Consider the following 251,920-nt stretch of genomic DNA (forward strand, 5'->3'; position numbering starts at 1 on the left):
TTCTCCATAAAAAAGAGAAGTGTGCTTACTAGATCGCATGGTAAGGACATAATTGTTTAGTTTTGTAAGAAACTGCCAAACTTCCTTCCAAGGTGGCTGTACCATTTTGCAATCCCACCAGCAATGAATGAGTTCCTGCTGTCCCACATCCTTGTCAGCATTTGGTGGCGTCAGTGTGGTGGGTTTTGGTCTTTCTAATAGGGGTGTAGTAGTCTCTTGTTTTAATTTGCATCGTCCTGATGACATATGAAGTGGAATATCTTTTAATATGCTTATTTGCCATCTTTATATCTTCTTTGCTGAGGTGTTTATTAAGGTCTTTGGTCCACTTTTTAATTGGATAGTTCATTGTCTTATTGTTGAGTATTAAGAGTCTTTTGTATATTTTTGGACAGCAGTCCTTTACCAGATATGTCTTTTGCAAATATTTTCTCCCAATATGTGGTTTGAGTTTTCATTGTTTTGACAGTGTCTTTTATAGGGCAGAAAATTTTAATTTTAATGAAATCAGGTTCATCAATTCTTTTTTTTCTTTCATGGATCATGCCTTTGATGTTATATCTAAAAAGTCATTGCCAAACCCAAGGTCATCTAGATTTTTTCCGTTGTTATTTTATAGCTTTGTGTTTCACATTTAGGTCTATGATCCATTTTGAATTAATATTTGTGAAGGGTGTAAGGTCTATGTATAGATTCATTTTTCACATGTGGATGTCCAGTTGTTCTAACACCATATATATATATTTAAATAAATTTAAATTGATTTTATTTAGAGAGAGAGGAAGAGAGGAGAGAGAAAGAAAAACATCAATCTGCTGCCTCCAGCACATCCCCCACCGGGGGGTAAGCCCAAAATCCAGGCATGTGCCCTGACCAGGAATCGAACCAGCAATCTTTCGGTGCATGGGATGATGCCCAGCCAGCTGACCCACAGGGGCCACAGCTGACACCATATATTAAAAATACTGTCTTTTTGCCCAGCCGGGCGTGGCTCAGCGGTTGAGCATTGGCCTAGGATCCAGGCGATCAGGGTTCATTTCCTGGTCAGGGCACATGCCCCGGTTGCGGGCTGCAGCAGATCAATGACTCTCATCATTGATGTTTCTATCTCTCTCTCTCCCTCTCCCTTCCTCTCTCTGAAATCAATAAAGATATATTAAAAAAAAAAAAAATACTGTCTTTCCTCCATTGTATTGCCTTTGTGCCTTTGTCAAAGATCAGTTAACTATGTTTATGTGGGTCTATTTCTGGGCTCTCTGCTCTGTTCCATTGATCTCTTTCTCTATTCTTTCATCAATACCACACTATCTTTATTATTGTAGCTTTATAGTAAGTCTTGAATCAGGTAGTGTTAGTCATCCAACTTCATTCTTCTCCTTCGGTGGTGTTTTGGCAACCACTGATTCTTTTATGGTCTCCATAGTCCCCCCCCTCCCCCCAGAATGTCATATAGTTTGAATCATCCAGTATGTAGCCTTTTCAGATTGGTTTCTTTCACTTAGTAATATGCATTTAAGTTATATGAGGGAGCAGGATTGTTATGTCTTCATGAAGAATTGACCTTTTATCATTATGTAATGTCCTCTTTATCTCTGATAATTTTCCTTGGTCTGAAGTCCATTCTGCCTGTAATTAATACAGCTATTTCCCCTTTCTTTTGATAAGTATTAGTATGAGATATATATATATACACACTAATAAATAATCCAAATTATATATATACATATAATGGATATATATATCCATTAATTTACTTTTAATTTATGAGTTTATAATTAAAATATAATTTGCATGAGTCTTTATATTTAAAAATAAAGTGGGTTTCTTGTAGACATCATACAGCCAGGTCTCATTTTTTATCTACTCTGACAGTCTCTGTCTTTTAGTTGGTGTATTTAGACCACTGATATTTAAAGTGATTATTGATATAATTGGATTGATACATAGAATATTTGTTATCGTTTCACTTTTATTGCCCCTGTTCTTTGTTTCTCTTTTGTATTCCACTTTATTTCTGTCCTTCGTGGTTTTAATTGAGCATTTTACATGATTCCATTTCCACACCTTTCTTAATGTATCAGTTATACTTTTTTTTTGGTAGTCGTTTCCCTACAGTTGGCAATATACATTTACAACCAATCCAAGTCCACTTTCAAATAACACTGTACTGCTTCACAGGTAGTGTGAGTACCTTAAAATAATCCTAATTTCTCCCTCCAATCTGTCTCTTTGCTGTCACTCATTTCACTTATGCATAAGTGAAATTGAATGTATTGATGCTACTATTATTTTGAACAAACTTTTACGTTAGATCAATTAAGAATAAGAAGATTTTTATTTTACCTTTACTAGTTCCTTCTCCAGTACTCTTCCTTTCTTTATGTAGATCCAAGTTTCTAACCTTTATAATTTTCCTTCCCTTTAAAGAACTTTTTAAAAACAATTCTTGCATAGCAGGTTTACTGGCAACAAATTCCCTCAGTTTTTGTTTGACAAAGCTTTTATTTCTCCTTCATTTTTGAAGGATAATTTTGCAGGGTACAGAATTCTAGGTGGTTGTTTTTTCTCTCTCAACACTTGAAATATTTTACTCCACTCTCTTCTTGCTTGCATGCTCTCTAAGGAGAAGTCAGATGTAATTCTTACCTTTGCCCCTCTATAGATAATTTTTCCTCTGGCTTCTTTCAGGATTTTTTCTTTATCTTTGATTTTCTGCAATTTAAATATGCTATGACTAGGTGCAATTTTTGTATTTGTTATTTTTTTTTTTGGCATTTATCCTGCTTGGTGTTCTATAAGGTGTCTGGATCTGCTCTTTGGGGTCTGACATTAATTTGGGGGAAGTTCTTAGTTATTATTCATGTAAGTACATATTCTACAACCAAAACATTAGTTTTAATGACTATTTAGATCCTTCACCTTCTCCTTTTTTGGCTGCTCAGAATGTTTTAAGCACAAACAAGTACGAATCTTGCTTGTCTTAAAACAGGACTATAATTCCTATTGGTCACTTTTCATTCCTCTTATTTGCAGTAGACATCGCAGGGGGCTTACATCTTATTTTTAAAGATGACCCCACTCACACCATACCACTCACTAGATGCTCTCTTCAGTCCCAACGAACATTTCCAAGCACAGCCAATTTGCTCTTACAACTACTTGCCAGACAAACCCAGTCAACAAATCCTCTTGCAGCTGCTAAGTAGAAGTAGAAGACTGACATCATTGTCAAAGACTAGCCCAGGTATTTAGTTAGATGTCTGTATGCAAGTTATTTTATACGTGAGGGAAATTGTTGTTGTACTGTTGTCAACACACAACAGCAAAACCAGGATTTACAAGAGACCGGAAATGAGGAAAGCATACAGTCTGGGAAAAGAAAGGGTTTTTCTTGATGAAGCTGATTCGCTGGAGGGCATCAAAGAGGCAAAGTATGGGAAGGCCAGTGTTGAGTAGGCTGGCTGGGTGATCATGGAAAACAACGTCAGATATTTCTGAAAAGCCTTCGGAGCTTGGCTTGGAAGCATGCATGATAAGCTATCAAGTGTCTGCCTGTGGACCATTAGCATCACACTTTAGGTAAGTCAGGTTAGTACCAATAATTTCTCTCATCAGAATTTCTCATTTTCTCTCTTTGGTCAAAAGTAGCTCCTAAAAGTATGGGCTCAGACATGAGGATTTCATTCTCTTCTTGAGCAAATGTCACCAGTTGGATGTTGACTTGGGATAATGGCCATCGAACATTAAATCATCCAGATATTTAACAGTGGAAGAAGGCAACAAGCATGAGGACAATTGCAAATCTCTAACAAACATTTGGCACCCTATTTTTATCCAGGTTTTATTTATGCATTTATACATTTATGTGATAAGTATGAGAAGACCATTTGATTATATAAGAGTAGTTTAGAATGTGCATATTGAGGAACTAGAAAGTAAACATAACAAATTTGTCTAAATTTAGTTGACCTAGTTATGGAGGACACCTTAAAACAATCATATGACCCTGGAAGGGCCTGGTGGCTGATGTGATTGGAAAAGGAAAAATTAAGAGCAATGGGAATAGCCCTGGCTGCTGCGGCTCAGTTGATTGTGCACCATCCCATGCACTGAGACGTCGCTGGTTCAGTTCCTGGTCAGGGCACATGCCCGGGTTGCAGGCTCGATCCCCGGTAGGGAGCATGCAGGAGGCAGCTGATCAATGCTCCGCTCTCACATCGATGTTTCTCTCTCTCCCCCTCTCCTTCCCTTTATCTCTAAAAATTAACTGAAAAATCTTAAAAGACAGACAAAAACATAATCATGTGAGAAAATAATTGGACCACTACTTGATTCATGTTTCTGTCTTGCTTGATGTTCCTTGGGTTCACTTAGAGGCTTTTTAGTATGCTAATCAAAAAAAGTTGACCCTTGTATGTTAAGGATTTTGTTCCTGTCTGTTTTAAGGCTCCTTTATTAAAGTCAAACATTCCTACAGAGACCTACTGTATGTTTCCATTATCCCTGGTGCAGGAATTCCATTTTTCATATATTTACAACTAATGGGTAAATATGAAAAAAATCTAGACGTTTAGAGGGAGGAAGAAAGCTCTGATACTTAGAATTACAGGAACACATATTGGTGCCCGTACAAGCAAATATATACAGTGCATTCTATCTCTGATCAGAAGCACAAATTACCTTCTCAAACTTATAAATGCCAGGAAACACCAGGACCTTCAAGGCAATCAGACAAAAACAAACAAGCAAGGTTAACTAGTATTTCCTGGTATCTGCCACCTGACACAGAATGGATTTCTGTTGAATGCCACCTGGCAGAAATCTCACCAATGGTCAGACAACCAAAATCCCACATCACTGACACCAGAGGGGAAGAATATTGAATAAATGCAAATCCGAAAAACAGCTTGGCTTGTAAGAGCCAAAAAGCTCAATCGCTCTCTGTACTACTCACCAGGCGAGCCAGGAACGGTGAGTTGGGGACCTGCGGGACCTAAGCCGGGCCGGTGCACCTTCAGGCGGCATACTTCTCTTGGTTCCGACGGTAGGACTCAGGTGGGGAGATTCTTGATAAAATTCTCTGTGTCGTGGAGAACTCTTCATCCTGAGTCTGGCCCCCTTCTGCCTGCTGCTGCCCGTAGCCCTCCGAGGATGACTGGGGCTGCCTTCCTCTCAGTGAAGGTGGAATTGGGCGGGGGGCTCTGTTCCTCTTTTTCAGCCTTCCGTAGGTGAAGGCGTAGAGTGCCTAGGGAGTTTTCCCTCAGCTCTCCTGACTGCGCCCTCCCATTTTGTAGTACTAATCTCAGCAGTTGGTGAAGACCAGTGTGACAATGAGTTGGGGACAGTGTGGTCTATTTCTGGGGCTCTTCTAGATTCTGTTTTGCCAGCCCCACAGCCCCACACATGGTCCTGAAAGATTGGTTAGAAATCAGGCTGCTTGGTCCTGAACCCCATTTATGGTAGATTTCTCCTCCCTGCTCTGTTTCAAGCAGAGATAGATGAAAGCTGCTGTGGCTCTATTTTGTCTTATAAGGTCTTTTCATTTCTGGAGTGTAGGTTAAGGGTTAGCAAACTTCTTTAAAGATCAAATAGTAAATATTTGGGGCTTTGTGGGCCCAGAGGCAAAATTGAAGAGGGCTTATGGGAAGACTGTTTGTGTTGTATCGTCTTTTTTCACATTTTATAGTTAAAAATGTAAAAACAAGGGTCAGACAAAAACAGGGGTCAGCTGAATTTGGCCCAGGGGCCAAATCAACCTCGTTTGGTTCATTTAGGGTTCTTTTTCTCTTCACTGATGGATTTTTTAAAATTTATGATTGTCATCTTTTCAGCTTGTTTCAATTGGTATGGTCAGAGGTCTGTACCAAAACCAGTATACTGATATCACGCTTCTATCTGACCCTGGGTCTGATTTTATCCCAAGGCCTAAATCATTTTAACCCTGTTACAGGCACACAGAAAAGTGTGGAAGTCCATCTATGGTTATCCTCTCATTGGACAATAACTGAATAAATATCCTAATAAAATTTATAGATCATTCAGTGTTAATGATCCAGAACATATCCACTGGTACTAGTGGTAAATATTTTTATTATTTGTGAATTTAAGGTAACCAGAGGTATTAAGTATACATTAACTAATAGTTAGGCCAGGTATTAAGTATACGTTAGAATATATTTATGTATGTATACATTAAAAATACATTACTTTCTTATTAATCTCTAGATACAGCCGTATATACCCACAGAACGTAGAAGTTCTTGTGTGTGTTGACGACTGAAATGGTTAACGGTGTTTGTGCTTTAGCATGCGGGCAAGCATGCCTGGCTGCTGCTCATTAGGAGGCCCTGACTGTAAAAGAATACTTGCTTTCCTAGGGAAAGGGCTTGATGAGGAGTTGTCTAATGGGTATCGAGTTTCAGTTCTGCAAGATGAGAAAGCCCTGGAGATTGGCTGCCCAACAATGTGAATATATTTAGCACTCCTGACCTGTTCACTTAGAAATGGCCAGGATGGTAAATTTCATGTCATGTGTGTGTTTTTGAACCACAGTGCAAAAATTTGCTTTAAAAACATTATTACATAAATAACACCTGATAATTATGGAAAAATCAGAAAATAAGGGCAAGCAAAAAGGAAAAAAAATCACCCACAATCCTACAGTTAAGTTTAGCATTTTGTTGCATAAATTACGTATGTGTAGGCTCACGTTGAATATGCTATTTTACAACCTGACTTTTTCAAAGTTTACACTATTTTTAACCATATTTTAAGTTCTGTGTTCTTAATTAAAAATCCAGAGGAGTAGGAGATTTCCCATTTCTGTGAACTCTCAGGCCTTAAACAGAAGTGCAACTGCATGTTTAGGGGTGCATACTTCTCCACCCATGCTCCTCTCTTTAGACCATGTCCTCAGGAGAAGGGGTCCTCCACCCCCGCTCTGTCATTCAGTCCTGCTGCCATCTTGCAGGAGTTCCTTTAAGATATGCTCACACCTGCAGAGGCTTCTGATACCTGTGTGAACTGCGAACCTACTTGTCCCCGGGTCTCCTTGGTCACATGTCTATGCACTGGGATCCTGTAAACATGCCTTCGAGCAAGGTTAACGATTAAATTGTTAAGATGAAAGGTCAGGAGAACTGCCTTGAGTTTTAACATCAGCATGGAGATGACACATCACTGCTCACCTTCCACCTTCTCCGAGGAAAAGAATAAATAAGAAACAACACGGTGACACGGGAGCCTTCCTTCCAAAGGAGCTCCAGGAATCATGCTGGAGAACTTCTGCAACTCTACTTTTTGGGTGAGAAATTACACTTATTCACTTCTCAAACTCAGAACAAGTGGTAGGTTAGCCTGGAGTGGCTGCCAATAAGGACCAGAAAAAATAGCCATGCAGTTGGTCTAAAGCTCAGGGTGAAGGGCGTCGGAATGTCTCCAGAGGCCATTCTATGTGGGAGGAGTAATATATTTATTTTATAACATAGGGTTATTGTGTCCCGGACTCTTTTCTTAGACAAGCTATCTATAAAATTGCCCCTCTAAAGAGAAATAGGGAAATGGCTTCCAATTGCATCAGTGTTGGGAGTGGGAACTGTGTAATTTGTGGGGTAGGAGGAAGAAGAGAAGTCCCACAGTTGAGCCCTGTTGGGACAGGTTGATGCCAAACAATAATGCTGTGTCCCGGAGGACCTGGCGGTTAGTGATGCAGGCGAGGGGCTGAGGCCAGGGATGCAAATCTGGGCCTCATGAGCTCTGAGACGATGTTTTGAAACATTAGAGCAGAGAATTTCAAGATAAACAGGGTGAGCAAAAGAGCCCCAAATGGTTTAGCAGAAGAGAGAATGAGCAGGGACCTTGGCTTTAGCGATATTGAGAAAGTGTGGTTGGCGCACTCCTGGCAGCAGCATCAGAATTACCCAGAATGTCAACATACTTTAAATATCTCAGCTAAGCCTCTTTAATTCTAAAGTCAGATATCCTTATGGAGAGATCGGAAGAGCAGGGATGAGACAGCAGAGCACAGGGGGAGCACATCCCAACCTTAGAAGGAACCTGGGCCCCAAGGCCTCCAGGCCAGGAAGGCGGGGCTTCATAAGCTGGCCCTGGAGGGCTCTCTGAGAACTGCCTGGCAGATCATCTTCATCAGGGCACCTCAAGATTTCCTTTGAAGAGCCTGTTCAAAACAATTTAAAGATACTTACCCTCACGTGACTCAGAGAGAACTAGTGCCCCCCAGCTCGCAGGCCCCTTCTCACTGCAGGCGCGAAGACGAGAGGGGAACGTGCGGGGAGCGAGCCTTCTGCCCCCGTGTCGGCCGCTTCTCCCCGGTGAGGAGGGGCCCTTGGGCCCTGGCATAAGCTCTCTGGAGTCTAACTGTCGTAGGGTGACAAGCATTCTGTCTGCCTGCACGTTTGAGTGCCTGCCGGCGAGTTCATTCCGTGCTAAGACTAGAATAAGAAGCTTTTATATCCCAAGGAACTACTCCCCTTTGGACAGGAGAGCGGTCCCTTGTCCTCCCACAACTTGGCAAATGCAGGGTGACGTGTAGTCAGAATAAATGGTGGGGGAGAGAAACACAGGAAGGAAGGTCTTTAGAGGTGGTCTTGGCCAAAAAAGTCACTAAATGTCATTAACCGGCGACTTTATATCAATGGAGATGAGTAGAAAGCTACAGCTACTTAAAGGGTCAGGCTGGATGTAGCTATAGAACTTAGTTCAAATTGTTTGGAAGCTGGTTGGGTGGAGGGTGTGCGCTAAGGCCGGTCTTCTGTCTTCAAAAACATGTAGCCAACAACCCTTACATTTTGGTTCCCCCAGAACTCCTCGCTGCTGGATAACCCGGAGGCGGACCTGCCGCTCTGTTTTGAGCAAACTGTTCTGGTGTGGATTCCCTTGGGCTTCCTTTGGCTCCTGGCCCCTTGGCAGCTTCTCCATGTGTACAGATCCAGGGCGAAGAGATCTTCTACAACCAAACTCTACCTTGCTAAGCAGGTATGGGAACCCCAGTGTTTTCTAACTAATTCCTTGGTGCACCATAGAGACATTTTCTTGGTAGTTAAAGTGTCTCCTTCCCTGTCTTTAACCAGCCTCCCCAGGTGCTGTTGTCTCGGGTAGAGCCATGTTCTGAGTGTCCCTCTCTCCACCTGCCCTGTGCCTCACTGGTCCCTTGCTACATCTTTTAGTTACGGTGACTTTGATTTTTGTAAAAGAATAGTGACTCAGAAATCTTATGGATAGTGGACACCCTAAACACCAGTAATGGGTACTCAGTCAAATACATGGTTATTGTCTTTTCAATATTTGAGAAGTGAACACGGGATTTCCTATCTTTCAGCTGTTCTTATATATCAGGAGACTGTAATTCAGTTGGCACCTAGCATGAGGTGAAAATGAACTATATGATGTCCTCTACACCAATCAGCCAATCAGCCATCATCACGTCCCCCCAAATTTGGATCTGAAATAGGGCTTTCATTCTCCCACAGTCTTCCATAGTCTAGATGGTCACTCACAGTAGAGGGAGGAAGGGTGAGTGCTCACAGTGACATGCCTGAGTAGGGAAATAATGGAAAGGACACTGTTGGCAGGAGAGAGCCAGGAAGGAATGAGGGGAGGAGCCCCTCAGCCAGCTGCACTGATTAATGCAGAGAGCGTCTTGTGGGAAATGCACGACCCTCAACTGAGGTTGCTACCTCAGAAAATCCACCGTCGCTTTTCCCCAGTTTTTACCCCTATCTGTCCTGATCTTTAAACAGGGCTTTAGAAAGGCAAATTAGACCCAGAGTCCTATGAACATACACGTACAATGATCTCAGGCTACCTGCAGTCAAAAAGGAAGGAGAAAGGAACTTGGCTGAAGGCAGTGGGATTTGCACTGACACTGAGATGGGGCCGGTCGGGGTTTCCGTAGGGCTCTGGATAGGAAAAGCGCAGTGTCTGGGAGCCTGGGGCAGGCTCGCTGTCTGCCCTGTTGACCTGAGCGCTCAGTGCAGGACCTAGCACTCAGTAGGTATTTGTTGAATGTTGGTATTAAATGTACTCTAGAAATAGGAGTTGAGGCAAGAGTGTTTTAAACTCTGAACGTTGAACAACATGCTTCAATACCCTTGGGAATGAATCAGCTTTCGGTCAGAGTTAGCATCGTGAGCAAGGGAGATCCTGAAAGGAGTCATAGCACAAGTTTGTATCTTTCCACAGTGCCCGGTTTATTAGGGGAAGACTCCTCAACAGGCCAACAGTCACACGCAGGTTACACACGGAGAGGGGGAGATGAGGAGAGGGGCGTCAGTCTCGGGCCAGGAGCTGCAGGGGCGCCAGGCCGCCTGTGGGGCAGCCGAGCTGCGTTGCGGGGCGGCTGGTTGGAGCGCCGGGTTCTAGCCCGCAAGGGGCCGAGGCCCCCCTCACCTCGGTGTCCAGTCGGAGTCCTTATCCAAGTGTCCAGGCTTGTGGTTTGGGGTGTTTGGGCCCCTTCTATGGCTATTCCTGACCCCTCCTAAGGGCCTTCCCATTACACCCGATTACCTCGGCCTTGGCGTGGCCCTTGGCATAACTGTCACGGCGGCAGTGACTCCACCCTGGACTGTCAAAGGTGTCCAAAAAGCCCGCCCTGCTCTTGCTCTATACAGTCCGTCAGGTTAGGGGGATTCTGCCATTTTCTGGAGTGTCCAAGGAAACCCTGGGTAATGAGTAAATCAGTATTTCATCCTAATCATAGCTATTAACTTTTAAAAAACAGCTTTCTTGAGACATAATTCACATTACCATATAATCCTCCCATTTAAATACAGTTCTATTTTTTAAAGTATATCACAGATAGGCGCAACCACCTGTCAATTTTAGAACATTTTCATTCCCTCAAAAAGAAACACCCTGTCTCCTCACGCCCGTTAGGCGTCAGCATCACTAACCTCCTTTCTGTCTCTGTAGCTTCCCCATTTGAGACATTCCATAGGAACGGAACCCTGTGTGGTCTTTCATGATTGGCTTTCACTTGGCGTAGGCTTTCAAGGTCCATCTATGTTGTAGCATTTATCAGCACTTCATTCCTTTTTATGGCTGAATAATAGTCACTGTTTGAATCTATCACATTCTGTTTAACTTTTATAAACACAAATTTCTATGGAGAAAAAGAAAAGCAACGTATTAGTTCCCCTCGACCCCCCTGTGGCTAATAATCCCCTCAGCCTTGCTCAGGGGCTCCAGTTATAATTTATACTTTATTTATTTGTCCCCTGCCTTGAGAGTGAGGACACGGATTAGCTTCTTCTTAAAAATTTCAAAATAATTAGTCTCCTCTCTGAAAAAAGTCAGAAGTATAATTCCTCACAAAGTAGAACTTCGTTTCTCCGAGGGCTTTCTTAACTCCTCAACTTGATTTTTAAATTTTACTTCTCTGCTTCCTTGTCTGCCTGCTTTTGGGCTGTTTGTTCCTCTCTCCCTCTCCTGAATAGCTGCCATTCTTGTTTAGTCACTAAGGCAGTGTTTACCCCATCTGAACTAAGTTTATTTGCTTGGCCCAGCTGGTGAGAGACTCTGCAAATTTATCTGTGTAAAGGTGCGTCCTTCCTGGAAAGTACCTGATGCACAGTAGGTAGTTGAGTGAATTAAATTACAAAATGAATGAATGAATGAGCTCACAGTCCTAGGGGAACAAAAGAGGAATCTGGTTCTGGAGGTTGTGAAGGTGCTGGGGTGTGAGAAAGATGTGCAGCAAAAATTAACTTGGTGTTGAGCCAGTGAGTCATGGAAATCATCTTCAAGTATTTGCAGAAGTAGGACGTAGAAGATTACCTAGCTTGTTCTGAAAAGTTTCAGAGAGCAAGATCAAGGTAAGTGGGTGGAGGTTGTTCCAGGGAAGTCAACTTTGGATAAATATACAAAAGAACTTTCTAATAATAACAGCTCTTGGATAATAGAATGAACTGTTGGGGGATATGGTCCCTGAAATGTTGAAACTGAAGTTAAACGTTTGTCTGCCTAGAAGTGGTGGAAGTGGATATTCTCTATAATGGGTAGAAGGTTCAACCAGGGCACCTAGTAAAGTGCTGGGGATAGGAGAACTGTGAAGAGATGGAGAGATATTAAATATGGCCAAACCATTCTCCTTTCTTTCCTAATACCAGTGTGATTGTATCTCCTAGGAGTTGAGTTCAGTAAATTCCATGTATGCTTGAACTTCCTCCAATAAATCAGAGATCAAGGGCAAAGACTATTAAGGGCTTGGTAATCATTAAATAACCACAAGATATCTGTGATCCTAAATAAGCGATGTGTGTGCGTGTTTCTTATTATAAAAAATAATGCATGGTTATTGTAGAAAGTTTGGGAAATAGGAAGAAAATGAAATCTATTGGTAATTGTATCACTCTGATATACTCTTGTTAACATTTTGATATGTTTCCTTTCACTCTCTTAAAAAAGAAAGAGTCTCTTACCCCACTACCTCCCAGTCCCATTGTCCAGGCCTCCATTTAAAATTATTATTTTTTAAATATATCTTTATCGATTTCAGAGAGAGAAAAAGAGAGGGGGAGAGAGATGAAAACATCAATGATGAGAGAGTCATTGATCGGCTGCCTCCTGCACGCCCCCGACTGGGGATCGAGCCTGCAACCCGGGCATGTGCCCTGACCGGGAATCGAACCCCGATGGCCTGGATCCTAGGTCGATGCTCAACTGCTGAGCCACGCCCGGCTGGGCTAAAATTATTTTGATGGCTACCTCCATATCTGCAAATAATGTATTTATGCCTGTATTTCTTGATCTATCAATTTATATATATATATATATATATATATATATATATATATATATATATCTGTCTATCTGTCATCTATCTATCTATGCATATATATATATGCATAGATAGATAGATGACAGATAGATAGATAGATAGATAGATAGATAGATAGATAGATAGATGATAGATAGATAGATAGATATAATTTCTGCTCTCATTGAGCCAACTCCCAGCTTCCTTTTTCTCTCCTCCTCTTTCTCGCAGTCTTTTAATTTCGCACGATTATTTTCAGTTCTTCTGTTGGTTACCTTTATACCTAAAAACAATCTGCCTTTGATTTTAAACTCTACATCTTGATACCACTTGTGTAAGATGAAAGAATCAGAGCCCCCAAATTTCTTGGATCTGGAGAACATCCTCAAATAAAAATTTCAGAAAGTGCAACAGTAGATAAAGTCTCTAAGTCCTCATTTCTGAAAATGTCGATCTGAATATGGAATGCTAGGCTCAAAAGAGATTTTTTAGAACTCTGAAGATGTCCCTATACTGCTCCGCAGCAACCTGAGCTACCGAATGAGGATTTTCCTGCTTCCTGTCACCCTCCCCAGAAGCTTTTATCCCCCTTGCTCTTGATGCCCTGATTTCATGAGAGTCTGTTACATGGGTCTTTTTTCATTCAATGGGTTGTACACGCTCAGCCTAAGCACTCATGCCTTTCTTATCTCTGAGAAATTTTCATGTATTACTCCTTTCACTTTCCCCCCTCCAATTTTGAAATTCCATGTCTCCAGGACTTCTTTTAGGTGGATGTTGGACTCTGAATTGATTCTCCTTCTCAACTTCTCTCTTTTTAAAATTTCTTTTTAGCTTTTCTCCTATATTCTGAAAGATTTCTCCAATTTTTTCTTCCTGTCATCCTAAAGAGCTTTTATTTTTAGCAATCACAGGTTTGACTTCTAAAAATTCTTCTGAATTTTTAAGTATACCTCTTAAACACACACACACAGCAACCTTTTAATGGATGCAATGTCTTCCCAAATCTCTCATACAGCATTAATGTTAAAATAATTAAAAATCCTTTTCTGCCAACTGATGTGGCTCAGCAGTTGAGCATTGACCTGTGATCCAGGAGATCTCGGTTCGATTCCCGGTCAGGGCACATGCCCTGGCTACAGGCTCCATCCCCAGTCGGGGGCGTGCAGGAGGCGGCCGATCAATGCCTCTCTCATCATTGATGTTTCTCTCTCTCCCTCCCTCTCCCTTCCTCTCTCTGAAATCAATAAAGACATATTAAAAACAAAAACAAAAAACCCACAATGAGGTACCACTTCACACCGAGGGCAGCGACAATCAGCAAGGTGGGAATAAGAAGTATTGGTGGGGATGAGTACAGTAGGCCCCCCTTATCCTCAGGTGGGTAGGTGACCCTCGGGGATAAGACCCCCCAGTGGATGCCTAAAATGGCAGATAGTATTGAACGCTGGATACACTGTGTTTTTTCAGACCCACACATAAACTGCGTGGCTTCTCTTTGGCAGATCTGAACTCCCAGCATCGCCACTCTTGCACTGGGGGCCGTTATTAAGTAAAATAAGGGCAACTCTCCACAAGCGCTCGCTCCAATACTAGACAGTCAATCTGACGGCCCAGGCGGCTACCAAGTGGCTAACGGGTGGGTAGTGGAAAGAGCATGGAGACAGGGGGACGCTGCCCACCCGGGCGGGAGGGAGCTGGGTGGTGAGAGATCTCCCCACACTACTCCGAACAGCACATAATTTAAAACTTGTGAATTGTTTATTTCCGGAACTTTCTGTTTACTCTTTTCGGACTATGATTGACCCCAGGTAACAGAAAACAAGGAAAGCAAAGGAAAAGGAGGGACCATTGTGTTAGAAACGCACATTGCTGGCAGGAACATAAGAGGTTGCGGCCACTTTGGAAAACAGTTTGTCAGTTCCTCAAAATGTGGAGTTTGCACAGTTACCAAATGAATCAGCACTTCTACTCCTAAGTATACACCTGAGAAAACTGAAAACCCAAAAACTTGTACACAAATGTTCCTAACACCATTATTCAAAATAGACAAAACATAGAAATAGCCCAGATGTCCATCAACCAATGAATAGATAAATGAAATACAGTATAGCCATACAATGGCATGTTATTCAGCCATAAAAAAGGAATGAAATATTGATACGAGCTACAGCCTGGATGAACCTTGAAAACATAATGCTAAATGAAAAAAGCCAGACACAAAAGGCCGTGTATTGTATGATTGCATTTATATATGAACTATCCAGACTAGGCATATATAGAGACCAGAAGCAGATGTGTGGTTGCCAGGGGAGAGGGGAGCGGGGAATGAGAAGTGACTGTTTAATGGGGAAAAGATTCCCACTTCAGGTGACGAGAAGGTCCTGGAGCTAGACAGTGGTGACTATCCAACATTATGAATATATTTAATGCCACTGAATTGTATACTCTAAAATGGTTAATTTTACCTTATGTGTATTCTACTACAATAAAAACAAGTTTAAAAATTAACTACTGATTCATGCTACACGTATAAAACCTTGAAAAACCATATGCTCAATGAAATAAGTCGACCCTTGAGGTTACATACTGCAAAATTCCAAGTATAAAAAATGTCCTGGATAAGCAAATTCATAGAGACAGAAAGCAGATCTAGAGTTCCCAAGGGCTGGAGGCGAGGTGGGAGGGGAATAGGGTATTACAGCTTAATAGGTACAGGTTTCATTTGGAGTGATGAAAATATTCAGGAATCGAAACGTGATCTCCTGGGCCCTAGGTCCATGCTCAACTGCTGAGCCACACTTGGCTGGGCACTTTTTATCTTTTTAATAGATAATTTTCAGAGGGTTACAAAATTTAAAAGATATGAAAAAGTACATGACAGTCTAGTCACTCATTCCTGTTTGAGTTGGCAACCATCAATACCAGTCCCAGAGATAACTCGCTTGTACAAATAGCTACCTACAGATGCTTTTTCACACAAATGTTAATGTCACATGTATACTCTTCTGTGTCTTGAAGATTTTTCTATTTGGCACATGACGATCTGCTTCTCTCTTTTTATTGGCTACTTGAGATGCTGTTATTTGGACGTATCATAATTTACGTGCCCTAATAATAGAAATGTAGGCGGTTTCTGATCTTCCACCATCATAAGCAATGCTGCAATAAATAGCTTCGTACATATGAGTATGTCTGTAGGATGAACTCCCAGAAATGAAATTACTGGGTTAAGCGTATGTGGACTCCAAATTTTTATAGATAGTATAAATTCCCTTCCATTGAGGTTTTTTTCTTTCACCAACTTTTTATTATCAAACTTGTTGATATTTGCTAGTCGTTAAGAAAAATGGTATGTCATAATTTGAAATTGCACTCTTATTGCAAGTGAGGTTAAACATCCTTTCCTATGTTTAAAAGCCTTTCGTGTTTCCTTTTCTTTAAATTATCCATTTGTATTCTACTCTTTGCCTACCATTTTTGCCATCTGTTCCTGGAACCCTGTGTTCTAAAGCATGACATCCTCCTAACAGTGGTCTTTTTTCCTTCTCAGGTGCTTGTTGGGTTTCTTCTCATTCTAGCAGCCATAGAGCTGGCCCTTGTCCTCACGGAAGACTCTGGACAAGCCGCAGTCCCTGCCGTTAGATATACCAACCCAAGCCTCTACCTGGGCACATGGGTAAGGCCATCGCCACTCCTGCCCTGTTTATCTTATCTCTATTCAAAGTCATCCAGCTGAAATTTACTCTTGTGGAATGAAATCAAGTCCAATGTCATCTACCTTTTTCAAGGGACCTGTGATGAGGCAAAGCTTGATTATAAGGGGCGAAACAAATTTTAGCTTTTCGTTTTCTTTTGAACACTGGTTTATAGAGCCTTCTTCTTAGGGTAAGAGCTAGCTTTAATGACTAAGATATGTATCTTATGATCTCATATCTTGCCACCTAAGGATCACATGTGAAATTCAGGTTAACTGATATAAAAGAATTTTCTTAAGTGCTGTAAATATTACTTTTAAATTGATCGACTGTAGATCATAATCAATGGATTACTATGTCTGGAATTGTTTGTATAAATTTGATGACAGAAACTAGATGCCATCATTTTAAAAGAAGAAGATGCCTCATAACTATTTGGATTTCCAGTCTTTCTTGAAAAATCAGAATGTCTGGCAACTATGGGCAATGGTCAGCTAGGACTGAGTAGCAGTTTCCTCCATTAGACCGGGCTTTTCTCAGTGCAGTCTCCCACACTTCACTCAGTGACATGGCCTGCCTCACCCCTGCAGGCATATTGTTTGTTAGCACTGCTTCGAACAAACAAAGAAGGGGCTAGGCTGTGCTGCGGCCGGCTCAGAGCTGACTGTGTGCGTCTCTTCCCAGTCCTGCATCTAGCGACATCATGCTGGAACTTGAAACCCACCACAGTGCTCCCACAGAAATTGGCAACTGCTACAAATCATGTTCCCCCCCAACCCCCACAAATATTGGTTAACTAGCACAGGTACAAATCATGCCCTCCACCCCAGATTATCTGTGTACTGAGTTTAGGAGACAAACATTTAATTAATTATACCTAAGTGAGATGTTACAGGGGAAGTTGTTCTTATTAGCTGCTTAGTCTGTGATACTATCAGAAAATAGTATCCAGCAGAATCTGCCTCCACCACCTATTATAGTGCCTGAAGTTAATTTCCTTGGGTCTTGAAAAGTTTTTTTTGGCTCCCAAAGTAACTCCATTAAAATGCAAATGGTGACCCTTCTTTGCTAAATCCCCACTCAAGTGTGGTGAATACAGATGGGGTGCAGAAGGGGGTTCCAAAAAGAGCATGGAGGCCCTGAAAAGAGAAATTTGGATGGTGTCAGGGAGGAAATCTACAATTCAGCATTTGTATGCTTTCTGGGTGGCCAGGTTAAGTACAACAATCTCCTCTTGGAGGCCTCCTTTCTTCCTTTGTTTTCTGACATCCTTTTTGCCTCTTGTCCTTGGTTAGTGACAATATTTTTCAGAACTTGATGTGAATATCTTTCTAGCTCCTGGTTTTGCTGATCCAGCACAGCAGGCGATGGTGTGTGCAGAAGGACTCCTGGTTCCTGTCCCTATTCTGGATTCTTTCAATACTCTGTGGCACTTTCCAATTTCAGACCCTGATCCGGATGCTCTTAAAGGTCAGGAGGACACAGAGGGTCACATGACATTGACTATGACATTGACCCTCCAGTCTTTAGGCAACTTCTCAGTTGAAGCCAAAGCAAGTTGAGCCTCAGGATAGAATTGTCTTTAGGGCCTTTGATATAGGCTTTAATCATAAATATTGACATATGTGGGCTGTTTAGGCTTAATTTGAATAAAAGGCTCATTTTCTCTTTGTTTTTTGTTTTCCCATAGGGCAACGGCTCCAGCCTCGCCTACTCCTGCCTGTTCTTCATTGGCTATGCGTTCCAGATCCTGATCCTGGTCCTTTCAGCATTTTCGGAAAAAGATGACTCTGCAGATGTGAGATGAGAAATTGACCCGCCTAATAGATTACTCAAATGAATGGCACCTTGACAAATATGAGGCATCCAGGTCTAGGTGTCCAGGTCTCATACAGGTCCCCCAAGATGTCTAGGTCTCATGGAGGCCCCCCGAGCCCAGAATACAGTAGTATAGACCATTTTATGACATAAGGAAACAGAAGGCGACTAGAGTATGGAAATATTGACTATGACATTGACCCTCCAGTCTTTAGCATAGACAATTAATCCATACATCTATGTCAAAAGGTCTGGTTATCATTCAACTGGGCCTTAGGGTCTCCAAATAAATATATGTTGAGCAGCCTACTTAGGAATCATATCTAGTTTCTAGAACAGCATCATATCAGTTTCTGATTTTAGAGTCCCATGGAGTTCCTGTTTCCAATTGATTTATTTTCTGATTTTTTTTGTGTGTTTTGCAGAATCCATCACTCACGGCTTCATTTCTGAGTAAAATTACCTTTAGTTGGTATGACAGGTAGGAAATGTCTGGAGAATGGGTTATGTCTATCCCCACCTCCTTACTTTTCTGAAAGTGATGGAAATCTTAATTTTTCAGAATGCCTCCTGTGGCCTCTGTTTCTCCTCTTCTTATAGCTGGTGGATGTTAAAACTTACAGACCAAGTTAGTTCAGTCCCTTCATGGGGCAGACTGGATGCTGAGGAGAATATGGAAGGAGACTTGCTCTTGGTAGCCTGGGGGTTCCCTGGAGAAAAGGAAAGGCTGTAAGAGAAGGAGGAAGTAGAATAGGAACAGGGGAACGTGGGGCAACTGTGGGCCACAAGCTTGGGGGGTCAGGGGTGAATTATTGGCCTGGGCTCCCAGAGGATCTGGAGCAGGCATTCTTGTCCTTTGTGGTTCCACAGACCCTTTTGTCTGGCAACACCCTGATAATATAAAACAAAAAGCCTAGGGTTACAAAGGGAAACAAATATACTGAAATATACTTATCTAAGTAGTTTTTAAAGAACCAATTGTGTGATGTAGTAAGACAAGTGCTTCTTTATTAATGCATTAAATAACAAGATCTGGCGATGGGTCTAATACCGAGCATAGCTTCACAGTAGTGATGAGTGTAAATGGGCCATGAAAACGCCTGTGATTTCTCCCAGGGACAAAGGCCCAGGTCCACATTCTTACAACTCTGGTTGGTTGCCTTTGTTCATATCAGAAGGAAAGGCTAAATATCAGTTAGAAGCTGTTGAAAATAAAGACATGATTTATCCTTCATCCATTTTCTCAAATCCTAGGTTGAGGAGCTCTGCGCTAGAGAGCCAATATGGAGGTGGCCTCCAGGTCTGCTCAGCTCCTTAAGGGCGTCGTGGAGGCCCCCCCAGGAGATGCCAGAGCAGCAGAGAGGCAGCCAGTGTTTGAGGAGGAAGGAGCAGGAGCAGGGGAGATGATGTTCTTTTGGCTCTTAATTCAGTAGTGCCCCTCTCCTTCTCTTCTCTTGTCTTCCACCACCTGCCATTACCCCCACCAGTTCCCTTTCTTCTTCTTGAGCCACTCTTCTGTCAAGATCAAAGGGTCAGAAGATGGGGTAATGGAGCAAAGGACAAGTCTCACTCTTCTGTCCCTCCATCCTAGAACTAGGAGACAGGTTTTGATAGAGGCACCAGGAGACAGCCTCTGACCCAGCCTGTAGGGTCTCAGCCTCTGGGTCATTCTTATTCCAGCATTGTTCTGAAAGGCTACAAGCAACCTCTGACCATCGAAGATGTCTGGGATGTTGATGAGCAGAGTAAAACCAAGACACTAGTCAGCAAATTCGAGACACACATGGCAAGGGAGCTGCCGAAGGCCAGGAGGGCATATCAGCGACGGCGGCAGAAAGCCCAGAGGGACTCTGAGACCAGGCTGCATGGTCTGAGCAAGAACCAGAGTCAGAGCCAAGATGTCCTTGTCCTGGTAACTTTCCCATGAGGGTCTGTTCGAATGTGCTGTGTGTCTCAGGCAAGAGGACATCAGTGCCTGGTGATTCTGTCCTCGCATTTTTTACATCACTTTATACTTTGCAGTGTATTTTAGGTTATTGTTCGTATTCACAATACTAATAATACCTTAGTGATGTATACATAGGGGTGTAATGTACTATTTGCTCTCCTTTTAGATATATTGAAGTTTTCTATAATAAAATGGTTTTTGAAATAGAAAGATAAAACAAAATAATACCTTAGCATTACTAGAATTTGTACCGTGGTGGAATTTAGCGTGAGCAGTTCATTCATTTAATTTTTTACTCAAAAATATTTATTGAGTGCCACTGTGTGTCACCAAACCCGTACAAAGAAGGCGACAGGGCTCAGGGGCTTAACACTGGGGCTGTGAGTGCAGGACAGAACCTTATACTCCGCAGCTCTGTGGACACTGCTGCTGTTTGGTTTTGTACTTAGGAAGAAGCTAAAAAGAAAAAAAAGAAGTCTGGGACCACAGAAGACTTTCCTAAGTCCTGGTTGGTCAAGACCCTCTTCAAAACCTTCTACCTCATAATCCTGAAGTCGTTCCTGCTGAAGCTGGTGCACGACTTGCTCATGTTTCTGAACCCGCAGCTGCTGAAGTGAGTCTGGGCCCTGCGCGGCCTCGGGCCTCCTCTGGCCCCTCCTTTTTGCCCCTTGTGTCTACAGGCAGGAGCTTATCATGAAATTCTCTCTTTTTTTTTTTTAAATGCTCACAATTTCCTTCCACCTTACAGTGTGTTTGTGAAAAGCACAAGGCAGCTCAAAATCTAAGATGTGTCCTTGAGCCTCCCTCTGTTCCATGTTCCCCCCCCACCCCTCCCCACCCCGGGAAGCCAGGGTCTCGTCAGGGCCTCTTTCTTGTCGCCCAAAACTGCTGTGGGCTGAGCCACGCCCAGGAGGTGGGGCGCGCAGCCCAGAGAGCCTTGGGCCCCGCGTCTGTGGTCCATCACGCCACCGTCCCGGGCCTGTGGGCGCTTCAGGTCAGCCGCGACGGGACGTAACAGCCTGCCCGGGTCTATGGGATGACCTTCTGTCCTCCAGGGGAAGCCCTGCGAACTCTTTCTGGATAATGGCCTAAGTCCTCTCAGGCTTGCGTTGTCCAGGACGAACGGGGCCGGAGGGGGACAGGACAGAGCGTCGCAGAGGCAGCTCCGTGGCTCATTCGTCACGCATCTCGCGGCCGCGGGCCTTCAGCCCTAAGCTCTTCCTTCTCATCTTCAGACCAAAGCAAGAGCCCTGGCATGAGGGTGGCCCTCAGTCTCCCAAGCTGGGAGCGTTGGGCAATTCGGGTCCTTTTTGTCACCTGCGGGGTAGGGTGGCTGGCCAGGCACGAGCAGGTGGCGCCTCGGAGGCTTGCCGGCCCTAACTTGCTTGGTTTACTCTGGCAGGTTGCTGATCTCCTTTGCCAGTGATCCCGACTCGTACGTGTGGACCGGGTATCTCTTTTCCGTCCTCTTCTTCGCCGTGGCCCTGGTGCAGTCCTTCTGCCTCCAGTCCTACTTCCAGCTGTGCTTCACGCTGGGCGTGAACGTGCGGACAACCATCATGGCCTCTGTGTATAGGAAGGTAGGTGGGCTGTGCTGGGCGTCGCCGAGAACAGCCCTAGGGAGCTGCAGCGCTGACCCCAAGGCTGGGGAAAATTTGATGGAAATGATAGCTGACCTTAACACTTGATTTTGCCTAACCATGCAGCCTTCTTTAATGTTTCTTTGGAAATTAAAGTGTAAGAAGTGTCCACATAGACATAAGTGGGGGCGTGGGTACATTCCAGGGGCAAGCTGGCAAGCTCTCTCTGCCCAGGACCTGCCTTTCAGCCCTGCAGGCTTGCATGTCTATCCTTCCTCCTACCTCTCTGCACAAGGTGAAAACGCCTTGAGAAAGAATGTAAAGTCAAGAAGGGAGCTGGCCCAGGGTAGACCCTTAAAACCAACATTTAAACCCAATACTACATGAAATGGCATTTATAAGGCCTGGCGCGTCCATCTCAAATTATAATTTCACCATAGGCTAGAATGGTCTATGGACCAGGCGTCCATCTCCCTAGACCTACTTTTGCCTAGTGACTTCTTTTTCTAAATCTTCAGGAGCTGACCAACCCCTCCTTTGCCTGACTCCTTTTTAAAAAAATCTGTAAATACATTCACTCTGCCTTCTGAGTACTGCAGACCTTAGCTGGGTGCGTTTGTGCCAGGCATTGTTGTAAGTAATATATAGACCTATGGGCATCAGCCTTCTGATCTCTTTAACATGAGAACAGGAGGCCCATACTATAAGATTCAGGAATCTAAACATTGCTTGCAAATTTCTGACAATAAACAAGTCATTTTGCTTCAAAAGTGTAGCCCTGCAGCCTTCCTCTCCATTCTAAGATCTCTGTCCTTCTTGGGAATGGTTGCAACCTCCTCACTAGAGTATCACTCCAAACAACATTGCCACACCAAAGGTCTGCAAGGCCAGAATCCATACAGCCTTCCTCTCTTCATCCCTCCGTTAGATCCATCTTTTCGTATTTGATTCCCTACTGTGTGCCATGTGATACAGTAGTGAAATGGACAGATGTAGGCTTTGTCCTCACAGAGTTTATATCTGGTGGAGAAATAGAAAAACAAAACAATTATAGCTCAGTGTGATGAATGTAATGGCAGAGGTAAGCACAGGATGTTATGGGAGTACATAGGAGGGTTATCGAACCCAAGCTTGAAAGTCAGGGAAGTTGTCTCAGACTATGTTCTATCTCAACTGACACTAAAGGGTAAATAGGAATTTTCTGAGCAAAGAAGTGTGGGAGGTGTGGGGTTAGAGAAGGTGAGAATAGCAGGAAAGAACGGTCAAGAATGAAACACTGTGTATGAAATTTGGGGGCAAGAAGGCACAGCCCCTTGAAAAAGTGTCCATATGGAGCCCATCCTTCTGCTGGGCTCTCACTTCCTGAGTTTCCCCTTTTGCTTCCCAGTGTCCTTGGCCTTGTCCATGGGTCCCAATCTCAATCTTTATCTTTAGGCGCTGAGCCTATCCAACTGCGCGAGGAAGCAGTACACCGTTGGAGAAACAGTGAACCTGATGTCCGTGGACGCCCAGAAGCTCATGGATGTGACCAGCTTCATCCACCTGCTGTGGTCAAATGGTCTGCAGATTGTCTTAGCTCTCTACTTCCTGTGGATAGAATTGGGACCCTCGGTCTTAGCGGGTGTCGGAGTGATGTTGCTCTTAATCCCACTTAATGGGATAATCGCCACCAAAAATAAGACTATTCAGGTAAAGAAACAGAATCACCCTAGAGATTTATATGCTCCTTCTTCAAAGTCTACAGTCTTTTGCATATTTTGTTCTAACTCTTGGTGGGAGTGTGGGCAAGGCAAAGCTTATGGAAGACTTTCTACCATCCCAAATGAACTTGGCTTTCCCTACCTTCCTTTTTCATGTTCTAACCACTCTTAGGGTTTATATACTCTATCTCCATTTATGTTAGAGGGAAGAGCCTGATAGGAGACAGAAGATCTGCCCAGGGACCCTGAACATAACTCTTCCACCCTGCTCTACTGGGCCCTTCTTAGAACAGCAATTATAGGCCCTGTCTCTTCATCACAGCAGCACAAAGCAACCACGCAGAGCAGCTGCCCGAGTGACTCAGACTTTAAGCCGAAATCCTAGCAGTCCACCTGGCTGTCACTAGGCGGACCGTCCTTAGCTCTGCCAGAAATCGTGGGTTGGGTGGGTGGACTCCATGGTGTACATGATTTACTCATTTGTTTTGCATCCACTTAGTTATAAATTATTTTTAAGATATTTATTGTACACCCTGCTTTTCTGGGAACACAGCAGCAGGTTAGACAGGCTCTTGTTCTCGTGGAGCTTACGTTCTACTTGGGGTGGGAAGTCCGGCCATAAACAAACAAAAGCAAAGAAGAAAAAAATCAGGTCACGATAAGTATTATGCAGAGAATTAAACAGGGTGATGTGACAGCGAGCAAGCGGGTGGCTGTTTTCAATGACCTGACCCGGAGAGGCCTCTGCGAGGAGGGGGTATTTGAGCTGAGCCCTGAGCAACACAAGCCTGACCGTGGGGAGCAAACCTTGAGAAAAACCTGGGCAGAGGGCATGGTCAGGCCAGCGCTGGGGGCAGAAGCGAGCGCGGCACATTCAGGGACCGGACAGCAGGCGGGCATGGCAGGGACAGAGCGAGCAAAGAGGAGAGTGGGGAGACACACCCCTCCGCTGGGCACCTCAAATTCTTACCAAGTGACAGCCACAAGTGCCGCCGAGACCTACCGTCTGCAGCAAATCTAGACCCTCTCACATGGAAACGTGTTTTATTTTTGTTTTCTGTTTTCCTGGCAGGCAAAAAATATGAAGAAGAAGGACAGACGTTTAAAGATCATGAATGAGATTCTCAATGGAATCAAGGTGAGGAGTCAAGAGTGTGGGTGGCCCTGCTCTGTGGGCAACGACAGCAGCTCTGGGGGCTTGGCCTTAACAAACCCTGGTAGCGGTTTGGACTCTTGCTTCTAGGCCTGTGGGGTGGCACGTGGCACGTGACTCCTGGTTCATCTACCCACAAGTCTCCTATTTCTTCTCCTACTACCATCTGGCCCTCTTTCGGACCTTGACTTCTATTTATTTACCATAAATAGTTTTTGTTCGTTTTTTTAACATTACCTTACAAACTGTTGAATGCGCACAGAAGTAGACGGACTGATGTAATCAACCCCCATGGCCATCACCCAGCTCCAGGAATAATCATCATGACCTAACTAGTTTCATCTAGACCCCCTGTCCCTCACTTCCTGCCCTGCTAAATTGTTTTCAGGCAAATCTCAGATTATCTTGTCATTTCATTAGTAAATACTTTCTATATATTTCTAAAAGAAAGGCTTGGTTTTTAAACATAGCCACAGTAGCATTGTCACACCTAAAAAATTAACAATCATTCTTTGGTACCATTAAATTTCCCCAGTTGCCTCAAACATCTCTTAGAAACAAACAAACAAACAAGAAAACTATAGGCTAGTTTGAATTAGGATCCAAATAATATCCACACGTGCATTGAGTTAATAGTGCTTTTAATCTACAATAGTACCCCCCTCTTGTTTTGGTCATATCGGAGAAACCAGGCTGCCTTGTTTCCTGTATTTCTTGTAGATTGGTAGTTAGGTCTAAAACCTGATTAGATTTAGGTATGGGTTAGGGGGTGGGGGTGGTAAGGTTGTGCTATGTGCTTCCAAACATCGGTGATGATGAGTGTGCTGGGCCCAGGTGCCATCAGTCTAGATTCAACCCTCATTAAATGCCCTGCCATCCTGGCACCTGGAGCACTGATTTGTGGTCCTGGCAGCACATTTTGATCCCCTGGTAAGTTTGTAAAATGCACTGAGGCTTGGGCTCTACTTCAAACCATTTAAATTGGACTCTCTTGGGGTAAGCCCCAGGCATATAGTACATTTCAAAAGCTCCCCAAGTGATTCTAATATGCAGCTAAGGTTGTAAAACCATTGTCATTGCCTTGACCTATGATTTCATTAGGAGTTACAAAAGGGTGATATTTTAATTCTATTATTCATTTGGCGTTGATTAGCTGAAATTCTGTAAGAAGAATGATCTTAATCAACTAGTTGATTACCTTAAATGAAATTTGTAGGACAGGAAAGATAAATGCTTTTTTTCCCTCTACTTACCAGCTTTCAAAAGAACGCATCTCATCCTCCAAAGGTGACCAGTGAGGCCTTTTTAAAATATGTGTGGTTTTGAACTCATGGCTTTTACATTACCCCAAAGTTCTTGAAAATGAAACAGAGGCCCCTTTTAATGACCAGATATGTCTCCACACAGAGCTCTGACATGCCTTCCTGCAATGTGGCAAAATGAATAGACCTGGTTTTGAGTCTCACCTCTATTACTAGCTAGCTGGTGACTGGGCAAGTTACTTAGCCTCGCTCAGCCTGTTTCTTTATCATTAAAATGAATACAATAGGGGAATGGGAAGGGGGGGACAGGATAGAAGGGGTCAATAGGGGAAAAGGGCACATCTGTAATACTTTCAACAATAAAGATAAATTTTTAAAAATGAATACAATAATTCTACAAAAGTAGGAGACTAACTCTCCCTTATTTGCCCTGAACTTTCCAAGTTTAGCACTGAAAACCCTGTGTCCTGGGCAGGCCTTAGTCCCAGGCAGACAGGGACAGTTGGTCATCCTTAGATTGTTATAGGGATTAAGTAAAATAATGCCTATAAAACGTGTATACATTGTAGGTTGTCAACAAATACAAGCTACCTTCCTGTAATAACTTTATATAATCTGGATTTCTCCCCCTCCCCAAATTTTGGGGACCATGTCCTCAAACCTGGGTCGATGAGATACACCTGGTGTACTTTGGGGACAACAGTGTGAGCTGTGCTCTTCTCTGTCCTATTAGATCCTGAAATATTTCGCCTGGGAACCTTCATTCAAAAACCAAGTCCATGACATTCGGAAGAAAGAGCTCAAGAATCTGCTCACCTTTGGGCAGATGCAGTCTGTAATAATGTTCCTCTTATACATAACTCCGGTCCTGGTGAGTGAGTCTGTGGGCTGGGTCAGCTTCCCAGAGAAGGTCTGTCCAGAGAGATGGCCCAGAACCTTTAGACCTGAGCGGGAAGTCCAGGGAATCCCGCCCCCTCCTCAGCTCCCCCTGCTGCTCTTCCTACCTCATGCCCCCGACTCTAGTATCATTCTTGTGCACAATTTGGTGGCCCAGGAGCCCAGGGCAAGTTGCCAGGATATTTACCATGAATGTGGTATCCAGGAATGGTTTGCAAAGGAGGGCTCCTTGTCTTCTTGGGGAGGCCACGTGGGTCAAGAGTGGAAGAAACACTCACACAGAAGCCAGGAAACCTGAGCTCTGTTCCTGGCAATGCCATTGATTTTACGACTCGGGCAAGATGTTTGCTCCCCTCCTGGGCTCAGCTTTCTCATCTGTAACATGGGAGGGCTGAGATAATCCTTAAGATTCCTTCCACTCTGATCTACTGTGTTCCTGACAAGGCTGCTTGAGCCCTTTTAGGAATAAATTGTTCATGACCTTGCTTTTCCAGGTATCTGTGGTCACATTTTCCGTTTATGTCCTGGTGGATAGCAACAATGTTCTGGATGCCAAAAAGGCCTTCACCTCCATCACCCTCTTCAATATCCTACGCTTCCCCCTGAGCATGCTTCCCATGTTGATCTCCTCCATGCTCCAGGTATGAGCTCTCACTGCTGACTAATGATCTCTGATTAAAAGTCTTAGATTTTAGATTGACTGGTCTATCATAGCTCATTTCTAGCTTCTGCTGGTGAACTTTCAGCTAGAGAGATTTGTTTGATTTCTGAAGAAGGATGGTTTGAGTTTAGGAGAATCACAAGCTCTCTGAGCCCATTTATCTGACTATAAAATGAGGATTCTTCATCTACCTCTCAGGGAGGCAATGCTTGAGAAAGCATTTGTGATTAACCCCAGTATCTGGAACATTTCTAAGCCCCTTTCCCAGCCTAGTTTTCCCCACATTTTCCCAAGGTTGTCGAGGTATTTATATAGCAGTAGGAAATTATGGAATGAAGGGAGAGAAAAGACCCTCTTTTTGTATGAAGATACATGGTGGTAAAACCAAAGGCAATTTGGAAGCCTCAAGCTGTCAGAAAATGAGTTTGGAGTTCAGGTGACCTTGGGTGGGCCTGAGGGAGCATCTGGGTCCTGAAAATTGAGCCCAGTGACTGAGATGTCAGGGGGGAGATCACAGGGCAGGCGGCAGGCTGGTGAGGCAGCCAGGATGACTGAGTGTGGTGATCAGCACTCATCTCAGAGGTGGCTGACTTCAGACAGCTCAGGCCACAGGAGGGGCTGGGTTTAGGAGAAGGCCTTCCTGTCCTGGAGGGCGTTAAGAAAAGCTGACAGGTATGGCCGATAAAAAAACAACATGCTCTTTGGGATTCAGTTTATTACGTAGATAGCAAGAGCAAGATCAGCAGAAGTGCAAGCTCTCTACATTCCCTGTCCCACAAGACAACACTGAAACAACAGGGGCCAGATGACAATGCACCAGGGCAGCGGGGCATTCTTTTTCTGGGGAGCTGGTCCCTGCAGCAGCTAAGCAGTTTTATAGTCTGTGGTTGCACCTAAGGAGAGGGCAAGGCAGAAAGCCTTATATTTCATCAGAACCCGGGTGGTGATGAGAAACCGTCTCATGACAGCCTCCCTGGAAGACGGGGAGGAGGTGAGAAACATCCTAGAAAAGCTCCTGGAAATCTTCCCAAGTTCTCATGCTCCAGGGGGACCACAGTGTTCTGTCAGCACACAGATCCGCTGCAATTTAAGCTCGACCTGTGTGGCCTGTGTCACAGTGTGCCCTGGCCAATTGCTATACAGAGTCCCAGTAGTGGCTCAGGTAGGGCACTGAACAGGTCCTCAAGGCATGGACTCAGTTAAAGAGGAGCACACCAGAGGCCTAGTTGCCAGATCCAGACAGAGGTTAGCATTTTATCCTAGAGAAAGGCAAGAGACAGTTTCTGGAACTAGGTACAAAGCTTGGACAGAGAACAGCAGAGTTGCCCCCCCTCCCCAGTTTTCTGAAGAGTCGAAGCACAGCACCTTAATTTGCCTCTGTCCAGAGGGATGGGCTGGCTCCCAGGGCTGCGATGAGGCTGAGTCTATAGCGGGGGTCAGGAGGTTCCAGCGGCAGGTGGCAAATTATGGGCAAGAAGCCTGGGAGACTGACTATTTCTTTCCACGTCCAAGGTTGATGGCAAAGTCACAATCCTCTCCCTGCTTGTGTTTGTCATCGCATTTTTTATTCTTGAGATCCTTTGTGTTCTTCTGTAGGCCAGTGTTTCCAAAGAACGGCTGGAGAAGTACTTGGGAGGGGATGACTTGGACACATCTGCCATTCAACGTGACTGCAATTTTGGTAAATGAACTTGGAAGTTGTTTCCCAAACTTATTCACAGTGCTTGCACCAGAACTTTGAAATACAAGGGCTCAGCAGCAAAGTGACTGAAAGGGAGAGTGGGGGAACTTATCTTGGACATAAGGACAAGTGTGCTGTTTTTACTTAAATCGTGTTTTCATTTAGAACAGTTGGCTTGGCCAGATTCCAAAACAAAGCTGAGCCAGCTGTTCTGAGGATAAGCAGGGAGTCCTGTACAGGATCTAGGGAGCAGAAGTCAGGATGGAGCTGAGCTGTGGGGCTGGGAGGTAGGCTGGATGGAAGGAAAAGGTGGGTTCTGGAGGTTAAGGGGTGGGGGGCACCCATGGCCAGAGCGGGCAGTGACTCTGGAATCCAGGGTAGGGAGTAGCTGGATATATATATGTCGGTGGAATTTATACCAGGAGACTAGGCGACAGGGCCTGGGAATGTACCCAGAAGGTCTGTAGGTTTGAAATCTAGGCTCACAACAGGCCAGGGACTTTTTTTTTTCTTTTTTTTTTTTCCTTTTTTAAATATGTCTGTGTTGATTTCAGAGAGAGGGAGAGAGAGAAACACCAGTGATGAGAGTCATTGATCGGCTGCCTCCTGCGCGCCCCCTACTGGGGATCGAGCCCTCAACCCAGGCATGTGCCCAGGAATCGAACCTGCGACCCTTAGGTCCCAGGGCCGATGCTCTAAACACTGAGCCAAACCGGCCAGGGCTGGGACTGTTAAATCAAACAGGACTTTGTATACAGGCAACTTCTACCCCAGGAGCTTATGCCAGCATAGAGCCAGCACTTGACAGAAGTGATCTCGGGATCTGCTGCGAACCGAAAGGGCAGACAGGCAGGTCGGGACCTACATCTGACTAAAAGAGGGGCCGTCTTCTCAACAGATAAAGTTGTGCAGTTTTCCGACGCCTCCTTTACCTGGGACCACGATACGGAAGCCACGATTCGAGAGTGAGTCTCCTCCTTTCCGTCCTTCTGCTCTTTAGGATTCTCCTCGCCTGTCCTGTGATTGAAAAATTCCAAGTAACAGAACACATGGGGAGACGAGCTGTGTGCACACGCTCAGTCAGGCAGCAGGGCAGGCCCAGCGGCCGCAGGGATGGGCTGACAGCGAGGCGCGGGGCCTCTTTGCTCGTGAGTGCACCTGCCAGGTAGTGCGTGGTGGGCAGGTGGCCTAGCTCTCCAGGTGTCATAGAGGAGACACACAAGAACCTGAACTCAATTTGAATTCATTCATTCATTTTAAAACGTAATTAAGAACATTAGAGTCCCTTCCCCCAGAGTGGACAATGGGAGCTGCTTCCATAAGATTCAATTTCAGGTGTGGAGTTTTACATCTAAATAACCCATCCCCACATTCCACCCTGGAGGCTGCCTCCTCTGCCCGAAGCCAACCCTTCTTGCCACGGTGTTGCATGTAATGTGTTTCATAAGCACCACATGTAACAGAACACCCAGCTCATCCACTGCGCACAGCATGCCGAGTACACCGGGAGCCTGAGCAGGCGGGTCTTTCCTTCTTCACCGCTGAGCACACCTTATCACCTCCCTGCTGCCGAAGGCCTCTCTGCCCTTCTCTGCTATTTCTACAGCCTTGAACATGGACTCTGGAACTTGCCCCAGGATGTGTCAGGCCAGAAACGCCCCCTCTGAACCCTCCCAACCTGAAAGCCTCTCTTTGCAGAGAGAAAACTGAACACAGCTCCCCCTTTACTAATATAAGTCTAGGTCAAGTTCAGCTCAGTGGGCAGGTTCAGAAAAACCATGAACAAGTTCCTGAGGTTCCTAAATATTCCAGGAACTCAGACAGCAGGGCCAGCACACAGAGTTTCTAGGATCTAGCCCAGTGTGGACTCCTCCCCAGCCAGACACAGCCAAATCTCCAGGGAAGGAGGCAGTAATATGTGCTTCCAGAAAGTGTTCCATTGAATGTCTAGTTTCACTGAAGAGCCAAGTTTGGGAAACATTAATCTAGTCCAAGACCACTAGCTAGAAATGAGAGTTCAAAGGACATGACATTTCAAGATCGCACAGCTGGGCAGTGACAAAGTTGGGAGTTGAACGCAGGTCTCCAGGCTCCCACCAGTGTCTTGTTCAGTGGTACCATGTTGGTTCTAAGAGAATTTTTCCAGTGGAAACCCAAGTTTGGCACAAACAGCTTATAGATGAGTTGAATACATTAGGGTTCACTCTCTTGGCTCTTAGAGCTTAAAAATAAATCATTAAAGAAGCACTTTGGAGTCTTGTATATCCAAGACAAATTATCCCGTCTTGAGAGAAAAATCTCCAAATACCAGACGTCCCATAGAGAGTCTGAGAAGTGGCTTGAACTCCTCTTGAATAAGCCCCCTCATCTCCTTCAAATACACTTCTCTCTTTCAGCGTGAACCTGGACATTATGCCAGGCCAGTTGGTGGCTGTAGTGGGCACTGTGGGCTCTGGGAAATCCTCCTTGATGTCGGCCATGCTGGGAGAAATGGAAAATGTCCATGGGCACATCACCATCAAGGTGAGAGGGAATGTCTGACACTCAAATGGGGGCCACTTTGTGCTGCTCTTCCATGTGGGCAAATGCACTGAGGACTAGAACCCGACCACCACTATGATGTTGCTGTATAGGTAAAAGGTCTTGGAGACATCTGGTCCACCTGTAACCTATAGATTCTTTGCCCTGCCTCACATATATAATCAGACTCAAGGGGTAGATTCTAGAAATCTGCATTTTTAATGAGACCCCCAGGTGATTCTCTTATGTATACTAAAGTCTGAAAGCTGTTGAGTAGGGATGTCTCCTTCAAAGTATAGATAATTCTGCTATATTTACGTATGTGTTTCTGAACACTTCATGTTCCACAAAATTATGCTATAAAAATAACAAGACCTGGGGGAAAGAGTTGGAACAGATTATTAAACTTATATAACTTTGTAACCAGGGTACCAACAAAGACAATAAACAATAACAATAAAAACAGTAGCACTGTAAACTCTCCCCTGGCAATTGTACCCAGCATCACAATTAGTCCAGGGCCTCACCCTCACTCCTTTGGGGGCACTTGCTTCCAATACAAAAAACTGATATAAGATGCAGGCATCTTTATCAGTTATGATGTTTGTTTGTTTTAATCCTTACCTGAGGATGTTGTTCATTGAGGGGGGGGGGGGGGGAAGAGGGAGGGGGAGGGAGGGAGGGAAGGAGGGAGGGAGATTGGCTTCCTCCTGTACTCACCCTGACTGAGATTGAACCCACAACTTTTTGGTTATGGGATGACACTCAACCAACTGAGCCACCTAGCAGGGCAATTATGATGTTTCTAACAGAAAAGAAATGTTTTCATGGCATCCCCCCCATCAGCACCCTGAGCCTCCAGAGAACTACATTTAGGGGAACAATAGGTGCTTTGAATCATTTAATCAGTCATTACTTGCACCATAAAAAGGCATGTCTATAGGTCTTTAGCTGTTTTCCTTAAGATCTTTATATATTGCTAAGCCTTCTTTTTAATTATGAGAAAGCTCACCCCTGATTGCTTTACATTGACATGCTCGGGCCATTTTTGAGGACTTCTACTTTTACCAATTACTCATGAGCTAATTTGCATTAATCCACATGCAGTGTAGCAGAGCAGACTCTACAGATTTTCTCAATTACAGTTGACATTCAGTATCATTTTGTATTAGTTTTAGGTGTTCGGCATAGTGGTTGGACAATAATATACTTTATAAAATGTTCCCCTGATATTTCAAGTACCCACCTGGCACCATACATAGTTATTACAATATTATTGACTATTTTCCCTGTGCTGTACTTTACATCCCTGTGACTGTTTTGTGACTACCAATTTGTATTTCTTAATCCCTTCACCTTTTTCACTGAGCCCCCCAATCCTCCTCCTCTCTGGCAACCATTAGTCTGATCTCTGTATCTATGCAGAATCTACAGATTTAATTCTGCCTCTTGACTCCTTTTAGGAAGCTTTTTTTGCTCCCTCATAAATGAGTTTTTCCTCAAATACAGGCATTTGGACATGATCTGCTTCATGTTTGGACATGATCTGCTTCATGTGTCAGCCTGCCTCCTAACTCCAGAATCTTAGTTCTTGCTTCCTCAGCTGCCATCTCTGACACACACACACACACACACACACACACACACACACACACACGGTCAGTGTTAGTCCTCTGTTGGTCCTAAGAAACTCACTGGGGTCTGACTGGAACCCTGTTCTAGAAGCATTGTCAGGATCATGGCTAGAAAGTTAGAGTCAAAACAAGGGGATGTTACGTGGTGAGCAGGACTTTGAATTCTTTCTCCCAGGTTGGCGCAATAAATCCAAGTACATTTATAAATATCAGACGCTCAGTCAGCCTGGCATGCATTTCTTCGGGTCTAAGTTCCATTTATTTCTCCGGGCTCCTGCCACTCCCTCCGTCAACCCTGCATTTCTGGAGGTACAGCTGTCATCTGGCCTGATCCTTTCCCATCTAGGGCACGGTAGCCTACGTCCCACAGCAGTCCTGGATCCAGAATGGCACCATAAAGGACAACATCCTTTTTGGATCAGAGTTAGATGAAAAGAGATACCAGCAAGTTCTAGAGGCCTGTGCCCTTCTCCACGACTTGGAAGTACTGCCTGGACGAGACCTGGCTGAGATTGGAGAGAAGGTACTTAGAACCTTGAAGGGTAAAGAAATGTCGGGAAGAAAAAAATAGTGAGGCTGGCAAAGACGTGCATGGGGGTAAAGAGCTGACAGATTTTGGTCATGTTTGGAAGAAACACCAGAAAACATGAGTTTGCACAATATTTTATACAAATAACTCAGAGGTTTAAAATTTTGTACCTGGAAGCAAATACAGGGATTATATCATCTGAAGGAAAGATGATGAAGCTGAGAGGTTAAGTAACCAGTGACTGGCCCCAGGCTGACGTCATGGTGGAGGGACAGCCGCGGGAGCCAAGCCTGGGTGTCCTGACTCTGCTTCTGTATATTAGTGAGGGTCAGAGGAGGGTTCTAATAACCTGCTTCGAATGGGCAGATACTTAGTGTGAATTATTTCCTCATGTTGCTAAATGCCTTTCTTAAACATGGAATTTGATGACTACTGTGTATCATATCCATCACCTGGATATAGCATCATTTGTTTAGAAATCCCTGATCATTACATATTTAGGCTCTTTTCATCTTCCCTCCTGTTAAAAAACAAAATTCAACCAAGTAAATTTGAAGATCTGATTGACTTTATTATTTTTGAATGGGGCAGCATCCCACCTAGCAACTCTAAGGGCGCTCCAAATGTTGTATAAAAATAGAAAAACAAAGGTGGAGAAAGAATGCTACTAGCAAAAATATACATATTATTTTGGGCGGGCACCTGGACATCTGTTCTTTTGAGAGGAAGAGACCAGGGAAGGGTTTTGTCACGAAGACCGCCTCTTCTTTGTGGGGGTGGGGGTGCAGAAGGCCCACATGACAGATTACCTCGTTGGTGTTGCCTAGGAAATGTCACACTGGTTGACTAAGACTATGTTTCTGGGAGAGGTTGAAACAGAAATTACATCTAGGTTTGGTGCCCTGGGCTTTAGCACTGGTGACACCATTCTGGGCCTGTGGTTTTCTCTAACCGTCCCTGTTACTAAAGCTGCCCCTAGTAGTCTTTGGGAACAAGGACCTTGAAATGTTAGGAGACTTGTGAAGATGCAGCTCTAGAGTGATTTTGTTCATTAATTCAACATACACTTACTGGGTACCTATGTGCCAGAGACTATTTTAAGTGCTGGAGTTACATTCATGAACAAAATAGAGAAAATCTGCCCGGTGCAGTGCTACATTCTCACGGGACAGGAAGCACCAAAAATAACAAGTAAATTACACAGTAGAAAATGGTATGTTGGGCCTGCCTTTAATCATTGTGCCTAAAGTGGTTTATTTGAATCAAAGTTATTTATTTGTATAAAGGAACTTGTAAGGTTTTTAAACCCTTGATGCCTTATGGAGGCAAATCTCTTTCCCACACCTCCTCAGGAGCCTCTTTGGAGGCAGGACTAAGGAGCAGTGCTTAATAGAAAGGATTTTCTTCTTCAGGGTATAAATCTCAGTGGGGGTCAGAAGCAGCGGATCAGCCTGGCCAGAGCTACCTACCAAAATTCAGACATCTATATTCTGGATGACCCCCTGTCGGCCGTGGATGCTCATGTGGGAAAACACATTTTCGATAAGGTCTTGGGTCCCAATGGCCTATTGAAAGGCAAGGTGAGAAATCATTTAAAGTGAAAAATACGCATGAGGTGTGTGTGTGTGTGTGTGTGTGTGTGTGTGTGTTGGTGGGGGGGGGGGTGCACATCTAGGACAGCTGCAGCCCTGAAGCAGATTTTCTTATTTACCTGTCCCCCTGGGCTGCTGAGGGGATACAGTGTCAGACCGGTCTTCCAGGAGCTGATCCGGTGAGGGCTCCCATCTTGAGGTCATGGCCAACTTTAGCCTATTCTGTGGCTTGAACATTGAGCCTGTTAGGATGATTGCTTATGATAAAAAGTACTTTGAGACCTGTGGTATAATAAGAAATATATTTGGTTTTTGTTTCCAGTTCCTGGCACAGAGCTCCTAATGCTTGGAATTTCCTGAGTGATACTAGGGGTGTCTTTTGTTACTCATAACGAGCCCCTTCAGAGAACAGAGTCTATGCTAACAAGTGACTTAGGGGGGAGCCCCCAACTAAGACAAGGCTGTTCACCAGAAGAACCAAGTGATGGGAGGGTTGGAACTGTAGGCCCCACCCACCAGCCTCTGGGGAAGGGAGGAAGAGCTGGAGATTGGGTTATAAAGATTCTTAAACAAGGAGATTCAGAGCTCTGGTGAGCACATCAAGGTGCTGGGAGGGTGGTGCACCTGGAGAGAACATGGCAGCTCCACATGGCCACCCCCTCATGCCTCGCCCGCTGCATCTCTTCTAGTGACTGCTCTTGAGTTGTATCCTTTATAAAAACTGATAAACATAAAGTATTTTTCTAAGATCTACGAGCCATTCTAGCAAATTATCAAACCTGAGAACAGGTCTGTGGGATCTCTGATTTATAGCTAGTTAGTCAGAAGTATGGGTTGCTCAAGACTTGTGACCAGCATCTGAAGTCAGGGCAGTCTTGTGGGATTGTGCTCTTAAACTGTGTCCCTTGTGGTGGGACAGAGGTCATCCTACAGGTATTCGAGCTATGCTCTAAGAAGGCACTTTCCTGGAACCCTTGCAGGATGTAGGAACACTATGCCTAAAGCGGATGACTCAACCTGACCATGAAAATAAAACAGACATTCTTTAAGTAATTATTATGTCCCAGGCCTGTGCTAAGCACTTTGATTGCATTGTCTCGTTTGAGTCTTATGATGCCACTGTGAGATAGTACAGATAAAGTGGCCAGGGCAAGTATTAGAACTGGTTGTAGGTGGAGACCAGGCTTTTCCTACCGTGGGCAGGTTAGCACATTTGTCCTGACACAGGGAGAGGGGCTGACAGAGCCCTCAGGGGTTTGAATATGCTCCTCCCCAGCAGCAAGTGTAGAGGGGGGACTGTCAATAACAATCTGCCTCGGCACTAAGCAGTAAGACTCTATCTGTATTTGGCCTGTTCCCTTCAGGATTTCTTGAATGTTGCCAGGCAGGCAGGGTTGAGTGGGCTGCTGTCCTACTCAGATCTTTTGCTCCTCTATTGGACCAGTGACTCAACAGGAACTAACTCTTCCTCCTATTCCTGGTCCTTACTTTGGTCCTTAAGGTCACCTTGGCTCCATTCATTGATGAATTGAGTGCCCACCCTTGCCTGGTTTATTTCAAAGACTGAGCATGCTTAGGTAAAAAGTCTAGTCCCTGCTCTCAAGGGACTTACAATCTAATGGGAAGACATGCAGAAAAACAAACAACGGTATTATAATACAAGGATTATTTTGATGGCATTCTATATAAACTACAGTGGAAACATCGGAGGAATGCCCATGTTTTGCCTGGGGACTCAGGAAAGGCTCCCAGAAGAGCCGGCCTGGCCTGAGGCTTGAACAATGAGCATCTCCTGGGTCGTCCAGATAAGAGGGACCTACTCTCTGTGGGTCTGCAAAGTAGACAGAGGCAGTGGGCTTGGGCTTTCTCTCCCAAAGCCCCCCTCAACCCCGGGGCCCCTGCCCGAGCCTCGTTGCCCATCCATGAGTGCTCGCGTTCCTTTGCGTGGGGCCCCCCCTTCGGTGGTCACCGTGGTTCGAGGATCGCCAGGAAGACAGGAGAGTGGAACCCACGCCGGGGGCCTGGGCCAAAGACAAAGTTCCCTGCTTCACAAGGTCACCAATATACTGAAAGAACCTGGGCGGCAGTTCCCGCTCGCTCAGCTCGTTAGCTGGTGAGCAGGAGGGGCAGTTGTTAGCTAGTTACGTGGTTAGTTATGACAAGGACATTCCGAAGCCTAACCCCTGGCCCCCGGAGGAGCTGGAAGACAGCGTGGGCAGGGCCCGTCTCGTCACTAGAAACAGAACAGCACATCCAGGGTGACAGGCGTCTCATCTTGCGCACGGGTCGGGTTTGAGGCCCAGGCGCCAGGCAGGAAAGAGGCAGGGACAGAGGCCGGGGGTCAGGGCTATGTTGAAGAGACGCCCCACGTGGATTGAGGGGCGCCAAGGCGGGAGGCCCGCTCCCCAGCACGACCTGCCGTTTCTCCGCAGACCCGGCTCCTGGTCACGCACAGCATTCACTTTCTTCCCCAAGTGGACGAGATCGTGGTCCTGGACGGCGGCACCGTCTCGGAGAAGGGGCCCTACCACGCTCTGCTGGCCAAGAAGGGGCTGTTCGCTAAGAACCTGAAGACGTTCATAAAGCAGGCGGGCCCCGAAGGAGAGGCCACGGGTATGTAAGGGCGACTGGAGGGGACAGTCCCGTGTGGTCAGGACGGGAGTGGGGAACTGATGCCTGCCTCCCGAGCTGCTCAGTAGCCAGTGAACTACAGCGGTCTCTCGGTTTTCGAATGCGATCTGTTCTGGAGACCGTCCGAGTTCTGGAACGTTCGAAACCGAGGGATCCACAGCTGACAGCTAGGCCTCAGGATCTTGTCTTCAGCGGAAGCCACGGGGTGTGTTCGACTTTCGAGGCATGTTCGAAAACCGAGGCACTCACCTCCGGGTTTACGGCGTTGGTAACCCGAAATGTTTGTCAGTGGACACATTCGAAAACCGAGGTACCTCTGTAGGTTTAAATGTGAATTACCCAGAGATCCAGAGTCTGCTTCTGTGTTTTGTGTCTCTGTGAAGAAACACAGACACAGAAACTCTATGCCTGAGCCAAACTGCTCATCTGGTCTTTGACATGCAATCAAAGGGCACACTTTAGAGGAATATGACTGGAGGTTTGGGGTGATTAACCCTGTGGCAGAAACACCAGTGGCACTAGGGGACCCTTTTCAGCGATGTCCTGCCTTTAAGTCACACATCCCACCCCACCTACCATCATATCCATTAAAACAACTTCTTAGACAGCTTCATAGGCTAGTACTAAGTTCTTGGTAAGTGTACTGCTAAATTCAGGCTAAGCCCTAACAAAGGGATCTTGACCAATACATCGAAAACCACTGGGTGTTTTGAACCAGAAAAAATCATGGTAGCTGCATAGTAGAACTCACAGTATACTACAGAAGTAGCCCCATCACCGTGGGGGTCACTGATTAGCTTCCGTCAGTAATGGGGCCCTGTTCCTCGGGGTCCTTCCCAAGAACCGTCAGTTGTCCTGTGAGTGCTCTGAGCGTCCCCTTAAGGTGGCAGTCACCGGCAGGAGGCCAAGGCTGAGAAGCAAGATCTGGAGAGCACTGGCCATTCCAAGAGTCAGTCAGAAGAGGGAGTAGCTACAGAGCCTGCAAGTGGGACCATATTGAGGCATCAAGTCAGGACAAGTGATGGTATAAAACCACCCTGGGGGCACAAGAGAAGAAAAAAGAGAAGATCAGGAGGTCTATAAGTGTTGGAGGGACAAGGCAGACGAAGAACAGGGTGGCATGGGCCAGCCCAGGACAGTGGGGCAGGGGCACCAGGACCCAGCAGAAAGGAAGTGGTCAGAGCTCTCCATCAGCCCTTACGGGCTCCAGGACTGGCCTGGAGAAAACAAAAAGCACCTGCCTGGGGAATGAAGGTCCAAGCAAAGGGCAATGTCTGGTGCTGGATCCCTCGGAATTGCCATTCAGTCCGACAATCACCATAACCTGGACAGTTTTACTCCGCCAATTATAAACTTTTTTTGGTTTTTCTAATTTGCCTGAATCTGAGTTTTTGGATTCTGCTATAAACCCCCATGGGTGGATGGCCTCTTTGAAGAATCCTATCTTTTATGTACAAAGGACAGTTTGCAAAATACCTCATTAAGTCCCTGTCCTGATAAACATTGCTAGGCCATTTCTGAGCAGTTACGTGAGCCCCTGTGCCTAGCAGGCTGCAGTGTTGGTTCTAGATCTTTGGGAAACAGACCAGAAGATGGTAGAATGAGGGGAAGGGCTGGAGGGCAAGGTGACCTGTGTTAACATTGGCCCTGTCTATTAGCCTCCGAACTAGCTGTTGTAACAAAGCACTACAAACTGGGCGGCTTCATCAAATCAACAGAACTTTGTTGTTTCACAGTTCTGGAGGCTAGAAGTCCAAAATTAATGTGTTGGCAGAGTTGGATCCTTGTGAGGGCTCTGAGGGAAGGATCTGCTCCATCCAGGCCTCTCTCCTAGCCTCTGGTGGTTTGCTGGCAATCTTTGGCATTCTTGGCTACTAGACATATCCCATCAACATCTGCCTTCATCTTCATATGGTATTCTCCCCTGTGTGCATTTCCATGTCCAAGTTTCCCCTTTTTAAAAAATAAGAACATCAAACAGATTAAGGGCCCATCCTACTCCAGTCTGGCCTCATTTTAACTAATAACATCTACAGTGACCCTATTTCCACATACTGAGGCAGTGTGAATTAGGATTTCAAAATATAAATTTGAGGTGGGGGGCACATCTCAATCTATAACATCCCTCCTCTGGTGTACCAAAATTCATGTGTTTCCCATGTGCAAAATATATTCTCCCCATCCCAACATCCCCAAAAGTCTTAATCATCCCATTATCAAATCTAAATCCAAAATCTCATCTAAATGTCAACTCAAAGTCCAGATTTCATCTTCTAACTCACACAAATCAGTCGTGGGTGAGACTTGGAGTCTTGGAGCAAAATTCCTCTTCATCTGTGAACCTGCAAAATCAAACAAGTCATCTGCTTCTAAAATACAGCGGTGACAGGCATAGGAGAGGCAATCCCGTTCCAAAACGGAAAGATCAGAAGGAAAAAAGGGGTCACGAATTTTAAGCAAGTTCAAAACCTAGCAGGACCAGTTAGTTCCATTAGATTTTAAGGTTTGATAATAATCCTCTAGCTCTATGCTCTGGGACCACCAGGGTGGCAGTCCCACCCCCTCCAGTCGTGGGCGATGGTCCCAATCTCTGGAATTGAGAAGCAGCCAACCTCTGAATTGCCTTCAGGGGCATTTTTTCTTTTTCTTGAAGGATAGCACATGTTCATGGCTAGAGAGCTCTATCGACCCCGTAGAATCCCAGAATTCTGACACTGTCTCTTCGTTTTTGTCTCATTTCTGTCCCCTACAGTCCAAGCTGGCAGCACTTTAACGTGGTTGATTGGGTCAAGCCACATGCCTAATCTCTTTAGCAAATCTGCTGTTGAGCTTTACAGTAAACTTTTTATTTTAGGTATTGTACTTCCCAACTCTAACCTTTATTGATGTTCTCTATTTGGTGAGAATCTATTCTCATACTTTCCAGTAGATCTTTAGACATGATTGTCTTTTGTTCTTTGAACGTATTTATAACAGCTGACTTAAAGGATTTGTTCGGTGAGTCCCAGGCCTGTGCTTCCCGGGGTACAGGTGCTGGTGACGGCTTTTTCCGTGTGTATGGTCCCATAGTTTCTTGCTTCTTTGTATGTCTTATAATTTTTATTGAAAACTGGCCATTTAAAAGAAAATAACCACTCTGGAAATAAGATTTTTCTCTCCTCCCTCCTCTGCCAGGGTTTGTTGGGTTGTTCCACCAGTTTAGTTTCCTGAACTAATTTTTTTACATCTGTGTTCTTTGTCATATGTGGTGACTGAAGCCTATTCTCGTTTGGGTGAGGAGTCAGTTAATGATGGGACATGATTTCCTTAAGTGCTGGGCCCCAGGAAGTCACTCTGCCTTTTCTGAGAGACTGGGGGAGGGGGAACGTGTCCTTAACATTCCAGCAGGCAGTTGACAATTCTACCTCAGCCTCTGTTTTCTGCTTGCGCAGAGCCTGAAGGTGAGCCAGAGGGCCTTGTTTTTCTCTGGCATGTGCACAGCCCTACACATGTGTGACATTTTAGATTTTCAGGAATCTATTGAAGATATCGAAGCTCCTCATGAACATCAAAGTCCCCAGCTTTTCCTCTCAGGGTTTTGGTCACCCCAACTGTTATGACAGCCACAGGCAACTGTGAATGCTAAACAACTGGTGCTCATTGTTTGAGCTAGCTCCAAGTCGAGTCCAATAAAGACCAGCCCTTGAATGCGGGACTGCCAGACAGGTCAAATAATAAAAATCCTCCAGGGATGAGGTGTTTGGGGAAGTTCCACACAAGTCTGTGTCCTCTAGCAGTTTCTAGGCTGCTGTTACCACGACTGTGAGGCTATTGGCTTTCTAGGCTACAGCAGATCTGAGGAGAAGGGGATGGGAATGTAGTAAATTAAACTATCACAAAGCTTAGTATTCTTACTGAGATTAGTCATTTTTATTAAACAAATGTTCCTTGTATTGTTGCAAGCTTTTGGCTAATTTTAGAGATATGAAAGAGTTTACTTTGACCATTTTTTGCCAGTATTTTCATTCTTTTTATGCAAGTACCAATTTCCAGAGGTCCTTACTCTACCATTCTGATGCCCAAGTTATGTTTACATTTTATTTTACTTTCAGGGATTTTAAAAAATGCTTTAAATTTATAAAAGTTTGTCAAATTACTTGAATTTCAAGAAGAGCATTTTTAATTTACATTTACCCCTTTACTCAATTCTGGAGATGATGACTCTTATATTGTCTATTCTAATCATTAAAAGTTCCTTCCTGCTCCAAAAGAACTTAGAAGCTTCTGGGAATAATTTTCTCCTTTTGACCATTTTATTTTCCAGTGGAATATTAACTCATTTCATCCTGGTATTTCTCAATGAGAAAACGTACCAAAAAGTAGTATTTCTGGAGTAAAAGATTCCAGTCTGTGTGTCCGTCTGGGATCTCCTGCTGAGCCCAGCAATATCAGAGAAGACATCTCTCTCCTTGTCCCCAGGGCTGTGAGATCTCTGTGCAGTATCCCTCTAACCTTTCATGTGTCTCCTAGTCAATGAGGACAGTGACGAAGAAGATGACTATGGGCTGATGACCAGTGTGGAGGAAACCCCTGAGGATGTGGCCTCCTTGACCATGAAAAGAGAAAACAGCCTTCGCCGAACACTTAGCCGCAGGTTGGTCATCCACTCGGCCGGCAGCCCTCGTCGTTTCCCTATTTCCACTTGACCACTGTCTTTTTCTCTGTAGACAGGGGACACCAGGAGCGCTCCCAGCCCTTCCTTTGGTTCCCTGTATGGGGGAAGAGGGTTGGGCGGTGCGTTTCCTCCAGGCCGCCTGCTCTGAAATGACTTTGATGGGGTCAGAGCGACTGTGACCTCACCTGTGAGAAGACCCGCAGGATGCGCCCGCCCGCTCAGGAAAGCTCCCCCTTTTCCATTTCTCAGATCTAGGTCCAATAGCAGGCACCTGAAGCCCCTGAAAAACTCCTTGAGAGCTCAGAATGTGAATATCCTGAAGGAGGAGGAAGCACTAGTGAAAGGACAAAAATTAATTAAGAAAGAATTCATACAAACTGGAAAGGTGAATATGACAGTAGAAAGTGCCATGAGAGGTGACACGAGGCTTGGGATCCCAACGTTTTAAAGTTTGATGACTCAAATACGTATCTACAAAAGGGCTGTGTCTTATGCTTGCTTTGCAAATCTTTAAATTCATCATTGAAATGTTGGTGGATACTCAGAGCTTTCTATCAAATCATATTTTCATGAAGAATAACATGGTTCCTGTAAATATCTTCATAGCCCACCTCATGAGTGTTTGATTCCACTCTGATCGGTGGAGCAAACCACAAAACTGCTCTGAGACTCAACTCTGGGAGCCAGAGAACACTAATACATCAGTCTCAGAGTATACAATTTAAATTAATAAAACTTAAAATCAAGGTCTTAAATTTAAGGTCTTAACTTAAATCCAAATTAATAAAACAAATTCCAGGGTCCGCGGTATAATCCCATTTGTCCCACTCCATTTTTTTTTTATCTTCCCCTCTTAATTGCATTTAGAAGCTCATTAATAATCTGATGATTACTTACTGTGCATTGTACTTAAGCATTGAGTATTATCTTGGCCCAGTGCGGAAATGATAACTGCAGACTACCAAATTCTGCTACCTGCCATCCGTTTTTCCAGGGGACTCTACTCCCCCTTGTGATTGGTATTCTAGGTAATTCTCCACCAAAAGCCATTATGAATTCTACTAACATTGAGATGGGGGCTTTGCAGGTCAAGTTCTCCATCTACCTGAAATACCTACGAGCGGTAGGATGGTGTTCCATCTTCTTCATCATCCTTGCCTATGTAATCAGTTTTGTGGCTTTGGTTGGATCCAATCTCTGGCTCAGTGCTTGGACCCATGACTCTCAAATCTTCAATAGCACCAACTATCCAGCCTCTCAGAGGGACATGAGAGTTGGCGTCTATGGAGCTCTGGGATTAGTGCAAGGTACGTCTGATGGCTACAATAGCCATTTCTTGCATAATCTGTCTGGTCAATGTACTTTGCCTGGACTCGGGAAAAGAATTGCCATTGTGTCCTTGACACAAGGCTTCAGGGATCCGTGTGCATGGTGCTGACTAAACTGGTTCCATTTCTAGGTATATTTGTGCTCATAGCAAATCTCTGGAGTGTCTATGGTTTCGCCCATGCCTCAAACACCCTTCACAAGCAACTGCTGAACAATATCCTTCGAGCACCCATGAGTTTTTTTGACACAACACCCATAGGCCGGATTGTGAACAGGTTTGCTGGTGTAAGTATGTCAGGGGCTATAAGATTATGTGTTTGTATGCTGAGGATCTTTCTATTCTGCCAGGGAAAGAATGCTCACATCCCCTCTGAACAACACTACGTAGTTCCAGTTCTTTTGTCCATGAGCATGCAAATTATTTCTTGAGTACCTTGTGTGAGGTCCTTGTGTCTCAAGGATACTGGGGATAGAGGACTGAACAGTTCTGGCCCTTTAAGTATCTCGCCATCTAGTGAGTAAGGCAGCCAAAGAAATGAAGGACTATAATAGAATGTGATAAAACCAAAATAACAGCGGTGTGTGCAATGGTGTTCTGGGGGTACAAAAGAGTGACAGAGAAAAGAGGTACTGCTAGCTCAGCCTGGCTGATTAAGAGTGGAAAATGTGAGAAAAGGCGACACTTGAGCTAAGTTATAGAAGTTAGCCAGGGAGATGGTGGGGGCAGAGGGCGCCAGTTGAAGCAGAATGAGAAGAATTAGTCTGCAGAGGGAAAAACACAAGTAACGGCGCTACGGCTGACTATGGCAGTGACTCTCAGGAATAGCAGGGTAAGCCTTTGCTTGGTCTCTGCCTCCATTTCTGAAACGTCTACCTTTTTTGCTTTAAGAATAAGTAAATTAGGTCTGGATTTTGGAAGAGTCACCAGTGATTTTAAGGAAGTTCTAAAACATTGTCTCCATCTACTGCAGATCCTGGAATCCTTAGCATTCATTCGTGCATTCATTCATTCATTCATTCATTCATTCATTCATTCAGTGGCATTTACTGAGCACCTTCTATGAGCCAAGGACTGTAATTAACCATTGGGATGCTCAATAAATGTTAAGATTATAGATGGCTTTCTTCCATGGGCCAGACCAAATTCACTGATTCTTTATGCACATGAGATGGAACTTTTAGGAACAGAGGCAGAAATTAGGTAATTCTGAGTAATGTTCAATTATCACCAGCACAGTTTTCAGTCCTCTGCAGAAGAGGGAGCACATATTTTAAAATGTCTGAGCAGCTTTGGACTCTTATTTGTGTGGTCTTGGAGCAGACACAGAAAGGCTAGCTCACAGCCCAGTGCCAGGTTCTGGGGACACAGTGACTACTTCAAGAGTGAGCAGATGACTGGTCCCCATTTATCACCTTCCTCTGGGACAAAAATGGTGGGCATGATGTCATTGGAGACAACTTTAATGGGCTCTCTGTTCTTCAATAGAGCCTTAAAAAGCACACCATTTTGGATAGGGAGAATTCATACAGGAATTTTGCAAAGATTGCAACTTGTTTTCTGATGTTGTAATACATAATTAATCTTCTGAAAAAGAGAACACAGAGACCTTACTGAGTTACTTAGGCAACAGTTGTACTTTGCTAACTGCTTTTGCATGAAAAAAAGAAACTGTCCTTAATTATATAGTGAGTTTTGTCGGGGAAGTGATTTAGGCCCATAAAAGGCAGTTAGATCTAGAATTCTCTAGAACTGAGGTTGAGCCCTTGAGAGGAGATGGAGGAGGCCAAAGAAAGAGGAGAATCTGTGCCAGGTAAGAGTCAAAAAGAATGTGCATAGAGCTGGTAGCTGGTGAGGGTTTCTTTTTTTCTGCTAACCCTGGACATAGTATTCTTTGCATTCTGATGTGACTTTGGGAAGGGTAAATTGGGCTCAGGAGTCATCCACTCTTCAGGACTCTCTTAGGAAACTGTTACCCCTTACCCAGTCTGGGATATTCCAGAGGTAATATAGACTCAGTCTGATACTCATATATTGCTAGTCATAGAATCAACATAACCTAAGAAATATAAGCAAAACAAACCCAAAAATATAGTGCAGGGTTCCTGTGCATACTAAACCATCCATCCATCCATCCACCCACTCATTTGGTCATTCATTCGTTCAACATGGTGATAAGACCCATTCATGATCTCCAGGTAGAACACTAGCCAGGCAGTGTTCACCTCCCTGCCCCTTGAAGCTCTATGCTTGACAGGAGAAACAACTTTCCATTCCTCAGTCAAGGGTTGGGGGGTGGCAGGGCTTCTTGACTGGAACCTCCAAACAAATGTTTATTGAGTGTTTGTTAGATGCCAGGCTCTGTTCTAGGTACTCAATGGAATTAGGACCTGTGTAAAGTTAGAATAACTGAACCGACTTGGCTATAGGAGGGTTTACCTTGTAAGGCTCTATTAGCTTAGGGTGCTTACGAATAGTTTAATAAATTTGACAAATGGGAATTTCACTGAAAAGAATAAAAACCTTTGCCAAATCTATTGAGGGATGAGTACCATATCTGTTTGGAGGGATTTAGAAAGATAAAGAAATTACAGAAATAAGATTGATTATGCGGGTGAGCAGAACAGCCTATTGCAAATGAATATCATGAAATGATTAAATGAAGGAGTCACTGAGATCTCTGAATTGAACAAATTTCCTGCTGGAATCAGGAAAATCTAAAATTCCATAAGAATTCATTAGCATACCATCTCTCCTAATTCTGTGTTCCCAGGATATTTCCACAGTGGATGACACGCTCCCCACGTCCTTACGCAGCTGGATCCTGTGTTTTCTGGGGATCAGCAGCACCCTGTTCATGATCTGCTTGGCCACTCCAGTTTTCATCATCATCATCATTCCTCTCAGCATCATTTATGTGTCTGTTCAGGCAGGTTTGGGAATGGCTGGGTCTCCTTTGCTCTCTACCTCTAAAGGCCCAAGCTCCTTTCTGAGAATCTTCTCCTTTGTTTATTGCTAGTCACTCGCTCCCCTCCAGCATCTTTGTCATTTACTCCTATATTGATATCCCAAGGAGCCCACGGGCCACTGTCTGCAGCTGAAGTATCAGCACCAATTGGCGTATGGTTCACAGCAGATCTCCCCTTAGCTGCTGTCCCCCTAGAAGCTTAAATGGGGCATAGTTATGTTTAGATCCAAGACAGCCGTGAGGTTGGCTTTCTTCCCCACCAACCTCAGATTTCCCCACCATACTCTTCCTCTGGGCCTCTCATCATCTTTCTAGCCAGAGGTAAGCCTGGAGGCTTCTGTCCTGTTCCGACATGGGCTGTGACCATCAAAGTGAAGAACACTGGGCCATGGTCACAAGGGAAGAGGTGTGGTGTATGTGACACGATTGCGTGACTGACTCCTTCCTTTTGGAATCCAGATGTTTTATGTGGCCACCTCCCGCCAGCTGAGACGTTTGGACTCTGTCACCAGGTCCCCACTCTACTCTTTCTTCAGTGAGACTGTGTCGGGTTTGTCTGTCATCCGCGCGTTTCAGCACCAGCAGCGATTTCTAAAACACAGCGAGCTGCTGATTGACACTAACCAGAAATGTGTCTACTCCTGGATTATCTCCAACAGGTGAGCCTTCCCTGGGCATTTACCCAAATGTGTGCTCTGAGGTTCTGCACATGGCCAGTGATATGAAGGTCACTCTAGCCAAGCACGCCTGTTCTGTAAGTAGAGAGAAGAAAGTATGAGCTGTGGAGTCAGACACTGGGTCCCTGTGCCTGCTCGCCATTTACCAAGCTCGGTGAATTGCATTCGCCTCTCTGAGGGAAACCACATTTTCTTTGCTTTTGCAATGGCTAGAACACAGCCTATCTCACGGGCTTGTGGTGCAAATCTGTGAGCACTGTGTAACCCGGGTACTGCGCAAGCGCTGGGTGACTGGCTAGTCTCTGTTTGCTTCCCCGAGGGTGGATGTGACAGGACAACTCTTGGCAGGGTGGTGAAAAGATGCAGAGGTTGGAGGGAGAAGAGTAGGGAATTTTTAGGGAACCTCAATGATGATATTGGAAAGCTCAGATCTGTGAGGTGAATCCCTGAGAAGGGTGAGCATTCTCATTTCTCCAGCATCACTAGACCCTGGCAAGAAGTGGTAGGTCCTTGAAGGAAGAAGGTCTTATAGGGGCAGTGAACAGTCTTGAGTGCCTTCCACATTGTCTTGAGGTATCAAGGGCAGGCTCATGATCTCAGTATTATTTGGAACATGGAGAGGTCAGGAATTTGACCGTAAAGATATTTGATTTCTTAGATATTTCCCAAGAAGGGAACAGGCATATAAATGAGTCCTATTGGACGCCCATTGTAAATATGTATTATATTTCTTTGTACAATGCTAAAATTATTGGTGCAAATTTATTTAAATACATTTTATTGGGGAAAGTCAACTTTTATAATCTATGTCTATCTGTCCTATTTGGTTCTTGGCAGTTGATCTCCCAGTAATCAAGTCGTACCTGACTCCCCACACCCCATCTTCTCTACCTTTTCAAAATCATGAAATCAGACAGGATACACTGATTCCTGCTGTGCTGCTTACTTGTGGGTTCTCTACGGCATTATTTCCCCTGCCTAATCAGAAGTCACTGAGAACATGCATTAAATATGCAGCTTCCTGACCCTCATCCTAGGCCGCCTGAGTCAGAATCTCCTGGGGAAGAATCCAGACTCTTTTTCTGAATGATTTTGTGTACTTTTAGCAATTGCCCCAGATGATTCTTATGATTTGGCAAGTTTGGGAGACGCTGAACCATAGGATTCCCTTAGTTCAGCCAACTCCTCTAGTATCTTTAAAATGAAATTTGTTTTCTAAAATCCAACTTGAAAGACTTCAGGAACACATGGTATAGTCAAATTGAGGCACCTGCTAAGAACACAGTTCTACCAACTTGAGCCCTCTGAAAATGTTCTAGAAACACCTGTGCTGCTGGGTAAGGTAAGGAAGCGGGTACCTCAGTGACACCTCTCTCTCTGGTTCTCTTGTCCTGCAGGTGGCTTGCAGTTCGCCTGGAGCTGGTTGGGAACCTGATTGTCTTCTTTTCATCCTTGATGATGGTTATTTATAGAAATACCCTGCATGGGGACACTGTGGGCTTTGTTCTGTCCAATGCACTCAATGTGAGTCTGAAGGTTGGGAGTTTGGTAAAATTAACGCACTTATTCTTAAATTGTGTCTAGAGAACTCCATGAGGCCCAAGCTCTCGATTCTCTTCTTGACCCAGAGGCACTAGGGGAGACTGAGGTTCAAACCCTGGCTCCATCTCGTACTAATTGTGTCACCCATGGACACGCCCCTTACTCTTTCCAAACAGGTGCCAGTGTCATCTGGACATAAGTTTTGTTGCCCTTGGGAGTTAAGAAAGCAGTTTCACATGATTCAATCTGATAGTTCCCTGTCTCTTTGCCTCTTTGCTTGATTCTAGTCGGAAGACAGGGTAAATTAGTTTCTTTTCCATAAAACAGCAGTAACCAGAAAGTCTGTTGAACAATAACTTCTATGTTTGTTTTTCTTAGATCACAGAATAACTGGGGATAATTCTAATAAAGAACACAGAGTCCAATAAAACTATATATTGCATCCCCAGTGTGAAGAAGAGACAAATGTTAAACATTATTTCCTGGTACCTAGGAGTGGTTGGCCCCACAGTGGATGTTTGATAAGTGCTACTCATTTAGTGAGTCACTTGGCCCTCTCCCTTGCTATCTTTTTGGACTAATACACCGGAGGTTTGCACAGCTACCAGCCCACTCTACATGGCGCTGTCTTCGGTAGAAGTTAATGAGGCCCAAGGCGGTCATGGCGCGCACCCAAAAGAACCATGTTGTTCTCCAGAATAGCGCTCAGCTCCTTGTGCCACTGCTGCTTCCTCCACCCATTTCTAGGCTTATTAACCTAGGGGAGATGGGGCAGAGAATTCGAGAACTATCAGGCTAAACCAAAACGAAAACATTCAATATCAACTGTTTCACGTGGCGCAGCCTAAACAAAGTGGTTACTCTCAGTTCCCACGGCCCTGAGCTCCCCCCTCTTTAACTATCGTCACTCAACAAAAATTCCCTAGTTTGATTCTTTGCCTGAAAGAAGCTTGCAGATGAGTGGTCCGCAGATCCCCCAGACTCTAGACCGGCCTGGGTCATGACCACCCTCTTACTGGTGGGTAGATGCATCTTCGTAACAGCAGGAAAGCACCTGGAGCTGGCCGGGGTAAGCAAGGACCAGGGTCCATGTGCATGTCCCACCTCGAGAGCTGGGTTCTCAACCGAGCTGCTGTTGGTTGAGAGCAGAGAGAAGAGGCAGCTTTCCGGATGGCCTTTTCCTACCTGGTGTCTTGTCTTATGCTTTCCCCATTTGTAGAAGGCCACCCACCACCCTTCCCACAAAAAACACTAGGCTTACCGGCGGGAGAGCCAAGTTCTGGTCCCACTCCACCAACTGCCAGCCTCTCCAGCCCCGGCTATCGCCCCCACGCCACCCCAAGCTCATACTGCCCTTCACGTGAGCACCACACCATTGAGCACTTAGTTGTCCTCCAGCCATTCCATGCACTGGTCTCAATTGCTCCCCCAAGGAGGGAACACTGGTACTTAGGCTTCCCTTGCCCTCTCTCAGAGCTCAGCACAATGCTGAGTGCAAAGCAGGCCCTGGATTGACCTTGTGATTTGGAGAGTTGCTTTGGTTTCTGAGCCTGAGATGATTCTTAGGCTTCCGGTTTTTCTGCAGATCATGCAAACCCTGAACTGGCTAGTGAGGATGACGTCAGAAATCGAGACCAACATTGTGGCTGTTGAGAGAATAAATGAGTATATAAAGGTGGAAAACGAGGTAAGATGGTATTAGAGGAACCAGGGACGAGGCGAAGAGAAAGATGTGGCTTCTTTGAGAGAGCATCTCCTCCTTGCCTAGAGATTACACGTGGGGGGGTGTTAAAAGTTTGCCTAAAAGTTTCCCTTGCTCCTACTCAAGTGACCCAATTTCTTGAAGCTTAGAATAGGAAATGGTTTGGGGGAAGTCAGGTCTTGGAATGTACCAAGTTAAACGGTGGCCTCACTCTGGAGGTCCACAGAGCAAACTTGTGGGGTAGGGTTTCTGCGATGGATTAAGATAGGAACCTCGGGAAGTCTGCCTCGTTGGGTCTATTTACTGCAGACGCCCCCTGGTGGCTGGGACATTGCTACCCTTCTACTGCTGTGCAACGTGGGGACTATTCAGCGAGTTGACTCCCTGTAAAGCACTTCTCCCCCGTCTCCTCGCCAGGCACCCTGGGTGACTGATAAGAGGCCTCCGGCAGGTTGGCCCAGCAAAGGGGAGATTCAGTTTAACAACTACGAAGTACGGTACCGGCCCGAGCTGGATCTGGTACTGAAAGGGATCACGTGTGACATCAGGAGCCAGGAGAAGGTAGGTGGAGCTGAAGAAAGGCCTGGATGTGAGTCGTTGTGATGAGAGGACAGTTGAACTCAGAGGGGATGAGCAGCTGGACCCAGGGATTTCATCAGTCAGGTGGAGAGACAGGACCTGGGCACTCCCTCTGCTGGGGACATGTAAGGACACAGCGCCACCACCAGAGGGCAGGCTATCCACAGGGGCTCAAACGGACCGATGGGCTGTAAGGGCTTTGTGCTCAGCCTTGCCTGCCTCTCGCGCCATCACTGCTCCTGCAGCTGACCAGCGCTCATTTCCTCAGAGACCGGGCATGTAGAGAGGCGGTCAGAGCACGCGGCTTGGGGAGGGGACTGGCGAGGCCAGCCTGTGCAGGTTCTCCCTGCAGAGACAATGGCCTGGTTCTCCGCCTGGTTCGCAAAGTCCTGCACCCTCGTTTGGTGTTCTTGTTCTCTGAGGACTTGGGGTCCGATGTAGAACCAAAAAAATGTCTGGGTAAGGTCAGGGTCTGGTTCTCAGCAGATGGCAGGCCTGATCCTTCCCTTCTCCTCATTTCTAAACAAGGCTTTAAAAATAAAACCTATAACTTCCAATAATAATTGCAATAACACTGCTGATGTGTCCATTTCCAACAGTTACTGCAAGTCTCAGCAAGCAACGGTTTAGGGGGTGGGGTGGGACAGCCATCTTTTTCTGACATCTGGGCCCTTCCCCTCCCCCCCCCCATGAAAACCCAAATCAGTTGAACATCCTAGAGATGACGTAGCTAATCACGGCCTCTTTCCCCCTGTGATTCTGACTGCCCCGGGCTAAATTTTTATCCACCAGGAATGACACGGTGAACTAACCTGCCAAGGAACTCTTTACAGGTTGGTGTGGTGGGCAGGACAGGAGCTGGGAAGTCGTCCCTGACAAACTGCCTCTTCAGAATCCTAGAGGCTGCAGGTGGCCAGATCATCATTGACGGGGTAGATATTTCTTCCATTGGGCTCCACGACCTCCGAGAGAAACTGACCATCATCCCCCAGGTGAGCTCTAGAACTTGCTCTGTCACACTCAGCAGGGGGTAGGTGCAGGAAATGTGTGCGTCTCCTTCTTGATGTAGATTCAGTGAGCAGTGGCATTTCTGCAGTCTCCCGAGGGCACCCGAGCTAGTTCCCTAAGACACGCTCCTCCCAGATCTTACAGAAGTAAGTTCAGGGGTTTTTTGGTAATATGCTTGTGTGGCTGCCTGTATCTGGCCAGTAGGTGGCAGCAACACAACAGAAGTCAAATTAAGCAGATGATTACTTAGCTTTTCTACAAGCCCATCACTGTTTGCAAGACCCTTTGCAATCAGCATTAGCAGTTTGCCTCTGAAGCCTGAAACCATTAAGCTTTATATTCCCCATCCGATATGGTTAAAAGATAGGGTAGGGAGTTTGCTGCAGGTTTCTGCCAGCAAGCCAAGCTCAGTGAATCAGCAAGAAAGGCTTCCTCTGGGCTTCCTCCTGGACCCACCAAATAGGGCCTGCCCTGGAGGCTTCTGGGTGGTGTGGGTCCTCATTAGAACCGTTCCTCCTCTCACCGTAGCCAGGTCTCTGGGGGTGCTTTTGGTTGGCCTGGAGTTGGCTCAGTTTCAAGCACTCTTTCCTCCAGCCTTTTCAACGGCATCGTAAATTCTTCCCCTGTGACCGCACCACCCCTCATCCTTCGCCTCCACACCACGAGTTTTTATTTGGGAGTGTGGGATGTTCGTTTTACTTTCTTAAGAGGTGCTGAGGCCATTTTGAAAATCCATAAATGAATCTCAGAATGAAAAACAAAAAAAAAAAACAACAAAAAACAAACCAAGGACTCCTCTCAGTCCTGTGCTTAGCTCCCTGCTTGCAGCCACTCTCAGCCTTCGGTGAGAGACCTTACAAAAACTTGACCACTAACCAGCTTTCCCTCCCAGGCCCGTCCAGCTCGCTTCCCCCTGGCCACAAAGGACAGCTAGTCCCTTTTCTGTCATTAGCCCCAACAGCCCCTTCATCCCCTGACTTGCAGGATCCCATCCTGTTCTCTGGAACCCTGAGGATGAATCTAGACCCTTTCAACAACTACTCAGATGAGGAGGTTTGGAAGGCCCTGGAGCTGGTTCACCTCAAATCCTTTGTGGCCAACCTGCAACTTGGTTTGTCCCACGAACTGACAGAGGCTGGTGACAACCTCAGGTAATGTTTCCTGACCCACCTCTGACAGGCAGTGAGAGGAGGTGAGGGGAATGACCCCTTTGTTCCTTGAGCTGGAGGGTCCCTGGCATGGTGGAATTTGCACTCTCCAGGTGTAACGTGAGAGAGTAGATGTGAATGTGCATCGAAACTCTTGAAAACCTGTGTTGGTACATGTGCCTGAGCTTACAGGTCCGCCATCGTGGAGGTTTTCTCTCAGCTGCTCACTGCGGTCAGGATGAAAACAATCCCGATACCTGGTCCCACCCCAGAAAGTCTGATTTCATTGGTGTGAGGTGTAGACTGGACATGGGAGCCCCAAAGGATCCCCAGGAGTGGATCTTTAGGCCTGTGAAATACACCATTCAAACATTCAGTCAACAGCTATACACTGATCATCTGCTATATGCAGGACTGCAGATACAGAGGGAGGTGACAGACACAACCCCTCGCCTCCTGGCACTTACCACATCTTGGAGAAGACAGACCTTGTGCGAGTAAATGCCAGGCAGTAAATGCTGCAGACACGTGGGGCCGTGTGGGACCCTCTGGCAGGATGTGACGGGGGCCTCCATACTCCCCGTTTGTAAGAACAAAAAAATGGCACCATCCTTCTCCGGGAGTGACACTTAAATGGCATTACCATTGCCGTGATTTCAGACCTGGTTTGGGGGTGTTGAAACTTGAATTCCTCTGATGAGTCATCAGAGATCGGAGATCCACCGGCTTAGAGAGGGCGCAGCCGGAGCCAAAGCGGTGCCTCAGCAGCAGCCGGTGAGGGGAAGCCCAGCTGAACCCGGCGGGAGTTTGGGACAAGCTAAGGAAATAGTTTTGCAGTTGCCTCTTTTTACAGAAAAACTGGAAGTTCATCTTGGGTGACTTCTCTCCTGCAGAAATTTTCTCGTAGAGAATTACAGAACTTTTCGTCTAGCCACCCTGTTCAATATGTTCCCTAATGGCCACAGCAGGAAAGAGCAATTAGCAAACTGCTGAATATTTCCTCCACATCATTTCCCAGAGCGTGTTTATGTGACTGAGAGGTCCAGCCTTCATTACCGGCTCTTCGCAAATGAAAGCATTTGCATTTTCCAGGCATATTCGAGTTCCACGTACATTGCATCTCACACCAAGACATCATGTTCATTAGACAGCTCCGTCTCTAATCAAGGCAGAAGGCCTTGAACAAATAATTAGCTTTGAGACTAGAATTACACATTAAAATAATGAATGGATGTGCTGCGGCCACTAAGAAATGCCACTGGGGCATTGTGGTGCGGCGTCACCTTATCTTAATGGCGTCAGGTCAAACACTGCTGAAATGAACTCGGGGCGCCCGTCTTATTCTGGGATTGTCGTTGGTGCACTGGGACATCACTGCAGCCGAGTGCAAAGCGCTCTTCCTGGGCCAGTGCTTTCCAAACTTGTTAAATGTGAAAATCACCCGGGGGGCTTATTAAAAATACACCTTCCTTGGCTCCTCCCCATCTGACTGAGTAGCGTGGGGCCCACAAATATGAATTTTTAAATTAAGTACCTGTGGTGGTCTTCTAATGAGTTGGGGAAGCTTGGCAAACGTTGCCCAGGGCAGCAGTGAACAGCGAGTGGAAGGGGCTCGGGCATTCTGGGGGGTTCAGGAGTGATCGGCCCCCACCCCGTCCCAGGCTGCTCCTTGGCCCTGGGCTAACGGTTTCTCTATTGGCCGCAGCATAGGGCAGAGGCAGCTCCTGTGCCTGGCCAGGGCTCTGCTCCGGAAATCCAAGATCCTGGTCATGGATGAGGCCACTGCCGCGGTGGATCTGGAGACGGATCACCTCATCCAGATAACCATCCAAACGGAGTTCGCCCACTGCACCACCATCACCATCGCGCACAGGCTGCACACCATCATGGACAGCGACAAGTGAGCGCGCGCGTGCGCGTCTGTGCGTGTGTGTGCGCGTGTGTGCGTGTGTGTGCGCGTGTGTGCGTGTGTGAGCGTCTGTGCGCGCGTGTGTGTGTCTGTGCGTGTGCGCCTGTGCGTGTGTGTGTCTGTGCGTGTGCGCCTGTGCGTGTGTGTGTCTGTGCGTGTGCGCGCGCGTGTGTGTGTCTGTGCGTGTGCGCGCGCGTGTGTGTGCGTGTGCGTGCGCGCGTGTGTTCGGGTGGGGGAGGGCGGGCAGAGCTCCACAGACCCGGCTTCACCCTGGTCAGCCGCGAGATCCCTTACAGCGCGGGGATTAGCCACCATCGCTTTGCCGACGGGGAAGCGGAGGCTGAGAGATTGAAGCCATTTGCCCGAAAGGGCCGTCAAGCCCCTGAGAGCGAGAGGGTTAAGGAAACCGGCGGGAGGGAGGGCGCGAAGCTGCGCGGAGCCAGGACCGGCGGGACCCAGCGCGAGGTGGCCGCTCCAGCCCGAGCGGCGGCCGCTGAGCGCAGGCCTTCCCGTGAGGGTCTCGGCGGCCGCCGCCCTCAGCTGCTTCTGTTCGCCGATGGGTGACACTCAGAATGGGGCGATGCCGGTAACCTCAGGAACTGGGAGGACAGGCTCCCGCACACGATGTGCATCTTAAAACAAAAAAAGCTCATGCGGATGGACTCACTGCGCCGCCCTCCCAGCGCGGGGTTCTGGTCCTCATTCCACGCCCGAGCCCGGGGAGGGACCGGCGCCCCGCCAGGCAGCTGGCCGTCCTCACACCTGCCACGGTCTCGGGTGCTTTTTTCCGAGACTTGCATTTCCTTCTTCTTTGTTTCAGGGTAATGGTCCTGGACAATGGGAAGATTGTGGAGTATGGCAGCCCCGAGGAACTGCTGGGAAAACCTGGCCCCTTTTATTTCATGGCCAAAGAAGCTGGCATTGAGAATGTGAACAGCACGGCGCTCTGACGCAGGTCCTGAGCTGCAGAAGGACTAGAGGGATCATTCCTTATTTAATTTTATTTTGAGAACTAAATCATACAGAGAAGTGTGTGTGAAATGTACATGTTAAAGAAGGGTCGTGAGTGGACACCCGTGTACCCGCTACCAGGTTAAGGAGGCGAGTATTACCAGCTACATCAGGACCCCCTGGTGACCCCGCCTTGACCCTGCCTCCTTGCTGGCGGGCTGCCCACCCCCGGAGAGAGCTGCTCTCCTGAATTTCATGATAATTATCCCCTTGTTTTCCGTTTTAGTTTTACCGCTTTGTATGTATCTTTAAATAATGTGTATCTTTTAAGAAACTTATGCAAATAGCCTGACTCATACGCACGCATTCTTCTATGACTTTTCTTCAGTATTATTTTTGAGATTTATCCATGTTGATGCCCATAGTGGGCTTAGTTCATTCTCACTGCTCTGTATTTCGGCAGTGTGTGAATACGCCACGGTTTGTCCATTTTAATGTTGCTCAGCAGTAGGATTATTTCTAGCATGTTTTTTCCCCCTGTGATGAGCAATACTACTATGAACATTCTGACATGTAATTCCCGAGATAACATGTGCAAGACATTTTAGGGTGTAATGTAGGGATGGGAGGTATACACACGTTTACATGCATATGTTAGGTAATGCCAAACTAGCAATGCTGATTTAAAACACTTTGTCAATCTGATGAGTATTAATTGGTACCTCAGTGAGGTCTTAATTTCTATTTCCTTGGTTACTGTTGAGGTTTCAGTGTGAGGTTTCTGCTGGTTCTCATTCGTGGTGCTTTATTTCCTTGTGTACCTTGCGAATTTTTATAAGCCGCTCACTCTCCTTAGCATTTTTATCTGTGGACATTTTTTGAGGCCTGAGTTGAATCTGAGCTGTCCTAAGAATTGTGAAAGTGCCTGCCTGCCACCTGGGGGCATTTCCCAGAATTTCTTTGAATTAAGTTTTCCTCTAAGGAGTCTCAAACTAAACAGTTAGTGTGACTTCAGACCACAATCCCGTGCAAGAGCCAGCTTGTGGTTTACACATTTTCAAGGGTGATTCCTCCCCTTGACCTTCATGGTGGGGTTTATTCCCATCACTCTTTTTTTTTTTTTTTTAAATAGTTTATTGATTTTTAGAGGGAGAGGGAGGGACAAGAGAGAAACATTAATACGTTGACGTGAGGTTGTGACATTGATCAGCTGCCTCCTGCACGCCCCCTACTGGGGATGGAGCCAGCAACCGGGGCATGTGCCCTGACCGGGAATCGACCCAGCAACCTCTCAGTGCACAGGACGACACTCAACCAACCACCAGAGCAGCCAGGGCTATTCCCATCGCTCTTAATTTTGCCTTTTCCAATCACATCAGCCACCAGGCCCGTCCAGTTTTATATCTCTACCCCCCATCACTGTCTCCATCATTCAGGTTCTCATCACATCTAAGCTGGACAGATGGCATAGGTAACCCTTCTTCCTGGATTGTTTTTCTCAAACCTACCCACCCATGGCTATCAGTGATCAAACATGCAAAACTGACCCCTTCAGTCAATGGCGATCCAGAGTAAAATTAAAATTCCTTAGTATAACAAAGCTCCCTCACATCTAATTCAATCTCATTTCTTCTAACTCCCACATCTCACGTTAAGCTCCAGCAACATCAGATTGCTTTTAGGTTCACGCGCGCACACACTCCCCTTTTAATTCTAGCTTTTTAAAAGCTTCTCTACCCCGTCTGCTTGGATTACCCTGGCTGCCTCTAACTCATTAAGATTCAGCTGAGGTCACCATCTCCTAGGAGCCTTCCCGGACTCCCCCTCCTCTTATACCCCGAGCAAGCTTCAGTGCTGCAGTGGATTTTCAATCTTGTGGGCAGCTCAGCATCTGAACCTCAGTTCTATGTTTGGGGCCTTCGCCAACCTAAGATTCTTCAGATGTCGGCAACACCAAGAGGCGGGGAAATCTGTTCTGAGACAGGCGATGGCAGTCGTGACAGTCACAGCTACTGTCCAGGGGTAGCAGCTTTAGCAGCAAGGTCCAGTGACATTGTAGTGTGATGCTGAGCATCATCGCTGGCTGTCTTACTCTCCCAAGAGCTACCTACTATCATTTGAAAACTTTTTAAGTCCCCAGCTAACTTGCTATTACTGTATTTATTACTTTGCCAGATGGTTCTCTATTTGGGTCGCCCTCACTAAGCTGTGAGCCTCTTGAAAATAAGAATAATTTCTTTCTCATTTTTTCTATCTTCAGTGGCTAGAATATAGCAACTACCTACATATTTGTGAATGTTCAAAAAAAGATCTTTAAAAAAATTCAGTGGGAAAAAATGTATGCCAAGAACTCAGCAATAGAGTTGAACAAAACAAAGTAGCTCTGCATTGACACATTGGTACAAACAGGAAGAATAAATGCCCATCAGGCCTCAATTTTTTGCAGGCTCATTTCATATAAGTGCCTTTCAAAATACCGTCTGAAGACATTTGTTTCATTGAGGCAGTAGGGTGAGAATACGTTTAATCACAAACGCATACTAATGCCTTTATTTAAAATGAGCAAACAATATTGTACGAACATTGACATCCAAATCTCCAAACTTCTACAATTTAGGCTTAGTTAGTAAAGACCACATTCAGCTATAAGCATGAATTTAGTCTTCTACGTAGATTAGACACTAAACTGCTTTTTAAAAGGCTTCATACTGTTTGAAGATACAAGTAAACAATTGTAAAAATGTGTAAAAGAATGAGAAGCACCCCACTTTCATAGGATTCCTTTTTACTTTATATGCAAGTGATTGGTTATGCTGTAGAATTTAACTTATAGTGTAAAAAGCAACTCGCTAGAGTAGAAAAAATTTTTTTTAAAGGAGTATATGTAAGGCAGTATTTCTTTTAGGCAAAATAGGCAGAAACACAGGAGCTGTAGGAAGAAAAATGACAAGACTAGTTTGGTTCTTACTGAATTTTAAGAACGGACTAATACAGAGCTCCTTAATTCAGCTCTAACCAAGGCCTTGGCCGTCATATTGATAATCCCTTGCACAGTCACCTTGGTCCTTGCGGTGACAGCCTTTTCGTTGGCTATTCTGCTCCTGAGCATTCCCAACAACAGGCTCTCTTGCAGCAAGTCTTTGGGACATTTTCCTGCTGCTTAAGCCCACAGCTACTTGTTCTCTCTGGGCAACAACTTTGTTGGTATCCTTCCGTAGAGATGGTTGAGTTGTGCACTGTTGCACCTCTGGACACAGATGTCTCTCCCATACGTGGTGCTAACACCCTTGCCTGCTGGCTCCTTTCTTACTTAGCACCCATGTGCTGCTAAATTGTGATCTCATTTGCCAGGGTTTGCATTATCAAGTCCCATAAATATTTGCCTGATGCATTTAACCAATTACATTTTTATTTTTATTTACATTTATCTGAAAACCAATTGCACTTTGGCAGGCTTTCATTTTCATTCACCAAAAGGTTTAATTTTTCTGCATACTTGACTTGAGTGTTAATGGTTGACCAGAATCCTTTTGTTTCAGCTGGACCTGGAGCAGGGATATGGCTCAAGGGCCAAATCTGTCTGTCCTGCTGTTTTTGTAAATAAAGTGTGTGTGTTTTTTTGGAACACAGCCATGCTCACTTGTTTCTGTATTATCTATGCTTGCTTTGGAGTTACAACGGCAGAATTGAGGAGTAGTGACAGACTGAATGGCCTGCAAAGCCTAAAATACGTACTGGCTGGCCTCTTACGGGAAAGGGTTGCTGGTCCCTGCTCCAGAAACACTGGTATAGTCCGAAGTGGATCGTTTCCATTCTCAAAAAGACGACTGGCCTGAAATATATCATGACTTCATTCCCGGGGTAAACAAAATGGCCCCCAAAGATGTCCACATCCTAATCTTCAAAACCCATGAGGCTTTACCTTACATGGTGAAAGGGACTTTGCAGATGTGAGTAAGGATATTGTGATGGGGAGATTATCCAGCTGGGCCCAACATAATCACCAGGATCCTTATGAGAGTCAGGAGGGTCAGAGTTAGAATGAAGACAATGTGAAGAGAAACAGAGAGACTCAAAGATGCCACACTGCTGGCTTTGAAGATGGAGGGAGAGGCCATAAGCCAAGGAATGCAGGCAGCTTCTAGAAGCTGGAAAAGGAAAGGAAAGGATTCCCCTCTGGAGCCTCCAGAAGGAACCAGTGCTATTGACACCTTGACTTTTGCCCATTCAAAACAGATTTTGAACTTCTGCCCTCCAGAACTGTAAGATAATAAACTTGTGTTGTTTTAGGCCCCAAATTTGTGGTAATTTGTTACAGCAACAATAAGAAACTAAAACAATACCATAAGCCCAAATAGCTCCAATAAAATTGCTAATATTTCCCTACTGAGGTCAATATGACAACTGACCTTCACTGCATCCTGCTGCAGTTTGCATTTGCAGAGGGTTATGCCATCTTTTCAGCCCAGCTAAAAGCATGTTTCAATGTGGATTTCTGTCACCCTTCTATCAAACCGCAAAGGTCTTATCAGCTTGGTCATATTTGGAGGCAGTCTCTTTTTTATCTCATGTAAGGGGCTGTAGGAAGGTCCCTGGTTAAAGTGAGTCATGATGCTTCCTACGACTGGAGGACACTATGACAGGTCAGGAGTCTTTCACTGTCAGCTTCCCTGATCCTGGACAAGGAGCAGCTGCCATGGGGAAGGCTTGGGACTTGACTCCTCCTGGTGTCCCAGGGATGCCTGGTGGTGCCAGGCAGTGCTTCGTGGCATGGTCCTGCTGAGGCCGCCGCAGAGTCCCACAGTGACTGCTGCTGCCAATGACTTTCTCCTGATCGAACACACTGCCGCTGCCCTCCTCAGAGTGCTTGCTCCCTCCCGCCCTCACTCCCCAGAACTTACCTCCGGGGAAGCACTAAGTCCACCCCTTCACCTCTGAGTGGCGGTAAGAAATGGACAGCCCTAGAGCTTGCAAAGTCTGCCATTTGTTGTGGAAAACTCCCTTCTCGATACATGCAAAACGCTAATATTGATCTTCACTAACAATTGCAAGAAACTTCCACGGGCTCAGTGAACTAAAGTAGGGGCTCAGATTGGAGATGATCAACCTGCTCTGTGGCACTGAGTGTCTGCCCCACTAGCAAAGGTGAAACTGAAAGCATCCACACGACACACTAATAATGGGAGAATTTAAAACCCCGTGAGTAGTGTTTGGTGACTAGAGAGAGGGGTTAGAATGTTATGTATAAACCTCAGGGTTTCTTGGTCCTCAAGCCTGAGGTCCTGCATGTGACACAGAACTGAGAGCACAGTGGTGCTCTCCCAGGGCCTGTTTACATTCCCGACCCTGAAACCAAACCCACATAAACAGTCTCAGCTTTGAAATTAATTAAAACAGGGTGACACAAAATTCAATCCTTATTAAAGCCATGTACTTCTAGAGCTCACAGTGCACAAAAATGTGCAGACATCATCTTTTTTTATTCTCGCAATAATCTTGAGGCCAGAAATCTACCCCTTGAGGACGATAGATTCCCTCCCAACCCCCACCCCGTGCTCCTAGGGCTCCTGAATGAAAACACAACGGAAGAGCTACTTCCAGACAGGAAAGGGAGAAAACTCAAGCGGAAGCAAGCAGGCAAACGGACTTGGAAATTGCTTCAATAACACTTCCTTCTGTTGTGCCTGAACCATCTGACACCCTTTTCCTTCCTTGGTTTTCGCTAACTCCTACTTTTCTGATAGTAGAAAATTCCATGAAAAAAATTGCCTGGACAGATGCTTCTCAAACTTTAATGACACTCTAACCCCCTGGGGACCCTGATTAGGTGGGGCCTGCATTCCCAGCAACCCCCCAAGTCTTCATGATGGTGACGCTGCTGGTCTGAAGACCACACTTGAAGGAGCAAGACCTAGCAGACATCTGGCATTTTAAAACAAAATCCATCTTTTCATACTCACTCCCAATCCAATGACCTCCCTTTTGCCAGTGAGTCCATCATTTCTTCAATTTCATATTCTTTATAGGATGCTTTCTTCCATTCTCAAGCCATCTTCTGCACCAAATCAGTTACCTTCCCCCAATAATTAGTTTTTCTTGCCTTTGATCTTCCCTCCAAACCATCCTGCTGCCATTTAGCATTCCTAACAGTAAAGCCACTGAAGAACCTAAAGGAATTTATTACCAGACTCATCAAATCTAAATTCTTGACTTGAACCTCTCCAACCTATTGTTTACTGTCAGGTGATGTTCTAGCACTTCTTGTGCATTGCTTCATTCCATCTTTCCAATAACTCCGTGAGACGGATAGTGGCACTATCTCCACTCTAGATGAGGAAACTGAAGCACGGGTTAGAGAAGTTGCCACGGTACGAAGCACTTAAGTGTCTGAAGTCAGACAATCTGGCTCCAGAATAAGGTTAAAGACTCAGCTTGAGAGCCTGAGGCCCAAGTTTAAATTCAGGATCATCAGAAACTTGATGTGAGCAAGTCACAATGTCATTGGACCTCATTCTTAATCCATAAAATGAGCTGACCTATAAGTTTCTCTCCCACAGAGTCTACTTATTCAAGCATGATTTCTGTCCCTTAGCAATACCATGCGATTGCTTGTCACCCACACGATGTCCTGAAGCCCACCTCTGCCAGTGCTCCTGCTGCATCTCCTCCTCCCACCCCCAATCTTGCCCAAGCTACTGCCCTGTGACCTTGTTAACCTGTAATATCAGAAAAATGCTAACCTCTTAGGCATTCCAGCTTAGATAATTCAGTTCTGTTCTGCCAGGCTTTTATAATATAAAATGGCTTAAAATTAAAAAAAACCCGCCTGCAGCATGGACATCTTTAGAGCGTATAGTAATTCCACTGATAGTATATTTGACAAGGAAATTTTGACTTGAATTTCTTCAGTTAGCATCTCCCATCTCCTGGGATTTGGGCATCACTTAACTGTCAGGAAGTTACCCTCAGAAATCTAAGAAGGTGGATCAGGCTACACATAGAGGGAAATCAAGAAAACATATTCATGGTCCTTAGAAATGCTTTTATTTATAAAATAACTACTTCAGTAGAAACATCTCTAAATATAAACACTAGTCACAAGAGGCTCGCGTTGCTGCCTTCTGACTGACCCACAGGCGAGTGGGGGCTCAGGAGTCCACAGGTGTCTCCTGACCCATTAGGATATTTAGGCCGAAGGTGCAGTTGGTGGCGCAGGGGCTGTAAGGCTGTTCTTAATTCCCTTAAGGCAAATTCATAGTTTCTTGTTCCAAGGTAGGCTTCACATCTGGGGCAGGCCTTAAATAAGAGCCCTGCTCCAATAAAACTTTCAGGGGAGGGTCTTCATGTGGGGATTAGCAAACATCTTCCTGAGGCCGGACAAAGGGACAATCAGGCACTTTAGAATCATTTTGGCTTAGACTGTGGTCTCTGAAACATGGAGGTTAGAGGTGAAACAGAAAACGCTTATATCCAAGTCTAGGATAAGCTATTTGGGGACTGCGTAGCCTAATTCAAATAAGACACGTGTTAGTTTTCTGCATCTGGGGGTAGCACTGTGCTTGGGTGGAGGAAGGCATCCCTCCTCCAGGAGGCTGGGCTGGTTCCGGCTCATTGCAGGGCGAATCCTTCTATCGGAATGGCTGGAGCTCTGACTGTTCTCCTTGGAAAACCTACCAGTTATTGGGCAGCAGGAAGAGGGCCGCGGGAGTGTCACACGCTGACTGGACAGCGTAGACATGACTGTCAGAAAGGGGTACGTGGCTGCACCTAAAGAAACCAGAACCCTTCCGATAAAGGTCGGAGGAAAATAAAGACGCTAAACACTTTTCAAAAGGAGAAAGCAAGCAGCCGGATGCTGCATCACCAATGTGGAAATGCAGTGAAATAGGAAAAAGGTTACATATGGTAGTGTTTTAAGGACTTTTAGAAAATGGGGTGCTCATATGTGTGTGAATGTGTGTTAGACACCGAAGCTTCGAAACCCCGGAATTGCTACAATCTCAGCAAAATCCTTGCCACAGGCTGAGGCACAGCATCCAAGGGCTTCTGGAGAATTCTTTCATCCATGTTGGTCTCTGTCAGGTGATCGTGAAGCATGGGGCCACCCCAAGCTCAGCGTGGTACAACCAAAGCCAACATCTTCTAATGCTATTGTGTGGCTCCCAGCATACACAGGATGCTGGTCTTCTGACTGGAAACTTCTCATTCCCATAGGCTGACCTAGGACTTGCCGCTCTTCTTATGGTCACGGAATTATTTTCCAGCCCCAGGGTTCACCGCAGGTCCAGAAATTCTAGTAAGCATCAAGGTTGAGAAGCCAATGGAAGGGAACAAGACGGATCTTGGGCCTCCAGTGGCGCGGTTAAGCGATGCGGACAGGGCCTGTGTCTCCAGAGCCGGTGCCCTCAGTGGACCACCGGGGTCTCCAGCAGAAGGAAGCGAGGGCAGCAAGGCTGAGTGGGAAGCAGAACAGGCTCAGGTGTACTCGGTTTTGCGAATATAATTGGATGGAACATAGCCCTTCTTCCCGTTAACCTCGGCCAGCCACCATTCCGTATTTCCCGTGACGTCTTTAAAGTCCAGGATCTTGAGCCTCTGGTTGGCTGACACGCTCAGTTCATTTGGGTTCCGCGCTTTGAAGGTATAGACAGCAAAATAGACCTGTGTGTGGAGGAAACAGCGAGTTAGGCATGGGCCGCTGCCTGGGGTGCTGTCCAGGCGCCCTGCAGCAGGGGTGGCCTCCACCCGCGGCCTGCGCCCGCACCGTCCAGCAGGCAGCCCCAGCCACACTGGCCATCGGGCACTTGAAATATGGCTAGTGAGACAGAGGAACTTGATTTTTAAATTTTATTTCATTTCAACTAACTTAAATTATATCGTTGGTAGCTACAGATAGCTGGTGGCTACCATAACGAACTAGACAAAGACAAAGGAAATCAAAATTCATATGAGAGTTGCCTTACAGGGTAGAAGGAACCTTCAGTCAGTACGGAAGATGGATGAGATATCAGGATACCCTTCCGTACCCTAAACATAGAAATTCTGAATTTCAAAACCATTAAAAAAAACTCACACAACTAACCATAAAGCTAAAAAGGATGATCTTCAGGTGCCGATAACAAAGATATAATGCAGAGGAAGGGCGGGGCCCAGTGATCAGAAGGAGAAGCCAGGAGGCCACTGGGGCGCAAGGATGAATGCGTACCTGAGGCTGGGGTTTGAGGACCTGGTCAGGACAGGAGTTGATGAGGCTAGAAATGAGCTCCTCAGACAAAGTGAGAAGCTAAGAAAGGGCCATGTTCTCCCTCAACAGGTCTAGAAAAACTGCCCGCTGGTGGGTCCAGAACTGGGATGTCCTTCCTGGACTGTGGGTAGTAACAGAATCACCAGAGAGAAGCAGGCATGCGCTATGTTCATCTATAGCGCTGACGAATGCAGCGTGGAAAGTCTGAGCTGAGAAGCTGGTGCGAAAACTGATGTTTTGGAATCCAGAGCTTGGCAACGGCAAACACTTCCACAACCCGGGGCACGGCTGAATCTCTCAACAAAGGCAACCCCCATGGGAGATGAGCTCAGACAAATGTTATAAAACAGACATGGCCACTCACTGCTGCGAGACTGAGCAAAGGCAACAAGCAGTGAGCCAGGGACTCCTCAGCTGCGAACCTGAACATGGCTTTAAAATATGCAGGTTTAAATGTTCAAGATACAACGGCTACATTCAAATCCCAAGACAACAACAGGCCATTACAAAAGGAACAGGAAACACTGAAACAGAGCCACAATTTCACTTCTAAATTCTAGAATTAAAAATACAGTATTTTAATAAAAAAACAAGTAATAGGTTAAATAGCAGACTTCATGCAACAGGAATTAGTGAATTAGAAGAGTGGGAAAAGTTTCCATCATAACACCTTGTAAATGCCCAATTTTGAAACAGAGAAAGGGCTCAGAAATACCTATGGAGAGTCGGCCACAGAAAGGGCCCGGAGGTGCTGTGTTGCTCACTCTTAGAGCAGTGAGTTTCCATGTATGCTGTATGACACTTGTCTGTGAGCCCATCTCCAGATCACAGCCAGGCCCTGGCAAGCCTCTGACTCGCCCCCCTCCTGGAGAAGCATTACCTGCACCCACAACACACCTGCCGCCTGTTCCGCATGAGCAGGGAGCACTCACCTGGTTGCCTTCTGCCTCGCTGCCTCCTGGCTCTTCGTTTTTGTCTTCCAGGCACTGGGCTGTTCTTGTACAGCCTTTTATGAGGTCTTTGCCCTGCCCGTTTCGCCCTGGTACGGAGCAGCCAGCCATTTCTGGATGCCTGGAGTTTCGGTAGCTCCTTGGGGTGGGGGCAGGCTGGTCGATGTCTTGGGCTACACCTGCGGGGTCCCAGGGCCTGGGCTGGGAGGTGGGGTGCGGCTCTGAAGGGCAGCTGGAAGGACTGCTCTCTGAACTGCCCATGTTGAAGGAAGCACTGAGAGCTCCTTGGTCAAGTTCCTTTAATGATGGTGTATCTTGAGGCTGTTTGTGGCAAGGCCCTGACGTGAAGGACACAGCCATGCTGCTGGGGTTGAAGGTCAAGGTGCTGTTGCTGTTCTGCCGAGGGACCCTGGGGGAGGATCCGCTGTGCTCTGACTCGGTGGAGGAGTGGCTGCCCACAGAGACGTCGGAGTGGCTGCGGCGGGCATTGTAGGGCTTCAGGAAGGAGCTGTACACGAAGCCTTTTGTGACTACCGGGAGAAAGCAGACAGGAAGAGCTTTTAGCAGGAGGGAGGGATGGGCAATCAGCAGATAAGAAACTATGGTTTAAAAGTTGGGTCCACAGTGAGACACAAAATAAGATGCCCAGTGACAAAACAGATTGGACATTCAATGCCAGGACCCGATGTGGGTGGGCAGAGACCAATCACCGCGACTGCCTGCCGGTTGGTCCGCGTTGCAACCTCAGGACAGAGGAGTGGTAAGGATGCCTTGTGCAGAGTCACGGGGACACTAATAAAAGGACGAGCTGGAGAATGAGCACAAGGAGAATTTCTCAGGACATGCGGAGCATGGAAAGAAAGGCTAAGGGCCAACTTCACGAAGGCTGTGTTCAAATACAACAGCGTGGTAAAGAGAAACCTGAAAACCACCCTGAGATGTGCCCCCTGCCCCGTTTCCCTCCGCCGCACTTGAGTCCGCGGCCTGGTTCAGGAGTGCAGTGGGACTCGGGAGCGCGGCGTCCAGCGGGAAGCTGTTCACGTTTGCTACAACACACACACACGCACACGCACACACACACACGGTGCGCACACACACACAGCACGTGCTTGATCAAGTTGCCTGAGATGACAGAGGGGGCCCTCAGCTAAAACTCTGAAGCATAAATTGAGACTTGAGATCCTTCATCCACAGGAAGATGTTTTATAATATTAAGAAAGAAATTTCTGTCCAGGCAGGGACCCCGAGTGTGTGACCCCCTGTGAGCAAAAGCCACCTGTCTCGATCGTGCATGTGTTTCCTATAGCTAAAAAAAAATGCCAGCACCTATTTGTTTTAGCTGCTGGATGACCGGGAGGGGCCCTGGGCAGGTAGCATGGGGTAGAGGGTCTAACAGCTAATCCTGACACTGTGGGCTTCTTGCTACTACTTGACTCATCGGGGTTGAGTTGATACAAACCCCAAGGATGAGCAAGCCCTTTGAACAGCTTGGACCTTTACGAGTCCATCTGTCCCGGGCCCACCAGTGGCACTCCCCTGCCACCACACCAGACAAATACTTTTAAAGACACGGAGAAATGTTAAAATTTTCAGTTCCAGCAAGGTGAGCATAGATATTTATTATATATAACCACAATCCATGTCTAAAGTGCTCAGGACCAGACGTGCTTTAGAATTTAGATTTCTGGAGTTGGGAAAGGTAATCAAGTACATATACCCCAGCAGAGTCTGAGCCAATACCCCACATTCAAATCCACTAATGTTTCTGTAGCAAAATATATGGCTCTTCACACCAAAGGGGATAAGCAACGATTATAAATAGCCTCGAATCACTTTGTTCAGGTTTTGCCACCAAATGAGTTCAGATCAGGCAGGTTTTGGCAAGTAAATTCTGGAAGAAGAAAAAACCCCTTTGATTTTCCAAAGTTTTTCAGATTTTGGAATTGTGGGAAAAGGATTCTGGATCAGCATTATTCTTTGCACTTTTCTTCAAATTCTCTACCCCTACCCCATGCACAGTACCAGAAAAAAAAAGCTATGAGCTGTTTTTAAAGTCATCCCATAAATAGTCATGATTGTTAATGGGGGCTCAAAAAGCAATCAAAAACCCCTGTCTTACAGGTTTTATATTCACACAGTCATACAACACATTTATAGAACTGGGAAGAAGGCTGCTCATTTTGTGGTTGGCGAGGGCACAGGCCCCATCGGGCAGCATCCACTGCCTGCAGAGCTGTGAAACAGGGCAAGACCCTGCAAGGGAAGGGATGGAATCTCCTCTAGAATTTGTAGAAAACAAAACCAAAACTGAAGACAGGTTTTGTTTCAGTAATGACTTGGGCATTACACTCTCTCGAGATGGACAGAACTTTTAAGGTTATTTATCCCTTTAATCAAAGACTCTCACGTTTTCTCCCGGCCTGGACGGAATTCGGGTACAGCCCAAACCACTTCTTCCTCCTTTAGCATTACAGTCATCTGATGCCCAACATTCTTACCTCCGTTGTCAATCAGCCAGCGGTTCTGACTGCCCATGGGGTCCTTTTTCTTGATCACGCCTACCAGGTCACCTTCCAGGAGTGACACGTCCAGGTCTTGAGCAGCATTGAAGTTCCGGTCTGCTTGGAAGAGTTTCTCTGGGGGATACCTCACCAGAAGAGAGGCCCGCAGTTCTTCCGACTGCAGCATGTAACTGGGCTAAAAGGCAGCACACACGAGAAATACCGTCAGCAAAAGCCCTCCCTGGCCATTATCCCAGCAGCCGCATTTAATCCCGACACAGCCAGAGTCTCAGGAGTGGGGGCAATGACAGCCAGCTGCTCACTGCTCCTATCAGATGTGTCTGTGTGTGACTGTCCACATGGTTGGGTAAAAATCATGATCGCTTAGGTCTTGCTTTGGTGCCTTTGTAGCTACTAAGAAAATTCAACACACAGTTTTACTCTGTTATCCTATGACAAAAAAAAAGTGACTGAAGAGCCACCTAAAGACTCAAAATAGCTAATATTACTAGGTCTTCTTAGAGTTTGCTCTATGAAACTAAACAACTGAAACTTTCCTCATGCTGACTTCCCCACCCATAAAAACAAACAATATTCACAAAAATAAGATAAAGTCAAAGTAATAATAAATTTGATTCCCCTTTTAAGGTAATTTAAATTAATGTCTATCAGATTATATGGAGCAAAAATATTGTAAACAAAGACAGGTCTTCAGTCTTTTAGATCATAACCTGATATAATCTGGCATATCTTACCAGTTTTCAAAATATGGAGGAATTGAGTTTAAAAATACATATAACTCTAGGTAAAAAAGAAAAGCAGTCAGCAATGGACTGTTTGGCAGTAAATCAAATAATTACCCTTTCTAATACATGTTCTAAAATAGGGAGGCCTGGCAGAATTAACATACCCTTAAATCAGTCCCCTTCATTAACTGATCAAAGTACTAACACTTTACTAACTCCTTTCACTCTATAGATGAAAATCCAAGAAAGCTTTTCAGAGGGCATTTGGCAGTACATACCAAGTGTGAGAAAACTACAGGTGGTCACTGTCAAGTACTGGTAGGCACACTGGTGATGCTTGGTAATACTGAGCACATGAATGAATGAGCCCGTGACAGATAAGGCCTCAATAACCTCTATTCTCCATTTATTATAAAGTATTTAAACTCCTACTAAATTGCTAATCTGTAGAGACAGAGTTGGGCCCATCAATACTAAAAATAATAACAATGATAATAGCTTACTTACATAGTGCTTACTAATTGCCAAGAAATTTCTAAGTGCTTTTCATATATTAACTCATTTAAACCTCATAATAACTCTATGATGTACTATAATTATTATCTGTGTTTTAGAGATGCAGAAACCAAGGCACAGAGGTTAAGGTACTTGCTCAAGGACATATAGTGAGTTAAGGGTCCTTACCGGGATCTGAACCCAGGTGGTCTAGCTCCAGAGTTCACATTCTTAGCAACTAGGCCATGAGTCCCCCCTCTAGTTCTCCACTCACCAGGCCCAGGAGTGGCTTTCGAGCAGACTGGCGGTCCACAGTCTTTCTCTCAAATGGCCTCCTGGTAGCTGGGAGAGCCTCTGGGAAGAAGGTGAAAACCTGGAGCTGCTGAAGAACTCTGCTGTGCTCCTCATGGAAGACGGCAATAAGGTTTCCCTCTCTGCCGGCAACTTTAAGTAACTGGAGTCCGTGGGAAGAGCAGAGATAGAGGAAAAAAGAACACGATTACAAGATCCTAGGACTGACAGAGTCCCGTTAAAACCAACTGGAAGCTAAAGTTCAGTTGCAGGTCACTCTGTAAGCTACTGACACTGCAGCCCAATGCAGGGACAGAGCTGCCAGCAGGCACAATGGATGGCTCTTCCGGCCATTGCTCAGGGTGGAGAGACATTTAAAAGCCACGGGTTTCACCCAGCTGGCGTGGCTCAATGGTTGAGCATTGACCCATGAACCAGGACATCACAGTTCAATTCTTGGTCAGGGCACATGCCTGGGTTGTGGGCTCAATCCCCAGTGGGGGGAGGGAATCAAGAATTCCAGTCCCGAATGGGCTTGACCTAATGCCATATTTAATCTGCCTAGTTTGAAGAATGTCTTAAACAACCCTACTGTGCATTTCCAGAAAAACACCAGAAGTTCAGAGATGAATTCTCCATGGGAGGAAAAGGAACTCACTGAAAGCAGTGGCTTCAACTGCTCCAGAGCCTGGCGCACGAAGTCGCAGTGGGCCTCGGCGTAGCCGTGGATGCAGTTGGTGAAGAGGCCCTGGGCGTACTGGTGGAACTTGGGCAGCTCATCCAGCAGCTGCGCATTCAGGGCCTCGTAGTTGTTCCGGGCCGACTGCAGCTCCTCCAGAGTCTTCTTGTCCTTCAGCTTCTCCGCCCGCTCCGTGCAGTTATAGAAATCCAGCAGCTTGTCAAAGCGCTTCTGCACCAGCTTGTGGGGCCCTGTAAACATGCTCAGTAACTGATTGAGGGGGGAGATGACAAGCCGCTCTGTCCTCTCCTTCTGTAGGGACAAGAAAGGCACGTTGCTCAGTAGCCCACATCTGTTACTTCCCAAAATACTCTTCAGGCTGATTTTGTTATGTCCTGTACCACCTGCTTTATTCTTAGTGCACAAGCTACACCCGTGCAGCTCCACGTGTCCTAGTTACCCAATACCAGATGTATGTACATACTCCAAAAACTTCTCAACTTATAACTCTGCCCCAAGTGTGCACACACCAAAGAGTGTGCAAAATATGCTAATCCCTCCTTAGCCCCGCAGTTGATAACAAATGCTAAGCTACATGCGTTAATCTGATGCCTGTATTACAACCCAGACATGACAGTCGGCCTGGTGTCACCTCTTACGCACAGATGTCTATGTAACTTGAATTTAACTTATGATTTAGTTATAAATCTAGGAGAAACTTTTTCACACCCATAATATCTTTTCTTATCATATGTAGTAAGTAATATCTGTTTCATTTTTCAGAGGATTTTTCTCTTTTCAGTGGACAATGAGGGCAGGATATTGACACATAAAAAACATAAATAGGCCCAGCCAGTGTGGCTCTGCGGTTAAGCATCGACCTATGATCCAGGAGATCAAGGTTTGATTCCTGGTCGGGGCACATGTCCAGGTTGCGGGCTCCATCCCCAGTAGGGGGTGTGCAGGAGGCAGCCGATCAATAACTTTCTCTCATCATTGATGTTTCTGTCTCTCTCTCCTTCTCTCTTCCTCTCTCTGAAAGGAATAAAAACATATTTTAAAACAAAAAACCCACCAACCCCATAAATAGGTACTTACTAATTTATTTTTAAAATGCTAATGTTAGAACACCTATAAGTTCCCTGAGTGTGCATGTTTTCTTCAGCTTCAAGCCATTCAGACATCTCCAAGACACTATCAGCCCCCACCCATTTCTTTCTACTTGGGACCAAACAAGTACCACATACAGTTGACTCTTGGACAATGCAGGGGTTAGGGGTACCGACTTCCTGCACAGTCAAAAATCCATATATAACTTTTGACTCCCCCAAAACTATTACTAAAATCTACTATTGAGTTTGTACAACCTCAAAGATCTATTTGTTAACCTCTTAACAATTCCTAAATATTCCTTTTTAAGTTATTATTCCAATAGTTGTTTTCTTTTGATCAGAGTTATCAACAGTGATCCATGACTACATTTCCTAGTTTTCCTTTGTCCCCTGAAACCAGGCTGATCACAAGCAATGAAAAAAATTTGTATGAATACATATAGGTCCCACCTGTCCTTTTAACTTATTGAAAGTCATGTTTTGAACATAAAATCCTGCTACAAATATCCTAGAGGATAGCTAGACTCCTGCTGCACAGAGCATGTCTCTGTGGAATTAACTTTTCCAGGAGCTGGGTGTCCGAGAGAACCCCAGGAAGAGGACCCACCGGGAAAAGTGTGAAGAATCACTTACAAAGTTTGTGAAGAGCTGGTCACTGATGTAGCGATGCACCTTCTCGAACTGTTCCAAGTCCTTGTGTCCCTTCTCCATGCACACATCCCACATGCTTGCAGCAGCCACCACTTTCACACACGCTGATTCCTGGAGCCAGTTAGGAACAAACACAAATAAGATCAAACAGAACTTTCTGGCCCTCATCATTCATCCTAGGTAGCAGCCTGGGGAAGAAGGGTTCCAGAACTGAAATTTGTCTCTATAGTGTAGCATTTTAGCTTTGAAACAAACATATTCTCATAAACTATGATTTATGGGCACAGGGAAAAGCCTAAGACTTTTAGTTATGGAAAAAATGGTGAGGGCTTTTATCGTCATTTCCCTAGCTCCATAATTTGAGGGTTTCTTCATGCATCAAAAAGTAAGTTATTCAATTAGAGTCAAGATGATTCCTGCAGAATTCTGATAATGAACAATAATCTCTCCTCTTCAAATCCTGGCTTGTGCTGTCACCTCAGAAACACCTGCCCACTGCCCTGTCGGTAATTACAGCCTTGCTTCCTTCACCCGGACCCTAGCACTCCTGACTGCTTTTGCTGCTGCAAAATATCAGTCCATATGCCAATGTGGAGACCAAAGAATACAGTCAGTGTGCCCCAGCTTATGTTCTTGCTGGCTCTCTCTATCAGCCAATCTATGAGCTAATGTTATTACTGGCAGGGCTTTTCCATTTTATGTCAGTGACGAAACTGTTCAACATTTTTCCCCTTAATTTCCACTGTTAGCAGCCAGAACCAAATCGATCTGCCCATCAAATGGCTGTCAATATTCCACGTGTCCCACCTCAAAATGCTTCCACCCGTTGCTATGGAGATGAGCCTTTCAAGGCCTGGGGGCTCGGATGCATACTTGCTATACATTTAGAAAACACGGGGAGAAAACAGCTAACAGATGGTACCAAATAGAGGAATTGTAGGGTAAAGTCCTCAGATAAGGGAACATATTTAGCAGCTGTCCCAATATTTTTTGGCCAAATCTCTCACTTGAAGCCAATGTGCTCCTTAAAAAGTTCGTAAACCCTAGTTTTTACCTAATTACATTTTTAAAACATGAAGGGAGAGAGTTTGATATTCAAAGGAAATGCAGGGGGCATTTCAAATCAGTGAGGATTACTCAATAAATGATGACAATGGGTTAACCAGTTAAAAAAAAAATAAAGTTGAATCTCTACCTCAAACTTTTTAATACTAAAGTAAATTCCAGCTAAATTATAACTTTAACATTAAAAAAATGAAATAATAAATATACTAAAACATGGGAGACATTTATTATCTCAGAATAGGAAAGTTTTTTTTAAGGTGACACAGAACTAAAAAGCCATAAAAGAAAAGTCTAATCAGACTACACAGAAATGAAACTTTTCTACACAGAGAAAACACTAAACAAACTCAAAAGCCAACAAACTGGGGGGAAATATTTATAAACCATCATCTCAGACATATGGCTATTCTCTCCGATATATACAGAGGCTCTACAAATCAATAAGAAAAAGACTGACAAATCAATAAATAAGTGCTGCAAAATATAAACAAATCACAGAAAAACTATGACTTAAACACAAAAATATCCTCAACTTCATTCAAAGAAATGAAAATTTAAACTATATTAAAATAGCATGTTCTTACCTATCTTTCAGACCAAGATAAGATATTTTAATTTTGATAACACTGTGTGTCAGTAAGGGATGGGGAAACCATTTCATACATTAGTTCATATTTTACACATACATTAACAATATCTAGTAAAATTTACACTGTCATGATTTGGCCCATAAAACCTAGTTCTCTAGGCTTTCAGATATACTCATATAGATTAGAAAATTTATATCTACTTCCTGTGCCAATGTTTCTAATCTTTTGCAACTATAATTTAAATAACTATCGATAGGGGTTAGTTAAATGTATTATGGCATGTCCATACAATTAAATATTATGCAGTTGTAAAGAAAGGAAAAGAGCAAGAAGCTCTGTGTGTACAGGTATGGAACTGACTTCCAAAATGATGCTATTAGGTGTAAACCCTAAGATGTTCAACAACATGTAACTAACACACACACACACACACACACACACGATAGGAGAGATAAATGGCACCCGCCTCTACAGAAGATGACTAGGAGACAGGGGCAGGAGGAATCATTATTTTTACTTTTTACTTATCCCTTTGGTACCTTTTATATTTTATACCATTCTACTTAGTTAAAAAAATGGTGTTTTTTTTTAAAGCAAAGGACTTTTTTTTTTTTTTTTTTTTTTTAACCCTTCCTCTCCCCACCAAAGGAACTCTTTTTAAGAAATTTGTTTCATAGGATGAGATTTTCATGTGTGAGTGACAGGTGTATATCATATATATATATATATATATACACACCATCCTATAAAATCAATAAAGAAATTAGAAACATGAATAGAAAGCATTCTAGCCCTGGTTCTGACTTCACGAAGGAAACGCGGTCCTGGGACAAGGCGAGGGTGGCCTGGGCCTGACCTTAGCTCCTTCAGCTCTCCAGACCCAGGCATGGTTCGAACAACTTTAGAGGCCTTCTGAAGAGCAACTAAGTAAGTTGGAAATGAATATAATTATTAGAAAGACCTCTATAAGAACTATTCTCTTACTATTCTATCTTTAAAATGTTTTTGACAAATGAACTGTGATAAATGCTTCTTAGATAATTGGATACAGGAGAGAGTAAAAAAGGTGGTGGGGAGACTGAGAGGAAAGAGCTAGATCACCTTAAAATTAATACAGCAGTGCTGATCTTCTAAAGGTTATTTAACCTTTAAATAACCTCTAGGAATCCCGATAAAAAGTACATCATGCATAACAGTCAGATTATTCAACATTGAACAATATGCTGGATGAACAGGAAAGTGGGCCAAACGGCCGGGTATGAGATCCTAACCGGGGCGATGTCCTCACTCACCCGGATGTGCTGGAGGTAGAGAGACAGGTCTCGGATAAAAGATTTGATCAGTCTTTCTTGCATTCGGAAGTTCTTTTCTGTTTCTTCAAATGCTTCATCTTTTATCTGTTCAAAACAGACAGGTATTGTTAGATGATTTGAACTCTCCCTCAATCTACCTTATTGGGAAAAGGACCTTTCTTAAAAACACCTTTTGGTTACATTTTAAACCTTTGATGTTTCCCTGCATCATACTAAATTTAATTTAAACACCTCTGTTTGGCTTTGAGAGATATCTAAAATATATAAGGACCCCCTACCTTCACACCTTACCGCCCCCGTTCCTGATGAAGACCCTTTGCTCCGGTCAGGCTGCTCTCTCCACCACTCTCTCTGGCACCTGCCACATCTGTTAATTCTGTGCCTTTGCCCCGTGTTGTTGCCTTGGCTGGTATGCCCTCCCCTCTCCCTATGCCCACTTGCCCTCTTCCTTTAAGGCTCAGATTAAATTTCTTGCCAACATGAAGCTCATGCTCCCTGAGCTCCTGTTTCCTTAGGTACTGCAGCACATAGAGAACAAACTGCAAAACTTAGAGCTGACTTCTTTCTAGCCTGCATTTTCCCTTATTGGTATCATGTGCACATGGCACAGTGAATGACGTCTGGAGACTTTGGCTATACCCTCAGCACTGACCGTGGATTGTTTTTCCAATCACTCAATCCCCTAGACTTCACATTTCCTTATGTGTGACATATGGTATTGAATTTAAGTGAGCTCTTAAATCCCTTCTAGCTTAATAGGTCTGCAATTTTAATTTTGTCTCTGTACATAAATTATAAGCTTCTTATGGGTGTCTAAAACCACAATAATTATTGGCCTGCTGATCTGCCATTGTACACACTGGCAGCTCACCAGGCCACGGATAGAGGGCTGGGTAGATGGACTGACATCATCAGTAGCTGCAGGGTCTTGTATCTACCAGCCAGCAAACACTAGGGGAGGCACTAAAAGGGGGTCATGCCAAATGACACCATACACACTGTCTGTGGAGCCCTGAAAAGCTGCCAAAGACATGCTGAACCTGCCACTGCAGGGCCCTCACCTGTGGAGCGAAGCCAGTGAGATGCTTCAGGTGACTGCTAACTCGGTTGGATTTCTTGATGATGGAGTGGATGTTCAGTTTAGAAATTTTCTCCATGAGGCTATCTTCATCACCCTTCCGGTACTTGAGGACTAGGGAGTGAGCCAAATTGGTGAGTTAAAAAAGCTCTTTCCTGAGCACAAAGAGACTACAAAACAAGCTACAAAGCAAGACTAACAATGCGAACTAGAGCTAATGCTTGATCTCAGTAAGCCTAGAATGAGTAAAGGCAAATTATCAACACAAATCACAACATACTCAACAGCAGAGACACTGCCTGGACTGGAGAAGGTTAGCAACAAGGAGGAGAGGTAGCAGGTGTAAGGAAAAGAGCCTAAGATTTGAAGTCAAGGAAACCTCAAAGTTTAATGCCTGGGTCTGTCGTTTCATCAAAGTGTGACCTTAAACAAGTCACTTAACTTCTCTGAGACTCATTTTTCTGCAATAAGATGTAGAAAGTAACAGTACTTGCCTTATAAGACTGTCTTAAATGGTCTCACATAAATTTGAGATAGTTATATCATATTATCTCACACAGTAAAATGCTATCCAGGAGTTATTTGATTAACCACTGTGCCATACATTGGGCACAATCTGCAGAAAACACTGGAGCTCAGAGTAGAAGGGTCACAAGGGGAAGGTTGGGGGACGGCAGAATGACACACTTTATTATTGTGGAAGATGAAGATGACATTACATCAGAAGATAGGAACCAGGGCAGAGGACTGACTATGTGGCCAGAAAGCTTTTACGGCCACGAGCAACAACATGACATATGAACGTGGGTGAATGGTTGAAGTAGGAGGCAGAGAAAATGGTATTAGGTACATTGGGGAGAGGAGTGGAGAACAGGCAGAGGTTATACTGCATTATAGATTCTTTGAGGATATCAATAGTGCGTCCGTTTAGCATGGTCACCACACTACTTGAGTGTTCAAATCAGAACCTCAACAAGACATTTGATAAAAAGAAATGGTTCAGTTCATTCTACATTATAGAGGAAGAGTGGGTGGTTTGGCAACTGACTGTACAGTGTTGGGGGGGGAGGGGGAGGGGGAGGGAGAGGCTCAGACCAGAGAGGCAGGTTACTGGGCATAGGCAGGACTGATGGGACCCAGAGACGTGGCCATATTGGGCTTTTCTGGGAGAAGACTAAAAGTCCTAACTTACGTGGAGACAGTAAAATATCGAACCAGACATGCAGAGCAAACAAATGTTAAGCATGGATTGAAAAGGACTGTCTGTGAGCTGAGAAGGCAATCACTCATGCCTGAAGGCACTCTTGATCAGCCAGTTTCTAATCAGTCCTCCTATCTCTTGGGAAAGACTGTTGCTGCTATAAGCTTTATCAGAGATGTCTATTTCCAATATTCCATGGTTATGCTTCTATTACTACTGCTCGCTTTCTTCATATCACATTTCCCCCCAATTCTACTACCGCTTCTTCATCACAACCCTATAACCTACCATCTGCCTTGCCCAACTCCGGTGAAAGAATTCTTTGGAGAAGGAGCACGCTCCCAAGGGCATACGTCCTTTGTAGCAAGTGTGCTTTTCTTACCCAGATCCTTTCGACGTTTATATTCATTAATGTTAACGTTGATTTCCTTGACTGCAAGGACTGCGTTGGTTAAAGGCACTTTATCCGAGTGGGATTCTGGGGTGGAATTCAGCAATTCCATTAGCAGCAGTGGGTAACGCATTACTCTCTGTACTGGTTTGATGAGGAAGGAGCCCAGGTTAATATAATTTGTGCATCCCCTATAAGAGAAGGAAAAACAGAGCCTTTAGTCCACTGTCAATAAACAACACAGGGCCTACAGGTAGTATCTGTTATTCCTAAATAGAGCTCTGTTCTTTTATCCTACCTTCCACTTTCATTCATTCATGTTTACTGGACACCTAATAAATACCAGGGACTGTTCCAAGATGCTGGGGATTTCATAGTGACCATAAAAAGTCCCTGCCCTGCCATTTGGTGGTAAGCGCTATAGAGAAAAAATAGCAAGGTAAATCTACTTCTAGATTTCTGTCTATAAAGGAAGAAAATAAAGAAACGAGTTTGTGCAAGTGAAGAGGCAACTTACCATTCGTTGTACAGGCTCCTACAGGGCAGTGAGCATGAAAAGAAAAGAGACAGCTGATTAGAGATCACGCTGATTTTCACATTCTTCTCGGAACATATCAGTTGAACATTAATGCCCATTAGCAGGGCAGACAAAATCCCAAGGGATAAAAGAGAAATTATGAATGTCTATGGTAGCATACTTAGTCTACCTTAAAAGTTAGTAAGCCCCTAACTTCACTTTGATTTACTTGGATATAAACATTAACCTGCCTCCCTAAGACCAGGGAAATCTCACCTGATGGTGGAGAATAACTGAATTTGTTCTTCTTACCTACATGCTTGTTTATTTGGACCAAACTACCTTCCTGACTACTTCTTACTGAAAATGCTAACTTAATATTTTGTATGTATAGATAAAAGTGACTGAAACGGATAAAAGTATAAGCAGGAAACCACTTATGATTTCCATGACATATGATGGGAAAGGCAAGTTACCTAATAAGACTTAAGATAATATATCTTTTATGTTTAAAATAAGGTGGATGGATGGATATAAGAAGTCTAGATATACATATGGGCGTGACGTTCAAAAGGCAGAACTAAAGAGCTATGGTGGAACTGAAGTGGTCAAAACTCTTACTTAAGCTCTGCCAAGGAGTCCTGAAGATGCTTCTGGATCTTCTCATCCTTCTCATAGATTTCCAGCAGTGAGATGGCCTCATCGTGATTCTGGCAGTAAACTTTGTATGTTCCCTCAAGCTCATCCCGGTGATCAAGAAACACAGATCCTTTGAAACAGACACAGACATACAGTGATTTTAGTATCTTTCTTCTCAGTATCCTAAATGTAAGGTATATAGGCAAACTTTAATATCAGTTAAATCCAATCACAAGAAATAACAGTAACCTACCCATCAAATTAATAAGAAATTTCCATGTAATAGCTTAAAATTCTGAACCATGTCATCCATGTACTGATTTTTCAACACACACACACACCCGGTCCCTGAAACAGTCTCCAGCCCCTTTTCAATCAGGCAGAGTAAGGACTTTGCACATATTCTCCATATAGGTTTATGATCAGAATCAGTAAGGACCCCATCCTCTAATCTCCACAGGGATGAAGAGATCCTACTACAGCTGCCGTTTCCAACCTCCTCTCCATGCATAAATTAAAAACTAAGGACTTTAAATGAAATTTATTCAATTAAAATATCTATAACATAAAAACCCTAAACATATAATAACATGTACTTTTTAGAAAGCATTAAATAGCAAAATGTAGCAGTGACTCTAATAATAATAATCACCATAATTTCAAAGTATGATGAATGACATAAGAAACTGGTAACCTTGGTTGCTTCTGCTTGATATTTGCAACAACCTAATGTGATACAAACACGTGACTTCAGTTGGTGATAAAGTCAGAGATACTACTAACTATATGTGCTTTGCTCCCTATATGCATACCTTAAAAAATGCTAAATTTCAGTTAGAAATTACTGAAAATAAAGATGTAATTTCTTTTTTTTGATCCAAGTTCATGGACTCCTTGAAATGTAGCCACACACCCCTGGTCTACAGCCAATTAGGCATACGAATAGCTCCTATTTCATTTAGAGCTGCTGTTAAAACTACTCTTTCTCTTACCCTTCTTTCCTTCTCTCAACACATCTGGTCCTTCCTTCCTCAGCCTGTACTGCTCTCCCCTAAACAGTGCTCCTCTCTCAAAATACGATCCCACTCACTGCTTCCCCTGCAACTATTTCTCCCAGCTGCTCTGGGCATGAGCCCCTCCCTCAGGGAACCTCAGCCCTTGCTCTACAGCGTCACCTCTGTTCCCTCTATGTTGTGTCCTATGGAATTCCCTAGTCTTGTGCAGATCAGTGCCTATTTAAATTAAATGTAATCCCATGATTAAAACTTGATTTTGTTCAAACATCACACCTATCCTGCCCTGTCTCATTAGCAGCCTCACTTCTGTCTAATCCTGCAACTCAGCAGGCACCAGAGCGGGAGCGGGGCTGCTGTCTTCTTGACCTTCAGGGCCACTCTGAAACCTCTGAGCACACTGGCTGGGCTGGATATTTTGTTTTAATTTCCTACTTTATTGTTGTCATAATATACAGGTAATAAAATAAATTAGAAGAAAAGTACGTTCTGATATTTCCTATTTTATTTAAAATATATATACTATGTGCGACCCACTAATTTGACTCATAATTCACTATCGGGTTGCAACCGGCTGTCTGAAAAACAATGTAATAAGTGGTAGCTAAAATTTCTTCTATTGCTAACATCCTCTATCACCTCAAAGTTGGCTGCAGATAAAAGGAGAAGCTGAGGGCCAAATAACCTCTGAACTAAGTAACTAAAACTTCATTCCTTAGCACCAGCAAGGCCCTTCTCCTCCTGCCTTCTACCCATGAAGTTAAAAAAAAAAAAAAAAAAAAAAAAAGACTGCTTCTGAAACAATGGCAGGAGCTCATACCTACAGCATCGCTGATTTCCAGATCGGCCAGTAACTGCTTCGAGACCTTTATTACCATCTGCATATTTCCAAAAAGTCCCTCAAAATCAATGTTCGGTATCTGAGAAAGGGAAACAAAACATAAAGAAGCACGAAATGAAATTAATAGTATCATTCGCATCAGAATCACCTCTTCAAGGATGATACAAAAATTGCTCAAGGTCATCTTCACTCGCTCTCATGAAGATTCCAGAATAGAAGCCTCCAACATTAGCTTTAGTGTCACCCTTTGTCCTGATCCAACTCCTCTCCGCTGTCTCCTCCCCTACTACCTTAGTAAAATGACTAGGGAAATGGCCTGGTCTGTAATTACACCGGGATACATATTCCTACCCAGTACCCAAAGTCTGATGGCACCGTCTATTTCCTACAGAAGTTCTTGGAAGTGACTGCTCCAGGGATACAGACCCAAACCCACTTCAGGTGGTCAAGGAACAAGCAATAAGGACTGTAAACCCCCAGGAACTGTTACCTCTTTTTTGATCTCTAGCATCTAGAAAAGAACCTAACATATGCACATGACAGTTAAGAGTTTCCTGAATAAACCCTGTACAATGAAATCAGGTGCCAGAGCCAGTAATCCATCATCTCCAGACTTCATTATATTATTATACAACCTTTCTAGTAGTGACAATCCAAACTCCCTGGTACTGTTTCCAGGAGCCAAATAAACAGAAATGTCCTGGGTGTTACTGCAGTAAGTCCAATAAGTTAACAGTGGACTTGATAAGTGACGAGATGCTGATGGCTTAAGTTGACACATGTATGTTGGGACCCTTGAATTAAGAGCAGCAGCCATAGCCTTTACTTCAAACCCAATAAACCTCTGTGGTGAAAGTTCCCATATTCTGATACTTCAGGCTTCGAGAACCACATTCAAGGTAAAGCTAACTTGCTCCCATAGCTCCCACCTGTGCCTGCTGCAGGGGAACCATGATCCGCTCAATGCACATTTCCAGGTCCCGAATGTAGTCTCGTTCTGTCTGATGAAGCTCTTCCACCACCTTGGTTCTCTTCTCCAGCATCCTCTGCTCTGGGTTTTCAGTGGATACAGACCCAGAAGCGGCAACAGGAGATGAGGACTGGGAGGAGAGGAGCGTCATTTCTAGAAGGGAAAAGAGAACTGGTCAGCATATCTGTGTGTGCTAAAACAGGACTCTTCAACAGTTTGATCTGAAAGGAACACAGTCCTTGAGAACCAAAGGCCTCACAATTGTCAACAAGCAGGAAATCTGATCCCACACATCAGTTCTAATCATGAGCAGATGAAGAGCTTAGAACTCCCCTCTGTGCGATACCATTTTTAGAATTTGTCCTAAAAAAGAGCAGCTGGCCCATTTTATGAGGACAAATCAGTGTCCACAACTTCCTTGGCAAAGAGGTTGAAAAAGCTGCTGTTCACATTAAGAATTTCTTTCATTTAATTAGGTATAAAATCTATTCCATGATCTCAGCAGCAGAAATACCAAGCTGGAAGTTAAAAACATTGATACAGCACATTAAAAAGAATATTAGGGGTAACATAATAATGCCAAATACGGGAAAGACAAGAATTAGGCAGAAATTATCCGTCTGAGATCTGGGTGACTGCAGGACTCACTATGTTCCAGTCATGTGATGGTGGATTTACATTAATATGTAATGAAATATGCAAACATTATTTAGAGTCTCCTTATCAAAATATTAATGAAGCCTCACAAGCAGGTTCTGTTACTTCAAATGTCCTAGAAGATGTAAATGTACTATAAGCATGAAGTCTTTTAATGGTATTTTTAATTAGAACCTTTATAGGACCCACACTGCATGATCTAAAAATGAAAACAAATATGCATCTTGTTATTAGCTTTTTCATTTACCTGTTACTTAGATACACATGATGAGTGTTATTTATATAGATGAGATGGCATTTGTTCATTCGAATGAACATTAAATACTAAGATGAACAATTTAAAAAATTTCAACAATGAAGCAATTTCTGCTGTGTATTTAACATTCCTTAAGATCCACTTAAAACAACTACAGATTTAGTTAGTAAATATATTAGTAAGTCTCAGTATAATTAGAATTTTTTTCCCCAGCCTTAAGATGCAAAATACAAGTATTCAAACTACTTACGAAAAATAGGCTTTTACAGCAGATTTCAGTCTCCAAAAATCTTCCCTGCTGCCCGTTCTCTAAGAATTTAGGAATTCCTATGTTGATAAAGTGCAGTCCAGATTCTGGTTTCTAAAAACCATTCTCCACTAAAAGGAACCGAAGTTCTATGGAGAAATAGCTAATTCCAGGGCTGGGCAGAGCAGATATAAACGAGCCTGAAACATCTTACGGTAGAAAGGAAATGCTCAGCAAAATGAGGGGGTCATGTTCACAGGGGCTCCCACTGGCCAAATCTGGTACAATTTGAGTATCAAAATAAACAAACACAGGATTGGATTATGATCTATTGAATAAAATAAGAATCCATGAGCTCATATTGATAAAATGTAAGTACATAAATAAATGAGAGAGAAAAAAAAGCTCTTATGGTAGAATAAATATAGAAAAAATAATGGTGGGGTTTGATGATGATCCAGGTATTTGCAGTTTTGAATTAGTTGTTACAAATTACTTATTATAAAAATGAAAAATAGTGACCATGTAGTGGAGAAGTAGATAATACTATAACTGAGTAATCAAAATTCAAATTACCAATAAGGGACAAATAGACATCATGTGTTTCCATATGTCATATCTGGAAACAACACAATATCCCTGATGAAGTATCCCAGTCAAAAATGCATAATCTGAAAGGTACCTTGAGGAAACATCAGACAAACCCAAATCAAGGGTTTGTATTCTTCAAAATGTCATATCGGGAAAGACAAAGAAAGCCCGAGGGATTGTCCTCAATCAAGACAGCTGAAGAGATGACAAACAGATGTAATGTGTGATTCTGAACTGGATCCTGACCTGGGGGGCGGGGGTGGAATTGCTACAAAGGATGTTATAGGGCAATTGATAAATTGTACTATGAACTATAGATTATATTAATGATTAAAATCAGTTAAAAATGTCCTGAAATGGCAAATCTAAGTGATCATGTATGAGAATATCCATGTTCATACAAAATAAACATTGAAGCTATTAGTAAGGGACATGATATATGCGACTTTACTCTCAACAGTTAGAATAAAAACCCTGTGTGTGTGTGTGTGTGTGTGTGTGTGTGTATGTGTGTACACACATGAAGAGAAAATGAACACAAAAGCAGGGCAAAATGTTAAACACTGGTGGATCTGAATAAAGAATACACAGAGGTTCCTTGTACTCTAACAATTGTCTGTAAATTCGATATTATTCAAAATAAAGTTTAAAAAGATATAAAGACAAAATATCTTTCTTGAACTTATTTTTGGTAGAATGACAAAATTTCAAACATAACTCTTATTTCAGAGTGCTAAATTATAATTCTAATTAATTGTAGTGTATGTAAAATTTATTTTCAATAGCCTTATTTTAAATTCTTTGCCATTTCAAAGCAATAGAATCTCAGTCCCAAAGATGGTTTCATAAGTGGTAAGTTGAGAACAGAAAATCATTTTTATTTATTTTATTTTTCTGAGGTATAAATGACATAAAACATTGTGTTAGTTTCAGGTGTACAGATGATGATTCAGTATTTGTAAAAGAAACACCTTTAATACAGGACTAAAAAGCTCTGGAAAGGAAAACATTTATTGAATTCTCACTATGTGCCATGCACTTTACATATTAGGTCCCTGAACTCATTTCATATTCACGCCGCTTGATAGATAAGAAAACCTAGGCTTTGAGAGGCTGACCAACTTGTCCCGGGTTATATAGTGAGTAAATGGCAGTTTGGAATTTGAATCTAAATATATTTAAATCCAAATCCTATGTATTTAATCCTGCACCATTTTGCCTCCCTACCCTGGTATCTCAACTAGAAAAGGTCAGGAACTTATTTGCTTCAAATCTTAAAAATGTCCTGGAAACTATTATCTCCCAGAAATCAAAGTTCTATTTATTATAGTAGTTGAAAGCATAAAACACCAGCAAGTACTCATCAGTCAGAAGCCAGCAACTTACATTAAGAGACTCAACAAGATTTTTATTTGTATCAAAAGAAAGAAAAAGAAATGTTAACAATTCTTCTAAACTACCAGCATGCCTTTTTTGGGCAGGTGAATTTATAAATTCTTGCACAGCCTTTAAAAAACCAAACTAAACACACTTTAGCATGATTAAAACCCCTGTGGGATGTTTTTGTTAAATTGCAGTTTCCCAGACACCACTCTTGAGCTTCTGATTCAACAAATCTGGGTGGGACCCGGGTATCTGCAATTTTAACAAAACCCTAGGTGTTTCTGAAGAGGCAGGTGACCTGCAGGCTCCACACATATATTAATTAAACTTAAAAATTCAGTCACACTAGAAATACCTGGCTTGAAAAGACTCCTAATGTAAGACTGTTTTTCCATTATTCCAAATATATTCTAAGAAAAAAAGCTTGATCTACAGTTTTAGTATCGGGGACAACCAAGAGCTAGAAGGGAGCCTCTAACCTCAGCCAGCTGCTCTGGAGACAAATCTTAGAATCTTGCACTTCCCCACTCTCCAGCTGGGGAAAGTCCGTCTTTACCTCTGGGCCACAGTTTCCTCCTCTGTAAAGGGAGGATAAGAGCACCTGCTTTGTAAAATTGTTGAGGGAACTGAACAAGGTAACATCTCCACACCACATCAGTCCTTTCCCACGACGGGCCGGAGGACGCTGTCTGCACCAGGTTAAGGTAAAATGCACCAAGTGGAAATGCTCCGTCCAGACACCGTCAATTCTACTTTTCTTTAAGAACAATGAAATCTGGGGGTGAGGAAGCACAGGGGGAAGCTGTGGCCCAGCACCAGCCTATTAATAAAGAGTGCAGACTAGTCCTACTTTCCAATTCCTGGGGGGCCCTGCAGGTGTTAAGGGGCTGGGGCTGAGCGCACAAATTTACTTGCGGTGATCAAACAATTCGTGGTGGGTTTTTTTTTCCTTTTGTCCACTTTTCCAGCCCCTACCCCCAACCCCAACTCCACTCTTTCTCAAGATACCCCCACCTCCTCAGGTTAGTCTTTTATCACCAGGCTCATTCCTCAGTGTGCTAGGAAAGGAATTCGGCCTGCCGCAGCTTCCCACAGCTCTCGCAACCACACTTTCGAGTTAAAGAGAAAAGCCACTCACTTCTTCCCTTGCTCTGGAAGTTGGCTCAGTCTTTGACAAGGAAAATCTTGGAATTCTAGGCTTGGTCCCAAGCTGCACTTGAGCGAGAAGGAGGCTGACCATTCTACCTGCTTTTGTGTGGACTCCAGCAACCCCGGAGGTACCTGCAGCACCAAAAGGGTGACGCGGTGTCGGGTGCATCAAAGAGTTAGCAGGCTGAGAAGAATCTTCCCGGAGCTCTGGAATGCACAGCAAGCCCCTAAAATTCCCCTAGGCTTTCTCATATTTACATATGAATAGCCCCGAGTCCCCCAGGCTATCAGAGCAGGGCCAGTTCCAAAGGATGGAGCTGGAATCCTCTGCTAACTGGACTGAGATGAGAAGAGGGGCCTTGCTTTCACTCAGGCTCAACACCTTTCCCCTATTAGCTCTCCTTTCCCTGTCCTAACAGTCACAATTCCCCTTCAGGAGTTTTTAATCCAAAAGTATTATCTTTTACTTTTCCTACCCCTGCTAAAAAAAAACCCCACATATTTCCATATATATAGGGGTGGGGAAAAGTAGGTTTACAATGGTAATACAAACAAATAATACAAAAATTAATAAATAATAATACAAGAAAAAACTGTGTTTCACACATGCAGAACTGTCATCCTACTTGTGCCTACCCCGTACTATGAGACGCAAGTGCTCAGAGAAAGCTCTGGCAGGAGGGCACACCAATTCATCAGTTTGCCTCAGGAGGGGAACTGGGATTTGGCTTTGAAGCATCAATGGGGACTTGAGCTGAATCGGTACTTTTTAATCTCACAAGAATCTATTACTGTACTGCCAGTAATTTAAAACAAACCGCCCTAACTAAGCTCCACCTCTAGTGGTGAAATTCTGAGCAGTCTGAAGAAAACAACTTTTAGTGAAGAGCCTTTCCCACTGCTTCTAACATTGTACCATTCATTTGTGAGGCCCTCCTGGATGGTGAGCCCCTGTGTTGCTCCCCTCCATCCTTTTAGCTTTAAATTTTATTGTAACAAATATTTATATGGCACTTACCATGTGTCAAGCACTGTTCTAAGCATTCTACAAATATTAGCCTATTTAATCCTCATAACAACCCTACTACTGTCCCCATTACTGATGCGGAATGAAGAGGAATTCAGTAACTGGACCAGTAAGTGGAAGACTGGGATTCGAGCCCATGCTGAGCTCCTGACCAATAGGTAAATCATGGGAGTTGTGACCTGGACTTCTGCTTGTTTGTCGGCTTTGGTGGCTGCCTGGTAGTCAATGATAACATAGTGCAATTCTAAAGCACAACTGACCTTTGTAGAGTTACAGTTCACCCACCATTAAGACTGTGAAAGTTTATGTATTTAAACATATATGCATATGTTCATATGATTATAGCTCTAAAACCCCACTCAGTAATATAAATAATCCCTTAGCAGAATCGAGTCTGTGTAAGTGCCATACACAGTAAATATTTAATAGTATTCCAGATAATTTATTGCAGAAATTATGTGAACTGAAGGGAAAGGGCTTTTTTTATCATGTCCTTTGATACATCTTTCCTACTTACACACTTATCATCTTACTCAGGGACAGGGAGAGCCCCATTCATGAAACCTCAGCTCCTTCTTGGTGACTTTGAGAAAGTTGCCACCCAGAGGGGATAACAGGGCAGTAAGTAAAAACCTTTCGTACTTTCTCTACTTCTTAAAAAATAAAAAGTAAGCCTTTTAACTGAAGTGTCTACTTTTAGGGGTTGATTCTATGTAAATAATTGGGTAAGTGTACAAAGATGTACATATAGGAATGTTGTTCAATGTATAATAAAAATATTTAGAAATAACCTAAACAGAAACAGCCAAAATTTCTCCCAAAAAGGTTCTGGTTAAATAAATTGTGGCATATCTGTGTGGTAGAATACTATTATAGCCATTGAGATGCAGATTTATATTTACATTGTGTTATTAAGTGGGAAAAAAAGCAGATTACAAAATAGTTTATGAAAGAAATGCAGTTTTGTTAAAAGGGAAAAATATTTCCAATGCAAATATTTGAAAATGAAAAAGTCTTGAAGGTGATAGAAATTCTGATATTTTTCCTTTCTTTTTACTTACTGTATTTTCTAGCTTTTCTACAGTGAATATGTATTACTGACATAACAAAGAATAATAAAATAAAATAAAAACATTTGCTATAAACGAGGATGTTCTACTAATAACAGCTTGAAATTACTCTGTGAATCCATTTCAAATTCTGTCTTCACTTTTTAATAATATGAGGTTTCTTTCCTGACCTAATCCCTTTACATCGCTGCAGAAAGTGAGTAATAAAATGCTGTTGAAATGACACGTTGCTAGTCTTACGAGAAAAGCCAAACACAACTGCCTGCTTAACAATCTGCCCGGCAAACCCCGAGAGGAAGCGGCCTGCAGATTTGCTCAGCTTCTCCCCAGGCCCAGCTGGAGGAACCATAAATCCTGGTTTTCCACATCGCCACACCTCTGCAGCCAGCCCACCAGCCCCCTGCCACCTCCATTCCCCTCTGCATGGACACAACTTTCATTTGGAGAAAGTCTGCTCGGAGAGAAACTCTCAGCGCCGCGGTCGCTGGCTCTCCCGCCGGGCTCACGGAGCACTGTTCCAGGAGCCCCAACTTCAGGTCCTGAGTCTCCGCAGCAGCTGACAAAACTCTCCCCGAGGCTTCTGCCCCGCCGCTTGGGCAGGCAGCCCGCGAACTCTCCCTGCTGGGAGGGTGTCGGCCTTGGGACACTTAGCTCAGAGCCTCTCCCTCCCTCCTCCTCCAGGCGCTAGCCAGAGAGCACACCAGAGTCAAGAGCCTGCATTCTTAGGCTAACAGGACAGCAAGTTTAAAATTAAAAGGAGGATCAACTGAAACACCATTTTTGAACACTCAGCAAATACACATAAATCCTAGAGAGGTGTGCTGTTGGTGTGCTTAAAGCTATGAGGTTATTATTATTTTATCTTTAGCAGAAGTGACATTATCAAGAAGGCAAAGACAGTTTTCGTAAAATAATTAGAAATAAATTATCACTGCTTAATAAGCAAAATTTGATTATAATCAACCAATTAAACTTTACATAAAAAGCTTTCTTTTTTCTACACAACACACACACACACCCCTAGTGCTATACTGAACTTGAGGGAAGGTACTATTATTATTCTCATTTTACAAATGAGGAAACAGGCACCAAACAATGAAATGACTTGCCTGAGACCACACAGCTAATAACCCTGCACATTAAAAACCAGCATCCCAAGCCAGCGCTTTCCATTAAATGCCAAGTCCTGTGCTGGGTTGTACATTTTGTCCATGTGAACATGACCATTTCCAGCATATTTTCATGTTTAATAATAACCCTACAGTGATGTTTCAATATTTGCTTATATATATTGCCCTCTGGCTATTTTTCTACCCTACTCTATAAAACCAGACTTTCTTCAGCTTCTATTAGGTGGTTTACTTTTATTACTTCCATTTGCCCTCATAACATTTTATGTATCTTTTATAACTGTGCACCAAAAACATAATCATTTTTATCTGAATTATAATCCGGTTCCAAGTTTTAATTACAAAAAATGTATAAATACTGGAGAGCTACCAACAGGTGAGGCAGAGATATACAGCATGGAAATGGTCTCCAGGCTTCCTTCTGTCTCAGGCAAGTCATGTCATTTGTCCCGTGTTCAAGAGCAGCAGATCGAGTGGCATTAAACTACATGGCCTTTATAAAGTTCTTTCCACTTGACTTAATGAATCTAATTGAACAGTCAAGATACAAATCCATGAAATAAAAGAATAACACACAGACAAGAGCGTGGTGGTTACCAGAGAGAAGGGAGAGGGGGAGGCAGACAAGGGTAAAGGGGGAGAAACGGTGCCGCATGGAGACCTGGCTGGGGCGGTGAACACACTACAGTGACAGAGGATGTGCTGCGGAATTGTGCACCTCAAACCCATATCATTTTATTAACCAGTGTCACCCCAATAAATTCAATTGAAAAATGGAATGATCTTTCAGCATTTAGTGTTTTGGATATATTTATTTAAAAGGGTCAACCCAGTCTCTCAAATAAGGATTATTTCCAAGCATAATCCAATATTTTGATGGTAAAATCTGATTGAACCTAGGATATAGGTCAGTAGTATCTTATTTTCTAGGTGAAACGTGGAAAAAGATAAAACCTTAGTACAAGAGAACATAAATTGGGTTTCCCCTGGGACCCCAGTCACACATGCTGTATAGGTTTAAATGAGCTCTAGCATCCCGACAGTCACCCACTCCCCTATATCTTCCTGGCTTCCATTTCTCAGGATATATGTGGAGCTCCTTGAGAGGGAGCAGGGATCTAGACCTGGGATCTAGCCCTGCGGGCCCTCCTACTTGTGTGATCTTGGACATGTTATACAACCTCTCTGGGTCCTGGTTTCCATGCGTGTGTTTAACAAAGGAGTTGGGCCTCTTTGTTCACTTCCAGGCTCTGAAATCTTACATGACTTCCTACTCTGTTAGATCATGTACTCCTCTTAATTTGGTATCACCACACTAGCCTCTGACTAGTTCCGCAGGAGTGTCACTAGCATGTGAGGCCTCGTTGGACTCATCTAGGCAGTCAGTCACTTCCTTTCAGTGAGCCCAGAGGACCAGGCACTTGCTGCTACTATGGAACCTAGCACAATGTTCTTTAAATACTTGTTTCCTTATTATTTCTTGGACATGACGAGCCCAGCTTATCCATGTGCCTTTCTGCTCACCTACTGTCCTTTAAGCCCACTAGATGAAGTCCCTGGATTATTCTTTTATCTAAACTTCAGTTCTCAAAAACAATGCAAAATGATACTTCCTATTTAACTTTCGATGTACATGTTGTGCCCCAAGACAGAATATTTCATCTGACAACAAATATTCATTGAGCACCTATTACATGCCAAGTCCTACGTAAGGGTCTAGAAACACCATCTTCACTGCCACCATGGAGCTTAGACTCTGCTGGGCTTTTCTGCACATCTGATGTGCACCTATCTACAGCACTTAGCACGACTGGCACTTATTATTACTCAGAGTGCCTGAGCATGGTTGTGATGAAAAAGGCTACCCAAAGATTTTTAGAAGTCACTGAATACCCTAACTTTTGTTTGCCTTAGCTACATAGCTGCCACAGCTGGTTAGGGCTTAAAACCTATGGCACTGGAATAAATCAGGTTTCAATCTTCCTCTAAGAGGAGAGGGAGGGGACGGAGGGGAGGGTTCGAGAGCAGAGGGGCTGGAGAACACAGGAAATGGAATTCCCTATCTTCAAGTTACTGAGGAGGGAACTAGAGGAATTCTACAATACATATATATATATATATACATACATATATATTTTTTTTTTGTCTAAGTATTGCTGTGAGGTCATCAGTAAGTGGAAGCATCTCCATATTTCAATAGGTGCTAAGATGCACATTTTTTCACATTCTAACATCTCTGAAAGCAAATGTGCTTTTCAACTAATAGCATGTTAATAAAAGTATGCTAGTTTAATTAGAAGTCTTTCTCTTTAATGGTACACAAATCATTCAGTGTCTTACAATAGGTGGTGCTTTGGACTTAATGAAATGCACTAGATTTCATCTGTCTGTCCCCTCACAGTTTATGATTAGAAGGGGTTTCTTGATACCATGCAACAAGGTCAGCTGTGGAGCCCTGGATACAAATGAGCACCTTTCCATCAGAAACGGCTGTATCGGCACTGTCACACTCTTGTGACTTCACAGTCTGATGTTTATGCACTTTCTGGTTTTTCAGGAAATGTCAAATTGATAAACACTGTGGCATCAGAATGGGTGTGTCAAGTTTCTGAGCTCCCTCCCTGACACCCCACTGAAGATTAAGCTGCCTTGGCACTGAAAATTAGCGGCTTCGATTCACCCCTCCTCCCTCTACACCTGTTAACAACCTCAGGCACATACAAAAGAAGATGTCCCAGAAGACTGCCTCTTCTATCCTGCCTCAGTTTCTTGCCTGTCCTTAATATATCTTGTTTTTAGTGAGACCTGGATTCTTCCCAGGCCGATGTTCCTTTACTAATGATGAAACATTATATAAGAATAATTTAGGTAATGGCTTGTAGAGAAAACAGGCAACCTAGCTTTTTGAGACTACAACTTGTGATCCCAACAGGCAAAGTCTTTGAGTTGGATGGAGTCTGCCAGATTGGATCATTCTAACCTCAGAAGAAGAGTGCTTTATTTTCTCTAAAGCTTCAAGTATCTCCCAACTCCTGAAGGAATATGGCCCTACATATATTTCTTTTTGCTTCCACATATTTATTCTTTCTCTCTCCTTTGCCTCCTACCTACCCTTCTATCTTCAACACTCTGATTTTAAAAAGTAAGTACATGAGGCTTCTGGTCAAGATGGCAAAGTAGGTAAATGTGCTCGCCTCCTCCTATGACTACATCAAAATTACAACCAAATTATAGAGAAACCACCCTTGAAAACCATATAAAGACTTGCCAAACAGAACTCCTATAACTAAGGAGGGATATAAAGAAGGAGCCACATCGAAACTGGTAGGAGGGAGCGGAGACACAAATGAACTGTTCCACACCCACATGTGGCTGTTAAGAATCAGGAGGGATATCTTGGCTGCAGAGGTACCACTGTAGAGCAAGGGGTCCCAGCCCTATCCTGGTCCCCAGCCTGGAGCACCAATGCCAGGAAGAGAAGTCTCCACAGGAGCTGGCTGTGAAAATCAGCAGGGATTCAATCCTGGGGAGAGGAAGGGCTGCTGCAGACCCAGGCATCCTCCCAAAGGGCCCAAGCATGAACTCACTCACAAACACTTGCCCTAACTCCAGGGAGAGGACAGCACAGCTTGTAGGCACAGGCAGGTACCCAGTCTGAGTCTCCATTAACTTGATCACACTACTCTCACCCTACCCTGGTGATTCCCTGCCCCACACAATTCATGTCGAACCTCTTTCAGAGGCTAACCCACACAAGAAACCAGCCTGGGCCAGTGCTTTGAATTTTCCTAAAATCTCCCAAAGGTTCACAAATCCCAAACAAGCAGTGGCTGTCCTTGGTTGTACCTCTTGCTAAGTGGCCCCCAGTCCAGCACTACTGGCAGCCAGCCTCAGTTCACAGCATAACCACTCCTTGGTGCCTCCAAGCCCAGCACAGGCAGCTACCAACCTAATATCACTTTGTAGCTCGTACCATAACTTCAATGACCAGGCCGGACACAGGCAGCAGCTGACCTTGGCCTGCACTGGAGCCCTTCCCCCAAGAGGTCCCAGAACAAACACACCCAGTGACCAGCTTCAGACCACACCAGAGCACCGCCTGATTAGTGACTCACCCACAGGGTGAACTCAGCAAGCACCTGACACCTGCTAAAGCAAATCCTGTTCTATGGGGTTATTCCCTGCAGAACAGATTGTCTGCTGAAGTCACAGCCAGTCCTCACAGCCAGTCAGCCTGAGGGTCAATCCCACCCAATGACATAACAACAGAATATAATGGCTCAACTACAGCAGGAGGGCACACACAACCCACACAGGGGACACTCCTGGAACACCCAGCTCAGGTGAACAGGAAGACTGTGTGTGTGTATTTATATAGTGGAATATTACTCAGCCATAAAAAAGAATGAAGTCTTACCATTTGCAACAACATGGATGGACCTAGAGGGTACTATGCTGAGTGAAATAAGTCAGCTGGAGAAAGACAAATGCCATATGATTTCACTTACATATGGAATCTAAAGAACAATATAAATAAACAAATAAAACAGAAACAGACTCATAGATACAGAGAACATTTTGATGGTTGCCAGATGGTGGGGGGTTGGGGACCTGGGTGAAAAAGGTAAAGGGATTAAGAAGTACAAATTGGCAGTTACAAAATAGTTATGGGGATGTAAAGTACAGCTTAGGGAATATAGTCAATAATATTGTAATAACTATACATGGTGTTGGGTGGATGCAAGTCTTACTGGGGGAATCACTTTGTAAGTTATATAAATGTCTAACCACTATGCTGTACAGTTGAAATTAATACAATATTGTATAATTTAATATTGTATATTGTATAATATAATATTGTATAATTAATACAATATTGTATAATACAGTATTGTATAATATTGTATAATACAATGTCAACTGTAATTGAAAAACAAAAAATTTTAATTAAAAAAAAGTAAGCACATGAAAACTTTATTCAACTCTGTGCCCCCCACCCCCACCCCCAGCTAGTCAAATCTCTTTGATCCTTTTTGTGAAAGGTCTTGAAAGATTAGTCTTCATGCCCACCCTCTATGACCTCATCCCCCAACTAATTCCTTTGCAATTAATTCTGTATCATCACTGTTCAGTAATACTGTCTTTTCAGTCAACTAATAACCTCCTCAACAAATCCAATGGCATTTTCTTTTATTTTCCCATGGCATTTGAAAATGTTGGCTATTCTCTCTTTCAATTCTTTTTTTCTCCCGATACCCTCAAATTATCTTGCCCTCTTACTGGCCTCCCTACTCCTCCTGCCCTAGACTCCTAGGCTCAGTTCTTAGACCTATGCTCTCTCCCCTAGTCGTTCCTTTCCTCGGAGAAGTAACCTAGTCACAGTTTCAGTGGTTACATCTAAGGATGACTCACCATGTGCAGGTCCAGCTCTGACTTATTTATTCCTCAGGCTCCCATCTGGTTTCTAAGATTTCAATACTTTGATTCTTCACCTAACTGTGTTCTTCTTTGTCACAACTATGTATCTTTGCTCATATTGTTTCCCCATCTAGGAATGTTCTCCCTGTTTCTCTCTGCCTATCTCAATCCCCATTACTCCTTTAAGCTTTAGCTCAAGTTCAAACATCTTCGTAAAGTCTTTTCTAAACACTCAGGTAAAAACTGAGCTTTCCCCCTTCTGATTGCCCACGGCATTTACTGTCTATGTTATACCCTTGTGTACTTTATTTAATATTCATATTTTTATATTTTGTCCCTTCAACTGACCTGTAAACGTGTGTGTGTGTGTGTGTGTGTGTGTGTGTGTGTGTGTGTGTGTCTCTGTGTAGGGGGGCAGGCATCCTTTTCAGAATATCCCCAGTGCTTAGAGCAGTGCTAAGTACAATTCCGAGTTAATGATTACCTCTTGAACTGAATTCAGAGGGGATGTGGGATCTATGTGCTGGTCTAATGATGATGATGATGATGGTGATAGCTGCTCATGTTTATTTAGCACTATGTGACAGACTCTACTGCACTATTCCAAGTACTTGTTTTTCTATAAACTCACTTAAGCCTTATAATACTATCATGTAGGTACATTATCTGGTTTTAATGATGAGGAAACTGCAGCACAGAGATATTAAATAATTTAAACAGGGTTACACAGAGAGTAGGGCCAAGGTGGGGAAAGAGATCTAATAGTTCCCCTTACAGCACTTATAAAATTGTATTTTAATTATTTGTTTATATGTTGTTTCTGTTGGAAACTGTGAGCTCCTGAAGGCAGGCACAAGTCTTATTGGGGACACAACTGGCATTTGGGGCAAGGACAATTCTTCCATTCTTAGGTGTTTAGGATGGTCCTAAACACCTAAGACATTTAGTGTCCCTGGTCCTTACCTTCTAAACACAAGCAGTCCTCTGCACCTTGCCACTGTGAAAACCAAAAGATACCTTCACCTATTTCCAAATGCTGGGGCGGGTCTGGGCTAGCCAAGCGTCAGAATGCCTGCCTCCCCCCCCCCCCCACACACACACCCTGGAGCCTACTACATACGAAACTGGCACCATCAGAAGTCCCTGTAGCTATGATTTAAACTAGATGACCACCATCCCAGACTTCACGACTGCCATTGGACCATGGATGTATATCTAATCAATGAATGGTTAATTCTTATGGCTTACACTGTACTAACCTCTATTTAGCAACTCTGGAGAAGATATTTTTAAAAATAACTATATTCAGGCATTGGAAAACAACCAAAAGCAGGCAGAAACTGGGGGAGACCGGAAACAAGGGAAGCAAATTGGTAAGATGCATACTGATCTGATTTCCTCCCCTCCGCACAGGCAGGCAACCCCTAGTCCTTTTAGCATGAGGCGGAACAAAGCAGAAACAACTGGCAATCTTATTGGGCTGAGAAGTCAAAAGTTCAAGTCTAGGGCTCTAGAGTGGCTAGATATTGAGAGGAATCCTGGAAAAGAGGAAGTTAAAGAAAGAACAGCTTCAAAATCTCTGTAGAAATTCGCCTTAAATCCTTGAATTGTGCGGAGCAGTGAGACTCCTGGAACTCGGCAGAAAGTGGCTAAGGAGGCCAGAGAAGCCTGGCAGACCTTCACAACTGTCTGGGGCTGGGAAGACAGAATTGGAAATTTGAGTCCCTCCAAGTTAGGAGGTTCAATAAACACTTCGAATTTTCCACTGAGACCCTAGAAGAGCAGCACCTGGGAGTAAGAATCACTGCCCAGGGCCGGGGATCACACCCTAGGCCTAAGTGCAAAACCCTAACAGACCTGCTCTAACAACAGTGTCTAAAGTAGAGGCCTCCAGGAGAGAATGAACTGAACTGGTAAGACAGGTGAGTAAAAAGGCAAATCCTGGTAGAACAGACTTGGTTTCTAGCCCGGAGGCAGGCTGGGGTCAGCCACAAAACGGCTCTTTGTTTCTTAGATGGAGTAAGGGGAAGAGTGAGAGAGAAAGAAGGGACAGGCCATTCCACTTGGGTAATTACACCTGCAAACACAAGGTTGGAGGGCAGATGCCCAGTGGGCATCTTGGGAAGGGACAGTCTGGTGGGGCAACTTGTAAGAGGAAAGGAAGGTGGGTCATAAAAGACAAAGAAGTCAGAATTTATGAGTATCTGCTCTGTTTCAGACATATGATTAAGTGTTTTATTCAGATGACCTCACCATGAGACAGTAGTATTTCTTTATTTTACAAATAAGGAATCCAAAGCTCAGAGAGGTTCAATAGTTCATCTAAAGTTACACTATTAGTAAGTTAGTACACGGTGGAGCTGGGAATTGAACACCAGGTAGACAATCAGCTCCAACACTCGCTTCTTCTCCATAATTAAGTGTTGTGACTGTGTAAGGTCCAGGAAGGGCAGTGGCATGTGTGCTGCAAGACAGCAGAGAATGACAGAGAGCACAAAGATTCTGGTAAAAAAACAAGATTTTGTTATAGGTTAAGGAAGATGCCAGAGGTATAAAAAGGGGTGTCAATTGAGCTAAATATGAACATACTATCAAGAGTTAAATCCTGAAATATAAAGAGAGAAAGTTGTAAACACAGAAATGATATGGGTGGAACCGAGCTGGTTTCAGAGAGATCATAGGCCACTCCAGAAAGGAGGGCTTGCCTGCTGTTAAGTCAAACAGAATAAACACTTTGATTACAGTTAGGAGGCTTAATACAATAAGGAACTAATGATAGGAAACAAAGTTCATCTAAGAAATGGCAGTGGAGGAAGGGAATAGGAACAATACAAAACTAACATCAGGAATCATAGAATCAGGCTTTTTTTTGAGCTGGAAGTAATTTGGAAGTCATCCAATCCCTATCATTTCAGAGCAAAAAATGCACCTAGAAAAAAAAGGCTAGCTGTTAACATACCTGGCCTCCCAACTAAAGCTGGGTCTGGTTTCACTTTTATCTGTATAAATGAAGACAGAGAGCCTGCTTTGTCCACAGTGGTGCCCTGGAAATTCAAGCTAAGTCAAGCCTGTGTTGGAAGACCATGGGATGAACCACTGGGGCTCAGGATCATACCAGGGGCTTAGCTTTTCAGTCTCTGATTGTCCCCACCACCAGTCTAACCTGTGAGCCTATTCTGCAGAGACCTAGACAAGAAACTTTCCACTTAGGAGGACAGTGTGAGATGGATTTTTCAGATGGTTCATATTTTCTGACTCTGGTCATAACCTGGATTACCCCGAAATGACATGGAAGCAGAAAGTCTGCTTGGCATGACAGTAACATGCATAATAAAAGGAAAGGTTTAACAGGGAGTCCAGTAATTACAAAACCAACAAGAGTAAAAATAAATAAAATAAACATAGTCCATTTCAGAGAACTGGAAGAAGACAAACTGGCAAGAAAGAAATAACCTCTACATGATAGAAGACTTTCAGTGTCGCCATTTCATAGGCAACTGAGTTAAGAATCCATGAGATGAAATAATATGAATACCTAATCTGTACAAAGCACCAAGAAGAATATAAACAATCTTTTGAATTCCACAAGAGCTTCAGTGCTCATCATTCACTTAAGGTTCCTGAATGTCAAGGAATGAACCGTCTATAAAACTAGTGAAGTCTTCTTTTCCACCAATGTCTAAAGAAGTGTAGGGATTCAGAGAAAGAACATGCCAGAAAAGTAAACTTTTGCGTGGTGCCTGTTAATGAATTTGGCATCCCCATGAGATAAAAATCGTAAAATAAGAATGAAGTTAGGGATGCCTGACAAAACCAAGAAGGGTAAAGGAAAGTTCCCGTGAGAACACTGTCTGATTCAAAGCCCTGTTACGTATTTATAGCACTACCTATGCTCTCGCTCTATAAAGTGCCCCCCAAAGGAATTAAACCTCTAAGGCTGTTCCCACTCAAGACACACTTAGTAAGAACTCGGGAGCCCAGCTTCCTCAAGTACACGTGTTCCTGGTACTTGGTATAACCATCCCTTTTCATCTCTTTTCATGCTTTATACTTCTAAGAAGATTAACTGTGTTCTTACCTTGGGTTTTCTTCCTGTTTTGCACAAATTCTGAGTGTCTCAGGGTGCCAGGTGCTGTGCGTCGGAAGCAACTATTCCTTTTCCAGGTCTCTGGGCCATTTAATTTTCTCTCTTCCTCTAAATGCCAGGTATTATTCTCTGATGGGGAGCCCCGAGGAATGCCACAATGATGCTCTCCTTGGTCTCCCCTAGGCTGCAGATTCCACACATCCAGGGTGATCCCTCTGCTCCCAAGGGCCACCATTCCTGGTCTGTCAATGCCATTATACTCGAAATCCTTCATCTGATGGAGAGCATCTGTTCCTCTATAATTCTGAGGTTCATACTCACAGTTTTCAAATAAAGTATCAGAGACTTTATTTTCTGTCTCAAAAGTACTCTGATCCAGGGCATGAGTCTTTGCTTTGGGATAGATTTTATCATTTTGATAAACATTCCTGTCCCCTTCAGAGCATTTGACAAATTCCTTACCTTCATGGGCACCATTCAAATCCACAGGCTGACCATTAGTATAATGCCCAGGAACATGATATGAATTGTTGAGGTCATTGTAATAAATATTAGCTTCTTTACAATCCTCAAGATTATAATTAAAATTCCTGTGGTCCTTATACCAGCTTTGAGGTTGACCAAAATTCCCCAAAGAGTTGCCCAAACCCCTGTAGCCAGTCCATTGTTCAGTTTCTTTAGAGTCCTTGGAATTATAATTCAGATTCTTATGATCTATGTAGCCGTTTGTTTCCCCATGTCCTCCAGCTTTCCAGGTTACGTCTGGGCTCCCTATAAGCCAATTACCCTTAGTTCCAGGGCTCAGGTTCCCAAAATCTACATTTTCTGAATTCCTATAACCATCACAGCCTCGAGTTCCACTTGTGTGGTACATCCAGTCCTTCCCACTTTCCTTTGCTTCCTCGTAGTCCATACAGCTCGGTTCACTCTGCTCAAAATCCCAGTATCCACAATGCCTTTTCCTGTAGGGCCGATTCCGCCTTGGGGTCTGGTACCTGGAATCCAAGTCATCTTCGCTGTGAAGTCCATCCAGCACTGTAAGGTCCCTTTTCTGAAGGCTCCTGCAATCTTCGTACTCCCAGCTGGAGCCCCAGAGCCCGTTCTTCTCAGCTTCTTTTTCTTTTCTGAGCTCATGGGTTTCACACATATTCAGTGTGCTTAAAGACACAAGTTTTACTTCTCTCTTCCATGGGCCTGGGTTGGGCTGAAATGTGGACAGGTACAGTTTAGCCTAAGGCTGTATCTGTCCTTAAAATGTCTCCGAAAGCTTTGGAGTCACTCTTCTTGCTGCTCCAGTTGGAGCACAGAGACATGTGGAGTTATTTCAACCTCGGGATCCAATCAGGGAGCGGCTATATCTTTCCCCACAGAGACTAGAGGATAATTAGTAACTAGCGTTCATGTGATTGGAGTTGGCAGCCTCATTTGGTGTTTCCCTCAAGCTGGTCAAACTGGCTTGGCTGCTTTATGAACTGAAGGTAGAAGCAGTCTCCTGCTCTAAAGGTTTTGCAGAAAAAGCAGTGGGAAAGAGAAACAGCCCCCTTTAAGAGCCCCAGGTGAGGTCATGTATCAGTCTCATCTGCCTCTTGAATCCTTTAGTAATCAACCAGGGGTTTGAATACACGCTTTCATGTGCAGCTGGAACGGGCCCTTCAACCCCCGTCCTCCCAGTTCAGCTTTCCAATCCTCGGACATGTGAAACCCTGGGACTCCCTTCCCTTTAGCTAGAGGCAGGACCCTTCCCCTCCCTTGAGAGCTCTGTTTTATGGGATTCAAGTTACCAGCTAGTTTACTCTCAAATCACAAGCTGTTTAAGCTCCTGCCTGCAGACACGCTGGACATCCCCCTGAAGGAAGAAAAAGGACTCTCTTCTATTTTGCTCTGCCATGTGGGTAAATTTACAGTGTGAAACTCTTCGCCAGAACAATACAGTTATGTGTGCTCGCACTTTCCTTGAAACTTGTCATGCCAGAGAAGCATCAAAACCATTCACTCCCTGAATCTCTTTTCCAACTCATTCATGCTGCATATTTATGGCCAGACGGAGAATGAGGCTAGAAATCAGAAAGCGGGGTATAAAAATACTATTTGACTTTAACCAACATTAGAGAGATACCCAATATGTGGGAGGCACTGCGGGAGAGAGAAAAGGACCCAGTTAGTGCCTGCCTTTACAACGCAGGAGCAACACACTATAAAGTAAGACTGAGAGTGATAAGTGCTACAATAAACACCAACGGCAGAGGCAGCGAAGCAAAGTCCCTGATGGGGCAACTGGAGGGATCACAGAAGTGGTGGCCTTTGAACAGTGCCTCCGATCGCAAGCAAGATTTCCATAGATTTTCTGCATATGGAGAACTAGGAAATGAGAATAGTTTGAAAGACATAATATGTGGGAAAAGTAATAGGAGATATGGACGGAGGGGTAGGTTAGGGTAGATCCTGAGGGACCTGAATGCCATTTATTTCATTCAGTGGATAATGAAGAGTCACTGAAAGTTTCTGAGTAGGAGAGTAACAATGTTAAGAGACAGCCTTTAATAAGATCACTCTTTTAGCTCTCTGGTCATCATGCCCAGGAATGATTCTCTGAAGTTCTATCTAATCCCTATTTGTAAAATAATATAAAGAACCCCGAGGAGAACAGGGTTATATGCTTCATCAGTAATTAGATGCTTACTCTTGGGTAAACCATTCATGCTCTTGGGGACTCAATCCCCCATCTGTAAAATGAGCAGTGGCTTCAGTGACATCGCTCATTGGCTTCAGCTTTAAAAACCCACGATTCATGTTCCTCGCAACTTCCTTTTACTTTCCTCAAATGCCTACTGTGCTCTTAGGGACACCTTTTGGGTTTTCTACTGACAGTTACAGAGTGAACCTGTAGATGGTGAAATCTTCTGATTATCAGTCAAAGTGTTTTTGTTCATTTGTTCTGTGTCCTCAAACCAACAGCAGTAGCAGCAATCGCTTCCATGCTGGGAGTGCATATTATGTGCTAGGATCAGGGCAAGAGCTTGGAGGTTGACACAAATTCTCTTTGATCTTCACTATCCTGCAAGAAGGGTCCTCACTTTACCTCAGATAAAGAATCTTTGAGAATTTGAATAACCTGCCCGAGATCACAAAAGCTACCGGATCACAAAACTTACTGGAAAGGGCCACAATTTGAACCCAGATCTGTTTGACTTCATGGCCCTAAACTATCTCAAAATATAATAAAACCTTAATTTCCCTCAAGCCAAGTAAACAAATAAGCTCTATCGTGGTCTAATTCAGAGGTGGACTATTATTACTGAGGCAAGTTTGCCATGCCCCTGCCCCTCTTTATCCCTCCCCGCCCAACCACAAGGAGCCCCTAGACCTGCATAGTAGCAGAAAGACTCCAGTACAGACTGACTCAGTCATCTAAAACCTATTGCCTAAGCCCAAGAAGGATTTTGATTTGGTTCAGCAAACCAATACATGGCAACATCATTTGAGAGACAGCTATAAGTTCAGTTTCTGCTAATAAACAATTTGTAGCTACGTTTACCTTCTCTGGCTGTCAGTTTTCTTACGTGTGAAATGAGGAAGCTAATGGTTTTTCTGCCATTTAAAATCTAAAATCCTATGTTTTACTTATTTCTAAGTAAAGATTACAAGGTTAATCTTTCCCTGTTATGGAAAACAAAGTTCCCTTTAGCAACTCAGTATCTCAATAAAGCTAGCATGATAAGAAACACACCTGGTAAATCAACAAGGAGGAGATAGGGAGAGGGTAAATTACTGGAAAGGGAGAATGCTCGTTATAAAATGACCCAGTAGGAGAAATTACAGAGAGCTAAAAGAAATGATTTTTGGATAAGTGGAGAGTGAATAGCTGCTTACGGTATGGGATTCCCCCTCCCATCCTCGGCTCCTTTTCTAAGTCCTGGTGCCTTTCGGGCATTAAAGAGAGCGTTTGCATAAAGATGTAAACTGTCTCGGCTTTACCTCCTCATTACTATAACCCAGAACTAATAAAAAGCTGTGAATCGGTTGCTATTTTCATGTGATAAATCTGTGCAAAGCACTGTGGCCTGAGAGAAGGGAGATAATAACTTCTACTTTTCTCAGCCCCAGTATTACTGGTGAAATTCAACCTTGTAGACCTTCCGCTCTCCCTTGCACTCAACACAACAGTAACCACCCACCCTTTTCAAAACCCCCAAAGCAGCCTCACCTTGATGTTTGTTGTTTGTTACTAGAGGTTGGGTGTTCAGCAATAATTACTATCTCTGAGACTCACAGGGACAGAACCCCTGCTGTAAATAACACTAGAAGTGAAGATGGGGCAGCAGGATTTGGAGGGAGAGAAAAAGGAGGGGGAAGGGGGAGGAAAGGCTAAAGAAGAAAAGGGAGGAGGCAGTAAATCAGCAAGGACAGGTAATTCCCTCAATTCTTGTTAATGTCTCTGTAGCTGCCTATGGGGGTTCAGAGCTAGTCACCCCAAGATGTGCTTCTGGGGTATGTGAATTGCTTTGAGCTACAGGCAACTTTAGCTGAGGGCTCAGGAGAAACTTCTGCTCCTCCCTTGACTACCTGGAAGAACTCAAATTGGGGGAGGCCTTGCCCATAATGGGAGATTATCAGAGATAACCTCTTTTGACCTGTCTGCAGAGAAAGACAAACTTCTATTCACTCAAAAACTGTTCTTACCATTCTTCAAAGACCCTTTAAAGCCCCCAAGGCACTGTATCTTATCCTTAGCTCAGAATGTCTTATGTACCCATGTTCCCTTTCTGTCTCTGAACCTCTCATAAAAATGGGGTCTCTGACTCTCACATATGTGGGGTTCCTATACATATATATATATGCATTAAATTTGGTTATTTTCTCTTGCTAATCTGTCTCATATCTACTTGATCATTAGACCAGACAAAGAACCTTGAGGGTAGAGGCAAGTTTCTCCTTCCCCACATGTCCATGTCCTTCCTCCAATCTGATGAGCCATCCTCCTCACCTTCTAAGACTCTGGCCCAAGATGCTCTGTGATTCCTAGAGTTTTTGCTATTTTCCAGAGAACTGCAAATATCTCTCATATTACCTGGGCTATTTTATAGACATGGGACGCCTAAGTACTGGGATTTGTTCTAAGAAATACGTCGTTGGGCGATTTTGTCCTTGCGCAAACATCAGAGTGCACTTACACAAACCTAGGTGGTACAGCTATACCGTAACTATGTGCTGTACTTCTATGTGACTGGCAGCCTAGTGGGTTTGTTCACACCAGCATCACCACAAACCTGTGAGGAACTAGTAGAAGCCCTGACAGTGGGCTATTCTTTTTGTAATGCAAGTGTCTGACTTAAGCTTTGATTGCTGAGGCATCCACTTCAAAGAGGCATTCACTCCAAAGACAGCAATCTGGAATAAACACAGGGCCAGCTACAGGCTACATAAAGACCCAGGCCGCCTCCCCACTGAGAACACTTTGTTTTAGAGATCTTGGTTGATTTGATAACAGACACTTTGGGCCACTTGTTTCGTTGTCTCTTCCTGCACTTTAAATTTTCACTCTTATGTTTTAAATTCACCAATAAAGAGTAAGCCTGCAGAGCCCTAAGGCCCCACCCTCAACCCCAATAAAAGCAGAACCCTAGGCCAACTCTCTCTCTATCCTCTACCTCTCCGTGTCCTCACTGATATGCCTTGTGCCACCCAGGGCCTGAAAGTAATAAACTCTTTTCTCCTTCAAAGTTTCTAATGGTTATTGCTGAAGGGCGTCTTGCAGTCATGAAAGAACCACAGGGTTGGTCAGTCATGACATTGGTTTAGAAACAGGAGATGTCTGTGGGAATCTCACTGGGGTCCAGGCATTTCTAAGCCAATAGTATTACTATGGATAGACTGAGACCAGCACAAAACAGTAATGGTTGGCACTATGACGTTACCATGGCTACCACATCACTAGATGATAGAAATTTTTCAGCTCTGTTATAATCTTATGGGATCACCATCATATATGTGGCCTGTCATTGACCAAAACATCATTTTTCTGGCATATAACTGCATTATACTTGTTTATCTTTATTATTATACTGAAAATTCCTTGAGGGCAAGGGCAGTCTCCAACACAGCTCTGTACATGGGGTACACAGTACGTGCTTGCATGTTCAATGAGTTGATATTTGCTGGCCTTTATTGGGCACATGCTAGTTGCGAGGCAGAGGGCAGCGCAGGTGAGAGGTTAAGAGTCCAGGCTTCGCTGGCCCTAGGTTTGAATCCTGCTTAGCCACTTACAAACTGCATAATCTTGGGGAGGTTACATAAGCTCTCTAAGCCTGTTTCTTCATCTTTTCACTTTCAAATCTCCCATCCTCTCTGCATTTGTATTCATACACTTGGCCTTACCCCTGCTAAAATGGAGGGACTCCTATAAGGCTTTTTTGTCCCTTTGTTATCGCTTTACTGAAACTGCTTTTGACAAGGTCGCTGAATCCAATGGTCATTTAGATGACCACGGAGGTCACTGAGGGTAGAGAGAGACAGAGGGCCCGGGGTTCTGCTGTTATTGGGGTTGAGGGTGGGGGCTTAAGGTTCTGAAGGCTCGCTCTTCATTGGTGAATTTAAAACATAGAGTAAGAATTCAAAGCGCAGGAAGAGCACTGTGCAAATCTCTCTTTAAGACTTCATCTTACGTGGCCTCTCAGCAGCTTTTTCACATCATCACTTTCTCTTTCTTGAAACTCTTCCTTCCCTTGATGGGCTGCTCCTCCTTTGCTAGTTCATCTCCCTTGTCGTTCACACTCCTGAACACTGGCATGCTCCAGGGCTTCTCCTATATACCCCATTACCTAGCACACAGTAGGAATCCAAGAAATATGAATATAACTGGTAATGTGCGCTCCACCCTGATTCAGTGCAGCTGCCTCTCAGAAGCCTAGAGATTAATTAGAAGTTGTAAAGAAGACACATCCCTATGGCTAAAGTTACTCATAGATGTTAACGCTGCTACAGCCTCCGGTTGCGTAGAGAGAGGTTCTGGAAGTGAGGAAGACAACAGGAAGGTCTAAAAGTGAGTGCCCCGACAGAGGAAAAGACCAAGCACTAATGGAGAGAGACGAGTGACGAGAGGAAGGGGAGGCAGAAACACAGAGAAAGGAATCTAGGGGTATTGCATAGGGAACTACAGACTGGAATATAGGAAAATAAGAGGTGTTTGGGGGAAATCTGATATACTCTCAAGAGTATAAACGTTCTAAATGGAACAGGGCTGTGAGAACCATTTAGGATGTTTTAGACTTTAAACTTCAGGATGAATTTAAAGCACTATAAATATGAGTTAAGTGAGGTTCAAATAAAGAAAATGAAACTGTGAGCATCTTGAGGATGTTACTAGCATGAATGGCTAAACATTTTGGGAAACTGAGTAACTTCATGATAAGCTAGCAGTCAAAAGTATATCTGTGAAGGACTGGCATACATATATGCCATCATCTCTTGCCTGGATCACTGCAGTAGCCTCCTAACTGGTCTCTCTGTGTCTCTTCTGTCTATTAGCAACACTGAAGCCAGAGCAACTCTGTAAAGTTGTAAGTCAGATCACATCGCTCCACTGCTCAAACCTTCCTGTGGCTTCTTGTCTTACCCTGAATGTGTACTACAAAGCCCATGCCCTTGCTCTAGCGGAACCGGCCTCCTTGCTATTCCCCCGGCACCAGACACACTCCTGTACTTACTGTCCCATCTCCCTGGGACAATTCCCCACTGCCCCCCCCCCCAAATGGCTTGGCTGCTTCCCTACAATCATTCAGATGATCACTCAAATGTCACTTTTCAGTGAGGGCTTCCCTGAATCCATAGATTCTCTTGCCTTCTAATACATACACATTTTCACTTCTTGTTTCTTTCTCCCCGTGAGGGCAGATATCGCTGCTGTAACTTCAGAACACTGCCTGGAATGCAGCAGGGGCTTAATAATATTTGTTGAATAAATGACTGCCCCAGAGTTTTTAGTCATTTGGGTCTCGCTACATCTAGGAACGTGAATGGTAGACGGAGGCAGCACGCTCAGATATGGGCCTGGTGGCATGAATGCTGTGGCGGAGGGGTCCCATGCGAGCAAGAGACAGGTCCTTTCACTAGGTACTGCAAAGCCTCCATGAAATCTGAAACCGATACTTGAAGTTCCTGGATCTTTTCCAGTCTCTCCACCCCTTGGCCTGGAGCTGAGGATAAGAAAATGTTTCGAAATCATAACACAAACTGCAAGGAATATTGATTCACAGGTTAATTATAACTAAGCTAACTATCCTAAGCTAGACTGATATACCTTAAACCACCTTTTAAAAAAGGAAAGAATAACTAGTTTCTGTCCTGAATTAACAGTCTACGAATGGCTTCTGACTATGGTTACTGTTTTATACCAAGATAAAGTCCATTGGAAGTAACTGAGCTAATTTTTACTGAGGCAACACCCCAAACCAGATGTTATGTGGTCGGGGATAGTTGCTTGCTTTTTTCTTATGTACTGACAAACTAGAAAGCAAGGTTATTATTTCTTTTACAAAAACTTTTATCTTGAAAGACCAGAAAATTATTTGGCTATTTAAATCTATTATTTTTTACTAGTTTAAGAAAGAATTCTTATACCCAAAGCATCCCAAGGAGTCTTCAGAATAACAATTTGCTTCTATATGTAGAAAAACCATACTTTCAAATTTTAAAAATCTGGTTAGAATATTATGTATCACTTTAATATAAAGATGTCATTGTGTGCAGCTAGGCATGGCTCAGCCGTTGAGCATCGACCTAGGATCCAGGAGATCGGGGTTCAATTCCTGGTCAGGGCACATGCCCAGGTTGTGGGCTGCAGCTGATCAATGACTCTCTCATCATTGATGTTTTTATCTCTCTCTCTCCCTCTCCTTTCTCTCTGAAATCAATAAAGATATATTTAAAAAAAAAAAAAAAAAAAAGATGTCATTGTCTCACATCAGCAATTCTCCAATTTGTTAAAATAGTGGCTCTCTTTAATGGGCTTTAAGTTCTACCCAATATCTCGCTGAAAATGCTAATTTCCTGAACAACATATTCTGATTTGCTTTGCAATAGTCACTTAAAATTAAAAATCACTCTGAGAGTCTCTGGTCATCCTTCCTCTTGGCATTACCTTGAAGGAAAGAGAGAAATTTAGGGGCAAGGTTCCTGATGCAGAAAAAGCTGACTCACTCCACAGTTTGCCATCCACTGATTCAGAACCATGGGGTATGGCCCACACCAAAAGTAACTACAGCCATGATTCAAAGGCACCAAGACAGACAGTGATTAAACGTAGAGGTTAATATCAGAATAATCACTAGAGTTTCAAAGATACACAAATATGAATGATACTGTGACTGTGCCCTTTTTATTAATCAATGCACAGCTCGTAGCTGGCCCATAGTATGTACTGCAGAAATGTTTGCTGAATAAGGAAATGAACGCACAACCCTGTTTGTCAGGTCCAGGCACATGAGCCCCTCCTACAAGCAGAAAAGGACTGTGATATGCTACAAGGAGATTCTCTCAGCGCAGTGTGCAGTCTTAGTCCAGGCTTCCGAAAGTTCCTTGGGCTGGGAAGTCTTTGTGGACTAACTCTGAGCGTTTCCACTGCTTCAGAAGTCAATCTGTTTATCAGATTAGAAAGGTGCTGTGTTTTAGATATGGACCTTAATTTATTCATTAGCAATTCATTTGACCAGAAGCTCCTTGAAAGCAGAGAGCACATCCATGTTTCTTACTGTGGTATTTACCCTGCACAGTGCCTGGCACATAGTAGAAACTCAGCGAACAGCTGCTGGATGAATGAGTGGTTGAACTGAGTACCACACTGAAGCCAACAAAGTGACATTTCATTCCCCAACACACTGTCATCATAAATGCCTCCTAATAGTCTATGCTGACTCTACATAATGGTTCCAAGTTTAAAACTCCGAATTCTCAGAGCCAAACGTTGGCTCATCTGAAACTATTAATACTGGGCTTTCTATTTCCAATAACTGAAGTTTAGGTTATTTGAACCAACCCTCTCACAGAAAAATAGCTTAAAAAAATTAGAGGAAATATAAAAAAAACATCGTAAAACTAAATCCAGAGAGCTGAAAAACCACAGAAACTGCACTGCCTCAGGGTATTTGCCAGTCCCAGAAGTGGAACTTTCGGTTCAAGGGCCCTCTGGGGAGAAGGGGCACAACACTCAACACTAGAGCTGCAAGGTGAGGAGTCTAAAAGGAGACCTTTAATGTGATAAGCTAACATTCCAAAGGACTCCTGAGAGTAAATCAGAACTGGACCAGCCCTCTTGCAAAATTACAGCTGGGGGTCCCTAGTCGTTCAAGGTACTTTAAACCCTGAAATCAGGTTAAGGTGAAACTGGACTGAGAATGACTAGTGTTTCCATGTGGGAATCCCTTCTCGGCATTTCTTGGGAAATTTATGTCTTTTATGAATCCTAAGAAGAATCAGCTGAGAAATCTGGAAACCCAGAGAAAATACTCTAATACTCCTGTGAAAATAAAGCTTAACAATAAAGTGTAGAGACATTACTGGTTTGAAAGAATCCACAGATGTTAAGTGGGAAGCAAGATCAGAAAATACTGACACAGAGTAAAAGATTAAGGTTCACCGGGACAAGAGTACATAGGAGAGAAGTCATCAAAATCTAATCAGTTAGTTTTGCTTGTAGCTGTTGCTATGTTACGGAAGTGTTAACAGTGAGTCATTCTTGCAAATAAGATAAATATTAATAAGCTTATTTTCACAGTATATTTTATAAATCTTGTAAGCACTGGTCCAAGAATATCAAGTTTTAGAAGCAAAATAAGGCCTTACATTGGCAGTTCTCACACATGATTCAGTGTAGTGTTAAATCTTGCTCAGAGAAGCAAATGTTCCATTATTTGAATGCCACCCACAAATGTTTGCCCAGTGTTTTCCAGTGTTTATTTGCTATAGGTTACAGTTCTTTGTAAATATTTTAAAAGTAGAAATGCAAAGAGAAGATGTGAATATTGTCACAAATTTATTGCCTAAAATTTGAATCAGCAAAAACAATATCTATTTCAATGGCAAAGCCAAAATCAGAGTAAGTAGACAAAATATTTTCATTGTTAAAAACGAAAATGAGCCTGGCCGGGCGTGGCTCAGCGGTTTAGCGACCTGGGATCCAGGCGATCGGGGTTCGATTCCCGGTCAGGGCACATGCCCGGGTTGCGGGCTCGATCAATGACTCTCTCATCATTGATGTTTCTGTCTCTCTCTCTCCCTCTCCTTTCCTCTCTCTGAAATCAATAAAGATATATTAAAAAAGAAAAGAAAATGACTTTATATGAAGCAACATGTACCCTAATGGCCCCACCTGAAGATGCTTTTGGATACACTCAATAATTCACCCAATATCCATGCAAAATGAAAACTTTTTTCTATATCTGGAATATTAGTCACAAAACAAAGAGCAATACCATCAGATAGGGCAACTAATGCCTTGTGTATGTAACATTTTATTTTAAGTATAACTTTTAGATACCAAATATTTGTGATATTATTTTGTAATTTTAAAATAATTTTTATTTAACAATTATTTTGTGTTAATGTTCCCTTCTTTAAAATGTTTTATATTATTAAATGTCTATTATGTTAATTTTTTGATTTTGATAAATATTTTATAACTATGTAAGATGCTAGGATTAGGGGAAGCTCACTGAAGGGTATATGGAAACTACTACTTTTGCAACTTTTCTGTAAATTTAAAATTACTTTAAAATAATAAATAAAAAGCATTTGTAAAGTCTATTATCAGAAAAAGAACAATTTTACATGTCATTAAAATATATAATCTTGTCATGATATTTTGGTTCATAATAATAATAAACTGCATTTATTTCATGTATTTCTCATATATATAATATATAAAATCTCTAAAACTTTTAGTACACAGAAAAATTATTCACTGTTTATTACGGTAACTACTATTATCATTTAAGAACATGTAAATAAAGAGTTTTTAAAAATACAGAATAATTTATAATTTTAGGTATTATCAGGAATTCCAATTTCTTGTTCCTGAACCCCAAAGATTACTATCCTTTGGGAATTTGGAAATAGCTGAGCACAAACAGCTGAAAGAAACAAACGCAAATCTTCTCTGGAGTGAGGTGCCTTCCTCTCAGGTCTTAAGATTTTCCAAATACTATGACTAGCACACAGTAAAAGATAGTCAAACACACAGGGAGTCTAGACCACACTAATGAGAACCATATGGCATCAAAAATAGTCCTATTGTTCCTTTGATAGTTCACTGGTAGAGTGAAGGACTGTAGTTGATTTCCAAAAACAGTCCCACTGAGAATTATATCTTAGAATTATCATACACAGACTATTACCTTATGTGAAGAAAATTAAAAACAAGCTGAAAGGTATCTACAGGAAACTATAAAAGGTAACATCAGACTTGAAAAAAAAAATAGAGCTTCTAGGAAATGAATCCTCATGACTTCGTAATTCCAGAGTCTTAAGGAGCAATATGAAGAATGGTATAAATGCTATATAGGTGTGAACTAGTATGAAAATCTGTATATCATGCCATACTTAATTTATTCTATGTATTTATTCCCTGTTGATCTAACTTATACTTAGATACTTAGATACTTATAAGATTCCTACTTATACTTATGTCTTGAAATTAGAAGTGCTTCTTAGTAATTTCTTTTAATTTCTCAGACTCCTCTATTAAATGCCTACCATGTGATGAGTCATAGTTAGGCATTTGTCTATACATTTTCTTATTTGAAGGAGAAGGAGGGGGAGGGGGGAAAGGTGAGAGGAGAAACAGCTACGATAAAGGACTTCATTTTGAGTCTGGCACAGAACTGGACTATTTTGCTACCCATTAACTATGCCTCACTGACATCTCTGCTCTGACAGTCCCCAGCCCCCTAGTAATCCAAGTTCAAAGTAACAATAGAGGTAGGAAGTCTTTGAAAGCTCTAGGAGGTAGAGCAGGCAACTTCAATTCAATTCATCAAGTATTTAATCAATCTGCTGCCTGTAGAATACTATACCGGGTGTGTGGAAATGACACACTGACTAATACACAATATCCGTCTTCTCAGTAGACTTGCTCCCTGGCAAGTGACTTATCCTCTACAGCTTTTAATTTCACTATCTATAAAGTAGCCATATGAATTATCCCAGTACCTTCAGGGTGGCTGTGAAGATTCTTTGTGTAAGTAAATGGTAACAAATGCTTATTAATAAGTTAATAAAAGTTATTATTATTATTGAAATCTAGTCCCTAGACCACAAAGATACAAGATGCAGTTTCCTCGAGTCTTAGCCTAGACGTCTTCAGTCCATTAGTAGAGCCAAATTAAAGGAAGTTATATTTGGGGACTTCCCATCTGCATGACTGCTATGGATGTCACAGCAGTATAGGAAGTATGAATGTCACTGAGGTTTGAGCTTCCTTTCCTGAGTTGCAAACAAAATCAGGAGGCCTCAGTGGTCACAGGATACATAGGCTACATTGAGATGGAGCAGTCTAATTGTGGTGATAGGAGAAATTAGGTAACGAAAAAGGAAATCATTCTTTAATTGTTGATCAAAGATGGTAAAATATTCCTAAAAAACATGGATAGGCTGCTACTTGGACTTATGGGTGTTAAGAAATAAGTATATATTATTCCCTCATCCCTTACCTCGAAGTTGCTGGAGTTCCATATTCAAACTTTCGATGTTGCCCTCGTAGAACTCAAGATTCTCAAGGGTCTCTGCCCTTAAGGATTCCTCTTGCTTCTCCAGCATTAGACTGAGCTCTTCCTGAGCCCTGCTATACATATCCAACTCCCGTTCCACCTCCTGAATTCTCACCAATACCAATGGGCACTGGGAAGTTTGGTCCAAAGTCCTTCCCGTACTCTCAGGGGCCTCCTTTTCTAGGGTCTCGCAGCTAGGACGGTGACAGGTCGGGAGCTTGGGGGGTCCCACACTCATTCTCTGCTGAGCTGAGGGAGGCAGGGGAGCTGGGCGAGAGGGCCGCACTGCCAAGGGCAGCTCAGGTTTCAGGTTCTGGAGCCCCAGCAAATGGGGAGAAGTGGATACTGGAGTACAGGGCCGGGGGGGCGGTGGCCTTAGGGCCTTTCTCCTCTCAGGCAGCTCCTGCTGGGGGCTTAGCTTTGAGGAACCTCGGACAATATCCTTCTCAGAGCTGAAGTCCATGATTGAAAAGTGGCGCAAAATTTTCTCTGGTTCTGTGCTAGACCCTGACAGACTCTTCTCAAACTCTATCAGCTGTTGTGTCAACTTCGAGTCCAGGTCAACGCTGCCGTCTCCCTGCGGAAGGGTCAATGCTTCCATGGCGGGAACTGTGTCTTGCAGACCAGGCTTCCTCTCTGAACAAAAGTGGGAAGCATTTTTTTCTTTGGGTGTGTGGTACTTTTTGGTACACCTTGCCACACCCTGGAGCTGAGGGCTCAACTGGCTGGGTCTGACCACCCTAGAGGCTGAAAGAGAAGAGCCGCTGCAAAGGGGAGACTCTAGCTTCATCAGGGTTCTAGGCTGGGAGCATGTTTTTCTGGAGGGCAGGCTGGAATAGTCTCTAGTCCTTGCTTCTAGAGGAAAAGGATCAGAGAAATGCTCTGAGCCTGGGTGGCTCCCTCCTGCTCTAGAATAATACTGGTTTTTCTGCAGTTGGGGAGGGAAAGGTCCGTGAGGCTGGGAGGAAACACCATTGACTACCTCTGAAGGATCCTTGGTGGAGGAGTCATTGGCAAGAGGCTGCTCATGCCCTGCGCCGGGGCTTCTCGGCAGCCCCCTAGAGGTGCCCTCATCCCAGTGAGAGATTATGCTTGCTTCATATTTAGACACCAGGTGACCTGAGGGAGAAGCAGATGTTTCCGAAATAATACAGTTGGACTTCTCTGCTTCATACTCATGAGATTCGTGTCCTTTTTCCTCCAGTACTAAGGAGTTCTCTGAGCAATCCAAAGACGTTTCAGGGACCCTGGTGAGGCTGCTTTCCTGTGGCAGGTCCACGGTTTCCTCCGCCTCTGTTTTCGGACATAACTTTACAAACCGGTAAGGAAAGATGCCTGTCCTGCCCTTCAGTGATCCTTCTAGCCAGCCATCTTCCAGAGTCCCCAGAATTCGGATCTTATCGCCCACCTCAAAATCCAACTCATTCGGCTCCAGGGCTTGGAATCTGTAGAGGGCAATTCCGTAGGTCCCTGCGGGCTCGTTCTCCTCTGCGGACCCTCTGTCTTCTCCCGCAGGGGTATCTACTTCACCGTTCACAAGGCAGTCACTGTGATTTCCAGAGCTTACGGACTCATCCACAGTCCTCAGGGGCCCCAGAAGCTCTACAAAACCTTCTGGAAAAATGCCTCTTCGACCCTCTAGCTCCCCTTCAAACCAGCCTGGTTCAGGAACTCCGATAATGGTAATCACATCCCCTTCTCTGAAGTCCAGCTCCTCATCCAGCTGGGCAGAAAGCCCCATCAGCGCCCGGGCTTGTCCCATCGAATAGTCAGGAATCTGGAGCTGGGCACTCTGCGAGTGCCACTGCCGGCTCTGTGAGGACAGGCAGAGCTCCCGAACACACGAGGATGGGAAGCAGCCCCGGGCACCCCAGCAGCTTCGGCCTTGCAGCCAGCCGGCCGTGGGAGCGCCATCGAGAATCACGAGGTCACCTAGAAAAAGAGAAGCAAAGATAATGACCCTGGTCATCACCCCAGAAGAATATTACTATAAGTAATAGTACAAATCATCATTTTAAACATCTACCAAATTCAAGGAAACATATACCTAGAGTTTTAAGGAATGAACACTTTTGACAATTTAGTGAATTTTGACAATTTAGTGACAATGTACTGAAAATTTCTGTAAACCAATGGTTTTCAAATGATTCTTTATATATATATATATGTCTTTATTGATTTCAGAGAGAGGAAGGGAGAGGGAGAGAGAGATAGAAACAGTGATGAGAGAGAGTCACTGATCAGCTGCCTCCTGCACACCCCCTACTGGGGATCAAGCCTGCAACCTGGCCATGTGCCTTGACCAGGAATCAAATCTCGATCTCCTGGGTCATAGGTCAATGCTCAACCTCTGAGCCATGCCAGCTAGGCAAACCAATGGTTTTCAAAGTGTGGTCCGTGGGACCCTTTCAGAAGGTCTGGAAGGTTGAAACTATCATATTTTCTTCATATACTTCAGTCAAAACAACATACTGCAGCAGGTTGAAAACAGATACAAATATGAGAATCCAGCTTTCTTTCATTAAATATATATATTTTTAAATATATCTTTATTGATTTCAGAGAGAGGAAGGGAGGCGGAGAGTTGAAACTTCAATGATGAGAGAGTTGTCATTGATCGGCTGCCTCCTGCATGCTCCCAACTGGGGATTGGACCCACAACCCAGATATGTGCCCTGACGGGGAATCGAACCTCTATCTCCTGGATCCTAGGTCAATGCTTAACCACTGAGCCATGCCCGGTCAGGCTCTTTCATTAAATATTAAAGAGATTTGTAAAAAATATAAAACCAAATGTTCACTGTTTAGAAAACTAGTTATTTTTGATAAAAATATGCTATTTATGTTAATATGTCATGGGTTTTAAAAAAATAAATTAATAAATATTTTTAAAATTTCTGTTTTTATAGCTAATATGGTAAAATACCAATATGCCCACATAAGCAAAAGCTCTTTAGGGTATCAATAACTTTTAAGAGAATAAAGGGATCCCGAGATCAAAAAGTTTGAGAAAAGCTAATATAAACAATGTTCTCACAGTCTGTGCCACTGGATTAATTTATAAATTATAAAGACTACATTCATGTACACTATAGTCCTTTGAATAAATGGATCTAATTTCTCACACTAAATTATATTCAATATGAAATATAGAGCAAAAGAAGAAATCTCCAGAAAAGGGTTCTTTGTTGGAGGTAGGGTAGAGGGTATGGGCAATAAATTCTTCATTTATTATCTCCAGGGGCCTTCTTGAACTATACGTATCCTGAAAATACATCATAATAAAATCTTAAAACAATGTTCTAGTAATCAGAACTTTTGTTTTTGAAAATAACTTATAGTTCCAATATTGGTGTTTCAGATTATCTTGATAAAATATAAGCTGCAAGTTAGCATCTGTCTTACAGATGGAAAACTTGAGGTAAAGGAAGCATAGAGACAGCATTTGTTTCTGGAAAAAATGAAATTAAAGTTCAGTTTTAAAAGACTCACTCCAGTTAAAAAATTACTCTAGAGTTTTGCAATAAATTATTTTATAACAAACTTTTAATTATCTAATTATGAACTATTCATTTTGTAGATTATCAGTTTTAATCTTATTTTAACTTTCCTCTTATTTGACACCTAAGTCAACTTTACTTTCATGACTAGAGGTGATCAAGAAATGCAATGCAACTGGCCCAAATAAAATAAGACTAGAAGAAGAGCAAAGCACCCAGTAAAATCCCGAGTCATTTTATAGTCAAGCATACTTGAAAATTGGATTATCTTTTAGGTTATCAATGCGTCTACTCTTGATTTTTTTTAAAAAACTAAGTCTGTCCCATCTTCCTATCAGGTGAATTATAGATTCCTTAATGTCAGGTACCACTTCTCTTTTGTATGTTAAGAGCCTGGCATGTGCCTTTCCCATAGCAAGCACTCATTGTCCATTTGTTAATGATGATTCTTCAATTCCAATTCTCAAATGAATTATACCTTCCCTCCAAAATGAGCTCCATGCTGCTAACTTCCTTTTTCCCTCTAGTTTCTTCTTTCAAAATATTTATTCCATTCATTACTTGCTCTTTGCTACCCCCTTAGTCCAACTCCCATCATCTCACTCCTTACACACTGTCTCTTCCCGTTTACCCAATGACTCATGCCTAAGATTACAACTATACCAATTTTACCATATCGCTCCCCTGCTCCAACTTTTACCCGGAGACATGAAGGCTTCTTCCTACTGCTAAAGGCTCCTTCTCTAATAATCCTACTCTTACTACCTGAAATATATAAAAAATAAGTTTGCTCTGGATACTCTCTAAAGAGGTTTAGTTACTAAGCTACGTGTTTTTGCCTCAGTGTAACTTGGCATTTATATCCAGTCATAATATCCCTGCCCCCATCCCCAGCTACCGATATTATGTCACCTATGAGACCCTATTCCACAGGAGGGGACTCTCGTCTCCTATACAAGTTTCTTCATCTGAAACCTTAACATGCCACTCTAAAAAACCTAGGAGCCCACATTCATCTTGGCCATCTGTAGCCTACTAAAAGAATGATCACTTATATTGCTAATTTTGACACTTGTATTTTTATATACTACATAGCCCCTACTGTAAAATATTACACTTAGTGATAGGTACCCAATACATTTTCACTGATTCGATACTGTTTTGCTTAGATGTACCTGAAAAATAGTGTCTTGGTCCTATATTTCTATATTCCTTTAATTTATGATTCAGTGTCCACTGGCCAGAGCTTGTGGTCCTGAGAATTACAAGTGATTTTCTCCCCACTGACTCTAAGGCCATTCCATCAGGACCACAGGGGAACTCACTGTAGACGTGGCTGTTCAGACACAACAGGCCTTTTGGTGGGTAAGAACAATAAAAGCGTGCCATACCTCCTACTCCACTGGCTTTGAAGTGAACTGGATTTCTTAAAGCTGTAGAATTACAATATTTTCCTTGTTTTGCCAGATCTCCATGAGACGCTTATAACACGCCTTGTTTCCTATTTTCAGCTGGGTGACTATTTTGCTAAGCTTTATTACCTGGTAGATGGTCATTCTATATAATAAAGGTAAATTTTTTAAAAATCACCATTTAGATCCTGAAAAGCATTTTAGCGATAAGTGCTCAACACCCTTATTTGACAGTCCTGTTTACTGAATCTTTTGCATGAGTATCTCACTGTCATCCAAAAGAGCCCTGCAGCTATTCCCCCGGCATCTTAGGTGATTCCTTAGGAATGGAGGCTGCATGGTGGTCATTTCTAGACTTCTGAAACAACAGGATGAGGAACTCCCAGAGTACAGTGACCAGATTTCAAGGATCAAAAAATAGGAAGTGTGGTGACTCGTAGCCAGCTGAGCCTTTCGCTCATGCTGTTAACCCCAGGTGCAACACTGCTGGCTGGACTGTTTTGTTGAACAAGAAAGGTGATAAGAACAAATGCAAGTCTTCTTAGAATCTGAATATAAGTAGTCGGACTCTGAGTGTTAGGTCTCCCACTGCATCCTAATGCCCAGGGGACTGTGTGCTTTATGTGGATTAACCATATATTTTACTTAGGTTTACCTATGAGCCATATCAGAACCTTAATCCTGATATCTCACATTGCAGATGTGGCTGCTAAATTATCATTTATCAACTTATTTATAAATAAATTGATGTTTATTTTTTATTGGTCCTTTTTTGGGGGTGAGGAAGTGGGCTAGAAATATGAAGTTTTAGGCAAAGGAGACGCATTCTGTGTTATGTAGGGCAATGATTACTGATATTTCATCTCTCCTAATTTTTTTTTCTCTTTTCTTTATCTTTTCCATGTAACTCTGATTGTTATGGGGGGGGGTGTGTCTCTCTTTTTTCCCCCCGCCTCTCCTTATTTTTTAGGACAGTCAGTGACCCTGGCTACATTGATCCTTCTAAGAGATAGCCTTGTTGCTGAGTTTAAATATAACTCAAAATATAGAGAACAGTCCCAAACAATCGGATAGCTTCTGGAAAAGGAAAAAGGGTGACACCTACTGGAAGAACCTTTGGGGTTCTGACTCCAGTTAGAATCTCCCTGGAAAAATGCACATGCACACAAAACTTCACCTGTTTACTGGGAAACAAGGTCCCCGAAGCACATCTATAAATTCCAGGAATCCCAGGTTAAGAATCATCAAAATACCTCATCTTTAGTAAGTGTTTACCGGTGCAAGAGGCTTTACCTGTATAACCTCACCTAATCCTCACAACTACCCCGGGGTAGGTATTATTCCAATTTTATAGACAAGGAAACTGAAGTCAAGAGAACTTCAGTCAGTAGCCCAAAGTCACAGCTATTAAGTTGTAGAAATGGATTTAAATCTAGGGATGTCAGAATTCTCATCCCCTAAGCTATACTGTCTGCCTTAAATACATACATATAATTATATGTAGATACAATTTTTATATGATATAATTTTATAATTAAAAAATGTAATTTTTCCTCTTATGAATCCCAATAATATTTCTGAAAGATAAGTAAATAATTAACTCAAGTCATTATGATAAAATAAAACAGATCTCAAACATTATCCCACATGCTCCTCCTTACATATATTAAGTCACCAGTTTCATTTTCACTGAACAAGGGGAGCTTCACTGCTATACAGAAGGTACTAAGAAACAATAAAGGAACAGCAGGATTAGTAAACTAGAGCACAGGGGTAGAGGAATGGAGCTGTTCAGGAGCTGAGATGCTGATCCAATGGGAAAAGCAATTTTCAGTCTAAGTACAAGGGCCATTCCAAGCACTAGCCTTGAAAGTCAGGAAGTCTAGACTCGAGTCTTATAAGCTATATGTGGTATAAAACAGTACTTTCATTTTTTAGCAATTTTGTTTCCAACTACTAAAATTAATAATACCTGTTAATGTGGACAGTCATGTATAGAAAACAAGAGAAATGAAAATCACTGCTTCGCCTCATGCTACACATCCCAGAGAAAGACAAACTGCATAGGTACACCTAACGCCCCACCCTCGAAGGCTTGCGTGCTCCGATCGGAAAACATATAAGGTGTAGAAAGCACAGAAGGAACGGGCTGAATAGTCAGTGTGTTTACTGGCGGCAGAGCATCGGAGAAGAGGGCAAGATAAAACCACTGATAACTCTCCTTTCCCTGTACCCCCCTGCCCTGTATCTTCCTCCCTTGGGCTCTACTGACATCTTTCAACTCATTAGGCTTAATTGGTTAAAAGCTAGTTAAGGGGATCAATGAGGGAGAAAAGGGGGGGGGGGATCTGTAATACTTTCAACAATAAAGGTAAAATAAAAATTTTTTTAAATAAAAGGGGAAAAAAAAGCTAGTTAAAATAAGATCGGCAGATTCTAGGACCCAACAGGACCTCCATACAGGTGACTCACCCCAGGGTCTTCCTGAGAATCTGAGATTCCTGAGGTGCATTTTAACTTCAAAGGACTTTCAGAACACATCAGACTAGTCTTCCCATGGAAGGCATTCATCAGAAAATCTCTTTTTGGTACCTAAGACTTGATTGTATAAGATGTAATTATGAAGCAAAAAAGCTACTTCCAGAAGCCACGCCCTCAAATTCCTCAGATGCAGACATACTGTATATTCCCACACAGTATATTCTTATAGCTATTTGCTCCAGGAGCCAGGTATGGGAAAGGACAAGTCCACGCCATGCACATCCTCTGCACAGCTCTGGAGGAAGCCGTTTCTCCACAGCCTCTGACTCCCTGACATGGGTTACAGCCCTCCAGTGGGAGGTGAGTAGGGACAGCTAAGGCTCCCTGCTATAACATCTGTTTCTGCCTGCCTTCCCAACACTGATTAGAAAGGAAGTACACAGAACACAGGCAGAGTCTCAGTGTAAAGTGAAGTGCAAGAAACTCTCAAAATAGATTTTGAGATTAAAGTCAAAATCTAATATTCCTTTCTTCTCAAATTCTACCATTTTGAAACCGTTCTCTGAGTCATCACAAAATTGCACTGATTGTCAGTTTCCAGAACACTACCGGTGTCTGTGCCTGTGCAGAAATGCATGGACTTCATCAAGTATACTTGTTGAAACAGTTTATGGTCCATCTTCAGGAGTTCACATGTCTATCAGAGCACAAGTGAGAAGTACTTGGGATTTCATTGACGCCTGGCTATGGCTATCCATTTTAAACTGCTTCCTTTTAAACTGGTTCTGATGAGAACTTTAATAACATCATCTAATGTAGAATAGTAAAATGGGGCTATTTTACATCTGTCTCTTAATTTCTATATCACAATTCCCACCCCACTATTATGCATTAATAAGTAGCAATGTGGTTAGCAAAGCCATATCAGTTTTTATGAGAAAAAAGGTAAATGCAGTCTGAAGTATAGCCACAGCATGGGGCAGTGCAAAACAATCCTGGACTTGTAATCCAGTGATGAGACTTTACATTCTGAGGCGAAAACTTCTCATCTGCAGGTAACGTTGTCTGAATCTCATTTTCATCATTTATTAAATGCAGTCAGTAGTACCCACTTTGCTACCTCCCAGGTCTGTGTTGAGGACCAAGTAAGAATGTATTTGTGAAAAAAAACTGTGGAAATTGTAAAATGCTGCTAAAATATAAGGCACTGGCATTGTCAGCACTGTCTTTGTATTGCTGAAGACGTTCTAGAGGTTAGCCACTTACAAAAATTTCAAAAAAAGATCTAGTTGTTAAATGGACCAACTCCACTGACCTAGTTTTAAACAGTCTACTCGTGATGATCAACTTACCTCGATGGAGGGGAAGACTGTTCAGCTCTTGGGATGCAAATTCACAGATACAGACAAACAGCCTCTCTCCCTCCTTCAGGCTGGGAATGGTGACAATTTCCACAAAACTACTGGGGAACTGTCCTGAAAATAAAAGCAAACATTTCTGATGCTGAAATTTCTTTTTATGTCTGTACACCAGGACAAAAAACTTTTTTCTGGGCCCATTTATAGGGCCCAATTAAAAACTCACTGAGAATACAATTCAATCCAATAAGCATTTACTGGGTATCGCTCTATGTAAGGCGCACTGCAGAGGGAAAAGTGAGTAAGACAGTCTTGGCCCTCAAAGATCTAAAAATCGAGTTCAAACAAAATCTAGTTCAGATATAAACAAAAATCCAATTCCAAAATCCAGTGTCACAATATAGGTACACCAATTGCTATGGGATTTCTAAGAGAGAGAATGGGTCAGGAAGAATATGAAAAATTTTATGAAAAAGATAAAATTTGGGTCTAAAGATGGGTAGGGTTTTGATAGGTAGTGGTAGAGAGACAAGGCCTGTCAGTTGAAAAGCATCAGAAGCTTTAATTGATTCCATCTTCTAAATATCTCTGGTATCTGTCCACTTACCTCCAGACCCACCACCTTTGTCCAAGCCATCAGCATCCTTCACCTAGATTACTTCAACCACCCATTCCGCCTCCCTGCCTTCGGTTTTGCCCCTTCCTATCATCCTTCAATTTGCAGCTGTGAGCTTTCTAAAAATCTGATAAAAATCATTTTTAAATCATTAATAATTCTTTTTTTTTTTTTAACCTCACCCAAGGATATTTTTTCCATTGCTTTTCAGAGAGAGTGGGGGTGGGGGACGGGGGGAAAACATCGATGTGAGAGAGACACATCAATTGGTTGCCTCCCGCACACATCCCAGGGCCGGGGATCAAGCCTGCAACAGAGGTACATGCCCTTGGTGGGAATCAAACCTTGGACCCTTCAGTCTGTGGGCCGATGCTCTAACCACTGAGCCAAACTGGCTAAGGCCATTAATAATTCTTTATTTAGATGTTCCAAGGATCCCAAACACCATTTAAAAATTAAAATTACAAAGCACTCCATCCAATGAAGGGACATTAAAACCCTCATAATGAGTATCACAATTCATGAGACAGCTTTTACCCTGAGAAAGTTTATTTTACCCTTTATTACAAAGGCATTGAAGTCATCTGAGACCTCAGATATTTACCCCCCTGCATATTAATGTCACACTGCTATTGTGCAACTTAATACAATTATTGAAGCACATAGTACAGTTTCCAATAACTCAGCAGTAGACATAGATTCTTTCTATAAATAATTAAAAGAAATACTGGACTCTAAGAGCAATTTAGGCATAACAAAAAGGACCTGAAAATTTCTGCAAGGGCAGTTTTATTCCTTGATGGAAGTTAAGACTTTAACTGTGAAAGTCTACCACTTACAACAGGCACACTAGACCCAGCTTTGCCAAAGAACAAAGTAAAATGAGCAACTTCTTTTTTTTAAGGGTTCAGATTATTTTATTTTTTAATTTGATTTATTGGGGTGACATTGGTTAATAAAATTATATAAGTTTCAGGTATGCAATTCTATAATACATCATCTGTATATTGTATTGTGTGCTCACCACCCCAAGTCAAGTGTCTTTCCATCACCATTTATCCCCCCTATACCATCTTCTACCTCTGAGCAACTTCAAACAAGCTAAACTTGTACTTTCGGTAAGCTCCATATGAAAGCAGTACTAAGGTCATTCATAGATGCTTCTATCATTCCGCCAGTTTCCAGTCTTTAAAAATATGTACTTTCCAGGTCAGAAGTTCTGGACTTGGTTGTAGAAATCAAGGTGGAGGCCCCAGCAGTGTCACCCACCCCAGGGTCTCTCTGGGTCTCCTCATTGGGGCAGCGCAGCCCCTAAAAATCTGATAACAATCTTAAAGCACTTTAATGGTTTCCATGACTCCTTACCATGGCGCACACTGTCCTCCATGAGATAACTTCTGTTCATCTTTGGGCACCATCCCCCTCTTCAGCCACTCACACTTCATGCCATACTGAACTTCCCTCAGTCCCTCAGTGTTCTCCCTGTTCTAGGGCCTTTGAACAAGCAATTCTCTCTGCCTGTCCTCTTTGCCTGGCTAGCTCCTACTCATTACTTCTGTCTCAGCTGAGATGTCATTTCTACTAGGAAATAACTGATTATCTACCAAATGTGGGGTGTCAACAGAATCTGTTCTAAGGACTATATGACATATTCCAACCCAGACTTACATAAACATATGCAAGTAAGTTAAGGATTGGATTTAATACAGGGGCATAGTGGGGGGAAAAACTTCCTCCTTTCCCTATGCTAATTAATCAAAGAAACTGGTGCTAACATATATTTTAAAGAACAAAAGACAAGAAACCAGGTGCGTGGAAAATGGGAGGTAGGTGCATCTAGGGGAAAAGATAGCTTTAATAAATTTGGGCGAACCACGGATCTAGGAAGACGTGGACAGGGTGCATCAGCTCCCTTTAAAAGAATGAAAGAAAGGTTGGAAAACGTTAAGAGGACAGCCAGAGAAAACAAGGTGGAGAAGCCCTATGTTCCATAAATCAGATAAAAGCTGGTAGTAAAAAAAAAAAGGCAAACAAGAGGGGAGTTCTAAAAAGAGGGATAATGCATATTTTCAGAAGAAAAATATTAATGCTCGGAAGTGATGAGAAAGAAAACAGAAAACTGGGCTGGGGGCAGCAGGTATCTGACTGACCATTTCAACCTTCTGAAGAAGCCAGTAAGGAGAGATGGAATACTAACAGACATTCTCTCCTTGCTGGCAGAAATCAGATTAAATACATATGGAAAACAAAAGGATTCTGAAGTTTATGGACTTGGGCCTCTCATTTAATCTTTATTTTTAATATGGAAAGAAGGGAGGGCTTGTGGTCCATTTTGTACATGAAGAATTATGAACTTCTTACCTGTGACATCCTCTTTCTTTCCTAGAAGCCAAAATTCATCCACCACTGCCAACACCTCAATAATATCTCCCACAAAGAGTGGCAGCTCCTCTGAGACACTAGGGCAGAAGTCAAAGATGGCTCGAACCACTGAGCCAGCCTCCATGTTTTATAACCTGGAGAGAAGAGTCGAAATAAATGGGAAAGCATAAGTATTTAAGACATGGTAATAGAGATCTATATCTTGAGAATGATAAAGCTTAAGCTATAAAGATACTTATAGCAAAGTCAAAGCTAAGCAAATAAAAAGTTTATACTTAAAAATATCAAAGTAGTCTCATTTATTTCTTTTAAAATAGTAATTCCCTGATACATTTTTCATTTGATTCTCAAAGTCATTCTGGAATTGAAAAAAAAAAAAAGTGACCTATACCTGTGAGTGATAGAAAAGATACAAGTGGGGAAATACAGACTTTTCAATATACTGAAGAGGGCAGTAAGGAAATTAACATTTTTCAAGTACCAGGCAAACAGAGTATTTTAAAAATACGATGTTTAAAAAGTAGGGATTTTAAATATGGCATATCATTTATTCCCCATAACCATCTTAAAAATTAGAATATTGAGGCTCAGCAAGTTAGAAAACTTAATTTGTCCAAGCTCACAGAGTTAGTTCATAGCAGCAGGGCCAGGATTCAGACTGAGGGCATCCTGGCTCCTACCTACAGAGATGGTGTCTGCAAAAAAAAAAAAGTAACGTGGCGTAAAGAACAGCAGCAGGAGAGCCTCAGCAGCTGAGATTTCAAACATACTGAAAAAATAAAAATTCATTAAAAGAACAAAAAACGGGTTATGTGCAAGGCAACTCCAGACAAGATTTTGTACATTAGACCAGCTCAAGAATGTGTTTTCAGTTCAAAGACATGCATGGCCCAACCTTGCATAGTATCAGTGCACTGCTATGGTGTCTGTGCTATAACAAGATGATGTGTCCATGACTTTGACATGTGTGGCCAGGGAGCCTAAGTACATGTTTAAGCAACAGAAATGGAGGAAATAAATACATAGAGGGCAAATGCCCACCTGTAAACAATCAGCCCTGATTAGCTACATTTATTTCTCCCTAGGTCTTTTACAAGGAGTAGCTGAAGACCTCCAGAGTGTCCAGGCCCCAAGTCTATTTTTCTTTCTTTCTTTAATTATCAAGTATTCATTTGGTGTTGGCAGAGATGAGGATTCTAACTTTCATCTCACATATAACTATAATCACATAAAAAAGCACTAAGTGCCCAATTAAAAAAAAAAGATGGTTATAGCTCTGTTAAGTTTATAATCTAAAAAAATGATACAGACAAACATGTTAGGCATGTGATAAATAGTTCACTATATTAATGCAGAGTGCTAAGATTTTAATGAATCTTGCATAATATATATTTTACAACACAATTAAACATTTCATATTTAATTTGTACTGCTGAGTGAAACTTATCATCTTTGTGTTACTGGAAATTTTTCTATAACAAGATGACTTGGGTCTATAGTGGAAAAGAGAAGTGGCTAGTAACATTTCCCACATCCTCTGCCCTCTCCTAACACATACTTTCTTTAATAGAAAATCTAATTATAATCATAGGCTGAAGAGGCAGCGTAATGTGAATGCAAAGTATGAGTGAAAGAGACCAATGTTCAAATCCCAACTCCACTACTGATTAGCCATTTCACCTTGGACATATTACCTAAATAAACCCTTTGGGCTTTAGTTTCCTTGTTCAGAAAAATGGAAATAATCATACTTTCATAACAATCATCAAGGGGATGATGATGATGATGATAAAATAATTATTATTATGCCTAATATTTAATGAGCACTTACTATGTGCCATGCATTGTACTATGTACTTTCTTCACTGAGTCTTCACAACAACCCTATCATATATTATTGGTTCCCAATTTTATATGTGAGCACACAGGCTCAAAGAAGTGATGTAGCCCGGCAGGGCGTGGCTCAGTGGTTGAGCCTTGACCTATGATCCAGGAGATCGCGGTTCGATTCCCGGTCACAGCACATGCCGGGGTTTGGGGCTTCATCCCCAGTGTGGGGTGTGCAGGAGGCAGCCGATTAATGACTCTCTCATCATTGATGTTTCTCTCTCTCTCTCCCCCTCTCGCTTCCTCTCTCTGAAATCAATAAAGATATATTAAAAAAAAAAAAAAGAGGCGATGTAATCTGTCCAAGGTCACACAGTGATAAGGGAAAACTCGGTCTAAAATGGCTGACAGTTCCCCCAGGGCTTCCCCTTCCTGCACCCCACCACTTTCCCGTGGGCCAAACTAGACAGGTGAGCCCTGCCTCCTATCGCAACGTAGGCAGAAGCATGGACAGTATATAACTCCTAGCCCGATGGTGTTCAGGCCTCAGACTTTGGACTTGGACTCCTCTGGGCCCACTAGCATAAAATAAACCTCCTGAACCCCGAGCCTCCGAGTGCCCCTTGGTCTTTCCATAAGGTGAACGTCTCCGGTTCCGCAACAACAGCAAGTCAGAGATGGAACTGGGAACCCAGATCTCTCTGCTTCCAAAGCCTAGGATGGGGCTGGTACAGCAGATGCTCCATAAATGTTAGCAATTATTACTAAACATCATTTCCATAATCAGTTACAAGCTCAAATCTGTGTCACTGATACTGCATCACTAGAGAGTGTGCTGTTTCAAGTATATAAACACTACAGAATTTACCATTTCAACATGTCAAAACTTGGTTAACTTGGACCCTGTTTAAAAAGACACACTATGTATCCCTCTGTCTTCTTCAAAAGAAGACACCGCACATGACTTATTCTTTGGCAGATGGATGCAAGTTCATTATGAAGACCATACATTACTGTACTGTGTTGTAATACATAATACCAGTACTGTACAGCTTCTAGGTCCTTCTCTTTTGATGTCAGCCTTCCCTCTGCTATCAGTTTATCTCCTCTGTCAACATTTCCAACCTCTTCCTAGATTGTTGTTTATAATCTCCTGGGGAAGGGGGACCACACATACATGGCCAAAATTGTTCAAAGTTCCCAGATAAATAAAAAGTAAACAAGCTCCAAATGAGAGGCTAACAAACTCTTCTGTGACGGTAAAATACATGTGTTAGTGCTAGAGTTTTTCAACAGTTATTTATTATGTGCTCTGAGGCCCTGTTCTTAGTTTCTGGCTGTCTTCCAAAGGGCTGAAGCTGCCAGATGTCAGATTTCCACAGAAGGGTGGTGTCATAAATATTTTTTTTCTAAAACAAACATAGTATTTTGCAAACTTCTTAGCCATCTATACGTTATTAAAACAACTCAAGGTTGGGACAAGGTGGATATTATTTTCCTTCTACATTTTCTCAAATTCCATCTCACTATCAGACTAAATATATACCTCGTTATCTAAAATACCAAGCAAAGAATTAGTATAAGCCCTACAGGATGACTTAGAGAGCTACCCTATCACACCGAGAAGTAACCTTTGCCATCTGAAAGAGTTAAAGCTCCTCCCTGAGAACTTCTTTGCTCTACCAGAAAATGACTCAGAAGCAGAGGAGGGTCTGGCTCAGTAAATACTGTTACTGATTGACTTCCTACCCTATTGGCATGAGTGAGTAATTGCCGAGAGATACACACCCTAGAAAGGCGCTGAAGTCAGAGCCTGGCTAAATTACAGGATTCATGCATGAGACAAGAAAGTAGATCTTAACGTCCTCGTTTTTTGTGAAATATCATGAATTTCATCTCAGTCTTCTCTGTTCATAGACTACACTATGAAAAGCAGCTATAATTGTTCCTATCTGGCCCATTTTAGAAGCCTGAACATACATTTTAAAACAGTCATAAATAGCTTATATAAGCTGTTCCACCAACTCCAGATGGAAGTGAAAAGAACTGCAGAGGAAATCAGAACACAGATGGGCTCAAGAGAAAGCAGAGGAAATAACTGCCTTCATGGCAATGGTGTCAGGGACATCAGAGGTGTGCTTCTGATGTCCCCCCTTCTCTTGCTGGTGAATGCCTGCATTTCCACCTTTGCAGTCATTCAGAACTGGAAATAGAAAAATCCTAATTCTCCAAACCTTTGTAGAATGTAAAACTCTATAAGAATAGAGATTTTTGTCTGTTTTGTTCACTAGTCTAGAGCAGTGCTCAGCACATACAACACTCTTCAATACTCGGTGAGCAAGTGATTTATTGAACTTTAGGAATATATATGAAACTGTTCATATAAAAATCTCTATTTCTGTTACAGCATAGTAAAAGCTAGGAAAATTCCAGGACAAGTGGAATAGGGAAACTGAGACAGATAGTTAAACAGCAGTTTGCAGCCACCTAGTAAATCCTATCGTTCCTAAACCAAGGACACTGAGAGTAAATGGTTTGCACTGCTCCCCAGCTAGAGGATAGATAAAGTCATCCTACTCAGGGAACAGATAACAGAAATCCAATTAGTGCCATTTGCCAACCCCACCCAAGGACAGACAAAATTCAGATAATAAATCTCATTTTGGTATAATAAATCTCATTTTGGTACATCAGCATAAAGCTAATGAATATTCTATTGATCCACCCCTGATTTCCCCGCTAAACACCCTGCCTTTAAAACCCCTGAAAATGAAGGTCCCAATGCAAGTTCTCCCCCCGCCCCCGGGGAAGACACCAGTGCCATCTCCTTCTCCTCTTCAAGGGGACCCCACGAGACTTGCAACCAGGGGAGCAATGGGCAGAGGCAGCTCGTCCCTGGCCTACCTCCTGAACCTGTCTCAAAGGCCCCCTTCTCTCTCTCTGACTTCCCAGTGAGCCAAAGCAGCCTAGCCTGGGCTCTCCTGTTAACTTCTATGCACCTTCCTTGTTTCACCATTCTAAGTATGTTTTTGCTGCGACCAACCAATTCTTGCTTTCTTTTCTACTCTTTGTCTCGTGCACTGAAATCTTTCCCTCAAGAAGACGAGAACCAAGGTCTTCTTAACATCTCCCCGGTAACACTTCTACTTACCTAAAACTAAACCATCTCAGGCTACTTGGTCAAGACCCCTCTAGCTGCAGCAGGAGCTTTTGTCTCTCCTTCAATAAACTTGCTTTCACTTAAAAAAACACAAAACTAAACCATCTCTTCTCCACAAATAGTTTTACCTTCCAGCTTGCATAACAGTGTTATACAAATCTTCCAGATCAAATATTAAAATCTTAGACTTTACTTCCTCTCTGCAGCCCACAGACGGTCCATTAATTAATGGCAACAGCTACCACTTGAGAATCTAATCATGTGCCAGGCACTGAGCCAGGAGCTCGTATCATCACAGCACTACAAGGTAAAGACCAAGGCACTAGAACCAAGCAGGGTGCATGGGTTCAAGTCCCCGTGCCACTACTCAGCAATACATTTAACTCTCTAGCAAACAGCCAAGCCAGAACCAGAACTCAGGTCTATTTGACTCCAATGCCCGAGTTCTTTTTACTATAAACACTGCTTCTCTTAAATCTCACCGATTCTCCTTCAGAATATTCTAGACTTCCATTGTCTTTGGCTCTTCAACATTTTATTATGAAAAGTTTCAAACAGTGAAGGTGAAAAAATTTTACACCCATCTCCTAGATTCTACCATTAATATCTTACTGCAGTCACTTCATCACTTATCATCTATCTCTATCCATCTATCAACCCATGTTATTTTTTATGCATTTCAAATATTTTTTATTTTATTTTTGATGCATTTAAAAATAAACCAGAGACATTTCCCCCCAGTACACCAGTATATCTATCTTGTTTATTACTTGTTTATAGGGTTTTCAGGAAGTACCATTTTCCTCTCCTTTTGGCCAAAGATATCATTTTTTTCTCCCCACTAATCTGTCAGTGAACCTGGTTAATCTTTGAAACTGTTGATTTTTACTCAGTTGCTTAGGAATTTACAAGGGCTTCCTATTTTCATATAGTCAATAAATATTTATCAAGCCAAATGGAGTCAAATTCCCATGCAGGCTAAAAATATGGCTCTACTGGGTAGGCTAATTGTGTGATGACCTTTAACCCAGTATTCTTTAAATATTTCTTCTCTAATCCTGTTTGGTGGCTTGACAAGAGCATTTAGACTCTCCTCTATTGTCCTAAGCAACTGGACTCCTATCCCAAAGTACTGACCCCCACAGAGGGGAAAAAAAAAAACTGCAGATAACCTGACCATTGATCACCAATCTTAGAAAGAGATTCTCCGGCTTATCTTAGAGAGAGAGAGGCACTTGAGGAAGGCTATAAACCATATTCTGTCTTGGAGGGGCATGAAATATATTAGTATATCAAAGACCGAGACAATCTAGCCAAGGACCCCCCCTCTTTTTTTTAATCCTCACCGGAGGATATTTTTTCCATTGTTTCTCAGAGAGAGTGGAAGGGGGGTGGAGAGAGAAAGAAACATTGATGTGAGAGAGACACATCGACTGGTTGCCTCCCACACATGCCCCAACCGGGGCCAGGGATCGAGCCTGCAACTGAGGCACATGCCCTTGGCCAGAATTGAACCTAGGACCCCTCAGTCCGTGGGCCGACACTCTAACCACTGAGCCAAACCGGCTGGGGCAAGAACCCTTTTTAATCCAGCTTTTCTAAACTTGTCTGGCAAGTACTTTTTTATAAATCAAACCTCAAATTTTTTTTTTTTTAATCCTCACCCAAGGATATTTTTTCCATTGCTTTTCAGAGAATGGAAAGGAGAGAGAGAGAGAAACATCAATGTGGGAGAGACACATCGATTGGCTGCCTCCCACAAGCCCTAGTCTGCAACCAAGGTATGTGCCCTTGGCCGGAATCAAACCCGAGACCCTTCAGTCAGTCTGCAGGCCAATGCTCTAACCACTGAGCAAACCAGCTACAGCAAACTTCAAAATTTTTAACCGTATCTCACCCCACTTATTCATAAGTAGTCCTCAGTGCAGTCCTATCCAATCAGAACACTCTCTGCTGCCCTAAAGCTCTTTCTGTCCAGAGCTGATTCCTTTGTTTACATGCTATTTCTCTTATCCATGGTGGGTTCTCCTGTCTTCCCACACATTTAAATTCTTCCTCCAAATGATGCCCGCCTCTCCTGTTCTTGCCCACCTCACCTTTCACGTCTCAGCTCCTACAGCCGGGCTCTGACATCATCCTGTAGATTTGTGAGACATCAGGCTGCACGTGTAAAAGCTAAAAGTATGAGAGTGAATGCATTCATATTCAGAAATAAGATAATATTTAAAAATGTGTATCATACAACCCAAGAGTCCTCTGGTAGATGAACGCATAAACAAGATGTGTTGTATCTATATAATGGGATATTATTCAGCCTTTTAAAGGAAGGACAACCTGACATATGCTACAACATGGATGAAATTTGAGGACAGTATGCTAAGTCACAAAAAGACAAATACCGTATAATTTCACTAACATGAGTTATCAAGAGTAGTCAAGCTCACAGAAACAAAGTAGAACGGTGGTCACCAGGGGTGGGGGAGGGGGAAATGGGTACCATTCCAGTTTGAGAAGATGAAAGAGTTCTGAGGATAGATGGTGGTGATGGCTGCGCAGTAATGTGAGTGTACTTAATGCCACAGAAAGGTGCCCTTAAAATGGTAAAATGGCAAATTTTATGCTATATATATCTACCACAATAAAAAGACTTTTTTTAAATGTATGTCATAAAATGTGAGAGCGTGAAAGAAGGCCTGGGAAACTTGAGTAATTTTTAATAAGCAGCATATCTACAAGTCTGGACATACTTTGCTAAAAAATCTCCTGATATCACAAACTATAAATGTTTACCCTGATAGATACTGATATCAAACAACATAATAAATAATTTCCAATGCAGCGTTTTGAGAAAAGATCTCAACCTGGGACAGACTGAGGACACGGAAGGATAAGCATGCACTGTGTCTTCCACTTCCCCTCCTAGGTGTGTCCTCTGCCCTTCTCCATCCTGCTGTGCTCCAGGAGGCTGATCCACAAGAACTGCGTCCAGGCGCTCACTTGCCTCTGGCTTCCAGGTGGGTTCAGCCAATGGGTGACACCAGTAGGAGATCTGAAGGCTGAGGGCAGTGAGGCTGAGGTATTAGTTTCCCTCATTCCCTCCCTGCTGGGCCGTAAATTGGCTACACTGTTCTACTGAAGGCCACAGCTACCATCAGGAGGGCCCCACAAAGTAGCTCCTTCTCTTGAGTCAGGTAGCCACCCAGCTCCCTGCCCCTCAGTCCTGGAGTGGCTCTCCTGCTAGCCATGGGGCACAGTACAGTTCTTTGTTATTTTCCCTAAACCTGCTCACTCCACTTTAAGTAGGAGCTCCTCAAGTCACCCAATTTTGGTGTGCTTTCTACATTCTGCTGGCCCCTGATGGAGACAGGCCCAAAAGGATTTTTAAGGATTTATGAGAACTCTGCATGAAAAAAAGTGGAGGGAATAGAGAAAACTACAAAATCAGTTTCTGAACTCTATCCTTCTAAGTCCAGGTAAGAAATAAGAGCTAGAGATATAAATTTTGAAGGCTTTAAAAAAGATTTAGAAAAATATTGATGCCTGGGTCCCCCCACCCCCTAATAAATCAGCCCCACTTTTGATGAATTGAGTGTATAGGACCCAGATTCTAAGTTCTTATTTTAAAATTCTGAGCAATCTATTTTACTAGTAGAAAAGTAGAACACAATGTGTGAGAGCTTTGAAAATTTACTATATTCTTTCAAAAAGCAAGAATGACACCTTCTACATGCTCCATAATATTGCCCAATTCATAGCATAAGTCTAAATTCTAAGACTTCCAGAAGAAAATTCTGAAGGGGTTTCCTTAACTGAAGGATGCCAGACTGCGGTTTCTCCGTTCTTGTTTGCTCCTACAGAGGGGGGTGCTGGAGCAGCACAGCGCATCTCTGCCTACTTGAGAAGGGCAGGAGCAGGGAGTGATCTGTGTGGGGACTCAGCAGTATTGGTTCCTTCAGAGGAATACGCTTTCATGAGCATCTGGAAATTTCCATATGCCTTGGAACTAAAATCTCCAGAAAACATTATCTTTTGGGAATGAGAATCCATTTTTAAAATTTCAAGTCCCAGCAATGAGAATATTAAACTTCAAAAGCGCCCGGCCAGGCGTGGCTCAGCGGTTGAGCATCAACCTAGGATCCAGGAGATCGCAGTTTGATTCCCGGTCAGGGCACATGCCCCGGGTACGGGCTTGATCCCCAGTCAGGGGCGTGCAGGAGGCAGCCGACCAATGACTCTCATCATTGATGTTTCTATCTCTCTCCCTCTCCCTTCCTCTCTCTGAAATCAATAAAGATATATTTTTTAAAAACACACACAAAGAAAAAAACCCTCAAAAGCAACAGCATAGCTTTCTTACTCTTGACAACAGAGGGCTAAAAAGAACAGTCTTTCCTTTGTGTAAAAAGATAAGAGGTGTCAGGAAATGAAGTCTAAATCTGTTTCAGGGAGGAAATGAGAAAGGCTAGGAAAACAGCCCTTCCTTCTCTGGCTTATGTCACTGGAGTTCATTTTGGACAGAAAGTCAGCAGTCACTGAGGGGATTACTCAGAGAACTAGCAACGGGTGAGAGGAAAAGTGGAACCCATCCTGATCGCGCCCCCTCACCCCGTGAGGCTGGGGAGCGTGGCCTGGCCCGTGTCCCCTCCTTCAGCCTCTTCTGCCTACCCATGCTCTCCTGGTGACCGCAGCACTGACTCACACACGTACTTTCGTTAAGCAGGCCATGGAATGTAGGACTGTAGAAAAAATGAAAAGCCTGTTCTGACTTAGGTGGGATGATCAGAGAAACGCCAGAAAAAAAGGAAAGGAATCTGCTATCATAAACTGTCTTACAATTTATATTAGATTTTTGCTTCTTTCAAACATCCCGAGTTGGAAGGCAATAACTTCAGCAGATAGAACAAGATATACATCAGATTTTCTGCCAATTATGGAAGGGCTGGCCCTTCAGTCCTTTTCAAAATTTAAACTGAACAACTCTTATCTAAAACACCCAAATACATATATATTTAAATTAAGGAAGTTTCAGGATCGACCATTATGGTATAGCTGTTTTAACCAACTTCAGGATTCCACCCTCACCTCCCACGCATACATTAAGCTGATGTTTTTAAGCTACTTTTTAAAATTTTGCTTGTAAATCTCTCCATCAATTTTCTCTTTTTAACAAAACTGCACTGGTGGAGGAAGGTCCCAAGACCTATCAAATTTGAGGAAATTTACATTAAAGAAACATTTTCAAATGGGCCGACTTAAGAGTTACTTAAGTACCCTCTCAGATTCACATTTGTTATACATGAATCTCAATTCTAGGAGGAAATTTAAGAATCACTGACTCATAAGTAAATACACTGGACATGTCTGAGCTAAGTAGCTTAGTGACACATTAAAATTAACACCTCCCCTCTGCTGCGTATGTAATAAATGCCCAGATAATACATACGATAGCAGCTGCAGAAGTGCAGATTAAGGTAAAACTCTAAAATGAAACTTTCGGGTGAGGCTGCATATAGCAAGGAGCACAACAAGCACGTGAAAACACGCAGTGTTTAGGACAGTTTCCAGGGAAGGCCAAGAACACTTACTAACCCAGTGTTCCCAGCCATGAGGATAAGTGTTACAGAGATCTGCGAGATAGGCATCTTGTTTCTTTTCCTTGTCCGTCTAAAGTACAAACTAGTTTTTCTGCTAAAGAAAAAGATTTAGAAAGACATAAGGAGTTTCTCTACCCTTTGGCCTATCTTACATTATTAAACTATTCTTGGTATTTTAGAAGGCTTAGTCAGGAAAGGAATTAAAAAAACAACAACTAAAGATTTGGAGGAAGAAAAATAGGGAAGGGGAAAAAAGAGAAAAATAGGGGGGAAAATAACTCTCCATCCTCAGGGTGGGTGATTTAGATCATTCTAAGGAGCACAAACATCCAAGCACCATGGAAAACAGGGACCAGTAGCTTTAAACAAACAAATGACAAAAACTAAAACTTGTCATTTACAGAAACTAGAAAAGAAGCATTATTTTTATTTCCTCATTCAACTTTAGGTTTAATTTGTTCTCCTTTTTCTCATTCCTGTGGATATTTATATAACAGATTTTAAACCCTTCTCCTTTTCTAATATACACATGTAAATTTATGAATTTCCCTCTAAACACTGTTTTAGCTGGATCCTACAGATTCTAATGTAGTACTTTCTCTTCCATATAAAAATATCTGCTAAGTTCCCATTTAACTCTGAGTTATTTAGAAATGTGTTGTTTACTATGCAAATATTCCAAATATCCAGAGATCTTTCTGTTATTAATTTCCAGTTTAATTCTGCTATGGTCAGAAAACATACCTTGTATTATTTTAAACATAGTGTGATGTTTTATGCTCTTAGTAAGTGCTCTATGTGCACTTGAAAAGAATGTATATTGCCCTAGCTGGTTTGGCTCAGTGTTTAGAGTTTGGTCCTCAAACTGAAGGATACTGGGTTTGATTGCCAGTCAAGGGCACATACCTCAGTTTCGGGTTCACTCCCCACCCCCGCTTGGGGCGAGTGCGGGAAGCAACCAGTCAATGTCTCTCTCACATTGACTAGAAAAGTCAATGTGTTTCTCTCTCTCTCTCTTTCTCTCCCTTCCCTCCCTCTCTCCCATTTTCTCTGAAAAGCAATGGAAAAAAATATCCTCAGGTGAGGATTAACAATAAATAAATAAACAAATTAAATAATCCAAGAATCAGTGAATCACCATAATTCACAATATTCCCCCAATCTTCTAACATCCCTGACATGCCCTGACAATTTTTATTCATTCATATACAAATGTCCATTCACATTCATGTTGATGAGAGCTTCAGCTACTTCTTATGCTTATAATATACACTCTGTAGATCAAATTGCTAGTCAAAATTTTCATCTTCTTGTAATATAATTATGTATCCATACCCTTTGCTGTATAATTATGTAGTGTCTCCCACTGTGGGCAGAGTGAACTTCCCTGAAACATTTTTGGACTTGGCCATGTGACTTAAGAAATGAAGTGTTAGTGCAGATGACATGAGCAGAAGCTTTAAACTACATTTTATGGTTTAGCGTGTCCCCTTGTGTTCCTATAACCCACCATAAGAAGAGCATGCCTTGGGAAGTCACTTCCCCTTCAGCCCTGGGCCCCCAGAATGAAGACAAGGGGAAAAAGACTTGAATCTGAATGGAAGCCTATAAAATTCTGCCCGGCCTAGACTAGATCAACCAATCTGCAGCCACTCTTTTTTTTTTTCTTTAAATCCTCATCTGAGGATATTTTTTCCATCGCTTTTCAGAGTGGAAGGGAGAAAGAGAGATAGAGAGAAACATTGATGTGAGAGAGGCACATCAATTGGTTGCCTCTTATACTCGCCCCAACCAGGGCGCAGATCAAGCCTGCAACCAAGGTTTGTGCCCTTGACCAGAATTGAACCTGAGACCCTTTAGTCCACTGAGCCAAACCACCTAGGACATGCAGCCAGTCTTCATCTTCAGACCTATAAAAATGAAAGCAAACGGTTACTGTGATAAGCTATAGAGATTCTGTAGTTCTTCACTGTGCAGCCAAAAAAAAAAAAAGAAGACGACTATAGGTGTTGGCTGTTTTGACTGGAATAGCTGAACACCTCACCCTTCCATGGAACACACATAAGTCACTCTGGCTGGTGTGGCTCAGTTGGTTGGGCACCAAAAGGCTGCTGTTCGATTCCTGGTAGGGGGCATATAGGAGGCAGCAGACTGATGTTCTACTCTCACACTGATGTTTCTCTCTCTCCCTTCCTATCTCTCTAAAAATCAATTAAAAACTTTAAAAAAAAATACACATAAGTCATCTTCTGGATAAATATTTGCAGCATGAACAATTTAACACACTGAACTACTTGAAGTTATAAATCAAAATATATATTCACATTCCCAGTGATCATGCTACTCTTTCGCACAGAGCTGTACAGGGTCTCATAAGCCTAACTGCCAGGTTAAGAAGGTTGGGCTTTGATTTTTAGGCATTTGGAAGCACCCGAAATGTTTGAGTAGGAAAGTATAATGCTTAGAATTAGAACTGGCTGTAAGTGACTAAGCACCCCAAATAAAAAGGAAAAGAGGAAAGTGTGTTTAGGTATATGTATACACACATAGTTTTTTTTCAGATGAAGATAAAGGTAGTCTAAAAAAATATCATTCTGATTGTTTCTCTTCATATCAAATTTTAAAAACAGGTTTCTTGAGTTATAATTCACATACTACACAATTCATTTAAAGTGTACAACTGATAGGGTTTCAGTATGTTCCCAACCTTAAGCACTACCAATTTTAGAATATTTTCATCATCTTGAAAATAAATTCCATTTCCATTAGCAGTCACTTCCCATTTCCTCCTATAGCCCCCCACCCACCTCCAGGCCTAGGCAACCACTAATCTACTTTCTGTCTCAATATATTTGCCTTTTCTGGACATTTCAATAAATGAAATCATACACTATGTGGGTCTTTTGTGACTGGCTCCTTTCACTTGGCATAATGTTTTCAAAGTCCTCATATCATTCTGAACTATGAATATGATCAGCTTAAAACATATGTAATAATTAAGAGCACACACTACAAAGCTAGACTGCTTGGATTTATAGGCTAGCTCCATCCATTATTAGAATTAAATGATTCAAGGCAACCTACTTATCTGTGCCTTCATTTCCCCATCTGTAAAACAGGTTTAATAACAGAGCCTGCCTCAGAGGGTTATAGTGAAATTTAAATGAGTAAATATATGTAAAGCACTTAGGATAGTACCTTACACATAGTAAACTACACACGGGTGTTGTTATTGTTATCTGCGTTAAAGAGAGGGGGATTGTGGACAGGTAGTCTCAAAATATTCTTCATAGCTTTGGGGTGTGTTTTGGTATATAACAGGTTTGAAAATGAGCGGCTCAGGAGGAGGAGATGGGGAATGACTACTAATGAGTATGGGTTTCCTTTTGGGGCAATGCAAATGTTCTAGAATTAGGCAGCGGTGATGGCTGCACAACTCTGTGAATATGCTAAAAAAAACTCACTCAATCATATACTTTAAAAGGGTAAACTTTATATTATGTGAATTATATAAATTTTTTTTAAATGAGCATCTCTATTTCAGAAATTGCCATACTTAAAGCAAAACAGTGAAGGCATACATGAACAGTCTGTCTGCCTTGAAAAAAAGCTAGAAATCTAAATAGCTTACCTGTTCTACTCCTCCCCCTGTGAGGTTTTCCTGCGCTTCATGTTTTAAAAACGTTCAACACTTGTGTTTTATATCTGCTATGAGCTGGGAATAGGGAGTAGAAAATCGTGTTTGATTGCAAGGACTTTCACTGAGCAGGTACACATAAAAGGGCAAATTTAAACAGAGAAATCCTATTTGCTATTAAAATGTATTAAGTAATAGCTATATTTATAACAGTTAAGAGCTCAGACTCCAAAGTCAGAGAGAATTAGGTGCAGTTGCTGTCTCTGCCTTTTCTCAAGCTGCGTGAAGTAACCTTGGGCAAGCTACTTAAACCCGTCTGACCCTTAGTTTCCTCACCTGTAAACTGAAGAAAGTAACGGTAATTCACTTCATAAAGCAAATTATGAGGGTTAAATTTGATAACGTCAGTGAAGCATTTAATACAGTTCCCGCAAACAGTAAGCACTCAGTAAATGTTGGTTATGAGAAAGGTCTGACGACGATGGAGGAGGAGAGGGAGGAGGCGGGTAAAGGGGACCGTCATCCTCACCCGGACAGATTGTAAGAGAAATCATACAGACGAGGCAGCAGCTCCCGGGTGGGGCTAACTGCTCAAAACTGCTATTGTCTTCTTGAGAGGAAGGAGGAGTAATGTAATTCTGTGGTTACTGGACACAAGGACAAAGCAATTGACAGCCCCCTCTACTCAAAGCTCTAATGAGCTGTGCATTCACAACAGACCCACAAGAATTTGGCAGCAGTTTACAAACGAGATCCCTGCATATGGGTCCAAGGAAACCTTTGCCAAATGCCTTCCAGGGATAGAAGAGGGATATGAAATTGATCTACTCTTCTAAAAAAAATTTTCCCGTACCTCTAGGAAAACCATTGGCACTACTGCTAAAACCTTCAAATGCATCGGTCTTTTAAAAATTGTTCTTTGGGGCTTGAAACTTACAATTTGAGATTGCCAGTATTCTACTTGAGACTAGCCCTCTTTTCTTTGGAATGCTGTGTGTGATAGCTTCCTAAATGGTTACCTACCAGTCTCATCTCCCTCTGTTCCACACTGCAACCAGGATTCTCTTTTTAAATCTCATAATTCTCTACTGCTTGAAATTCCACAGGGCTTCCCATCCATCACCTGTAGGAAACTACAACTAAAACTCTCCTGCAGTTGCTCATCATGACCTGGTCCTTGCCTCATTCTTGAACACTCTCCACCAACCATACACCCTAAAATCTACCCTCACCAAAATACGGGCAGTTCTCTGCAAGGCACAGCTTTACAATACAACACAATTACATCTAGAGGCTGCTTTTCAAACACAGTATCTTGTGTGTGCTGTTGCTACCTGTGATTGGGTATGAACATGAAGTGCCTATTTTTATTGTTAATTGATGACTGCAAGGAAGGATAAGCAATATACCAGCAAATCACCTCTGGTTAATACTTTTATTGTGAATAATAATTATATTTTAATTTTTAAGCATTCAGTGTCACAGAAGGGAATACTGACCAAGCCTGACTCCTACTGTGGAATATAAGAATGGACATACTGGCAAAACTTAACACAATTTTCATTAACTTACTGTCATCAATGCCTTTAATTAAAGCAAATGTCTTACTTAAAATAACCAATTAGCCTCATAATAAAAGTAGAAGTACAGTTATAAGAAATGTATTAAATGTCTTTCTCATTAGATTTTTAGCCTTGCTTTATTAATAAGCATTTGGTTTTAAAACCAGATGAAAAGACTGACATTGAGATACTTTATTCTTACAACCTTCAAATCACTAAATAAGTAAATCCAAACATAGGTTCACACTTCAACAATTTTTATTCTTTTTACTTTAATATTGGCTCACTACCCTACAGAGCTATCATATTTGACTAGCAGGTCAAGGCAGCAAGACTAAAATATAAAAAAGAAACTGGTTCTTTTCATGTCTACAGTGGTCCAAATTATAATGACTGAACATCTATATAGTGGCAGGAAAAAGAACAGGTAATAAAATCCATGGGTTTGAAAAACATATGTATTAGTATTATGCTCCAAGTCCAGCTAACTGCTCAATTATACAGGACCCCAACAAGTGCTCACAAAAGCCTGGTTTTAACGTAAACTCATCTCCTCTTACCTGACCCTCCAGGGATTCTGTTTCCTGATAAGCAGATCTAAACTGTAAGACAATAATATCCCAAGGAGGTTCTGGCCCTGAGCCCTGCAATCCTTAAAGCAACAAACGCTGTCTAAAAGAAGAAAACCAGACTACTCACATACTTCTCAACTCTCTGCCCTAACACAAGGGAACATGAAAATGCCTTGCCAAATAAAAGTTATAAAATACCCTTGCAGGCAAAATGTTTTGAGATAGAGATGGTCTGCTGTTGATAATGTCATTCCCTGATACCTGGGACATTTTGGAAGATTTCTCAGAAGTGACCTCTGAGCCACACCAAACAAGGTGGGTTAATACATCCTTTCTATTTATGGAAGCTGAATACCTTGGAACCTCCTATAGTGATCCCCAGATGAAAACGTGAGTTAACTCACCACATGCCAATAAAGTTTTATCAAAGACCATTTAAAAAAATTCCAGAATGTGGCAAACAAAAGTCCAGTTTCTTCAACAAATAAACTATAATCAAAACATTAAGATTAAATAGGAAAGGGGACTTATCAATTAAAAGCCATTTAAGAAACACATTAACAAAATGCAATGTGTGAACGTTTCTTGGATCTCGATTCAAATAAATCAAGTTTTAAAATAATGTTGAGACAAATGGGGAAATTTTGAATATCAACTAAATTCTTGATTATATTAAGGAATTACTGCACCTTTTCTTAGGTGACAATCATGGTATTATTGTCATATGTAAATAAAAGGAAATCTTTTAATTTTTTTTTCTAAGTTATTAGAACCAGAGGGTCTACAAAAGGGGGAAAGGAGGTGGAAGGCAGAAACCAACTCAGCTTTATATATCTTAAATTGAGTGTTGGATATGTGGATATTTGTATTATTATTTTAAATTTTTATTGATTTAGAGAGGGGAAGGGAGAGATAGAAACATCAGTGAGAGAGAAATGTCAACTGGCTGCCTCCTGCATGCCACCAACCAGGGATTGAGCCCACAACCTGGGCATATACCCTGAACTGAATTGAACTGGTGACCTCTTGGTGCATGGGTCGACGCTCAGCCACTGAGCCACACTCGCCAGGCTGTCTTATTATTTTTTATTCATTTTAAAAAAATATATCTTTATTGATATCAGAGAGAGGAAGGGAGAGGGGGAGAGAGTGGTGGAAACAGTGATGAGAGTCACTGACCAGCTGCCTCCTGCACGCCCCCTACTGGGGATCAAACCCTCAACCCAGGCATGTGCCCTGACCAGGAATCGAACGGCGATCTCCTGGATCATAAGTCAATGTTCAACCGCTGAGCCACGCAGGCCCGGCTTTTATTCATTTTTTAATGAAACCCAGTAAAATAGAAAGAAGAAATACGCATAATTATAATTTATGATGTACTTACTGCTATAATTATTGTTGTAGGAAAGAAAAAGAGATCTGTCTGAGTAGAGTAAAAAGTGGGGACAGGGAAGTAAATTAATATATATGGTAGATTTGGATCAGCCTTGAGGGCCAGGCAGCAAAGTTTAAGATTTGTTGGGGGAAGTGGTGGGTAACAAGTGTTCAGCCACAGAGTAAGAAATGAAAGCAGTTGGATACTGGTCTATACAGGACAGCACTGTGGTGTATTTGTGGCAACCTTAATTTTTTTAGCACCCTATACAGTGCTATTAATATGATTTGAGGCCTTGCTTTATAATAAAGTGACCAAGCACACAGCATGACTGTTTATCATGACAACCCTGAACCAGATCCAGAAAGGGCAGAAAAGCCAAAAGGTTTCTGCATTGTCGGGAATGGGAGGAAAGAATAAACTGGAAAGGGGAGGGCATGGGGCATGAGGCTAGGGAGTTCAGCACAACTCGGCACATCCATTGCAACTTTTTCTGCTGATGGGGCACATCGTTTATCCTACGAGAATCGCCTCACAAAAACAACGCCAGTGCGTGCTGGGCCCAGAACCCATGGCCAGAACGTCAGCACTGATCATTCCCCCAGCCCCTACTCCCACCATGTGCTTGTCAGCAACACAGACACTCACACACCACTTTCAGAAACCACAGACTGAGCGGCTGAAACAGATGTAGAGAAATTAGCCCCGTGGCTGGGTTGACAGTTCCATTTACAAGGTCAATGTGGAAATGAGGGTTCTGCTAGGTTATTGAACCCATGTATTTCAAGGAGGCTATGAGAACTTTCTTTCCTCACCTCTCCCTTAGATTTCCCTTCTCTGTCTCACAGTGCTGCCTCTTTAAGGATTGATTTGTTTCATGGATCCATTTGCAGAGGGCACACTATGTTCCAGGCACAGCTCACGGTGCTTAAGATCCATCAGGGAACAAAACAAAGATTCCTGCCCTTGAAGAACTTTTTCCTTGAGGTGTGGGACAGACGAGTGTGTTTTAGAAATTGACAGGTTTTCCTGCAAAATGAACAGAACAGAACAAGGTGAAGGGGGGGACTGAGGAGGGGAGGGCAGTCCGACATTGAATCTACCAGCTGATGCGAATGTTAACTTTAGAATTCCGCCACTGTCCTCTACTTACAAGCCAACCATAGAGAGATACTTGAGAGATGGCCAAAAGAGATGGCCATGAGAATCAATTGCTCAACACCCTAACAGTTATGACTGCTGAAGAACTACCTGCTGAACTACTCAATATTTCGTGAGATATTCTTAGGTTAGATGTATACCCAGAGTAGAGACTGATCCACAGAGTAAGAAAACTATAATCCTGCATATCTTATATTTAAATCATGCTGACGACTACAGTTAAGATGCTGACTATGGCTCTCTCTCCATTCTTGACACCAGCTATTTAATTCTGACTCTTAACAGCAAGAGGAAAAAGCTGATCTACTGGTGAAATAAACTTATATTGGAATCATGAGATGTTTACCATAAATTTATATATGTAGGGCTCAGGAATACTGAAGACTTATTAATCTTCTTTTGCTTGAAACCTAACCTTGGCATAGGCTTAGGATTTTGGCATGCAGCCTCTGAGACATGATTCAAAATAGCAACAAAGCTATGAAGTATTGAGAAATTAATTTAACCAAGAATAGCCTCTTAGACCTTTACGGAGAAAACTTTAAAGTTCTAATAAAGAACTTAAAAATGAGCTGATGATGTATTTAGGGATAAAGGAGCATGATGTCTGCAACTAACTCAAATGGGTCAAGAAAAAAATATGCACAGAAATGTAGAGAGGGAACGCTAAAGCAAACATGGCAAGACGCTAACCCTGGTGAATCCAGGTGAGGAATATACAGAAGCTCTTTGTACTAATCTTAGAACCCTTCTGTTAGTTTTTAATCTTTTCCAAATAAAACAAAAATTATTTTAAAAAGTTGAGCTGAAATAAATGGAGAAACACATTACATACTCTTGGAAGAAATGAGTTAATATCAAAAAGATGTCAAGCTGCTCCCAAATAATTTATAAATTCAATGTAATGCCAATAAAAATTGTTCAAAAAATATAATTTTGGAACAACTTGATAAACTTATTCCAAATTTTATATGGAAAAATCATTACATGAAAAAAATCATTTGTTCCAGTATAGCTAAGTAAAAGTAAAAATGAAGACCTGAGATAGGACACTTGCTGTGCTAGTCATGAGGACATATTACAAAATCACTGTGATAAAAACAGAACAATAAAAAAATGGAGCAAGAACTGACAGATTAATGGAACAGAACAGAGCCTTGGAGACGGAGCAGTGAATCCATGGACACCATATATGAGAAAGAGGGTACCACCATTCAATGGAGGAAAGCATGGATTTTTTGGAGATGCTACTGGAAAAAATGGTTCATTAAATAGAGAATAACAGAGCTGATCACTACCTAACACCACATGCAATGTTGGCTCTAGATGAATTAAACATATAGCTGTGACCTAGGGGTTGGGAGGGGCTTCTTAAACAAAAGTCGACAAGCAGAAAACAGTCAAAGAATTGATTTATTTGGTTACATCAAAATTAAGAATTTTTCTTGATCAAAGGATAACAAAAACAAAATTAATAGATGACCAATGAAAAGATATCTGCAAAGTCTAAATGTGACAGAGTGATTATCTATATTACAAAATTATTTCTACAAGTCAATGGCAACAACAGATAGCAACTCCAATAGAAAATGGGCAAAGATATAAATAGGAAGCTATATGTATAAGAGATGTTTAAAATCATTAGTAATCAAAGAAATACAACTTAAAAGGATAAGATATCACTTTGCACCTATGAGATTAGAAAAGATGAAGAGCTGGATAAAGCTGACTGTTGGTGGGAACCCTCGAACACTTCTGGCAGGAGGGAGACTGGTGCAACCTTTGTGGAGAGGAATCTGGCACTATTTACTCAAATTCTGTACATGCAAGCCTATAACCAAGCAATTCCCTTCTAAGTATATATCGTACAGATAAATTATACAGCTTTATAAGGATGCTCATTGCAGCAACATTATGGTGTTAGAGAGCAGGGACAACCTGAGTATCCATCACAAGGAGAGCAGATAAAATGATTGTGTGCACACAGCATGGAGTATAATGCAGTATTCAGAAACAAAGAATTAGATGTACATATAGAAACAGATGGATCTTAAAAACAGTTCTTAGAAAAAAAGCAAAATAAAATATAGCATTATAAGGTAAAATAGGTTCACACATAGAAAACAAACATCTCTACTTTGCAAGATACTATACAGACACAAAGAAACACACTAAATCCATTAGAATGAGTACCTATGAGGCATAAGGGGAAGAGGAATGGGATAAGGGAATTAAAAACAAAAGAAATCTTTTGGACTCCTTGCATGTTAAAACAGAATCCAAATGACCTATGATAAATAGAAAATTAGAATTGTTTCCTTCCCCAAAGTTTCCAACTTTCCTAACAACAAAAGCTACTCTGGTTGCCAGCTCTGTTGATGAGTAACAGCTTTTCACCCTTTTTCAAGCAGGAAGGGAAAACTCAGGGATCAGCAGAGTACAAAAGGGATCAGAAGAGAATATTCACGAAAAAGTGTTTTTGTTCTCATGACCTGACAACATGACTGAAAAGACCTGATTGCCTCTAGGTTTACAGTGATTCATCTAAAGGTGTGTCAGCAGCATCAAGTTTTCAGGTCATGTGAAGCTCTCTTTACATTTAGAACCTCTTCACAGACAATCCTCTGGCCTCCCCATGGAAATATTCCATACTACTTAGAATCATACAATTCTGGAGTATGGTTTAGGGTCACACAGCTAGCATGAAAGGGAAGTCCTTTGACTCCCTTCTGTCTATTCTTGCCCAGCATCTCGGGTGATCCTATTAAAACTTAAGTCATCATGAGCTCCTCTGTTCAAAACCTTCTAATGGCTTGCTTCCCCCTCACTTAGAGGAAAGGCCAAAGTCCTCACAATGGCCTACAATGACGTGCCCCTTCCCACTCCCACCGCCTCTCATCTGCCACTCACCCCTCGCCCACATTGGCACTGCCTGGCCACCATGACCTCACCATCCCTCACACATGCTAAACATGCTCCTGCATTAGAGCTTGGAACTTGCTCATCCCTTTGCCCCTTGCTTGCCCCCTCATTACTTTCAAGTTATAGATCAAAAGTGATCTTAGTAGAGGCCTTCTCTGACCTCTTTGTATAAAAAGTAACCCCACCCCATACATATACACACACACACACACACACTTTCCCACTTACACCTCTTTAAAGCTCTCTGTAACACTAACGATTATGTGGCCGTCTCTCTGTTCACATAGTTATTTACAGTCTGCCTCCACTCCACAGAAGGCCCATTGCATGAGGGCAGGGCTTTGTCTGTTTCTTTCACAGCTCTGTCCCTAGCACCTAGAATACTGCTTGGCACATACAGGTGCTCAGTGAATATCTGGTGAATGAAAGAACAAGCCAGGAGCAAAACCCATGCTTTCAAATTTCAGACTCCTAGCACAATGCCCCGTTTGCTCCTCTGTGCTACCCTGGTTCTTGATGGTCATATCTTTCATGTTAGAAAACCCTACAGCCCTGGCCAGTGTGGCTCAGTTAACTGGCCATTGTCCTGTGCACCTAGAGGTTGCTGGTTCGATTTCTGGTCAGGTAACACGCCTGTGTTGTGGGCTCCATGCCCAGGGGTGTGTGTGGGGCACGCAGGAGGCAGCAGATCGATGTTTCTCTCTCTCTTCCTCTCCCTTCCTCTCTCTCCGAGAATCAATGAAAAAAGGAAAATGAAAACCCTACAAATCTAAAAATGAAATAATATATTTTCACTACTCTATTCTATTTTACCTCCTATGGTTGACTTTTATAGTATCCGAGGATAAAGCATCCAACCAAAAGTTAAGACTGGTTTGTTGACCAGCTCTTTCATTATAGAGCTGTTCTATGATCTGATTTTTATGGCTGCACCTTTAGACATTTTTGCCTTTCCAGGTGAGAGACTGGTGTCTCAAAATTAACTCCTGACCAACAAGATTAAGTTATCCAATCTTGAAAATTAGTCTGTTCAGATGTTTTCCTGAGCTAAGTACAATAAAGAAACTATTTAATATTAATTGATGTGAAACTTTTTGTAAGTATTCTGAATGAATTTTAAGGATGCTTTAGCTGAAGAACAAGCACACTTGAAAATTTCAGAGCAGATAATCTTATAATAATGCTATGTTGTAGGTAATACATTAACTGACTTCAGGAAATAACAGAATAATAAAGGTAAAAAACAATTCAAGCCTTATACTTGGCAATAGGTATGCAAGCCTCCATTTGCATTCTACTTTGTTTATCATTTTTTTTAAAAAGTCTCCATATAAATTTAACACTGAAGTATCTGTAATTTGAAAAATCACTTTTCAATTATTTTAGCCCAACACTGATAAAATGACTGGGAGGGTTGAGAATAATAATGAATTTAAAGATTCACTATGCATCCTGCAGAAAGGATTTCCCTGAGGCAGAGATAAATGACTATTATTGGCCCTGAAGGCTTTCTAGAGTGTAGTCTCTAGGCACAGGGAAGATAAAAATCTAAACACTGTCTATCTGACCTTCAGAACCAGAGCCTCATGGGTCTTGCACTATGTTCTAAAAATAACTAATCATCCTTAGTTTTTAGGAGATCTCTAATGGTGACTCAAGAATTATGACATCTTTGAGTTGAGAAAAAGTAATGTAAGTTCAATCAGCGCTTGAAGGAGGCTATGAATATTGCCATGTGGGTGAAAGGAATGTGACAAGGCTCTCTGCAGGTAAGAGCAGCGCTCAGAAGAAAGGAGCCAGAAAAGAAGAACAGGAGGCGGGGGAAGGCTCTGCTTTGGGCCTGCAAGACAAAATAAATAATGTGCACATATCTGGACAGATTGTCTATAAAGATTATTATATCTTAGCTGAAAACACACACAATATAAACACTGTTGAAAAGACATTTTATCACATTTTCTGAGGCACGATGTTCTCGTGTTATTGCAGAAGATGTGTCACTGCAAAGGCCCCATTCCCAGGTCCAATTTTAGCTGTTCTCTATCATACACAAAGTACTCCATTCCAGCCTCTGAATTTTAGTGAATTTAACACTGAAGGATCTGTAACTTGAAAAATCACTTTCCACTCATGTTAGCCCAACACTTATAAAGTAACTGGGAGGGTTGAGAATAATAATGAATTTGAAGATTCGCTATGCATCATGCAGAATTCTTTTAAATCTGTTTTCTTAAAACTTCTTGTTGTCACAACGAGTGACATATGTTTCAAATTAACATGTAAAATCGGGGAACTTTAGAGATGGAAGGGGGCCTCAGTGATCCTTTAATTCAATAATTTAGAGAAAAATGGGTACTAGGGGATAAACTAACTTGCTCACCACATGGAGTCTATTCATGTTGAAAGTGATAAACACAGCACTAACTGCGAAACCAGGCCTGCATGCTGACAGGTACTTCAGCACTGCAGAACACAACTACAGGTTAATCAGTCCCACTCTCCCCCTGTAACTCAGCTACACAAACAGTTGAAGCGAAAGTAGGCTCAAACCTAAATATTAGTGCTACCAATGGCTTGCCATATACCACAAGATCACTCTTATGAAAAGAAAGTTTCAATACACAGTGCTCTTATTACTGTGAACACACCTAAAAGCAAGTTACCAATATTACAGATCAACAGTCAATGTCTTTCATTATTGTATAAATGAGACAGACAAGGGTTACGAGACTGCTTTTAAAGTGGATGGGTTTCTCTTGCATTTAAAATTCAACTCTATACCCCCAAGCATCCTCCACAGCGCCTAATTTGCAGCAGACCTGACCTGTTTGCAACCCCAGTATCCCTTCATTCAACTGACAGCATCGTCACCCTTTTTTCAGGGTTGTGTGCTTTGAGAAACTGATGCCTGGTGGACATCAGTCCCTGTGACAGGAATGCAGGTGTCTACGGGTAACTGCAAAACGGCCCCGTAATCAAACTAGCATCTCTAGCCCAACAGGTCTTACTCTTGCTCTGGAAATCATCCCTCCCAGCCTCCCTGACCCAGATTCATTAACTCCCGTGTCGCCTGGATGGGACTCGGAGCTTGCCAGAAGAAAGTCTCCATCTGTAAAATAAGGAGGCTGGGCGAAGCTGAATTCTTTTCCAGCTCTCCAATTCCGCCTCATCGCCGGGCGGCCGGGCGCTGCAGTGAGAAGAGCCCCGGCTAGCCTGACGCCGCGCGGAAAGCCCACGGCCGCATCCCGCAGGCTGCGGGCACCAAGCCCCTCCGGCTCCCCGGGACCTCGCGGGACCCGACCTGGCCGCGGACCTGCGGACGCCGAGGAGGGCCCGGCGCCCCACCGCCCTCCGGGCGCTCTCGGCCGCCGCGGGGAAGGGGCGGCGCAGGCCGGGCCCCGGGGCGCGGCACGTCCCTCAGCGCGCGGGGGCCCTCCGCCCGCGGGCCCCGGACGACGATCCGCGCTTCCCGCCCGGCCCCGCCCTGCCCCTGACCTGCTCTCCGCCGCCCGGCGGTCCCTCGGCGCAGCGGCGCGGCCGGCGATCGCGGCCGCCCGTCCGGGGCCGCTGTCACCTCCGCCCCGGCGAGATGCGGGCGGGTCAATCCAATGTGACTCAGAGCGGCCGCCCGCCCCCCGCCCCCAGCCCCGGCTTCCGCCTCGTGGGGCCGCGGGCAACACACTTCGCCCGGGCGCCGGCCCCGCCCCCGGTGACGTCAGGGGGCGGTGCTCCCCGAGCCTCCACCCGGGGAACGCAGAGCGCGGCCGCGCCGCCCGACCCCGCCGCGGACCCGGGCGCCTCTGCTCGCGGGGCGCCAGTCCCGCGCGCCGCTCCGGCTGATGACAAGGCCCTCGCCCCCCTTGAGCTCCCTCGCCCCACACCCTCCTCTGACCCAGAAACAAGGCGAGATTCCGCGCGGACAAGGCCAGCTCCGTTCCCGGCCGCGGAGCGTCCCCCTGCCCCGGGCGGCTTCCTTTACCGCCGCGCGCAACGCTTGGCTTTCGCTCCTGGCTGTCCCATTTTTTCCCGAGGAAAGCCCCTCAGGACATCGTGGAGAATGGAAACGCCAGGAATAACAACGCAGGAACTGGCGGGTTCCCCTGGGCATTAAATGGCCACAGAGCCACGCTCGCTGGAATTTGTGTGCCCTAAGTTTCCGACATTGCACGGGGAGCCTTAGGAACGCAAGAAGCCTGTCGCTGCGCGTGCAAAGCTCACAGGGGCCTGTTTCTAAAATGGCACTGGGATATCGCTCCTCCTCTCCCTTGCTTTAAAAAACTTGTGATAAAATATACATACCATAAAACTTATCATTTAAACATGTTAAGTGTATGGTTCTGTGGCATTAAGTACGTTCACATCATTGCCCAGCCATCAGCACCATGCATCTCCAGAAGCTTCCCCTCTTCCCAAACGGAAGCGGTCTTCGTTAAACACTAAGTCCCCGTTCCTCTCTCCCGGTTCCTGGCAGCCACCATTCTACTCTACTTGCTGTCAGGGACCTCAGGGAAGTGGAATCACACAGTATTTGTCTTTTTGTGCCTGGCTTATTTCACTTGGCATAATGTCCTCAAGGTTCATCCACGTTGTAGCATGTGTCAGAATGTCCATTCTTTTAAAGCTGGAATCATATTCCATTATATATATATATGTATGTATATATGTGTGTGTGTATATATATGTGTATATATATGTATATGTATATATATATACACATATATATACACACCATGGGTTTTTCATTCATTCATCAGTTAATGGATGTTGCCCACACAATAGCTGCTTCCACCTTTTGGCTGTTATGAATAATGCTGCTATGAACATGGGTGTTTCAGATACGTTTGAATCTCTGCTTTCCGTTGTCTTGTGTATATACCCAAAAATGGAATGGCCAGGTCAACTGGTAATTCTATATTTTATTTTTTTGAGGAATTGCTGTACTGTTTTTCTCCTTTGCTTTAAAAAACAAAACAAAAACCCACACACAGCAGGGTAAAATCAAATTTTTAATACATGCGCATGGGGAATTAACATACTAAGTCAAGTCTGCATTAGCCAAGCAAAGTAGGGAACTGAATGGTAATGTGGATTATGATTCTTTGGTCTGGGACAGGGCTGATCTCAATTGCTTCACACACTATTGTAAAAAGTTGTCTACCTCTCAGGGACAAGTGAATTTACCTTTGTATCCCTATTGCCTAGCAAAGGGCCTGGCACATGGGTGGCCTAATGTTGAATGACTGAATTTGCTTGAGTTAAGAGTCACAGTAAAATTGCAATAGTGCTTAAATTTAAAAATTGCAATGCCCTTTTGTTGTTTTTGCCCATAACCATTCATTCTCCTTTGTTTAGTAACAGTGTTTTGTTTTTTTAAAAAATGAGAACCAACTCTCCTCTACTCTCAGTCTCCCATACCCACATCTGCCTTCCAGGAGGGGTCATATAACACCAGACTGACCAATCATAGTCAATATGATAGTTTTAGGGACAGGCACATAACCAGTTTGTGCTATTGAGTCAGGCCCAAGAATCAATAGTTGCTAGGCTGGTAGAAAACAAGGTAGAAGCTGCCGTTGGTCACCTAGTCCGCTCCTGGGAAGAGCCTGTGTGAGACTGATGTCACTACCAAAGACAATGAAATCCAGAAATGGAGACAGATTCCAGACCACACAACTGGGGCACCTAGATCCAACTGTGTCTGAAATCCCTCTTATACATATTTGAGCTACTAAAGATCCCATTTTTAAACTACTGGTTCACAAATGCCAGTCTGAGATGAAATATTTACTGTTCCTAGCAAAACTAGAACTTTTTTGAGATTATATCTTTCCTACTTTTTAACAATAGAGTATTTATGAATTGATGGTGATAGTAGATAGCAATTGTATTTTTCTTATTGTTCTTAGTAGAAAATTAGAAAGTCCAAAATAGAAAGTTAGTGAACCCTGTATATCCACCCCTCTGTCTCAGTCTGCTCCAGCTGCTATAACAAGTCACCATAAGGCAGCTTAAATAACAAACACTATTTTCCGCAGCTCTGGAAACTGGGAAGCCTGAGATCAGGATGCCAGCGTGGTAGTGTTCTGGTGAGGATCTGCTCCCTGGCTTGCAGATGGCCTTTTTGTTGTAGCCTCACACGGCAGAAGGAAAGTGGTAGCTGTCTTCCTCTTATAAGGACATTTATGCCATCATGGGGGCTCCCCCACTTCAATCACCTAATTACCTCCCAAAGGCTCCACCTCCAAAATCATCATATTAGGGCTTCAGCATATGAACTTTGGGGGTACACAAGCATTCAGTCCATAGCACCCTCCATTAACAATTTTTTTTTTATCAGTCTGAAATGAGGCTTCTATAAACTACAGTGTGTGTAAAATACTTTATTTGGCTATACAAACAAAAATAATAAAATTAAGATCCTTCTATTTCTTAGTTTATTTATTCTTCATCTGATTCCAGAAAGGATTTAAGGAAACTCACTCAGCTCCTTTGATCTAATGCCCAGGGTGAACTCTTCATTCCAAAGGCCTCACATGGGATGATCTAAATGGAAATCAAGGAGGCCTTTCCTCCCTCCTTCTGGGGAGCAGACATAGTCCAGATGACTTTACTTGCCTCCTCCCCAGGGCTGTGCAATAGGAAGCAGTGTGTCCGCAGAATCAAGTACCAGCCCGAGGGCTTCTCCTCCACTGCTGTTCATCTATCCAGTAATGAATCCAGCTCGCTGCTTCTAGGTGATACTTCATCCCACATGTAGCAGGGCCTTGATGGCGAGAGGGTGCGGGGTGCAGGGAGCATGTGGAAATTGAAATGGATGAAGGTAGGAAGGAAAGATCCTGAGGGGAAGGGGCGTGGGGAGGAACATGAAACGGTGAGGGAAGGAATTAGGAAAAGTGCTGGGGGAAAGGCCTTCATAAATAGTGGAACCTAACTTTTGGGAGGAGGGAGAGAATTGATATTTGTTTAGGCATTTGCCCAGGGGGAATGTTTACTCATGGTTTATAAGCCAGAAAGGAGTTAGTGTTAAAGTAGAAATGAAGTAATATTCCAGGGAGGAGGTGGACATGATGGGCTGTCAGTGCAGGGCGTGTGCTGGGGGAGGGGGGGTATGTATTAGACAAATTGTAGTATCACCTATGTGAAGATGGTGCTCCAGACACCTGACCTGCAACTTCTCCCGTTCAGATGGCAGATTTGTCCCAAGCCACGCTGTCCCACTTTCTCAATCCTTGTTTTTGAAATGGCTGGTCCAGTTAGGGGTGTTTTCTGTGGCCATGGAAAAAGTGAATCTCATTGGCTCACTTATAACTAGACTCAATGTGGTTGGGATGTTATTCTGTTTCTTGGACCTATGCTGGGTTAGGCTTCTAGCATGTGGGATCATAGAACAGAAAGCTAAGCGCACATACACACACACACACACACACACACGTGCGTGCACATGCTTTTAGACCCGAGAGACGCAGCTGCTGTAAGTAGCCAGGCTATTCCCCACCACAGGGTATCTAAGCTTGCCATTCCTTCTGCCTGGAACTTTTATTCCTACTCTTGGCCAGCATTCTTTCTTCTTACCCTTTACATCTCAGCCAGAATATCACCTCTCCAGGGGAGTCTTCCTTAACCAGCCTATCTCAAAGAGATCCCCGGCATTTCCTCTCTCAGCACCGCTTCTCAGATACTAACTCTTTTTATGTATTTGTTGATTAATTTGTTTCAGCCTTTGTCTCTCCCTCCAAAGGGGTGGAGAGTGCATCTCTCTGGTTTACCACTGTCTCCCCAGCTCTTAACACAGCATTTGATTCAGAAATGGGACTCAACTATTTGTCGAACGAGTGAATCAGTCCATAAGCTGTTGTTGTGAATTCATGTCCTGGGTCTTTAACAGATAAAAATCTGACACTGTTGTATTTGGATCTTACTGTTTTACAATAAATAACATTTCAAACTGTGGGAGTAGGGAGGCTGAGAGGGTGGGGGAAGATGGAGCAAGTGGGGGAAACTGGAGCCTGCCTTATCTAACTGAGGCTGAGCCCTGAAACAGGGTGCATGAAAAAAAATCCACAGAAAACCTACCAAGCTCTGGGGACAGGGGGCTTGGAACCCCACCATGCCCTGAACTTGTGTGCTGTGTGGTGTGTGAGGAAAGACTACACATCCTTACACAATCTTTTGTAACATCTCCTGGGCTCAGTAATACCTTTAGAACAAATTAGTCCATTTTGGGAAATGAGCAAAAGTGCTGTGTATTGCTGACAGGGAGCAGGGTAGAGCCATTCCACAGGAGCACCTGCGTTACTTACACACCCAGAAAATGTGTTAAAAGATGTACATTGTTTAACATGCCCAAGTACAAAAATGGGTAGCAGTGGGACTAAGTATGTGTGTGCAAAATCCTTTTCTTATCAAGAAACTACTGGCTATTGCTGAAAGGGTCCTCTGGGATTTCAGATTTGCTCTCCTGGTCTTGCTATGGAAACAACATCAACGATGAATCATCTCAGCATTTCAGCTGTTCGTTCAGAAATCTTCCTTGAGCACCTATGACGTTGCAGACTCTGGTGACAGAGTGGCCAGCCAGCCAGAACCAGTCTCTGGATGCAGTATGGACTGGCATGGAGCCTTTAGGACCTAAACCATTCCCCACAATCGGAAGATCTTACTGAACACCGCTGAGTCTATGATCTATGAGAAGGCTTACACCTGGAATAGATAGAGACCATTCTGAATTGTTCCGAAGATGTTTATATTTAAATATGTCCCAATAATAAAATAGAAAGAATGTTCCATCTGATCGGAGAGCAGGCCCAAAGCCTTTCTGAAGCACTCCCTGGGCCACTGAATTGCGGTAGATTTCAGGCCGGGGCTCTGCCGCTGCGTCTCTGTATCTCTGCCTGGCTACCCGGGGCTTTGGTAAGACTCTGTCTCCAAGTGCTGCGCTGGGAACTTGGTGACTGGAGGGATACTTCTCCTGAGTTGGAAGTCAACCTGGAAGAAAAGAGAGGAAGCGAGGAGAGTAAAAGAGTTAGTTTTCGACTTCCTGGAACTGAAATCGGGGGAAGACCTGTTTGGAGCCGGTTTCACCACAGTTGCAGGTTCCAAGGGCAGGGTCTAAGGAGGATTATCATAGCAATGACCCAGAGCAGATTGGTGGCATCATACAGGCTGTGCTAACATTCCCCCTAAAAGTGCTACACAATCACTGAGGACACATAAGCTGTATCTGGACGAACTTAATATTCATTTATTTTATATGAAGTAGAAAACAATTATATCTACACCTTAAACCATTTTGCCAATTTTGTTGCCTAAAACAAGAACTAAGATGGATGGTGTCGTAATAACCCCTTTCTGCTGACTGTGTGAATCACAGGTGTCGTGCTCAGGCACGCACTCGCCTCAGATCCTTAGAACTAAACTTTCTGCCATAACTTTTGAGAAATTCACATAGGAGATATGATATAGATTGTGAATGTGGATTCTTAAATTCCAAATGTCCAAGTGCATTAATGCATCATTTCCAGCAATACGTCGAAACTTTCCTTCTGGCTGTGGCACACAGATATACGATGGTATTGACTGGCAAGCTGGGAGGTCCTGGCTGTGCTGGAGCAGCAGGACTGTCCCAGAAAGTACAGGGCCTCAGAGGGAGCGGCTCAGAGTCCTCCCCACCCTCGCCTGAGGCACCCTCGGCTTTCAAGCCCCTGAACAGCTCCAGCCGCTGAAGCCAGCTGGGAGTTGAAAAACTTGCAGCTAAGAGGGCTCTCTGTGAAGTTACTTCCTGCCCCTTCCACAAAAATCCACAGCCAGCTTTTCTGCTAGTTCCCCAAAGCGGGGGAAGTCCGAGCCCATGGCACTGTCATTATTATTTCCTATATGGTAACACAGGGATCTAGAAAAGAAAACAAAGAGAGGCAACAATGAGGAAAGGACAGAGGGAAACGAAAGGAACACGGCATCTAGAGGGCTGTGGAGAAGGGCAAAGGGGAGGACGCCAGACTTCGGGAGGTACCCGAGAGAGTCTTAAGTGTAACACGAAAACCATCTAGTCCAAGGTCTTTCTCTTTTCTCTTCCCCCAGCAGGTGGCTCTCTGCTTTAGGATAGGAAGAGAGACTCTACTGTGATCAATAAATGGCTTGTTAGCTGTTACAGTATCTGAGAATTGTATCCAAAACATAGACTGTGCCCCCTCTGAGTTATATTCAGTACATTAATGGGCTATGTCAATCTGTTTAAAGGCTATATGACAAAGGAGTTGGAATCTTTTGAAGCAGAGTATGTTGCTCAAGCAGATTGGTAGCTGGTTGCACTTGGCCCTGAGCGGACTTGCTTTACTGAAAGACTCATGCATGCAGCTGCCTACCCGTCGTTTGGTTTCAGGGGAGATGAGGAGCATGAGGTATCACAAGAGAAAGGGACGAACATGTTGGCTGGGAAACTGGGACCAGGGACCGGGCTGCAGCGGAAGAGTTACTCTGCTTCCTGCCTCTGCATGGACGTCATTTATAATGCGCAGGAGAGGGACTGGAGGGGCTGGGAGGAGAGAAAGGGAAACTCTCTAGACATTTCCGAGGAATTTTCAAAGGATTTTAAAAACTCTTTTCTCTGATCCTTGTGTTAAAAAAAGGAGGATTACAAACACGGGTAATAGCCGAGCATGAGGCCCTGTAACACTCTGGCTAACACGAGAGCCCTGAAAGCCCGACAGGTTCGAACCGGGGCTCCCACCCCTTACTCACTGTAATATTGGACAAGTTTCTAACCTTCTCAAAATTTCAGTTTCCTTAGCCACAAATGGGGATGCTTATATCCACCTTACAGGGGTGTTATAAAGGTTACATGAGATAGTTGTGGAAAGCTCTCATAGTAAGTGTTCAATAAACAGTTTTTTTAAAATCCCACATATTTGAAAAGACAAGCTACTTGACTTGACTGTATTGAGTTAACAGGGAAAGGGGAAGGAGGGTCTGCTAAGCTCCAGGGTTGTACTGAGAAGGAGCTGGGCGGAGCGAGGAGGCCCTAGAGAAGAGCTGACTGGTGGGAAAGCAGGTCTGTAGATGCTCATTAAATAGGACTGTCTCGTTGTCTTTTCCCTATCGTTTGAGAAAGCTGAGGATTAGACTCCAAGATCACTGAGCCTCTTTGGCTCTAAGATCCTAATCTAGTATGACCAAAGCTCAAAAGGTTTAGGCTGTAGATGAAAAAAGTTGTTTGCTTCTCATATAAAGAATGCGCGGGGAGCTGAATGACAGAGAGCAGCTGGTTCTCGACTGAGGTCAGAGGAAAGCAAGGGCGTCTGGGCACAAGGGCACCAGAAGGGGGTAGAGTGCCACCTGGTGGGAGGCCTTGCTCATGGCACAGAAGAATGCAACCCGTGGGAGCCCAGGTGCCTGGGGCAAGGTCCCTGGGATGTTACAAACTAACATTTGTCGGGCACTTCAATCACTCTACTGCCTGCTTTCTGCGCACGTTCTCATTTCAATCTCTTGTGAGGGAAATACTATTATCACCAGTTCACAGATGAAGAAGCTGAGGATGAGAGCAATTGGGTAATCTGTCCACCATCTGTAGACAAATGACCTGGATTTAGAAGCAGACAGTGCCTTTAATCACTATGCTACGTTAAACAGAAGAAAAGGAAACGTCAAAAGGAAATGGGGAAATGACATCATAGGAAAGTGACAGAAGAAAAATTAGCATATGAGAGCAATGACTTTTTTTATGGTGACAGAGGAAAGATTGGCAAAGAGTAGAATTGTGCCATTGGTTGTTTGTGACTTCATTTAAGTGATCTTTACAGGCTTTGTAAAGGTCAGCCCAACTCACCCGTTTTGGTTCCCCAGGACCCACGGTCACAGTCACTGTCTTTGGGTCGAACCCAGGTGCTGTGGCAGTGACCACGTAGGTGCCTGGAAGCAGCAGCCGGAAGTAATCACCGTGATCACCTAAAAATTACAAGGATAGAACTCAGTCTGCTGATTAGAAACTGCCCCAAATTCAGCTTTTATATGAAAAACAATCTGAGGGTTTTAGCTGGCCGCAAGCTTAATAGAGTGATGAAACTGGTTAAGATCTAAACAGTCATAGGCTATTTTACAGAATAGGAGTCTGGGCCTCAGCTCCTGGGGAGTAGGAATTCCACAGTACTCTGCACTCAGAATACTGTGTTTAACTCTAGACGCTGTATTTTTAAAAACTCATGTCCAATAAAGAGTCACTAGGAGGACGGTTGGATATCTATAAATGTTTTTGCCTGGTAAAGAGAATACAATGCTCGAAAAGGCACCGTGAAGAAATGTGTACCTAAAGAAATAAGCATGAGAACTTTGGGGTTAAGTTGCGGGAGGAAAATTTTGCTCAACAGAAGCAAAAACTATTGTGACACACAGAGCTTCCAAAAAAGAAATGGGCTGCTTCATGAAACTGTGAGGACTTAGGCAGAGACTGAATGAGGGGCCCTGGAAAAGCGACACAGCTATGCAGTGCACAACCTGCACAAGCGGGCGTGGTGGCCCTGGGTTGGACAACCAGCTGTCTCAGTGGTATGGTATTGTATGCGTGAAATCTTCCATTGAGTGGGAGGGCTGGACCACTCAATGACCACTAAAGCTGTGATTTTGAGAATCCTATTTTTAGTATTCTATCACCTTCAAAAGGGGAAAATAAAATTCAAAAGAAGGCCTGTTTCTCTTTTGAATGGCAGGGATATAACATTTTGGCTAACTTTACATGTCTTTTGAATCAGTTGTCACCATGCCTTTACATTTCTTTTAAGTGTACAGCAATGCCTAATTGAAATAATAAATGCAATTAAGAATGAGACAGACACTAAATAATGAGAAAGTCTCTTTTTTGCACCCTATTAAATGTCTAATTTACTTTAAAATACTTTTGCAAAAGCAGTGTCTTATTATACATATGTTGGACAGTTTAAGTCATACCCCAGGGCTGTCATTTTCTTAAGTGGGGGCTCATATCCAGGAGTGGAAGCTAGCATTGTATCAGAAAGGCCCAATTCCAGATGCAGCTATTATGAGGGCTTCAGCTATCTTTATGTCTAATCAACACTAGATGCTTTGCTAAGTAATACAATGAATGTTAGCAATGAGTTTTTTCAGTGGTAAAATAAGTAACTTATTAATTTAGCATAATGGTATTGGAAGTGGGCCCTTATTAGTGAAATTAGTGGTATTCAATATATGTTGATTGGCTAGAATGTTTCAGAGTCATTCCCCACCCTTGCCTGAATAAGGTATAAGAATCTAGCAAGCCCTGAAGCTCTTAGGGATGCTGTGGTTTGATCCCTAAACAGTCCTGGGTCCAGCCAGTCGTCTGATGCTTGACTATGAGGCTACAGAATTCTGCCTTTAGAATATCACTGCCTCTGCCTTGAATGAGCCTTTCATGTAAGATGTGTTGGGGTCATCTTCAAGAACATGAGTTATCTCCTTAAAGTTGAGATTTCATCCAGTTTAAACACACTGTCTGAACTGTAAAATGCCTGCTTGGTGTGGTAGAATGTGGTATCGAGGTTGTGGGAGGCAGGCAGATCTCACCTGCCCCTAACTATAGCAGCTATTGCTTTACTTTAAAAAGAAAACAATAAAAAAGCCTACAAGTTGTGCATGATCACATTGAGGTGGGACAGTTTGCAACTCCATTGTGCCATGAGATATTCTGTACCATTCTAGGAGGTTCTATCAATCTTGTCCTGCAACAAGTTTATAGAAATGCATCTTGCTAACATTGTCCTGCGTGGAGGTGTAGTGAGACTCCTGGGTTGGGGACAAGACTAAGCATTCCTCTTATAGTCCTTTCCTTTTCTACCCCATTTCATACCGTAAGTGAGCTACTAATAACTTCAAACCTAGAAAACACCCCTAACAAAGTGATATGAGGAACTGACTCCTGAGAGAGATGTTACAGTTACATCTTCCTGGTTCTTGCCTCTTCATTCACTGTTCCCATTTCTTTTACCCTTCCTTCCTCCAGTCCCCCACCCCCAATGGCCCTGATGTCCCTGCTAGTCTCACTGGTTTACAATTTGACCTCCTGACTATGCTGAAGAAGAACAGCTCGGAGTGGACGCTTCTTCTCACCCCACTAAGTAGTGGCCACCTACCTGAAGTGACATCATGATTAATCCCACTGACAGAAATAACAGCCTTAGGGAGGTAATTATTATTCTCATCAAGCACCATTCCCTTGATGCCTTGGTGCACCTGTGGGGAAAAACTTATGGTATAACCATGATCATAAAACACTGCAGTGTTTTAGAGTCCCCACAGCCCTGTCTCATGTGCTTTCATATTTGATCTTCATAAAGATTATCCTAATAACCCCTTAACTGGTCTTTCCATCCCCTCCTCTCCTCCCCAATAATTTCTTCTCAATAGAGCACTGGGAATGATCCCGTTAAAATCTAAGTTAAATCATGTCATAGGTCTACTCAAAACCAAACTCAGAGCGAGAGCTAAAGTTCTCATGATGGTCTATAAAGCCATAGTCTCAGCTAGCTGACTGATCTCACCTCCTGCCACCCTCTCCGATACTCTTGTGATTATTCCAGCCACACTAGTGTTCTGGTTTTGTATTTTTTAATTATTTTTTAAATTGTGATAAAATACACATAACATACAATTTACTATTTTAACCATTTCTAAGTGTACAGCTCAGTAGTGTTAAGAACATTCATATTGTTGTGCACCCAATCTCCAGAACCTGTCATCCTGCAAAACTGAACTCCACACCCATTAAACAAGTCCCATCTCCTTCTCTCCACAGACCCAGGCAACTACCATTCTACTTTCTGTCTATGAATTTGACTACTCTTGACTTGTAGTATAAGTGAAATGATAGAATATTTGTCTTTTTGCGATTGACTTATTTCACTTGGCATAATGTCCACAGGGTTTATTGATATTGCAGCATGTGGCAGAATTTCCTTCTTTTTAAGGCAGGATAATATTCCATCTTATGTATGTACCATATTTTGTTTATCCATCCATTTCTCATTGGACACTTGGATTATTTCCACCTTTTGGCTCTCACGAATGCTGCTGCTATAAACAAATATCTCTGCGATCCTGCTTTCAGTTTTTGGGGGTATATACCCAGAAGCAGATTGTTGGCTCATATGGTAGTTCTATTTTTAATTTTTTGAGAAACTGTAGTACTGTTTTTCATAGCGGCTGCACCGTTTCACATTCTTACCAACAGTGTATAAGGGTTCCGCTCTCTCCGCATCCTTGCCAACATTTGCTACTTTCTGTCGCCGCTTGTTGGCTTTTTAGTAGCAGCCATCCTAAGGGGTGCGAGGTGGTATCGCACTGTGGTTTGGATTTGTATCTCCCTAACGACTGGTGATGCTGAACATTGTTCGTGTGCTTGCTGTTGGCTTTGCATTACCTTTGTGTCCTCACTGAGGAAGCCCTTTTTCTCTACACAGCTGCATAGTTCTCTCCCTTACTTCCTTTAAGTCTGTTGAAATGTCACCTCCTCTCTAAGGCCTTCTTCATAGCATTTGACATGCTATAAAATTTATTTTCTTACTTCGTTTATTGTCTGTCTATCTCTTCTCACTAGAATATAAACTCCATATGGACAGGGATATTTGTTTATATTCATAATCTCCAGGATATAGTACACTTTCTGGTGGATAGTTACGCTCAATAACGTTGAATGAATAATTGTCACTGGTAGAAGAAGCCCAGATCGATGGACTAGTCAGAGCAGAAGTCAGGCCTGAGCCACGCAGAAAACCTTGCCTACTATTGGAAACCTCTTTCCGTGACGGTGAAAGTGAAAGAATTCAATTTTACCTGCTCCAAGAATTGGATTAGGGCTTCCCGATTACCCAGCCACTCGCGCTGTAAATCTTCTTCAGGGGGAAATTTGTTGCAGCTCAGTTCCAAGGTGATCTCAAAACAGTTGGTATGGAGGTAATTAAAGTCTTGCATTCCTAGGGGACAGAGAGTGGTGGCAGATCTGAACAACCAAGTTTCCACCCGATGCCCCATTTCAACTCTCTTTAATCACAATTTCTCCGCGCACACCTCATGACCTTCTGTTCCACCTCTTGACCTCCACTAATTTCTCCTCCATAAAACCATTCCCTAGTTTCCCAGTTCACATGCCTTTCTATTGTTTCCGCTTTCTCTCTTCATAAACGCCCATTTTGTCATCTCTACCCTCAACTTTTTTTTCCATTTAATGACTTAAATTCACTTCTTGTCCCCCTTAGCATGTCCAAAGTCTGCTTCTCGATTGTGCTTTAACACTAGACTATGCACGTGCACTGCTTTCTGGGGGACAGATTTCCTCTTTGGACTATGATGTCCTTCAGACCCGGGAGGTTAGAGATGAGACAAATATCTTGCTTTCACATCCCTCCTCCTAACCAAGACCACAGCACTAACCTGAAAAATAGTTATCCCAGGAAAACAGAACCCTGTAAAAGCAGAAGGCAGCTATGTTTTTCCTCCATCAAAGCTGACTTGCTTCTCTCTTCTATATTATTCAATTGAATTATTTTAAAATACCTTTCTGATTACTAGAGTGGTGTTTTTATCATAAATTTGAGTTAAAAATTATCCATTTATACCCTGCAGGAAAGCAGGTCCCCTGTTGCTAGAGGATAGGGAAACGCCTACATCTGATTTGTCAAGTTAAGATGGAAATCCAAGACATTCGTGTTAAATCTTTCAGTGTTAAAATTCTGGCAACTGATGGAAGCTTATACAGAAACTCTGGTTATTTAGTGACTCGCCACATATTCCTAGTATTTGAAAAGTACATTTCTAGTAAAATACATTACCTTGTACTTTATTTGCTGTTAATTGTTTTCAGTGTATATTTATTCTCCCTAATAAAATGATACTAACTTGAAAAAATTATCCATTTAATCAACTTTCGCCTGCTCTCTGAGCTAATGTGTGCAAGCAGCTGTTATAGAAAGTTGTGCCATCACTTCTCTCTCAGCATCAGAATCATCTAGAAGGCAGCACCTTCCAGCCAAATACAGACTGCTGGGCCTTAGCCCTAGAGTTTTTGATTCAGTAGGTATGGGGTGGGGCCCCTAAATTTGCATTTCTAACAAGTACCAAGTGATGCTGATGATGCTGGTCCAGAGACCACACTGTTGGAACAATTGTTTTAGTGAACTTGATCTTGAAATTGTACCAGCTTAATTTGGAGTAATGATTCTCAGTGGAGCATGAGCCATGGTTTCCCAGAGGATGGGAAGGGAGAAACAAGTATAATACGAAAAAGTATATTTCATATTTTATTTTGATGGTGGGGGGAAACCTATTGCTTTCCTAAAGCAAACTGAAGAAAGTTTAACAGAATCTTCTTGCTTGTGTTCAAGTGAGTTTTCAGCCACTTTCCCAGGATGTGGTGACTCCCTAACCTCCCCCTCCCCACTCTCTACAGAACCACTATCCGCTCAGGCCTCACTAGTGAGCTTTCTGCTCTGGCAGGTCAGATCTGAGAGACTAGGGAAAGGCAACTGCTAAAACATGATTCCTGAAAGATCCAGCTTCTTGCTTCAGCCTCTTCTTTATCCTTAGGTTCCCTATCTACTGAAGGTTCACAAACAGAGATTCTGTCTCAACCGTCAGTGATGGGGAAGACCCTGGGAGTGGAGAGAGAAGCCTCTTGGAGATTTCGGCTACATTATCAACGGCCAATGTCCAGGAAACTCCTGATCGTGGGAGATGGGCAGGCAGGGTACAGAGCATATGCCAGGAGAACTATTTGGGTCCAGGCCAGCTCCTCTGCTCACCTGTTGCTATGTGAGGCACAACTCTATGCTGGTTAGAAAAAGCCTAATATTTATAAGCCAGGCATTTCCAAATGCTTTATGTGCATTATTTTTATCTAATACTTACATTAAAATTATGGGGCAAGTATTGTTACCCTTAATGTACATGCCAAAGCTCAGAGAGGTTAAGTAATTAGCCTGAAGCCATATAACTGGTAAATGGGCAAGCTACCCTTCAAGGTCAGTGTACCCTTGAAGTCCACACTTAACCACTTGACTACTTTATTTCCCTCCTATGCTCCAATATCCCGTATAAACCGCCAGTTTTTAAAAGGCCACAAGGTATCCTTAACTTCATTTTAATAAACCACAAAATGCCATTAAATGCTAACTTAAGACTCTGCTATTTCCAGGTCTCTACTTGAATATAAAATTCTATAACATTCCTGTCATTTCTCTCAGAGAGAAAAAGGCGATTCGGAAGGAGAAATGAGCCCGACCCTGCTCCAGCTCACAGCACGGCTGTCACCAGCGTCCCCTTACCCTTGCTGAGAGAATACCAGGAAGCCCCATTGGTGATGCCGTCTGGGAAGTAATCCCCACAGTTCCAACCATGGTGCATCCACCCATGTGCGTAGGAGTAGACCTTGGCCAGCTGTAGGAAAAGTGGGCAGAAGTGACCTTGAGTGTTCCCAGCTCATATGGCAATGCTCGCACTCAGAAGGAGGGTAAAGCCAAGAAACCCCACTAGGTATAAACAACTGGTTATTTGCTTTAATGAAAGAAAATATCAGCAGAGGTAGAGATGGGATGTGTGTGTGTGTGTGTGTGTGTGTGTGTGTGTGTGTAGTGGACTAGAGTTAAGAAACCTGTATTCTGATTTTTTCCACTATCTTGGGACTAAATTTCTCCAAGTGCAAAGTGAGGGGTGGCATTAGATGACATATAAACTCCCTACTAGGTGTACCATTTCTTTTTTATAAATATACTTATTTTTATTTTTTTAAATTAATTTTCAGTTACAGTTGACAGGCAGTATTATATGTCAGATGTACAACAGAATGATTAGACATTTCTATACCTTAGGAAGTGATCACCCTGGTGAGCCAAGTGCCCATCTGACACCGTACACAGTTATTACAACCTTACTGACTATATTCCCTGTGCTGTACTTGACATCCCGTGACTGTTTTTCTAACTGGCGATTTCTACTTCCTCCTTTTCTGGGTGCACTATTTTCTGGCTAAGTTTTGTTTAAAAAAGCAGCAAGTAAGATAGGCTTAGCCAGGAAAAGGACTGTGTGTTGGGGACGAGTTGTGTGTTGGATTCAGAATCTCTATTAATTCTCTTTCATTCCTATTTTATAACAGTGAAAAAAATGAGATATACTTGCTTGGCAAAGCAACAACTGGTATTATTCTCTATGCAATTCATTAATTTATGAATGAATGCAATTAATTAATAATATATTAACTATAAAATAATTAATCTATTAATTTTCTTCTATTGATGTTTTGAACTACTATGTAAACCTTTTTTATGTGCACGGTCTATTTTTCATTAATATAGCCTTACTATCATAAAATTCCAAATTGGAACCCCCAAAATACACATTTAATGCTACTTGCTTACCACCAGCACTATTAGTCTTTTGGCATATTTCTTGTTCGTCATTAGCTTAAGTATTTTTCTAAACTTGAGTTATTATACTACAAAGCTTTCTTATATGTTTATGTTTTCATAAAATTTTATCTTATCTCTCCAAACAAAACGCAGTTCCCTAGACTGTCAGCTCCCAGCGAGCAAGCGGTGCTGTCAGTTATTTCCTGTGGCCTTGTACCAGCAGGCTCCCGTGTGGCTGACCTGACCTGGGTCCCCCTCCTGAGCCCCGAGTCCCCGGCGGGACAGGCCACCGTCCTGCGCACCTTCTGAAAAAGCTTGTCATCGGGCGTGGGCGTGTTGGCAGTGCGGCGGAAGCCTCGCACCCTGTGCTCCAGGGACTTGTCATACGGGTAGTTGGCCACCACCGCTCCTCCGTGGAGATTGGCCGACAGGACGAAGTTGAAGGAGCGGATCCACTGGATCACGGCCCGGGTCTCGGGTTCCACCTGAGGGAGACGGGAGCCTTTTGAGTAAGCGACAGGAAGAGGCCTGAGTGTGAGTGGGACAGGTCTGGCCGGGCATGAGAGGCGCAGATGGTGGAACTTTGATCTTTCGCGTGATGGTTGGAAAAATTAAATGGAGTGAAATCCTAATATACAGAATAGATAAAAAGAGAGCGGTTAGGGCGGGGAAACCGCTGCAGATTATACACGTCGTGATACACTCGTCCAGACCCACAGACTGCGCCGCGCGAAGAGTGAGTGCTGACGTGGGCTCTGGCCGTCGTGCAACAAGCGTGGGGGAAGGCAGGTTCGTCACCTGTGGCAGACGGACCGCCCCGGCGTGGGCTGCTGCTGCGGGGAGCGGAGGGCGTGTGGGGACTCTCTGTACTTTCTGCTCAACTGTGCTGTGAAAAACCTGCTCTAAAAAATAAAGCCTCTGGGGGGAGGGGGGGAGAGAGAGAGAGAGGAGCCCAAGCTTAGCCTCTCTCTGGCCCTAGAAAAGGCTTCTCCAATTTCCCCCTGCTTCAGTGGCTCCTGAGGCACCTCTGCAGAAATTGAGAGCTCTGGAAATCAGTGTGGAAAACGCTGGTTTCCTGTAGCGCTCTGCAGCTTCCTCCTTTCCCCAGCACAACCACTACATCCAGTGTTGCCCTGTGGAGCGCTCCTGCGCGCATACCCAAATGTCATGGGTTAGAAATAGTGTAACATGGGCCAGTCTTGGCTGATTAGTGACATGCCACCCTATCGATTGCATATTACAGTGCCGGTGAGTGATGGTATTCCGAGGAAAGCCATGAACCTGCTGGACTTGCAGTATAAGGAAATAATTTAAGGTCTTCGTTGTCTTTCCTCCCCTCAGGGTGGATGTGCTTAGAGGTTATGTGGTGTTAATGCATCAATGGCGCCTCCTGGACTAAGGGTCAGCTTCAAAGGCCCCCTCTTTTCTACCCCGAGGGGGAGTGGATGAATCAGGGTGAGTTTCACCCCATCAGAATGGATATAGTACCAAAGGCACCAGTCCTGCTCTGTGACCAGGACTCGGCCCCTTTGAAGCAGTCCTTTCTCAGTGTCCTAAGCCTCTATCCATCTGAGCAAAGCCAGCTTCTCACTGTTCCTCTCCCTCAAGGCCGCCCCATCAGGTGTGCCGAGGACTTCTCATTCTCTTTTTCATCTTCTAAGATTCAGACAGAGGAGCAAGTAACTGGTATTGGCTCAGTGACCTTATTTTAATTCAACAAGTCAATAAATCAGAACATCCTTCTGGCCGGATATGCTGACTAGTACAAAGTTATTTTTTATTTATTATTTACCTGAGCCAAGAGCATCGCTGCTATCTGAAATCAAATGACTTTTGCTTCATTTCCAACCAAGACTACTTCATCTAGAAAACTCCCAATAGAAAGCCTTACACCTGTTTTATGTTTCTCTCCCAGTCTCTAAGTTTAGATACTCACAAACAGAACGTTTAGAACTATCTCATACAGTGTGAAAAACAGGGTGGTAGCGATGCTCTGAGATGACAGTAGTTATTCTTGGGAGCAGGCCCACCAGCAGGATGAAACCATTCACATGACCAGGGGTGACATTACAGGCCTCCTGGGAAGAAAGGCTTGAGAGCATCGGATGGGATCCTCTGACGGGAGAGTAAGGGAAACAAGTACGGTAAAGTAGTCAAGGCTCATATAGAAAGAGGAGAGAAAAAGCTATACATAAGGGACTCTCCCAACTCCTTTCTATAGCTAATTGTTAATGAGCGCACAGTTCACACGTAAGAGAGATCTCTAAAGAATGCTAAAGTTCTGTGTCAACAGTACAGTGCAGTAGAAAGAATGTTGGATTAGGAGTTGGAAGACCTGGATTTTAACCCTGATTCCATCAATTATAGCTGTGTGAATTTAAATTATTTTTTTTCTATAAGTGTAATATCTATAAAACAGACATGGGTGACACTGATTGATGCATTTGCCACACAGTGTTATGAAGATCAACTGAAATACTGGCTAAGGAAGAATTTTATAAAATACTATGCAACCGTACGATGCCACTTTCACTTCCCTCACTACCATGGCCACGAACATCAAACGTTTTGTGAGCAGGTGCTCCATGGAGGTCCCTACACTGGGGGAGGGGATGAATACAAAAAGGCATAACACACAGTTGTTATGCTGTGGACACATTAACATGGAGTGACTTGTTGTCTAATTCTTGCTTGCTTAGTTGATGTGAAAATTTCCAGAAGAAATTCCAGGTGTTGATTTACCTGCTTCTGTATGCAAATTTCTTCTCATACCTGGCTTTTCCAGTTGTCTGGAAGGGGCAAGTGGTGGTTGGGGCCTCCATGCTTCTCGTTGTAGTAGATGTAAGTATTGAGGTCGGGGAAGTTGCGGTTCAGGTCCACTCCATTTGCATTGTGCCTGCCAACCAGATATGCAGAAATATCTGGGCCCTAGTGGGGAAATGGAGAGATGAGAAATGAAGGTTTCAGACTGAATCCTACATTTGAAGAACATTGTGTAGTTCTTTTTAGGTCTTAGCTTAATCTATCATCAAATGATATAGCATTTTCCCTTTAACTTATCCAAAGTCCCAGTGGCATGGTTCAAATTTCCTTGTAGACCATGTGCTGGAGAATAGATCCCAGGAGAAGCTCTACCAAGAATAGGGTGTTTCAGCCCTGGCCAGTGTGGCTCAGCGGTTAGAGCGACGGCCTGCGCACTGAAGGGTCTCGGGTTCGATTCCCTGTCAAAGGCATGTACCTGGGTTGCAGGTTCAAATATAGCTTTCAAAGGAACACATTCATTGTGTAAGGCAGGTGCCTGGCTCCACCCTTGAATATTCTGATTCAGTTGCAGGAAGGGAGGTGGAGAGAATCTGGGAATCTGTATTTCAAAATATTCACCTATGACTAATGCACAGCCACAGAAGAATCACTGCTTTTTTTTTTTTTTTTTTAATGTCTTTATTGATTTCAGAGAGAGGAAGGAAGAGAGAGAGAGATAGAAACATCAATGATGAGAGAGTTGTTGACTGGCTGCCTCCCACAAGCCCCCTACTAGGGATCGAGCCTGCAACCCGGGCATGTGCCCTGACTGGGAATCAAACCGAAATCACCTGGATCCCAGGTCAATGCTCAACCGTTGAGCCACACCGGCCGGGCAAGAATCACTGCTTTAAAGTTTGGCACGCTAACATTTTGAATTTATGTCAATAAAGTAAAAGCCCATAAACATTTTTTTCTTCTCTATCCCCTGCAAGTGCAACTCTAAAATAAAGAATTAAAAAGCTGAGTACTATAGTAGAGGAAAAAACCTACAGAAATAAAATAAAGTATGAAGACTCTAGAATTAACTCCTCACTCCACAGTTCTGGGGAAAGCTTGATCTCTCTGATACCTCCCTCCCCCCCCCCCATGCAAATGTAAGTGTTTACGGGAGGAAGCAGACACTTAGGGTTCCAAGTTAAAAGTTTGGGAAAGGGTCTATTTTGCAATATCCCTTCAAGCCTGTATAGTACTTTCCAGTTTCCAAAGTGTCATAAATATTGCCTCATTGGCCTTCCCAATAAAACCAGGAGGTCCGCTGGAAAGGTACTGAGGGAACCGAAACTCAGAGGGAGCCCACCTTCAGTGCGTAGGGTTTTACAGGCCCGAACCCAGCCTTCACACTTTATTACACCTCTGTTGTTACACAGTGGCATTGACGGTGGAGCAGAGAGGACATATCGTCTGCCGGCTTTTCCTTTATTCCTTAAGAGGCTGCATGCCTGCAGGGCCAGTACCTGGGCGGCCGCCACCTCGTAGCCGTCGGGGTTCATGGACGGCATGATGTGGATGCGCGCGCTCTGGACCAGCTGCGCGATGCGCTGGTTCCCGCTGCGGAACTCCTCGCACAGGAACTCCGACAGCTGCAGCAGCAGCTCGCGGCCCAGCACCTCGTTGCCGTGCATGTTCCCCACGTACTTCACTTCAGGTTCCACTGCAAGCGTGAGAAAAACACGCAGGACGATAAAAGACGGGGAGTCCTAACCTTGCAAAGGGACCTTCTCCCTCTTTTTCGATAACGAATCCCAGAAAATCTCACCCTTCGGTTGGGTCTCTCCCAATAATCCTTGAGCCCCTTTCGAACAAATTGCAACGACAAATGCTACAAAGACTCATGCCAGGGATGATATGATTACCCTTTATTAACTCCCTACTGTGTACCAGGCATGCTCACGACCAGGAATCTTCACAGAAACCTGTAAAGTGGTCATTATCAGCCTCAGGGTGAGGGTACTGGGGAGGGCTGAGGTTAAGAAACTTGTCTCAGGTCACCTAGCTAATTAATCCAACAGAGGCCAAAGCCCAGGGAGCACTTACAGTAGCCCGCTGCTTCTGAGAGACAAAACCTTTTAGGATAAGGGTGGTGTTTTCCCAAGGCCTGCTTGCATAAAATTCCCTAGGTTATAGCATGACAGTTTCTAATCACCTTGGCTGAAAACTTAATTTTCCTGGTACTTAGGAAAACGAAAATCTCTCCTTAATATCAGAGAATGTGGTGTTTTAAGGCATAGAGTAGAAAGGAATCTACCTATGGCTCATTCCTTAATCTTCTCATTGGCTATATTAACTGTTCAATTAAAGTAAGAACTGAGGTCATGAAAAGAGCCTCTGCAACCACTTAAAGAAAATCATTCTTGTCCTTTTTAAAAGGAAGGAGAAAAGCTCTCGCCAAGTGATTTACCTTCCACCCCCCATGATTTCCCTTCCAGCCACCTTCCCTCCTCTATGATTCTTCTGATTCTGGAACTCTTCATCCCCATATTTCCAAACCCTCAGCATCTCTGTAGGCTCTGGGAAGCCATCTGGGCTCTCTCTGCTGGGAGCAAACTCGCTGTTGAACTTCCCTTTTATGGTACTTACCACTTTTTACTCTGAGTTTTATCTAATTTTGCACATGTCCTATATTCTTTACTGGGCCTGGCCTTTACAATAAATACAATTTTTAATTTTTTTAGGACATGTTTTATTGTTATTTATCTTAGTATACCTACAGCAGTCTTTCCCCCCAAAATGTCCATGATCCACAAGGATCATGTAGCAAATTTTCTGTAACATGTAATCTTTACTCTTAGTGCATTTCTTTAATCTTAGATTATGTCTTTCTTACTTTTCTTGTTGTTAAAATATCCCTTCTTTTAGGAAAGGATGGTGATAGCAGATGGCAGGTAGTATTCTCCAACATCCTTGTATAGTAAAATAAAATTTGGAAAATATATTTGAATCTCCTCCAATTTCTCTTATTTATTAAATTTTTTTTTTAACTTCTGCGAAATCCAAAAGTGGGCAACTATTGCCCTATAGAAACTAGGATAGTGCTTTGCACATTGTAGGTGCTCGATGTCAAACTCTTTTGTCTCTACTTTGAATATATGCAGAATACGACCATTTCTCGTAACAATCACTGCTATCATCTTGGTTTAAGCCTCCCCAACTCACACCTGGATTATTACAATAAATCTACTTGAACTCCTTGCATCTGCCCAGCCCCATTAAAGTGCATTCTCCTGAGTCAGGGGTCTGCAAACTTTTTCTGTAAAAAGCCAGATAGTAAATACTTTGGATTTGTGGGCTATATTGTCTCTGTCACAGCTGCTCAACTCTTGCAGCAAAAGGAGTCATGGGCAATCCCAAAACAAATAGGCGGGACTGTGTTTCAACAAAACTTTATTTACCAAAACAGATAACTGACCCTAGGGCTGTAGTCTGCTGACCCCTGCTCTGACTGATCTTTAAAATTTTTTAAGTCAGATCATGTCACTCTTCTGCTTAAAACCCTCCAGTGGCTTCTTGCTTCGCTCCAAGGAAAAGCCAACATCTTTACAAAAGCCTGTAAGGCCCTACGCCACCTCCTCCCGCCCTGTTTCCCTGACCATACTGCTCTGACCTCCTCTTGCTCTCCCATCGTTTACTCTGCTGGCGCTACGGGGGCCTCCTTGCTGTTCCTCACACTTGCCAAGCTCCTGCTCTTTTCTCTGCCTGCAGCGTTTTTCTTCCCAATACGAGATTTTTTTGCCACCACATGCTCCAATATTACCTTGACAAAGAAGCTTTTTCTAGGTAGCACTGACCTCTCCCCCACTCAATCCATAGTACTCTATGACATTCTCTGCCTCTCTTTCCAGGTTTATTTTTTTCTCTAGCACTTATTTTCTTCCAATACAATATATATTTCCTTAGTTAGCCATTTATTGCCAGTCTTACCCAGCTAGAATCAAGGCCCTGAGCACAGGGTCTTTGTTTTAGTTTCTGTTGTATGTTCAGAGTCTACAAAAGTGCTCACATCTAGCAGATAATCAGTAATATTCATGGAAAGGATAACAAATTAATGAAAGGAATAAATGGATGAACAGCTAAGTTATAGGTATCAGAGAAAAGATGAAAAGGCCTCAAGGAAGGCATGAATGCTAGAAAGTAGAGGGGCCACCCAGAAGGGGGCATGGAGTGAGGAGGGGCTAACCCTACAATGCCTGTTAGCACCCACAAGCTTCCACAATGAACACACCACAGGTGCTCGCAATGCAAGTGAGGCTTCAAAGCGAGGCCTTTATCCTCACCTAATCCCTCACAGCCTTCCTTGAGCCATCTCCCGCCCCTCTCCCCCTGTCCCCGCTCCCCATGAGCCATGTAATATTCTGAAGCTGTCTCGAGCAGAATCACCTGGTGTGAGATTGTCATTGAAGGTATTTAAGTGGGGGTGGGAGAGTGGGGGGGTGGGGAGTGAGCAGATTATATCAGTATTTAGGAAAATTATTCTGGCATCTCTGTGCTAAATGAAAAGCTCCGAGAGTGGTGGCAGTTAAGAGTTAGGAGGTCAGTTAGACGCCTGGAACAATCGGTTAGGCAGGTTGTGATGAGGTTTGGGCTAGGGTGTAGGCAGAGCGTGGAACTGGAGCAGAAGAGAAATTTGAGGGTGACAGTTTGAAGGAGGAACTGACATAACTTGAATGTCACAACTGTCACAAGTAAAGCAGTGAGAAATTAGAAACAACTTAAATGTCCATCCATAAATGAACAGTTAAATACAACCATGCAATGGAATGCTATCCAGCCAAAAATGATGAGGTAGACCTACATTTACAGACATGGGTGCCATTCATAAAAGACTATGAGAAAAATGCAGTTACAGTGATTCCAATTTTATAAAATAAATTATGGCGGGGGGGGGGGGGGCAGTTAACTACGTACAGAAAAACGTCTGGAAGGATATACACCAGTATGTCAACAACAGTCATCTGTGAGTGGTGGGATTATGAGTGAGCCTTTTCCCTGTCTCTAATTTCGAATTTTAATCCAAGCATCACTTGCTTTTAGAAGGGAAACAAACTAACAAAACAAAAAAATAACGCAGTGACTACAACTAATACCGCAGGCCTCAGACCCTCTCCAGGATACCACACTCTACCTCACCAGGGTTCCCTAAAGAAGTATCCCTAAACCCTTCTAAGTTTCCTGGCAGAATCAGAAGGACTGATTGTGGCTGCTTCTGTCTCCTGAGGCACTGGATAGGCAAAGACAGGTAAAAACTGGGGGGGATAATGGGGGGAGAGGAAAGGAAAGGGGCAGGAGGGGGATGGGAGCAGGAAGGCGCCTCCTCTTACCATTAGGGTCTTGAGCAACTAGAACCCGAGAGAGAGGAACTACCTGGCCTGCCTGGCGCCCGAGTTGGACGGCAGCTCCCAGAGGCAGAGGCCTGCCCAGGCCGAGGGGGGCCCACGGCCTCCCCGCCCCCCCCCCCCGGGGTTCTGGGCGCGTGAGGACGGCCCCGCCCTCCACGCTCCGGGAGCCGCGGCGCTTACGGGGCTCGTGGATCCCGGGCAGGTCGCTGAACTCCAGCACGTAGAGGTGCCGGCCGCGCACGCTGCGCCCCGCGCTGTACACGCGCGTGATGTGCGGGCACTCGTTGTGCACCCTGTACAGCGTCCGCACCAGGTCGTCGTAGCGGTGGTGGCGAAAGGTCACCGGGGTGACCAGCTTGAGGAGCAGCAGGAGGTGGAGGAGGACTGCGCGCAGGCCTGGCATCCCGCTGGGCTGGCCCAGGGCGCCCCGGGCACGCGCCCCACCTCTCCCCAAACCTCCTCTTCCCGCCTCCCAAAGGCAAGGGCCCGGGACCAGCGCTCCCCAGTGCCGCCCGCGGACACCAGCCCGACGGCTCCTGGGGAGGGAGCCCGCACGTCCCCTCGCAGCGCAGACCCGAGGCCCTCAGCTCTCCTCCCCCAGGCGCTGCCTCGGCGAAGCAGGAAAACCTTTTGAAGGGGTTTCGCACTTCCCGGGATTGGGCAGTTTCGCTGATTCTGGTTTACTGATTAACTGCACTGGAAACAGGCTTCCATAAATAGCTGCTGATAACCCTTTGATTCCCAGGGAATTTTGAGACACTTGGCCTAGGCTTGTTCCCTAGATTAGAATTTAAAGAGGGTATGAAAAGAGCTCCCTGTCCCTTTCCATCTGGCCCCAGGCGGCTGCCAGACCGTCTTTCTGAAGCACAGCTCTGTCTTGTCCCTTTTCTGTTCAGAAATCTTTCAACAGATAGCACTGAGAAAGTGAAAAGATAAGCCCCAGGGTGGGAGTGAACAATTTTAAATCATGTATCTTGATAAGATATCCAAGACTCATCAAGAACTCTTACAACACAATAGTAAAGCAAACAACCCAATTTAGAAATGAGCCAAATATTTGAATAGACGTTTCATTAAAGTAGATATATGAACAGCTAATAGGCACGTTTAAAGATGTTCGACATCACTAGTCATTAAGGAAATGCAACCTAAAACCACAATGAGGTATTACTTCACATCCACTAGAACGGCTGTAACCAGACAGACACAATACCAAGTGTGGGTGAGAAAAGGGAGAAACTGGAACCCACATACAGGGGTGGGCAAAAGTAGGGTTTTAATTGTTAGCATAAAAAACAGAGTTTATTCTTGTATTTTTATTTATGAATTATTGTATTACTTATTTCTATTACAACTGTAAACCTACTTTTGCCCACCCTGGAAATTGCCAGTGGGAATGTAAATGGTGCAGCCACTTTGGAAAACAGTTTTGCAGTTTCTTAAAAGTTTAAATATATACTTATTATATAACCCAGCAATTTCAGTTCTAGGTATCTACCTAAAAGAAATGAAAACATAAGTCCACATGAAAACTTGTTCATGAATGTTCATAGCAGTATTGTTCACAATACACAAAAATGGAAATGATCCAAATACTTGTTAACTGGTGAATGGGTAAATAGAATAAGGCCTATCCATACAACGGAATATCATTGACACGAAAAGGAGTGAAGTGCCGATATATATTGCACAATATGAATGAACCTTAAAAATATTATGCTCAGTGAAATAAGTCATACACAAAAGACCACGTATTATATGATCCAACTTATATAAAATGTTTAGAAAAGGCAAATATAGAGAGACAGAAAGTAAATTAGAGGTTGCCTAGGGCTGGGAGTGGAAATGTAGAGCAACTATAAATGAGCTCAAGGTTTCTTCTCAGGATGAGAGATGTATTCTAAAATTAGGTTGTGGCAATTGTACAACTCTGTACATATAACCGTAATTTGCCTGGGAGGGCATGGCTCAGCGGTTGAGTGTTGACCTGGAATCCAGGCGATCAGGGTTCGAATCCTGGTCAGGGCACATGCCCGGGTTGTGGCCTCTATCAATGACTCTCTCATCATTGATGTTTCTACCTCTCTCTCTCTCCTTTTCTCTCTCTGAAATCAATAAAGATATATTTAAAATATATATATATACCAAAATTCATTGAATTGTATACTTAGAATAGGTAAATTTTATGCTATACAAATTATATCTCTAAAAAGCTGCTTTAAAAAATAATAATTAAGTACAGCCCCTAAAAGTTACTACAGATTTCCCATACAACCCAACAATTGCACTCCCGAGTAGCTGCCCAAGAGAACAAAGACTTCTACATGAGAATGTTCATAGCAGCATGATCTGTAATAGCCCCAAAGTGGAAGCTACCCAACTGCCCATCGACCAGTGGATAAATAAAATGGGGTAAATCTGTACAACTGAACATTGGTCAGCAGTAGAAAGAAATAAAATTCAAACACACACAACATGGGTGGACCTCCAAGCCCCTATGCTAAGTGAAGGAAGCCAACACCAGAAAACCACATATCGCATGATTCCATTTATACGAAACTTCCTGCGAAAGTAAAGCTACAGACACAAAGTAAAATAGTGATTGCCTGGGACTATGGATGGGCATTCACTGTACATGGGCATGAGGGACCTTGGTGAAGTAATGAGGATGTTATAAAGCTGGCTGATGGTGGTACCCTGGCTAGTGTGGCTCAGTTGGTTGAGTATCGTCCTGTGCATCAAAAGGTCACCAGTTCAGTTCCTGTTTAGGGCACCCAAAATAATAAAATAAAATATAAAATAAAATAATAAAACTGGCTGATGGTAATGGTTGTACAACTCAGTCAATTTACTAGAAATCATTAGACTGTACACTTAAAATGAGTGAATTTTATGGTATGTAAATTATAGCTCAGTAAAGTTGATTTTTTAAAAACTCAGTTTCAGTGGCTGCCTCAGCCTGGTCTTCAAGTCCTTCCTCCCAGGTCCAGCTGTGACTTGTCATCCTGTCCCTCGCGCCAGTGCAGCCCCACTGCACCACTCACTGTCTTCTGAGCATGTCCCCATCACCTGTCTCCCTGCTATCGCTCCCGCTGTTGGCCCAGGTAGCTTCGCCCCGCTCCAAATCCTGGGTCCTCTTCATGTCCTTTTGCAGTTGCTGCTATAGTCAGTCTTTGCATCTTCAGCTCTTCTTACTTTGCCTGTTGTGCACTTACCCGCTGTGCCCGGTGTTAGGTGTTGGAAGACAGTGCAGCCCTGCGGATGCTCCGCTCCTGCCCCCCAGGATGATCACCGGCCTCTAGCACAGAGCCTGGCATAGGTGCACGTTTGTTGAATGAACCAATGGACAAACCCATGATTGATCTTTCCTCTGGCATCCTGCTGCTCTGCCTTCAGCAAATGTCCCCAAGGAAATCCTATGCTTTTATAATCTGCCAGTAAAGACAGCTGTTTCCTCTCGGTTATATTAGGCGAACACTCCGTAGCCAGGCCAGCCTGGCCCACAGGTGGTCCAGAGGAAGGGTTGGCCCAAGATACCGCAGGGCTCCTGCCTTACACCCGCTGCTAAGATCCTGCCATTTTCTGGTGAGATGCTGACACCCCAGGTGGTGAAGGCAGGGATAAGAGCGAAGGCTGATAAAGCATCACTAATGTTGTCACACATTAAGGACAATGGCTCCTGTCACTACCCCCAGATAACCCTGAATTGTTTCTCTGCAGAATTCCCATTTCTCTGGCAAATACGCCTATAGTTCTTATGGGGAACTCGCTCATGCTGAACAGATAACTCCCATTCTCTAGCAGCGAGAGATACACCCTCCCTGCCTGTTTGAACTTCGGGGAATATCTTCTGTATATCAGGGCTGAGGCTGGCATTCCGCCCCTGAAGCCAGAAGGTACACAGTGCCTCTCAGTGCAACCAGGACTAGAAGGAGCTTCAGTGTCAGAGGAATATAATATTTTAAAAAATCTTTTTAGCTTCACTGAGATATAATTGACATATAACATTGTGTACACTTAAGGTGTACAAAGTGATGATTTGGTACATGTATGTGTTACGAAATGATTACCACAATAAGGTTAACACCTCCATCACAGAGTTGTGAGTGTGTGTGTGTGTGTGTGGTGAGAACATTTAAGATCTATTCTCTTAGCAACTTTCAAGTATATAACACAGTATTATTAATTATAGTCACCGTGCTGTACATTAGATCCCCAGAACTTATTCATCTTATAGCTGGGAGTTTGTACCCTTCGACCAACATCTTCTCCCCCAACCCCAGCCCCTGACAACCACCATTCTGTCTCTGTTTCAATGAGTTTGGTTTTTTTGATTCCACATAAAAGTGAGATCATACAGCATTTTTCTTTCTCTGTCTGACTTTTTTCACTTAGCATAATGCAGAGGGTTATGATGATAAATACAAGTTAAACTTCCTTTTAGGTTACCTGACTTTGGGCAAATTAATTAACATCTCTAAACCTCAGTTTCCTTCTGCATAGGATAAAGAAAAAAACAGCTCCTTCCTCATGAGCCGTGTGAATCAAATAAGATAATGTATGTAAGGCCTTTTGCACAGTGCCTAGTACATAGTAAGGGCTCAGTGAATATTATTGCCAGTATTAATAGCAGCAGCAGCATTAAGCATCTATTCTGTGCTAGAGATCATGCTAGGTGATGGAGATACCATTCATTCATTCAACAAGCATGTATGTGTGTGTATGTGTGTATATATATATATATATATGTATATATATATATAATGTGTGTATATATATATATTTAGTCTTTACTACTAAAGACTAAAAGCTTTACTTATATTATTATTATTATTTTTAAATACATATATCTTTATTGATTTCAAAGCTAGGAAGGGAGAGGGAGAAAGATAGAAACATCAATGATGAGAGTCACTGATCGGTTGCCTCCTGCAAGCCCCCCACCGGGGATCGAGCCCACAACCTGGGCATGTGCCCCAACTGGGAATCGAACTGTGATCTCCTGGATCCTACGTCCATGCTCAACTGCTGAGCCATGTGGGTCAGGCTTTACTTATATTATTATTTTTGACCTATAATAAAATAAAGCCCCCGCCCATATGGCGCTTACACTCTAGTGAAAAGAGATAATCACGAGTGAAAAGCAGTTTCTATCCTCGAAGACACAGATGAGTGAACAAGCCCAGCACAGGGAGGAGTGATGGGTGTAACCACACAGGAACAGCTAGCAGGGTCCCCTAACAGCTTCGGAGGCTGGTGAAGGGCTTGCTGTAGGACATGTGGGAGCTGAGCTAGAGCGGAGTCTGCTTTCCCCTGCGGTAGGTACAATAAAGGCCCCCAAGAGGTGCCCACACCCTAGCCCTGGGACCTGCGAATGTGGCACGTCACATGGCGAGGGGATGAAGTTTGCAGGTGGAATTCAGTTTGTTATTTGGCTGATCTTGGAATGGAGGGATCCTCCAGCATGGTCACAAATGTCCTTGCAAGTGAAAGAGTGATCAGAGGGTCAGAGTCAGTGCTGAGCTGTGAGAAAGACCCGACCAGCCAGTGCTGGCTTTGAAGATGGAAGAAGGGGGCCAAGCGCAGGCAGCCTCTAGAAATTGCAGAAAGCAAGGAAACACATTCGCCTTTAGAGCATCTGAAAGAAATGCAGCCCTCGGACACCTAGAGTTGAGTCCAGTGAGACCCATATCTGACTTCTGATCTTCAGAACTGCAGGAGAATGAATTTGGGCTGTTTGTGGTAATTTTTTACTACAGCAATAGAAAACCAATACACTCCCAATACCTTAAGTCTTGGGCAGAGCTGGGATGCTGAAGAGAGGCTGGAGCAGAATGCTTACCTGTCTGACATCCTCCCAGCATCTTGTCTCGAATCCTGGGAAGCCAGCCCTGCACGTGACCATGGGCCTGGCCGAACGGTATCTTCAGGGTTCTCTCTGTTTCTTCTCCGCACCCTGATTTTGGGCATTTCCTTCTTTCTGGCTTCTTGGTGCCCTCAAAGCTGCTCCTGCCCAGAACACCAAGTCTCCACTCTGCCTTAGGCCAACATGAATAGTGCTTCACAGGGTACCAGCTAGTCCTGCTTATCTGTGCCCACCGCAGCCCAGGGGCAGGGTTTCCCACAGCCACATAGCAGGGAAGCCGCGGAGGAGGCCTGGACCCTGTGCCCTTGGCCCAGGGAGCCCAGTGTCCTACTCAGCTAATTCCAGTGAATACAGCTATGGGGCAGGAGAAAGAACCCGCCAAGCAAATGTGAGCGAAAAAAGGGTTACTTTAAAACTTGGAAAGAGTGGAGGAGGTAGGATACTTACCTCAAGTAGGGAGGAGGGGAGCAACCATCTTCTTTTCTTCTACCATCCCTCCCTAGACCCTAGACAAATGGGGAGGGGTGGAGAGAGAGAGAGAGAAAGAGGGGGAGAGAGGGAGGAGGAGAGGGAGAAAGAGGAGAGAGAGAGAGAAAGAGGGAGAGAGAGAGAGAAAGAGGGGGAGAGAGAGAAAGTGAGAGAGAGAGAGAATGCCTCCTTTGGGCAAATGAACCAACTCACACCTCCAGTTATCTTAGTCTTAAATTCTCTCTCTGTCCTCCAGCAATAAGAGCTTCCGCAGAGCAGTCTTGATGTAGTTGAAGCCTGATTAATAAGCATTAGTTAGCTGGACCTATAAACGAATCAAGAGTCCAGCTCGGCTCAGATCTCGTCACTCTCTGAGACGTATCTGGGTTCTCGGTGTCGTGAGAATGTGGGGTAAAGGGAACCTGGCCAAGCATGAAGAGTAAGGAAAGTCAGCCCTGGCTTCCCGTTCCTAAGGCTACCTGAAAAACAATTCTTTTTAAAAAATGACTCCCTGTGCTGTGTAAAAATGAAATATGTTTGTTATAAAAATGCAGACAACATAGAAAAGTCCAAGAGGAAATACGGCACTGCCCCCACTCCTCGTCAGCTGGGAATGGCCACCGTTGGACCTTCCCCTGGAACCTGCTCTACCCTCCTCTGCTGCCCCAGACTGGCAGAGGCTACTACCATGGCTGACCCAATTTAAAGCCTAGGACTCATTCCACAGTCCCGCTCTTTGTCACTCCCATATCAGCAAGTCACTGACACTACTTTGAAATATACCTAGAAGCAGACTTTCTCTCACCTTGACCCCTCTCGCCCTCTCACCCTAGCCCAGGTCATTATAAATGTCTTGCCTGGGTGCCAATAGCCTCCTCGAATGTTCCTTGTTCTCATTTTTTGTCCCGCCAGTTCGTTTCCTGCACAGTTGCCAAGTGTTTTAAAAACATTAAATCGAATTGCTTTCACACTCAAAACACTTCAGTGGCTTCCCGCCATAAAATAAAAAATAAAAATTACAATAAAATAAAAATTTCATACAATGACATACAGATTCAGTAAGCAATAGTCACAATGCCCTGTCCTCTCTATTCTTTGACCATATCAAGCTTATTTCTCCCCAGGGCCATGACACTTGCTATTTTCCCTGCCTGAAATGCTCTGCTCTTCTCCTACATCTCTGCATGACTTTTCTCTCTACATCATTTAAGTCCATGATTAAATATCACCATTTTAGAGTGGTTGGCCCTCACCTCCCTACGTAAGCTTGTCCCTGGCTGCTACCCCGTATCATTCTCTCACCCTTTGCTCCATTCTTCTTCATAACACTTATCGTTACCTACAGTCATACCGTGTCCTTCCTATACCTTGTACTACGTAGTGCCCATATCATACTATATAATTCTCTTTCTGGTCTGTATTCATCCCTAAAATGTAGGTTGCATGAAGACAATGCTTTGTTTTTTTCTAACTACTTTGTCCTCAACGCTTAGAATAATGCTTAGCACATACTAGGTGCTCGATAAATGTTCATTAAATGAATCAGTTTGCAGACAGAAGGCTAGATAAATAACTTTACAAAAGAGTCTTCATGCTTTTAAAAATACAACTTATGTTTTATATTAACAGAAGAAAAAGAAGTTGAAAGAAAGCTGAAGTAATTACTTACCTTTAAAAAAGTGTCTCTTCCAAAGATGGAATAATAGTTGCCAACCAATGGCCCTAAAGAAAAAAGCGTATAATTCATTAAGGGATGGTGACTATTATGCTCCTATGTTTTTTCAACCACATATTTTGTCTTTAGATGGTAATTTTTCAACCCATGCTCAGCAACCTGACACTTAATTTGAGTTAAATTAACCCCTTTCCCAGAATCTGTGCAGGGCTGTGTTGCCTCTGTGTTCTCACGGATTTAAGGCCAAAATCTTTCATCATTGGGCAGTCATTCTTCACGGTTTTGTTTTTATAACTTTTCCCTTACTTATTGAAGGTGGGAGTTTCCTTTTTCTTTTTTCTTTTTTGATCTTTTCTTTTGCTTTCAGTTGGTTTCAAAAGCTGGAAGTCGATTCAAAATGCCCAGTTCCCACTCTCTTCAACCAGAATAAATAGCCTTGAATGTGCTTTTCTCTGAATGCAGCCCTCCTGGGGTTTCCAAGAAGGTAAATCCTCCCAGGGTTGCCTCTGCTTTTTGCATCCAGCTCAGCCGCTGGTGCTGGATTTCCGGTGCCCTCTACGACCCTGCTGTTCCCGGTCCAGATAAGCTCCCCTCGGGCCCCATCCCCATTAGCATCTTCACTCATCGCGCCTCACTTTCAGAAACAGTTTTGGATACACCGTAGAGCGTGGTGCAGATACTAGCCCTACCTCTTATTTTCTTACTGCCCTGACTAGGATGCTTTCCCCTCCTGCCTATTTCTCAAATGCAACCTGTTTGGGTCTAAATGCAGCGTCTTCTCCTCCCGCAGCTCTTCTTGGGAAATGGCACCACCTGTTGCCCAAGCCAAGAACCTGGGAGCCCTTCTAAGTTCTCCCTTCACTCATCGCCCAGGGCACTCGACCTCCAAGCCCGCTCAGCTTCCTTCCCTGCCCAGCCTCATAACCGCCCCTCGTTTCCACCCCCGCTGCCGCCTGGGTCCCGCGGTCACATCTGCACCTGCGCCTGGCTTCCCGCCTGGGCCCCGGCCTCTCTCCCCGCCCGGCCCCCGCGGCCCGCGCGGCCTCCCTTCGACGCCAGCCCAGCCCATCAGCCACGGCCCATCGCTGCGCGTCTGGCTCAGCCCTTGCTTCCACTGTTCACATCCTACGCTGTTCTCCACTCTCCTTAGTTAAGTCCCAAAGTCTCTCCCTCAACGAGGCCCTCATGACCTGGCGACGATCTTTTGATCTTTCCTGCATCGGATCGCCTGTCTTCCCCAACACCCTTTCTCCCTGCTCGCCGCGCCAAACAAGTTGCTATCTTTCAAAAGCCTCTGTGTATGTTTTCTCCAATTAAAAAATATATGGTAAAATATACCAACAGAAGAGATACTCCCTCCATTTGGCTAGCTCCAAACTAAGTTCAGACATCATTTTCTCTAAACCCTTCCTATCACTTATCCCTGGTCTGTTTTCAAGTGTCACTCCCTTGCGTTTCCAAAAACCTCCGTGCATACATCTCTCCCTGCCTAGCATTACGCTGCAATTGTTGGTTTGTTTTGCCCTGTCTTCCTTGATTAAAATATAAGGTGGTTAAGGCTAGAGACAGTGTCTTCTTTGTTTCTGGACTCCCAGTCCCTCCTATACTTGGTGTATAACATGTATTAAATACATGTTGAAAGCTGCAACAGGTTGAAATAATGAACTGTCTCCTCTGCATTAACATTTTGTTGACTTTAGAACAGGACAGGAAATGATTAAATGGAATTCCAGTAACCCTGGCTCTTCCGCACGTCCCCACTAACCCTGCTTCCAATGGGGCCATCATTCGTTCAGTGACATGTTGATTCAGATTGCCCTCTAGCCAATGGAAAGCAAGGATGGCGTGGACTCTGAGTCCCTTCTGTGTACCAGTGTTGCCTAATTTGTAAATAGCCTGTACCTGTGTAATCCTGCTTGTTGGGAGGAAAGAGGTTCTTTCTGAGTCTGAAAACACTAATGTAATGTGTGTTTACTGATAGGACGTCATATTGGATATCAGGGTATCGGGCAGAAGATTACCTGGAAGAGTCTAACTCAAAGTTATCTGGTCGTTTGAAATGAAGGGACTAGCATACTTAAGATTTTGAGCAGAACTGTAAAGTGGACCAATGATGGATTATAGGTCCAAACTAGGAGGGGGAAACTATATTGCATGGATTCTAAGGTGCTGTTTATATATCATATTTTAATGTATCTGAAACTGGAATGTATATTAAAACAGATGGCATCTTAGATTCAGAGAAATGCAGTATTATAATAAGTATAAAAGAAATCCAATGTATCAATGTTATATCAGAGAAATATAATAGCAAATAGTATGTTTACACATTAAACCATGAAACAGACTGGAAAAAAAGCAATGAATGGCTTAAAACTTAAAACTTGAATTATTGTGATAGAATTTTTAATGACTTGATAATAAAACAAAAAAATCATTTATGAGCCCCTCCTAATTGCCAGGGAAAGTACATACGTCCTCAACTCCCTAACCCTAGCAGGTAGCTGTTACTAATTTCATTTTTTAGATGAAGATCCAAGAGAGTCTGGACCTGCCCAAGCTCACACAGCTAGAAAATGTCAAATATAATCGGCCTTCGAAACCTATTAGCTTTATTCTGTTCTGTGTCCCTCCTGAAGCAAGCACTGACCCTGAAGATAAAAATAATTATCTAAGACCAAAAATTTTTTTCACTTTGAGCAACTAGATCCTCATTGAAGATCAAACATATTCTTATGTGTTAGAAACTAACAGAGAAGATAGATAAGAAAGAGAGGCTTGAGCAAGCTTCTTGGACTTGGTCTATAAGAGCCCCGAGAACTGGAAATTTATGGGGGTTATTTCATCCCGAATGATCATAAACATGAAGTTGAATGCAGCTTCCCCAAAAATTCAGAGCTAGAACTGACCAAACTAAATATATTATAACTTTTTGTACTGGATTATGTTAAGTAAGGTCTTTGAGACTTAATATTTGACATCACTAAGGCCAAATATATTTTGTCCTAAACCTGTCTTGCTGTAATTGCAAATTTGTAGAAATACCTACTATTTAGCAGATAGGACCTATGCATGAAATTCAGTCCATCTCTCCTGTCTTTCTCTCCCATCTCAGTGTCAGCTTCAATCTAGCCTGAGTTTGCCCAGCCCCCTTGGAAACTCTAGATTGGATTGTTTACTCCCCATAAGTGTCCCAACTCCCTCTAGTTCTGATCATGCCTGGTATTAGGATCTTCCCCTTCCCCTTACTGGCTTGTTCCAATTCCATACTGATGTTCCAGATTGCTTTGAGCTGGGATGGTCTTAAACCTGAGTTTTGACTGTTGTTTGCCCTAAGCAGGTTTTAAAAGATATCCATTAGCCATAAAGTACTTACTAGTCATAATGCTTCGATTTATCAGAACAATTTGTGCTAATTATTAATGATTTTGTGCTTGTGTATATATTCCTTTTTTTTAAAAAGACAGCTTTATTGAGATATAATTTACATAATATAAAATTTACCCATTTAAGGATACAGTTCAGTAGATTTTAGAATACACAGAATTGTGCATTCATCACCACAGTCTAATTTTAGAATATTTTCAGTACCTCCTAAGAAAATTCTGTGCTCATTTGTAGTCACTTTCTAGCCCTAAGCCACACTAATCTACTTTCTGCCTCTATGGATTTGTCTATTCTGAATATTTCATATAAAAGAATCATACAATATGTGGTCTTTTGTGTCTGGCTTCTTTCACCTTTTATAGTGTTTACAAGGTTCATTCATGCAGCGTGTCAGATTATACACCCTTCCTTTTTGAGGCTGAATAATACTCCATTGTACATATGCGCAGTCATGTTTTGCTTATCCATTCATCTGCCAGTGGACATGTGGGTTGTTTCTACCTTTTGGCTCTTGTGAATAATGCTTGCAGGAACATGGGTGTGCAAATATCTGCTCAGGTCCCTCTCTTCAATTCTTTGGGGTATTTACCCAGCGGCTCAGGTCTACTTTTACAGTTCCTTTCCCTCCCAGTGTCCCTGGAGGTTGGGCGGCCTGCTGGTATTTTAGCTATCCTCTTGTGGCAGCTGCTGCTCACAGCTGGGCCACTGCTGGGGTAGTCACAGCTGTTTTCTGGGCCACTGTTCTCTTGGGAATGCTCAGTCTTCCCTCGTAACTCCTCTTGCTCTTCAACTTCCAGCCCCACCTCTCACCTCTTTCTGAATAGCTGTGCATGTCTGAATCCTGACTGTGGACACGGTTTGACTTCTCACCCAAGAAGGCTCTTTGAGCCCCAGGCAAATCCATTGATGCAAATAGATGGGTGTGGGGTAGGGAGAGAGTTGTGATAGATTATCATTTAATTTCATCTATTTATCTTCTCCTAACTTTAGAGAGCCTATAACTCAAGGAAAGGAATTTTTGAGACTTGAAATAAAATCAAACATACAAAGAAAAATCTATTGCGGAAGTGCGGATTTATTTTTTGTGGCTGTGGCACAAATCATACAAATATAGGTGCTTTCAATTGGAAATAGAAACCATGCACACAGGCTATTATATTAATTTCTCTGGTTGGAAAACTAAAGAAAATCAGCATATGTCCAAAGTCACAGAAAAAGTGAAGGCTCCACTATACTGTTGATTGTCCCTGACAAAAGCCTTCTGTGGGCCTGGTCTTGGTTCTGCTGAAGTGTGTTTTATAAAGACCTGGACAGGGTATAAGTATATTGTTTGTTCCCTTGGAGTTTTCAGGATCCAGCTCCTTTTTGTCAAGGGATTTGTAGATTTAAACAAATGTTCATCAAGTGTCTAGTGAGTAGTGTTTCTGTCCTACGCAGTACTTAAAAGGAAGAGAAAGACTATTGGGCCGGGGTGGGGTGCAGGGAGTAAGAGGAAAAGCAGTTACTTTGGATTAAATTGTTAAAAGAGGAAAGTTCTTTCATCTAGGAATAAGGCACAGCTTGAAAGGTGGAGGGATGTTCAAAATCCCAGAAATAAGGGGTTCGGTCTTTATGTCCTTGGGATCCACCAGGGACTTCAAGGAGAAGTTCTGCAGGACGGTGGTCAAGACGAGGAAGAGCTCCATGCGGGCCAGGCTCTCTCCGACACAGGCCCGCTTCCCTGCAAGGAGGAAACTTTCCCATTAGCTCACTCCAAGCTCAAGCACAATAGCTCAGATTCAAATACACTATTCCAAACAAACAAAACAAAACAAATACAGCATGCCCCGGAGAGCCATTGAAAACACTGATCAGAAAAGGGAATGCTTATCAACTGCCCGAGGACAATAAATCCATGCAGGAATATTTGCCAGTATATATCAAAACTCTCTCAAGGAATTTTCACTCTTTTATTGGGTTAGGAACCTCCTGGGGATTTATCCGTAGGAATGAGGGATGCACCTGTCTTTTATGCACCTGTCTTTCCATCTTTTATGCTGAACACCTATTATTATTGTTTCTAATGAAACAAAACATCTTAACTGTTATTTTTGAAAATACTTAGTAAATGATTGAATAAGATAAGGAAATGTGTGCTGACCAATCCTAAGTTGTCTTTATGGCCTTATGAAAATAGTAACTGGGAGCCAACCAGCTCTTGCAAAGAGGCAAGGGTATGTGGGGCTCAGATCTCAGAGGAGAAGACAAAATATGAAGTGGCCAAGGTCTCTTTGATGGCCTCTGGCTCTAAGAATCAAAAAGCTAATAATCATTAATAATTTTAAAGAGAAGAAAAAAACTTGTACATTTGTTTTGGAAAAGTCAATATTACAAAGGGAAAATCAACAGATAAGAGTTTGCAAAAGCAGGTCCCTTTGTCATCTGGTAATATGTGACATTTGAATTGGATTGACTGACACTGGTTTCTTTAAAAACTGGCATTACACTCAGTCACCAAACAACAAAATAGTCCCTGGTGAGTTACCAAATCCGACTGGTGTACAGATTTAAATAGCTCCATACAGTTCCACCAGAAACTGTAACAGTTTCACTTGATTGACTTGGCTCTTGTCAGTGGATCACTTAGTTATGTCCTAAGTTCAGTGAAGTTGTCCAAAATGTGCGTGTGTATGGTTTGGATGGATTTATTTGTATTTACCAAGGGAAAAAGGTATGAAGTAATCTGTTTTCCTGAGGCTGCCATTTTCATCCAAAAAGTGTCCGGGGTCAAACTTCTCTGGGTTGGGGAACTCTTTGCAATCATTCAAGACTGAAGACAATAATGGCAACACAGTAGTGTCCTGGAACCGAGAAACAAGAGAGGAGTTGTCATGCCTATCCTCGCTTCATAAACAAGGCTAACACTCTTAATTATAGCGGATCAAATAGGACTGGGCACTCTTAAGCCTGCCTGGTGAGTGACTGTCTTGAGCTATGGCTATTTTGCAAACCCTATCATACAATATGTTTTATCGAGTAATAAGATGGTTCTCTTGGGGAAGAGTGATGTTATGGCCAATGTGCAATAATCAGTTGTTGTTGATAAATGGGAGTTTGCAACCCACATTGTCTAGACACGTGCTTTACTGGAATTGCTGCCTTGCCTGGGAAGAGCCCACTTTTTCACAATTTGTTCCTTTCTGAATTCAGATGTGAATGGAAGAAAGTGAGACGAAAACTTCTATCCCATTAAGTTTTCCCAGACACATCTAACCTTGGGGATGACGTATTGTCTGAATTTTGTGTCCTGGATCACAGTATGGGGTAAATTAGAAGGAAGGAGGGTGATGTATCTTTGTATCTCATTCAACACAGCCTCCGTGTAGGGCATCTTCATCTTGTCCTTCATGGAGGGGCTCTGGTCGCGTCCGATCACTCTGTCAATTTCTTCATGAACTTTGGCTGCAGAGACATGAATCATGGATGCTACTCAAGAGATATGTTCCCTGGACACCTGGAAATTACCTGAAATGCTTGCACGTGCAACAGAACGTCGTGGCCTAGAAAAGGCTCCCAACATCAAAGGCATGTTGCTAAGCAGCTCATGGCTCTGCTCCTGGTGGAATTTCTCTTTTTTATTTTGCTGTAAATGCCAGAGACTTTGCTGAAGGAAACATAAAGGTTGGGTTAACTATGTTCTCAGCCTCCTGGCTTCATTGGTTTGCTCTCATGTACAAGTGAGGCAAGGACCTTTGTGGCAGGGAACATGGCTTGGCCCATGATTCCTGGCCAAGCAGCTGTAGAGGGAAAATGTTTGATCCTCACTCTGGTGAGAGCATCTCCTTTGTCACCTTCATCCAGTCTCCTACACATTTTGTGGAAATGGAAAATACCGTTTTGTTGATCAGTATAAACACTGGCTTCATAAGGTCTGTGCTCTGGGAATGTGCTTGAAAAAATCAACCTACCACAATTTCATTTTTGAATGTTAAATTGTAACACAGCTAAAACTTCCGTTTGGGGAATCTGGTCCATTTTCTAATTGGGAAAACGGAGGCCTGAAAAATGAAATAACTTGTCTGAGGTCACATAGCCAGGTACTGACAGGCCCAAGATGAGAACCCAGCACGGCCACCCATGGGTCGCTCATCTAAATAGGGCCTACTCTTTGGCATTGCACCTCATATATAAGAATCAGGACTCAGAAGCTCCTCTGTTTTCAACTTAAAGGACAGCCTTTGAGTTCTTTAAGGTGTTTCTTCCTTGTCAGCATTATCACATAGAATTCTGATCTACAAAGGCAAAAACACATACACAGCCCTTTGCATGGTGCTCTACAAGGCAGCCCAGAGAAAGAAGCAGCAGTCACTGTCAGCAGTGTCTTCCCACCCTCATCTGGTGCCTGGGTCTTATTTTTCATTTGGTCACTAGAATATTTTTGCTGTACCTTCCACCTCTGGATGTTTCATTAGGAGCAGGATCCCAAACCTCAGGGTGGAACTGGTCGTCTCTGTTCCTGCTACAAGCAAATTGGATCCACAGGTTGTCAGGTTCTCCAAGTAAAATTCAGACTTTGGGTTGTCTTTTTCCTGTAGATGGTAGAGTTAATGGCCACATGAGTTAAAAAGAGGGCAATGACTTATCAGAGCTCCACAATCACACTCCTTTACTAGTAATAGGCTTCATTTTGTGCACTGTTGTGCAGTGGATAGAAAAAAAAAATCAATCACGGATCGAAACTCCTATGTTCAATCTCAGGTTAGTCAATGAACCGATGCGTGCCCTTAACAACTTACTTTACTCTCTACTCAGTTTCATCATCTGTGAAATTGGGATAAAAATGATAGAACATACCCCATAGGTTTATTGTAAAGATGAAAAGAGTTAATGGGTGGAAGCTCTTGGAACAATGCCTCATATAGACAAATACTCAGTGAATGGAATCTTCCTTTATTATATTTAATGAAAAAGACCAGATGATAAACTCTATGCAGGCACAATGTAGAGAAATCACTGATTTATAACTGGTCTGTTTCCTTCACATACACTGATTTAGATGCTCTTGGCCCTACCTTCTCCCATATGACATTTGTCATTATAATGACATTTCTAATATGAAAACTGTATTGGAGGACATTTTTACTCATATTTTTTTAGACGGGATCTACAAAGTGTTTAGAAAATAAATTGATACAGGACTTAAAAATAGTGAGTTTTCTAATTTAAAATGATTCCACCAAAAATAATATGGATTAAGTCTTCTTTGTGGATATATCCCCCACACTGGGCATAAAAAGGGGCACTAGACATTTGTCAAATAACTAAATGTTTAATGATATTTCACTGGTTAATAAAAATTTCTATATTACTATATATTTAAATTATTTTCATTGCTGATTATTTTTGGTGGGCTTTTAATACCACTGGTTTTTATTTTTTAATTTTTTTTAAATTTTTTAAAAAATACATCTTTATTGATTTCAGATAGAGGAAAGGAGAGGGAGAGAGAGAGATAGAAACATCAATGATAAGAGAGTCATTGATCGGTTGCCTCCTGCACACCCCCGACTGGGGATCAAGCCTGCAACCTGGGCATCTGCCCTGACCGGGAATCGAACCCTGATCGCCTGGATCCTAGGCCGATGCTCAACCGCTGAGCCACGCCCAGCTGGACAATTTTTATTTTTTTATTTTTTTAATTTATCTTTATTGTTGAAAGCACTACAGGTGTCCCATTTTTCCCCCTAATTGATCCCCTCCACCTCGCTCCCACCCCCTCCCCAGGCCTTCACCCCGTCATTGTCCGTGTCCATGGGTTATGTATATGTGCATATAACTTCTTTGATTAATCTCCTCCCACCCCTCACCCCCCTTCCCTCTTCCCTCTTCCCTCTTCCCTCTGAAATATGATTGTCTGTTGCATGCATCAATGTCTCTGGATCCACTTAGCTTGTCAGATTCTTTTGTTCATTAGCTTCTTCTTAAAGAAGACCCTTCAATATTTTATGTAGTACTGGTCTGGTGGTGATGAACTCCTTTAGCTTTTCCTTGTCTGAGAAGCTCTTTATCTGACCTTCAATTCTAAATGATAGCTTTGCTGGGTAGAGTAATCTTGGTTGTAGGTTCTTCCTTTTCATCATCTTGAATATTTCTTGCCACTCCCTTCTGGTCTGCAAGGTTTCTATTGAGAAATCAGCTGACAGTTGTATGGGTGTTCCCTTGTAGGTAGCTAATTGCTTTTCTCTTGCTGCTTTTAAGATTCTCTCTTCATCGTTAACCTTTGGCATTTTAATTATTATGTGTCTTCCTGTGAGCCTCGTTGGGTTCCTCTTGTTTGGGACTCTCTGTGCTTCCTGGACTTGTAAGTCTATTTATTTCCCCAGGGAGAGGAAGTTTTCTATAATTATTTTTTCAAATACGTTTTCAATTTCTTGCTCTCTTTCTTCTCCTTCTGGCACCCCAATAATACAAATGTTGGGCCACTGAAGTTGTCCCAGAGACTAATTATACTGTCTTCATATTTCTGGATTCTTTTTTCTGTTTGCTCTTCTGGTTGGGTGTTTTTTGTTTCTTCATGTTCTAAATTGCTGATTTGATTCTCAGCGTCCTCTACTCTACTGTTGATTCCCTGTAAATTATTCTTCATTTCAGTTTGTGTAGCCTTCATTTCTGATAGGTATTTTATTAGGTCATTGTCGATGGTCTCACTTGTTTTCATAATAGTCTTACGAATATCCTTGAGCACCCTTATAACCAAAGTTCTGAACTCTGTATCTGTTCACTTGTTTGGTTCTATTTCATTTAGTTCCTTTTCTAGAGATTTCTTCTGTTCTTTCCTTTGTGACATGTTTCTTGGCCTCCACATTTTGGCTGCTTCCAGGTGTTTGTTTCTATGTATTAGGTAGAGCTGCTATGTCTCTTGGAATTTGTAGAGTGACTTTGTATAGTAGGTGTCCTGTAGGGTCCAGTGGCTCAGCCTCCCCAGTCACCTGAGCTGGGCTTTCTAGGTGCTCCCTTGTGTGGGCTGTGTGCACTGTCCTGTTGAAGTTGAGCCTTGGTTGCTGTTGGCATCACTAGGAGGAATTGTCCCCCAGGCCAATCGGCTGGGAGAACCAGCTGCAACTGCAGCCAAAGAGCTGCTGTGCTGGAGACACCCCTATGGAGCAGGATTTACTTCAGTGGAGCTTTGGTGTTCACCAAATGAGCCCCTTGAGTGTGTCACTCGTGGATGTGGTAGGGTTGTAATCCAGTGTGGTCGAATCTGACCACCAGGTGCACTGTCTCTGGGGCCTCCTGGGAGGTGCAAAGTCATCCTCTGCCAGTGCCTTGTCCAGGGCCACCCAGCATGAGCTACACAGCAAACCATAGTTGGCTGCTACTTGTGCTGAGCTTGGAGGTGTCCAGGAGAGGCCAAGCTATGAACCAATGCAGGCTGCCACTAGTGCCAAGCCTGGGGACACTTATCAAGCCATATGGGGCACGCTGCTGCTTGTTTGAGAGATTTTAGGAAAGTCCTAAGTATAAGGCTAGAGAGGCCACTTGCACAGAAAAGACCCTGGAAATGGCTTGGATGAGTTTGCAGGTAGGGACAGGCGAGGCCTCCGGGAATCACAGGGTGGGGCCAAAGGTGTGAGTCAGGTGCTAGAGATTCAAATATGGCGCCTGCGTGCTGGCTCTGTCGGGGGAGGACTCGCCAAAGGAGCAATGGCCTCTGCCAGCTCCTGTCTGGGAGAAAGCTGCCCCTCCACCTCTTGTCCCAGTTTCAGGAGGTTAGTTCCTCCCTGAATGTCCCAGGTTCCTTTCAAGCTGCTGCCCAGCGCTGGGGCTCAGAGGGAGCGTGTCTGAGTGAGTCCATGCGCTGGCCCTTTAAGAGGAGCTGCCTGGGACTCCGGGACCCTCGGTGACCCTCAGAGACAGTCCCAGCTGGTTTTCACAGCCCGAAGTTGTGGGAACGTCTCTTCCTGGCCCTGGAGCCCTGAGCAGGGGGCCCAGTGTGGGGCTGGGACCCCTCACTCCTCCAGGAAACCCCCACCACCGAGATTCCCTCCTGGGTTTAACCTGCGGCACCGGGTGTGGGCCCACAGCCTTGTCTCGGATTCAGCCCCGATCCGCCCGCGTCTCCGCCTCTCCTACCAGTCTCGGTGCTTCTTCAGGTCCCTGGTTGTAGGGCTTCTGTTCAGCCAGATCCCAGGAGGCTCTGAGTGATGGTGGTTCTGTATTTTAGTTGTAATTTTGATGTGGTTGAGGAAGGCAGTGAGTGCAGCTGCTACCTACGTCGCCATGTTGTTTCTCCTCCCCACTGTTTTTTAAATTTGAAGAAAGTATTAGAGTATTTGTTTTTAAATTTGCTTTATTTTTAAAGCTCTGTATCAAGTTTTTCTTCACTCAATTTCTTTGTACTATGTTCCTCCTCTTATTTCAAAGTGGAATTATTTCTGCATGTGGAAATCCAAATTTCTAGGCACATTGTCACTTCCTACCTGTAGTCCTTACTGTCTATCTGGAATCAAGAATATTGAGCATTTAAAATAACTCCCTCACAAGAGAACGTTCAGTTCATTTTTTGTTGTTGTTTTTTTAAAGATTTTAAATTGATTTTTAGAGAGAGAGGAAGGAAGAGGGGGAGAGGGAAACATTGATGCAAGAGGGAAACATCAATTGGCTGCTTCTTGCAAGCCCCTGACCATGGATCAAACCCACAACCTGGGCATGTGCCCTGACCAGGCATCAAACCAACAACCCTTTGGTGCACTGGACGATGCCCAACCAACTGAGCCACACCGACCAGGGCAGTTCAGTTAGTTTTTAAGTCTTTGCTGATAAAGAGAGAAAATAGAAATGTTAACGTATATGTTATTTATGTTCTAACTCTATAATTTCACTAACTAAGATGAACTCCATTTTATTAAATTCTTAGCATAACCCAAATCTGTCATGCAATAAGGTTATAGAGTTTTAATATTAATTTAATTAACTATTAAAACAGAATGGAACAAAACTTATAGGAAAGCAGAAACACTTCAGAAGCTGCTACCCATCTCCTATTGGTAGTTACCTTACAGGAAAATAGATGTGGAGAGGAGTAGGACTGGTTGAAATCCAGACATTGGCACATCAACTTTCCTTCTGATCCTTCCTCTAGCCTAGTTCAGTGAATCCCAAGGCTTTGGCATGTATGTTAACAATTGCCCATGGTCCCCTTCCAGTGTTTCCTGTACTGGTGAATGGCCCCAACCTCCATCCAGTTAGGCAAACCAGGAATCTAGCACCTCATCTCTTGCATTTCCCAACTTATTGCCAATACTGTTAATTTTACCTCCTAAATACCTCTGAAATTTATCCAACTTCTCTTCATTTCTACCACCAGCAGCTATGGCCCTTCTCTGCCTTGGGCTATTGCAATAGTCTCATGTAGATGTTATAGGTGCCCTGCCCAGATCCCTTTTACTGGTTCAGGTCACCAATCTCCAGCTTCTGCAGCCCAACCTGCAGCTTTCTTGGAGGAGTCCCTTTCGCACTGGAGTCCCATTGCCAGGAGATGCCTGGGAGTTAATCAGTCTCAAACACCATGGTCAAGGAGCTACCTTTAGCCAGTGACTAACCAGTGCTGGGGTACAAAAGCTCAGCTCCCTCCCCTCAGGGCCTGCCAAACTCTGCACTGTGAGTTATGCTCTACCGCCACCTATAGGATCCGGCAGAGACTAGACTTAACATGAAACTACATCAATGTTGAACTGTTTCCTATTCCCCTCCAGTTTCTCTCATTCACATACAAGTTTCTCTAAATGGAATTCCCTTAATAAATCACTTTCATATAAATCCCTGTTTTAGTCCCCTTTACCAAGCATCATGTTGGATACATAGTTGGTGCTAAATAAAAATTTTGAATGGTTTAATTACTAGTTGGCTATTTTTTTTTCTTTTCCCCTCTTTCCCAGACAAACATCTAGAGTCCCCTGAAAGTCAACAACAAGGTTTTCCCTCTGACTGAAGAGGGTATTTTGATGCACATCCTTGGTAAGTGAAATGAATTTAAATACCTCTACTGATTCCAGCAAAATTTCTGAGCAGCAAGGGGGCTTCAGCACACCTTTCTTGGACATGTTTTCTAAGGAAACTGGCTATCCAAACAAGCCCTTTAGAACTTAAGACTAAACAAGTTATTGCTAATTAAATTTTTGCTATAATTTGCACATTTTAAATATATATTTATATATATTTATTGATTTCAGAAAGAGGAAGGGAGAGGGAGAGAGAGATAGAAACATCAATGAGTCATTGATCCATTGTCTCCTGTATGCCCCTTGCTGGGGATCAAGACAGAAACCAGACACGTGCCCTGATTGGGAATTGAACCAGGATCTGCTGGATCATAGATCGATGCTCAACCACTGAGCCATGCCAGCCGGGCAATTTGTACATTTTTGATATGATTGAGTGGTATTTTTCTTTCATCTATATATACTTAAGGGACCTTTGCATAAACAATGTTACTTTTATAGGGCTCACAGAATAATTTTCATATTTTTAGTTGTTATATGTGTTTCTACATGAAATACCGATTTTTACAATCTGTTGCTGCTCACTGTCTTGGCTATCTTTCTACTGATGTGCTCATGGACAGTTATGCTGGTATTTTATGTGACAGTCTGAAGGTTGGTGGCTGGATGAATATTTGCTATTCAATATTTTTAATACCACTCATGGTGAATGTATAATGTCTTTGCTGTAGAATCTTTATCCACCACCCATTTCAAATAACAAAATTGTTTCTATGAGAAAATACAATCCATTTTTTATAATGTATGGGTCTATGATAGACTGACTGTGGCCAAAATGGCTATGTGTGTGTAAATGATGTGTAGAGAAGATGCATGTATGTTTTATCCATCCTGAGGTACATATGTGCTCAGAAACATGCATTTCTATGTGTATGTGTATATCATGGAGCTCATCCTAAATACACACTGAGAACATTTAAATGCTAATGTCCAAGGGTAGGAAGCAAATAGAAATACAAAGGAAAAGGGGGCTTTGGACCATTTGTGAAGTTCTGTTGTTACCAATGATAGTGTACCCCATTGCATAGAAGTCAAATATCAAAAGTTACCTACAGGGCGAGACTGTGCTGCCCCGCACCCCCGGGGGAGGGTGAGAGATGGCATTGGAGAGACGGCGCATACAGTACCTGCTCCATCCTGATGAGGAAACAGTCCATGTAGTCTCGGGGGTTATTGTAATCCAGGGACTCTTGGTGCTCCTTCACTTTTTCCAGAAGGAAACTTTTAATATCTGAAATCCCTTTGAAAAGTGATCTGTGCTTTCCAGGGAAATGCTTTATGAGTTGTGGCCACAGATGGTATATCTAAAAATAAGGGGGAAATACACTTACACTGGAAATTCGGTTTGTAAAGAGGAACCAGGGTTTCTGAATGGAGTGCCTAACCCTCTGCATGGTCTGACTAGACAGGATCCCTCCCTCCACCTGCCAAGCAGAAGAGAAGGGATGTGAGGATGATCACATGCAGGAGGGCAGTCCCCGCCCATCTCCTTGCTCATCCAGCCTTAGCCAACCCCGGAGTCATACGGGAGAGAATGGCCACCGGGGCCTTAAAATAAACATGTGCAACTCGGAATGTTTTGTCTGTCTTCCTTTGTGTGAGTTAACCCATAGAGTCAAGCAGAGGGCAACCTTCCAATGATGCTGGGATAACTGTCCTTGCACTCACTCAACATACGAGGAGGGAAGGTGACGCTGAATGCTGATGTTGGCCCCTTGTTCCTGGAGTAGGTGAGCGGAGCTCATAGGCCATTACCCAGCCCGCAAGCTACCAGTGGACCAATGAGTTCAACCGCGGCCTTACCTGGCTCCACCTAGAGCTTATGTTTTTAGCATTTTCATTTAACAAGTGCATCAGGTGAAGGAACGTCTCGTCCTGGTACTGGAAGCGCTTGTTGAAGAGAATGGAGCAGATCACATTGCAGGGAACGCAGGAGAAGATGAAGGTCGGGTCAAAGGGCTGAGCTGGCGCGGGAAGCGAACAACTCGATGTTTATGCAGTTCATTTCCTCTAAACTCCCCCAAATTAGGGTGAAACTGCCTTCTAAGAATACTGATGCTAGACAGTATGACACTAATAATGTCGATTACTACTAACCCTATCTATTACGTTGCCCTAAGAATACTTCAATAGTCGGAAGAGCAGCAGGTGGCATCATGGGGCATCCACTGCGTGCTGGATACCGTGCAAGTGTCTTGCAAACTATAGTATTCAACCCTTGTTCTGAGGTTTGACTTTTTAGCCCCATTTTTCAATGTGGAGACTGCATCTTAGAGAAGTTAAGAAACTTGTCCAAATTTCCATATCCAGTAAGTGCTGAAGTTTGGGCAACGAGTCCAAACTCAAGGATCTGAGCGTTTCTGCATCATTTCCTTCCCACCCCTTTCTTCCCAGCCAGCTCCCTGATTAAATGGAGCAGGTGGACCACAGAGTAATTCCCAAAGGAGGAGCTGGAGGGGGGTCAGAAGCCCCTGCCCCCAAAGGCTTGATGAGCGGCGCTCACCCTTCATTTTCCTGAGCTCCTCCACCAGGCACTGGGCTTCCTCTTGGACCCTCTCCTCGATGCTCCTCTTGCCCATCCCGAAGTTCCTCAGGGTCATGAGGGAGAAGCGGCGCATCTGCTTCCAAGTCTCTCCGTTGCTGAAAATGATTCCTGGGAAGAGGAGGGAGCAGGGAAATATCTGCGCCCTGAAGTCGGATTTTCCCTGACCTGTCTCCAGCGCCCCTTAGCAAGGATTCTGCAAACGGCAACTGAAGAGCGCGGCCTCTTCTGGGGTTCGGGTGAAATATTTGTCACAAAGGAAAGGAACCCCACGCTCTGGTCAGCAGAGGGCAGAGGCGATGGAGTGGGGCAGGGCAGTCACCGGCCAGCGGGAAATAGTCCCAAGTGCGGGAAGAGCCTTCTGTCTGGTTTTGCTGAAAATGGTCAGAAGTGCCCCGGCCAGTGTGGCTTCATGGTTAGAATGTGGGTCCACGCACCAGAGGGTCGAGGGTTTGATCCGGGTCAAGGGCACCCACCTAGGCTACAGGCTCCATCCCCACCCCCGGTCAGGGGGTCAGGGGGTCAGGGGGTCAGGGGGTCAGGGGGTCAGGGGGTCAGGGGGTCAGGGGGTCAGGGGGTCAGGGTGTGGGTGGGAGGCAACCAATCGATGTGTCTCTCTCACATCCATCTCTCTCTCTCCCCCACACACACTTTCTAAAAAAAACTTGATGGGAAAAATATCCTCACTCCTTGGGTGATGATTAGAAAAAAAGGTCAGAGTGGCACTGTGCCCTCAACCCCCTTTCCTGCATGCCTGCTCCCACGCTTCGTGTTCCTCGGGCCTGTGGTTTGGGCCCGGCTGTGACTTCTCTGCGAGAGGACAGGCTAAGCAGGTGGGTATGGGAGTTATGGCTCCGCCCTGTGCATTCACTGCAGGGCAGGGTGGCCTCAGCGGAATAAGGGCCGAGCCCAGGACGCCCCATGCCAATGTCCTCCTCTGCGCAAAACCCGTGACTTATTCGGGGTCCCCTATTTCTCCTAATGCACTGGCAGTTTCATCAGCGTGTTGTGGCCTCTGAAAAGTGAATGCATGTTTGCAGCTGCGAACTGCCAAGCAAATGATCTCAGACTGGAACAGCAAAAAGAAAACAAACACCTATTTAAGGACTATGAACCCAAAGCTGTGACCTGCATTATCACACAGATCACACAAAAACATCACAACCTGTGACTATCACACAGATGATCAATAAAAACGTCCTGAACTACTGAGCAGGAGCCAAGAGTGGCGCTAATGACGTAAAATTTGGCCATTTCTCTCAGAATGAGAGTTTGATGAAAAGGGCGGAATTGTGAATAAAAGAAATACAGGCCAAAATGGAGTCACTTCTGCTAAGGCATGTCACCAAACCAAAGCTTAATAACTAACGTGCTTGCAGATTCAGCCTCTCCCAGGAGTGGAATTTTAAACCAATCAACCTAGACTCCCCCGATCTACACCAGGGAGGTGATCTGCATGATAAAGCTCCTGCCATTCCCTTTCTCACCGAGGTAGAGGACCTAACCTAAAAATAACTCTTTCCTTTTGCTAATAACTCCCCTCCCACACTCTTCTGGATCTGAAAACCTATTTTGTACAGCCCCTTGGAGGCTGTATCTCTCATGGATAGATGGGATGTTGTCTGATACATTAATAGCTTCATAAAACCAATTAGATCTTCAAATTGACTCAATTGAATTTTGTTCTTTAACAGAATTAAGTTTGTGTTTCTCTAGGACTTGCAATTTTACAATTTTAAGTGGTTTGAGGTGTGTATTGGATATAAAATACTTTACATATACCAAGTATTACACAATAAAAATAAAAACAAAGATAGAACTGGCTATGCCAGAAAGACCAACTATGGATTTAGAAGGTTGGGGCTTTGAGCCAAAGGATATCAACTAATCTCTCAACTTTCAGGGAGTGGAGGGAACTAGAGATTGAGTTCACTCATGTAATCCTTGACTCAACCCACATGTAATAAAAACTCTGGACACCAAGCTCAGGTGAGCTTCCTGGTTGGTGGACACAGCAATGTGCCAAGATTGTTACACATTCTGACTCCTAGGGAGAGGACGCAGAAGCTCTGCATTTGGGACCCTCTCAAACCTGGCCCTATGTGTCTCTTCATTTGCATCCGTCATATAATAAAATTGTAACTGCAAGTTAGCATCTTGAGTTCTCTGAATAATTCTACCAATTATTAAACCTGAGGAGGTCCCAGGAACCCCTGAATTTTTCACCAGTTGGTCAGAAGTCTGGATGACCCGGGAACCCCTGAACTTAGGGCTAGCCTCTGAAGTGAGGGCAGTCTTGTTGGGGATGACACCCTTAACCTATGGAGTCTGCACTAATTCTGGGTAATGGCATCAAAATTACATTGCATATTGTAGCATCTAATCAGTTGCTTGGTGCAGATCATTTATTGTTACTTAGTCACTGTTTGCTAAAGAAAATTAACCCATATTTTTATTTGAAACATACCATATCCTTTATGAAAATCTGAAACAACTGGAAGACGTCCTCTGCCAAGGAATACATCACCCTGATCGACCAGAGCTTCCTTCACCGCCTCATATCCATGTAAGACCACGGTGGGCGTGGATCCAAGGTACACCGTGTAAACAGGTCCGTACTCCTTGGCTAACTGGAGAAAGATTCAGGCAGTTGTGTAAGCGCTATTGCAAAATCTCTCCACTGGAGGCTTGGGTAGAAGTTAAGTAATAATTTATAGGTAGCTTAGACTTTGCCCCATCCATTCCAGTTTAGAAATTTCATAATTCTATGAGAGTGATAGTGTACTGTGTTGGACGACAGTGGGAAAACAATAAAACAGAGAGGTCAGGAATCTATGGGGAGGTAAGATTTAAGGTCCAACTCAAGACGAGAATGAAGCAGCCAGGGCAAGGGTTTGGGGGAGAGCTCACTAAGCACATTGTTCCAAGAGGAAAAAGAGAGCATTAAAACAGCCAACAACAATTGGGCCATGGTTTTCAAACACCATTCTACTCTCTACTACGTCTGACTATTTTAGATTCCTCATGTAAGTGAGATCATGCAGTATTTGTCTTTCTGTGTCTGACATACTACTTAGGATGTCTTCCAGGGTCATCCATGTTGTTGTAAATAGCAGGATTTCCTCCCTTTTTAAAGGCTCAATAATAATCCAGTGTATGTGAGAAAGGATAGGTAGGTAGGTAAGTAAGTAGGTAGATAGGTAGATAGACAGATAGAAGATAGGTGATAGTTAGATGATAGATATTTTGCATTCTCTTTATTTATCCATCAATGGACATTTAGATTGTTCTGGAGAATATATCCTTGCACAATGAACTCCTGATAATATCTTTTCTCATATTTGCAAAGGAATGAATGTCGGTCAGGGTAGCAGAGCTGGGCTGTATCAGAGCAAGATGCTGGGGAGAGGAGTAAGGATTGCAACACATCCTGTAGATCATGTGGTGTAAAATAGTAGTAGTAATAATAATCATATAGAAGGACATTTAACACATTTTTACATTTTCTGGGCTTGCTTTTGATAAGTGTTATAAGCCGAGGGAATTGGAAGCCTTTCAATTGAAATATGTTCTGATTCCAGAATTTTCTCATTCACTAAAATTCAACCTATATTTCAGGTCTGGTCAACATACCTCACCACCGGCTCTAAAGTGTTCCAGGCCAGAAAGAAAAAGGACATATGTCTTGTAATACAGAGCTAGACACCCCAAAGTGCCTCGGTGGTGAGTCAAACTAAGAAAGGCTGAGGAAGAGAGCCAGCTGGCAGTGGGCTCAGATGCAGAGCCGGGAGATGACCGGCCCCAGAGCGAAAGCCCCTTACCTTGAGGAGAGATGCAGGGAGGTCCTTCAGGTTTAGATGCATCAGGTTCCCAATGATGGGAAGGGGAGTTGGGCCCGGGGGCAGCCTTCTCCACTTGTGACTTTCTTTCCTCACCAAAAGGAAAACCAGGCAAGCGACACAAATAATAAAAACAAGAGTAGTGGACCCCAGCAGCTCCATCTCAGCTGCTTGGCTGTGACGAACTGTCCGAATGCTTGTTAGGAAGCAAAGCCTCATGCAGGGGTGTGACCTGCCAGTTCTTGGATTTTGAAAAAAAAAACAAAAAAAAACAACCACCCTGGAATTGATTTTGCCTTTATTTACTTTGCTGAAGCTTGAGATTAAGAAAGGCTCATGTTCCCTACCTCTCATTCACAAAATCTGCAACTTGTGACTTTCTCAGCATCTCCATTACATGTACTTTTTCCTTTCAGCACTAATGATTTATTAACTATAAAGTTGCATTTATTTTTTATAACTGTCTGAAACTGTCCAAATAATTAAATTCACAAATGTGAAAAAAAGTTGATCATATATCCTGAGATTTGATTTGGAAAAACAGAGCTAAAAGAGTCATCCTCCTCAAACATTATTTTTTAAAACCATGTTTCTCAACAGATGGATAAAAAGAAGGTAATATATACACATACAATAAAATATTAGTTACCTTTAAAAAGAAATGAAGTTCTAATGTTTGCTACAACATGAATGAACCTTGAAGACATGATACTGAGTGAAATAAGTCAGACACAAAAGTACAAGTATTATATAATTCCACTTATATGAGGTACCTAGAGAAATTACACTCATGGACATGGAAAGTAGACTAGAGGTTGCCAGGCCAGGGGGAGGAAGAAATGGGGTGTTAATGTTTAATGGGTGCAGAGTTTATGTTTGGGATGATTTAAAAAGCTCTGGAAATGGGTAATAATGATGATTGTGCACACAATTGTGAATGCTCTTAATACCACTGAACTGTACATCTTAAAACTGTTAAAATGGTAAATTTTATGCATATTTTACCTCAATAAAGGAAAACAAAATATTTACTATGGTGGTATTTGAAAATTGTTATCACATTTGTACTTGCATTTAAGATAATTAATGCTCTTACTGATTTATTCTTTGAGTTCTTACTATTAACAATAAGAACTGTTTTACTTACTTTAGGGGGGAAAATGTTTGCAGACATTTCACAATGAGGTCAACTGTGGACTTGGAAATGCTTCAAAAGTTAGGACTTTAATGTTGCTTTGGATGTTGAAAGCAGGTGAAGAAATACAGCGAGATGCTGGAAACACATTGGGAAAGTGCAGATTTAAAACGATGTTAACGTATCATTCCCTTGCTTAAAAATCTTGAAAGGATTTTTTGTGTTTTTAATAGACTCTTCTATTATTAAGACTTTATGTTTTTAGAGTCGTTTTAGGTTCACAGCAAAACTGAGTGGAAGATACAGAGTTCCCATGTATCCCCAACCCCCAACATCAAAATCCTGCACCAAGGTGGTTATTAGTTACAACCAATGAACCAACAGCTAGTACAAAGCTGACACTCCTGTTCACTCTTGGTGTTGCATATCTGATGGGTTTTGACAAGTGTAGAATGACATGTATTCATCATTATAGTATCTATAGAGTATTTTCACCGCCTGAAAATCCCCTGTTCTCTACCTATTCATTCCTCCTTCCCCCTAATCCCTGGCGACCACTGATCTTTTGTCTTCATAGTTTTTGCCTTTTCCAGAATGTCATCGAGTTGGAATCACACAGCATGTAGCCTCTGCAGACTGGCTTCTGTCACTTACTAATATGCACTTAAGGTTTCTCCATGTCTCTTCACGGCTTGATAGCTCGTTTCTTTCTAGCGCTGAATAATATTCCACTGTCTGGAAGTTACTCCAGTTTATCCATTCATGCACTGGGGGACATCTTAGTTGCTTCCAAGTTTGGGCAAATACGAATAAAGCTACTATAAACATGTGTGTGCAGGTTTTTGTGTGGATGTAAGTTTTCAACTCATTTGAACATGTACCAAGGGGTGCAATTGCTGGATCGTATGGAAGAGTATGTTTAGTTTTGTAAGACAAAACTGTCTTGGGAAGTGGCTGTACCATTTTGCGTTTCCACCAGCAATGAATGAGTGTTCCTGCTGCTCCACATTCTCACCAGCACTTGGTGTTGCCAGTGTTCTGGATTTGGGCCATTCTACCAGGTGTGTGTGGTATCTCGTTGTTTCCATTTGCATTGCCTTGGTAACATATAAGGTGGAACATCTTCTCATATGCTTATTTGCCATCTGTATATCTTCTTTGGTGAAGTGTCTGTTAAGATCTTTGGCCTATTTTCCAATTGGGTTTTCTTATTGTTGAGTTTTAAGCCCTTTGTATATTTTGGGTAACAGTCCTTTCTCAGATGTGTCTTCTGCAAGTATTTTCTTCCAGTCTGTGCTTGTCTTCTCATTCTTTTGACATTGTCTATTACAGAGCAAAACAGTATCTAAAAAGTCATAGCCATACCCAAGGTCCTCTAGATTTTCTCCTCTGTCATCTTCTAGGAGTTTTACAATTTTGTGTTTTACATGTAGGTCTATGATCCATTTGTGAAGGGTGTGGAGTCTGTGTCTCGATTCAGTTTTTGCAAGTGGACGTCCAGTTGTTCCACCACTACTGCTGAAAAGACTTTTTCCCATCATATTGCCTTTGCTCCTTTGTCAAAGATCAGTTGACTATATTTATGTGGGTCTATTTCTTGGTTATCTGTTCTGTCCCCCTGACCTACTCGTGTATTCTTTTACCCATACAACACTGTCTTGATTACTATAGTTTTACATTAAGTCTTGAAGTGTCATTGTGTCAGTCCTCCAACTTTGTTCTTTCCTTCCCTGTTGTGTTGTTTATTCTGGGTCTTCTGCCTCTCCGTATAAACTTTCTAATTAGTTTGTTGATATCCACAAAATAACTTATTGGGATTTTGATCAGGATTGTATGGAATTTATAGATCAAGTTGGGAAGAAGTAGCATCTTGACAATATTGAGTCTTCCTATCCATAAACTTGGAATATCTCTCCCTTCTAGTTCTTCTTTGCTTTCATCAAAGTTTTGTAGTTTTTCTCAAATAGAGCTTGTACATATGTTGTTAGACTTATACCTAAGTAGTTCATATTTTTGGGTGCTAATGTAAATGAAATTGCATTTTAAATTTTAAATTCTGAAAGGCGTTTGAAAGGTTTGTTTCTAACTTTTGGAAAAAGTCACTGATATGTATGTAACAAGACTTAGACGGCCCACCATGATCTATTTCTACCTTTCTCCCTCGATACCTACTTTGGCCAGTCTCAACTTTCAGTGCTCCCATTCTTACAAATAATGTTGTGCCTGTCCTCTCATTCTTTTGACATTGTCTGTTACAGAGCAAAAAAGTATCTAAAAGCCATAGCCAGTATTCAACTTTGTTCCATTCCTGGAAGGTTCTTGAACTAACTGAGGTCTTCACACTATTACCTGAGCTTTTATTTTTGTTTATAACAGCTTTATTGAGATATAATTTGCATTCCATACAATTTACCCTTTTAAAGTATGCAGTTCAGTTTGTGTGAACATGTTTTAATTCTTTGAGGTAGATACTTAGAAATGGAATTGCTCGGTCACGTGGTAACTCTATGTTCAACATTTTGAGGAACTGTCAAAATATATTTCAAAGTGGCTGCACTATTTTACATTCCTACTATTAAGGTATAAGGATTCCAATTTTTCCACATCCTTGCCAACACTCATTACAGTCTGAATTTTGGGATTATCATCATCCTAGTGGGTATGAAGTGGTATCTCATTGCGGTTTGGGCTGGCATTTTACTAGTCACTGATATTGAGTATCTTTCATGTTCTTACTGGCCATTTGTATATCTTCTCTGAAGAAATGTGCTATCTTTTGCCCATTAAAAATTGGGTTGTCTTGCTATTGTTCCCTGATCTTTAACTGGCTAATATACTTTCTCATTCTTAATCTCCCCCCTTCTCTTTTTTCGCACACCCCTTACACTCCATTCCTTTCATTTGTATAGTCTTATCATAGTTGGAATGTTTGATTAAGGTCTACCTTCCCATGAGACTGTTGATTCTGAAACAGCAGACAGAGTATCTGTGTTATTCCCTATTTTGTTTACTGTTGGTCCAATATTTACATGGTTGAGGTTTCCTGGCACATACCAGACACTCAAACATTGGTTGAATTATATTTGATAGTCACATTGTTTTTCCTGCTGTGTCATGAGGGTTGCTGTCTCCACTGAAAAGGTTTTAGGGGTCACCTCCTCTCTGACCATTTGCACTCCTATGTCCCACTGGTTGAGGGTTATTCCTGGAGACAGTTTTATGCATATCTGAGTTGAGAAGAAAGGAAAGAAAAAAAAATTTAAGATAAAAAATAGTAGATGGTGTCTTAGTCTGCTCAGGCTGTTGTAATAAAATACCATAAACCGAATGTCCTAAACAACTCATTTCTGGTAGTTCTGGAGGCTGGGAAGCCAAGATCAAAGAGCCAGCAGCTCTGGTGTCTGGTGAGTCCTCTTCCTTGGTTGCTGGTGGCCGCCTTCTTGCTGTGACCTTACATGGCCAAGAGAGACACCTTTCTCATGTCTCTTCTAAAAAAACCAATTCCACTTATAAGACCTCCATCCTCATGACCTGTTCACCTTCCAAAAGCTACACCTCCAAATACCACCACACTGGGGATTAGGGCTTCAACATATGCATTTGAGGAGACACATTCAGTTTAAAGTAGATGGAAAGTAGAAAAATCGATAGAAAAATAGGGAAAGGTATGAATTCGAGACATGGTAAAGAAAACAAGTGAAATGTCATCCCGTGTTATGGTCTATATAATAATGGACACTTGGAGTGAGCAATGAATTAACAGTAAATTATAGCTGACCCTTGAACAACATGGGTTTGAGTTGAGTGGGTCCACTTGTACATGGATTTTTGTTTTAAGTTTTATTTTTTAAATATATCTTTATTGATTTCATAGAGAGGACAAGAGAGGGATAGAGAGAAACATCAATGATGAGAGAGTCACTGATCGGCTGCCTCCTGCATGCCCCCGACTGGGGATCGAGCCTGCAACTCGGGCATGTGCCCCGACCAGGAATCGAAACCCGATCGCCTGGATCCTTGGTCGACGCTCAACTGCTGAGCCACGCCTGGCTGGGCTGGATTTTTTTTCAATAAATACCGTAAATGTATTTTCATTATGATTTTCTTAACAATTTCTTTAATATATAATATAGATTAACTCAAAATATGTGTTAATCAACTGTTATCTATAAGGCTTTTTGGGGAGTCAAAAATTGTATACAGATTTTTTACTTGCAGGGGGTGAGTTCCCCTAACCCCCATGTTGCTCAAGGGCCAACTGTAGTTCTAAATGCTTAAAGACCAGAGACCAGGAGAAAGCTGAGAAGCTTGGTCAGCTTGTTGAAATTTTCCTGGAGGGCTGTGGTTAAGGTTTAAAATCCAGCCAGCTTAGCTCACAGCTGCTGAAGACATAATTCAGTGTCTTTTATGATGTATACAGTACTCTTATACATCAGGCCCTGTGCTCTCTCCACTACAGGAACTTAGAGTCTACTCAGAGATAGAAACATATGTTGACTCCTACAGTGTGTGTGAACTAACACACCCAACAATTACCACTATACTAGGTACATAAATGTATCTTGCTGAATCCACTGAAGAGCCCTGCAAGGATGGGTGAACAGGTTCAGAGATGTTAGGTAGCTGCCCATGGTTCACATTAAGCCCTGACATGGACACTCCAGCCTAACTTGTATGGCCTTTCCCCCCACTAGTTATGTAACCTGCATTTCACATCCACCCTTTTGTTCTTTCATGCAACAAAATGACTAACTCATACACCAGTGAAGACCACGGTCACACTCTCCGCGCCCGGAGAGCTGGATTATTTGTGAGAACAAACATTAAGCAGAAAATGTGAGACATGTAAAATGTTACAAACGGAATCATGGGATACTGACCTGGGCAAACAGGCAGGGTGGCCTCTCTGAAGAACTGAAGGCTCGATTAGGAATCAGCAAAGGAAAGTTGGAGCTATACAGGAGAAAAAGTAGGCCAGGCAGACGGAACAATATATGCAGAGACCGAGAGAAGGTACATTCAAGATCTGGGCTAGACAGGTCAGTGGGGGCCAAATCGCAAAAAGCCTTGTATACACAATTTGAGACTTAATTCTAAAGCAATCAGAAGTCAGTCACAACTTCTAATCATAAAATTCCTTCTCCACAGCAAGAGGAAATCATTTAATTCTAAATCACTTCATTTTAATACCTACCAAATGCCTATAGGATAATTGGTTCAAATTAAATTTCCCTTGTCTGCAGAAGCAGATGTAGGATACTGTGGGGTTGGAGCCTATAGGAACCCGAGTAAAGTGCTGCTTTCCTCAAAACTCCCAATTACCAAGCCCTGCTGCTCCAACATCACTGTGAAATTGTCCCCAGAAGGCAATGCTGGGAGCTTGGGAAGAGCAGGTCCAACCCTGGCTCTTAGGCTGACACTGGAATTAGTGAAGTTAGTTACACAACACCATCGCCAGTAATAATTTATCCAGCTTGTCCTTCCTCTGCCTCGGGAGAGCTGCCTCCACACCCCTTCCAACTCCTGGGCAGCCTGCGAGGGGCATGCTTCCTCCTCCCACCTCCCTGCTCCGCAGCTGGCCGCATCCCACAAGGAATTGGAACATCCCTAAATCCTGAGTCAGGAAAGAGTAGAAATCCTGCTTTCAGAATTCTTATGCCAGGTACTTACTCGTGATCACTTTGTAAGTTATATAAATGTCTAATCACTGTTGTATACCTGAAACTAATATATGCCAATTGTAATTTAAAAATAAATTATTTTAAAAATTCTCAAACCAGGGAGGCAGTGTTCTGGGGAGGGTATAAGAAAAGCCTCTGTAGTTAAATAAAACTAGTAAATAAAGTGGCTGCCTAGTGAAATGGGCAAGAAAGTCTTGGGAGCATATTAGGACAACAGAAAAGAACGGAGACATATGGAAAACACAAATCATTGATAGTAAAATAATTTTATTTAGTTTCTTTTTTTAAAAAAAGGTAGCATTTCACATATAAATTTAGACTCAAGATTACAGTGTGTATTTGCCAAAAGGAACATCCCTGAAGGAGGGACAGACCTAGAGCTCAAGTGAGCACAGGGAAGCACACTCCATGGGGAGTTCAAGTGGAAGTACTTTCTTTAAAACTTCACAATGGGATTTCCCTGTTCCTCAACTCTGCCACCAGGGCTTGTGGCTTGTAAGATAACCCACATCTATCACTTTGGGGAAGCAGCTTTTAGCTCATGGGAATAGGAAGTATCTTTAGGAATGAAAGCACAGAGATCAATGATCCAAATTTCCCACAACAATCATTATTATCTGCAGCAACAATATGACAGGGGAAGAGCTTATTTTTAGTTCAAAGGTTCTTTTAAGGAGGGCTAGAGAACACAAAATTCACTCATAAAGAGAACGTATACAATTAAATGAGCAAAAATGAAAAAATTATTCTTTCCATATTACAAATTCCTCTCTATGACAAGGCCCAGGGAAAAGACCCACTCAAATCTGGGATTTCATTCCCATATAAAGTGTTTGGCACAATCCACAACTGTCATGAGACTGACAGCCAGCTGAAAGGTTGCTGGAGGTGGTCCCATGACTTCTCTGTCTGGCTTGAACAAAGTCTACACAAAAGGTCTTAACAAGCTGCACATACTCAGGCCAACTATGGGGCACATTAAATCAGGAAAGTTAAGGGAACTTAAGTTAAGGGAACTTAATCATCTTTAAGGGAAAGATGTCCAGGAGAAATAGGTCTCCCACAGCCACAGCCTAAGCCTAATTCTGTCATCCTCTCATGGAAGATTAAATTCACTGGCTGCCCAGGAAGTCAGTGGTCTCCCAGGGAAGGTGAAGCTGGAGATCAACTTTGATTTCAGCATCTCAGGGCCAAGAGGGAGAGAGACAAAAATGACCAAGGGTGCTAAGTTACTCTTCCACACTATGTGGGCTCCTGATCAACAATATTGAGGAAAATCAGTATGCTAGTAACCATGGCAGCCTAGAATATAGCCTTTAGGCAGAGGTACTGGGGCTAATGAATGTACCCCAAATCCAGTTTTTAAAAAAAACTTCCTTCAGTTATGATACAATACTGTGCAGTGAATAGCTAGGAATTATATGCTGCTCCTATTTCTGGGTAAAGCCCTGTCTTGCTCTTGGCCCAGCCAGAGCTGAGAGGTGACATATAAGGAGTTGTCTGTGACTAGAAACCGGGTACCTTAATAACATATAGCCTGAGGCAGTGACACAGACAGTTATCACCCAATGGAAGAGAATGCAGGTACTGAGAGCTTTGGTTCAAAGTCAAGGTTTCATCTCACCCCAAACTTCAAGCCAAGCTCTATCTCTGAGCCTACTAGTGCAATAATCTAGTGATTAGGGATTTCTACAAGGAATCTGGTTGAGTGGCAAGGTGCATGTCCCAGTAGGCCACCAACTTGACTGTAGGAAAACAAATAGGTGCAAACTGTATCAAGTAAATGGTTGCTCAAGTGGAAGATAAGATCATTTCCTGGGGAACTTCAGCAGACTAGATGCTAATCACATGGATGAACGCTGGAACTAGACCCTAAAGGGATCCTGGGTCCCAGGTGCAGTGAGTCTTCTTTACACTTAACCACATCCCAGCCGTCTTCACTCTGGCCTCCTGTCTCTTGAATGGCTGAATACACATTTCCCCTGGGACCAATGTAAACATTATTCAATTGATCTCAGCTTAGAAAAACTCAGCTTGTTATGTATTTAGTGTTTAACATTCCAGTGCAGGCAGTATCTTAGCATTAGACTTTCCCTCTTTCATGAGTACCAGTTTAGCAAGGAACACACACAGCATACTTGATAAAACTGCGGCTGAAAAGACCATTTGGGTGCCAGTCAGCTGGCTCTATCTTGGAATCAACTGATAAGCCAGGACTACCACAGGAGAGCAGAACACAGCACGGAGAGTCAGAGAGTCACACAACCAATGTTCCCACTGAACCCCTTGGGCCACATCTTGATATGGGAGAGCATTTCCACTTCTTGCATCAACCTATGCTCTCCTTCTTCTGGATGGGGCTCTCTCCAGAGGGTTCAATAGCCTCCTTGGAGAGGAGAGGAGAGTTTTTCCTTCCAGTCCTAACATCTGAGTATTTCACAGCACAAGAAGAGTCCATGAACATGCTAGGGATGTTGTTGCCAAAGTAGATCTTACTGTTAGAAGCAATGGCCTGGTACCTTCTGAGCTCCAGATACTCCGGGGTCAATTTGTGCTGTGTGGGGGTAAATAAGAGCAGAGGTATCAGGACCCTTTGGTGCAATATTCACCCCTCTCTTCCCTTACACACACTTTCCCTATTACTCCACTGAGTATTATTATTGTAATCTGAATTGTTGCCAAGGATCCTCTCTCACTTCAAAGTGTGGCTATCACATTAATAGCTATATTCCAGACTTGAAGTTCCTTCAACAAGTTGTTCTAATGTAGGAGAAGCTGTTTATTTTTTAATTAAAAAAAGGGGGGTGGAGGATGGGGTGGTTCTGGGGAACAATGAATGATAACTCACTAAGTAATGATAATAACATTTCCACAGTGACCTGTGGCCGGTAAAGTACTTTCATACATACTTTCTCATTTCATCCAGCTGAATCAACCTGGAATCAGTCTGGAATTTCGCTGGTTCTCTTGAGAAGTGAACAGGTCAATGGAGAAGAGTGGCAGAGCTTCAGAGGAAGGGCTTGGACTCAGAGCCTTATAATCCACCATGTGGGATTCTGCTTTTATTGATCCCATTTCAGAACTGGAAAATCCCTCAAGAGATCACCTGGTCTGGCCTCTTGCCTCTACCCAGAAACTGGATGTTGAAACTTTGTGTGATGGACAGATGCTTGTGAACTATTAGGTCTCTCTCCCTGTCACAGTGTTGTTTAAATCATGATGCTAAGATATATCCAACCACATTCTCTCTGGGTTTAAAACTCATTCATTTCCAATCACCCTTAAAATATACTCCAAAAGCCCCTCAGAACCTTCCCTAGTGATTCTCTCCTCATCCCAAGTCCCAGCCTGTCCTCTAGGCAAAAGCCCATCTTGTCCTTCACAGCTCTCTCGAATCTTCCACTCCCTGGCTTCCACACCCTTTCCACCTGACTCATATCCTCCGCTGAAACACTGCCATCTAACCTGCTTGCAGTGCATACCCAAATTACTTCCTAAAGCCTTACTGATGTAGGTAAATATCTGAATGGCATTTTTCAAAGTGGCATAAAAACTACTTGCTGCCCTTTTGGCCTAAGACTGACCTCAATCACAAGGTCTGGATATTTGTGCCTGGTCAGCCGTTCCAATGGCAGATTTGAAATGTTTTGCAAACTCAAGTTTCCCATCTTGCCTTCATCTTGACCAAACTCCACGCTGTTTCTATAGAACTGTATCCTCCAATATGTTAAAAGTATTTCTAAATCCATACTGAATTTCGCAGAACTGACAACTCTCATTCTGTCACCTATCATGTCTCATTTCTTCTGAATACAGACTATGTTGTTCTTTTCTAAATCAAGAGAGTTTAAGCCCTGTCTGTACCTTCAATATTGACTCTAATTCTTCAAACTGTATCATACACCTTAGCAACCTCTGTCTCCACTCTTTTTGTCCCAATCCACTCTACAATTAATAACCTTATAAACCTTGGTCATATCTTTCCCTTCTCAGAGTACCACAGGGGTTCTAGCACCCTCTTAATTAAATAAATCCTGCTAACTAGGCCTGTATTCTCTAGACCTAAACTTACCCCAGTTCCTACACAAAAACTGGTCACCCATATATCACCCAGCCTCCTTTCTCAAGTTATTACATATAAAATTCCTCATGACTAGAACATTTTAAAAATCCAGTAACATGCAGTACTCAATTGAGGGGCATTTGGAAATGCATGTGTGTGGGGAGGGGTGTTGACTATTAAAATAATTGGCAAACTCTACTGACATTTAGTAGGCAAGAGTCTGGGACACAAAATCCCGTAATGCATGAGATGATTTTCAACAATTAGAAACTATCTCACTCCAAAATGCCAAGAATGTCTCTGATGAGAAACACTGCTTCAAACAAGCTTAGCATCTACTCAAAAAAACCTATCTTCTCTGGGAAGCAATTCTAAGTAAACTTTACTCTTCTCCTATCCCTCTTGTCATTCCAGAAGTCCCTCAACTATCCTGATTATTGAGCTCTTATATAGCAGTACAAATGAATGGCTATATGGCATTTGTTTTTATATATCTGTTTGCCTTTGCCATAGCTCCCCATTTTTATAAGCAAATATATAAAATTTCCTATCCAATGAGTGTGCAATATAGCTTACTAAGTGACTGGTTTATTCCAGAGGTTGTGACAGTAACTGTATTTCCTTGACACTGGATAAAATCTCCTCTATCACATTAGAGCTCCTCACAAGGGAAAACAAAACCCCAAACTGTATCACGGAGAACCAGTCACCTTGTTTGAGGTGGCATACTTATATGCGGCATAATACTCAGCATCTGCTTTCGCCTTCTCTCGGGCCAGGAACGCAGCATCTAGCAAACACAACAGCCAGGGTATTTAAAACAAAGGAAACTTGTGATCTATTTCCTCAGCTGGGTACAAGTTCAGACTCTAGTTTAAATAAGAGTCCCTTTCTCCACTGCCTGATATTTTGATCACTTACTTTACTTTAAAGACATATCATAACTCTAGCAGTTTTCAAATCCCAGTCCTCAGGCAGCTTGTTCTTAAAGGAAAATACTCTTATCAATGTTGAACAACACTCAGCTCATCTGAGACCACTTCATTTTCCACCTAAAACTGCTCTTCCTTTCCTCTATCCCCCATCACCCAAAGCATCACATCCCACTCCTCTCAGCTTCAAGTGAAACAACGAAATCCAGACATGAAAGCTCTATTTACTGCACTGTCTCCAGCCCCTCTACATTTGATCCAAATGTTAGAAAGCAGCAGTATATATAAGCAGAAGAGGCTGAATATTTGGTCTTCAAGACTGTGAGCTGAGAACAACATCATCTCACTGTGAAATCAAGGAGTTTGAGAACCTCTGTGAAAACCAGGACTTCTTTTTTCCCAGCTAATTTTTTGGTGTTTTTTTTGGTTGACAGGTAGAAAAGAAACTGGTTGTGGTGGGGTTTCTTATATTGAACATTCTTTACAAGTGATTATGGGTAACTATCATACTTCCTGCAAACGAAGTGGGAGCTAATAAGCCCCATTTTAAGTAGGAAAAGGAAAGGCTGAGTTAGCCATAGTCACAAACCAAACCAAGAGCTAGGTATATAATGGCAATTTTCAAAAAATTTGTCTAGAGTATCAGGTCAGCCACTTCCTCCAGACTAGATTATTCTGTCTATGGCCTTCCCACCCACCAGAGCCTGATCCCTGGGGCAGAGAGGCAGATTAGGATAGGCAGAATCTCTTTTTCCCGGATATACCTTCAATTTCAGAAATGCGCTTTTCAGTTTCTTTCTCCATCACCTTCTGCTGAAACCAAATTTTTGATACTTGTGCAATCTTCTCTGCTTCTATAATTATACACAAAAGAAGACATATTCAAAAACATTTCCCTAGTTCCACAGGTACTTAGAATAACTGCTTCATTAAGTTTTATCTATAAACAGACTATAAACAACTCAACGGGAAAAAAGGGAATTTATTTCCTACTTTACTGTTCTATTTTGACAGTGCTAATTTTGCGGGAAGGGGGAGTACAAAAGGTAATAATAGTTCCTGTCCTTCAGGGGATGAAATAGCAATGGTCCACAGGCTAATGGGGAAAAAAGATACCTCATGAAAGTACTCAGAACAAAAACAGAGCAACGTAAATGCATGGCAAGGTAGGACAATTATATAATGTGGCGGGAGAAAGGAAGATAAGTTACACCAAGGAAGGCTCCAGAAGAAACCTTAAAGGAAATAACGGACATAACCTAGGAGGACACAGCAGAGGCGTAAACAAAGGACAAGAAGGTAAAAATGAGCACGTCACAATGCAAGACGTGATACAGAGCCGGCTGACAAGAGATACAAGAAAAGGTAAGGATAGAAAGAGGGCTAGAAGGCGCCTGTCTTGACTGAGAGCCTAAGGAATTTAGCTTTAATATACTCAGGATCAACTGCTAAACTGCCATCAAGGAAATGATACAATGAAAATAATATCAGAGAAGGAATATTCTGACTGCTGTGGAACATAAAAGAGAAAGCAGGATAATTCATCTCAGATGTAAAAACAGTGTTGAGAGTGGACAAGTCAGCTGCAGCAGGCTGTTACAGGCAGAGAAAATGCGGAACACACTTAGGAAACCTCTGGTCTAGCCAAAGGATCCAGGATGGAGGGAGAGAGGCTCTAATTACACTTTCATTTCAATCACTGCAATTCTTGAAGAAATTCTCCTTGTCAGCCAAAGAAGGTGAGTATTTTAACACATTTCATGCACTTCCCAGGGGAAATGCATAATGGAAAGAAAATTTCCAAGTGGTTTCTTCTTTCTAGAAGACAGTAGCCTTTATCACCTACTCCAGGGCATACTTCCCTATTTCCCCATGAGCATAAAGTGAATCTATATCGTATCATCCTAAAAACAGACTATGTTCAACTGGGCTAGAAATTTAGCTATAAGCAGAAACTCAAGATAAAACTTGAATAAAAGGTGAGGGATCTGGTACATGCACAGAGAATGGTGTCTTAACATAGGAGAACTGCCATAATCCCATTTAACACTGCTCTCTGACCTGTGGGCATAAACCCATAAAGAGTATGACCAAACTTCTAGTCTAGAAAAATGGCAGAGTTGGCTAACGAGAAAATCTTTCAGCTAACACCTTAAAGCAGCAATCCTCAACCTTTTGCATCTCATGCTACACATAAACTAATTACTAAAATTCTGCGGCACACCAAATATATATTTTTTGCCAATCTGACACACACACAAAAAAGAAATACTATTGATTCATTCACACTGGATAGCTATTGTGTTTGGCTGTTGTGATTTTTTTTTATTTGACAATCTAAGGAAAAGAGGTCAGTGCCCCTAACTTAAATAGGTACTGCATATTTTAAAAATTCTTACAGCACACCAGCTGAAAATCGCTGCCTTAAAGTGCAAGATAAAATTTAACAAATTTGTTTTTTTAATGCATGACTGAGATTCTAAGAATTTGTTTTTTTAAGACATAAGCAAAGGGAGAGCTGAGAGCCTGTATAGTGGCACCCCTGGGGTAGTTATTAGACAAGCAAGGGAGAAGAACTTGGGTTATTGCCCAGGCAGGGCCAAGAGACAAGGCCTTGAGATGATGGAACAGAGACTCCTGTATACAATAGAGACACAGCTAAAGGGCTGCAACTCCAGTGAGACTAAAAACTATCTACCAGCCCAGTGAGAAGCAAGCTTTCCTCTACTGAGACACATCACAGTGAAACTGGAGAAGACACAAAGACAAAGAGAAAAATATTGAAGTAGAAAGAGAAGAGGCAAAACAAAAATAAAATAATATTGCCAAAATAACAAAGAATAATAAATTGAGTTGATCTTAGAACCATTGGCTAAATTACCATTCAAGAATGAAACAAAAGCATTTCAGATCAAGGAAGACTGAGTAAGTTTCCACTCCTAAGCCTTCACTGAAAAAAACTAGCAGGAAAAAAATAAATTGCCAGAAACAATGGAAAAGAAAAAATTACATAACACATGTAAATAAATAAATGTTTACTGTAAAGACCAATGATGATGATAATCAATGAGGGAATAAAAAGAACATGAAACTAAAATACTGGACAACAGTAATATGAAAAATTGGGGGACAGAGATAAGAATTAAAACATTCTAAGGTACTGCTCAAGAAGAGGATAGAAAGAATGATTATCTTTAGACTTTGTCAAGTCAGGTATGCTTGTTAACATTTTACAGGTCATGACTAGTTACACATTCTTAAATGTAAAACTTCCAACCAAGTAAAATGAAGAATAAAGAAAATTCAATTAATTCAATACCCATCAGAAAAGTGGGAAAATAAGCAGAGAAAAAGATGCATGGTAAATAGCACAAAATTAAATGATATAAACAAATCCAAACATAGCAGTAACCACAATAAATATAAAAAGACTAAACTCACCAGTTAAAAGACAGATTCTCACATTGGATAAGATAACAAAATCCAGCTATATGCTGTTTACAAGAGACACACCTAAAACATAATGACATAGAAAAGTTGAAAGTAAAAGGATGCGAAAAGATACATCAAGAAAATAACTATTTAAGAGAAATCTGGTATAGCTGTATTATCATCAGACAAAATAGACCTTACGCCAAAAACCATGTTTGGGATAAAGAGGGTTATTACATAATGGGTGCAATTTTAGAGAGATGTAATAATCCTAAACCTGAATGCTCTTAATGACATAGCCCCAAAATATATAAAGAAAAAAACTGTAAGTTAACAAATCCACAGTCATAGTGGGATATTTTAACACACCCTCTCTCAGTAACTGATAGCTCAAGAAGGCAAAAATTAGAAGAATAAAGAAGATGTGAACAACACCAGCCTGACCTAATGGGTATATAGAGAAATCTGCATCTAACATATAGTAAATATACGTTCAATCTTTTCAAGTACACAGAACATTTACCAAAAAAGGACCATGTATTGACAGGCCACAAAGCAAATTCCAACAAGTACTTAAGGATCCACGTAACAGATCATATTTTCTGACTATAATGCAATAACACTGGAAATCAACACTAAAAAGGTAGTCCCCTGAAAGCCCATTCAACCAGAAATTAAAAACATACTTTTAATAATTCATGAGTCAAAGAAGAAATCATAATGGAAATGTTTTTAAAAAAAATTAAAACTGAATACCAACAATTAACTACATTTCAAAACCTGAGATATACCTAAACCAGAACTTAGAAGAAAATACATAGTCTTACATATTTCCATTAGAAAAGGCTGAAAACTAAAGAATTAAGTAACTCAATAAGTTAGAAAAGAACCAATAAGTAAACTCAAAAGAGGTAGAAGGAATAATAAAACTAAGTGTAAATGATGTAATTGAAAAGAAAGTGACAATAGAATCAACCAAATTAAAATCCAGTTCTCTGAAAAGATGAATAAGATAGACCTCTGGCAAAATTGATTCAGCAAAAAAGAAGGCACAAGTAAACAATATTAAAAATAAAAAGGGAGCATACAGATTTGGTAAAGGGTTTTAAAAATCAAAAGAGTATTCTACAAATGTATGACCCAAAATTTGAAATAGCAGATGAAACAGACAATTTTCTAGAAAATATAACCACCAGAACTGACTCAAAAAGAAACAAATACTTGAATAGCCCTATACACACTAAGGAAATTAAATCAGTAGGCTAACTACTACCACAAAAAAACTAAGCATACAAAAAAGCACAAACCCCACTGGACCAAGATGGTTTTTACAAATCTACAAATCTACGAAGAGGAGGTAATCTATATTTTATACAAAATGTTCCAGAAAGGAAGAAATGTTCTATAGCTCATTTTGAGGCCAGTGTAACCATGATACAAAAACAAAACAAAGCAAAAACCTGACATTAAAAAGAGAAGGAAAAAAATTATAAGTGGATCTCATTTATGAAAATAAAAGTAAACATTTTACAGAAATCACCAGCAAACCACAGAGAGAAACGTACAGGGGTGAACCTCCAATGTTATGACCAAGTGGGTTTATCCCAGGAAGACAAAATAATCCAGTAATAGAAAATCTATTACTATAATTCACCATGTTAACAGCTCTAAAAAGAAAAAGTATATGGTCATTTCAACAGATATAGAAAAAAATTCTAAGTTTTAACAGCCTTTCACGATAAAATCTCTTGCAAGCAAGAGGCAGAAGGAAACTTCATTAACCCAATAGAAGTTAAGGATAACCAACATCATTGGGATAAGTTAGGAGCAAGACAAGAGTGCCCTATCACCATCTTTCTTTTCAACAAGTTACAGCCGAAAGCAGTAAGACAGAACTAAAAAGTGTTGGACTACAAAGAAAAAAACAGAACAGATCTGAAGACAATATGATTGCTCACATAGGAAACCCAAGAGACTACTAGAAATAGCATTTTAAGCAAGATTGCTAAGTAAAAAAATCAACAGCATACCTGCACAAAAGCGAAAAAGTACCTTCAAAAAGGGAGCATATTTATAATAGCAAAAAAATTAATAAATATAGAATATGCAAGAACTTTAAGAAGAAAGTGATACTTTTTTGAAAGACATTTCTCATAAATGGAGAAATACAACAGATTTATAAGATTTAGTATCATAAATATTATTATAATTCTCTCCAAAGTGATGTATATAGGTAATGAACTTCCAATCAAAACCTCAATACTGTAATTTACAGAACTTGAGGCGTTGGCTCTACAATGTATAAGGAGGAATGAAGGGCCTAGGATAGTTCAAACTAATTTTAGGAATAGTTAGGAACAGTTAAGAGAAATAGTTAAGGAGAAACTTTCTCTCCCAGATAGTAAGACGTAACATAAAAATCTACAATAATTAAAACAGGATAACTGGAGAAAGCTAGACCAAGAAATTGATACAAAATAGAAACCCGAGCAACAGAACAAATCATATACAGAATCTTGTTATCTGACCAATGTGGCATTAGAAATAAGTAGAGGAAATAATGAACTATTTAATAACTAGTCTGAAGCCAATTGGTTTGCCATCTGAAAAAAATAAAACTGAATTCCTATGTCACACTAAACACTAAAATAAATTCCAGATGGACTCAAGACATAAATATGAAAAGCAGAAATATAAAACTTTTAGAATTATTACTTTGGGGCTAAGAAAGAATTCTTAAACAAGACGGGAAAAGCACAAACCAGAAAGGAAAATAATTAATGAATCTGATTACTTGAAAATTAAATATGTGTCAAAAACATCAAAAAGTTCAAAGCCAAGCCACAAATTGAGAGAATATGTTTGCAGTATATAAATGTGGGAAAGGATTAATATCCAGAGGATATAAAGAACTTCTACAAATCAGTTCAAGAAAAGTAATCAAATAATGGACTGATGATATTAACAGGCAATTTACATACAACCAAAAAAGGGAAACCTGAATGACCAATAAAAAATGTTCAACTTTACAGTAATAAGGGAAACTCAACTGAAATCATGTGATAAAATGTCTACCATCAAACTGGCATAAATTTTTAAAGTTTGATAACTCCAAGGGTTGAAGAGGATTTGAAGAAATGGGAATTCAATAAGGCAGCACAGATACTGGAACTCAAATACTGAGGAAGAGAAGGTAGAATGGAAAAATCACTTTGGAGAGCAATTTAGCAATAGATTATATATTTGAAGATGTGTATCTGTCAACCAGCAATTCTGCCTTGAGATATGTATTCTAGAGGAATCTGCAAGAAAGCACACTTCTTTTGGGGTATTTCACTCTGTTAGGAACCAATATTTTATAAATTACAATAAAAATGAAGTACTAGAAAAAATATTAAAAAACAAAAGCACAAGCTCCAGTTTTAAGTTATTAGATTCAACAGGTATAAAAATAGCCGTAAGAACTTCTAAACACCCATTCTCCATTTTTGTACTCCTCTCATTGTGGATCAGAAACAAAAAGCCGGTGACAGGGCACTGACCCACACCACATGTTGAGTAATACAGCTCTAGGAAAACGCTTGCATGTGTGCAAAGATCTGGATAAGGGCATTACTGCAGCACTCTCCATAATAAGGAGAAACTAGAAACTACTTAACTCTTCATTAGTAATCCATCTGAATAAATTGCAGTTTACTCATAGAAAATACACAGTAGTCAGAAATGAAATAGATCTACACGTAGCAACATGAATAAAACTCAATGCTGGTTTAAAAAGGCAAGCTGTGAAATAAAAGGTAGAGTTCAATAACATTTTGGTAGTTTAAAACAATCTGTGAATTGTTTATTACATATTTTTAGTGAAACATAAAACTATGGGCAGAAAGATATACATCAACTTCAGAACAGAAGCTAATTTGTGAAGACAGGTCAAAAAATAAGACCAGGGAAGGGTATAAGGGAGGCTTCAAACAGTTATATAAATTTTTTCTTAAAGCAGATATGATCTGAAGGAAATATGACAAAAAGCTAAGTCTTCATTATATTGTTCTCTGTACATTCTGCATATTTGACATATTTAATAAAAAAATCCTTAAACTTTCAGCATCTAAGGAGCAAACAACTGGGAGCCTAAGGTGGCAGTCTAATATACAGTACCCAGGAGTGTCAGGGAAGTCACTGATTCAAAGTGAGCTGTATGCAATCCTGCTGCTTTCAGAGGTGGTATTATTTATTATCCAGATAAAACTAAGTGCATGTACCAGCAAGGATGCATACCATAATCTTGAGCTTTCGCCAGAAACTCCCCTATTCTAAATCTATATAAACAAAACTCCTACTCCACAGAGGCTAGAGCTGCCCCCAAACCCTATTCACTCTCCTTGTCCTTGAAAAAGACAACAGTTGTGGCAGCCAATGACATGGTGGAGAGCCAAAACACTTCATTAAGTACTGGCCTCATCTGCTTTTAAAGATTTTAGAACATCTGACTGTATAAAGAAGTTTCCAGAATTCTAACCTATGTATGACGCAATCTTAGTTGAGTCCCATCAATATCTAACATGAAGCTGACAAAGAAGAGGACAAACTCACCACACATGTACTTAAGAGACAACCATTTCAAAAAGAAATCCAAGTACCTATAATAGCCTTTTTCCTCTCTGTCTCAGCTTCTTTCTCCACCACTTTTTGTTTCTGGGTAGCTATAAGAAGTTTTGTCTTCTCAGCCTCCCTGTGGACAAAATAAAATAAAAATTAGAAATGATGTGCAGTCATAGGCAGTAATTCTGACTTTATAGTGGGTCAGAGAACCATCTTCAACAAGAACTTTCTGACTCATTAAGGTAGGCAAGAGAGATGTTACCTTATTTTATATATAATGAATCTGAGGTTGAAATGTTAAATGATTTGCCCCAAGTCAATCAGAGACAGGAATCAAATTTAGTACATTCGAATTTTAATCTGAGTTTTTCCTCTAACTGTATCATGGAAAGGCCTGTGATTTGAAAGTATCTGGAATATATAAATGCTTCCTTTGTTGTTAGGCTCCTGGCTAGCCCACACAGTACCTCTAGGCCAATTAGCAAAACACCAACCTCTGGGCAGATGCAGTCCCTAGGTGCATGTTTCCGCAAGCAGAATGGAGCTGGATTGCAGCCCCTCCTTAGGCCGACACCCTTGTGCACTGGCCTTATATTTTTACAAAAGATATAACTAGATGGCATTTTACTAGGTGGTGAACTGGGGCTCAATGTAAGAAAATTTTTCCTAAGAATCTGACTTTTTTAAGAAATAGCTGGCCTATCACTAAAAGTATGCATTAAGTAGCAACTGGGTGACCACATGGCAAGAATGGTATTAAAAAAATTACTGTTAGTGGGAGGTTAGACTGGATGGTCCCAAGGTGGCTTTAATTCTGTAAATCCAATAGTCTATAAAATTAGGAAAGATCCAGAATTATCTGAAAGTAATTCCAATGGTTTCCTCAAACATTTACCCAAAGCTCTCCCCCACCTTCCTCCTGCCAACACTGATAAAGACATAAAATGACATTCTGGATACGATGAGGAATTTGAGGGCAGAGAACACATAGTAGTCATCTTTCCATCACCCAAAGGTACCATATTTGAAAGCCTAAGACCATACTGGGCCTTCAATAAATATTTTATTCTATAACTGGATCAGACCCATGATCTATTCAGCCTGGCACCCTGTGCTTTGCAGTTTTAAAAAGAGTTCCTTTTCTATAATGAAAAAAGAGAAAATAAAACTCTGCATAATAAAAAATACAGACTTGGGAACAATAGGCCTCAGAAGTATATCACTCCTTAAAGTATTAGTATTATTACATCTTGGACTCCTTGTATTTATCTGTTGCACTCTTAACTTTTGCAAAGTTACTTTTACAGCATTTCATATTTTTCCTCTTAACATGTCAGCAAAATTTCCTAAAGACTTTTTTGTTTCTTCTTCTCATTACTGATATATGAGAATAATATTGCCATTTTGACTATGGTAAGTACTCCCCTAAAAGGATCTTCTAAAAACACTTAGAAACTAACTTCATGTCAAGCAAGTAACTTCTCATACCCAGTCTGTCCTGGACACATAAAAAGAGACTACTACCAGGAATCAACTCAGGCAAAGCTTCCCCAGAGGAAAACCATAAAGACCCAGGTCTAAATTTAGATACACAATCACATACAAACAGAAAGTTACACCAACAAGGTGTCTATTCTTACCATTGTAACACAGTAACAAAATATAGGCACTCTCTTCAACCTTAACAGCTACAATTCTTTCTCTCCCCTATTCATGTTTAATTCAAGGTATTATTCACAAAAAAATTATAGCTCCTTAGGCTTCCAACAATAGTTCTACAGCAAACTGCACCCTTAGCCACTGAAGCTGCTCCTGAAATGTCCATTCATAAAGAAAAAGCTTATAAGAGTCTAGTGGCAATCAAGACACTAGAATAGGCATTATAGTGAAACCTCAGTTCTGGAACTTAATTTGTTCCAGAAGGCTGTTCGAGAAGAGATTTGTTAAAAACTGAATTATTTTTTCCCCATTAGAAACAATGTAAATTGAATTAATCTGTTCCAGACCCTTAATGATTCTGTTTTAATCTTTCTTATATATATACAGTACATGTCTAATGCACTGTTTAATCTATAAACACTTTAAAAACAAAAACGACATGAAATGTAAATGAAAATGTAACAGAAATGAAATTAAATGTATAGATCATTCATGCAAACACATTTATTATACTTTGCAATTATTTCTTTTTTTAAACTCTAACGTATTCTCACAACTTTCCTTTCCACTTTGCTGCTATAACTAATTTTCTTAGGACCCATGGTGACTTACTATACATATTCAATAGTAATAAGCAGCAACAGAAGCAAAAAAAAACACACCAAAAAACAAGCCCACAAAAATATTCACAGCACAATTTCCTGAGATGTTAACAATGGGAGGTTTAGCAGTAAACTGACTCATACTTGCACATTCTCTCCTTTGCTGCCTGAGAGACTCATGACTGATCACACAAGTATCAGCATGAAAGGGTTGTTGGGTTGAGAACTGATGTCTTGGTTGACAACTGAGACATTTTCTGTGAACAACTTGGTCGAGAACTGAATTGTTCAAGATGGGAGATGTTCGAGAACTGAGGTTTGACTGTATTACTAGAATTAAAGTATGAAAGGCAGACACATAACACACCCCAAAGTGTAATATCTCACATAGACGTTTCCTCTAGACTGGTATATTAATATGCAGACAGCCCTAAATAAAATATTGGGATCCCATGCATATTACTCACATTAACTCAAAATTTCTTCTTATGGCTTCTGGGATTTTGGGTTTTGTAACACGCACAGCCTAAAAAATAAAAGTGAAAAAGCCAAAGTATATTTGAAAAATAAATCTTCAAACTCAGTCTTCTACAGAAGAGCGCCTCAAATGAAACTAACAACACAACTATGACATAGCTAGCTGCCTAATACCTGTGGGGATCCCATGAGAAAAATCTACTTTTTAGCCATCACACCAGTAACCAAAGATAAGCTGCTTCTTGTTTTCTTAAAAAAAAAAAAGGCCTGGCTACAGGAAAAACCACTCCTACCAGTTGAGGAAATAAATTCCTCTAGGGAAAAAGTTCTCTCTTACAAGACCTTTAGTCTTTTCACAAAGCCCTTTAGTTGGACATTTTGTTCCCTTTTCCCAATTTGCAAACAAAAGAAATAAAAGGCAAAATTCCCAGATTTAAATTGTTGAGTAGAAAACAGTCAAAAACAAAAATGAAAACCAAAAACCCAGGTCAGCACATGCAACTTAACACAGTGAGCAGTAAATGACTTTATCATTTTCTAAAACAGCAATCACTCAGTACTGGCTATAAACAAACAGCCAAAGACTGAAGGAAAACAAATACCAATTAATAGCTTCTATTCTTTCTAGAATCTCACTTAGCACACAGTCTACTTGCCTTTGTAGACACTGTTTGCTAGAAACTTTGTTTTCCTAACCACTGTACTTTGACATATTGGGAAATACAGTTTTTGAAGGCCAACTTTTCTACATCAAGGACCTGATCTCTTACAACTCTTTGGTTTTACTAAACATCCCTCACTCCCTCCTACACTGCAAGCATACACAAAACACATTCCTGATCTGAAGTTAATTTTCCTCTGAAAACTGGCTAAACTTTTAATTTTTTTAAAATTGATTTTTAGGGAGTGGGAAGAGAGAGAACGAAACATCAGTGTGGGTCAAACATCACACTGATTGGCTGCCTCCTGCAGGCCCCCTACCAGGGATCGAGCCCACAACCTGGGCATGTGCTCTGATTAGGAATCAAACAAACCACCTTTTGGTCCATGGGATGACAGCCAACCACCTGAGCCACACTGGCCAGGACTTGCTTATTTATTTACTTACTTACTTATTTAACTGGATAAACTTTTAAGCAACAAAGACTTTAAATACATACCCTTCTTTTAAGGCATTTGGGAAAAAAACTTCTTAAAATATTTAAGCAACATGTGAAAGAGAACAGTCAAATCTTTATATAATTTTGAGGACTATCATAACTTAATAGAAAAATTAGAGTGAAATGGATTAAGAAACTGGGGACTATGGTGAAAACACTCATTACATGCTGAAAGTGAGGCATGTAAGACCATAAGGAAGAACTTCATGGAGATATCCAGAAGACAAAAATTCAGAACCAGAATTGGTGAGAGACGCCAGATTTCACCATGTGAATATCAGAAATACAGATGACATCCAACATGTTTTAATATGATTCAAAGGAAAGCACTGTCATTTGCATTTAATTAAGAGCCTAGCCATCTGTCTTTTTAGTCTTACAAAAAGAAGCATAAATTAGAAGTGCTTTCTGTAGATGTCTATCTTGCTGTATGAGGCTTAACAACATACTACATGTTTGCCAATCTTGGGAAATCTCATCATTTTCAAATATGTGAAATTATGAACACTTGTAATAGATACCATGAGTAAACTGTCTCATGAGATTTAATAAATAAAAAACATACTAAAAAACAATGACCAAAATGAACACACACACACACATACAGACATAGCGAATGGAGCAAGGAAAAAAAAACTGATGAAATAAATTTATCTGTTGAAACTGACTCCTGGGTTATAAACATGTATTTTAAACTTTCAAAAGCTGGCATATAATATAGTCACTCCCCTAAATAACACAGAAAAAAATATCAAGAATGCCTATTTTCACTCTAATTTGCCATAGTAGTTGTTCAAGAAAAATGGGATATAAATATAGCGCAGGGAAAAATTAAAATACTGATTGTTACAGAGAATATTCATTTAACAACAAATATTAATTGGCTACCTAGTCTGTGCCAAGTGCTGCTGTTCTAGGCATTGTGGATACATCAATAAACAAGGCAAAAAACCCCCCAAAAAAAAGGCAAGACTACTCTCATGGAATTTAAAATTAAAGAGGGAGAAAACACATCAGACAACAAGAAAAAGCAAGTAAATGAACAAGAGAATTTCAGATACAAGTATTGCATAATCATGGAACTAAAAAGATCTAAGGAAATTCGTAAAGTTTCGGTCAAGCAAGATAAATAGCTCTTGAGATGTGCTGTACAACATTTTACCTATAGTCAATAATAATGTATTGTACACTTAAAAATTTGTTAAGAGAGTAGATCTCATGTTCAGTGTTTTTAGCACAAACACGTCCCACCCAAACAAGGAAATTAACCAAAAAATTTACTAGAAACAGTGAATTCAGCACACTTGTAGATACACAATAAATTCACCAAGAATCATCTGCGTACCTAAATGCTTAAAAAAAACAAACTACATATTTAACAGCATTAAGACTCATTAAATCCATAAGAATTAATTTAGTTTGGGATAGGACTTTCTCACCTAGGTCAGAAGTTCTAAAAGAAACAAAAATGATGATGTGATTAAGTAAAGCCATAAACTATGCTCCCAATTTTAAAACTTATACACCATTTGAGGTACTTGATATAGGTTAAAATATCAATAATGAAACTCCTCTGGCAGAAATATCAATGGCCATTATTTTTTGAAAAGATAATGTAACTTACAGATTTTAAGTGAATAAAACATTGAATTATCATAACCATATAGTAATATGTTAAAAATAGGAAGGCTGAAAAATAGACTTAAAGTTCTAGAACTGCATTGCAACTATCATAAGAAACTATTTTTTAACAAGATTAAAGCAATCAAAACCTATGAAGATCTTGATCTACCAGTTTAAACGCGCATTATAAAGCAACATTTTTTCATTCAATAACTGTTTTTATAATAAACAACAAATACATAACTAAATTTAAAAGATCCTTCTTGCTGCTGTGCAGAAAACGATGTGGACAAGAGTAAAAGTGAAAGTGTGGAAACAAGATAGGAGACTACTATAGAAGGCCAAGAGATTGTGGCTTGGCCTAAGGAGGTAGCAGTGAAGATGGAGGTGTGAACAGTGTTAGATGGATTTCTTTGATAGGATATGAGGAATGATTAGATGCTAAGGGTAAGGGTGTCAAAGATGCCTCCCATACATCTAGAGTGGTCTTAGGGGAAGAAGGTGCCATTTACTAACAAGAAGGAAAAAACAGGAGAGGAGATTTGATAGGAAAAGACCAAGGGCTCAATAACTGATGAAAGGTTAGAAAACAGAAAGATCAATGGAACAGAACAATGTCCAAAAAAGACTACTATATAATGGAATTTAGCATACAATACAAAGGCATTTCAAACAAAGAGGGAGATTGGGGCATACATTATTTGGTAATTACTGTAGTTATCAAATTGGGGGTGAGGGGGTGATTGGAGCCCTACCTCTCTACTGACATCCAAATGGATTCCAGATGAATTAAAGACTTAAAGCTAAAAATACAACAGTCAAAGCAAAGAAAAATATAATTTGATTTTATTAAAATTTCTATATTTTAAAAGTGGTGAAAGGTTCTTAAAGCATGCCAGCATAGCAAAGCACATAAAGAAAAAATACTAAAATTATCACATAAATTTACAACATAATTTTAAAAAGAGTTGTGGTGATTAACTTATTAAAAATGATTTATTTAAATCAAGGAAAAAAGCAGATGAACAGCAACTAAAAAATGTGCAAACACAATAAACAATTTACAAATGAAATACAAATACAAATAGCCTAGGAATTCAACCTCAATAATTAATACAAAAGACCAGATTTTCTCCAAAAGGATTAAGAGAGTGGGCACGCATCGGCTCATTATTTGAGTCTAATCACACGATCAAATATGTACAAAACTATAGCTCACCAACACTGCTGATGAGAGAGTTTAAGCTGCTAGGTTTTCTGAAAGGCAATTTGGCAATATGTACCAAAAAGTCCCAAATGGGGCATACTCTTTGACTTATCAATCCTACATTTAAGAACTTATCCTAAGGAAAGGATGTTAGTAGATGTATTTATAAGCTTGGTCACTGCAACATGTATATAATAGTAAAAATTGGAAGTCATAGAGATTAAATAAAACCATTAACAAGGATAATGCAGAGGAGAAACAAGATGGCGGCATAGGTAACAGCTGTACCCACAACCACATAAAATTTACAGCTAAAATACAGAACAACCATCACTCAGAACCTCCTGAAATCTAGCTGAACAGAAGCCCTACAACCAGGGAACTGAAGAAGCACCGAGACTGATAGGAGGGCCTAAATCCTGGTGCTGCAGTTTAAACCCGGGAGGGTCATCTCGGTGGTGGAGGTTTCCTGGAGGAGTGAGGGGTCCCAGCCCCACATCAGGCCCCCAGCACAGGGGACCAGAGCTGGGAAGAGACGTCCCCACAACTTCAGGGTGTGAAAACCAGCGGGGACTGTCGCTGAGGGTCACGAAGGCTGAGGGAATCCCAGGCAGCTCCTCTTAAAGCACCCTCGCATGGACGCACTCAGATGCACTCCTTCTAAGCCCCAGCGCCAGGTGGTGGTGGATTGAAAGGAACCTGGTACATTTAGGGAGGAACTAACTTGCCTGAAATTGGTGCAAGAGGTGGAGGAGTAGCTTTGTCTGAGACAGAAGAGCTGGCAGAGGCCATTGCTTCTTTGGCGAGCCCTCCCCCCACAGAGCCAGTAGGTAGGCACCATATTTGAATCTTCAGCACCTGACTCACACCTTTGGCCCTGCCCCGGTGATTCCCGGAGGCCCCACCCCTCCCTACCTGCAAGCTCATCCAAGCCATTTCCAGGGGCTTTTCTGTGCAAGTGATCTCTCGAGCCTCATGCTTAGGACTTTCCTAAAATCTCTCAAACAAGCAGCAGCGTGCCCCATATGGCTTGATAAGTGGCCCTAGGCCTGGCACTAGTGGCGGTCTTCATTGGCTCATAGCTTGGCCTCTCCTGGACACCTCCAAGCTCAGCACAAGTAGCAACTACGGTTTGCTGTATAGCTCATGCTGGGTGGCCCTGGGCAAGGCATTGGCAGAGGATGACTTTGCACTTCCCAGGAGGCCCCAGAGACAGTGCACCTGGTGGTAAGACTTGACCGCACTGGATTACAACCCTACCACATCCACGAGTGACACACTCAAGGGGCTCATTTGGCAAACACCAAAGCTCCTCTGAAGTAAATCCTGCTCCCCAGGGGTGTCTCCAGCACAGCAGCTCTTTGGCTGTAGTTGCACTGGCCCTCACAGCCAATTGGCCTGGGGGACAATTCCTCCCAGTGACGCCAACAGCAACCAAGGCTCAACTACAACAGGACAGTGCACATGGTCAACACAGGGGAGCACCTAGAAGGCCCAGCTCAGGTGACTGGAAAGGCTGAGCCACTGGACCCTACAGGACACTTACTACACAAAACCACTCTACAAACTCCAGGAGATATAGCTCTACCTAATACACAGAAACAAAGACCTGGAAGGAGCCAAAATGTGGAGGTCAAGAAACATGTCACAAAGGAAAGAACAGAAGAAATCTCTAGAAAAGGAACTAAATGAAATAGAACCAAGCAAGTGAACAGATACAGAGTTCAGAACTTTGGTTATAAGGATGCTTAAGGATATTAGTAAGACTATTATGAAAACAAGTGAGACCATCGACGATGACCTCATAAAATACCTATCAGAAATGAAGGCTACACAAACTGAAATGAAGAATAATTTACAGGGTAGAGGATGTTGAGAATCAAATCAGCAATTTGGAACATGAGGAAACAAAAAACACCCAACCAGAAGAGCAAAAAGAAAAAAGAATCCAGAAATATGAAGATAGTATAAGGAGTCTCTGGCACAACTTCAAGTGGCCCAACATTCATATTATTGGGGTGCCAGAAGGAGAAGAAAGACAGTGAGAAATTGAAAACCCATTTGGAAAAATAATTACAGAAAACTTCCTCTTCCTGGGGAAAGAAATAGACTTACAAGTCCAGGAAGCACAGAGAGTCCCAAACAAGAGGAACCCAAAGAGGCTCACAGCAAGACATATCATAATTAAAATGCCAAAGGTTAAAGACAAAGAGAGAATCTTAAAAGCAGCAAGAGAAAAGCAGTTAGTTTTCTACAAGGGAGCACCCATACAACTGTCAGCTGATTTCTCGACAGAAACTTTGCAGGCCAGAAGGGAGTGGAAAGAAATATTCAAAGTGATGAAAAGGAAGAACCTACAACCAAGATTACTCTACCCAGCAAAGCTATCCTTTAGAATTGCAGGTCAGATAAAGAGCTTCTCAGACAAGGAAAAGCTAAAGGAGTTCATCACCACCAGACTAGTACTACATGAAATGCTGAAGGGTCTTCTTTAAGAAGCAGCTAATGAACAAAAGAATCTGACAAATTAAATGGATCCAGAGACATTGATGCATGCAACAGACAATCATATTTTAGAGGGCAGAGGGAAGGGGGGTGAGGGGTGGGAGGAGATTAACCAAAGAAGTTATATGCACATATACATAACCCATGGACACGGACAATGATGGGGTGAAGGCCTGGGGAGGGGGTGGGAAGGAGGTGGAGAGGGTCAATTGGGGGGGGGAAAATGGGACACCTGTAGTGCTTTCAACAATAAAGATAAATTAGAAAACAAACAAAAAACAGTGATAATGCGGCAAATCTTTATTTATGACTTGAAAAGATGCTTATATATACTGTAAGTGAAAGAAAGCAGCTATAGCATGATTCTACTTTAGTTTAACATTATTTATACTTTTAAACAAACATGTTCCTCTAGATTAAAAAGAATCTGGGAAGATACAATAAACTCTTATCTCTGCATAGTAAGATTACTGGTTAATTTCACTTTGTTATTCATCTTTTTCCTAAATATCTATTTTTTTTACAACATAGTGTATAACATGTGTGTATAAAAATACCCAGAATATACTAAGTATTACTACAAATCAATAAGAAAAAAATCCAATAGATAAATGGGAAACTGAGAGAGGAGAGTAGGAATGACAAAAATAAATAAATCAAAAGATGCTCAAGCTCATTTAATAACTAAGGAAATGCAAATCAAAGAGAGAGAGAACCTCACATCTATCCATTTAGCAAAAATTAACATGTCTGATTGCTTCAGATCTGGTGAGGTTGTAGAGAAACAAGTATACACACATACTACTGGTAAGAACGTAGAATTGTACAGCCACTTCGAAAGATAATTTGTACATACAAGGAGATGTGTCAGGAATGTTCACTGCATTATTGCTTACTGACAGAAAAAAATAAAAGAAAGAAACACTAGCGAAATGGTTATGTAATAAAAGACAAGGAATTCTAGGCAGCTGTTAAAAAGAATAAGCTACATCTCCAAGCAACACCTGTGCAGAATCTAAGAATCTGTGGCAGTCACATTTATTATCTTTAAACATGAAAAGCTACTCCAGCCACAACTAAATGTACAACCAATAGGATTTTGCAAAGTTAGCTCTGAACATTTCAAATGACCCCTTAACTTTGGTGGCTCCCCCTCAGGCACCCATCAGAGATAATGGCACAATATGAATGAGGACAGGCAAAACTCTAGCCATCTTTCCAGTGTTGTTTATGAGATAACACACGATCACTCACAGTGAATGCACACTCTCAGTAGCAATGCAACACTTGAGACATGTGACACCAAACAAAGCTTTATCTTTAGCTGCAGTAATGTTCACCACAAGGATCAACTGATCTCCTAGAAACTCTGAGAAATGATATTGGAGAAGCCATATTACCACTTCTCAGGTAATCCAGATCCAGGACCATGGCTTTCAAATGTTACTGATCATAACCACAGTAAGAAACACATTTTACAGTGACACCCAATATAAACACCTATCCACATACTTATGTAAAACAAAAATTTCACAGAATGACTTAAACTTACTAGATGGCATGCACTGATTTCCTATTCAATTCCATTTTACTTTAAATGCTGGTCATTACCCACTAAAACTGATTTTAGAACCCACTATGGATTTCAACCCATTCTGAAAAAAATATTGACCCAAAAAAGCAGGCATATAACCTCTCACCATTCTATCTCCCAATGCTGCAGCCCGCTGCCGCCACCACCACTGCCACCATTAATTTCATCTGCTGCCTTGCTTTTAACTCAGGCCATCCCACCCACTTGAAATACCTTCTTTACTCCTTTCCCCTCTATAAATCCTATTAATTACAGATCTATCTAAAATCCTGACTCAATCACAGTTGTTTCTAGGAAGACTCTCTTGAAAGAGTTCAGACTCTCTGAACTCTTATAGCAATAATAATCCAATTTGTCTGTCAATTAATACTTCAGGAAATCTTTGTCTAGAATTATTATTTAAATCTTATACTTGAAATCCTTTTTCACAATCCTACTGAGGGCAAGGACTACTCTTACACTGATGTATAATCATTATTTTATCTTAGTAATGCCTCACACGTAGCAGTATGTGGATTTTATTTCCTTGTAATAGCCTCAACTTCTCTGTTCCCTCTAATAGTTCATGATAAGCTATAAGAGTATTTTATTTCGGCAGAGGCCTAAAGTCAAACTGAGGAAGGTGTCCTATGAATTACCACAGCACTTTGATTAAATAACTGCAGAATAAACAGTCTAATGAAAGGCCCATTAAATTCAAAGCTCTCAAAATTCCCAGAGAATTTCTCAAGAAAAAGGCTTACCTGTATAGTGAGGCCTGGTGCCAGGACGTTTAAATCTTTCTGCAGAGCTTGCTTCAGGTTTTCATCTATTTGATCTGTTTTTGAAGCCAAAAGGAACAGCTCTCATGACATTCAAAAATTTATTTTTACACCATATTAATATTGAAACAAAACCAATCATTATTAGACCTAAAGCTTCCATGGTACTATTCTTCCATAGAGCTTCACACATATATAAAAACAAATGTATATATATATTCTATATATGTTTAGTTTTCCTTTTGTGTGGGAGAAAATGTGAGGAATTATCAAAGAAATCAAGTTGATCCAATAAATAGAGAATCTAAGTTTCCAATATCAATTCAGTGTTGTTACTTAACACATGTCCTGATTCTATTAAAAAAGTTCTTTGCCCAGCTAGGCATGGCTCAGCGGTTGAGCATGGACCTAGGATCCAGGAGATTGCGGTTTGATTCCCGGTCAGGGCACATGCCCCGGTTGCTGGCTCGATCCCCAGTCGGGGGTGTGCAGGAGGCAGCCAATCAATGATGACTCTCTCATCATTGATGTTTCAACTCTCTCTCTCCCTCTCCCTTCCTCTCTCTGAAATCAATAAAGATATATTAAAAATTAAAAAAAAAATTTTAATAAAAAATAAATTAAAAAATTCCTATCTTCAGTCAGTCTTTACCCCAAATCCTCAAATAACTAAATTTCATTTTCATGGATCTCTGCCTATTATTTTGGATTTAAAAATAGAAAGGACATGGGGGGTGGGGGAGAGGCTCACAGGAAGGACTTTGCAGCACACAAAAATGGACAATAAATAATAAAGATGTTACTTCACTTGGCCTTATAACTAATGAATTTTCGATCCACATCAACAGTACTTTTACCATTATTAAAAAGACAGGTGACGAGACAAATCAGGACAGTTTTCTCATAAACTATCCCAAGAGTTGTCAATCATCAAGGAATCAATTGGTAGATTTCTAAACTGATTAACCATCCCTATACCTGCCTCTAAGAAATTCACTAGGAATTCCAGGAAGAAAAAGTGAGCAGCCAATAGCAACAACCCAACCCCTAGACAGAGTTTTCACTATTATAAATGAAAAGTAATTTGTACAAAAAAAGAGTAAATATAGGAGGCCTGAAGCTGCCATCCTTAGAAAGGCCTGTTTACCAGTTGGCCCTTGGCTTGTCAACTGGGAACTTGGATTCAGAGAGGATTCCCACCAATCCCAGAATTGGTAAGAATGACTCACTGTGCCTAAATTGTTTATACAAACAATGTATAAACATCTGCTTTATGCCAAACATCTGCTTTTCTTCTGGGAGTCTGGAATTTTGATATGCACCAGGCAGAAGGGGCCTACATGACCAGTCCCCCAAAAAAATCCTGGGCAGTGAATCTCTAATGAGCTTCCCTAAGTAGACAACACTTCACATGTGTTGTCACTATTCAGTGCTGGCGTAATTAAGCGTATCCTGCTTGACTCCACTGGGAGAACACTCTTGAAAGCTTGTGCCTCGTTTCCTTCAGACTTCACCCATGTGCCTTTTCCTTTTGCTGATTTTGCTTTGCATTCTTTTGCTGTAATACATCTTAGCTAAGAGTACAACTATATACTGAGTCCTGTTAGTCCTTCCAGCAAATAAATCAAAGGTGGAGGTGGATCTTGGGAAACTCCAAGACGCAGACTTCTAAATTTCCCCAAATTATCTATTAAAATAGAAATAAAGCTAATTTTTAGTAAGTTATCACAGTAAAAACAGAACACAGTCTGTTAGTGATGATCTTTTTCTAGTCTCCACTAAGTTATATATTACATACTTCAGAAAATGGTTATTCTTAAAACACCTTGTCTGAGTAACTAGTTAATTTAATCATAAGAAATTTAAGCTTAAGATAAAGAATATTTTAAAGACAGCTGCTCTATTATAAATTCAGAAGGAATGCTCACATAGCATGTTTACTAATGTTATTAGAACGTCCATAAATGAGTTGAACAAGATTTCCAACTGGTTACTTACGTATTCAAAACAAGTAAGACACTTACCAAACAATTCAATGTAAACTTCTTGAAGTGTGTGGGCGCTGCAAAACTGGTTCAGCTCATGGTGGATTTTATTGAAGATTAAGGTCTTGTCATAGTCTGCCGTGTAGTTCCTCACAATATCAAACACTGAAGGAGAGAGGTAGAGTCCATGTTTACCCATGCATCTTCTAATTCAGCCAAGGTAAAAGTTACACAGATATAATACATATGTGGAAAAGTGCCAACAAAACAGTGAAAACAATGAAACACAACTCACAAACCTTGATATGTTCCTTGTGCTCAATTTTCCAGATATTACTGCATTTGTAATTTTAATAGGCATATTTCGAATTCCATACTAAGAAGAGTAGACATATCTTGGAGGTAATAAGGAACTGAAAGTTTTCAGGCAAGGGCATGATACAATCAGATTTGTACTTTGGCAGCAGTATGAAGATGAATTGTGAGGCACAAAGATCAGAGGCAGGACAGTGTAAGGTAATTACATATGGCAAAGCAAAAGTTTAGCTAAGTGGTAGAGGGCTTGAACTACTTGAGGAACAGTGAGAATAAAAGAAGGAAGCAGCTGCAAAAGACCATTTTCAAAAAGGCAGTTTTTAAAGGCTGTTAAAAAAAGACATCAGACTAGAAGGGAAAGAAGCAAACATTTACTGGGTCAGGCTTTATGTCAGGCAATTTACATACATAAGTATTCAATTCTCACAAAAAAATCTAATTGAGGAAACTGAGAAACAGAGAATTTCAGAAATGTGCCTAAGGGCACATACTAAACCATACCTGTACCTGTGCTTTAACTATTAAAACATGGGGGTTGGGGTTGGGTGAGAAAGGTGAAGGGATTAAGAAGTACAAACTGGAAGTTACAGAATAGTCATCAGGATGTAAATTACAGCATAGGGAATACAGTCAACAATATTCTAATAACTATGTATGATGTCAGATAGGCACTAGATTTATCAAGGTGATAATTTCATAACATATATAAATGTCTAATCACTGGGTTGGAAACCTGAAACTAATATTGTACATTAACTGTAATTGAAAAGTAAAAAATTAAAAAACAGCAACATGCTGCTACCTTCCCTTCAAACCCAAAGACGTGCTCCACTGGCCTTCCCTTGATAATAGGCCATCAATAAATACTTGCTGACTAATTCATTTGCTTGGTCATTTCCAAATGAATTGGTAATCCAATAGCTTCCTCTTTATCTCTGGCCACAAAACAGCAACCTCCCCTTCTTCTATTTTCCCAATCATAATCCATTCCACTGATTTGTTACCAGGGAAAGTAGATGAAAAAGACAAGGAAAATAGTTAATCACTGAAAAACATAATCCAAATCTACTTGGCTGTAATACAGCTTGCTCTCTGCTCTAAATCCTTTTGCTCTTTGTGCCTGTTCAGTGACATGAAATTCAGTATGACCTTACATTCCAATACATATTTGGTATCATGTCTCCTTAAGGCATAAGTTCCAACTTCACCTTTTTAATTTTTTTCCAAACACAGTATCCTGTACAAATTAGGCATGCCAATTTTAGTAATAAGGATAAAGATAAAATAGCAGATCTTTCCACTGAAAGCAGGGTCTTGAAGAGACCCATGTATACCCACATTCATAGCAGCACTATTCACAATGGCTAAAGGGTGGAGGCAACTCAAGTGGCCATGATGAATGATGGATAAACAAAATGTGGTATATACATACAATGGAATATTATTCAGCCTTAAAAAGGATATCCTGATATATGTTACAACATGGATGAACCTTGAACATTATGCTAAGTGAAATAAGCCAACCATTAAAAGACAATCGTATGATTCCACTTCTATAAGGTACTTAGAGCAGTCAGAATCAGAGACAGAAAGTAGAATGACAGTTGCCAGGGGTTGAAGAGAAGAGAAAATGGGGAGTTATTGTTCAATGGATATAGAGTTTCATTTTGCAAGACGAAAAGAGTTATAAAGATGGAGTTGGTGATGGCTGTGTAACAATGTGAATGTATTTAATATCACTGAACCATACACTTAAAAAATGGTTAAGATGATTTATATTATGTGTATTTTGCAACAACCAAAAACAGGGGGGAAAATCAAACAAAAAAAAGGCAGATTTTCTTCAGAACTAATTAAGTTTTTTAACAGTACCCACTCCATCTCTGGGTTTTCATCTTTTACCAAGAAAATGATTTCCCCACACGGAGGACTTTCAGATTGCTTTGCAAGTTATAGCAAATCTCACAACCAGAAAAGATTTTTCTATGGTCACAAATCAATGTGGCCTAGGAATTGAACAATTATAGATTTTTAGCATGCATTTATGATCTCTCATTCTGACTGGATAAAATGATACTTTCTAGAAATTCTAGAAATAATCAATAACTATCTTGCTCTTAAAAAAAAAAAAAAAAAAAGTAACCCATTCAGTTATAGAAAGTCAACTCTTCCCAGGACTTGTGACCTATTTCTGCCACCATTCCCTAGAAATGAAAAATATCCCAGTGATTTTTTTTTTATACATATCAGAAATAAATGAGGTCATAAGACTTTACAAGTACCTTTCTATTCCTCAGGGAATCTGTTATATATTCTCTGATTATAACTATAAAAACAACCGAACAGATCAGTACCATACCTGCATAAGGGGCCAACATATTAACCACTTCTATTCGGTCAATATAGATCATGACCCCACCACTGGGGGAAAAAAAAAGAAATGGAAAAAGTGTGAGCCAAATACAAATCTATTTTAATCCCAGATCATCAAATATAGCACATGTGATAGAAATTTATAAAGAAAATATAAAGACATACTACTGATTAAAATGACTCCACTAATTACTACTCAAATAACTCTCTATATATATACACTTAGTTCTTCTCATAACAAAGGTTCACCCCTGCAACTATTGTGATCAATTCAGCTCACATGAAGACTAAACCTATAATCTAAAGTGACTTAGCACTTTGCCCTTATTAACTGAAGCCAACAGATAAAGCAGTGCTCTTCTCAAAGTCTTCCATCAAGAAACCAAGTAGAGGTGTGGAGGCTAGCCACAGTATAAAATCTTTTGGTTTCTTACCTTATCTTAGTAATTCGTCAAGGGCTTTTACATTTTATCTGTATTTATTCTAGTATAAAAAATTTTTCCCCTTGACGTAGCCGGTTTAGCTCAGTAGTTAAAGCATCAGTCTGTGTACTGAAGGGTCCCGGGTTCGATTCTAACCAAGGGCACGTACTTCAGTTACAAGTTCTCCCCACCCTGGTGTGCAGTAGGCAACCAATCAATGTGTCTCATCTCCTTCCTTCCCTCCCTTCCTCCCTCCCTCCCTCCCTTCCTCCCTCCCTCCCTCCCTCCCTCCCTCCTTCCCTCCCTCCCTCCCCCCCCCGCCCCCCTGCCCCCTTCCTCCCTGCCTCCTTCCTCCCTCCTTCTCCCTCCCTCCTTCCCTTCCACTCTCTCTGAAAAGCGATGGAAAAAATATCCTTGGGTAAGAATTAAAAAAATAATAATTTTTTTTTCTCCTCAAGTAAAACTGTCACTCTAGAAAGACAGTGGCTTCCTATACTTTCTAGCCTACCGTGAGGGGCATGTGAACTTCAACTTGAGATACTTGAAGAGATTTTGAAAGTAAACAACTAGGCCTTCCTACCAACTTACATTTTTTCCCAATTAAAAAAAGAGTAATACATGCTTACTAAAAAAAATCTGAAAAAAATAGGAAAGTAAAAAAGATGAACATGAAATTTACCCAAAATCTCACCAGCTGCAAATTTTGAGTCATCTCTAAAGGGAATCCATAAAAGAAAGTTACAGATAGACCTAGGGAGAACTTATCACATATGTTAACTTAAAACACAGAAAACTTGATCCCTTTTAAAAAGCATTTCTGTCCTTCTATTGATGTCAAAGCTTCTTTTATACAGGCTTGTAACAGATATTTTACAAGTCATTTAAAATAGAGCACTAAAAATACCTTGAATTTTACATTCTTTTTTTGATACAATTCAATGTACTGATTATATTCTAGAAATAACTTGTGCCTTGCTTGCCTTTCTTTCCTTAAAACTCTTTGAAACTCTTTAACACAGCCATTTTCAAAGTAGGCTCCTAAGACCAGTAGTAGCATTATCATTATCTAGGAACTTCCACTAGAAATGAAAATTCTTGGGCCTCATTCCAGACCTACTGAATCAGAAACTCTAAATTAGATGGCTTTTAATACTACAGATGACAGGTTAGATGATTTCATTTTAAACTATCTGTTATTGAGCATTTACTCTTGATCAAGTGCTGGGTTAGGCACATTATATACACTAATTCTATTCCTTAGTGTAAGTGCAAGATAGGTCTTCTTACCTGATTTTTACAAATGAGGGAAGTAAGCTTAGCAAAATCAATAAAGGCATGTGTGGCAGCAAGGAGTATATGGGAACTCCCTGTACTTTCTGTTCAATTTAGCTATGAACCTAAAACTGTTCTAACAAAATATAGTTTAAAAAAATTCAAAAAAGCAGATATGGCAGTGATGACATATGAAGTTAGATCTACTGGTTCTTTTCAATAGTGCCCTAATGGCTCAAGATGGAAAGCTCCCATTTGGAGACAAGGCTTTCCTCAAATATTGCTCAAAAGAGAAATCTCCTGGAGTTATTTTCATGCCTGTTAGAAAGATGTTTAAGTGATCACAGCTTATGAACAGAAACTCCATCTAAATTAAAGGGAGGTTGGTAAGTGAGGAGAAAGCTTACCTTGTCCCACAAGGCACATTTTTAACTTCATCTGTTTGTAGGGTTGTCTGGGGAGGAAAAAATATCTCATCAATACTCAGGACACAAATCATCAAAGAACCACTGGTCCCAGATGAAAAACCTCCAGAGAACTACTGAGAGGTGTAGGAAGCTCCACTAAATTTTCAGTCACCAAAGATTAACTATCAAAGTAATTTCTTTTTGTATCCTAGTAGACATGAAAGCTTTGAGACAAAATATTTTATAGCTGATGTTTAAATCAGGATGCATTAGGAAAGTTCTAATGTTCACCCTCGCAGAGCCCTTATTTGCCTGGAGCTGGCCTGGCATTACGAACTACATGGCTTACCTACAAGGATGCTACTATGAGGACCTGTGCTCTGAACTTTGATTCTACTGCTAATATTAATGCTTATGATGAAGGTAAAAGATAACTATTATATGCAATCTTTTTCTCTGAAGCTATAGTCAATATTTCAGTTTAGGCTCTAGAAATCTTGCAAATGGTCTGTTCAATTTCCCTTTTAAAAGGGAAATTTAAAAGTGCCACCAGCAGCAATGCTTTCTTCCAGTGAACCAACAACCTGATTCTTAATTACTCTGCCCCTTTGTTTGGATCCAGAATGATTTTCTATTGCACTCTAAGGCCTCCAGATGAATACCTAATGAGTACATTCTAGACACACTGCACCTTACTAAGCATACAGCAACATATTACTTTATGGAATACAAAGGAGAATGGAAGCATGGTCCCTGTTTCCAAAGAGCTCATTATCCAACACAGGAGATAAAATCCTTACAAAGCAATCTATAACAGGTATAAAATAACAGAGTATAAACTGAATTGTTAGGTATTAAATGGCAGAGAGTAAAGTGATAGGCTGAAAAGCTCTCTGAAGTAAAGTATTTATAAGCCAAGTCTAGAGGGGGAGAAATAAGAACAGATGAGGCAGAGGAACATCTTAGGTTCAATGAATATCCTATTCATATACACAAAGTTGAGGGCAAGCCATATGTACAAGCAACAGGAAGCAGATTGGCTTGCCTGCAGCAGAAGGGGCAATACAGATGAAAGATGAAATTCTGAGAAGAGAACACGGTGACATTAGGTAGAGGGCCCTGTGTGTTCACAGGGGTTAAGGAGGGGCTTGGGCTCTCCCTAGTCTATCTTACAGACAGCCACAAAATAAACCTTTCAAAAATATGTTTTTTCCTTAATTCCTGTGCTCATATGTGATGTGGTTCTCAGTGTCTGTCACATTTAGAGGCAAGAAAAACAGTTGGGAAGCTAAAATATTAATTTATCTAGGCTGATTTTTAATAAGGCACATGGAAATTAAAAGCTGTCAACCCAGGAGAAAGGATTTAATAACAGGTTGCATATAAAATTCCAGGAGGGAAAAGAATTGAATGTAACTCTGGGATTGAGAGATAGGGTGATGGTAAACATAGTGACAAGTTTTAGGTAGAGTGAGAGAAGTTAATGAAAAGATGAGTTCAATTTACTGTATTTCCTTCAAAACGTTAACTAAATCCAATTTTAAAACATTAACCAAATTCAATTTCCATATTCTGCATCAACAAAGAAGGCTATGTCTTGTAATGTGTTCCAAAAATTCATAAAAATAAATGTTTTATGTTTCATTTGTATAAGAACAATTTCTTAAAAGGCTTTTATTAATAGAATTCTTTCTTAGAATGTTACTGTTACACATATTTAAAAAGAACATTCCTATTTAGTCACACTGGCTCCACCATTTATTTTTTTGTAAATGCAAAGTATATTTGTTGACACTAAAAACTCTTTACTAATTTCCATTTCTTGTATGATAATTTATTACAATATATGAATATATATACACTATATATTGTATTTTTATATGTGCAATTAAGCTCTAATATCTACTTAATGTTTATTATCTGTATCTCTTCTGTACATCTATCTCTGCATCAGTATGATTCAACATACTAAGCTCTAAGAAGGCAAGAGACAGATTTGCTTGGCTTTGAAAAGATCTACAGAAGTCCCCAATCTCTAAGGGTATGATGGTGCCATTTATCATTATAAACTGGGCTGTTAGTGAGGTCATGCAATTAAAACTCCTTCTTTCAAGGAGGAATAACAAGTCTGTATCAGTGAAACCATTTTTGCAAAGTCATGTAATTACTTGGTGTCAGAGCCAGAACCTAACTCTCCAGGTTTCTGGCTCCATGTTCACTACACCATACTGCTCAATTTAACAACCTTCCCAGAAATATAAATGTATTGCAATCCCTGCCTTCAAGGAGCTTAGAGATTTTCTGGAAAGAAAATACACACAAAAATTTAAAGAATATAAGACATTATTAAAAGAAATAAGACCAAGGGATAAAATTAATAATACAGACTTTCAGACCTATAGATCAGAAGAGGAATTTGCAATGAGCCTTAAGAAGGCTAGCAAGATTTAGACAGTAGAGAAGAAATGAAGGGAAAGATGGGGAGAGGCGAGGTGACGCCATGAACCAAGGCAAGAATGAGTAAGATAGGGAAAACAACATGGAAATAAGTCTGACTAAAGGAAGAACACATTTCACTTCAACAGATACAAATTCTTGCCCTAAGCCATCTAAAAACAAATTGGAAGGAGACCTGGAGGATTTAAGTATTCATAATGAAACTCTCACTTAGCAAGAAGCCACGGCTTAAATTACCAGATTAAATATATTAAATTTTCCTCAGTCCTGAGAAATTAGCAGATAGCAGACAAACTTCTGAATCCAAAGATTTATGATCACATTGAGTTTACAAAAGTAGTCACAATCTAATACTATTTTGTCATATCAAAAGATACTTACTAAGTGTCTCTTATGGCCAAGACACTTCTCAATGATAAAATGCTACTTCAAATATTCTGGAATGTTATGAAAATAGAACATTCCTGCCCTAGCCAGTGTGTTGGCTTGAGCAACAAAGGGTCATGGGTTCGATTCCGGGTCAAGTGCACATACCTGGGATGCAGGTTCGATTCCCTGCCCCAGTCAGGTCTCGTGTCGAAGGTAACCAATCAATGTGTCTCTCTCACATCAATGTTTCTCTCCCTCTCTTCCCCTCCCTCCATCCCTTCCATTCTCTCTAAAAATCAATGGAAAAAATATCCTCAGGTGAAGATTAACAACAGCAAAATAACAGAACATTCCCTAATGTTCCACATAAAATTGTGCTTAATGTTCCAGGCAAAAATGTGAGGGAGAAAAGCTGTGTATAAAAATTTAGATCCGCCTGGTCAGCATGGCTCATAGGTTGAGCGTCGACCTATGATCCAGAAGATCAGAGTTTGATTCTTGGTCAGGGCACATGCCCGGGTTGCGGGCTCAATCCCTAGCCGGGGGCGTGCAGGAAGCAGCCGATCAATGACTCTCATCACTGATGTTTCTATCTCTCTCTCTCCCACTCCCTTCCTCTCTCTGAAAGTCAATAATTTTTTTTTTTTTTTAAAATTCAGATCTTCCGTGTTAACAGTAGTCCAGGAGCTTGCCTCAAAAGAAACTAAACAGTTCTAAACCAAGTAATCACTGGTTTGTATATCTAGCTATGTTCTGAAGTAATGCTTTTGACAGCAGCAAAAGAAAACCTGCTACATACCACTATACAGATATGAGAAGTCAGTTCTTCTAAGTTGCCTAGCTCTTACTTCTAACATACTTCACCAGAGTGAGGTGTTTCAAAATCATAACCTGTGCTATGACAACTGTACTCTATACTTTAACTCTTGCATTTAAGTAAATACCACCACTTGCTTAAGCAATAAGGAAATCTATCTCCACCCATAAATGTGGCAACTGTTCCTGTCACACCTGTCTATCCAGTATAGGGGCTTCCCTAGAAATCACTCACCTGCACAGATCTGAATGTGGTAATGAAAGGCAACATGATATGATAGCCTGGTCCACTGGGGCTAGTTAGTAAAGCTCCTCCCCTGCAAAAAGATGTTTCAAATTGACAAGATTATAAAGAGAGAAATTCTCTTTCCAAATCTAAAATGCTGTAATAAGTATTCACTCTTACTCATGCTATTGACCTATTAAAGCCTCACTAATATGAATTACTCGTCATAAACAACTGCTGGTCCCTAAAATATCTGCCACAGCTAAGAAGGTGAAAAAAAATCACATTAAACTGCTGTTACACTTTGTTTCATAAGCTGGACCGACCATACCTCTGGGTCTCCAGCATTGCTCGCAGGTACAAAGGATTTTCATTGATTTTTAACTGTCTGAAAAATACTTGTGAAAAAAATTCTAATGGCTCTTAGTTGCTATATTTTAACTGTGCATAACATGAGCCAGTTCAAAATATAATGCACTTAATCACCAGGTTGAAAAAGAAAACACAAACTTTCAAGGAAGGAGAACATTTTTGAGGCTCAAGATTCTTTTAATCTCTAAGGCAATTAAAATACTGGGTGCATAAAGTTTATTTAAAAAAACAAAACCAAAAATTAGATGGAAAGATAAAGGGTGAGAGAATAAGAATAAAAATAGAGAGATTATAACTGTGGACTTGTTCACCAAATTCTGGAATGTGAGAACTATGACAGCACATCTTGGAAATCATAAAAAAAGAGGCATTTGGGGGGCAAATATACAAAAGAAGTCCTATTTTACACAGTGAAGAGTACCTTCATAGAACTTCGCTTTCTATGTGAAAATATAAGTAGGTTTGCAAAGAATTCATAGCAAATAACTAAGAAAAGATAAACAGAAGTCTACCCCTAATTCTTTGAGAACCATACCTTGAAAAGTTCCTTCCTTGATTTTACCACTAGGAAGACAATGCTGAACTTGATGGAAATATGGACTTATCTGTCATTTTTTATGCTAGACCTCTATCTAAGACATATCACTAAAATGGCACTTGAAACTAGTGCTTCACTGGGAAGACTGCTTCTAAGACTCAGGATGGATTTAAAAGTAGAAATATCACTTTTGGAGGATGATGGAAACAAGCAAAAAGTTGAAGCCTTTTCAAGTACATCATTATCGCAATTTCTCCAGGTTGTTCTCTCTCTGTCTAGGTCAAAAGGAACTGGTGGTACCATGTTGAAGAAAAAGCTATTTGAGCTCAACTAGAGAGCAACACATTCCACACCATTCCTTTCCTCATCCTGAAAAGAAAGGGGCGGGGGGACACGGGGGGACACAACAACCCTATGTTTATGTGTCTCCAGGTCCAGGAACATAACAATTGTCATGGTCATCATGTTTTGGCCTTAAAAGCCAAAACCAGACACTAGGTGCTGTTAAAAGAAAAAAGAAAAAAATCTAAAGAACCATCACAAATAGGACCAGAGTTTCTAAAGAGCATAAAAAGCTCAAACTGAAAGCCTGTAGAGCTGTATGGAATACAACGATTTACCCATCTCTTCAGTTACAGGTGGACTGACCACAGCCTGCCTTCATTTTTTCTACAAATAATTGAGCTTACAATGAATAACTATAGGGACTCAACGTTTGCACAAAATATACATAGCACTAAAATTGTCCAACACCTGCAGGGTTCTCTGCAAAAGCCTGCCTTGGCGCCCACAGTCTCCCTGCAGCTGGGACGAAAATCGCTGCCCAGTACAGGAGAGGGCTCCCCCGACGCTGCAGAGGGAGTAACTTCCTAGACGCCGCTCTACCGGGCGTCCTCCTCCTACCTGCTCCAGAACCTGCGCTGGCTGCACACGCGGCTCACCTGTAGTACACAGCCAGGTGTCCTTCCTCGATCTTGTGGATGGAGGCGTAGAGGACGACGACCACCAGACCCACCACTGTAGCCACCAGAACCCGGACCTGAGTCATATTCATCCTTGTTTCTCCTGAATAAGGGAGGAAAAGACCCTCAGCCCCGTAAGAGACAGGCCTACCCTGCACGGTTTCCACCCTCCGCGTCCAGACAGCTGGCTCCCTTCCGCACGCCGAGCCGCGGAGTCCCGTGCCCCTTTGCCCTCATTCATTCCTCCTCGCAGAACCCGTTCACCCCTCGGTAACCCCTCAGCCGAAGGCGCCCCGCGGGCCGCCCGTGCTCGGTGAGCGTCGTGACACCCCCTCTCTCAATGGCTGCTCCCCGGGCAGACGGTACTAACTAAGTCGGGGGTCCAGCCGCAGGGTCCGAAGGGAGGCCGACCCCTCCACCGCGCCTCGCGGATCAGTGACGCATCGCCCCCGCCCGCACGTGCAGCCGCCTCCCCTCCGTGCCAACCGCCGCCAACAGCCGGCCCCGCCCACTCGCCCCGCTCTGCGGCTGCGCGGGCACGCACGCCGACGCAGAGCTCGCCCCGCGACCAAAGGGACGGGGAGCGGACGGGACAAAATTCTCCGGGTTGCCTGAGGCGCAGTTTCCCGAGTAAACGGGAAAGCTGAGGAAGGAGAGGGCTTCTACGACAAGGGACTGGTCAGTTTGTTCTTGTGCAAAGACCCACCCTCACACTCAGTGTGGTAGCTGTTCTATTTATTTGTACTTTTGTGGTTTATACCGAAGCCTACGTGGCAAACAGGTGCTTTAAGAATGGAACCTACACTGAATTCAGGAGCAGCCAGACTTTTGCAAGTAAAGTGGAAGGTTAGAAGAGGCAGATATTCAATCTAACCTCATATTCATTCATCAAGTATTTTCCGGAGTATCTCTTACTGTGCCGGAATGCTGATCTCGTGAGGGCTTTATGAAGGCCATCCAAGCAATAGGAATGGATCCTCTAAGAAAACGAAAAGGTACAGTGAGCATTTGAGTCTCCCTGAAGCCAGTATGATGGAAAGGAGTGGGATGGCAGGCTAGGCCAGGTTTTGAAAGGCTCCAATGCCCCTTTTCTGCAGGGACGGCGTACTGTATGGCTAGAGAATAGAAAGAGACAGGCTTTCTTTTTACTGTATATTCTTCTGTTCTTTTAAAAATATGCATTATGTGCATATGTTAACGAAAAGAAGAGTAGAGACAGGAGTGAGATGGACGAATTCCAGGGAAATTAGGGCAGCATATTAGAGTAGGTTAGGCAGTAAGGGTTACTGTAAGCCTTCAAAGGCTAGCAGCGGGACCATAACTGGACAAGGAGACTTGGGTAGGAGGGCTCTGTAACCTCTTGGGCAGGGAAGTATGGGAAAGGAGTGCTTTAGGTCCAGTGAGTCTGCAAAATGGTATAGAGTGTAGATAGATTGGAGGCAGGGAGCGAAGCGGTTAGAAACTGCAGGCGCAAAGTTGCAATGGTGAAAACTGTGGAAATGGGAAGGGTTAAATAGACTTCAAATCTTCGTTAAAGAAAGCCCTCCCAGACCACTCTACCCTCTTCTTTCAATAAATATACTTACCTATTTCGTTCATTTGCCTTATATTACCTAGGAATATCTGGGACCTTGTCTGTTCCAGATCAACGATATTTGTAGAGCTTAGCTGTTTTAACTTCTAAAAAGCAAAAAGAATGAAAAAAATAACTTGTTCCAGCTCCTGTTTTCTGGATGGATTCTCCTAGTTTTTCATAATATTGCTTGATTTAGGGAATGAAATGCATACAGTTTACAACTGCCATTCAACTCAAAAGTTGTCACCCAGCAAAAAAATAGAGTGGCCAACTCATGCATCAAAAGCAAGTCTGAGGTGATCTTAATATAATAATCTGTTCTGACTCATACTACCTGCCCATATCATATTGGTCAGGCTACCCTGACATCCATCACCCCAGCCACACTACATAAAAATGGCCCCACCCTACAGCAGATCTTTTATCAGGTATTACATTATTTAGACAATACATGATCGTGTTAAAAATCCTTTGCCTGGCCGGGCATGGCTCAGCGGTTGAGCCTCGACCTAGGATCCAGGAGATGGAGGTTCAATTCCAGGTCAGGGCACATGCCTGGGTTGCGGGCTCCATCCGGGGGCGTGCAGGAGTCAGCAAATCAATGACTCTCATCATTGATGTTTCTCTCTCTCTCTCTCCCTCTCTTTTCCTCTCTCTGAAATCAGTAAAGACATTTAAAATAATAATAATAATTTCAGTGCTTGGATGGCTTAGTGTTCAGACTCCCAGATAAGCATTCTTTCTTACTGTACTGTCTATTAACTATTTCTGATTTTGCTATCTAGCTCAATATCTTCTATAGGTACCCAATAAATGTTTCTTGATTAAAACCTTCTATAACTAGAGAAGCAAAGGTGAGACTGCCTATTGTAACAGCTGACAAATTTCTATATTTAGAGAAACAGTAGCATCAGATGACTAAAATGTTAGAAGACAACCCCAGGGTTTCAAACTTAGATAACTGGGAAAATGACACTACAAGCAAAAAGGTAACAGTGTGACTAAGACATTGATTTGTTAGGGCAAAATATGAGCATTGCTTTTAGACATGGATAGTGGTGATAGGACATCTCATGTGAAAAGACTATATTAAAGCAGCCACAAATACTGTCTTTACTGTAAGTCCTGTATAATTCCTAAGGAAAGCTCATTGTATTATTCTGTGCTCCAATTCCACTTCATGTAAACTTCCAATTTTCCCAAACCATATTCAACAGCAGTTGATCCTTGAACAACACAGGTTTGAACTGCATGGGTCCACTTATACATAGTGGGGGTTTTTTCTCCTTCCTCATTTTTTTTCAATTACAGTTGACATACATTATTACATTAGTTTGAGGTGTACACCCCAGTGATTACACATTACATAACTTACTAAGTGATCACGCACCCAGTAAATCTTGCACCCATCTGATACCTTACATCGTTTTTAGAATATTGTCTATATTCCTTATGCTGTACTTTATATTCCCATGACTATTCTGTAACTACCAATTTGTACTTCTTAATCCCTTCACTTTTTCACCCATCCCCCCAAACTCCCTCCCATCTGGCAACTGTCAAAATGTTCCCTGTATCTGAGTCTGTTTCTGTTATGCTTGTTTTTTAGATTCAATTATTGATAGATACGTATTTATTGCCATTTTATTGTTCATATTTTTTATCTTTTTTTCCCCCTCCTCCTTCTTAAAGAAGACCCTTTAATATTTCATGTAATACTGGTTTGGTGGGGATGAACTCCTTTAGCTTTTTCTTGTGTGGGAAGCTCTTTATCTGTCCTTTGATTCTAAATGATAGCTTTGCTGGGTAATCTTGGTTGTAGGTCCTTACATTTCATCACTTTGATTATTTCTTGCCAATCCCTTCTGGCCTGCAGTTTCTGTTGAGAAAGCAGCTGACAGTCTGATGGGAGCTCCCTTGTAGGTAACTAATTGCTTTTCTCTTGCTGCTTTTAAGATTCTCCTTTTGTCTTTAACCTTTTGCATTTTAATTATTATGTGCCTTGGTGTGGGCCTCTTTGAGTTTGTTTGGGACTCTCTGAGCTTCCTGGACTTGTATATCTATTTCCCTCACCATGTTAGGGAAGTTTTCTGTCACTATTTTTTCAAATAAGTTTTCAATTTCTTGCTCTCTCTCTTCTCCTCTGGCATCCACACGATGCAAATGTTGGTAAGCCTGAAGTTATCCCAGAGGCTCCTTACACTATCCTCATTTTTTTGGATTCTTTTTTCTTTTTGCTCTTCTGATTGGGTATTTTTTGCTTCCTTATATTCCAAATCACTGATATGATTTTTGGCTTCATCTACTCTACTATTGATTCCCTGTAAATTATTCTTCATTTCAGTTATTCTTCATTTCTGACTGGTCCTTTTTATGCTGTTAAGGTTCTAAGTTCATTGAACATCCTTATAGCCAGTGTTTTAAACTCTGCATCCAGTAGATTTCTTGTCTCCATTTTGTTTAGTTCTTTTTCTAGAGTTTTGTTCTGTTCTTTCATTTGGGACATGTTTCGTTGTCTCATTTTGGCAGCCTCCCTGTATTTATTTCTATATATCAGGTAGAGGTGCTACATCTCCCAGGCAGAGTGGCCTAATGTAGTAGGTGTTTTGTAGGGTCCAGTGGCACAGCCTCCCTGATCACGCAAGCTGGGCACTTGAGGTGCGGTGCACTCCTCATCCCCCCACGTGAGCTGTGTACACTCTCCCCTTGTAGCTGAGCCTTCATTGCTGTTGGCACCTCAACAGGATGCACTTATTCCCAGGCTGATGAGCTGCAGGTACTGGCTGTGACCATCCACCTCTGACCACTGTGGAGGATCAGCTGTGCAGGGGCCCACCCCACAGAGTGAGACTTACTTTAGTGGAGCTCTGAGTCCACCCTGTGTGTTCCTTGTGGAGGTGGTTGCATGGTAATGCTTCAACGTGGTCTAAAGCTGTCCACTAGGTATACTGGCTCTGAGGCCTCCAAGGAGGTGCAGGCGAAGGTCAGCCTCTGCCTGTGTTCTGCTTGGGGCCACCAGACATGCACTACAAAGCAATCTGCAGATGACTGCTACTTACGCTGGACTTGGAGTTGTCCAGGTGAGACCAAGTTGCAAACCAAGGCCGGCAGCTAGTGCCATTGCTGGGGACACTTAGCAAGAGGTACAGGGCACACTGAGGACAGATACTGCTTGTTAGAGAGATTTTAGGAAAATCTGAAGCCTGAGCCAAGACAGGCCATTTGTATGGAAAAGCCACTGAAACAGCTTGGGTGGGCTTGAAAGTTGGGTGGGGCAGGGCTTCAGGGAATCATCAAGGTGGGGCAAACTGTGTGAGTCAAGTTGATGGAGTCTCAGATTTGGTGCCTGCCTGCCAGCTCTGTGGGGGAAGGGCTCATCAAAGGAAAAATGGCTGCTGCCAGCATTTCTCTCTGGGAAAGCTGCCCCACCACCCCAAGCTCTCTTACCCTGATGCTGGAGAATCTAGTTCTTCCCGTAAGTCTCTGATGCCTATCAGGCTGCTGCCCCAGTGCTGAAGCTCACAGGGAGTGAGTCCGAGTTAGTCTGTGCAGAGAACCTGTAAGAGAACTTCCTGGAACCCCTGTAGCCTCCGTCTCCCTCAGCCTCAATCCCTGCTGGTTTTTACAGCCAAAAGTTATGAGGACTTCTCTCTCTGGCACTGAAACCCTGGGTTGGGGGACCTGGTGTGGGGCTGGGAACTTACTCCTTAGGGGGGACCACTGTAGCTGAGCTATCCCTCCCAATTTTTATCCACCACACATGGGTCTGGGGCCAGCCCCTTCTGCATCTCCGCCCCTCCTAGCAGTCTCCACATGGCTTCAATTCCCTAGTTGTAGGACTTTCATTCAGCCAGGTTTCCGACAGTTCTGAATGTTTAGCTGTGATTGTGATGTG

General features: G+C 42.4%; 5 protein-coding genes across 11 annotated transcripts; 1 reads left to right on the plus strand and 4 right to left on the minus strand.

The window, feature by feature from the left end:
- Window positions 1-7,270: 7,270 nt before the first annotated feature.
- ABCC2 (ATP binding cassette subfamily C member 2) lies at window positions 7,271-56,543 on the plus strand. The gene is made up of 32 exons (XM_016219862.2): window positions 7,271-7,303; window positions 8,821-8,994; window positions 16,329-16,454; window positions 17,809-17,943; window positions 18,164-18,271; window positions 18,717-18,772; window positions 19,972-20,203; window positions 20,689-20,852; window positions 21,642-21,819; window positions 23,254-23,508; window positions 24,592-24,657; window positions 26,668-26,805; window positions 27,326-27,472; window positions 29,089-29,173; window positions 30,072-30,138; window positions 31,570-31,696; window positions 33,674-33,850; window positions 35,269-35,436; window positions 37,881-38,061; window positions 42,589-42,712; window positions 42,983-43,118; window positions 43,821-44,040; window positions 44,193-44,347; window positions 46,834-46,989; window positions 47,488-47,687; window positions 49,103-49,229; window positions 50,833-50,934; window positions 51,367-51,510; window positions 52,362-52,520; window positions 53,521-53,687; window positions 55,390-55,584; window positions 56,414-56,543. The coding sequence occupies exons 1-32, from the start codon at window positions 7,271-7,273 to the stop codon at window positions 56,541-56,543; spliced, it is 4,632 nt and encodes a 1,543-aa protein (XP_016075348.2).
- A 6,736-nt stretch (window positions 56,544-63,279) lies between these two features.
- DNMBP (dynamin binding protein) lies at window positions 63,280-133,224 on the minus strand. Of its 5 annotated transcripts, XM_016219973.2 has the most exons (18): window positions 133,201-133,224; window positions 125,976-126,047; window positions 125,332-125,486; window positions 122,349-122,471; window positions 113,547-115,535; window positions 82,791-82,984; window positions 81,841-81,940; window positions 79,990-80,137; window positions 79,369-79,386; window positions 78,843-79,042; window positions 77,243-77,373; window positions 76,161-76,265; window positions 73,196-73,324; window positions 71,430-71,762; window positions 70,755-70,934; window positions 69,237-69,435; window positions 66,721-67,268; window positions 63,283-65,205 (listed from the first exon to the last, which is right to left on the minus strand). In XM_016219973.2, the coding sequence occupies exons 3-18, from the start codon at window positions 125,474-125,476 to the stop codon at window positions 65,020-65,022; spliced, it is 4,728 nt and encodes a 1,575-aa protein (XP_016075459.2). In that variant the 5' UTR covers window positions 125,477-125,486; window positions 125,976-126,047; window positions 133,201-133,224; the 3' UTR covers window positions 63,283-65,019. The 5 variants fall into 5 exon arrangements, with proteins under 5 accessions (XP_016075462.2, XP_087680627.1, XP_016075459.2 ...); XM_087824501.1 differs by lacking the exon at window positions 133,201-133,224 and having other exon boundaries at window positions 63,282-65,205; window positions 79,369-79,483; window positions 81,845-81,940; window positions 125,332-127,320; XM_087824500.1 differs by lacking the exon at window positions 133,201-133,224 and having other exon boundaries at window positions 125,332-127,319.
- A 22,833-nt stretch (window positions 133,225-156,057) lies between these two features.
- Window positions 156,058-175,088, minus strand: CPN1 (carboxypeptidase N subunit 1). Its single transcript, XM_016219841.2, has 9 exons — window positions 174,866-175,088; window positions 170,807-171,003; window positions 169,320-169,475; window positions 166,850-167,032; window positions 165,468-165,579; window positions 162,982-163,121; window positions 161,283-161,382; window positions 158,987-159,105; window positions 156,058-156,147 (listed from the first exon to the last, which is right to left on the minus strand). The coding sequence occupies exons 1-9, from the start codon at window positions 175,086-175,088 to the stop codon at window positions 156,058-156,060; spliced, it is 1,320 nt and encodes a 439-aa protein (XP_016075327.1).
- Window positions 175,089-187,619: 12,531 nt separating this feature from the next.
- LOC107542558 (cytochrome P450 2C23-like) lies at window positions 187,620-202,664 on the minus strand. Its single transcript, XM_016219877.2, has 9 exons — window positions 202,485-202,664; window positions 201,131-201,293; window positions 198,625-198,774; window positions 197,925-198,085; window positions 197,249-197,425; window positions 190,508-190,649; window positions 189,335-189,522; window positions 188,780-188,921; window positions 187,620-187,801 (listed from the first exon to the last, which is right to left on the minus strand). Exons 1-9 carry the CDS (start codon window positions 202,662-202,664, stop codon window positions 187,620-187,622), a joined length of 1,485 nt encoding a protein of 494 aa, XP_016075363.2.
- Window positions 202,665-209,565: 6,901 nt separating this feature from the next.
- On the minus strand, window positions 209,566-246,911 carry ERLIN1 (ER lipid raft associated 1). 3 transcript variants are annotated; one of them, XM_016219992.2, is made up of 12 exons: window positions 246,820-246,911; window positions 246,429-246,552; window positions 244,587-244,668; window positions 240,710-240,756; window positions 238,595-238,656; window positions 235,960-236,085; window positions 233,918-233,991; window positions 225,076-225,134; window positions 222,386-222,477; window positions 215,078-215,167; window positions 214,092-214,171; window positions 209,566-211,872 (listed from the first exon to the last, which is right to left on the minus strand). In XM_016219992.2, exons 2-12 carry the CDS (start codon window positions 246,539-246,541, stop codon window positions 211,648-211,650), a joined length of 1,050 nt encoding a protein of 349 aa, XP_016075478.1. In that variant the 5' UTR covers window positions 246,542-246,552; window positions 246,820-246,911; the 3' UTR covers window positions 209,566-211,647. The 3 variants fall into 3 exon arrangements, with proteins under 3 accessions (XP_016075478.1, XP_087680629.1, XP_087680628.1); XM_087824503.1 differs by lacking the exons at window positions 246,429-246,552; window positions 246,820-246,911 and adding an exon at window positions 239,710-239,744 and having other exon boundaries at window positions 244,587-244,601; XM_087824502.1 differs by lacking the exons at window positions 240,710-240,756; window positions 244,587-244,668; window positions 246,429-246,552; window positions 246,820-246,911 and adding an exon at window positions 239,710-240,691.
- Between the last annotated feature and the right edge of the window lie 5,009 nt (window positions 246,912-251,920).

This window comes from Miniopterus natalensis, chromosome 14 (assembly GCF_054644295.1).
Source record: "Miniopterus natalensis isolate mMinNat1 chromosome 14, mMinNat1.hap1, whole genome shotgun sequence".
Lineage (NCBI taxonomy): Eukaryota > Metazoa > Chordata > Mammalia > Chiroptera > Miniopteridae > Miniopterus > Miniopterus natalensis.

Excerpts from the sequence above, each read along its gene's own strand:
- DNMBP (XM_087824501.1), bottom strand. The coding sequence starts at position 125,476 with ATGGAGGCTGGCTCAGTGGTTCGAGCCATCTTTGACTTCTGCCCTAGT. Across the intron at positions 73,325-76,160 it reads TCTACCTCCAGCACATCCGG|GAATCAGCGTGTGTGAAAGT; the intron begins GTGAGTGAGGAC and ends AACTGGCTCCAG. Across the intron at positions 69,436-70,754 it reads GAAAGCCACTCCTGGGCCTG|CCCAGTTACATGCTGCAGTC; the intron begins GTGAGTGGAGAA and ends GCTGCCTTTTAG.
- CPN1 (XM_016219841.2), bottom strand. The coding sequence starts at position 175,088 with ATGCCAGGCCTGCGCGCAGTCCTCCTCCACCTCCTGCTGCTCCTCAAG. Across the intron at positions 167,033-169,319 it reads CAGACAACTGGAAAAGCCAG|GTGGAACCCGAGACCCGGGC; the intron begins GTATGAGAAGAA and ends CGTCTCCCTCAG. Across the intron at positions 163,122-165,467 it reads CTGGTATTCTCTCAGCAAGG|GAATGCAAGACTTTAATTAC; the intron begins GTAAGGGGACGC and ends TCTGTCCCCTAG.
- ERLIN1 (XM_016219992.2), bottom strand. The coding sequence starts at position 246,541 with ATGAATATGACTCAGGTCCGGGTTCTGGTGGCTACAGTGGTGGGTCTG. Across the intron at positions 240,757-244,586 it reads CCACATTCAGATCTGTGCAG|ACAACCCTACAAACAGATGA; the intron begins GTGAGTGATTTC and ends TTTCCTCCCCAG. Across the intron at positions 214,172-215,077 it reads GCGCATTTCTGAAATTGAAG|ATGCTGCGTTCCTGGCCCGA; the intron begins GTATATCCGGGA and ends TGTGTTTGCTAG.
- LOC107542558 (XM_016219877.2), bottom strand. The coding sequence starts at position 202,664 with ATGGAGCTGCTGGGGTCCACTACTCTTGTTTTTATTATTTGTGTCGCT. Across the intron at positions 190,650-197,248 it reads TCCTCATCAGGATGGAGCAG|GAAAAAGACAACCCAAAGTC; the intron begins GTACTGTATGCG and ends TACCATCTACAG. Across the intron at positions 187,802-188,779 it reads CTTCATACCTTTTTCCCTTG|GGAAGCGGGCCTGTGTCGGA; the intron begins GTAAATACAAAT and ends TCCTCCTTGCAG.
- ABCC2 (XM_016219862.2), top strand. The coding sequence starts at position 7,271 with ATGCTGGAGAACTTCTGCAACTCTACTTTTTGG. Across the intron at positions 26,806-27,325 it reads TATACATAACTCCGGTCCTG|GTATCTGTGGTCACATTTTC; the intron begins GTGAGTGAGTCT and ends TTGCTTTTCCAG. Across the intron at positions 33,851-35,268 it reads TGGCTGAGATTGGAGAGAAG|GGTATAAATCTCAGTGGGGG; the intron begins GTACTTAGAACC and ends TTTCTTCTTCAG.